Source organism: Equus quagga, chromosome 15 (assembly GCF_021613505.1).
Source record: "Equus quagga isolate Etosha38 chromosome 15, UCLA_HA_Equagga_1.0, whole genome shotgun sequence".
Lineage (NCBI taxonomy): Eukaryota > Metazoa > Chordata > Mammalia > Perissodactyla > Equidae > Equus > Equus quagga.
The window spans coordinates 46,371,503-46,622,938 of NC_060281.1; the positions used below are offsets into that span (position 1 = coordinate 46,371,503).

The window sequence follows — 251,436 nt, forward strand, 5'->3', positions numbered from 1 at the left end:
TAAAGAAACCTGGCTAAACTCATTTAATCCAATGTTCCCAAGCTGTCTTGATCTTAAAGACCTTTTTTTAACAGAATGTCCTTTAAGATCTCGTGGAATGCTAACGTCCTGCAGAACGCAATTGGGAAATGATTTTTGAAAATATTGAGAGTGTCATAAAATTAAAAGCAACAGTTATTGTCTTCTCATACCCAACATTAGAATACACAGCTGTATTTTAAGTCATCTTGGTGACATAGACCTGAAATTAAAGTGTTCATCTGACCAATTTTGGTTTTTCTACTTTGAGCTGAGCACCCTGAATTAGCTGGCATCTGTAGAGGATGAAGCACCAAACCAACACAGAATAACCCTCAAGATATTTTTGAAGGCAGTGACCCATTTCCCCTTCTTCTTTCTCCAGTCTCCTCCTAATACTGGCACCTTGTACATAAAAGCCCTAACTAGCTATCCACTAACTAGGAACAAAGCAGTGAGTTGTGATGCTCCTTCTTGCACTAATGTAATTTATATGTGAGGGGAATAAGCTCTAACTACACTTCCTTTTACAGACATAGTAGGATAAGATTTCAGCGATTATATGTTTTTAATATAAATGAGAAAAGTTATGAATTGCAAAATAGGTAATTTGCAAGAAAGTTTTCAATGAGTCATTTCAAATTATAGAACTCAATAACTCCAAGCACAGATACCACACATTGTTCAAAAATAGGCGTTACCTTTATGCTAAGGAGCCTGATTGTATGTTCCCCCTCCACTTCCTGAGAAGGCAGCCTGTTGGAATAGACACTGACCCAGAAGTCAGAAGACCAAGTTTCAGTTCCACTTGGATGATCACAGACATCTGAACTTGGAGTTTCTTTCTGGAGTTTTCAAGTATGCAAAAAGGACATACTAATACAATCAACCTTCATTACTCAAGGATTTCATATTTGCAAAGTCACCTAGTCACTAATATTTATTTATAACTCTGAAATCAACACCCATGATGCTTTCACAGTCATACACTCACATGCACAGAGTGCAAAAACTTTGAGTTGCCCAATATGCATGTTGCCAGCTGAGGTTGAATAAGGTGACACTGCCTCCAGTTTCAGCTCTCATACTGTAAACACGTCCTTTTTGTGGACTATTTAGTGCAACATTTTCACACTTTCTGTGTTTTTGTTGGTGATTTCACTGTTTAAAATTCTCCCTAAGTGGAGCTGTCTAGTGTTCCTAAACACAAGAAGGCTGAGACGTGACTTCAATACGTGTGATGGATAAGCTTCATTCAGGCACGAGTTATAGCATTGTTGGCCGTGAGTTCAACGTAAATGAATCAATAATATATATTAAATATGGTGTCTTTAAAAAGAAACACACACAAAACAAGGTTATATATTGACCAACTGATTAAAATGTGAGCAGAGGCTCAAAGGGATTTAACCCTGTATTTGCTTAGAAGCAATGGTTCAGTATTTACTAATTCAGTGTTCGCAGTGACTTATAGAACATAACTACCATGAATAATGAGAAGTAACTATATATCCCCAGCCTCATAAAGTAGTTGTGATGCTTAAATGAGAAAATATATTTTTTAAGCAATATTTAACAACTATTTCTGAATGCCTGTTACACACCAGGCTCTGTGTAGACATGGTGGATAAATCTCTGAGATACCCCAGACAGGGTCCCTGTCCTACTGAGGGCAGAGATAGGGGAGCTTTTGGAAAATGTTAAAGCTTTAAACAATGCGTTATTATATGTAGTTAACTTTTATGTTAATGTCGAGTTTTCCTATTATTAAGGTTGTTTAAAAATCCTTTGCCTTCAAAATGTAGGCTTTGTTTTTGTAGAACCAGAAATAGACTTAGAAAAGCAATGTTTTTCCAACCCCTCCCCCCAGTTTAAGCTATAAAGGTGAAGAAAGAAAATAAACATAAAACATTTCAAGAAGACTTCGTTATTGGATGTGAGTTTATAAAACCTTTATATTATAATAGTTATTAAGCACAAAATCTACAGAGCATTTTATAAAGAGAAGAAAATCAAAATTCCTATCAGTCTTTAGAAAATTGAATTTGCACCAGGGAGAAAAAGGACGATAACAAAGGAACACTGGGTTATCAAAGGGTCACTTGGTCCTAGGTGCTCAGGAGGCTAATCAAATCCATAAAATAAGGACAATTCTGATCAGAGTAGAGAGTTATAAGTCAAGAAGGTAAAAAAGTAAAACTAGGATGTTCACCTGAAATTAATGCCCTTCTTCACACTATTCAAATTATAGGCACTGAAGTATGAGAGAAAGAGCTGCAGCCAAGACAAACTAACCCTAACCCTAAAATTTTATACCCACATGGCTATTTTATTCTGTACTCAGATAATGCAATGACTTTACAAACCTCATTTTACATACTTTGATGTTTCCACGGCAGTAAGAGTATGCCCAAATGCCAGTAAGAGTATCTTAACTGCTACTCCATTTTGGGGGGCCAGATTTACCAATGAGACCCTTAGCTCTATTTTAGAGAATGTGGCTAATATGCCCCAGGTGTTAGAGTGCCATACTGAATGGTTAGGCAGCTTCTCTTAATCTATCTTCCTCAACTCCACTATCAACTGATTGAAAGGACTTAAAGGTTTTGAAAACCTAATGTGCCTCACTCCCCTGGGTGGGTGTGTTGCTATGTAACAAAGAACATGCCAGTTCATCTTCCCCAGCACTAGGCACAGCTGGAAGGAAAGAAAAGGAAACCCATTTGAAAACATTTTGAAGCTACTCTCTATTCCAGACTATGAGACTGCTCTGTTTAGGATCTAAAATATGCTTACTTTAACCCATCTTTGTTGACACAGCCACAAACTTCAGCAAATACTGGAACCAGACTCAACTAGATTTCTTATAAACTTTCATATGTGAGCAAAATCCCCCTTTGATTTCGCCTAATGTTCATCTGCTATAATTTGTACCAAGTTCTAAAAAGGAAATCTTCTAGCATTCTCTATTCTGTATTTTACGGTAAAAAAAAAAAAAAAAAAGAAGCCAATTGGACAACACTTACCCATTTCAAGCTATAGTAAATTTTGTCTCTTCATTCTCTCAAAAGTTTTTTTCTGATAGTCATCATTTGTCTTTCTAAGAGGTCTTTCTAACCCGTGGAACCCTCCAACTCCCCAAAGTAATGAGAATAATTGGACTTGCACTTGCCAGGAAATAAATAGATAAATAAACAGATGCCAAAGCTTCAGGTTGGGGGGGCGGGGGTTGTTGAGTTGGGGTAGACTATCTTTTTTATCAAAGGACCCTAAATGTGTTCACAATCAGCTGAGTGTCCACTGGGAGAAAGTGCTGTCCTGTGTGCAAAGCGGAGGGCTCATATCCCCTGGCCTTTGTCCTCAGACCTTCTCTCTGACCTGTCGTCGTGCAGAAAGCCAGGAACCCTGCCCCAAGAGATCTGACCCTCTTCTTCCTCATGCAGCAACTGGCTGTATAACCCTGGGCCAATCTCTGGTAACTTCTCTGCATTTCAGGATTTTTGTCAGGAAAATCTGAGTAATATCTTCTCTGCCTGACAGCTTGAAAGTAGACACTTCTCGTTTTAGATCTAAGCTGCTTAACCATGTATTCAAGGTCCTAAACAGCCTGGTCCCAATGCGAACATCCCTGACACTCCTTTCCTCTCCTCCCTTTTCCTCCTCCCATCCCCCCAATGCACACAGCCCTGTCTCCAGCAGGCTAGAGGACACCTGGACCCCAAAATATGCCCCCCATACCAACTCATCCCCACGTCTGTTCCAGCTTCCCTCTCTTTCTAGATTAACCTCCTTCCACCTGTAATATTCAGACCCAGTTCCCAAGGCACCTACCCCATCAGGCCTTCCTTGATTTCCTCCAGTAAAAAATTCTTTCTTCTTCCTGTCCACTCCTTCCTTATGGAACTTCTCACATTCACTACGGTATTAGAGTTATGTATATACAGCCATATCTTCTCTATTAGATGTAGGCAGAAACCTCAGTTTACGCACATTTCTGTCTTCCTCTCCTCTTCAGCCCAAACTCAGAGTCTCAACTTTTAACAGATGTCACTAAATATTTATTAGATTAATAAATAAAGCTTATAAATTTATTTCACTGTGCCAGTCTCTCTTTATATATAAATGGGCATAGAAAGGGGAGATCATATTTGCTAACTAGCTTGAGACTAAGAAAAAGGAAAGCAAATATTCATTATAAATCTAACAGTGTTATATGATAAGGATAAGCCGCAAATACAGGGACATCAAAATATTGTGGTGTCTTCCAGCCCCTTGATTCTAGTTATAAAAACTTTTGGGAAAAGCAATGTGTGTGTCTTGCAGTTGGCCTTCCATGTTCATCCTCTAGTGAGCTGGTTCTTTGCCATGTCGCCTGGGCCAAGCTCAATCTGCGTGGCACAAGGTGCTCTTTACCTAGAACGGCTGAGACAACCTCAGCCTCTTTCGTACCGGGAACTCCAAATTCCCTCTGGCATTATAATAAAGCACATTCACTACTGCAAGTATTGGAAGAAAGGAAAGGGACCTTAAATCTGTGGTGAAATATCAACCTTGAAGTCCATATGGGGGAATTCATAAATTTTAATGAGCCTCTTTTGTAAGATGACACATTCCTACCCAACAAGGAACAAAGTTGACAAGGATATGTTTCCCTTTCTTAGAAACCAAACAACTTTTATCTTAAAAGGTCTTATATGACTCCTCAACTTTTACACCTCCATTTCCTTGCACATATGTAATGAAATATCCAAGAAACAAGGGCTTCAGCAAGGAATGGGACAAGAGGACCTGTGTCTGAAGCCTCGAGCATGCTGCACATGCCTATTCTAGTTCTCTGTGCAAAAGGCACAGCCCATGAGGTCCTCTCTGATCTGGCCCCAGTTACCCCCACATTCTCAGACACCTGACATGTTGAGCAGCTCCCCATTGTCTGTACGTATCAGGCGTCTTCTCAGCTTTAGGTCTTTGCTGATGCCGTCCTTCCTCTTCTCTGTGAGATGAAGCCCTTTGAGGTTCTGCTTTCGGAGTCCATCCCTGAGTGAAGTATTTGTCCCTGCATCTGTGCTCATATATGACTTTATTTAGTACTTGGATGTCATGCTTGGTTAGTTGGATACCTACATGGTTCTTGCCACCCTAAAGGACAATGATTTACCAATCTTTTATCTCCAGAAATTAGCATGGTGCCTGATACATAATCATATCTACTCATACCTGCCCTCCCACTTCCATGGTATAAAATTGTCACCTCCAACTGTCTATGCAGCCCAAGACTAAGAATTTCACAAGCCCCTTTTCATCTGGGTGGGGCCATCTAGGCAGCTCTCCTCACGGTCTATGAACAAAAGTGACATTTATCTCTTTCAGGCCAAGCTACTTAAGAAGTAACTGTGCCTTTTTCACCCTCTGTTTTCCTTTCCACCAGCCGGAAGCAGTGGATTCCAAGGACTGGCAGGGTCACAAGATGGAAGGAACCTGAGTCCTTGAGTGGCTGTGTGGAGGAAAGACTTCCACCAACTAGGAATACCCTCATGAGATAGTTACGTAAGCAATAAATAAACTTCTACTGTGTTAAGCCACTGAAATTTGGGACTTTGTTTATTACAGTAGCTTTACCCTAATTAATACAGATTCATTCTCAAAAATTTCTATTTTATTTAATCAAATAATTCTGTGTAACAAACAATGTTTAGTCCCTCTAAGGTCTAAATCTTAAAGGAGAGGGAAGGGAAGGGGGGAGGGAGGCAAAGGAGGAAAGGGAGAGGAAGAGAAGAGAAAGGAAGAAAGGAGGGAGGGAGGAAGAAAAAAGATGTATACAATGAAGCATTGTCATCAAAATTCCATCTCAAATGTAAGCCTCCTATATCCTCAACATCAACTGAGTACATTACAACTAGATCACTTGTTAATTTTGCTGCTGTATCCATAGTGCCTAAACATTCTCTGAGACATAGCAGAGGTTCAATAACTGGTGAATGAATTAGTAAATAAAATATCATGTCTTTGCTTCCTTATAAAATGACCCCGAGAAATCACATCTCCCTAAGCCTACAGACTATGGTGTTTAATCAAGCATGAAATAATATCTCTCCTCCAAAACTTTAAAAAACAACACATAAGACTGTAATATGCATCTGAATGCCTACATTGTGCCTGCCATGTGCCCCATGGAACCCACGTTCCCTGGAAGCCTTCTTCTAAAATAACAGTGTATCACTTGTTATTAAAGAGCTGATACTTTGTCTCTGAACTGATAAAAGGCAGCTTTTTTCTCCCTTCCTTATCCTAATCTCCAAGAAAAGTTACCTATTATTATAAGAATTTTTCGAAAAGCCTTCAGAAGATATTTTTGGGGAGGGAGATCAGGGGAAAGAAAAAATTTCTAAACCAGAAAATAAAATCCAACCTTAATATCAAGCAAAAGGAGAAGAGACCACATGTGGTGTTGAGACCAATTTAATCTACATCCTATGGTCCAATGGTCCAATTATTGCAGTATATATATATAATGCTAAATTTTGCCCAGTCCTGCTAATCAGACAGCAGCTCACTGTGTCTGTTTATCTCTGAGCCATTACCCAGTTGTACAGTAAATCTGCATTTCCAGAGATGGTCTAAAATAGAAACCCATGCTGGCTAAATTTGTTTTGGGACATATCAGGCAACAGCTAGAAATTTTTAAATGACCAACTTGTATTCCACTGAGGCAATGAATGAATTGATTAGGGAAAAGCTAAAAACTGAATAGTATTTTCTGGAGTAGGCTAAGGTTAGTGCTGCCAGTGAAAATATGTAACTACCCAAGAGAACAGCTATCAATCAGAGCTGATTTTCAAATAGAAATGTGGAAAAAATGAAATTAAATGGGAAAGCGAAATGTCTTATTTCCCCCTCTATCCACGCCTTTCCAACTAGGTCAATAATATAATTAAGTCCTTAGGAATACACGAAAACTCCCACTAAAATTATGATAGGAGATAACAAGATTTCCCACTGGCCAGAGGTTATTTCTCAGTCGAGACAACCTTTGATGAGAAGATGGGCATATACATTCCGAAAAGGGCTGATGCTCAATGGACCAATATTGTGTGATTGATTGGTTTCTAATATGGAGTATGTGGTGCTGCCTTTGAGAAGAGGGCTCTCTTGAGAGACAAGCCCAGCTATTGTTTGGCTGCTCTCATGTTAGCGAGTGCCCTGCGGTAACCCTCATGCTCTGAAATACTCATATTGGTTATTTCAAAGTTGGGTGCAGAATTGTGCTTTCCCGTGTCTGTCACTAATGACTTGCAGCTGTTGCTAATCTGTGCCTCTGATTTCCTTTGATTACTATGTGTATTGATGCCTGTGGTAAATAGGCATCTGCCAGGTGCCAGCACAATCAGGGGAAAAATATAAAAAGTTCCCTGTTTCAAATTCAATGTGACATTGTGCAAGTTGAGAGGCAGCCATTTAACTATTCAGAGGAAACAGCTTCCTGGGGCACCTCCGGCCTCCTGGCCAGGGACATTCCTCCCATTCTCCCTCCTCCCCTGATGATGCTGACTTTCTTTAGGATTGTTTTCAGCGATGAGAAGAGGGTTTCCGTACCACATGACATCAGCAGAGGGAAATATCTAAGATGGGTAGTTATGACCCAAGTTTCTGGAGAGTGAGTGTCTCACTCCTTGGCCAATTAAGCTTTATAGGACCTCACCTGCCCCATCAAGTTCCCACAAGCTTCTCCTGTGTTTTTCCTTCTGAGGAGCACATCTTCCTCAGGAAGCGTCAGGCAGTAACACCTTCTGCTTCAGGAGAACCAGCTGATAATCTGGAAGAAAACAGAGCAAGATGCAGACTTTTCCAGGAAAGATGCAAAAGCAATCATGATCAAAAGCCAACACCTGCAGGTTCAATGGAACGTAGCTTCTCTCAAGCACATTTTTTTGTTTGTTTGATTTTGGGTTTTGGGTTGTTAGGGAAGCTATAGACAGAGGTAGAGTTTATCCATTTCTTACCCTTACACAGCAAACTTAGAGTGCAATATGGAAGAAAGAAAGGAGCTCTGACATCACTAGGTGGGGTTCTCCCCCATGACTTCCTTGACCCTCCTTTCTACAGCAGTAAGAGTGATGTCCTCCTGGACAGCAGCAGATGCTGGCTCTTCCCATTCAACGGTGGGAGTTATCCTACTTGTCGCTGGCATCCCCTCCTTCCACGTGTATATCATGGTGACAATGACACTTTAGCCCCACTTTGACAGGTTCACTGTTGTTTCCTATTTTAAAAAGAAGAATCCTTAGTTGTTGATGCCCGTCTATTATTTTGTCATTGCTAGGAAATAGAGCAAAAGGCAAATCTACTTTGGAGTTAGTTTGTTAAGTTGCAAAGTTAGGCAACCCAAGGAAGCGACGAAAGAATGAAGGATGATGAAATGAATTCTAGAATATTGGGAGAAAAGAACATTAGATCCCAAGATACGTTGACATTTAATAGGTCACTTGAAACTTATAAAAATCTGATATGAAAATGGGTATTTGATGGATTTTGTTAATCCCTGCTTGGACAATTTTAAAACCCAGGCTATGGCTGAGACATTGATTTAAAAGCAGATCTCAAGAATGTTTTGCCTTCTTCCATCAAACTGGAACAAAGTGTCCACCCTCAACATTTAACCCCTATGGCTTCAAAAATCATTCAGAAAGACAGTGTGCCCCAACAGTAGATAAAAGCAGTTAGAACGTAAATGAAACAGGACCTCGTGTCTAAGTCAGAAGAAATAATTATAAGTAAGTGTCCCTTAGCCCAGTGATTAAAGGAAGTAGATGTGTCATAGTAATCATCCGGACATTGATTCTTGGATTCAGAAAGAACCTCTGAATCAAGCAAAGTACAAGATTAATAATAAGAAGAGATAGGATAATAAATTCGCAAAATTGTGAGTCAACATTCTTGGAAAAAGGTATTATACCATTCCCTGGGTATTAAGATAACAAATGCTTCAAAAATATTTTACTACACTGAATTTTATTTATTTAAAGAAAATAGTATAAACAAAAATTTCCCTGATCCAAACTAGAGATGTCAAAATCTAAAAGAGTCTTGATAGATTGAAAAAGGAAAAGACTTTACTAAGATACAGAAAATGCTACTAAGAGGACTAATTGAGGTAAAGACATCAAAATACTTGACTCTGCTGCTGCCCTTTTAATCAAGGTCTCATGAAGTATGCAAAAGCATATCTCTCTCATAGACGGTCAGAGAACAGATGGAATGAGATGAGGTGTAGAGTTAATAATCATCTAGAAAACCAGTAGGAAAAGACTGGCTAGGGACATGTATTACTCTATTAACACAGCCACTGCCTCACCATCCCCATTTCCCAAAGGAATGCAATATCAGGACAACACACTCAGCCTCACGAACAAACTGCATGACAGAGAAATCCTTGGTTTCGCAGCTCCTTGATGTGACCTTTTATAATTACCAGTAATCTTTGTAGTTGGCTTTAAATTGCTATCAACACATCTGAATATAGTATATTCCAGAGAGACCTGTATAAGGAGATGTCTTGTTGAAGCTCTGTCAAGGGTCTGGATCTTACTCAGGCAATGAGGTTGAGCAGAATCCTGCACTGGCAGCAAGAGCTAATTGCAGCCAAATGAAGTAACCAGCTGGACAATTTGTCCAGCAACCTCCCTACTCCATCCTCAACAAAACTCTTGCCCAGTGACTTGAAGGAATCAGAGAAATCCTGTCACCCTGCCACTTTTATTATTGGGTGAAGGTATATACACATGTAACGATTAATGTTACCCCTTTCACATTTACTTCAGGTCACTGGAATGACAATTTCCTCTTTTCCAAATATTTTACACAGGAGTTTTATGACTGGGTTCCAAAATAGAGATGCAAGGGGTGTTACATTGTGAGTTGCTCTGCAAATTAAAATAGAATAAAATAAAATAATTAAAATATAAAAAGAATTTTGAAAAAATTCTGAATATTGTATGCTCCCTTTCAAAGATTTCTAAAATTCATTAGCACATTATGGACTCTGAGGGGTCCTGAAGCTCAATAAAATTTAACACAGTTTAATCTAGAATTTTCTAAATGTATTTGATGGAAAATTCCTTTATACAGGCAACACCTATAATTATATCAGAAAAAGTGTTTCATGGCCATGCAATTTTGCCTCATTTCTCTGTATCAAAACAGAACATTTTATTATTTACAAATTGGCAAATGTACGGAGTACTTCTACTATAGATTGTCATCTATATAATTTGGTCCATAAACTGGGAATAATAATTAATAAACTTTGGCAATAAGATGAGACAAAAATTACTTCTCAGTTGAAATCCTGTGGCATGACGAGTCAATTTGAGTCTTTATTTCTTAAGTATTTGTTAAATGTTTTGTGATATATTTTATTTGTATTAATGAAAGTGAGCAATGTTATGATTTTTGCCACAAAAAATATGCTATCTCAGGGAAATTCTACAAGTGTTTCATAATAACATTCATCTTCTATGCTCCCACCCCCAAAATCTCTGTATAAGTAGCTAGTCAAATGAATTTTAAAGACTTTCCTTGTGAAAAGCATGCAATAGGGACTGAGGGTCCTTGCTCCTTCTTTTAGGCTTTTACATTCAGTAGATGAGGGAAGATAACTATTCTAATAATTAAAGGCATAATGCTGTAAATACTATAAGAGAATAAAAGAGGGCTGGCTCTCACTTACAACTGGGAATTTCAGGCAAATCCTCATGAAGTGCATGTCCTTTGATTAGAGCCCTGGAGAACGATTTGACCATTAATGAGTAGAGAAGAAAGAAGGAAAAGAAGAGTATCGCAAGGCTAAGAAGAAATATTGGGAAATGAAGAAGACAAGTTGCATTTAGACTATTTTTCCAGGTCTTGAATACTAGGTAGGACATTGAAATGTGAAACTAAATTCAGTAAACTATGAAGGGCAAGTGAAGGATTTTGAGAAAAGAAGCAGCCCCTAAAAGAGCTACACCCCGGGAGTAGGATGTAGAATGGATGAGGGGAGTAGCCTAGAGCAATGGTTCTCAAAATGTGGTCCCCAGGGTAGCAGCAGCAGCATCACCTGGGGCCATACCCAAAATGCGCACTCTCAGGCCCCAGCCCAGACCTACTGAACCTGAAACTCTGAAAGTGGGCCCAGGAATCTGTGTTTTAAGTCCTTTATGGGATTCTGATGCAAGCTCAAGTTTGAAAAACACTGATATAAAGACAAGAAAATCAATTAGAGGGTAATTTTAATCATCCAGATAACTAGTAATGAAGAGTTAATCCAAATAAAGTAGTTGTAGTAAGAAGGTAAAGGATAGAACAGACGGGGAAAAAGCAGCTGATTTCACCAAAACTTCAGTGATCTGACGGATGCAGGTCATCACATCTCTTCAAATGCTGTCCCAAATTTCCCAGACAGATGACCACAGTTCTCTTTTTCTCCCCTGGTGTGTAAGTGATATTGTAAAAGCACAACTGGACAATTTCTGAAGACTAGCTAGATATGAGCAATGAGGGATAGAGTGGATTTAAAATAGCTCCACATTTTAACCCTCAGAGATAGGGAGTTCAAAGATGCCTTTAACAAAGAAATAAATAAGGAAAACAGGAGGAGATGTGGATAGAAAAATGTGTAGATCCACATATTTAGTATTTACTTATTTATACCCCTATCTAGTTAAAAAAGGATTTACAGATGTTTACAAAAATGATTACTATACAGTACAGTAATACAACATAAGATAAAATAAAAATAAGAGAGAAAAAATGAGGACAGAGAAAAATAAGGGTAGGATAGAAAGATGAAGCCATGAGTGAGCCAGAAGAGGGCCAAGAATTTGGCTTTAATCTTCCTTGCAATCACGACCTGAAAAGCTTCTCAGGATCCATGAGAGCAAAGCAAATCAGTTACTTGGGGAAAGCCCATTTCTTCTTTGTACTGAAACCAGGAAGAAATTTCCACCTTAAACCATCAAAGAGGAGATTTATAATGTAGCAAACAACATTCTCAATACTGGCCTTGGATATAAATAATTTGGCTTGACAACGTCACATGGAACTGTATGTGCCCTTAGAACAATGAAGTGAATATCTCCCACAGAAAGTTGAGAATGTGAATCTGAAGCTCAGGAAGAAAATCAGCAATAAAACTATAAATGAATTTGGAATTTTCCCACATGAAAGATGCCTGGTGGGTAGATGACAACACAGTAAGAGAAATAGAATGGGAATGATCCTTTGGCACTTAGGGCTTATGTCTATGTCTATGGTATAGAAAACACTGCCTAAATAAAGATATAAAATTGTCACTAAGATTATGTATCAATAGGTTTCAAACATGAATTAATATTTAATTGAAAACATAAAAATGTTTCTCTCTTGGAAAAAAACCTAAATTCATCAAATTTTAAGTTTATAAAACAGGTGAATGATTAGCATGCTGTAAGATTCAACATCAGATGTCAACACTGATTTTTATTGATTAGCAATTGCCTTTAGTGAAGTCAATTTATAAAATTTCATATATCACTAGTTTTTGAACACATCTATTGCATTAGATGTGACAAACATATTTTAAAACTAGAATCCCAAAAATCTGTTGGAAAATAGTTTCTACAATAAATATATTAGATCAACAAACTCTGTTGGTTAGACTAGCATTCTGTTATGTCATGGAACAGTAGAACTTCCTGGTAAGGCTATTTCCAAAAAGTATATATTCCAAAGATCAATGAATAACTAGGGACTTCTTTGGTTGCAATTATCAGAAACTGATTCTGACTTTAAAAATAACATATATATGCATATATATACACACACACACACATATATATTATTGGAATGATATGCCAAGTGGCTCACAGATCAAAGCAGATGTTGAAGAGTGAGGCCATGAGATCAAGACAGCAGGACCTAATGAGAAGACAAGTCAGGGGGCACTACTGTCATCAGGATGAATCTGCCTGCATGTTTTCCATCCTATACTGCTTGAATCAAGATTCCCAGTCTTAAGTATTTACCCAAAGAATATGAAAACACTAATTCAAAAAATTAATGCACCCATATGTTCATTGCAGCATTATTCACAATAACCAAGCCTTGGAATCTTGGAAGCAGCCTAAGCGTCCATCAACGGATGAACGAATAAAGAAGACATGGTATATATGTCTTCCTCCATCTGAGAAAGACAAATACTGAGCATATGACTTCACTCATATGTGGAAGGTAAACAAACAAACAAACACATAGATATGGAGAACAGATTGGTGGTTACCAGTGGGGAAGAGGGTGGGGGAGGGCGAAAGGGTTAAAGGGGTACATATGTATGACGACAGTTGGAAACTAGACTTTCGGTGGTGAACACAAAGCAGTCTATATGGAAGTTGAAATATAATGATCTATACCTGAAATTTATATAATGTTATAAACCAATGTGACCTCAAGAAAATAAATTTAAATTTTTCTTTTAAGATTCCCAATCTTAAGACAGAGGGCACTGTTTCACATGCCCGTCTCTTGGCGAGAGCAGGATCCCTTGATCATCAGCCCCTCTCAGGTGGTGCTATGGCAAAAGATAATGGGCAGGAAAAAAGCAACAGATGTCTACCAAACACAGCAAGTGTGCATTTCTGATAGAAAAGCAAAAACAAATATGGACGTTGACGTATAACATGAATCCAGTCGTCATCCCAGAAACTGGAGTACTTTTCTATTCACATCCCTTGGATATCTTAAGAAACCAAGAATTTATTAAAGGTTGTTATCAACTCAGCAGGACTCCCCATCAGATCAGGAGGACTTTTTTCTTTCAATAAGAATGTGACAGGATCATTTTGTCTTGTTCTTACATTTCAAAACAATTACAATTGAAAGGAATTAGGAGTATTGTCGACCTTATGCTTGAAATAAGCCAACATTATACTAAAATATTAATGTGACCTTACACAATGTTAATGGAAAATCAAGTCCAAATGACAGAAAGTACAGTCTCAGTGCCTTCTGTACTGTTTAGACAGCATTGTTTTGAATTCTGAGTTTTATAATTTAGAAATTATAACTGCATCATATTAAGAGTATGCTCAGACAACATGACAGGATAGCAAGGAAGCTATCAGAATAGCCATGAAGGAAAATGGGAACATTTCACATATAGAGAAAGGGCTTGGAAGTAAACGACAGCAGTCTCGAGTACATATACTGTAGTGCAAAGAAAAACCAAACGCATTCCACAAAGATCTAGAATCTAGCTCCCATTTTTTTCCTATTTTGCTGTGTGATCTAGAGCAAGTTGCTTGCTGTCTCTGGGTCTTGGTCTTCACATCTAAAAAAGGAGGTGTTGTGTTATGGCTAATGGCAGGGATTTGAATCAGAGAGGCCCAGATCCAAATCCCACCTTCATTGCTTATTGGTTTTTGTCTGAGACTCTATAAAATAAAGAAAAGTAAAGATGAAATCTCCCTCAGAGTTTATTGTGCAGATTAAATAAAGTCATGGAAATAAAACTCCTGGTATAGTGTCTGATACATAGTAGATCATAAATTCAGAGTACTCCATTACCGATTACCTACAAATGGTAATTGTAACTATTGCATAATACAATCCTATGAAATATTAGGAGTGCCTTATGAGAAAAAAGTGACAAAGTTTTATGCAGTGTTGTAGGACCAGTGGGTGAAAGTTATAGGTAAGTACGTTTTTCTTTAAAGAAATAACTTTCTAATAACTAGAACTAACAAGAGAAAAAGCTGTGAAGTAGCAAGCTTCCCAACACTGGAAATACGCAAAAGGACTAAGATGACCATCAACTGGGGATACTACAGAACAGCTTACTATATTTTGTATGAGTATATAAGTCTATAAGATCCCTTACTAACCCAAATGTCTATAAATTTCAGCTGAATGTAGTACCAAGCGCATCCACAGTTTATAATATTAATGTACTACTGCCCTCTAGTGTATAACCTAAGAAGATAAAATCATGGATACAGGGAAAGAAATTGCGTGAGCACCATGCAGAATTCTTTTTATTGGCAAGAAGTTCTCTCACCATTCATCGAGTAGAACCTTCTCATTTTCAGATGTCTTAACTGAGAAATAAGCAAAAAATTAGCCCAAAGTCAGCTACAGAGCTGAGACTAGAATGCTGGCCTGCTCACTCTCAGGTCCTGGTACTGCAGCATAGAGCCAGACCTTCCCCGGATAACATCACTTATTTGACCCAAAAGTCCTTGGTTCGGGACTAGCCACATAACCAGTCAAGTTTCCCTTAGCACCATGAGCCCAGTGCGTCCTGAATCACAAGTTCAAACCCTTATAACTATTTTGCAAAAACACAATGGTTAATGAGGCCTTGTTGACAGGAACAGTCCGTTATCAGCAGCTAATGACCACTCAGGCCACAGTAGGGATGCCAGCCTACAATTAGGTCTGCAGTGATGTACACACAAAAAGGGACTCTAGTTATAATTAAACCTGATCCTTTAGTCCAACTGCTCATTAGAAAAGAAAAGAAAACAAAACACAAACCCCACAACAGAAAGGCCCAAAACTAATACATTGGTCAAGGGACGAAATTCCAGGCCATTGATTTATTAATCCATGTCCAAGTATGTGCCTCTGAGTGGGCACTTTAGCTTATATTTCTATTCAAAATGCTTTGCAATGCAAGGAGATTGTTTTTTCATCTTTGTGATTTTAAAAGTCATGGTACCTAGATGGTGGATAATCTTTTATCTTCTTCATTTTGTTTACAAGTATTTTCCTATTGTTTTTACTATGAACATGTATAACTTGTGTAATTAAACAGTAAATCTTGGCAAAATCTCTTTAAGTGATGAAAAATGCCTAGGCATTAAATACAAAAATGCATAAAAACACAAACCATCATAATTAGGAGGGAATAAGCTCTATTGAATGACAACATGACGTTGTAAAAAGTCAGCATGGGTTCTGAGTTCTGCAGCCAGACAGACCAGAGTCTGCATGACATCATTGCTAGTTAATGTCTTTGAGACATTGGATAAGTATCTAAAATCTTTGAGGAGAGTGATTATGCTTAAATGAAAGATCTTATGTAAAGATCCTAGCAGATGCCAAAAAAAGTGGTCCATAATTATAGGCTTCTTCCTCTTCCTCATATTTCCCTGTGTTACCATTTCTTTCTCCTCATAATTCCCAGAAGACATCTAAATCTAGAAGCAGCGATACCTTGCTAAGAAAGACCTACCTATTTAAAGCCTTGGATTTAAAGCTGAGGAAAGTAGTAAGAAGAAGTGGAAAAGAGGAGGTAGGTGTTGACGAGAAAGAGCAGGGAAAGGGTTTCGATTGAATTTTAACTCTCTAGCGTGTTGAGCAGATGGTGAAGAAAAAGGAGGAGAGGCTTAAGCTAATGAAATTAGATGAAACTGATTTTCTCTATTTCTTCCCATTCAGTCCTTTTTTTTCCTTGTTCCCTCTTTTAGATTTTCCCAGGGAAATAAATGATGAGGGGCTTTCTTATTTCTGCCCATTCACTCTGCATCTGCAAACTTCTCCTTGCTCCTCACTGAGCCTGCCCTCTGCTCCTGTGCTTCTGAATCACTCACCAGCACCCTCTGGAACCGTGTGTCGTAAATTTTCTTTTCATTACATTAGACTTTCTCACACATTCCTTCAATCTGTTCGTCTTTACTCGTCTCTTAACCATCTGTCTAAAAGCGTTTCTTAGGTTTTCTCTATACTTAATATTCAATCCTGCAAACCCTTAAATTGCCATGTCCTACTTTCTGGGTAATAGAAAGGGGAAGCATTGTGAAGAATATGTAATTTAAAAAAAAAGTGTCCCTATGCTCAAGGGGCTTATAATGTAGTTGAGGAAACAAGAATACTAATTTACTAGCAACAATGGTGATCAATAAAAGGTAGTATATAATTAAGTCCTAAATTACATTGTCAGCCTCTGAGTTTCTATAGCTTGAGTGTGCACAAGGGGGAGTTCCCCAAGGTGATATGGTCAGAGATGACTTGAAGGAAGTACCTGACCAGAATATTGCACATAGCAATTACTCAATAAATGTGTGTGATTTGATTTGAGGTGAAATATTATCTAAATCTTGAAAATCATCACAGGATCATCAATTCTCTCATTCATTTGACAATTACCCTCATTCATTGATTTTTTTTTTTTTTTTTTTTTTGCTTGAGGAAGATTCAGCCTGAGCTAACGTCTGTGTCAGTCTTCCTCTATTTTCTAGGTGGGTCGCCGCCACAACATGGCAGCCAGGGAGTGGTGCAGGTCTGCACCAGGGCACCAAACCTGAGCCACAGAGGAGGAGTGCACCAAACTTAACCACTGGACCACAGGACTGGCCCTTCATTCATTGATTTTAAGATGCATATTATTTCACATTATAACAACTCTGAAACAAGGATGCGTCTTTTAACCGATATCTTAGCATGTGGCATAGATTAATTGGCAGTGCTTTTTCTGTCTTAGTGGTAGATAAAATAATTATATAGCTTATAACTAATGTCCTCTTAGATTCCATAAAATACAAAATTTATTGAGCACATCTAGTATGCTCTATGCTACTATTCTGGACCATGGGGATATGTGAGCAACAAATGTAAATTTTGTCTCTTACGGAACTTGCATGGTGGTGAGGGAGATGGATAATAAACAAATGAGCAAATATAGGACACATTGCAGCTAGGTACTGTGATGGAGACTGAGAGAGGAGCTGGATTTAAGCCTACATCCCAATCTACTGTGTCAAAAAGAAAAAAATATTCAGAAGCAAATTTTTAAAATTCAGATTTCGCATAAGGAGAAGTTACAATTTGGGAGGAATTGGATATAATGTGAACTGGATAGAATTATCAAAGTAGTTGATTAATGGAAAGGCATCAAACTTGGCAATGGTCATCAAAGCCATGGGACAGCCCTACACATCCTTGTCTTATTCAGCAATTTTGTCAATGATTTGGGCAGATAAGAATTACATTCACATCCAACTTGAAGATGATAAATCTTGGAAGGACAGCAAGTACATTAGATGATGGAATTAAGATACAAAAAGATTACAACAGGAAAAAAATGGACTATACTTAATAAAAATAACCATAAAGTCCTGCCTTCATATTAAAATTTTCATTTGCAAAAGAATAGAATAGGAGATGTATGGTGAAACAGTAGTATATGTAAAAAGATTTGGGGATTTTAGTTGCTGACATGAGATAAAAGTTCTGAAGCTAAATGTTTTTTAAGTATGCTATGTTGAATACATCTTATTCTACTTGCACTGTTATCCAACTGGAGCAAATACTGTATTCAGTTTTGGCTGACATAACTTATTTTTTATTTTTTTTGCTAAGGGAGATTAGCCCTGAGCTAACATCTGCTGCCAATCCTCCTCTTTTTTTTTGCTGAGGAAGGCTGGCCCTGAGCTAACATCCGTGCCCATCTTCCTCTACTTTACATGTGGGACGCCTACCACAGCATGGCTTGGCAAGCAGTGCCATGTCCGCACCCGGGATCCAAACTGGTGAACCCTGGGCCACCGAGAAGCGGAACGTGTGCACTTAACTACTGCACCACTGGGCCGGCCCTGGCTGACATAATTTAGACAGAGGTTCTTCAGCAAGAGTCAATTGACATAGATTTTCTTCAAAGACTCTATGAGTCTCATAAAATTGTATGTAACATTTTATTTTGGAGTGTGTGTGTTTTCTAAGGAAGAATCCATAACCTCTAACTATCCGTAACCTCTATTGGGTCTAGTTTATATGACTCTGGAGAGTAGAACAAGAATGAAAAAGTGAAAGAGACTAAGAAGTACTTTCCCACATTGTAGAGTCAGAACTATCTTAAAATGCTATTGGCTGCCCTGTGAGATAGTGAGTTTCTTCCTGGAGGTGTTCACAGAGATGCAATGATATTGTGAAAATTTGGCCCTTGACCTCAAGGGTCAGCAAACTTTTTCTAGAAAGGGCCAGATAATCAACAATTTCAGCTTCCTGCACTGTACGGTCTCTGGCACACCTACTCAACTCCGCTGCCGTAGCGCAAAAACAGCATGGACGATACAGACACGAAGGAGTGTGGCTGTGTTCCAGTAAAACTTCATTTACGAAAGCAGGTCTCAGGCTGCTTGGCCCTGCATTGCTGCTTGCCAATCCTCAGACTAGATAGCTGCTCCTAAAGGCTCTAGAACTCTAGAATACTTTGGCTCTGAGATCTCAACCTGGAAACATGTTTACCCACAACCATATACAATATCCACATGAACCCCAGATTTTTAGGAAAGCTGCAAAAGCAAACTAACAAGAAAAGGGAGCAGGAACGTTTATGGTGTGTAATGAACAGAGATGAACTCGTTTACAAATTTCTGTTCGAAGACCTAGAATTTAAACTCATCCCAACACAATATGGCCTTCCTGATAGATTCAGAGAATCCTGTGTTAAAAAGAACAGGTATTTTTACAGCCACAGGTAGGAGGTGAGCAGGTGATTAGTGAGGTCTGTATCCCAGCCCTGGCTTGTTACACTGTGGTCAGTTACACAGCTGGTTACAAGTGTGTGTTTGCACCTGTTCAAGCCTTCAGATGTGCTGATCTCATTAATTAAACAGCTCCTCAGAAGCAGGTTAAAAACAAATTAAACCTTGCCATCCTGTGCCTGTCCCAGGCTTCCCTCCATGGCCCTTCGTCTATAAAGGATCATCTGCACAAGGTAAGGAGCAGCGTTTCTTTGTAATTAGGGAGGGGCTTGTTATCCTCCATTAATTAATGCTGCTACCACTTAGTGAAATTAGCCGTTGGTACATGGTACAGATTAGTGACTAATTAATAAGGGTTGATTAGCTAAGCCCCTCACAAGGTAGGGCAGCAGCCACCTTCCACGTGGACCATTCATTGATTGATTGGAACAGAGACATCAAGAGTCTGAAATGAAAGACAGGCATGTTGACAACCCCCATCTTTCTAAATGGATTAGGAGACGGCAGTCCATAGCTAACCAGTACAACTTCCAAATGTAACATTTTCAAATGACTTGAGTTGTCCAGGGTCTGGCTAAGAATCAGTGAAAACAATGGAGGAAACTAGAACCATGAGCGATGAATGTGGGAGCTTGGCTCAGAAAGATAGCAAAACTGACCCTGTACACGTAGGATACACAATATACTATAGAACATAGGACATGAATGCTTATCTATTTCGATGTTCCTATTGATATTTTTAAGTGTCATTTTTACTAGGAGCACGAAATAGTGGGTATAAACAGGGGCCTGGGATTTAGGATTTGTTCCAGATCAAGGAAAACGTTCATGTTTCTATTATAGCAGCTATTGTGGCCTGTCATCACTATCTGTTTACACGCACAAGCACAGCTTTAGAGCTGAGAGTCAATAGATTGATAACTTGCACACAAGACACTTTCCTGTAGTGATAACTACATAAATTACTGTGATTAATCTTTAATTTTGAAACTCTGTGATCCTGGAAAGCAGGTGGTTTGTAGCAGGTCTGTTATTCTCTCCCTTTACCAATGGCACCCCCAGAAAATAAAAAATATATATATATTCATTGATCACTTACTATGTGCAGCATTGTACTAAGCACAGCAGCTTACTTTCTCTTGGGCAGAGCTTACATAGTACAGTTAGTGTGAAAATATTCCAGACTTACATGTGTATAGTTTCAAAGAGCAGCTGAACTTCATCTACTGTAAACGCTGAGATTTAAAATTCTCTATTCCTCCAGACTTTCAGTCACCCAGGCTTCAACGTGGATTTTTTTCTCCATTAGATGTCATTATTACCTTTTAATTCTTTCTTGTTTCCTTTCTTTCTTCATCTTTAATACTTTAGTAACATGCATATTATTTTATTTTTCTCTACCTATCAATTTTATAATTTTTTTAAATGTATAATATTCAGCGTTGACAATGGTGTGAGGTTATGGGTACACTAATACATTGCTGGAGGAGATGTATATTGGAGAACAACTAGAAAATATGTTGAACCAGCGTTTCTACTCCTAGGAACTTAGCCTTCAAAAGCACTCCCATACTATGCAAAGGTTATGAGTGATGACGTGTAACTAGCACAGATTTCCTTCAGTACAAGATGGCGAAATAAACCGTGGTTCATTTATACAATGAAAAACAATGCAACTCATGAACACAATGATGTACAATTAGATGTGCTCATATAAAAAGATGTCCAAGACACGTAGCCAACTGAAAAAGCAAACTGCAAGAGAATATTATTCCATCGTAACACAAATAAGGATAGTCATTATAGCAATAACAACGTAAAACATTAATATATGTTCAAGGGAAAGAAAACAAGCTATAGAAAAATATCTAAAGTGATTGAGCATGATCGTCTTTGGGGAATGGCAGTAGGAAGGACTTCTACTTTCTATGTTATTTAGTAAATAAGTCAATATTTGCAAATTCTTAAAATAGGAATTAAACATAGTAAGTGCTCCACAACGTTTATTGAGTAAAACAAAAATATAAAAATATATGATATTGTATTATGCTTGTACTAAAAACAAAAATGAAAGTTTTGTTAGGTCTCATATTTCTTCATGTGCCTCTTTTGAATGACTATTTTGAATCTTGCTAGAAATCCTAAATTATTATTTTTAGCCTCTCTTTCCAGTAGAAACACCACCAAAGGATTAAGAAGGTTTTGCACACCTTTACCTTACCCAAGAAATGATAGAACTCCAAGGAATGTTGTGAAAGGCAATGTTTAACCTATTGTCCTAGATGTTTGCCATTCCTCTGCTTAGGAGTCATTTTGGAAATAGGGCAAAAACACTTAGCTTGTCCTCACTCAAACATTGTTTCACGAACTTCTCCAGGCCAGAGACGAGAGTGACTTGGCTAGGTGGATGACATGAGGAAAGTGGATGGATTGTAGAACTATTTAGGAGGTTAAAAATAGTAGGACTTATATAACTTTGCAGTTCAGAAGTAATCCTAGAGCCCTTGGGAAGCACAGTCTGCCAAAATAGCAACAACTGGACTTTGGCTGCAGTTTTTGAAAAAGTAATGAAAAGGAGAGGGGAGGTGAAGGATGAAGAGGAGACTCTGAAAGCCAGAGACATCTTCAGGCAAAAACAGTAGTGCTAGACACGCTCTCTCCCTGCATAGAGAGACCAAACAAATGCTTTGAGATTTCAAAGTATCATTTAAAAAAAAAAAAAAACAAAGGAAAATTCATGGTATCCACCAACTCAATATATCTACTTTTCAACACTTGGAGATACTGACTGGAATACCTGGGTAATCCAGGACTATTACAGCAAGATTCCTTGGGTCTGTCACTGAGGGCAAGGCAAGTTTAGGACTTCTGTTGTCACTCCTGCAGCCAAGAAATTGTTTCTCTTTTTTTTCCAGAAAAAGAGATAAAGAGAAGTCAAGGGCAGAGAGCAGAAGAAAAGCTAGATGGCAGTTTGTAGGACTTTTCCCAGAAGGTTTTCCTACCATTTTCAAATTTAAATGGCTGTTGTTAACAGAGTGAAAAAATAGCATAAAATTCCTCTAAGGAAAATATTCAATGGAGCCCTAGGGAAGCTGGCATGAAGAAGTGGTTATCATCTCTAAGCTTCCAGGTTCTGTAAAGGCAACTGATTTGATTGAGAAGTTTCAATACATGTGGTATAATCATGAAAGTGCTTGACACGCAATGGGAGTTTTACGAGATTTTTTAATGGTCAAAGTAAACGTTTTGTGACATCTCTCTAAAGCTTTGCAGGCTAAAATTGTAGCAGTATGGCCTTTGGCAGTGGTTCACAAATTTTTAAAGTGTGACAACCTCTCGAATATCAAAATACAGTTTTACATATCCCTCATAAGAAATAGTACTGCCCTGAGTGTTCATTTACTCGAAAATGTTTGACACACTTTAAGAGAATGTGTGCCAAATGCATAGATGGTACTCAATAAATATTACTGAATGAATGAAAAAAATAGCTTACATAGACGATATTTAGCCTACAGACCATTCTTATAAGGATTGGCTCCCAATCTACAGATTGGGCCATTCTCCTTGGAGTGGAAATTGTGAGCCCATTTGTCCTTGTGTTAGAGAAAAACTGAAGCTGTTAATCAAAAACAATCTAAGCCTTGCCTGGACTCCACCCAAATCTAAATGGACATCAGGGAACTTTCCATGTGGCATGTGTCCTATTAGGCTCCTCAACTTTCACAAAATGTCAAACCCACTCTGTGCTCAGCTGTTAAGCATGTGGGGCTGGGCTTAGCAAGCAACATGGATTACCTGTTCTTCAGCTATTACTGAAAGGGTAACCCTGAATTCGCCAATGCTTCGTTTTATCAAAACCTAGTTGAGAGATTTGGTATTCATAAAGGACTCTGGGGAGTCTCTCTTTTCCTCTAAGATTTGTGCTCAGATCACTGATCTCTCATATATGCAGAATATACAATAGTCAAACGCATAGAAGAAGAGAGTAGAACGGTGGTTACCTGGAGCTGGGGGAGAGAAAAGGGGGAGGTCTTGATCAAAGGGTATAAAGTTTTAGTTACACAAGACGAATAAGTTGTGGAGATCTAACATACAGCATGGTGACAAGAGTTATGAATACTGGATTGTATATTTGAAATTTTCTAACAGAGTAGATTTTAAGTACTCTCACCACACACATACACACATGTACACACACACACACACAAAGGTGAAAAAGAAGAAAATGGTAATATGTGAGGTGATGGATATGTTAATTAGCTTGGTTGTGGTGGTGATTTCACACTGCATACGTATGTCAAAACATCAAATTGTACACCTTAAATATATACAATTCCTATTCATCAATTATACCTCAATAAAGCTGTTTAAAAAAAAAAAAGGTGTATGCTCAACTCAATGCTCACCTCAATCTAGTTTGTCAAATTGCTACTTACCTAGTCTGGACGAAATTGTTTGGTTCCCTTCCCCCATAGAACTGCTCTCACCAAATTGTTTTTTACGTTGTTAAAAACAAGACAACAGGCCCAAAACAGAGTTGCTTATGCTAAGCCCCACATCACCAAACTGAGACTTAATTACAGTTTCGGCTCTCCCAGAAATGGACGCTTAAACCAGTCAATCAGGAATTGCCTGATCAGCACTAGTCAAGTCTGCCTGTAAAAGTCTTTCATATTGTACAGCTCCTCAGAGCTCCTTTCTATATGCTAGATTGGATGCTGCCTGGTTCATGAATCGTTGAATAAAGCCAATACAATCTTGAAAATTGACTCAGTTTAATTTTTTTTGCCTCCCCAGAGCCCCAGTGCATGGTGGTACATCCTAGTTGTAAGTCGTTCTAGCTCTTCTATGTGAGCCACTGCCACAGCATGGCAACTGACAGGCTGGTGGTATGGTTCTACGACCAGGAAGCAAACCTAGGCAGCTGAAGCAATGAGCGCCTAACTTTAACCACTAGGCCATCAGGGCTGGCTCTGAACTTTACTGTTTTTTTTAATGATGTTTACACTGTGGGCTCACATTATGGAATGTAAAAAGTGATACATTGAGGATATCGTTGAGGACTTTGTTCGCTGCCATACACAGGGTTCTCCCCACAAGGGCCAAGGGAGCAGTTTATCTGAGTACTAGGAAAAGTTTTACTTCTTCTTAACAATTGCTTTTTTTTCTTTAAAGATAAAATAAGATTTCTGTGAGTGATGGTATTTGCCTAATGTATTAAGAAAACTCAGACCCAATTTTGTGAATCTGTACTACCTCCGGTAATTTCAAAGAACTGATGGCACACATTTCATGTACTCACTTCTCCTTAGTTTCTACTGTATTTTTTTCCAATCTTCTTTTTTTGGTTCCAATTTCCTGATGTCAGTGACAGAACTGGTGACTAGTCCCGCAGCTGAGAACAAGTGTCTAAGGGGAGCACATTCTAAGTTCAGAGGCTCTCTAGGTGTTGCAGCCAATTGCTCCCTGAAGGGACCTATTCAACCGAAGCACATTAACACCTCCGTCTTGACATTCAAGGTTCCTCCCGCTCCTGGTCCATATAATAGGAAGGCTGCAAGGGAGCTGGAGATCACCTTTTGAGAGAGTTCAATATTTGGTTTAAAAAAAAAAGCTATTTTTTATGGCTGAGTAGTCTTCCATGGTATACTTATACACCTCATCCATCAGTGGGCACTTAGGTTGTTTCCAAGCCTTGGTATTGTGAATAATGCTGCTGAACATAGGGGTGCATATATCTTTTCATATTAGTGTCTCTGTGTTCTTTGGGTAAACTGTATAAATTCCAGGTGTACGTTATTTTATTTCTCCTTCTGTGTAGACTACATTGTGTTCCCCGCCAAAAATGTAGTTGTCAGATGGCAACCGGTGAGTGCCAAGAAAGTGAATGCCAGAAAGTAGGAGAAGAAGATGTGTGAGAACGGACACATCCCTGTCTTCTGAGAAAAACCAAGAATCTGAGGGAAAGTTGGGGGGTGGAGTGTTGCCAGTGCACAGCAAAGGAGAACTTAAAGAGAATGTGAGCTTAAAAATGAGCAGAGTGAGTTACCTAAATGTGATTGTTTTGATAGCCCAACAGCTAAAATTTTACAGAACTGGACTGACATGCTGTGTGTGGGACCTGCTTGCCAGCAGGAAAAGAGAGTTTTATGTAGCAGGTTTGAGAGAATTAAAACATTTCATGTTTAATTGCAACAAGTCGAGACTCGTCTCTAACTTAGCTATATTTATTTCATTAGTTCTATGGGATCCATTATATTTTTTAGGATATCTTTTAAAAACAAGGAATGTAAATGGAAAGTATCTCTCTTAATTAAACTTCTTAATATTACTGTGTACTTTGCGAGTAGAGGGGGAAACACATAGTAAATATACGAGAATCATGATCTGGGAACTTCATAGCAACTTCTATACCAATTTCTTGAGGGCGTTTTCAATTTTTCAGTCACCAACTCTAAACTTAGTCTGAGAATGTGGCATGCTTCAAGAGCCGTGATTTTCCCAAATCAGATTCCAGAAAATGTAATGCTCTAAACTTATTGACACCCTTTCACTCAGCATTTTTCTTTCTAGAAATTTATTGTGAGGAATAATCAAATATATACCCAAAGATTTTCAAAACCAAGTCCACTTCAGAAACCTACTCTGGAATTCCTTCATTTCTTTGATCTTCCTATTCCTTCTCACTCAGGATAACCCAGGTTTGTTTCTAGCTGTCCAGCCCTCCACACAGGCTCCCTGCTCTACCCAGTGAGGCTGAAGGATCCTCAAAGTTCTCCAGGTTTCCAGAGGAAGCTTTCAGTCTATCAAAATTTCCACAGAATATCATTGAAAAGCAATTTTTTAACTTTCTCCTGCTAATATTGATATAAACTGCTAACTGTTTTAAACTTTCGATTTGTCAAGTACAGATCTAAGTATTTTATATTTAATACCTGTGACCACATAATCCACATTTTATGGGTAGGACCATCCTGTTAGGAAGGCAAAGCCAAGATTCAGTATAACTGTAGGATTCCATCTCTTAATCATGACTTCTATAACAACCATCACCTTGCTACTCTTGACAAGTTTTTGGGGATAGGTTTGATGCTTTTAGGCTATCAATACTGTCACTGTTCTCTAGTGTACCAAAAGACCCTCCCCACCACGTTTGGGGAAAGAAGGAAAAGAAAGATGCAAAGGAGAAAAAATTCCATGCTGCCATCCATGAAGGTTAATCATGGCACCATTTCAAATAGAGAAAAATGCAAATAATCTTAAGGGTAGATTAAATCTATTATGATACATCCAATATGTCATATGAAATCCTTAAAATAATGTTTTAAAAGACTAATAATATTTAATGACATAGAAAATGCTCCAGTGAGACACTGTTTGGAATAAAAGGTGCAATATCTGCAGGGCAATATAAAATACATGTATCATACGCATACCTAAAAGGCTGAAAGTACGTGATTCAAAATATTTTAAATGGCTATTTCTAGTGATGAAATTGGGGTGATTTTTATTTTCTCCTTTATGCTTTTCTGGATTAAATAAATTTTTCCAAAAAACTGGTAATACATTATAGTCAGAAGAAAACAAGTTCATTTTGAAAAAAGTAAAATACGTAGCATTCATATCTTTAGATCACGTCACAAAAACCATACAATCCCATGAGTCAGCCTGAACTCCGATAGCTACTGAAACAAGTTTCGTGATCCTCACAGTAATTAAGTGAACTTGCACTACCCATAATAAAAAAATATTATGACTCTATAATAATGTAATGTGGTACACACATAAAAATTGATAGTGGAACCAAATCAACCTAGAAATGGAATCTAACACATAGCTACTCAAAAAGAATTAACATGTGATAAAGGTGGCATTCCTAGTCATGGAGTAGGAGGAAGGATTATTTAATAAGTGGTGCTAAAATAATGGTTAACTATTTGATGGAGAAGATAAATCTCTATCTTATAATATACAACAATATATATCTTGGATGGATTAAGTTGCTAAATGTAAAAAGTGTACTCAGGAGACCTAAAAGTAATACATGTGAATTCATGATGGAGGGTTTAGAATACTTTTGTAAGTAAAATGCTAAAGGAAGAAAATAAACCAAAGAGAGATAGAGAGACCAATTTTCCTACATTTCCATGTATCATTTCCTCACATCAAAAACCACCATAAATAAAATTTAAAGGTAAAAGACAAACTAGGGAAATACCTGCAACAAATCCAACAAAGAGTAAAAATTCTTAATATAGAGAGATCTTATATTTCAATAAAAGAAGAAAACTATTTTGATTTTTTTACTTAGCGAAAGAGCATGACTAAGCATTAAGTTCCATTAGAGCAGGATTGTCTCTTGTTTGCTCCCGAATGTTGCCCATTCAGCAGAGTGCTTCACACATAGCAAGCAACCAATATATACTGATGGTATAAAATAATGAGAACTTAAAGATGCATAAGTAGAAATGGCCAATAAAACCTCCATATTAAAAGTCCAAATCACTGGTAATCAAAGAAATGCGAGATGAAACAGAAATAACATTTTATTCCATTAACTCGGCAAATAGGTTTTTAAAATTAATATTCCCTGCTATCAAATATGTGATGGAATGAGTATTCTCATCTAATGCTACGATGAGTCTAAATTGGTTCAAACTCTCCAGGAAGCAATTTGTCAATACATATAAAACTCCCAAAATTGTTTTAACCCTTCACCAATATTCTAATTTCTGGAAATTTATTCTGAGAAAATAATTCAAGTACACACAAAAATATCAATCTCTTTAATCATTGTAATGTTGTAAATTGGAAACATCTAACTGTTAAACATGGGAATTAGCTTAATAATTATGTATATACGATACAATGTTATGAAAATATTTATAATTGTGATCTTGAATATTTAAGTGTATGGAAAATTGTGTATTACAAAACAAGTTTAAAAGGATAAATACATATCTATATATTGATTTCCACTTTCTTTAAAATATATGGAGATATATATATGTTTACTTGAATAATAGCATATGTTTTTAAATTTTTTCCCATAAGAACTCCTATTTCCTGTGTAAGATGACCAAGAAATGATTTTTTTTAATCCTCTCTTCTTTAAGGTCTGCAAGCTCTTCTTCACAGTTTGCAAGCTTGAATATGTTCAATTGTCACAAAAGAACTGCAGGTAATACGTGCTCTAAATTGAAACTCTTTCTCCACCTCTGCGATTAAGCATCCCCAACAATTCCAACATACGATGGACTCATTGATGAGATCCACATAGCCAGGTCTCTCTTGGGCTCACTCTACCCTAAGTTGGCAACACCTACCCCTGGTAACTCAATCACTGGCACCTAAGAAATGCTTCTTGCTTAACTTAGAATATTTAACCATTTAGATAAATATTTTTTCACCAAATTTTTACCCAGTTTTTTTCCTCAGAAGTGTCAAGTGCAGTCATAGAGGAAAAGATGTTGAAAAAAATTTCTTTTACAATGTTTTCAGAGATAAAAACTTTGAGAAAGTTTACCTGAAGAAAAGGACAAAAATAGATTTATTCTCCAGTTCTATTTCCCTAAGTTTTGAAATCTTTTATTAACTTCAAAGTATGGAATATTTCCACATGTAAAATTTTAGTATGGCTCTGTGCGTATTTACTACCAGATGGCAATACATGCTCCCAAGTTATTTTTTCAGAACTGTGCCTGGTTAAAACTTTTGAGGCCTGTGAATTAAGAAGGAAATTCAGATATCTGTATTCCAATAAGATATTTGAAGATACTAATCATCTTTCAAAAACTGTGTTTAGGTCCTATCTCAAACCTTGTTTTTCATAGCCTTTCTATCTATCATTGAATTTGTCATCACTATTCTCTATATCTGTATATACGCAAATAACATTGCCCTGATAATTATTATGAATCATATCCCTTCCATCTAGCTACTGTAATTCTCTTAGACACCAGTATCTTCATAATGTTGGAAGCCTGCCTAAGAGGAAAATGTCAGAGGTTGAAAGATGGGCAATCCTGAGAAAGACAATCTCACTCTATAGCTGTGATATTGTGATTCATAATAAGAAATATGTATTTGGTCTTTGTCCCCATTTCTGGCACAGAGCTCCCACAATCCTCGGAATTTCCTAAGTGTTGAGAGTGATAAAGGTGTCTTCTGTTATATAAATGAGGTGACTTTTGGAAAGTACCAATGGATGAGGTTTGGTTGCCAATGGAGCTAGCCATGTGGTTAGAGGATTGGAACTTTCAGTTCCACCTGCTGACCTCCCAGGAGGGGAGAGGGGCTGGAGGCTGAGATCAGTTGCTAGTGGCCAATGATTTAATTAGTCAAACCTATGTAATGAAGCTTTCATAAAGACCGAAGGTGGTTCAGAGAGCTTCCGGATTGGTGAACGCATGGAGGTAGGGGGAGAGTGGTGCGCTCAGAGAAGACGTGGAAGTTCCACGCTTGCTCTATGCATCTCTTCATCTGGCTGTCCCAGAATTATATCCCTTTATAATAAACTGGAGATCTAATAAGTAAGATGTTTCTCTGAGTTCTGTGAGCTGTTCTAGCAAATTAATTGAACCCAAGGAGGGAGTCATGGTAACCTTTAATTTATAGCCAGTCAGTCAGAAACATAAGTAACAATTGGGACTTGCCATTGGCATCCTGAGTTGGAGCAGGTCATTGGAACCTCCAATCTGTAGCCAGTAGGTCAGAAACACAGCTAACGGACTGCACTTGTGACTGACTGATGTCTGAAGTCTGAAGTGTGTGGGCGGGAGGAGGGCAGTCTTGTAGGACTAAACCCTTAACCTGTGGAATCTGGTACTATCTCTGGGTAGACGGTGTCAGAACTGAGTTGAGTTCTTGGACACCCTGATAGTGCTTGAGAATTGCTTGTTAGTATAAGGAACCATCCCCCACCAAACATTGGAATTGGTACCAGAGTCTATTTACTCTATAACTTAGGTCTAAAATATCACAAACCAAGAGATATGTAATAAATCTTCCCTCCAATTGATCATTTTAACCTCTATGACAGAGAATATATGTATCCAGTGTTGGATCAAAGAACTATAAAATTTGCCAGAATTTCTGACTTACTAAATGTTTGACTTATTAAACACTAAAATGTGTGTACAATATGAGAGACACACCTAAAAATGAATAAGAGCTAAAATCATACTAAGTGGTGAATGACTGAAAGCTTTCCACCTACGATGAGGAAGAATGCAAGGATATCTGCTTTCACCACTTCTATTCAATATCGTACTGGAGATTCTATTCAAAGTAACAGGAAAAAATAAAAACGAAAGGTGTCCAGTTTGAAAGGAAGAAATAAAACTGTCTTCATTTGTGGGGCTGGCCCCGTGGCCGAGTGGTTAAGTTCGCGCGCTCCGCTGCAGGCAGCCCAGTGTTTCGTTAGTTCGAATCCTGGGCGCGGACATGGCACTGCTCATCAGACCACGCTGAGGCAACGTCCCACATGCCACAGCTAGAAGAACCCACAACGAAGAATACACAACTATGTACCGGGGGGCTTTGGGGAGAAAAAGGAAAAAATAAAATCTTTAAAAAAAAAATAAATTAATTAAAAAAAAAAAAAACTGTCTTCATTTGTAGATTACATGACGAGCTATGTAAAAAATTCTATGGAGTCCACCAAGAAAAAGCTAATAGAATTAATAAGCTGAGGTTAGCAAGGTTGCAAGGTCAATATACAAAAGTTTTCTATACACTAGCAACAAACAATCAGAAATGGAAATTTTTTTAAATGTCATTTATAATACCATCTAAAAAATATTAAATACTTAAAAATAAACCTGAGAAAAGATGTGCAAGTCCTTTTCGCTGAAAACTACAAAACATTGCTGAGAAAAATTAAAGACCTAAATAAATGGAGAGATATACTATGTTCATAGATGAGAGACATCAATATAGTAATGATGTCAATTCTCCCCAAACTGATTTACAGATTCAATGTGATCCCAAACACAATCCCAGGAGGCCTTTTTTTTTACAAATTGACAAGCTAATCCTGAAATGTATACGAAAATTCAAAACAACTTGGAGAAAGAAGGAGAGAGACAGCTTATATTGCCAGACTTCAAAACATTTTATAAAGCTACATTAGTAAAGACAGTGTAGAACTGGCATAAAAATAGACAAATCAATAAACGGATTAGAATAGAGCACAGACCCAAACACCTATGATTTTTGACAAAGGTGCCAAAGCAATTCAAAAAAGAAAGATAATCTTTTCAATAAATGGTACCAGAACAACTGGATGTCCATAGGTATAAAAATGAACCTCAATTCTTACTTTATATTATGTACAAAAATTAATTCAACATGGGTCATAAACCTAAATATAAGAGCTAAAACTATAAAACTTCTAGAAGAAAACAGGAAAAAAATCTTCATGACCTTAGTTTGGCAAAGATTTCTTAAACAGGGCACAAAAAGAAAAAGAATCAATAAACTGGATTTCATCCAAAGACACTTTTGAAAAGGAAAAGTTAACCAGCAGATTGGAAGAACGTCTTTGCAAAGCATATATCTGCCAGAAAACTGGTATCTGAACTATATAAAGAACTCCTACAACAACATAATTTTTTTAAAAAACAGGCAAAATATTTGAACAGCTGCTTCACCAAAGAAGATATACAAATGCCAAATGATCACATGAAAAGATGTTCAACAATATTAGTCACTAGGGTAATTAGTCCCAAGCAAAACCACAATGAGAGACAACTACACATCCACTAGGATGGCTAGAATTTAAAAGACTGAACTTACTGAGTGTTTTCAAGAATCTGGAGCAACTGGAATTCTCATACACTACTAGTGAAAATATAAACTGGTTCCACTTCTTTATAAAACAGTTTATAAGATAGTAAATATATGCCTACTGTATGACCCAGCCATTCCACTCCTAAGTATCTATCCAAGAGAAATGAAAGTCACGTATATGTCACAAAGACATATATGAATGTTCTTAGCAGCTTTACTTGTCACAGCCAAAAACTGGAAACAAGGTAAATGTCTATCAATAGGTAAATGGCTAAAAATTGTACCAGATTCTTACAATGGAATACTACTCAGTAATAAAAAGGAATGAACTATGGATACACACAACATGGGGAAATCTCAAAATAATTATTCTGAGTGAAAGAAGTCAGAAAAAATAAGATTCCAATTGCATAAAATTCTCAAAAATACAAGCTAATCTATGGTGACAGAAAACAATGGTTGCCTGGGGGTGGGAGAGCGGCATGAAGAAATTTTTGGAAGTGATAATTATATTCATTAACTTGATTTTGGTAATGATTTCACAGGCACATATATATTATACATATATATTATATTATATTATATTATATTATATTATATTATATATATGTATATATATGTATAATATGTATATATATATTACAATATATACATGTGAAACATAGATACAATACTATATGTATATACACATATCTGTGAAACTATGGCCAAAATCAAGTACAGGTGTGCATGTATATATACTTGTAGACATATATACATATATATACATAACTCATCAAATTGTATACTTTAAATAGGTGTAGTTTATCATTTGCCAATTATACCCCAAAGAAGCTGTAAAAATAATAATAATGATTATATAAAATCTACACAGAAAAGATGAGTACGAGACCTGTCCCTGCCCTTAAGTGAGACTATAGGTAATAATTTTTCAATGTGGTACACCTACAATTAAAAGTCCTTTTGCCCAGAGAGGGCAGCCACCTGATTGATGAACAGAGAGCTGAACTGAGCCACAGTAATTCCATGTCTATCACTAAGTTGGTGTGTTATTAGGGTCCTAATTTTCACTCCTTCTCACAGTTATCTATGGATATGGGGACTCTGGATGCTTTTATTTTCTTTTTTATATTTTTTTATGTTCCGAGTTTTATATAATAATCACATAATTCTTTCATAGTAAAAATATTATTTTAAAAATAAATGTTTAATGAAAAATCTAATTTAAAAGATTTCATAAATACTATAAACATAAGTATCAAATGCTTAACAAGCATTGAATAGCGAGAGGAAACGTGCCTGAATATTGACATGGCTATATAGAAAGACTTCAGAAGAAACCATGCTAATCCAGAGAAAAGGGAATGAAGGAGAGCTTAACAAATAATTAATTTTCTTTAATAATGCTCTCAATTGAGCTCTGATATTACCTCCCACAAATCCTTATCTTCTCCTAATATGGCATCATTAGCGGGGAGTGGATGTTGTTCTGGTGCACCAGAGAAAGTCAATGCAACCTCTTGCAATTTACCCAAAAAACATCCAGGATGCAGCAAGGGTTTGTCAAGCAACTGTAAACTTGCTATTTGTGCACTATTTTGATGGGCACTGAGGGATGGCAAGAACAATCTGACCTTGACAGCAGTGACAGGCAGGCTTTAAAAGCAAGCAGCAGTGAACTGCTGCTCCACAGCTCTGGAATGCATGAAAAATCTTCATTAACTTCTTGGAATAATATCACCCTTTGGAGACACTGCTGCTTTTTTTCTATACTTTCACTACCCATGTGCTGCCTGCAGACACAGCACAAACGTAATGACTCTGAATCAATTCACCTTTGAACAAAGTTCTCGTTTCATGAGATGCCACAGACCCATCAAGGGAAAGAGAGACGCCTTCAGAGAGCTGTGAGCTTTCCACTTCACTGTGCACCCAACACACGAAGTTGCAGATCCTGAATCATTAAAGGTGGTTGGGATCCAATCCCAGCCCCTGGATCTGGGGATTCCTCACATCTATATCTGTATATTCCTAGCTACCATCTATCCAGATATATGTGGGAGAAGTAGGAGCCACACCACTGGCCTCAAGATAACTAAAAGGCCAATTGGAATTTTGAAGACATGGAATTATTCTCTCTTTCAAAGGAACATTAAAAGTTAGCCTCACCTCTCAACAAATCATTTCATCAACCTGTTTGTCTCACTACTTCTAAAATGAAAAAAACAAATTGTACACTTCAAAGTGTTAGAGATTAGGGAGTCAATATCCTCTCCTACTTCACTCCCACTTCTCACGATTCTCACCTGGAAAACAAAGTTCACCAGCCCAAATGGCAATCAGAAGATCAGCTTCATTAATGGCTGATATTTCATCTTCTTTAAAAGCATAAAATGAAAGCAGAGCTCCAAGGCCAAGACTGTACTTTCTTCTTGCATCTTCTCCTTGAAATGCAGACATGTAGACATCCAGATCTGCAATCAAGGTCACCCTTATGTGTACTGGTGAAGAAGCTGGGCCTGATGGCGAATCTGCTGATGCAGGTCCTGCTCAGTCCACTTACCTCATGGAGAAAAGCAGTGCTAATCCCCCTCACCACTCTTACAGATTTATAAGACAAGCATAACAAGAGTATAGTCGTGTGTCCCATACTGACGTTTCAGTCAACAATGGATCACATATATGGAGGTGGTTCCATAAGATTATAATGGAGCCAAAAAATTCCTATTGCCTAGTGACATCATAGCTGTCATAATGTTGTAGCACAATGCATTAGTCATGTGTTTGTGGTGATGCTGGGGTAAACAAACCTACTGCACTGCCAGTCATGTAAAACTTAGTACATACAATTATGTTAAGTACATAATACTTGATAATGATACTAAATGACTATGTTACTGGTTTATGTATTTGCAATACTTTTTATCATTATTTTAGAGTGTACTCTTTCTACTTATTAAAAAAAGTTTACTGTAAAACAGTATGCCATGTTATGCCAGCAACAGCCTTATATATCTCATGTTTACCGCATCCCTTGATTGCATCATTTTCTCTTGTGCTTGATTTAATCTTGTGTTATTTTGTTCATCATGGCCCCGAAGTGCACAAAATCCACTGCTAATGTTACCAGTAACAGGCCACATTGAGTGATTGACCTGGAAATGAAATTAGAAGCGATTACGGACTACAAAGGTGGAAAATCAGTGATGGTTATTGGTCACCACTCAGGCATATTTCATTCCACCGTAGCCATGATCTTGGAGAACAAGAACAAAATGATGGAAGCTGTCAAAGGTTCTGCTTTATTAAAGGCAACAAGTCTAACAAAAATTCGAGAAGCACCTATATCAGACATGGAGAAAATTCTAATGACCTGGACTGAGGACCAGACACAGAAGGGTATCCCTCTCAGCACCATGACAATCATGGCCAAAGCAAAAAGTTTGTTTGCGATGTTGAAAGAAAAGGCTTGACCCAACTACAATGTTGAATTTACTGCTAGCTCTGGGTGGTTTAAACGATTCAAGGATTGTTATTCATTACATAATGTAAAAGTGAGTGGTGAGTCTGTGAGTGCTGATGTGAAGGCAGCTGAAGAATTTTTGGAAACTCCAGATACACTGATTGTGGAAGAAAATTACTTGCCAGAGCAAATATTCAATATGGATGAGAACTCCCTATTCTGGAAACGATCCCTGAAAGGAATGTCATCCATAAAGAGGCCAAGTCAATGCCAGGTTTCAAGGCTCTTAAGAACAAGATAACAGTCTTGCTTCAGGGCCACATTGCAGGCTGCAAATTAAAGCCCTTTGTGATCTGGCACAGAGAGAACTTCAGGGCCTCCAAGCATATCAATAAGCACACATTGCCAGGGTACCTCAGCAGCAATAAGAAGCCATGGATGACCCAGCTCCTCTTCCAAGATGCCTTCCTGAATTGCTATGCCAGTGAAATGGAGTACTGTTTGGAGAGTAACATACCTTTCAATATTTTGCTTACTGTTGATAATGTTCCCAGACATCCTCCTTTTTTTTTTTTTAATTTTTCTTATTGCAGTAACATTCCTTTATGACATTATATAAATTTCAAGTGTACATCACTATATTTCAATGTCTGTGTAGATTACATTATATTCACCACCCGAAGACTAATTACAATCTGTCACCACACACATGTACCTAATTATCCTTTCACCCTCCTCCCTCCCCGCTTCCCCTCTAGTAACCGCCAATCCAATCTCTGTCTCTCTCTGATTGTTTGTTGTTGTTTTTATCTTCTACTTGTGAGTGAGAGAATATGGTATTTGAATTTCTCCCTCTGAGTTATTTCACTTAGTATTATACCCTCAAGATCCATCCATGTTGTCACTAATGACCACATTTCATCAACCTTATGGGTGAGTAGTATTCCATTGTGCATATATATCACATCTTCTTTACCCATTTGTCCCTTGATGGACACCTAGGTTGCTTCCAAGTCTTGGCTATTTCGAATAATACTGCAATGAACATGGGGTGCATGTATCTTTACACATTCGTGTCCTCATAATCTTTGGATAAATACTCAGCAGTGTAATACCTGGATCGTATTGTAGTCCTATTCTTAACCTTTTACGGAATCCCTATACTGTTTTCCATAATGGCTGAGCCAGTTTGCACTCCCACCAGCAAGGTTTGAGAGTTCCCTTCTCTCCACATCCTCTCCAACACTTGTTTCCTGTCTTGTTAATTATAGCCATTCTGATGGGAGTGAGGTGCCAGACACCCTCCTTTTGTGGGTGATCTTCATCCCAATATCAAAGTGATGTTTCTCCCTCCAATGCCACCTCTTTGATCCAACCAATAAATCAAGGAGTTATAGCAGCTTCTAAGGTCTACTACCTAAGGAGAACATTTGCCCAGGTTATTGCTGCAACTAAGAAAGACACTGAGAACAAACTGGTGCAATTCTGGAAGGATTACAACATCTATGACTGCATCAAGAATGTTACTTGGGCTTTCGGTGATGTCATCAAGGGGTGTATGAATAGCATCTGGAAGAAAACACTCTAGAGGTTCATCTGTGACTTAAAAGGATTTGCCAAGGATGAAGAGGTTGCAAAAATCAACAAGGCTGTAGTTGAGATGGCAAACAACTTGAACCTGGGGCGAGGATGACCCTGAGGAACTCCTAAAGGTGGTTCCTGAGGAACTGACTAAGGAGGAGTTGTTGGAACTGGAACAGGAACACATAGCTGAAGAAGAGGCAAGAGAAAAGGAAACTACGGAAGAAAAAGAAGAATCCTCAAAAAAACTCACAGTGAAGTGTTTAGCAGAAGCTTTTGCAGACGTGAACAAGCTCCTCAAAAAGTTTGAAAACATGGACTTCAACACCAAAAGTTTTCATCAAGAGAGAGGAACATTCATGGTGCAATATCTGCTTACAAGCAAATCTGCGATGAAAAAAATAAACAAACTGAGCAAACCACCATGGACACGTTTCTGAAAAGAGTGACAGCTCCTCAAGAAGAGCCTCAAGAAATGCCTCAGGAGGCATTCTAGAAGAAGTCATTGTTATCATAGGAGACGACAGCTCCAGGTGTTATTGCCCCTGAGGAACTTCCAGTGGGACAAGATGTGAGGTGGAGGAGTGATATTGATGATCCTAACCCTGTGTAGGCCTAGGCTAATGTGTGTGATTGTGTCCTAGTTTTTAACAAAAAAGTTTAAAAAGTAAAAAGAATTTAAAGCTTAAAAAATAAAAAAGCTTATAGAAAAAGGATATAAAGAAGGGAAATACTTGTGTATAGCTGTGCAATATGTTTGTGTTTTAAGCTAAGGGTTAGTTAAAAAAGAGTCAAAAGTTAAAAAAATTGTTTATAAAGTAAAAAAGTTACAGTAAGCTAAGGTTAATTTATTATTGAAGAAAGAAAAGTACTTTTTTAATAAATTTAGCATAGCCTGAGCATACAGTGTTATAAAGTCTAGAGTCACATACAGTAATGTCCTTGGCCTTCACGGACACTCACCACTCACTCACCGACTTACCCACTGCAACTTCCAGTCCTGCCACCTCCATTCATGGTAAGTGCCCTATACAGGTGTACCATTTTTTATCTTTTATACCATATTTTTCCTGTACCTTTTCTATATTTAGATACACAAATATTTATCATTGAGTTACAATTGCCTACAGTATTCAGTACAGTAACATACTATCCAGGTTTGTAGCGTAGGCAGTAACATACTATCCAGGTTTGTAGCGTAGGAGCAAAACTATATAGTCTAGGTGTGTAGTAGGCTACACCATCTACATTTGTGTAGGTACACTCTGTGATGTTCACACAAGGATTAAATCACCTAACTACACATTTCTCAGGATACATGCCTGTCATTAGTGATGCATGACATAGAGTTGGACTCTTGCTTTGGAGGCGTAATAAAGAATACAGTATCAGCAAGTGTCAATAGAGAACATCAAGTTGGGGAGATCCTAGGGGAGGGAGAATTCTCAACTCTCCTCAGTTTCTGATAGGAGAGGGCCTCAGGCTGGTGACAATGGTATTCTACCTGTCCAAGGAGAGACCCTGCCAGATCTCAGGAAGGCCTTCCACCGTGAAGTTCTGAATAATTACTTCACGTGACTGTAAAACTAACATTAGTTAGCCACATCAGCTGGCTCTACCATTCAGTTCTAAGTGCATTCATTTACAACCCCATTGGCGCCATCTTGCTTTATTGTCCAGAGACATTACAGTAATAGATGGGCAGTCACATTTCAGTTGTGACCTGACCAGTCCATGTGCTTACCCAAACAGGTATCTATGAGGTCTAAGAAAAATTTAGCATAGTAGACCTAACCCCTTTTCTATTATCCCCATTTTAGAGATGAAGAAATCAAGGCAGAGGATGGTTACATAACCCCCAACATCGCAGCTAGTGCACTGTAGAGCCGAAAATTGAACCCAAGTGATAGAGCTCCAGAGTTCATATCAAAGACTGCCCTGTGCTGTATTGCAAAACTGTGTATAAATGTTTCTAAGGAAAACTACCCTACTCAGACCAAAACAAAGAGTGAGCTTCGCTCTGATTAGAAAAAGAAAATTTACCGCTACTCAGATTGTCACCTAAAGCTACAGACTTAGAGGCTGAGCCATCATCTTGTCCAATCTCCAGTCCCGAGCAAAATTCCTTTCTATAAACTTCCCAACAGTTCATACATCTCATAGTACTGCCACAAATACCACAACCAATAAGAGATAGTATTTATTGAGCATATACTCGGTGCATGACTCTCCTAAGAGCTCCATATAAGGTATCACACTTAGTCCCTATCAGGTAAGAAGCACAGAAACCCCATCTTTGGGTAAAAAATTTAAGGCTGAAAGGGTAAGCCATTTGCCTGGGATTACACACCTTGTAACTAGCAGAGTTAAGACTGCCTATTGGAAAGGGCTCTAGGGGTGAAGGACAGGCTGCCAGCCCTTGCCAGGAAGGAGCAGGGTGTGCTGTGCAGGACACAGCCATCGTCTGAGCCCCATGGTTTGGCACATGTGCTCAGCAGGGTTGCTGCTGATGTTGTCTGTGCCATCAGTTTATTCTTTCTGCAAGCTGCCTTTCTGCCCCCTCTCTTCATTTAATCTGCTTTCTTTATCTTTCATTTATTCAACAGATATTTACTCAGCACCTAGTACGAGCCAGAGACTGATGAAGGCACTGAAGATAAAGCAGTGAGCAAAATAGAAATTCTTCCTCTCATGGAGCTTATATTCTGTGGGTGCAAGAGGAGAAATATATGAGAAAGAGAGAGAGTGGGGTTGGAGAGAGAAATAGAGAGAGAGAGAAACTTCTATACCTAAATATCTCTATCTATCCATCTATTATCCACATAGATGAGAGAGAGACGGATGGATGAATAGATAGATAATAGATAAAGGAATAGATAGATAGGAAGATAGATAGATAGATAGAAAGAACACAGACATAGACAGACACAGAGAGAGAGAGGGGGAGAGGGAAAGCTTTGTTTATAAGTGTTATGACAGGAAAATAAAGCAGAGAAAGAGATATTAAGAGTGATAAAGTATAGAGAAGGAGCTGGAATTTTATCAGATGGTGAGGAAAGACTTTGCTAACAGAGCAATCTGTTATCAGAGACTTTAAGTAGATATTTCATGTACTTTTGGGTCCTTACATCAGGGAGGGGATGGGTCAGTATGTTTCATCTTAATGTCCCCAGAAAAATGCCTACATAGCTCCATTCTTTCATCCTGGAATATCTTAGACAGTGATCTTGTTATGCTAGACTCTGTGGAAGACACAAAGATAAAGAACGACTATCAGCTGTCTTGAGTCAGGTTCTCTGGGAAACAGACTCTGAGACTGAGGTTTGCGTGCCGGAAGGAGTTTTATTGGGGAGCACTTTGGGGAAAAAACATTGTAAGAGAGTGGGGGAAGCAGCACTGGGCAGAGGGACATGTTGACTGGTCTTATAAGGAGCTCTGGAGCCAGGATGGCTCTACAGAGGCCAGAAGGACAGGCCTTTGGACTCCTGCATCATCCACTCACTAAATGCAAGCTGTCGCCAAGGTCAGAATGAACCCTGGCTAGTCTGCTCCCTTTGGCAGAAGGCAATTGAGAGCAAGGGACTCCAATAGCAGTAACAGCCAACACTCTCAGCAACTGCGGAAATGAGTGAATCGAGTGCCTTGGCCCCAGAGGGAGTTCTGAGCCGCGCACCACAGCATGCACCACACTAACTTTGCCCAGTGCTTTCTCAGTAGGTAACATAAGATAGTTAAGAGCATCTCAGGTCAAAGCCTCTGGGTGAATCTTGTCTCCACCATTTATCAGTTGTATGACTGTGGGCAAGTTAACCTATCTCTCTGTGCCTGGGTTCCCTTTGTAAAATTAAGGTAATCCTGGTGTCTATTTTTTAGGGCGGTTCTGTAGATTATGAGTTGGTGCATGTAAAATGCTTAGAAAAGCATCAAACAAATGTTAGGTGGGATATAAATTGTCTCTTTTACACTCAGAACATTGCCTGTACGTTCTACTATTTCCACTTTAACAAATAAGTTTAGATAACTCAGTAAAGGGACCATATGTGTACTTACCTTTCTTTCCCCTCTCTGCTTTGCAAAACGTGTGGTCTGCATGGGGTTGACCCCACCCTTCAAGCTCCGGAAATGGGCATGTAACCCTCGCCAATCAGAGCAGCACCTCCCCAGCCACAGATCCTGGAATAAGCATCCACCCTAAACTGAGACAAGGAAACTCTCTCCTGGGGCTTCTGCTGGACTTTCATAAAAACAAGCTCTTTTTCCCTGAAAATTCTAGCTCTCAGGATCATATAAAGATTCTGAAGTTCCTAGGAATCATCTTTTTTTAAATTTTGGAGAGAACTGGGCTAAAAGTGAAGCCTACCCAAAAGAAACAAAGTCAATATATGAGAAATAGATTCCTAATGACTGTGATTGAGTTGCTGGATCCTGCCATGCCTGAAACCAGTCCTGGGTTTTGTAAGAACATGAATCAAGAAATTCTTTCTTCCAGTTGGGTTTGAGTTTGGTTTTTTCACTGGCAATACTTGCCTAGGTCAGATCAGCTGACAGCACAACCCCAAGAGAAAAATCAGTAGTACTCTGTCCATCCCTGTCCACTCTCCCTCAGGCTGTGTCTGGTTTATTTCCTAACCCTAAGGAAGATCATCCTTAATGTTCTTTTCAAACTTCTTTTACCCATACAGTAATGTAGGTGTTTTGGAGGGAGTTGGCCTAAACTGGTTTTTCTCCCCAGCCTACTTCCTTAATTCTCTCAACCTCATCCACAAATTACTCAGTAGTTCTTAAACTTGAACATACATCACAATCACCTGAAGGGCTTATTAAAAAACAGATTACTGAGTCCTACACCCAGAGTTTCCAAGTCAGTTGGTCTGGGGTTGGGCACAATAACTGAATTTCTAACAAGTTCCCAAGTGCATCACTTGGATGCTGCTGGACCACACATTAAGGACCCAGTGCATTACTCGATGGAGCTTCCTCATTCCGCACTGAAGTGAAGAAATCAATAAACACTCCAATCCATTTTTCATCTTTATAAAAATTAGCTCCCAAATAACCCCAATGTGTATTTGATGACTCACAGCTGCCTGCCTATTTGACACATATAAAGACAGAAGGCCAGCTGGATACTTGTTGTGAAAAGCTTGGTTGCCATGCGATTTAATGGGATCTCACCCTGAGAAGCCCAGGCTAGGCTCTTCACCGGTATTGGAATCAAAACAGCAGTTCTAAAGAGGGCTGAAGAGGGGGTTAGATTTTGATTTTAAAGAAAATTCCTGAATTGAAATTCCTTTCCCAAACACTGTATCATGTTGCTATGTGAAAAGAACAACTTGGTCTATGATTTTCAAAAGTCATTAAACATACAAAATACTATTCTCCTTTCAACATATATAACCGTCAGCCAACATGGAAACCGGTGGACACAGACTCCCTTTCTTCAGAAAGTGGGGAAGTTGTGCAAACTCTCTTGAGCCGGTTTTCTTAATTTCTCTACAAACAAGCCAGTTGCTAACTTCACAATATCTCTTTTTCATACCCCTACATATTTTTTCCCAACTCTCTTTCTCTGTCTTCATCTTCTAGATTTTACCCAGTAAGTCCAGAAAAATCATTCCTCTTCTTACTCCTTCTGTTTCAATTCTGAGAGAAGAAATGGCCAAATTTTATAAGCAAAAGCTGGCATAGATCTACTCAAACAGAAGAAAGCTACACATTTTTAGATTGACTTAGATACAAGAATCAACGCCACCAACATCCAAACTCTTGGAGTCCTTCAAGCGTTACAAAAGCCTTCTTTACGTTTCTCTAACACTACATTTACTCGAATATCTGAATAACTAAAATTATATTTCTGTCGAATTCTTTATCTCCTTTATAATTTTGAATGTTCTAGCAGTGTTCCTTTTACTTGCTTCAATTATAAATTTTATTATTTAACTTACATCTTGAGTTTAATAGATTTTGGAGAGTTGATCTGGAAACCTATCCTTAATTCATAATTTTGTAAATAAAGGAGTGTAAATTTTTGGCTCCATAAAGATGTACAAGGCAATCCTTTTCTTGCTCCAGGACTAAAAGAATTTCTGTACTCCCTCAAGCATGCACCATGTGTTTAACAACAGAGGCCATTAATGAACACATCTTGGCCAACTCATAGATTATCAGGTCAAACTGTGTGATCATTCACTTTGCAAAAAGATTCTTTACTTTTCAAAAGAATTAACCAGTGTCCTTTAAACTGTCACAGGTAAAAGCATATTTTGACTGACACACATTTTGATGCACACAGCTGTTGCTAAAAGCAAGTGTAAAAATGAAATAGAAATGAAAAGTTAAGTCCATCACTCTTATCTTAGGCCTATAGACTCTACTTCATCAGATTGAATCCCGTTTTGTAGCAGAAAGGCTCAGAGCATATGCCTTTCTATTTAGATGTTAGACTGAATGTTAGCAGACACTGCTACATGCACCCACCACAGCTCAATAAGTGGCCAAGTGAAATCTAGAGCTAGGGACGTTTGGTGACACCTTACACATAGCGTTACCAAGAGCAAGAATTAAAATATCTAAAGAGAAAACTATTCATTTCCAAATATCTCTTCTGTAGCTCTTCCTTAGAGGCAAGAGTTATATCTCAGGAAGTTCTGCCTCCTTGGAAACTATTCTAAATTAGGTCCCATGCCTGCCCCATCCCTCAACTGGGGTCCCTGATTCTAATCCTAATTCTGCATATTAAGGATGGAGCCTATAAATGGATTTTTAACATTCTCTCTTTTTTATGCCTTAAATGCTTTTATCTTTTCATATGCCTTAACTATCCTTTAAAATAAAAATCCAGCCCTGTTTCTAGAAAAGGATGGTATTTGTCACTTAAAGGAGTGTGTCTCCCTCCCCCATGCTCGGGCGACCTGCCGCTGTGGAAATAAACGAAGAATCCCATAATTCACTCACTATCTGAGAAGACTGCTGGCCAGTGGGGCATGTATCTCCTTCATCCAGACACCACTGTGCCTGAAGTCATGCCACCACTGATAGATTGACTGTATTTATTGGTGCCTACTATGTGACAGATGTTTGCCAGGCTCGTAATACAAACATAACCAGCTAGGTCCCTACCCTCAGGGGAGTCAGAGTCTATTAGAGGATCCCTTCTTTGAGGTTAATTATTGCTCTTTCTCTGTAGCCATTTCAGTATGCAACTCCTCGTGAGTATAGTTAATAACATGGCACTATCAATTTGTCCGTCAGTTCTTCCTCCCAATCCTAAAGTATCTGTGAGAGAAGACAACTTTCAAAGAAAACAATTCTCACAAACCTCGGGAAGTAAATACAACGACCTATAGACCCCAGCTTGAGAAAAACTCAACTCTGTCACCCTAAAGACCCACTGCACTGCAACATTGTCCTTCTATGACCAAGAGCCTTTCATCCGCCATTACTTCAACGAAGCACTAGATGGCACAAGAAAACTGCCGCATTAGAGTAACTGCTCCAGCATCCTTGGCTTACAATGTCTCCCTTCTCATCAAGGGTTCTTAACATTTCACATATAGCACCTCAGATTCGCCCTCAAATGTATCATTTTCCTCAGAGAAGAGCTAAAGAAACAAAAATAAACCGACTTCCTGACAAAAGAAGCACATACTATCATCACTGTCAACAGTCTGATCTAATGCAAAGGGCCAGCAATGTGGTTTTGAGGCAACTTCACGATTTTCCAAGCAACTCTGAGTTCTCATTTCCTCATATACTAATCAGAGTCAGAATTTCATCTAGCTCCCTGAGAGGAATGTGTGAGAACCAAATGCTGTAGTGGATTTGAAAGGCTTTTGTAAACTGTGACGGGTTATTTATTAATTGCCATTAGCACACATTTCCCTCCCCGAGATCAGAGCTTGTCCTGGGTCAGCAAGGACTGAGGAGGGAAAAGCAGTTTCTCTGCAGAAGGCGTGAGGTGCTCTGCCCAGGAATGAAATGTTTCCATCAAGCTTGGCCAACAGATTCAATAGCACACAGTGAGGGAACAGAGGTGTTATTCAGTTTCTTTCTGGACATCAGGGATTTGCTCTCCCTGCTTTCTGTTTAAAACATCACCCCTGACTCAGTTCCAGTCTCAGGCAGAAGCCCCAGCACACACATTGCCTGTCGTCTCCACAGACTCCACATCAAACTGAAAACTAAGTCAAATAGTGAAGTAATTGAAAAGAGTCTCTAAAGTCCTGTTTTTCTTCCATACCCTGATTTTAACTTTTCCTTCCCAGATAATCCCATACCATCACTTTTACCCAGGTTGTTGCTGTCAGGTAGGGAAATGAACAGAAAAAGGAATAGATGGCTTAACATGTGACCTCTTCCAGAAACATCTATATTTTAAATGAGAATAGTAACAAAAGGACGGTGTTCCATCCAAAAGAATAAATCTCTAATGATCGAATGGGAGGCACTATGCAGAGACAGGCTTTAAGTTACTATCTCTTCCTACCAGAAAAGTTGCCTCACATAGCTTTTAAGGGAAGGCCCAGCCAGTTTTTCCTCCTTGGCCCCTCAAGGTTTTCACTCTGGTCTGTGCCACTGACCACACTCTGAGATGTACCTACTGTGCTCTTTCCTTCCCTCTATCCCCCTCAGCAACCACACTATTAAATTTAGGGGATCTTTCTTTCTGACCCTAAACTCGGTATTGAGACTTTCCTCCCTCCCTGAACACACACACCTAACAGAAATCAAGCTAGCCACCGTGTAAGCAGCAGAACTTGGCAATAATACTTTAACTCTTTGTACCACTTTATAATTGACAAAGTGTTTCCATCCAGCAGGTAAAATGAAGAAAATGACATGCAGTAAATTGCCTGAGGTCACAGCAGGATTCAGACCTAAATGCAGACCCCTGACTCTTGGCAGCCCAAGGACTGTTCTGGAAGCTAAGGAAGTGAAACCTGAAGAACAGAATGATACTGCCATGGAAACGCCCTAACACCCCACATCTCCACCTCCAGAGCTGCCGACTTCCCATAGGGACCAGAGACAGATCATATCCATAGGCAGCACTGGTGACCTTGCTATTACTGGGGCTAGGGGAGGAGAAGGAATGGAGAAGTGCTGTCTCAGCCCCTTGCCACTGTTTTGTCTCTCGGATACCCTTAAGACAAATTCCACCCTGAGCTGAACAGGACCCAGAGTACCATTTCCTTTTCCAGATTCCACCTCAGACCTTGGATACCTTGAAAAACCATGAGATAGGTGAGGAAAGATGCTCTCTAAAAGGCAAAGAAATCAGGGCAGTAAAACCACGATCTTGATTCCAGATTTCTTAATCCTCTCTGAGGACGGCCCGCGTGGAAAGTGCATTCCAGGCTGTTGTGAAAGAAGGGAACCACTAAATACTTTTTGTGTTTTTACTGAAATTCCCTTTTCTAACTTAACTGTATACCCACCAACACCCTTTCTTCCCCCTAGACCATTCCCATTAGGGCTTCCTCTTTGGCCCACAACACTTGCCATGCCCCCCCCCCCCCCCCGGCCCCCCCCCCCCCCCCCCGCTCCCCCCAGGTCCCCCCCTCCCCCGCACCCCTCACCAGCACAGCCCCCTCCTGACACACATGCAGTAAAGCCTTTGTAAGAGCTGGTACTCCTGCCCCACCAGGGAAAGCCCAAGGCCTGGGAAGAGATTCCCTGGCCCCAAACAGGAATGAAGTGCCCAGACACCTTTCAGTCCTGAGTGTTTCAACAAGGTGAAGGAGATAAAGGGGGATTAAGAAGAACTGAAGAGAGCTATTGAGAAGGGCCCCCCATCTGCTGAAGGTGCTGTCCTGTCAGTGGCCCCTCTAAAAACCCTTCGACATCCATATGAACTACTTTCATCTGAGAGCTAGGAAAGTGGCTGTGGCTCTCCAGGGCACCCCAGTCCCCACACTGCCCACCATGTTATATCCCATACCTAGAGATGATTTCCACAGAAGGCATGCAAGGGCAAGAACAGAAACAAGGCCTGAGGCTTATTCAGTCATCCTAAGAACATTCAGGAAGACTTGTCAGCACAAAGCTGAGGCTGTGGTCACTGCTGCCCTGGGACTTATCAACAATTGTGGTTAGTGGTTTCTCTCTGCACGGCGTAGCACTGCCCTAGCACATCCTTGCTTCCAAAGGCCCATTGGATGCTGGATATACATATATATACCCGCATATATGTGCCGACATATATTTATATATATTTTTGTGTGTATATGCAGATACATACATACACAATCCTTCATGAATGGGACGAAACGGGACTACAAAGGAAAAAAATAACAATACCCTACACTTCTATAAAACTTTCTACCTTCATCAAAAACTTTTGCATCTATTACTATATTGTTTCATTCCTAACTCATGACGTCAATTGGGCAGATATTATTATTATTATTAGCCCTATTTGACAGATGAGGAAATTAAACCTCCAATACATTGTACTAGTTTGAATCAAAACCAGACTCCAGGTTTAATGACTTATCCATGTCACCCTGCACCTAACAGATATTGCTTAACAATTGTACAATAATTACATATTGTGCAGTTTGGAATATAAACTTTCAATGTTTTACAAATCCATCTTAAGAATTATTTTGCTGATAATGCCCCCCCCCGCAGATCACTTTTTATGTCTGTAGTATTTAAATTCAAAGGAGAAATGAGCAAAAATCATATGAACACTACTTATCTTAAAATAGCTATTTCGTCTATTATTCTCAACCCTGCCTGCATACTAGGAATCAGCTGAGGATCTTTTTAAAAACATCAATGCCTGGGTTTCAACCCTGACCAACTGAAGCAGGCTGTCTTGGGATGGACAGGCAAAGTAAGTTTTTAAAGCTCCATGTAGGATTTTAATGTGAAACCATGGACTTAGATGGTATGGGAGTACATGATGTCATCCAGTGTACCACCTGATGCCAGAGCATTTTGCGCATTGTGTGTGTATACACACCCCATTTCTGTAATCCAAATGTCCCCAAGTTCACCAGCTACTCAGGGGTCACTTATTCCACTAATATTCAAATAGAATGACTTGAGCCACCATCTAACTTATGGTAAGAAATCCAGTCATTTCCCCAATATTTTTAAAGAGTCCAGGAAGCAGATGCTCCTGGTTCTCACTCCAAATTCGTGCTGATGCTGGTTTCTCAGTCCTACTCACCATCTTGCTGCCTGCAGATGCTGCCCTATTTCCTCAGCCCATCCCCTCACCTTTGGCTGCCACCTTCCCACCTCCTTTCAACACCCAAAGTAATACTATCACCATTACTTCGTGGAAAAACTTTCACTAAAAGCTTAGGTTTAATGGAAGGAGATTACAGCTCCTAAAATAAAACTTAGCATTGGGTATTAGGCATCATCGTTCTTAAAGTTTCTCAGTCCTCCTGCAAGGGATTCCCACTGACTGGTTTTTTTCCCTTAGTCATCAACAATTTTCCATGTTCCTATCCAACTAGACTTTTCTACCATCTTTCCTCCTCTCGTAGTCCCAGGGGTCCTCACCATCTTTCTCCTAAGCTACAACCCAAGAAACCTCACATTCCCTCAATTTTATTACACAAAATGATTTAGCACTTTTGTCTCGTCTTCTCCTTTAGATCATTCCAAGAGGTATAACCTTTTTTTTTTCCCCCAAAAATGATCCCCAGTATTTTCCTAAACAAAAGATTCATCACCTTTAGCATCTGGTGGAAGCTTTGAAGTTACTGTTTTTCTTTGACTTGTCACAGACTGAGTTCATAGATGGTGATCCCTTTCCCTCACCACTTTATTATATATATATATTTATGTATTTATATGTGTATATATGTTGAAGCAGGAAATCATTGGCTGTCATGTGGAAGTGTGGTCAGAACCTGAGGGAATAGGAAACATGACAGGCAAGTTTTAGAGAGTCCAGAGAGAAGAAACAGCTCTAAAGCATAAGGAGGCAGCCTGAAGGAACTAGGCAATTCCAAGGAAGAGCTAGAAAAGGCTAATTGGTGGGCCAAAGGTGAAGTGGTTGAGCGCTGATCCATCAGAGGATATCCCAAGGCCAGTTTTATTTCAGCCACCTAAGGTCTTGCCTCCAACAAGCAAAAATATTTACCAAGAATCCTTCATGAGCTCCACATGGTGAGAGGCTCTGTGAGAGAGCGCGAGTCTACATTTCTAGGGCAGCTGTGCAGCGCCAGATACTGAGCTGGGTGTTTTTATCACAACAAGCCTTTAAGACAAGGAATGGAAAGAGTTCCTTGGGCAAGATGCCTTCTGGACATCCCATCTAACCCCAAATTCCAAAATCTTCCTAATGAGTTTTTGCTAGGAGAAGGAAGGAAGCTTCCTACTCATGACCTTCAGGGTGTTAACCAGCAAACCTGGCAATTCTGAATTTTATATATTAGTGTCTGTTGCACTGATTGACAGAGTACCCAACCGAATCGGAATGATTTCAAGAACAGGGTATCTTGCCATGAGGGATTATCTAGAATTTGGGAGCCACAAGAGAACTCAAGAAGTCATTTAATTTACTTCTTTGTGACACCGATAAAGAAATCGGGATCCAAGGGGTAGATATTACTTGTTGGATGCTCTTCAGCCATTTTAGTGGCACATCTGAGGCTATTTGGTCTCCTGACTTCCTATTGAGGGACCTTTTGTGAACACACAACCTATCCCAAGATATACCTTTAATTAATCTTTATTTTTCTTACTAGTAGAAGAAGACTTAAGATGTGAAATGGACCATATTTCAATAACAAAATCATGATGGAGAAGAAATACATTTCCTGACACAAGTGCCATTTCTTTTCTGGCTGTACTGCCCGCTTCTTTCCTTCTCCCTGGTACCACACCCACCCATTCACTCTCACCCCTGGCCAACATACATGGCAATGCCCCAGGACAGAGTATGTCTTCATACAACTGCCCATGAAAACTGCCTAGAAAGACAGTGTTTCATTCTGACCCCAGAATGAATTAATAACAAATTTCAGAGCCCTGAACAAAACATGGCCTTAGTTTTGTTGACTTAAGAGATTTTGTCCCAGCACATTTTCTAAACCTTATTTATCAACTCTAGATCTGCTACTTGCCCTGCTAAAGATGTAAAATCAATGCCAAACCTTGCCTATTAAACTATGAGCATATAAAATTCCCAGCACGATGTTAAAATTACCGGCAATCCTTAACGGAAGTCTTTCTCAACCACAAAAAATGCATTCAATTTCCAGGCTGGTACATAGTGAACAGGACAGCAAACTGAGCAGAAGTCAGAAGGCCTAGATATAGTCTCAGCCCTTTTGCTGACTGACACAAGACACCATCCCAGTGACCTTGCTTTCCCTTACTTGAAATCAAGAACTTTTGACTAACAATCCCTTCAATTCCTCCACCCACAAGTTTCTGTGATTCCACATAATCATATGGATATCCTCTGTGACGTGATGAGGAGCGATGTGACTACATTGGCTCATCCAGAAGGATAGACATGCCTCCATGGACCACTTTGGCAAAGCATTTTAGGAGAGTGAATGTTGATAAGAAAAATTTCTGTTAAAAAGAATAGTGTCCTCCTACTTGGAATTTGCCCAGGGGCCTGCTTTTCTTGGAAGAAAAGCCTCAGAAGCCAGCAGCCAGGGGCCATTATTGAGGTTGTGGAATTCTTTCCCCACAGCCCAAGCTTTGTGTTGCCCTGTACAACACAGCCTCTTCTGATACTGGCTCAGAGGGCACTCACCCCATCCAAGCTCCCACACTCTGTTTTGCTTGGAACTTTCTTTATAAACACTTAGCTACAGTCCAGCCCAGCTTATCTTAAATGAAGTTACCAGGCATGGCTCCTCCTGGTACAGAGCCAGGGAAGTAAGGAGATAAACAACTCAGGGCTACTTTATTTATGTCTCTCTGAGCAAAGAAGAAGAGGCAGAGGAGAAGGCTCAGACAGGAAGATGTCATTGAATGGAAGAACCAAAGGAGAAAAAAAGTGCCAATAACTCGTGGCGATCATTAAGTCAGGAGCAGGTAGTCAGCTGGGAAGGATCCAAGCAGTTCCTTCTCTTCTACTCACATGTTAGATTAATTGTGGAAGCTGATGGGTAAGTTGTATGATTTGCCCAACAGAGTATACATTTCTCAAGTACCTGCATTCACGGCCTTAGTATTCAACACATAATTTGATGCACGGCACAACAGCAGCCTTCCAATTTAACATTCAGAGCCTTGATTCAAATATGACAAAAATGTTGAAATCAGTGTAGCCTTGAAAGCAGTGAACACATGAAATGATAGCAGAATATTTAGGATGCACTCTCTCTATAGCAAGCTCAAAGGTGGCAGAGGAGACGGAGGCTCTGCTACGCTTTTCCCTTTCTCCCTTTTATCACAGAACTTGAGCATACTAAGTGTTATGGACTGGATGTTTGCACAAAACAAAATTTGTATGTTTAAGCCCTAAACCTCACGCCCCATGTGATATTGTTTGGAGGTGGGGCATTTGGGAGATAATTAGGCTTAGATGAAGGCATAAGCGTGGGGCTCCTATGATGGGATTAATGTCCTTACAAGAAGAGGAAGAGAGATTGGAGCTCTCTCAAAGAAGAGGTCCTGTGAGATGACAGTAGCCAACAAGACCACAGAAGAGGCCTCGGAATGAAACCTACCTTGCCAGCATCTTGATCTTGGGGTTCCCAGCCTCCAGAACTGTGAGAAATAAATTTCTACTGTTCAAGCCACCCAGTCAGTGTATGGTGTTTTGTTATGGCAGCCTGAGCTGACTAAGACACTAAGACTCAGAAGTACAGTCCTTCAATTAAGATCTTTACCAAGGCCTAGGTGCATGATCCAGTGCCTGGGATGTCTTGAAGCCTGAGTTTAATCAACACCACAAAGCAGGTCAAATAAATCCCAAGGGTCGTTGTTTACTGAGTAGAGTTTTCTGGATAAACAGACTTCTGCTGTCTCCTCATTCTTCTCTAATTTCCGACATGGAGTTTTCTTCACAGACCACGAGGCTCCTGTCTGAACTCCTTTGACTAATCTGATCATGTGTTTTTCCCACATGATCTGCAGCTGGCCATTTGGCACTGTGTTACACGTCATTGTAGACTTTTCGCATTCTTGTTTCGTTTTATTTTGTTTTTTTAATTTCTCTTCTCCTTGAAGATCAATTATAAGCACCTAAAGTGCAGAAACCACATCTCACTTGTTTTCAGTCTCCACAAAGCCTGGTGTAGTACTTAGCACATAATAGGGAATCAATATGTATTTGATTTATTGGTCAAACAAAGAGCAACGACTTTTGTGGTTGGGTAAAGAGCAACGATTTGTTACAGGCCCCGCTTGTGTCAAGGAGAGGCCTGCCATCTTTTATGGAGAGTTTTGCTCTTTCTCAGCGTCACACCTACTAGCAATAATTGTTCTTATTTGTCTAGCACTTCATAGCCCCCTAACTGCCTTCAAAAAGATTATTCCTACAAGTGTCTTCCAACAAACTGGCGAGCACGATCCTCAGATGGGAGGCTCTCAGGGTGGATGGAGTCGTAAAGCCCGGCTCATCAAACACCGCCTAGCTCTCTCCTACATGTTCGAGACCACCGAATCTAGCAAAACTTCAATGGTTGAAGTAAAAAAGAGTGCTGGTTTCAAAGTTCTGTTTACTCACAGGTAGGAGTCATAGGGGAGAATCTCTGTACATGAACTAGACAAGAAAAAAAAATCTTTAAAAGCAGACATGATCCAGCTTCCTTGCATTCAAAACTGCCCCTGGATTGAGGGCTGGCTGGAGCCCTTCGTTCCTAGGAAGGTGCAAGATGCAGAATCCATCCCCAGATGTGACCCTATACACAGTTAGAGTGAAAGGCTCTTAGAGATTGACAAATAGTTTTACCTATTTCTTTCATGAACAACAGAACCAGACAACCTTTACGGAAAAAATAAGTTATAAAAGGGTAACATAGGATCCTTAGCCAACGAGGCGTATGCAAAAGAGGAAAGACGTCGTCAAAATTCCTTTGTCCACAGCTACAAACAAATTTCCAATTTGTTACACCCAATAAGTGCTTTCACTATGCAAGCCACCCCCAAACTGGACAGTCAGGAATGGTTGAGCTTTTTTTTTGGGGTGAGGAAGATTGGCCCTGAGCTAACACTTGTGCCAATCTTCCTCAATTTTGTATGCGGGATGCCACCACAGCATAGCTTGATGAATGGTGTGTAGGGCCGCACCTGGGGTCTGAACCCATGACCCCCAGGTAACCAAAATGGAGCACAAGAACTTAACCACTATGCCACCAGGCCCGCCCCTGCATTTTTTAAAAATTGAATCAATAGAACAGAGTACTTCAGCTGAAGAACAGAGTACTTCACACTTAGTAAACATAAGAATTGCTTCATGAAACTTTTGAAATATTATATATAAAACTGTACTGGGGGGCAGCCCCATGGCCGAGTGGTTAAGTTCGTGTGCTCCACTTCCCATGGCCCACGGTTTCACTGGTTCAGATCCTGGGTGCGGACGTGGCCCCACTCATCAGGCCACATTGAGTTGGCGTCCCATGTGCCACAACTAGAAGGACCTACAACTAAAAATACACAACTATGTGCTGCGGGCATTTGGGAGAAAAAAGCAGGGAGAAAAAAAAAGAAGATGATTGGCAACAGTTGTTAGCTCAGGTGCCAAGCTTTAAAAAAAAACAAACAAAACTGTACTGGGTCTTTATTTCTAACTACAGTGGCGGCCAAAAAAGTTTGACTGCTTTGCCCCAGCAGTAGGAAGGTTGTTGGTGGAACAGTACTGTTTGCGCTTTCTCCTTTCCTGGTATTAGGACAAGGAAAGAACAGCATTGTTTGTTTTCTGATAGAGCAGCACTCACCCTATGAGCTACCAGGCAGGGTGGTGTAAGCTCCGGATCTGTCCTATGAATCACGGCTGCATCACTGCTGAGTAGACAGGCCTAAGGCAAGTTATTTCACCTCTCAGAGTCTCACTTTCTTCATTGTTCTATAGGAATGCTACTATTTCATTCAGGAGTCTTGAGGACTAACTAAGATAGTGCCTACAGAGTACCTAGCACAGCGCCCAGCGAATAAAGATATTCAATAACTGTGGCTTCCTGCCCTGTCCACACTCCCTGCCCAACACCATCCCTTCTGTAGGGCTTGTGGGGTCACCTCTTCATTTTCACACTTTTCTTAGGAGAGCCTTTGGTTCCCCTAAAAATGGTACCTAACCATCCAACCAAGTCATCTCCAGAAGAAGTCACTGAATCAAAATGGGGTGAGCATATAATCTACTCAAGTTTTTGGAAACACGTATCTCAAAGAATACGTGAAATGAGACCTCAAGAACTGTTACTTGTCTTGGCTTGCTCAGAGTGGTGGCCTAAGAGAAATGTTTTGTAGGGTGAATGGTTTCAGCACCTTCAGGGGCTCTGAAAAACATCACTTGCATACTTTACCCAGTGAAAACGACTTCTGTATCTCCTTCACGTGACTCCACATTCCTTGTGATCAGGCAGTTTCCACAGCACCCAGCAGGGACTCTCAATAAATATTAACTAGGAAAAAACGAGGAAAAACGACTCTTCTCCTTTTCTGGCATAGCCATCTAATTCTGAAAGGTCAGGGGCCTTGGTGTTTCATCTCTGCCTGTGGAAACCCACTCGTTTCAGACTTTTCAGTCAGGGTTAAACTTTTCTAACTATGAAAGAGCAACTGTCCCAAATTTCAGTACCCTGAGGGAAGCAAGTTAATCACAGGTGGCTCCCCGTCCCCCCACCCCTGCCCAGCTGTGTTGCCCAACCTGGCAGAGTCTGTGGAGCGACATTTCCTTTCGGAACATTCTAGTTCCTCATCAACAATACTGTCTATTCTCACTGTCGCTCTCTCTCTCTCCATGTCAGTTCTTTCCTGAAACCTTTCCCACGTCTCTTGTCTGAATACTTGTCTTTACATTACCTGCTATTTTGTTTATACCTTTTCCAGATCATTTACCATGTCCTGAAATGTGTAACAATTACTTGAAAAGAAGCCCATCCTCCCCCACAAATGGGGAGCCCCTTGAGAGCGTGGACTATGTCTTGTTTGTTATCACCCTGCCCCTGACCTTCATCCATAATGCAATGTCTGGACCACTGTGTACATTCAACATAGGCTGTTGAGTTGGCTTAACTGGAGATTCCTTACCACTTCAATTGTTCATTTATGCCAAGTCCCGGGGACTTCTTTCTTGGCCATATAGTTGTGTTTTTTTTTTTTTTTTTGAGGAAGATTAGCTCTGAGCTAACTACTGCCAATCCTCCTCTTTTTGCTGAGGAAGAGTGGCCCTGAGCTAACATCCATGCCCATCCTCCTCTACCCCTACATGGGACGCCCACCACAACATGGCTTTTGCCAAGCGGTGCCACGTCCGCACCCGGGATCTGAACCGGCGAACCCGGGGCCTCGGAGAAGCGGAACATGGCGGGCTCCAGGAGAGAGCATTTTAATAGACAGGGAAGAAACGGAAGGTCCAGAGAAGAAAGGAAGCTAAAGAGAAGACAGAAAAGCTTTCTTCACTCCAGGCAGAGCTGTAGCTCATTTCTCTCTGCATGCCGCATCCGTGGCCTGTTTACCTACAGCCGCCCCGCCCGTTCACCTATGAGTGGGGACTGGTTTTACCTGAAAAGCAGCTCACTCGCGCTGGAGCTTTCAAAGGCTTCATGAATCTCTAATGAGAATGACACTGCATTTCAATGTGGAATCCTTTTTACCATAATCTCTAAGGCATTTCCTAACTAAAGAACCAACCTTGATTAAACCATATCTTCACGTTGCCACCCACCCACAATTCCCTGCATTCAGGTACTTTGCAGGTAGGCTGAGCTGAGGCCCTGAAGAAGGGGAGGGTGTCTGCAAAGTCATGATTGCCCACACTGCTATCTCCATGCATCTCCTCTTTTGATCACTCACAGGCAGGCAGGGCAGATGCTACTGTTACGGTTTTAACGCCTGATATCTGGGAGGCAATGCTGGAAGCTTTTTGCAGTGGCTGGAACAATGTTTTCGACATATGTTCCCAAGGCCAGAAGAGTGGCAAAGCTCCTTTCAATCTCTTTCTTCCTCCATGGGTTTGGAGAATGCTCTTTGTGAGGCCTGGCTGAGTCACAGATGGACACAGGGCTCTGGACGGCCCCCCTTGCATAGCTCACCACCTAGATGCCTAAGGCATTTGCATACGTTGAATCCTCCTTCTAGGCTTTTTACAAAAGCAAAAGAAAGCCATTTTCTCCCTTCAGGGCTCTTGGTAGCTTTGACCATTAGAATATGTTCTGTTAGCAAGAGCAGCCAGAGGAGATTAGACAGAAGACCAGTTTCCCTCCACAGTGATTCCACCCAGCGGTTTTCTGAAGAGGCTGAGTAGCCCAGAGGCTCTGTGGCTGCACCTAATTCAATCTGGCCAGTGCTCTGAACTTCTCAGAGACAGTAGGCACCAAGGCTATAAACTGGTTGCAGATCCTTGCAGAGACCCCACCCTGACTTGAGCAACTACGATACATCTAGGGATTGTCGCCTCTAATAGGGTTCTCTTCGTCCATATATCTGGAAAAATACACAATACATCCCAGACTCCCACATACACGTCCTCAAAAACAAGGGCACAAGGATGTTTATTTACTCATAAAGGTTTATGGTCCCACCATGTGCCCAGCTGCTGAAAAAGAAGCCCAGAAACCATTCTGGTTGTTTCACTTTTCCCCATGTTCAGTGGGCTAATTCTATCTAAAGGGCTCTCTCACTCTTCCTCTTCTCCATCCTGCCATCACTGCATTTCATCCTGCTGATTGTTTGTTCATTGCTTTTCTCCCTGCTTCTCCCTGAACCTCCTTCCACAAAGCTGTCAGAGTAATTTTCCTCTGACATTTAAAGTCCAATTTCATCACTCTTGCTCAAAATTCTTCAGTAATGTCCTATTCATCTTGGAGATAAAAACTAACTCCTTCAGGTGGCTTCAGGATTTGGTCCTTCCCTACCTGTCCATCCACCTTATATCTTACCTTCCCTCTAGACTCCAGTGACTTCAAACGGCTTTGGGCTAAGCATACCTGCTAGGCTCTTGCATACCTCCAAAGGTGTTCCTTTCCAGAGAGTACATCTACTCTCTGGTTTGTTCCCCGTTTTCAAGACCACCAAATATTCAATTGATTTGTCTAATTTCATTCTGCTCCCCATGCCCAAACCAGGACACATTAGTCTATTCTTATCTATGTTCTGTTCCTTTAGTTGGCCAAGGTCAGCAGAAGTCTGAGGAGGAGTTCATTTTCCCCATTCCACCATCCCCGAGCAGGAAAATCTTAAGGGGTGTCCCAGAGGGTGGCATCTGATAGTGAAGATAACCAAGTGGCAGGCAGAACAAAGAGGCAAAAGGAAATAGGTCCTCATAACTTTGAGTGACTGAGTCGAGCCTGTCTGGAGCCTGCTCTATAGCTAGACTTTTCAATTCCATCAGCCAACAAAGTCCTTGTATTGTTTAATCCCACTAGAAATGGGCTTCCCATCTCTTGCAACACAGAGAACTTTATCTGATGCAGCAGAAAGTAATAGTATTCTCTTTGAAAGAAGCATCTTTCCTTAGAAGAAATGATAAGATAATATAAAACCAAGATTGTTCAGTAAATGCATTGAATAGAGTGAAGAAGCTTGAATTCTAAATGAAAATTTGCCTGCAACTTCTTGAGGCCCTAGTTTATCATGCTTTATTCTTCTGTCTATCAATTGAGTTTATTCCTACCAACTCCTTTCTTAATTTATAACACAATTGATAGTAATAAAGTCTGGAAAGATGTCTCAGTCTGTTTGGGCTGCTATAACAAAATATCACAGACTGGGGGCTGGGTCATAAACAACAGAAATTTAATTCTCACAGTTCTGGAGGCTGGAAGTCCAAGATCAGGGTGCCATCATGGTCGAGTTCTAGTGAAAGCTCTTCCAGGTTGCAGACTGCCAACTTCTTGTTGTGTCCTCCCATGGTGGAAGGGCCAAGCTAGCTCTCTGGGATCACTTTTATAAGGGCACTAATTCCATTCATGAGGTCTCTGCCCTTACAACCTAATTGTGTCCAAAAGGCCCCACTTCCTAATACCATTACCTTGGGCATTAGGTTTCCAACATGTGAATTTCAACATATGAATTCAGACCATAGCGAACAAGTTCTGCTGTTCCTTCACATATGCATTCAGTCATTAAAAAAAAAAACATTTATTCATCACTTACTATACACTTGGCAGTGGGTGTCATATATATGGAAAAACTTGAGACTCTTCTAGGCTAGGGTTTGGCAAACTATAGTTCACGGGCCAAATCTGGCCCCCATCTTGTTTTTGTAAATAAAGTTTTATGGGAACACAGTTGCACCCACTTGCTTACACACTCTTTATGGCTGCTTTCACACTACAACACCAGGGTTGAGCAGTTACCACAGAGACCATATGGCCTGCAAAGCCTAAAGGATTTACTATCTGGCACTTTACAGAAAGTTTGCCAACTTCTGCTCTTGGCCATTCACCATAGCTTAAAGTTCTGGTTACAATAAGCCTCCCTTCCCTGAAGAGCTGTATGAAGTATACTTCACCAACTTTTGTGTAATACAGTCCCAAATACCAAATTGCACTCCTTGAAAATAAGCATGGGGGAGAAAGAAAAAGATGTTTTTAAACATACACTCAATTGAATGCATTTTGAATTTCCAGAATTACTGGTACCACAAATGAGATGCAAGCCCTGTGAACCATCATTAGGATCCTCCTTGAGAGATGGGCAAAAACCACCCCAGCTGGTGTCAATGAAAACCAAATGAAGACAATGTGACTCATTAACAAAGAAGAGAAGTTTGTTGTTTTTTCCTCCTCCATCCTTTCCCCTGGTGCAGTTTACTTCTCAGAACAATGATCTGATTTTAAGAAACTACAGCCTAGGACGAGAAGAAAAAAGTTAACACCAGCCCATTTCTAAGTATTAACTCAAAAGCTGAAATCTAGAAATTAGGCCCCTGGTCTTATTTTTTCTAGGTTGGTCTATAGTGACCCATAGGTAAGCTTCTAGCCTAAATATCTCCATTTCCATTGTGCATTAGAGGCCTTCTCAAAGCCCTTTTCGGGTACTAGAGGGATTAACCCATAATGACTCACATTATTGTACAGTGGAGTGGAAATGGCACAGGCTGTTGAATCCAACAGATGCCTGTGCGAATTTGTTTTGCCACTTATCATGAACACAGTGTAGAAAAATGTATTTTTCTTCTCTGTACCCTGGCTTCCTCGACAGTATGTAGAACACTAATTCCTATTTTCTCATGTTGTTAGAGACGCGAACGAGGTCACACGTGAAAGCATCTAACAGTTGCAGGTACAGAGCTGTTTTTCAATAATGTGGCTTTCTTCCCACCTCCCTTCATCCTTTTATAGAAAACGAAAAGCGTACCTCGTCTGAACAAGAGAATCACGACCTCCTACTATTTTGAGTCTTTCCTGCGTTAAAGGAAAAACAAACATTAAAAGTTGAGAGGTATAAAGAGATTTAATTGTGTTCTGGGACTTTCTTTTCCCCATTACCTCAACTCCCAACCCCAAGATTAAAGATGAGAATAGATTTCTATTTCTAATTGAACAGAATGCTGCAGGCATCAATCAGTAGTAACCACTAATGGAAACTTGGCCACTAGTACACTCTCTGAGGCTGTCCGACACATTTGGATCTAATTGACTGTCTGCTTTAGAGCAGCCAAAAAATATAGTGTCATACACATCACAGATCAAAGCAGAGGCAAGCTTGCTAGAGGCCACAGGGCTTTGATTGCCAAAATTAGGCAGGCAGGTCTGTGGGTTTTGTTTAGGGACAGGTAAATGCCCACTAGCCTATTTAGAGAAAACCTCTAGAAGACCCTGATTTAGCTAGTTTGGACCCAGAACATGAAGGAACAAGAAAAAGCATTCAGGGTAGCTGGCAGCTTGGGTGGTCAGAAGGAGAGACCAACTTATTTTCATCCTGCCACCAAGTATGGTGGAAATTAATTAATATTCTCTTCGGGGCTTCAATATAATGAGTGACTTAGGCTTTCCAGTAAGAAATATACGTCAGCCCTAAGCTCAGAAATGTCAATAATACCTAAAAACACTCTTAAATCCATTATTTGTAGGAGAAAAAAAAATTTCTCCTTTTAATAAAAACCAACAAAAAGAATGCTTCTTTATAATTCCAACATTACACAGAAATATCTACCCACTAGAATTTAAATGATAAATGTTCCCATTGAACACTGTTATTCTTTTCAGTGTCACAGCCCCCTGAAAATCATGGACACCTCTTTCCAGAAAAATACTTACACAACACAATTTTGCATTCAGTTTCAGTATTAAGAGAATTCCTGAGGATCTCACCAGGACCCCTGTGGTCTCTATACTTTCTAGGTTAAAGATTTCTGTATTAAATCTATTAAATGGAAAGACAAAACTGTTTACTAAGTGATGGTTTACCTCTATGAGTCTGTCATCGCTTCTATCTAATTTATTGCCAGTCAAAGCCAATTGTGCCTTCCTACAAGGACCTCCAGCTCACCAGTCAGAGTTTACTACCCTCATCTAATATCCTCCCACTCTCAGAAACCCTTGGAATATCTGCTATACAGAATTAGGAGGACTATGGCCCAAACTCCTAAATAATCTTAATACAAACTGATAAAAAGGAGATAATAGAAGACACTTGGATATGAGAACCATCCACTCACACAACAAATATTTATTGCTCATCTATTATGTGAGAGACACTCTTTCAAGGCACCGAGGTGCCAAGTGAACAAAATAGCTATGATATCTGCCTTCACAGAACTTATACCCAGGTTCAAAACCTGGCCCTTCATTTACCATATCAACTATTCTGAACTTTCTAAGACTCAGTTTTCTCATTAAAAATGATTATAACTTACACCTTGTAAATAGTGGTAAATATTGTTTTAAATGGTAATGCCAAATCACCTGGCATATAGCGGGTGTTCAAATATTATCCATTTTTGTCATTATCATCACTACTTTGGGAAAAACAAGATTATGTGGCAAGCATTAATTCTTCAGATTATGTATCACTGCTAAAAGGTCTTACAATATCCCTACTCTGACTGGATTCACACATATTACCAAAGAATTCCATAAACATTGGAAAGAACGCCAGAGAGGAGGCTTGGACTCAATTCTACAGTTCTGGGCCATTTTCTGCCAACATCGGTTGGGCTACTATTCCTAGAATTGCTTTCACCACTAGTCATTGATCATTGCTGCATTACTGCTTGGTTACAATGGTTCTTTCAGCAGGAATGCCACTCTGTTTCCTTTTAAAAGACTGCCATCTTCCCTCTTCTAAGACATCAATGGCTTAGACCCTATATTTGTTAAAGAAAATCCCTTTTAATCAAGTTGCCAGTTGCAGATTCTCTGCTTCCATCTCTCCGTCACTGAACTATCCTGTCACAAGGTACATTTTAACACATAGGTGACTCCCCACTACACCCACTACCTGCTAAACTTGCTCGAAACCAAGAAACAGAAAGTCTATGGAGCCAAAAGACATGAAATTCAACTGCCAGGAAATATACAATACCTTGATTACAGGAAGTCAGTTTGTTTGATAGCTATATTCAATGCCAGACACCACATTTGGAATGTGTTTCATTCTATGAAATACTTCTAGAGTATTAAAATCAAGCCTGAAGAACTATAAAACTAATTCAAATTCCCACCCATAATAAGTCCTGGGCTCCTTGAACTGTTGAGAAGACTAAGGTTACAACATATAATGAAAAGCAAGGGACCAGAGAAAGATAATGCTGACCAGAGTTACCATGGAGGGATTCAGTGAGAGATTAGACTAGCTAACAAAGGAACCACAAATCTAGGATTCTAGAAATAGAAAACTATAAAATCTCATTGTTCTATAAGAGGAGAGAAACAGCACCTTGAAATCAGACCTGTCTCTGAATTCTAGTTCCTAAGGGAACTGTTAACATGGAAATGTCAAAAATTTTCTAAACAAATATTGGAAGAAAGTAAACCAGTAGACCATCAATAAAACATAAGGGATGAACATTGAAAGATGATCTGAATTTTCAAAGAGATGATCCATTTTAGGGAAGCTGTTGCAAAAATCTATCCTGTTGTGTCAGTTATCAATTTATTTGCCTCTAAGCTCCAAATCCATCCTTCATTGCCTGTTCTGTAAAAATGGATATGGGCCCTTTAAATATTTCTTCTTGCCAGCTGGCACAATGTTAAGCCTTGTCAGTGGAAGGAGACGGAGGGACACTGGAGGGGAAAAGGAATTTTTCTCTTCTGGTTCTGGTATGCTCCTCTTGCCAGCCTCCTACAGCTCCTGATTTCTCCAACACTGGGTCCCTGCAATACACGGCTTATGCATTATCCAACTCTTACAATGAACACTTCCTTCAATGGACGGCTTCTCCAGCACCTGGCTTCTGCAGCATAAGATAGCCAAAAGCGCTCAATGATCAGTAGCTTCCAAAGCACTCCCTCACTTGGTTTTGCAGTGGATTGCAAGGCATGGCACTTCCCTATGGATGGCTTCCCCAGCAATTCAGAGGGTATATCTCCAGCAAGTTCCACAAGTGCAGCATGTCAGTAACTTCTCACTATCCAGTGAGCCACAGCTGTGCCCACTACGATGAAGTCTGTATCTCAGCCCTGAAGGAGAAGGAATGTTCTTCCTTAGGTGCTCAATCTCAGTCCTAGATGTAATGACTGCTCCTTAAACTTGTGATTCCTGAATTCTTCAGAGTTCTCTTCACTTCTTACTAGCCAGTCCCCCATTACTCTACCTCCCTGTTATGGGTAGAAATTCTTTATGTTAAACTTTCCTTATTCTAATTACTGTATGGCTCTGTTTTCTGCTTGGATCTTGACTTCTACACCTGGGTACCATCTGTGAATTCACTCAGGTACACAAAGGCCATTGTTTTAAGGAAAGAAGGTGCTATTTCTCTGGGTATAGTACCACAGAATGAGCATGTCAGAAATTACAAGAATCTTTGCAAACAAGACAGAAAATCAGAGCCACAATTATGTTAAGCCATTTCTGTGCCAACTCAAGGAAAACTGATCACCCCCTCGTTTGTCCCATCACTCCACCTAGAATACACTCTATTATTGTGCTTAGGCCACTGCATTAAATTATTTGATTACTTGTCTATCTCCTCATTTAGAGCAGGTTCAGGGCATAGCTCATATTTTGTCTTTGTATCCAATACACCCAGCAAAGTGCTTAGTACACAGTAGGAGCTTCATAAATAATTTGTTTAAGATAAAACAACTAGTTAATTTCAGAACCAGTGTATTTTGTTTTTCTTTCCAAGGCCACATTAACATTTATCATGTAAATTTTCAAGCAAGTGGATACTCTATAATTATTAAAATAGCTCTGGGATGGATGACATATTAAGTCTTCTCTATTATTAATACTGGACTCTCCCTCCAGATTGGTTTGGGTGTATCCTTTCCTGTGAGTATTATTACTGAAGTTTCCCTGGTTATCTGCTAGAAACCATATTCCTTCTTGATCAGATGTTGTATTCATCTTAGTGTGAAAACTATAAAGATTTAATAATAGAGGAAACTATCTATAAGGGAAAAAGCAGATAGGAGAACTCTCTGTAATATCTGCTCAATACAATAAATAAAAGAAATTCTAAAGACTTAAAAATTATAGCAGTTAAAAAAATATAAGCTGCAATATTAATATCAAAGTTAAATTCAAGACAAAAGTATTAAAAGGGACAAAGAAAGGAATTTTATTTTTGTATAAGGTAGAAGGTAAATATAGGTGTAATAATCTTGAGTGTTTTTGCACAAAATGACATAGTATATGTGTGTTTAATTACATAAAACAGAACTCCATTTCAGAATGGTAGGTCTGAAGAAGTATCTCTTCTCTCTCTCTGAGATCCCATTATAATTACTGCAGTAATTTTTTAAAGCATAAGCCTTCTAAAATAAAGAGTAATGAGAGGGGGCAATCAGTAAAGAAGAGAGTTTAATAAATTGCTAGACAACAGAATACAGATGGAAAAGCACTGATCAATGGATAAAGCAGGGCCAAAAGAAAGTAGCCATTTACTGTATAAACAAAGGGAGAAGGTGCTACTGAAATCAAGGGAATTAACTATTTGACAGAACCCAAAAGAGGATCTGGACTCAGAAGCACCACGTAGAATATAGATGGGGACCAAGAATTAGATCTGAAAATAGGAGAATTGATTGAAGGTCTATATAAGGAACAGCCAACTACAGCTTCCATCTGCCTCTCCCCACTCTGCCAGCATTTACCTCTAGGCCAAAATGATGATTGACAGAGATAAAAAGATGATAGGTAGATAGGCAGATAATAGATAGGTGATAAATAGATAGATCGATGATAGATAGATAGATAGATAGATAGATAGATAGATAGATAGATAGACTCTTCTCTAAAGAAAGCCAATAAAATGTCTATCTAGGGAGAACTGGGGCAATTAATGTGGATATTGACACCTTAGAAATCCCTCTTAATTGAAATACTCAGAGGCTACAGTATAAAGGTCAATTCCATGACCACTCAACTCAGACAGAAGCCTCTTAGTCAATGGAATATGCACAGAGCTCATTCAATTGAGTCATTCTAAATATGAACAGACAAACAAGAAACATCAAACATTTAAGAGAAGCCATAGCACGGAAGAAATAAACTATGGAGAATTTTTTTCAAAAGTAAAATACTAATTAGTATCCTTAGAGAGATTAGAATAGATATTGCATTCAGAACAGGATGCTATGGAAGAGGAGAATATGAAAATAAAACAGAACTTGGGATTAAAAATGTGATTGCTAAGATACACAATAAAATAGGACAGTTGAAAGGAAGTCTCCCATAAAGGAGAACAAAAAGACAAAGAGATGGAAAACATGAGAGGAAAGGTGAAACATGTAGGATCAAAACAGAGGATTTAATACATAATGGGAGTTTTAGAAAGAGAAAATGGAGGCAGAGAAATAACAGAAGGAAATTTCCCAGAGCTTAAGGAGAAAACATGTCTTCACATCAAAAAGATTTGCCAAATAATAAGAAGGATGAAGGAAAAGGGCTCATACTATAAACATTACTATGAAAGTTAAGAAGAGGAGAATCCAAATCCCCTACAAACTAGCTAGATATTGAAAGATATGGAATTAATGTCTCAAATTCTGAGGCAAAATCATCTACAATCTAAAATTCAATACTCAACCATACTCTCTGTTAAGTGCAAGGGAAGACTAAAAAATATTTCAGACAAACAAGGACTCAAAAGGTTTGCCTCCCACACATTTGAGGATTTACTCCAGCAAAACAAGGGTTTAAACTAAGAAAAAGAAGACATGGGATCCAGGAAACAGTAGATCAGAATCAGAAGCAAGAAGACATATCTCAGCATGACAGCTGTGGAGCTGGCCTAGAGGCACACGTGGAGGCAGGAAGAAGAGGAGATCTGAGAGGGCAGTCGCTGGGGGAAGAAGGAGCACCACTGAATAGACAGAATTTGAGAAAGGAAGTACCTGAATATATGATAAAATTCACAAGTACAGTTAAAAAGATATAAAATACACCCAGGGAAAAGCAAAATGTTGTACAACAAAGTCATGTACCCATATAAAGGAAATGAACCAACTAGAACAGCACCTCAATGGGTTCTGAAACAAAGAACAAATTTCAAGCAAAATATAGAATGATTAAAACTCATTAAAATGATAATGATCTAATGAAAGATAAATGTTTCTTTTATCAACTAGGGAAAGAAAAGGCAATTAGAAACTCCACGATAAACAAACACTATTCAACAAAGACATGGAAAAAATGTAGCATTTTATACAATTTAAAAATTAGTAGCATTTTTAACAATTAGTAAGAAAAAAATCCACTTGGACACTATCATTTAAGTGGTTCTCTTATTAAGAAAATATAATCATGCCACACAGCTTGACTCTATAATGAAAATAAATATTCATAAAATAAAAACATTTACTAGGTTTCAAAATTTTGAATCAATCTATTAAAAATGTAAACATAAAGAAGGACATTGAAAATAATTATCTATCTTGAAATGCATTGATAATAATAAAAATAAGAACAAACATTTAGGGGCCAGCCCCATGACCGAGTCGTTAAGTTCATGAGCTCTGCTTTGGTGGCCCAGGCTTCCATCAGTTTAGATCCTGGGCAGGGATGTGGCACCACTCATCAGGCCATGCTGAGGCGGCATCCCACATAGCACAACCAGAGGCACTCACAACTAGAATATACAGCTATGTACTGGGGTGCTTTGGGGAGGAAAAAGAAATTGGCAACAGTTGTTAGTTCAGGTGCCAATCTTTAAAAAAAAAAGAACAAATATTTAATGAGCATTTACTATGTATCAGATACTAAACTTAGAAACAGCTTCTTTTTCTATTTTATAGAAAGAAAAATAAGGCACAGTGAGGTTACATAACTTGCCCGAAGTCACAGAGATAGTAACGGATGGGTTAAACCTAAAGATGGTCTAGCTTTAGAGGCCGAGTTCTTAGCCTCTTTTATTTTTACTAAAAACACTAAAAGAACAACTGATAGATTTTACAAATTAAAATGGGGTCAGTGTTGGGGAAAGGTAGAGGGAAGGATAAGGATGCGAATAACTTTATTTTATAAAGTAAGGGGTCAAGAGATACTGCTTATAGTTGATGAAAAGGGAAACGGAGGTTTTAATACTTAAGGTTGGAAAGGTAACCAAGAAAGGAATTAAAAGTAATAATGTAATAATATTAGGAATATGTGGGGAGGGTAGGAGGGCATTTGTATAAGTGAGTTAAATGCTCATGACTAGTGGCAAGGAATCAGCTGATATTGTGGTTATTTCAAAATGAACTTCCCAAACAAGAATCTGGTGTATACATACTATACAGACACACAGAGGCACCACTAGAGGAATGCAAAACCAAACCAGTTAAAAGAGCTGGTCTGCAGAGTGGATTAAGATGGAGAGAAGAGGTCAGAGGCTCTGTTTTATTGTACACTATTATAATTTTTAATTTTATATTAACAATATGTTAAAATATGAATGTTATTTTGATTGAAATAAAATAATTTTTAAAACACGTAAGCAAAACCCACTAGAAATACAAGGGAGTTAATAAAACTGAGAGCATAGAGGGAAATTAATACCTTCCTTTCATGTAGATAAAGTAGACTAACAGTAAACAAAGATAAAATGGATAAGTCACTTATAACTCTAGTATGAAGGTCAAAAGACAAAAAAATTAAAAATACAACTGCAATCATTTGTTAATGGAAACACAATGTAAAAAGATGTAAATCTGATATCAGAAGCATAAAATGTATGTGTGGGGAGAAATGTAGACCTCTACCATGTGTTTGAAGTTAAGTTATTATCAGTGTAAAATACACTGTTATAAATATAAGATGTTTTATGTAAGCCTCCTTGTAACCACAAAACAAAAATCTATAATAGATACACAAAGATGAAGAGAAAGGAATTTAATCATCACTATAGAAAAATCATCAAATCACAAAGAAGCAAAGCAAGAAAAGAAGAAAGGAAAAAAGGAATTACAAAATAGCCAGAAAACAATTAACAAAATGGCAATAGTAAGTCCATATATATCAATAGTTACTTTAAATATAAATGAACTAAATTCTCCAATCAAAACACATAGAGTGGCTGAGTGGTTAAAAAAAGGAACAAGAGCCACCTATATGCTGCCTAGAAAAGACTCACTTCAGATTTAAGGACACACAAAGACTGAAAGTGAAGGAATGGAAAAAGATATTCCATGCAAATGGAAACCAAAAGAAAATAGAAGTAGCTATAGTCACATCAGATAAGAGAAAGAAGAGAAAGAAGACCACTATATTTTGATAAAGAGGTCAATCCAAAAAAAAGGATATAACATTTGTAAATATTTATGTACACAACATAGGAGCACCTAAATACACAAAGCAAAAATTAACAAACATGAAGTTAGAAATAGACAGCAATGCAGTAATAGTAGGAGATTTCAATACCCCATTTTCAACAAAGGATATATCATCCAGACAGAAAATCAATAAGAAAACATTGGTACTTCTACGTATTAGACCAGATGGATTTCGTAGACATATACAGACTATTCCACCCAATAGCAGCAGAATACATATTCTTCTCAAGTGCACATGGAACATTCTTCAGGATAGATCACATGCTAGGCCACAAAACAAGTCTTAATAAATTTAAGAATATTGAAATCATATTAAGCATCTTTTCTGACAACAGTGGTGTGAAACTGGATATCAATTACCAAAGAAAACCAGAAAATTCACAAATATGTGGAGATTAAACAACAAGCTACTGAACAACCCATGGGTCAAAGAAAAAACAAAACAGCAATCAAAAAAATCTTGAGACAAATGAAAATGAAAATACAACATACCAAAACTTATGGGCTACAACAAAAGCAGTTCTTAGAGGGAAGCTGATAGTGAAAAACACCTATATTAAGAAAAAAAGAAACATCTCAAATAAACAACCTAACTTTACACCTCAAAAAACTAGCAAAAGAAGAAAAAACTATGCCCTAAGTTAGTAGAAGGAAAGACATAACAAAGGTCAAAGCATAAATAAATGAACTAGAGACTAAAAAGACAATAGAAAAGATCAATAAAATTAAAAGCTGGGTTTTTAAAAAGGTGAACAAAATAGATGATCCTTTAGCTACACTTAGCAAGAATCAAAGAGAGAACACTAATAAGTAAAATTAGAAATGAAAGAAGAGAAGTTATAATTGATACCACACAAATACAAAGGATCATAAGAGACAACTATGAACAATTATACACCAACAAATGGGACAACCTAGAAGTGGATAAATTTCAAGAAAAATACAACTGCTAAAATTGAATCATGAAGAATAGAAAATCTGAATAGATTAATAATGAGTAAGGAGATTAAATCAGTAGTCAAAAACCTCCCAACAAAAAAATTTCCTGGACCAGATGGCTTCACTGGTGAATTCTATCAAATTTAAAGAAGCATTAGCACCAATCCTCCTCAAACTCTTTCAGAAAACTAAAGAGGAGAGAATACTTCCAAACTCATCTTACGAGTCCAGAATTACCTTGATACCAAAACTAAACAAGGACACTACAAGAAAACAAAATTACAGGCCAATATCCCTGATGAACATAGATGCAAAAATTCTCATTGAAATATTAGCAAACCGAATTCAACAATACATTAAAACGATCATACATCATAATCAAGTGGGATTTATTTTAAGGATGCAAGAACAGTTCAACATCCACAAATCAATCAATGTGATATACCACATTAACAAAATGAAAGATAAAAATCATATGATCACCTCAATAGATGTAGAAAAAGCATTTGGCAGAATTCAACATACATTCGTGATAAAATCTCTCAACCAAGTGGGTAAGGAGGGAATGTACCTCAACATAATAAAGGTCATATATGACACATTCACAGCTAACATTATGTTCAATGGTGAAAAGCTGAAAGCTTTTCCTCTAAGATCAGGAATAAGGTAACATAGTACTGGAAGTCCTAGCCAGAGCAATTAGGCAAGAAAAAGAATAAAAGGCATTCAAATTGGAAAGGAAGCAAGAAAAGTGTCTCTATTTGCAAATCACATGATATTATTTATAAAAAAATCCTAAAGACTCCACCAAAAAACCCATTAGAACTAGTCAACGTATTTGGTAAAGTTGCAGGATACAAAATCAACATACGACATAGAAATCAGTTGCATTTCTACACACTAACAATGAAATATCTGAAATAAAGAAAACAATCCCATTCACAACAGCATCAAAAGGAATAAAATATTTAGGTATTAATTTAATCAAGGGCATGAAAGATCTGTACATTGAAAACTATAAGACGTTGATAAAAGAAATTGAAAAAGACACAAATAAATGGAAAGATATTCCATGTTCATGGATTGTAAGGATCAATATTGTTAAAATGTCCATAATACCTAAAGTAATCTACAGATTTAATGCAATCTCTATTAAAATTCCAATGGCATTTTTCACAAAAGTAAAAAAAAAATTCCTAAAATTTGTATGGAATCACAACAGACCCCAAATAGGCAAAGCAATCTTAAGAAAGAAGAACAAAGCTGGAGGCATCACATTTCCTGATTTCAAACTATATTATAGAGCTACAGTAATCAAAACAGCATGGTGTTGACATAAAAATAGACATATAGATCAATGGAACAGAATAGAGAGCCCAGAAATAAACCCATGCATATATGGTCAATTAAATTATGACAATGGAGCCAAGAATATACAATGCGGAAATGGTAATCTCTTCAGTAAATGGTGCTGGGAGAACTGGAGAGCCACATGGTAAAGAATGAAACTGGACCATTATCTCACACCATAGTCAACTCAAAATGGATTAAAAAGTTGGATGTAAGATTGAAACCATAAAACCCCTGGAAGAAAACATAGGCAATAGGCTCCTTGACATTGGTCTTGGCTATGATCTTTTGAATTTGACACCAAAAGCAAAGGAGACAAAAGCAAAAATAAACAAGTGGGACTACATCAGACTAAAAAGCTTCTGCATGATAAAGGAAACTATCAACAAGATGAATAGACAAACTGCAGAATAGGAGACAACATTTGCGAATCATGTATCTGATAAGGGGTTAATACCAAAAATATACACAGAATTCATACAAATAAGAAAAAAACAAACAATCTGATTTAAAAATGGTCAGAGCAACTAAATAGACATTTTTCCAAAGAAGATACACAGATGGCCAACAGGTACACGAAAAGGTGTGCAACATTGCTAATCATCAGGGAAATATAAACCAAAACTACTATCATCAGGGAAATATAAACCAAAACTACTATGAGATATCATCTCACACCAGTTAGAATGACTATTAATAAAAAGACAAGAAATAACAAGTGTTGGCAAGGATGTGGAGAAAAGGAACTCTTGTGCACTGTTGGTAGGAATGTAAATTAGTATCGTCACTATGGAAAACAGTATGGAGGTGATTCAAAAAATTAAAAATAGAACCATCACATGATCCAGCAATCCCATTTCTGGGTATATCCAAAGGAAATGAAAACAGAATCTTGAAGAGATATCTGCATTCTCTTGTTCATTGCAGCATTTGTTTACCATATTTACTATTATTTAGCCAAGATGTGCAAACAACTTAAGTGTCCCTCAACAGATGAATGGATAAAGATATGGCACAGATATACGATGGAATATTATTCAGCCATGAGAAAGAAGGAAATCCAACCATTTGCAACAATGTGGATGGACCTTAAAGGCACTGTGCTAAGTAGAATAAGTCAGATAGAAAAAAACAAATACTGCATGGTATCACTTATACGTGAAATCTAAAAAAATAAGTCAAACTCATAGAAACAGGGAGTAGAAAAGTGATTGCCAGAGGGCTGGGGGTGGAAGAAATAGAGAGATGTTGGTAAAAGGGTACAAACTCTGCTATATGATGAATAAAGTCTGAGGATCTAATGTAAAATATGGTGACTATGGTTGATAACACTGTGTGTTATCATTGAAATTTGCTAAGAAAGTAGGACTTAAATTTTCTTGCCAAACAGAAAAGATAAATATGGGGTGGCCCCGTGGCTGAGTGCTTAAAGTTCTGCACTCTCTTCTTCGGCGGCCCAGGTTCGTGGGTTTTGATCCCAGGCGTGGACCTACTCCACTCATCAGCCATGCTGTGGAGGCATCCCACATACAAAAATAGAGGACGACTGGCACAGATGTTAGCTCAGGGCTAATCTTCCTCAAGTAAAAAAAGAGGAAGATTGCCAATGGATGTTAGCTCAGGGCTAATCTTCCTCACCAAAAAAAAAAAAAAAGATAAATATGTGAGGTGATAGACATGTTAATACAGACTTGTTAATTAACTAGATGGGGAGAATCCTTTCACAACGTATACATATATCAAATCACTACAAAATGCACTTAAAGATCTTACAATTTTATTTATCAACTATACCTTGATAAAGCTGAAATAAAAATAAATAAAGAAATAAACTTTGTACCCTTTAGAGAAAATACTTGTTTACGGAATATTTTCTAAATTTTTTCCACAAAGAAATTCTCAGTAAACTCCCCAAAGTAGAAATCGTACAGGCTACATGATCCCAATGCAAAACAAAACAAACAGAAATTTGTCATGTTTTTAAAGGAAAAGAAAACATACTTTGAAACCAAAGCCCATCAAACCTAAAGCACTACTGGGGGAAAGTAGCAATCAATATGGTGATTATTTTGTAGAAAAGACCAATAATGACAACACTGCTTATTAAAATTTTGGGGATGCTATCAAAGTTATATTGAAAGGAAAAGTGATAGTTTTAAATGCTTTTATAGCTAAACAAGAAAGAATGAAAATAAGGAAGCATTCAATCCAAGAAGTAAAGAAGACAATTAAAAAAACTGAAAAAGGCATAGAAAAAATAAATATGAAAACAAATCAATGAATTAGAAAGGAAAATAAAATAAATCCAAGAGCTCGTTGTTTGAAGAGACTAAGAAAACAGACAAATGCCTGGCTATTACGAAACAACCGAGAATAAATCAGATAAAAACATCATCCTGAGAATCAGAGATTGTTTTTAATCATAAAAGTCTTCTCTCTATGACTCAATTCTTCACTCTCTCAATACAAGAATTAACAGAGTTGGTAGAGGAACATTGGCATATACCGATCTCAGTGGAAGAACTTAGGAATACGGTCCAAGCATTTCTCCAAGTTTCACTTTTCCTCCCTGAGCATCAATTAGTCAGCACACCAGATCTACAGGTGGCTGAGCTCTCCTTCCACTATTTGTTTTAGGGAAGGCCATATTGATCTCTGATTATTATATGCAGCTATTCCTTTTTTTCCTCCTAAAATAATGGGTATTGATTCACCGAAGGCCAAATTGGCCAGAATTCAGTGTTCCCCCTCTCTCATCCCCAGTGTCTGTGTCCAGCAGCATTAAGCTGGGCTCCAACAGCTACTGTATCAGATGTACGGAGAGCAAGTGGTTTCTGTGGGCAGAGGGCAAAAGAACATTCTAATGAGAATGGGCTAGTTATCAATTACCAAATAGAATCGCTGGGTTAAGTGGTATCACTACAAGCTTTAGTTTTTCATATACGAGACGGAAGTATGTAACATAAGATTACATCAGTTTATCTTATTAGCAGACAGAGTGGCAGCTGAGTAAGGGGACAGACACACCTTCGGGCACTTTCAAAAGGAATTCCTTTCCAAGTAAATGAAAACAACATGGTCAATTAACTTCCTCAAAGCATTTCCAGAATTCAGCTCCATTTCCGGTCTTTGTTAAATTAGTTAAGTACTTCAGTGCTCCTGGCTTTCCCCTAAAAAGAAGGTAGTTGGGTTGAAAGCACTTCTTAAACGTCAATGAGTTCATTAATATTAGAAACTCTCCTCTGCCCCCTATTTTTATAAGAATTAGCTAAACTCATAAAACCAAGTAGAAATACATCTCTCACAGTTTTTCTGCATTCAATCTGGCTGCTCTTTCATTATGCCCTATGAGTAATTTTATTTATTCTCTGCTTTGTTCCAAAAAGGATTTAAGGGTAAGTCCTATGAGTAAGCCTTTCCAAGCTGGCTCCCGGTAAAGATTGATAGCAATTGTACGGAGGATTTAAGATTCAATATACTAATATGTCAAGTAAGAAATCAACAATATAATAGAAAACTTTCAAAAAGCACTTACTCTGTAGAAGATGTAATCACCAAAGTGATATTGAATTTTTTTGATATATAACATCTTTCTCATTTGCTTTTTTTTTTCTTTCTGTGCAGACACTTTTCTAGAACAGGCCTTCATTAAATAATACCTAGGCCATTGCAGTAGTCCCCAACTAGTCCTGCTACTTCCAGCTTTCCCCTTACAATTCAACCAATATACTGCTGTCAGACTAACCCGCTAAAGTGTACTTTTGCATGTCACCCCTCAAGCTCAGAACCCTTAAATGGCTCCCACTGTAACAAGACCCCACCAACTCCTGGGCCTGGCAGTCAAGGCTCTCTCTTTCCTTGTCATTTGCTGGCTCTCCTCTGCCCTCCAAGTGGTTTGCTTAATTAGGCTATTTATTGCTCCCCAAACCACCGTGCTCGCACCATGCTCCCTCTCTGTAATGCCCTTGTCCCCTCTTTGCAATCCTAACAATCTTTCAAAAGATCCAGTACCAACTCTGTAAAGCCCCAACCAAAAAGTGTCAGCAATGTCTATCCTCTTCCAGAAGCTCATAACACATATTTCTACCACTCACTTGGCATTTATCAGGCATGACCTGATACAGTTATTCATCTTTCTTTAGCCCAAGGCGTTCTTTCTCCAAAACCAGACTAAGCCATGTTAGGCAACTAACTGCCACACATTTGTTTGCACAAAGAAGGCACTGAATGCATGCTTCATAATTAGAATGGTAACCTAATAGACTTGACTTCTTCAGTGTGCTCAGCTATAGGCCCACGCTTCTCTACTAGATTTACATGCACCCAGGGGTACACTGTGGGTACTGGAGGAAACAGGATAAAGATGAAGTGTCTTAAAGTTAATTTTACTTAGAGAATTTAAAATATTATCTTGAAAATTAAATCAAAATAATATGGAGTAGATTATAATTTTTAAATGAATTTTTTTCTTCTCTTTTTTTTTTTTTTTTTGGAGGAAGATTAGCCCTCAGCTAACTACTGCCAGTCCTCCTCTTTTTGCTGAGGAAGCCTGGCCCTGAGCTAACATCGTGCCCATCTTCCTCTACTTTATATGTGGGACGCCTACCACAGCATGGTGTGCCAAGTGGTGCCATGTCCGCACCCAGGATCCGAACCGGTGGACTCTGGGCCGCCGAGAAGCGGAACGTGCGAACTTAACCACTGCGCCACCGGTCCGGCTCCAATTTCTAAATGACTTTTAAAGACAAAATTTAAAAATAAAACTAGAGATGTCAAGTTTTCAATCCTCAGCAGTTCACTTTGGGCAATGCTTCCAGGTCATTTTCTCTTCCTTCCAGGGGTGAATTAGTGCTCTTACACCAGTTGAGGATATTTATGTGGAAACATTTGAGAAATGCCCCATAGATTATAAATGGAAAATAAGGAAAGAATACACTCATTTCCTTTTTGTTCATCATTTCCGTTTTAAGATGCAATCAACATGCATTTTTGTTTTTATTAAAATAGGTAATAGAAATTAAGTCTGAAGATTTCTTTTAAGTCTTTGTTTGACTTTCTTAGGATATATTTGTGACATCAGACATAAATACTAGAAGTGAGTTTTAGTATGACCACTCTAAAAAGTACTCAAATGTTTAAAGGCCGAAGTGGGAACATTTTGTCACAAATGGGAGCAATCAGCTGCAAGAATAGCTTATTGAGGGTTTCAAGTAATACATGGAAAAAAACACACTTTAGTTTGAAAATAAAAAAATATATATATTTTTTATTGAGGAAGGTTAGCCCTGAGCTAACATTTGCTGCCAATCCTCCTCTTTTTGCTGAGGAAGCCTGGCCCTGAGCTAACATCCGTGCCCATCTTCCTCTACTTTATATGTGGGACACCTGCCACCGCATGGCTTGACAAGCAGTGCCATGTCCGCACCCCGGACCCAAACCAGTGAACCCCCGGCCACCGAAGCAGAATGTGCAAACTTAACCACTGCATCACCGGGCTGGCCCCAAAATCAAAATATTTTGGAAATATTCTTTGAATATTTAACTTTTTCTTGTTAGTTTACTGTTTTTGAAATCCAGAAGTAGCTTTGCATTCTGCTTTTGAAAATAAAATGTATTAATTAAGCCTAAATAAAAATTTCTTTGTACTTAAGGAGATGTGCCTATTACCTATCCACCTATCTATCCACTACTCATTCACATAGACACACACTATCTATAAAAACTATCCTATATATCATCCATTAACAACATATACATATGTACCTTCAATTTAATTCAATTCACAGCACATACAAAGTGTACTGGAAACACAGAGAAAAATTTATTAATAACAAGCAACTGAATGTTAAAAAGAACCCTCAGACTGACACACTTAGAATAAATAGTCTATTGTGTGCTTCAAATAAGGATACTGACGTTCTGATGTTTTTAATAGAAGTATTTGAGGAAACACGTCCCTGGAAATTCCCCAAGCAACTGTGTTGTAAGTCTCTTCAGCCATCAAGAGCTGTAAACAAACCGTGACGTTCAGCCATTGTTCTTTGAATTTGCTCATTTTAAATAAGCTGGTAATATATTTCACATGTTTCTGGAATGATCCATAATTTAGCACCGGGAAGCTTTTTCTGGCAATGATGAGTTCCTTGTTTAATAAGGAGAATTTCCCTCGTGCTAACTATTCTCATGTATATGGGGCTCACAGTGGGTGCTGGAGATCTTTCCCATCTTACATAAAAGGTTAGATTTGAACTGGACCTAGAAAACAATCACTTCCAATTTTCTTGATGAGGAAACTGAGGCCAAGATAAATTGTAACTGGTCCAAAGCCACAAGCGACTAGCAGAGCTCTCACCTCTCCCCCTAGTCTTCCATTTCCCGTCAGAAGAACAGCCATTCTAGTCTGAAGCATCTAAAACCTGTGGTCAGGGTCTGTATTCCTGCACTGGGGCGGGAAAGATGGAGAAGTGATGACCTTGACCTTTGGTGCAGGCTCCTCAGGAACAGTCAGCAACTGGTTAACTCGAACTCATTGCTTTAATTGGTCTGACTTGAGTGGAAACACCATCCTATTCTTTAAACCAGCTCTTGAAAGGAATAGTCCTTCCTGAATCCAACACAAGATTCAATCCAATCCTGAATCTTCTGAAGGTTTGTTTAGAAAGATGAGGTCAGGTTTCTTCTAAGTCCATCTGGGAAAATCTGTCTCATGTAAAGACCACGTGGACCTCCCAAGGACGCTGGCCAGAGCAGGGTTGCTGCTAACACTTTGGCTATGGCAGGCTCAGCTGAAACTTGAGATCCACAGTTCCCCTGTAGAAAGCTAGATATTGCTTTTAACTCTTCCCCGAGTTTGTGATTTCCTCTAGCTGATACTATTGTGTCTGCAAACTGTTAGGCTTCACAAGGCAGGGAAACAGAACAGCAAAAAGCTAAATTTCCTATTGAAAATGACAAACATAAACATGCTCCCATAACCACTTTAAAATTTAAAATAACAGCAGTCAGGTGCAGCAGAAGAGGAAGTCAAAGAGATCTGATGTATGAGAAGGACTCGATGTGGCTTGAAGATGGAAGGGATCACATGGAAAGCATGAGAAGGAACTGAATTCTGGTAACAACCAGTGAGCTTAGAAGAGCACCCTGAGCCTCGAAGGAGAACACACCTGGCCAACACCTCGATCGTTAGCCCAGTGAGACCCTGAGCAGAGAACCCAGCTATATCATGCCAACCTCCTGACGTACAGAAACTGAGATTAATAAACGTGTTGTTTTAAGCCACTTAAAAAAAAAATGAAAATAATGCTAAGAGGTCCTGGGCTGGCTCATACAAGATGTCGGTTCAAATTCTAGTTTTACCACTCACTCATTGTATGACTTGTGTCAGGTCACCCAGCCCCTGAGTCTCATCTCCCATCTGTAAATTGGGGGAGGAGCATATTAATATCTGCTTTCTAGACTAGTGTGAAGAACAAAAGAAAATGTGTTTGAAATTCCTTTGCGCACATTAACGCATCTTGTAAATACAAGTTTTTACAATAAACCTCCTCCCCAAAATCATTGTGTTGATAAGAATTCTGCATTTCTCTCTCCATATATCCTCCATTTTAATTGAGCATGAAATTAGCTAAATATTTATTTTGTGAAATATTTGTGAAAAAGCAACATAAAGGAATTTTTTAAATCTAAAAAGACAATATATTTACTGAGAAGGTCACTCCTTTCTCAACACACATTCACAAGCTTGAAAGGTACTGTGGGACCCAATCTCTTAGTGCCCTCTTCTCCTTTGGGAACAGAGTCTGGCTGAACTGGTCACCCCTACTTACAGCTGCAGCACAGTACAATGGCTCCCTCTGCTCTCACCTCCTAACCAATAAAACTTAGAAGCTCTTCAACATTCTCCATCTCATCCGATCCTCCCAGGCCTGAGCTAAGACAGACAAAATGACACTGCATGATAAATGGCTGGCCCCGGACCACACCACCAGTCAAGAGCAAAGCCAGGCCTGGAACTGAAGCCATCTTACTGCAGAGCTGGGTGTGTGTCCCCCGACCCCACAGCACCTGGAGAGGACACTGCAAGCTTTTTCTGTGCCCAGGGTGACACCAGATTTGCCAGCTATCTCCCAACACTCCAATCACATACCCTTATGGTGCCAAAGTCCCAAGGCCAGGCTGGAATTTGGGACACACCATGCAGGCAGGGTGTGGATTTCTGGACTTGTTTGCTTCTAGTTAAACAAACTGGCTTGGCACCAAAAAATAAGTCCAGACTGATCAATAATCAGAAGTCTCACAACTCACCTCAAGAAAACCTTCTTGTTCATTTTATTTGAATGTATTCAATAGCATTAATGTTAACCACTTATCCACTCCTCCAAAAAGAAGATATACCCCCGGAATCATGCCAGATCATTAAGGAAGCACAAGATAAAATGGCTAATGATAGACTTAATTACCTTCTCCTCAAAAGCCTGAATTCTAGTTTTAACACACAAAAAAAGGAAAGCTGATAAAATTGCACTGATAAAATTGGAAAACACAAAGGCAGATAATGGAATTCAAAGCACAACTTCTTTATACACGTCACAAATTCATTCAGTAAGTTCATTATTTAGAGCCTCATTTCTTGCTTTTAAAACTGCCAGTCAACTGATTTATTTAATGAAAGGCCACAAATACAAATTACAAGTTAGTAATGTTAATCGGAAAGGATTTGGAGCCAAGTTAACTGCTTTGAGTCTTGATTGTAAACATTAAAAGGAAGCTGTGAGAATGGACTTTGTATTTGTGGGGAAGAGGCGAACACTGGTTTCTGGAGTAAGTATACAGATCCAGCTATAATTCTAGTTCCCAAATTAGCAAGGTGGATACACACCACCTAGTTATTTCTCTAATGAAGCATCTTCCGTCTCCTGCCCTCTTCCTCTAGCTGAAGCCCAGGGAGTGACTGGGGTTCATCTCAGGGGTGGCCATCTGCCCTACGCATGTTGTCAGACACACTAACACACCAACTCTCAATGATTTTTTGAAATAATAAATTATTCTCTTACATACACCTCCACTGATACAGAGAATTGAGAGAAGAATACATTTTCTTGGGACTCACAAAAACTGAGAGTGAAGGAAAGCTCAGAATTACTGACTAATGAAAGAGCATGAAAGTACTTTCAAGGAGTCTGGCATTCTTTTTCTGGCTGCCACTCATCAGTAGTATGACCCCTGGCAAGGCATGAACACAAAACCATTGCTTTCTCTATGAAATGGATCTAATATCTGCTCCATTTATCTCATAGGATTGTTCTCAAAAACTCCTTAAAAAGCATATGTAAAAATATATAAATAAAACATAATTTTCATTAACTATTTGAAGAAATTTCTTTCTTTCTCATAACGTAGAGTTGGATACTTTCTTTGGAGTCTAAAGAAAAACTAGATTATCTAACAAGTGAAAATAATTGAATTACAGAAAAACCTAATTATAATTCTCCTCCAAATTCACTAGGTTCATAATTTACATTGCAATGAGTTTGCTGCTTAGGGCATTGATTAAAATCACTGCTGTATAAAATGGTTCATTCAATAATTCTTTGGGAATGCAAATTCAAGTTCAGCCAACAATAAGTACATTTCCAAAGTGAAATAATGTTGACATTCTAGGAGATGATTAAGCAAATTAAGAAACCACATAACCCCAGAATGTTTTTAAACGATCTTATTGATTTCTTCAAAACTGAATTAGAAAATGAAATTTGAATTATGAGTCAATTATTAACCTTCATACTCAGGTATCACATTAAAAGCATGTAACATTCAATAAAAAGACATCAACATCAGCACAGGAATGTGAGCTTTCAGTTTTGCAGAAACAGATGTTCCAGTTGTTAGCCAACTCCTGGCACTCTACTTTAGGAGAGTCCTGCCTTGAGTATATTGGTATTCAAATTCAAATGGAAATGACCTTAAGTTAACACTCTAATGTAAATCCTTTCTTCAAATATCATAACAAGGAAACACATTCCTCTAATAGACTTGTGGAAGGTCAGAACTGACCTCAGAGAGCACAGAGTCCAACTCTTACTTTACAGAACTAGTGGCTTTGATGCCTGCCAGAATTTTTTACTAGAAGGGTCAAAGACCTAAATTGTTATTTTTAATTTTTTAGGAGGAAGATTAGCCCTGAGCTAACATCCACCACAGATCCTCCTCTTTTTACCGAGGAAGATTGGCCCTGAGCTAACCTCTATGCCCATCTTCCTCTACTTTATCTGTGGGACACATGCCACAGCATGGCTTGAGAAGCAGTGCGTAGGTCTGTGCCTGGGATCCGAACCAGTGAATACCGGGCGACTGAAGTGGAGTGCATGAACTTAACTGCCACGCCACTGGGCTGGCCTTGATTATTTCTCTGGATAATGATCAATGCCTGTGCAATGGCAGTGTGGAATATCACACGCACAACAAGAAAGTCTGCAACAAGTGAAGACATTACACTTGCTTCCATTTATTTTTAAGAAACAAGGTAGCAAGAGTTATTTCCATAAATGATATTGCAGACTTGGGTATTTTTTGTCAATTCTGAACCTCGGATTTAATAGCGACTTGGCTCCTGAATGGTAAAATTGAACATGACTAGAAACATGCAACACAACAAAAGTTAACACACTTGATCTCCTGCTCCACATTTATTGGGGCTAGAGAGACTAAAACTGCTATTTTCCTCTCACATAACTGCAAAAATATAATACAACAGCAATTTCTTAAATACATAACAAAACTTTCTGGATCATGATTTCAACATGAGATGTTAATAGCCTATAGATATCAATTGTGACAGCTTGATAAAATGTCATTCATCTAAGGCATTCTGAAATTGTCTTTAAAGTTACACATATGTACATGATTCTATATACACAAAGGCATCCATTCATGAACAGAAAGTCTTTTAGAAGCACTGTGTAGGGAAGGCTAGAGTAACACACATTTAGATTCTGAATAATGTTTAGGAGACAATTTGGGGTTCCAAGCAACAGTCATTTACGTTCAAATGAACATGTAGATTTTCAAACCTGGATAGATAAGATTTTTTGATGCAGGCTACAAGAAAATTCACACTGTGAATTACTCATTTTCCAAAGGCCTCTCTCAAAATGGAGATTTCAAGTCTGGAGCAAATATCCATGGCATGAACAAACAGGATGCCTAAGATTCTAAAATTTGCTTCCATATGGCTTTCCTTCTCACCTCCCTACCTAACAACGGGAGAAAAACTCCTGCAGCGGCTAGAGGCTGTGCCATTACATCCAATGACGTTTCTGGATGGGGGGTTATTACATCTAGATTCCAGTTTGGTGAAGGATTTTTGATTTATATTTCAAGCACACTAAACCACTCTAAACATAAAAAGATTTCTGCCACCCATCCAAACATTATTATGTAGACCCATATTTCTTCCTAGTAAGGAAAGAGAATCACTAGGAAAGGTTAAAGCTGACAAACAGAGGAAGGAGACAGATTAAACTCTTTTGCTCGCCAATTATCCAAAATGCAAACATCAGTTTCTGTTATCAAAGTGGTCAGCTCTCTCCTTTATAAACAAAATCTCTAGATGCGCTTGAATCTCGCCCTTTGATGTACCAGAGAGAGATCTGGGTTTAATCTGCCAACCTGTTGATTCTGACCACCTCACACAGGCCAATTCATTTAGCTATTTAAGGAAAAAGTCAACATTTTTCAGGCACTTTGCAACATTTAAAAACTTAAATTATTTAAGTTATTTAAAGTCTACTTGACAAACAACCCTCACTCCCCTATCCCCCATGAAAAAGTAGCTAATTCTGTTACAATATCTCTGTGAGAAGATAAGTTCCTTCCGTTTCGCCAAGGAAATAGCAGAGATGTTTCCTTCCACCTTTACTCCACATTCAGGAGCTCTGCCTCTGAAAACACAGCATTTTAGGTTTCTTGAAATCAGTCCCTGTTTAAAGATTCTTTGTGAAACCAAGCTCAGAAAGTTTACTAGTGGAGGCGTACACTGCCACTACTGACATTCTTGAGACAAAAATTCAATTTCGGTTGAGTTCCTGTGATCCCCTGAGCAGTTATAAATGCCCTTTACTATAAGGAGGCAGTGTAAGACAAAGCAAATTCTTCAAATACATGTACATTTGTATTCATCCTAATATGAAATACACTGATAGAAGAGGGTACTGATTTTTTTTTTTTCTGAAGTGTTTAGAGCTTTGAAGGAAAATAAAGACATTTAACATTGAGAAATTTCTAATAAATGATTAAAAATGTTTTTGGTTGGTTGCCATTCAAAAGTTTTCCCAGAGTTCTCATCTATGTTCTGTACAAACTGGAAATAAAAATGTACACAACCAACAGCTGTACTATACATGTATCAGATATCAATATGTACGTGTGAATTAAAGTTCCTTAAATATACACATCCCCATTTAGGATACATTCCATTACATAGGAAAAGCATCATTCTTTAATAATAGGTCCGGAATAGCAGCAATTTAATAATCTAGTTACCCAGTTACCTCAGAAAGTATAGGTCCTGATAGTTCCTGACGGGATGTCCCTGACTTCAAGGAGAGCTCTCTATCAACATTTTTATGTTCTCATGAAGCACCAGGATACACTGTTAATAGCAATTATGGAATCCTGTCACTGGAGAAAAAGTTACTGTCTTTTCAAAACTCATTTATTCAAAATCTAACTAAAGGTGTGATGGGAAAAGTAAGTCACAATGAGGTGATACAAATCCAAACTGTTTATGATACATAAAGCATTTACATTTTACTTCTTACATATTTTTTGTTGTTGTTTTATCAGTGCCTCGTTCATACGGAAAGTATTCAGATTGCCCTAACAGATGCTGAAAGAGCAATACAAAACTTCGCTGAGAGCTGCTCTGAATTGTTTGAAAATACGTAAACTTGATTATCAATTAGTGTTTTTACAAACTGAGACAGCATGATATCGTTCTAAGTATTGTTTTAAAAGAGTTATGTTTATGAATCTATACTTTTGGGTAAGTTATGAACTTGCAACCAAAATTTGCATATATAATACGCAAAAAATCTTTAGGGTGATTTATATTAAACCATATTAGTGATAGAGGGAAAGACAGAATGGCTTTTACGTAAACCTTTATTTTGTGTGTACTACTGGGTATATCCATGCCTGTCCAATGGATAGAAATTCTAGATAGGCAGCAAGTACACAGATTTTAGATGTACATATGGACTTTCGTGTTCACTTTTGGTGTGTACTTTTAGGTCCAATTCTAGATCTGTTGGGTGTATGAACACAGAGCTCAAGAAAGGTCTCTGTTATCTATGACGAAGTTTTGAACCTTGCCACTCTACCCAGACTTCTTATAAAACAATCTTGTAGACCGCAGCTACTGGCTTTAAGAGAAGAGTTTATCACCTTAAAAATGTTACATTTGCCAAGGGAGAGAGACTAAATCAGACCATATTGTTTTACATGCTGCAACCCTTTTACTGGGAAGGGACAACTCCCTCCGCACAGCAGTTTTCTCCTGCTTGAAGCTGAGATCACACGAGGAGAAAACCATTGTGTTTCTGCCAAGTCACTGTGGGAATGCTGGGAAAGCACACCCGGTAGCTGGCAGAGGCAGAGCCACCATATTGACTCCTAAGATAAGCAGCCTGCTTTATAGCTCTCATGAGAATTCTCCCTTAGACAGTCTTATCCCTTCCTCTCCTACGTGGGAGCTTTCCCCCATGTTTCTCATGGTGGTCAACACAGGATATACTGGCTTCTCAGTTGTAATGTATGTTGCCAACCATGGCAACACATTTATTATACTGAATATTCACTCAGGCTCCTTGAATTTGGCTCGGAGTTGAACAGTCCAGTGCGATCCTTCAGATGATAAAATGTTGACGTGTTAGTTCCTCCTCAGCACCTCCAAAGCTTCAACATGCTCCAGAGACACAGCCTGGACTGTAGAACCCGGTTCTCTTTACACAGGAACATACACACTAGTGCTTGGCCTTTTCTGATACTGAAGGCAGGCAGACAAGTTCAAGGTCTGGACACAGAGGCACTTCCAAAGTTTGGCAAGGAGAAGGAGGTGAGTTCATTAAGTGGGGTTTTATCACTGTGCTGTCTCGTATAACCCAGACATCTGTGGCACATGACATGAACAGAAATCTTTAGGTTGTGGATGGGTCATGCTTTTTCTTCTTGCCCCGACAGGACTTACAGACACAGCAGATTATACACGGGGAAGCCAGGAGCAGCAAGGGTGAAGTCACCAAGGCAATGATGCCCAATCCCACAAGAATCCCGACCACCTGGAAATGTAGAAGAAAAACCTATTTTAGCAGTTAAATCTTCCTCTATGTAGACTATACCATCAGCTATAGACTGGATGTTTCTGTCTCCCCAAAATTCATATGTTGAAACTCTAATACCCTATATAATGATGTTTAGAAATGGGGGCCTTTGGGAGGTAATTAGGACACAAGGGTGGAGACCAAATGATGGGATTACTGTCCTTATAAGAAGACACACCAGAAAGCTTGCTTCTTCTCTCTCTGCTTTCTGCCATGTGAGGATACAGTGAGAAGAGCTTCATCTGTAAATGAAGAGAGTCCTCACCAGAACCCAACCATACTGGCACCCTGATTTCAGATATCCAATCTCCAGAACTGTGAGAAATAAATTCCTGTTGTTTAAGCCACCCAGACTATGGTAATTTCTTATAGCAGAACTGACCAAGAGGCCATCTCACACACAAAAAACAGTTATAATTATGGGCCCCTTTAGTCAGTGCCCAGCAATGCTCTAAACTGGATATAAACCAGGGAGATACCAAGCACTAAATCAAAGATGAGAAGAACAACCCAAATGCTAAATCAGGTTCTGGTGCAAGCTCAGAATAATCGTGAATTGTTGGTGTTGGCTCTCTCTCTACCTGAGTTTCCTCAACAGTCTCATAGGTATGTTAATAATGATTACTAGGCTATTAACACTGACTCCCTCAAAAGGAACATGGCCTTTAATAAATATGAAACACTATTAAAAATAAACCAGACTCCCTTTGAACCTTCCACATAAACACACAATGGTATGTACAGACAGATCTAAGCCCCAGCAGGGGCTCAAAGGATTTTAGAGCCTTGCCTTTCACAGCAAATATGCCTTAAAGGGCTTTAGGAAAGTCATTCTAGCATTTTTTCAGGAGGAAAGAACATCTGCCTTCATTCTGCAGGTCACTGTTAATTACTTGGCTCCTCTGGTGCCCTGCCCCCCTACTTATCCCCAAGGGGATTGCGCTCATGAATTAACTTCTGGCAGTTGCTCCATTACTTTCCCTAGCCCTGCCCCAGAACTCCCCAGAACCTCCCAGGCTGGGATGGGTAGGTAGGGAATAGAGAGGGGAGGATGAGTGGTGGGCTTTTTAAGCCCATCATAAGTCTGGTTTATTTCATGCTCCTTTTGGGGTCAGGGTACCTGTGTTCGATTCCACATCACTGAGGCTCTTGAGTGGCCGAGCTTATTCCTACATGGCCCTTTGTCATAATGTCTGAGGAAAATGTCATTCTGAAAAACAAAGAGAGAGGTTTCAGTAAACATGCAATTTTGAACTGAAAGATGGACACTAATCACATCAGATCACCTTAGTGGAAGCAAAGGCTCTTTCTGGTGATATTAATGACGGCCTATGGAATTCCAAGCCTGTAATCTTAATCAGTAGTTTTATAAATCATCAAGTGAAAACAGATCATAATCAACAAGGCTCTTGATTGAGTCTAAAAAAGATTAATGACCTGACCAACTATTTTCAAAAGGTAGCTCTAACAAACAGTGCAATACGGAATGAGAGGCCCATGAGCCAGGCAGCTAAAAGGCTATTGCAGTAAAGCAAGTGAGACAAAATGCCAGTGGCTGAGATGGAGAAGAGGAAAACACAGTCATGAGATATTAAGAAGGTAACTTACTAGATGGGAAGGAGGGAGAAGAAATCACAGAGGAGGGGAAAGCCACTGGGTAGGAGGCAGTGGCTTTGTTGAGAGAAGTGACAACATAGAGATGGAGTTGGTTGGGAAGATGATGACCACAGTTTAGATATGTTGAACTTGAGAGAGATTTGAGACATTCAAGCAGTACTGTTCAAAAAACTTCTGGATTTTGGAAAAAAGACTCGGGAATAAGTGTACATGAGGTGGAAGAAATCACAGAAGTAGATGAGATTACCCAGGGAGAGAGTATAGACTGAGAAGCAAAGAGGCTGTTGAAAACAAACGTTTAAAAATGGGTCAAGGGAGAGCCTGGAAAGGAAACTGAGAAGTGGCCAGAAACATAGAATAGAAACCAGAAGAGATGGTATCACTGAAACAGAGGTGGTCAAGATTCAAAGGCAGCAGAGAATTTAGGTAAGATGAGGATTGAAGGATCCATTGGATTTTATCCAAAAGAAATCACTCAAAGCCTTGGAAGGGTGTGACTAGGTGGCAATCTGAGTATATTACAATGATTGGAGGTAAGTAAGTGTCAACAACTAGATGTGATTATGCTTTTTTGAGACGCGTGGCGCCAAAATGAAGGAGAGAAATAGAATGGTAGAAGGCGAAAGACCGAGGCTTGAGAAAAGTGTTACTCATTTTTAAATGGAACACTTGAATGTGTGGATATGCTAGAGTGGAGAGTAAAGAGCGGAAGTTGAAGTCACAGGAGAGAGAAGAGATAACTGAGGGACAAGTCTCTGAGGTTCCCAAAGCAGAAGACTGAAAATACCTCATCCTCTAAACAGCAGGGATGAGGACCAAGGCAGGAACAAACTCAGTGCCACAGCCAAACTCAAAATCACTGTGGTGTCTGTCTCAGGCTGGGCTTTTGGACAGTCGCTCTTCTCCTAGGCCCATGCTCTAAAACTTTCCTATAAACAAAGATCAACACCTCCATCTGACATCGAACACTCGTCTACAGAAAAACATCATTACCAACAGGCCAATACCCCCGGGTAAAAACCGAGAAAATGAGATCTCAAAAAACAATGACCAGAAAAAGATGTAGACATTTAACATCTGCTCCATTTCATCTCGAGACCAGAGCAGCACAAGTGACAGAACAATGTGTTCCTTGCAACACCATACCCCAAACATATTTCAGCCAAGGGATGGAGCGATCTGGTGCACATATTTACTCCCTTCACTCTTGCCTCCTAAAGAGAACCTCATGGGCTCGGCCTCATGGTGGATACGAACCCAATTAATATTCTGATTAAACCTGAAGGAAAACAAAAAAGATTTCTTTCATTTGTAAAGCATGAGGGGTGTACAATCAGTCATATCCTCATCCAGAATACCACTCATTTGGAACGATGAGAGGTCTCAAATATCAAACATAATTGTAATTCAAGGGGTTATGATAAACAAATTGTTTTTAAAGAATGAAAACATTTCTTTCAACCTGTGTTGCTGAGCTTCTGGGGCCTAAAATGTCAATTTTCTTCTCCTCAGTTTATGCCTCTTCTTGAAACACTGACATCAAGCTGATTAAGCTTCTTGCTCCTGGATATCATCTTAAACAGCTTAACTCATTTTCAGGTAAAAGTCAGGCATGTGGTGGCCAGGATGCATCCCATATTAACCACACGCTCACTCGCTGAGGGTGTATGATACCAAAGCACGACACAAATTATTTACCGAATTGAGGCAAACTAAGCAACTAAAATGAAAAGCTGAGAAGAGAGTGGTCATTCAACCATGACTGAGGATTTACACTGATATGGACATATTTTAAAGGTCCAAATTGCCAAAATAGGGAATATCTACAAATAACTTATGCTACCCCAAACTTTAAAACATTAGAATTGAAAACCATAGATTTCTCACCAATCCTTCACACTACCTTTTAACTCTGAGGTTACCACTAGCCTTAGCACAGGACTGAATGAAACTGCACCTGAACTTGAGAAGACATGCTTCCTGAAGGGTGAGGAAAAAGAATAATCAGACTACACCCCTTTATCTGGGAAGGGGAGCTTGACAATACAGTAGCAATACCGCTGTCAGGCCAAACAACGAGATGGTTATTTAAGAGTCACCATTGCCTTGAACGGCTTTTTTCTTAAATTCAAAAAAAGGAAAACAACTTAATTGTGGTAGGCAGAATAATTGGTCCTGTAAAGATGCCCATGGCCTATCCTCCAAAACTTGTGAATATGTTACCTTACATGGCAAAAAGGATTTTGCAAATGTGATTAAATCAAAACCCTGAGATGGGGAAGAGTATCTTGTATTATCCGTTGGGCCTGATCAAATCACATGGGTCCTTAAAGGCAGAGAAGCTTCCTGGCTGTCATGTCAGAGGGAATGACTCTGGAAGCTATGACTATGGAAGAAGAGTGAGAGAGATGCAATGTTGCTGCCTTTGAAGATGGAGAAAGGGGCCACAAGCCAAGGAATGTAGGAAGCCTCTAGGAGCTGGAAAAGGCAAAGAAATGGATTCTCCCCCAGAGGCTCCAGAAAGAATGCAGCCCTGAGGACACCTTGATATTAATCCAGTGAGACCCATGTCATGTCAGACTTCTTATGTACAGAACCAAAGGTAATAAATTTGTGCTGTTTTAAGCCACAAGTTTGTGGTAAATTGTTATAATAGCAATGTAAAACTAACACACTAATAGCCCTTTACATACTAGAATGAGGGAATGACCAAAAAGCAGGAAATGTCCTAAAACAAAAGTTTGTCTTTACAACTAAGGTGACACATCTAAGGTAATCAGGGAGAGGTTTTATAGATATCTAAAACAGCAGGCTCAGAAAGTCTCATTAAGAGAAACAAATTTCTTTTGCAGGACAAAAATAGCCTCAATGTTTTAAAAGGAAAGCCTGTAGGATACTGGCTTCTGCACAGATCCGATATGGAAAAAGACCATCAGAGAAGACTCTTCCAAGGGGAACTTACGTCCAGGTTCTGGAGACAGTACCAGCAGAATGTGTGCTTGCAGTTCTTGCACATCATCTGAGCGCAGCCTTCGTTGCGTTCAATATAAACTCGGCAAACCGGGCATTGCTTAATGGGGGCTTCTGCATCTGTCCCGAAGAGGGCCCTAGAAACAAAACGGATGAAAATTATAGGGTGGGGATTGAGAACGCTGCCTGACTTTTTAAAAAGCTAGGACCACAAGGGTGTACACTAACCAGAGCTGTGGGAAGAGCGGGCTGACTCTAATTAATTAAATAGTTAAAGAATGCCCTTCTGGACTCAACTTTATGGTCAACTGAATTCCCAGCTCCCCTGATGGGTGGGTAGTGAACTCTTCGTTATTGCTGCTTAATTCACTTCTGAGGAAAAGGGTGGAGGTAAAAATAGAAGAGATACAGATTATTAGTGGTTCAGATAACTCAAAATAAAAAAGAACCCTAATTTATTTATCATTGGCTTTGCGTGAATAATATAATTGTATTTTCCACAGCTGATTTAACTCATTGTTTTGCCAAATTATTATTTTATTCCCTGAGCACACACTGCCTGAATAAAAAGTACAAGAAGTCTGTTGTACAGCATAAAAACTAGCTCAGGACCTAAGGGGCATAGATGATCTAATGACCTGTCCAAATACAGTCATGCACCATATAATGACATTTCGGTCAATGACGGACTGCGTGTGTGACAGTGGTCCCATAAGATTAGTACCATATAGCCTAGGTGTATAGTATGCTACACCACTAGGTTTGTGTAAGTACACTCTATGATGTTCACACAATGACTAAATTGCCTAACGACATATTTCTCAGAATGTATCCCCTTCAAGCAACGAGTGACAGTCAACAAATAGAGGAGGCTGGGGGAGTCAATAATCAATTCTATAATACAAATGCCCAATTTCATTGAAAAGACCTGTTGCAAACAGATGAATAGGCCAGCACAGTCTCACAGCCTAAAGGAGAACAGAAAATAGGCGAACAAATTGGGGTGAAAAGGAGGGCCTGGTGAGCCATAGCACTGGGTCGCACTTTAGTTCATCAAAACCACCACTCAGCACACACAGACATCAGGTTCGCAAAGTATTGTCAAATCTACAATGGTATTTGGTACTCACAATAACCTTATATAGCAGTGGGACAGTTACTATTCTAATCCTCCCTTTTTTTCAAATAGAGAAACAGACTCATAGAGGCTGAGTGACTTGCAGGACATCACACAGATACCAAGTATTAATGTTAGAACTCAATCCTCTCTCCTGTGGGATCTTTACGTTGTCCTGTGATACCTGAAGACCTTACTGCCACGGCAGGGGGAACGTACAAAGCACTAGCTAAGAGGGCACGCGCCTGCCACGTGTATTAGAGCTTTTTTTCCTCTTGATTTGTTTGGTCTGAGATTCAAGCACAGTCTCACAGCCAGGTAGCATTACTGCTCCTGAAGAATGGTTCTACACACTCTGAGGGCGCTGGGTGATTAAGCCAACTGGACTATAACACTGGTATTTCTGCTCTTGCCGCTGCAGAACAGCCATAGCCTCAAGCAAAGCAAGGGATCAAACACAAAGGTCTCTCACTCTGGGCCCTGCTGTTGCCATAAAACCCTCCATACTGGAAGGTAACAGATTTAATTGCCTCTCATCGTAACAAATCTCAACCTTGGCACCATCTTTTCAGAGCATAAACGTATTGAGAGATAAGCTCTTTTTCTCAAGCACCTATAAATTTAGCACTGTGCTACACTGAAGGGCTATTGCTTCTATTGCTGTGTTCTCTCTGATATGATTGGCACACCTCAGAAGCCGACACTTTAGTCACGTAAGAAAATAATCTCTGCACCACTCTGCAAGCAGGAAGAACGAGGTATGTCCATAGGAGATGGTTATGGCACCTGAGCAAGTTGCTCTGGACAAGCCATGACTTCCTACTGAGAATCAGCAGACCATGTGCCTCTCTACCTAAAGAGAAATCAAAACTCATAGAAACCCTAACTTCGGCAGTATCTGGAAGATTCTCTGGTGGTAAATAACTAAAATCCTTTAGAAATGCTTTTTGGTTATTCTTTGTTAACAGCTTACCAATTCGGAGACACTTCACAGGAAAGTTCTGTAGGAAATAACTAATCTCTAAATTCCATCTCAAGATAACTTCTCCATGCAACATCTTTGGGGTTTCTAAGAAAACTAGTGAGTAATCCCAAAGACAAAGTCTCTTTTCTTACCCATGCTCTGTTGGCAGGACGATAGGTTGACTCTCTCTACAGGAGACCTCTGCATGCCAGACATCCTTGCAACATGAGCAGAACTTCAGGTGGCAAGAAGGGCACTCCACCAGCACAGGCTGTCCTGGGTCACTTGATGCAACGGGGCACACTGTCTGACAGTCTGCGACGGGACACCATGTTCGGTAGGGGTCCAGGTGAACTTCTAAAGCATAAAGAAACAAAATGTGATGGTCTATCTATCTTCCATTCAAGCCTGAGGCTTTCTCCCCTTCAATTATACTTGTATAGGCTAACACCTATGGAAGCTTAGTACAACCAATGGTGGTGATTTCTACTATTGGTCTTCGTATGGATGCAAACTTATAAGGTCACCCAGCCCTGCCACATTTCTCAAGTAGGTACTAATGGAATAGGCCACCATGACTTCATGAATAGATAAGGAACATTCTCACCAACCAAAATTTGCAATTCTTTTGGAATATTTCTCACCTTCCAGCACTCATAACAGGCAAAAGTCTCTAGTCAATTCTACTATTATTTTAGGTACTAGCTTGGAGGAAAATTGGGCTGGAAGGCCCTACCAAAGCAAAAGAAAAACAAAATTCACAAAACATTTTGTGCTTTCAGGCACTGAAAAATAGGTAGTGAGGTTTCTTCTGTCGTTCAGAGGGAAACTAAAGATCAAGGAAGAATCAAGCAGTTTAGGGACCAAACAATGTCTGGTGTCGCTTAGCCAAGAAGTCAGATTAGCTGTCAATAAATATTCTAGTTAGGGACAATTTGTAAAAGACCTACATGATCTAAAAACAAACGGTAAGAACTTTCACAATCCATAAAATGACTGTCAGTCGTATACTGCATTGGCTCAATTCATGCGGCATGCAGGAAAGAAGACACGGTTGGGGGGTGGACAACTGTCTTTCTATTCAAGTGTGTATAAATCTTGTTCAGTTTTCCATTTTCTATTCAACAACAGACTCTGTGTTCTTGTCATCCAATATGACCTTTAAGGGAACATATCATGTGAAAAATGATGTTATTTGAGGGGTAGAGTAGCCCTTTTTTCTCTGAACTAATGTATTTTGCAAAGTTTGAACTGATGAGATTCTAGCCTTAAATATCCTAAGGCTTGCGATTCTTAGAAATTTCGGGGGAGCAAGCAAACAAACCCAAAGGGTAGTACAAAGAACAAATGAAGGTATTAAATATGAGCTTAGTTTTAAAGGTAATAATTTTACAAATTCAGTATCAGGGAAAAAATGTCTGAATTGTTCTAGTAAACACCATCTCCATTAACGTCTCACCTAGAAAACGCAACAATTGGATCTAAGCTTATTATGGGTTTTCATTCAAAAAGAGCATCCTTAAACATACTGTCTTATCTAATCACTCTGGGGAGCAGGGGTTAGGTAACGATGGGCTAAATATAACCAGAGAAAGGGAAGCCTATGATTCACAGATCCTCAGACCCTAAGAGAGACAGACCCTCTAAGATCCCTAAAACTCTGAGACAGGCTAGTTAGAAAGTCAAGGGGAGAGTGACACACATATGCCCCAAGGTCTTAACCTTTTATTTCCTACACCATTTATATTTTCTTCCAAACTCTTCTAACTGCTTCACAAATACTAAGCCCAAAGATCTGAAGCCTAGTATGTAACTTAGAGCTAAGGGCCCCCACATCAAATATCTACCTACCATCCATTCTGCACCACAGACCTTTTAAAAGTGTGATGATAAAGAAGGGAAAGGAAAGGAAAGGACAGTTAAGACACATATTATAGTTAAAATTTATGGCATCACTACTGATCACCTTAAAAAGATACAAGGATGCAACTTGTCCTCATAACTCCAATCAATTAAAATTATTTGGTAGATGTTCTGACTTGCTTGTTCCTACCAACTTATTTCAGGTATCTGGAATGGCACAATAGATACAGAAACAGTAAATATGGGAGCAACTATAGATTTCGATGAATTCCTATAAAGAAAGGACCTTAGTATGCAGTGTGGCTATGACACAAGAGTCCAAAGGAAAAGCAAAGAGTCTGAGCCACAGAAAACAGTGATCTTTTGAACTTTTCCCTACTATGACAGTACATAAATGACCATGTACACGAGAGTAGAGGAAGGGGCAGAAGAGAGACATTATAGCTTCCTACTTATTTCTTTCACTAGAAGTCTTGTTCTTTAGGGATAGCTTATAGAGTTTAACTAACACCAAAAGTGGAGTTACTGTGAGATAGATTTTGACTCTATCCAGAAATGAAATTGGCTACTCTAGCGAACTCTACTCTACTCAATATCTATCCCAACTCCTTTCAACTCTCCTCACTGAGAAGACTTGTCTATCTCTATAGAGGTGGAACATTCCAGAAATTTGCTTTCTCGGCCTTCCTTGCAGCTGAGGCTTGGGCATGTGACATAATTCTGGCCAATGGGAGGAAGGGGAAAGTCCACCAGGGGGCTTCTGGAATAGGACGTACTCCTTGATACACAGGGAAGAAACACCCTTTGGTCTTTCTGCCTCTGAACACAGCTGTGTGAAGTTATGATGCTTGGGCCATGACAACAATCCTGGAACTCTGAGTGAAAGCCAAGTGAGTTAGAGAAGTTGAGCTGCTAAATCAACCAAACCTGGGACAGCTTACCTCTGGACTTCCTGTGTGAGAGGTAATTCAATGCCCTCGCTGTTTTCTGTTCCTTGAAGCTAAAAGCATCTTCGTTGAAGAGGTTACCTCTAGTAATAGTGAGCAAATCCCCAGTTCAAACAAGGACTGCTCCTCTCATGTGGCAGATATTTTATAAAGAGGATTAAAGCACCATGTCCAAGAGGACCTTTAAAGTCTTTTCCAACCCACTGATTTTATCATTCTATATTCTAAATCCATGAGGCACATGGAAATGTCTGTATATAAATAGAAATAAAATATATACCACATACATTAGCCTGTAGAAAACCTTATCAACCATAACAAAAATTTATTTTTATTATTCATTAACTTTTTTAAAAAGTTAACACACTATTCCAGATCAATAAGGTTTTTATGTATGTTTAGTAGACAAATAATGTACATCCATATAGTTAAACACAATGGAGCTTTAAAAAATAAGGTAAATCAATGTGACAATATGGAGAGATCTCTAAGATATGTCAACAAAAGTAGATTGAAGAAGAGCAGAAATGAACTATGTTTATAAAAACATGTATATATAGAAATTTGTTTTAACATTTCCAGGAGAATATCTAAGAAACATAACAACAGTTACCCTTGAGTAAAGGGCAGGAGGGTTGGCGGAGGAGGCAAAGATTTGCTTTATTACTAAACTTGAATTTTAAAAAACCTGAACCAATACAACTTTTATAATTTTTAAAAGCTAGTTTAAAAAGGCTACTTTCAACGTGGCATACGAACAAGACAACTTATAAAATAATTCTGCAACTAAGCTGTCCTCTGGAAAATCATTCACTTTTTATAGCATTGAAACATATTCAAATTTCCCCTTTGTGTGACCTTCTTCTCCAGATACATAAACAACTCTTGTTCTATGCTTTTCCTTCCCTCTAAAAAATCCCCTCTCTGCTTTACCAAGTCATGGCCTATCTATCCATTCTTAAAGGACCTACTTCCTTGTGCTTGCCTTCATTTTGGCGTCACAGAATCCACATCTTGTTCATTGCTGTTCTCTGTGCATTTCATGGAGATGGGCTTTCTCTTTTTAGATTGCAGGCAAGGGCTATTTCTGTCCTATTTGTGTGCTCCATGTACCTGACACAGTGATGGGATGCTACCTATTAATTTAAAGCAGTAATTCCTGGGTTTTTCAAAAGCAGAGATATACTCCTCTGCAAACAATGGACTTATAATACCATCTTGAATTGCCTTGCACTGGAATTTATTTTCCATTCTCTTCTGGTGCTCTCATCAACAGACGTGCATAGCACACTAAAATCATCCAACATCAGTCCTGGTGTTCAAAGTATGCTATGATCTATATTAGACCATACATCTCCACCCACCTCAGTTAGGGCTCTCTGCATTTGGAAAGATGTCAACTTGGCAAAACACGAAACTTTACATATAGTACTTTCAAAATTGAACCTCCTTTATGAAGTGTCACTTATAAATAAGGGCAACAATAAAAAATTTTTCTAACATTAAAATAAGTAATAATTACCCCTTCTAGAACCCTACTGTCCTATACCTAACATCCACTTTACTTCATATCTAATTTCAATCCTTGGACGAGTGATCCACATTCACTGATTCTCATTCGTATCCTTTCATAGCCTCCTTAAGTCTTTAAAATAAAGTTTTAACTTTCAACACATTAATAAATTGCTCTCTGAAAGTTACAACTAACATCCCTCTAGTCACATCCAGTAAATGTTTCTCAATCCATTCTCTGTCTGATACTTTTCTTGTAACTCTATCCCCGTGGGTAAGGCACTGCCCTCTCTATTTTCTTCCCACAGTCCTCTCTCCTTTATCATCAAAACTGCCTCCTTTGCTCCCGTCTATTGATGGTACCTAAGACTTAGTCCTAGATTTCTCCCACATTTTACTTATTTATAGAACTCATGCCATGACTAAGCTTCACTTCTCACTTTAATTAGAACTGTTCCAAACTTCTTTTTCAAGCCTGACCTATTGTGATGATAAGACTGAAAATTAGGCAAATGTCTATGATTCATTGTTCATTCAACAAATGACTGATTTCAGGTACTTGTTAGAGGCTCTGGGCCTATGAAGATGAAAAATAGAGGCTTTGCTCCTCAGAAATCTCACAGTATGAAAAGGGAAAGAGACATTTAAAACAATGTGATGTAAAAAAACAAGCAATGTAATAACTGACAGAGCATCCCACAAGATAAGAAAACGAAATTGTTGACAGGTATCCGTGAGCAGATCTTAGGGGTGGAGGTAAGGAATATTTAATACACAGAAAGTTTTTTAAATACAGAAATATTTTAATGTACAGAAAGTTTTTTACCCACAGTGAAGCTTCCCCTTTTAATCAGCTCTAAAATCAAGAGGTAAAACTGGTCTGTCCTGATCACGGTGCAAAGCAGATGACACACGCTGAGATGAAACACAAAGAGATTAAGTTAGAAAGAGCTAAAGCATCACATAAACAGAGATTTAAAAAAATTAGAATTCCCTGGAATAGCAACTCTGTAGGCAGCCAGAGTCTGGAAGGTGTAAAAGTGAAAGAACGGTCTCCCTCCGGATATCAGAAAAAAGGTTCTGTATTTAAAGGAAACCCTGAGCAAGGACACCAACAGCCATGTCCTGAGAGGCTCTTGCCAGCTCACAAGAACCAGCTGCATCTCTTCCCAACTCTTCATTCAGAGACATCACACTGGTTACTTGAAATCAGCCATGAGGAAAGTATTTACACCACAGAAATTAGCAAACACTATACATCAGACCCCTTTCTTCCTGCAAAAAAATCTGAGAGTGAACAACACATAAATATATAACCTACTCCAGCACAGACAAGTGTAAAGCACAGAGTGGGCAGGTAAACAACAGAACTTAGCACAAAAAGAAGAGAAATCAAAACCGGAATAGTGACAGTCTTTCAGCCGTGTTTTCTGACCCATCTTTCCACTTCCTGAACATCCGATATACAGACAGGTATTTATACCTCAAGTAACACTCACATATACACATCTTCTTCTTCTAAGAGTATTTGGTTATATGTTCTAGTTTACTGTTCATTAATTGCTTCTTGTATATTGTCTGGGATCTTGAACTCCAGTGAGAGTTACCCTAGAGGACAGGCTGTTTCTTCCACCTTCAACCACAGCATGTCACAAGTAGATATTTCTGGATCTCCTTGCCAGGCTTCCAAGCATCCCTCACCACACCAATCAGGCAGGATGCACCCAGTACATTCCTGTCCACCCCAGCAGATCAAAATGTTTCCCTTTATAAAACAGAGGGTCAGGGGAGAAAACAAGATTAGATATCTACTAATTTATACCAATTACTTCTCTCAAACAGAGCCCCCCTCTCCCATCAGCTCCCTTCTTAAGTAATATAAATAAAAAGAAAGCACTGCTAGTTAAAATCGGACATGATTAAAGCCTGGAGAAATGTCCATCACTATTGGAGGCACCCACAGGAGCAATACAGTATCATTTGTTTATGTAATGTTGGCTTTTGGGCACAGATGTTTTTTACACAGGTTTTGAGCTTGACCTACGGCTTTTCAACACTGCTCCGGCTATGTAAGATACTTGCCAAAGGAGTTGTGCCATTGTCTTCTTGATAAACCACTAAAAGCAGACTAAATAGCTATTCTAAGGGAAAGAGACAAATCTAGCCAAATTCCAGAGAGTCCTCTCAACTTTCTATTTCTATGTTAAAGAAAGGAGCAGAGTAAGTTAACAAGGCGTTAAGGGTGGAACATTCAAAGGAGTAGTAACCCAATTTCTCTTACTGGAGAGATAGACAGGACTGAAGAGATTTACTCCTTGTGGTCAAACAGCCACACACAGGTCTTCTATAGAAATTCATGAAGGACATTTCTGAATGAGAAGAAAAGGTATATTGGTGCCTCTGAGCCTGAAGGCCCAAAGAATACTTACATAACTTGTTTTTCTATCAGCCTTCTCTATTTTTCATTCATGACAGAGACCCTTCAGCTCGAATGCATACTTTCCACTCTTTCAACTAACTATTAATTTGCTTAGAACCGCTAGAGGTAAGCCTTTAGGATTGTTACATTTGTGAGAATCAGATGACACTAGCAAACATTAGTTCCGCTTTTGATGGTTATTCACAGCTGTACATTTTTAGAAATCACATTTAAGTCTATAGGTTGAACTCCTTATAAGCAGCTAATCTACACATGATTTTGATCTGGAAGATTTCCAACTTTTATCCAAATAATGGAAAAGAAGAGATTTACACATGTAATAAAGCTGCCCAATTTTACGAGGAACTAAGTGAGCAGAGGGAAGAGTCATAGAAGGTAACTGGGGAACAGCAGTCAAGGGCCTGGTCACAGATTAGGAGGATAAGGCCTGAGCATGATGAGAAGCCACTGGAAGGGGGTGCCACTTTGATCAGGGGGCTGCCATGAGATGATTCCCATTTTTAGAAGATCACCCTGTCTATCCTCTAGCCAGAAAAATGGATGGTAGCAGAACAAAGTGGCAGCAGAGAGATGGGTTAGGAGGCTATTGTGGTGATCCAATCCAAGATGATGCCTTGGATTACAGGTTAGAAGTGGAAGCACTGAAAATCTGGAGCACGCTTTGAAGGTGAAAACTATCAAGATTTCCTAGTAGAGATGCACTTGGATGCAATCATCCCAGTTGACAACCACTGACCTAGAAAGATGCCTGGAACAGGGTATTCATTGAATAAATGAATGAAGCGACATAACAGAAGAATAAGAAACAGTATCTGCGATCAGCTCCCTATGGTAATAAAAGATAATGACAGCATATATGGCAAGGTTCTGTATTGTTCGGTCCTGCATTCAGATATTTCTGAAGAACAGAAACAAATGCCCAGAGAGATTTTTGCAAGGGCATACTGGAGCCTCCTGGAGAAGGGCTTCCTCCATTGGTACAGGGATCCAGACATAGAAGTCCAGCCAGATTATACTAAAAAGGTATCTGAGCACAGCATGGCATCTGTCTTTCAGATTGCCCTTCAGCCCAGCTCCTAGAAGAGCAGCTACAAATAAAAGTTAATAGAAGCTAAAAGACTTGTTTTATTTTTTAAAAATTATTATAATTCCAATATGCCATAAAGAGCACAATTTTGCTTTATATACCTCAGGTACAGAGTGTACCACAAGTGGAGCCAAGAGGCCAGATTGGTAGAAAAGGAAAAAATGCTGAAGGGGCATCAGATACTGGCAGCCGTGGCAGCTAATAGGACTTCCCAGAACCCAAGCCAAAAAGGAACAGACTGGTGGACACCAGGTGGTAGCCACATCGCTATCACATGAGAAAGCTGTCTTCTCTTTCTCTCTTCCATACCATCGATCTGAGAGGAGTTTGAGAGGAAGCAGGGCCCCACAGGGTTAGTGGGAGACTTTAAAACATTTATTATTATTATCGTGCATTCAATTCTACCTCCTGGCTTTTGGCCTAGGAAACACAGTAATTACGGAGATAAACAAAAAGCCCAATTACCCAAAATGTTTAAGGTTTGGTTTCTTCCCCTTTCAAATTTCTATTCCAAAGTTGGAAAAAAATAAAGTAATGCATAGTCAACTATTTCTTCTGCATTGGCGCTGATGAAAGCTTCATGTGGCTTTGAGATGGGGAAAAGTTCAAAAATCCAGAAAAAGAGAAACCAGGGATCTGTGTAAATCAGCCCACAACTAATAGTGCGCCCAACACTTTAACATGAATATGACTGAGGAGTGATTAATTGTACCACACTATCATCAGAGATAGACAAATTCACAGACTTGAAGTGGAATTTACTTGTGAAAATCAGAATTGATTGCTGAAGTAAAGCCCCATGACTATTTGATCTTAAGACTTTGCTTCTTCATGTAAATTTTGTGAGGAAGGAAATGCTATTTAAAACTATTTTCCACTTCTGCATTCCAAAAATTATTGGGAAATAGAAATATTGTAAGAAAATAAAACTGCCATGAGACCTAAAGACCACGTCTGACCCCAGTGATTGTTTTCAGTTTTCAAAAACTGGACTAAAGCCTCTCGGTTTTCCACCTGGAACTATCAGCATTAGATATGTAGGGTTTTCTTTTCTATTCTCTTGCATATTCTCTCAACTGACAAGAGTGTTTTTCTGCCATTCTCTACCATTGCAAGACTTTGCCAAAAAAGACATCACATGAATTTTTATTATTAAAGGAAACACCATGCACCCAAGCTAATTTAATTATCAGCTGAAATAAATCAAATTGTTTTAACTTTTATGACCCATTGCATTTTGAACTATGCCAAAGTGAACTTGCTTTCTGATATCGCAAAGAACGAAGGTCTTATGCAGACAGTTAAAATGCAATTAAACTAATCTGATCAGAATAAATCTGCTACAGTAAATATACTCAAACAGAGGTGGCCATCCGTAGAGGGGTTACTCTCAAGGCAGTTGAAGAGAACCATAGAATTTCAAATTTGGAAACAACTTTTGAGGTTATCTGGTCTAATACTATTATATTAAAACCCACAGAAGTTAGGAGTTTGCATAATTCATGGTTAATAAGTATATGATGGGATCAGGGCTTTTTGACTCCTAGAATACCATTCTTTATGTAAAAACATAATCATGTCACTAAATAAATTTTAATTCCCTCTATCACCATGGGAACCTTTTCTTTTTAAAGCAGCAACTTGGAGGTGGTCAGAGAAGGTGGATTCACGCTTACATTAAGAGTATACTGTATGAAGGAAACTGATATGAGAGGTAGTGTACGGAATTGGCATTGATTATCAAGTTTCTATACAACTCTCTAGAATCTAGGACAATTACGGATGGAAACATGCTGGAAAAAATTTGGATTGAGATAAAAAAAAAAACATAAGTGATATTATTGTAATATATATTCAATCCAAAGTATGATCTGGATCCTAGAAGATGCTTTTTAGTTTAGTTTAGAAAACAGGGGAAAAGATTTGCTGGTGGTAGTGATGAATAATAACAAGAACAATAAGAGCATTAATGATTTATTGAATGCACACTGTGACAGACACACTGTTAATTCATTTATTCTCTACTCCAGCCCTAGGATAATCATTCCATTATTACACCCATTTTATAGATGAAGAAAGTGCACATGGGGAGAGGCAAACACTTAACACTGTACCTCTTATTAGGTCCCCTACAGAAATCTCACCCTACCTGCTAACAAATGTCTTTTCTTGCAGATACTTTAGTTTTTCAGAGGAAAGCTGAAACTTCTAGAGGGTGCTGTTTTAGATTTAAAACTGATCAACAAGAAAGAACTGGATGGTAAAGTTGAGGAAGCGTGAAGGGGAGGAGAAAGTGTTATCATCTGAAAGCACAGAATAGCTTAGGAAGGAATGCCCAGACTTAGTCATACATTTACCACAAAACACCAGAAAAGCAGGCTCAAAAAGAAAACACACACACACACACACACAGATGATAAGAATGGCCTTGTGATCAGAAACTATGAAAAGGAAGATGACTAATGAGAGATGGGAGGTGTTAAAAAATAAAACTGAACTGACAGTAAGGTCTTTAAGTATCACCCAGTCTTGAAAAGACACTGAAAGAAACCAAATAACTACACAAGGAGCTCTAGTAGTGAGATAAAACCTGAATGATCAGATATAAAAGAGACAGTGGGAGCATTTCACCAAGGACAAATAAAAGACTGAGATGAAACTTGAAGAGCCATCTCATAAATGTTAAGATTCAAAATGAAAAAAAGGCTTGTGAGAAATGCTGAGAACAAAAGGGCTTTCAAATAAATATGGAATCATAGCTTAAAGCAGCATCTAGACCTGCACCTGGCACATAACAGATACTCAGTACACAAATAAGTACATATTGAATACACGAATGAATGTGGCAAGATTAATAGACAACAGGAAAACAATTCCTATTTTCCTTCACTTTTTTAGAAGGAGGACAATATGGCACTCAAACCATTTGTAAGAGTTTCTAATCACTATGTGATAATGCAAATATCCAAGAAAAGACATGTGAACCTACCAAGGAATTGAGGCAACCTGCAGTTACAGTAAGTAAAACAGGGTCACACAAAATAGGAAAAGTGCTTAAGGAGTAGAAATGGATAATCTTAACCCAATTTTTGAAAAAGATTCTGGAAACAAGAGACAAGGAAAATTCTAGCATTAATCATCAGGCATGTGCTTTGAGAACCAGTAGAAAGTAAAGCAATAATCACTAACACATGCCAAACTTAGCATTCCCCTTTCTTTGTTAATACTGGAAGACAGACATGGAAAGGGAGAGCCGCAAACACAGTCGTAGCCAATGGAAAAGTCACAGATGGATGGAAAGTGGATTCACAGAATAACCAATCAATGCCAAACGGCATTTCTCTGCTTTGCGTAAACATAGTGATGATTTGGGCCCATTTCTATTCAAAAGGTTTTTTCCATACAAAGACTTAGATGAAAACAAAGACATAAAAGGCAAGCTGATCATATATGTAACATAAAGCAGAGGGCAATTAAAACGCTGGGTGACAAACTAAAAACTGAGAAAAGCACTTGGGAGGCAATAGGAATTGAACAAAACTAATGATAATTTTTATAACTAAGATATAGCACTGCCACTAATCTGATTCTACATTTTTTCAGAGCAACGAAAATCTCTACAATTCTATCTCAGAGCCCAAGTCAATGAGTTTTACCTTCCACCAGTTAGTCATTTAACCTATTCACAATATTAGCATTAATGCACCCCAAGATTCCCTTCTAAACAGTTCCACATAAAATATTTTCATGGCATAGACTTCAAAGTCACCTAGCTGGTAAACCTGGAGTTTGAGGTAAACACGAAGTCTATTACATAAACATGAGGTATACGGTTTCGATAAACATTATGACAATCAGTAAGTTCCATCAGGTAGCACTGTAGGAGCTTAAACTTACTCTTACTTGGAATGTCTATTTCCTAAAAATAATTATTTGTAATGGATCATAATGAAGAATTGCCTAAGTACAAATTGCCTTCCAAAATCACCTAAGATCAAAATGTCTCTGGGCCTCAGTTTCCTTTTTCACAAAATGAGGGAGCTGAACCAAACAGCCACCAGATTTAACATACTTCCAAATTTAACATCCTTCCATAATTCACAATAGTAAAAGTGTCGAATTAAATGTCTTCTTAACTTACACAGTTTTACAGTTTGGCAGTTCCTCAAAAACTAAACACAGAATTACCACATGACCCAGCAATTCAACTTTTAGCTAAATATCCAAAAGAACTGAGAGCAGGGACTCGAGCAGATACCTGTACCCCAACGTTCACTGCAGCATTATTCACCATAGCCAAAAGTTAGAAACAATCCAAGTGTCCATCAACAGATGAATGGATAAATTAAATGTGATATATACACATAACAGACTATTATTCAGCCAGAAAAAGAAAGTTCTGATACACGCTACAACACGGATGAACCTTCAAAATATACTAACTGAATATACTAACAAAATATAACTAACTGGCTGAAAGAAGCCAGACAAAAAAGGAAAATATTGTATGATTCCGCTTATATGAAATATCTACACTAGGCAAAGATTTAGAACAGAAAGTAGATTAGAGATAATCAGGAACTATGGGAAAAGGAGAATGGGAAGTTACTGGTTAACGGTTACAGAGTTTCTGCTTGGGGTGATAAAAGTTTTGACAATAGATGGTAGTGATGGCTGCACAATATTGTGAATGTTCTTAATGCCACTGGATTATACACCTAAAATGGGTGAAATGGTAAATTTTATGTTTATTTATATATTTCATCCCAATAAAAAAATTACAGAATTGAAAAATTTTTATAGATGAGGAAGCTGCGACATAGTCTATGTGATCCTACACAAATCTCAACCTCTCCAATTTTCAGTTTCTTTATCTATAAGATAGGAATAATAAAATCAATTGTCAATTCATGGGACCTATACTGGGGCATTTTCCCAGAACTTGTAAGGAAAAACAAATTCCATGTACAAATAAAACTATTTGATCAATTTATATGCATCGAAGCAGAGACGTGCAAGACCACCTATAAACAAGACTGGCTCCAAGGCTTGCTCAACTTGATTGTAACCAGACTGAATATATCATCACACCTAATGAAGAAATAAGTCAATCAGAAGTAGGATTGAACAGCGCAAGAACCTCAACAAGTCCCAGTCACAAAGCAAAGTGAGTGACATCTATCCAAGCACTATCTGGGGAAGAGTGAGAGTCAATGATTTTCCATGTGTACCTTGCCTATGGCAAGGCTATTCCTACTGTAAAGATGGATGTGGCACTTAAATGCATATTGCTAAGTGAAAGAAGCCAATCTAAGAAGGCTTCATACCGTATGATTCTAACTATACATATGACCTTCTGGAAAAGGCAACACTATGGAGACAGTAAAAAGATCAGTGGTTGCCAGGGGTTGGGGGGAGGAAGGGATGAATGGGTGGAGCATAGAGGATTTTTATGAATGAAAACTGCTCCTTGTGATATTATAATGGTAGATACATGTCATTATAAATTTGTCCAAACTCATAGAATGTACAACACTAAGGGAAAAAAAAGATGGATGTAGCCAACTAATTTCAACTGTTCTAATCCCTTTGATTGATAACAAGGCATTCATAATATCTGTGTCAATATGAGGATATTTCCTAGAGAATGCTATGATTATCTAATCTTGGTAAAAAGAGAATAGGAGAAGAAACTTGAATATACTTTAATGTAAAAGGTGCTACTCTTAAGTTATTAGTATTTTTATTACCAACTGTTAATATTTTGAAACTGAGACATAGGAAGTACTCATGGAAGTGCTTTACATGTATTAATTCATTTAATCCTCATCCCAACCCCATGGTCCAGGGTCTATTATTATCCTCACTTTACAGATGAGGAAATTGAGGTACAGAAATTAAGTAACTTGCCCAAGGGCACACAGCTAGTAAGTGGTGGAGCTTGCATTCCCACCCAGGCTCTTAGCCACTGTTTTTAAAATACACTAAAAGTGTATACTCATCACTGAGAACCAACTCACAGAAAGTTTTAATTCCTGGTACTATTAGAATTTGTCTAATTAATTACAAAAAGACATTTTAGCTCATAAGTATGTCCGTAAAATGTAAACAATGAGGAATAAGGGGCAGAAGTGCAGCAGGGGGGGTAGGGAGGAGGTCAGTGGTCGTGGGAGAGGAGAGGTGGGGAATACTGTAAATGGGCTGGGTCCGGGTGACTGAGTAGGACTGGTGAGATTGACAGGTCTCACCATTTAAGAAGAAGCCTGAAACTCCAACCTAACTCCTTTGACTTTCTCTTGGTAAAAGCTCTCAAATCATGGCAGTAGCTACCAGCCACGTCCATCCATGGAGTGAATACTTGGAATGTGTATGTTCCAATAGTCATTTATTTTTATAATGGAGGATAGTGGGATAAAGAGGATATTGGGTGAAGGGTGGGGTCGATGTTTGATACCATTATTATCTTTGGCTCCCACGTCCAATAAATCAGCACCTCGTGTTATAATGCTCAATCTAATCAGCCCACATGCATGGACTAGGGGGGCCAATATAAACTACTCTATCATGAATTTCTCTAGTTAGCTCAGAATCCACACAGGACAGATGCATCGGGCTATGCCTTCATCCATTAAACCTAAAGTTCATGACTCTGCTTGTTCTGATTCCATGTTCACCAACATTCTATTTCCTACCCTCCTATCTGCATCTTCCTTTAGGGCAAAAGTGTAATTCAAGTAATCCAGTCCAGGAATTGTTCAGTAAATTCCACCTTAATATATCAGTCTTATAAATTTAGTTAAATGAGCTACCATGAGAGATTAATCTGCTTTTGGCTTGCCAAAAAAAATAAGCCCAAGACTGGACCAAACCTTAACCCTAGAGAGTGAACGCTGCACTGTGACGCTCCTGCAAGTATTCCTACTCTTACTCCCTTCATGCCCTGCATGGTTTTCTTTCTTTCTTCATGTAAGAATTATCTGTCAGGGTAATTGCAAAAATTAAATGAGCTAAACGTGATTGTGTTTACCAAAGTTACTGGCATATGAGAGATAAATGTTCATCTTTCCCCCTACGCTCACCTCTAGACTTTATTAATCCAGATTAAAAAGTCAGCTATTAGAAAACTGTATGTTCATGCTAGATTAGAGTTTATTTTATATAATCAATGAGACCACACCAGTCTGATGATATCCAGGAGAAAGAATTTTCTCCTACTTCTTAGACATGGAAAAACAGACCATTTAGTTCAAGAACAAATAGGGTGTGACAGGAGGGAAGGGCTCTGAAGAAAGATCTATGAGAAATCAAAAGGAGTAAAAAAATAATTGCTACAGATAAAAAAGCAATATTGATAGAAAAGCTATATAAATTACCCCAAGGCCAAAGTCAGAAAGAAAATTAGTCCAACACATAGTAAATCACAATAGAATGATACACTGAGCCATCACTATGATTACAAATGTAGTATCAAAAGAACAAATGGTGAATATTATAAGGAGTAGAAAAATGTTTGGGCTGATTAATGATTTGAAGTGATCTTCAAGCGTGGGAAAATTGGTGGTAAAACCCATTTTGAGGGTCACTTTCTTTTTTCATACTGTTATTGTGAAACTATGCAATCTTTGCAGAACTTCTCTCACTTGAGCCAAATTGAAAATACAAAACAACCAACATAAAGAAAGTTCTATTTCCTGCTAGTCTGCATCTTTTCTGGCTGTGGCTGTGAAAGCTGAAATTTTATGTTGCAATGACAGATTTCCCCTTTCAGAGTACCCTCATGGCTTAGCTGACAGCCCACAGCTGCCTTAACCTTCCCTGTACGTAAGTATACAGACGACACATGTAAAACCACATTCACCATCAGGGTAAGAAGAACAACGCATACATACCTCGTTCAAATTTTAACCGCTGATAAAGCTGAAACTGATCCACAGGTACCAAACAGGCAATCTGAAACCAGAGACATTAGAAAGATGAGATTTCAGTCATCCTGGAGCCCCAAATTACCAGCCTTTTATGCTCTCTCCTTCTTGTTTGGCTTACTGTATCCTCCTTTCTACACCAGTTGTTCGCAAACTTCTTTTTCTCTACACTGTTCATGCAGTCACACAAGCAGCAATTCCCAAACCATCACCAATCCTCTGCCACGGCTGGGAGACGCCTCTCAAGGTGGCAGTTACAGAACTAAATGATCACCTTCCATTCTTTTATTGTCAGCTACTAAGACCAGACAACCCAATTTTTGGACTTTCCAAATTATTTTTGTATATGTATGTAAGATGCTCCTTTTCTCTCTACAGTCCTTTAAGAAATTTTAAGATGCTTATAGTTCTAACTTTTGAACACTTAAAAACTAAGGGCAGGCAGACAGTGCCTCAGGAGCTACGAAAACTTCATTAATCACCTAGGGAATAGTACCTGCTAAGCAATACAAAAATCAGTTCTTCTGACAAAGATCACTTCTTGGGGCCCTTGGTTATCACTCACCGCCATTCATGTCCTGGTAGAAAAGAAACGCCTAAGATATTTCTTGTGGCTAGACTCCCATTTCCATTTCAAATGGCAATATGAACCAAAGGTTTACTAGTAAACAACAATGATTCATACTTAACCAAATGACATTTCAGATTAATCATTTTTAAATTACATTTCAAATGCAGATGCAGGAGGAGCTAATGGCTCTTAAACTGGATTCTAAAAATAAAAATTCCATTGACGTCAACATATAAGTATATTGATGTTGCTTAAAAGATTTATAACTGAGAAAATGAAAGGATTTGATATTAGGCTTCCAGACATTCAGCAAGTTGATACAGGACACAGTCTTAGCCCTGGCAATTCCAACTCTAAAGCATTACATATTCTTCGGTATAAAATATATCTAGATGGAAGTTTTCACAACCAACAGAAGGAAGTCTGCTTTGAGAAAACCAGAGTAAAAAAATTAGGCAGCTAAAATTGTACTTACAAATATAATATACTTTAAAAGGGATTCAAAGTCTAATCCTCCCCCTCACAAAAAAACTCAACTTGCTGATTTTGCAAATGAATTAAACTAAGTTAGCTAAAATGTATGAAGAACCACCAAACAGGCAAGTTCAGTCCTCTCCATTCCAAGAAAAGTATGGTAAAACATAAATTTAATTTAATTATAACATTTTACTCCAGCTGGGGGGAAAATATTGCATTTTCATTTGGCACCTTACATAAAAGCTCTTTAGCAATCATTGTGAAAAATTATGGTTAATTTTGTATGATATGTATTTTACCATAATTTTTTTAAAGTATGGTTAGACCTTTATTATACTGTAAGGTAGTTTTGTTTCATCTGTTATAATGATGCCTGGACATCTTTCCTGAAAGACAAAGGTATCTCAAATAAAATTCAGAGTTGGAGACAAAAGGTGCAGGCAAGTGAAGGGATGGGGGACATTAAGGAATCAGAGTTCAGGTTCTGACTTAGTCATTGACTCATTGTAGGGGGACGACAAATAATCTAATACTACTCAACTTTTGTGCCACGGTGACTTGGGGGCTGATATCATCTGGGCCTGGGAGATCTCAGCGATATTCTATAAATCTATTTTTAAAACCTCCCCCAAAAACGCTATTTGAGGTGTTTGATCCTATGGGACAGTCCTGTACCCTACTTGCCCCCATCTAAAATCATTTCTAGACTGATAAAGACCTTCTTCAAACCCCTCAAGGTCAACTCCTAAAAATTCTGATTTCTTTCAATGACAAGTAATTTATATAAGAGCTAAGTCAAATACAGTTTACGAGAGACAAATCAAACAGGAGATATTTTAGACACAGATGAAATGCTAATGAGAAAAATGACAAGAATTAATGTGATAAAAAGTCAACGACAGTAGAGATGGATGTTTAATTTTAAATTAGAAAGATAAATTTCATCAGAGGACACATCACTGCCAACAGGGAAGTCAGAGATCTCTAATTTTTTTTCTCTTACTCCACTTTGAATTTCCTATTTATTATTTTATAGGTCAGAGGTTTATAGGGAATTAGCCTTAATAAGGTAAATCAATTTTTCTATTGAAATTTGTGATCACAAAGAATTAGTTCCATCACTTCTCACTCTGGTTGATCCTTCTGGAGTAAAGATAACCCCCAGAGCACACCATTCTCTTCCCCGGCCCCCAGCACATAGACTTGCATCTTCTGAGTATACTTGTTGACATCTACTATGAGTAAAGCACTGGCTGGAAGCCTGGGGATACAGGTGAGTTAAGGAGATACAGGAGCTGCTCCCAAGGAACTTAAGTGACTCACAAGGTAAGAAATACACATAAGTTTTTTAAAAAGAATCTACTCCTTGATCTTATCATTTATTGGATTTCATAGAATAGACTAATTTCCTGAAATGTTTCTATTAAATCTGGCTTTTAGATGAGAAAAAGCTGGATCTGGTAAAAAAAGATGATCCAAAGTATTAAATTCCTGGTTCCATTGTCATTTGGAGCTAAGTCACTATTGCACAATTACAAAAGTGAAATAAACATGTCAGGATGCTTACTCAAGGCTCAATGAGGCCACAGGTTAAAGGGCTATTCCTTTCTAAAAAAAAAAAAGGAAAATCACAAGAACTTTAAAATTGATTGCAAAACTGAAAATCCTAGAGAATAATAAAAGATTATAAAGAGGCATCTTGTGGTATACAATTATCCTCTTCCTGCCAACAAAGAAATTCAAAATCATATCAGAACACTCCTTGTCGAGACTGCATTTTTGGCAAGAATATCCCAGAAGTGTTGTTGGGCCATGAGGAAGTACATGAAGACAACCTGTCTCGTTACTGGTGACATTAACTTTTTAACTTGGTTAAGGTGCTATCTGCCAGATTTCTTCATCCTTTGTAATCGACAAGTATCGTATAGGGAGATATTTTGAGATTCTGCAAATATCCTGTTTCTCATTGTACCTTTGTTCACTAATTTTCATATCTATTGATAATTTTTGCCTACAGTAATTATTACTGTGGTGATTTCTTAGTGATGATTTTCCATTTCCATCATTCATTCTGTATTTGTTAATTAGAACTCTACTGTAAGGAAGAGCTGTCCCTTCTGCCCCATTTATTTGTTTATTATTTATTTATTTACCTAGGTTTGGTCCTTTAAATCATACCTCTGCTACAGCACTTTTAAAAATTAAAGAAACAGGCTAAACGGAGAATACAACAGATCAGTATATTTGGAGAGGGAATTGACCACTGGTAGATCATTACAGCATGTTAATATTTTAGCAAGTTTTGAGATACTATGACTTGCAAAAATCCTAGCAAAAGGGGCCAGCCTGGTGGCGTAGCGGTTGGGTTCACGCTCCCTGAGTCGGCAGCCCAGGGTTTGCTGGTTCAGATCCTGGGCACAGACCTACACACCGCTTGTTGGGCCATGCTGTGGCAGGTGTCCCACATAGAACGTGGAGGAAGATGGGCATGGATGTTGGCTCAGGGCCAATCTTCCTCAGCAAAAAGAGGAGGATTGGCAGTGGATGTTAGGGCTAATCTTCTTCAAAAAAATCTTCATTTAAAAATTTAAAAATCCCAGCAAAAGAAATAGTACTAGACTTACAGATTTAAGTGTCTCATCACACTAATACATAAACTAAGAATGTTTCAGCCCAGAAAATAAGAACCACACTTCCTATCAGAAAAAGAAAAAAGGCACACTCACTCATTCACCTGAGTGCAACAAGCCAAACTCAAGTTTCCTTACACCAAAAGCTGGCTGAAAAAGCAAGAGGCCATCACTGTCTGAGAGCCTGAAGGCACAGCCCACTGGGGAAGTGAAAGGTGGCGGAGACCTGGAATTCCAGGCCAGGAATCCTTTCCACAGTTCCCTGCAGAGGGCTGCTCTTGCTATTCTTTTTTCACCTGTTCTACACATCTCCCCATATCATCCCGCCTTCCTCCCTCCGCTCATCTAAAAGGGATATGCCCAAGAGCACATCCATGTGACACCTTCAATCCGTTACTGCTTAGTCTTCTTATATTTGCCTTTAGTTAATGAAGCAGCCAAGAAACATTATTCTCCACTTACATGCATTTTTAAAACAAAGTTTTAAACACATTCTAAAACAATATTCAGTTGGGAACCTCAAAAATATCTATTAACTCTGGCATAGCAGATTCCTTTGTCCTTTGCCACCCCGAAGTTTTACTCTGCTCCAGGCAACACATACTGCAGCCAAAGATTATGACAGACACACTCAGCGCCTTCCCATTTAGATCATTAAACCACAGTAACAGAAATATGGCCACTAGCCTGGGCATCCTCATTTTCCCTCCGCCCCAGCTTCACACAGTGATAATGGAAAGAGTGCTAAAAGAAGAGATGGTGAGTGGAGGCAGGGCTAAAGGGTGATTTGGGGGGAATATTTGGATCTCCAGCAGCCTTTACCAAAGCCACCCTTTGCAATATAAGTAAAAACTGTGTTTATTTTGCAAATGTAGCTTCAAATTTCTTAGCACCCCGCCCCGCCCATCACTCTATCCTAGTCTTCCACAATGCGCCCCCCCAAAGCCCTTCGTATAGAAATTCTGGAGCCCCCTTCTTGGCAAGAGCAGGTGCACCCATCCTCCCTCTGATGCATGCTGTGGCACTGGCAGTAAAAGGAGGCTGGTCATTTCAGTGCTCCACTACTTGGAAGGAAGATTAGTGAGTGAAAAGTGGTTCCCTGCCCTCTACTGCCAGCTGGCACTGGGAAGAAGTTCAATTTTTCAGGCCATGTAATGGTCGGTATGTGCTGGCCACACAAACTTTACATGGCTCAGACAAATGGTTCAGGCTCTCCCAGCAAGTGTCAGTATGCTACTTCCCTAACACTGTAAGAGAACTGCTTAAATTCATCATCACCTTTTTAACAGTGCTACTCACTTCACGTAAAGGCCTTGGCTGAAGTAATGCTATCAGAACAAACAATCTGTGTACTGTCTTTCATAATTCCATGTTGGACAAGATTCCTGGATCAAGTACATTAGAGAAGCCCTGCAGAGCAACAGCTGAAAGGACCAGATGACGCAAGAAAGGAAAGTTTTCCTTTTCCTGGTTCCCAGTGGGTGCACTTCCAGCCACAGGTCTCCAGAGTCACTGCCTCCATCAGCTTCCATGATGCTGACGGGAAGCTGCCTTTTCTCCTGTTTCCTACATGAAGCAAACGGTACTTGAATTGGACGTTAAATGCTTTGCCAATGAAGCTATCCCTAATAAATAAAAGTCAAGAGGCAGAGCCGCAGCGGAGCCAACCTGGGAGCATTAAGAAGGCAGGCAGGACCTAAAGCCTGCAGGAGACCGACACATGGAGCACAGCCAACTGGGTGAGCAAGAGCTACGCAGAAAAGCATTCGGAGGAAAGAGCTTAATTCCTGGTGTCCTTTGAAGATGAATAAATGTTATACTATACGCATTTTATAAGACAATGAATGATGAAGAATCATATATTGCAATAAAAATAGTAGCAGCACAAAAGGAACTTGAGCCTTAACCGGAATTATTTTTAACGAACAAAGTATATTTATGTGTTACCCATATAATCAAACATTTTTTAAAAGTGGGAAGAAGTAGTCATAGAGAAGAATCTAGTCAAGCACAACACGGAAAAACCCCATTGTGATATACTCGATAATAACCAGATTAAGAGCTATATATTATGACAACAGCTATACAGGAGGAAAGCTTGCTGTCAAACAAGTCAGAAAAGAAGATGGCCCAGCCCTAGTTCATGAGTATGTGGCATTTGCTTTGAAAGGAGTAGTCCTATATAAACTGATGATGTTACCACTATCTCCAATATGACCTTCTACACATTTCTCAATTCAAAATGAGAGACAATCACCACCACCACCACCACCACATTTTTTTACTCTGAAAAAAAAAATAGTGGCAAGTTGGTTGGGAACATTTGATTACTGTACATGCATGCCCATCTTCAGTCAGGCTCTTCACAAGACCAATGAGCACAGAAACGGCCCTTTAATGCCCTGGAGTGTCTTCTTACTCACCTAATGGGAAACAGACTTTGGAGAATTTAAGAAATACCATAGTGCAGTTTGGAATATGTTTTTGATCTGTTTTTTCAAATATCCTGTTGTAATTTTTAAGAGCCATGATGGGTTTGCTTGGTTTTAATACAGCTTAAAAGTAAAATTGTTTTTAGAGTCAAGCTGGGTAAATGGAATTAGAACTAAGAAAGTGTGAATGAGAATGTATATAAGGGGAAGCAGGCAAGGATTAAAGAGGAGAGCAGAACTTCAGGAGGATATGAGAAGAAAATGTCCACACTAAGAAAACGAGAAAAGTTAAACTCTGTTCTAGAGAGCTGCAAGACAAACCATGGCCTGTCTATACTCGCTTGTCTGAACACACCAGCCCTAACGTTTGATGTCAAAGTGTCCATGGCCAATAGCTACCATTCATTTAAAAGTCTAGAGCAACACTCTGCAATTGAACTCTCTGCAACGAGGGAAATGTTCTGTTCTGTGCTGTCCAGTCTGGTAGCCACTAGCCACACGTGGCTTCTGAGCACTTAAAATGTGATTAGTGCAACCAAAGGAGTGAATTTTTAATTTTATTTAATTTTAATTAATTTAAATGGAAATAGCCATATGTAGCTAGTGGCTTCCAGATTGGACAGCACGGGTCTGGAATATAGGACTGTGAATAATTTCAAAACCTTGTTTTGAAACTTCATCAAACTATTCATTTCATTTATATTTAATAGATTTTGGATATATGAATTAAATAAGATTTCATACCAGACACAGCTCTTCCTGTCTGCTCCATCTCATGCTTTTCACTTTTATAATTATCTGACTGATTGTTTTAATGTGTTTCTGGTAGATCAGAAGCTCCGTGACGATAGCACTGGGCCTGCCTTGTTCACCTCTGGATCCTGGCCTAGAATGTGGCCTGGCACATTGTGTACTTTTTTTTTTCCTGAGATATAATTGACATACAACACTGTCTTAGTTTTAGGTGTACAACATAATGATTTGAGATATATATATATATATATGATGGTGCACTCTTAATAAATACTTTGTGACTGATCAGACATGAGAGAAGCGAGTCAAAAAGGAAGCATCTTTCCTGGAAGGATTATGCATCGAAAGATGCTCCTGAATATCTGAATCTCATTTTAAAAACCATTTCCAAGCTGTACAGATCAAGAGTGTTGTTGGTAACTAATCTACACTTTCCCCACTTTAATTTCCTTTTACTCACTACTCACACAAAAGTAAACAATATTTCTCACCACATGATTTACATATTCAATATTACTTTTATCAAAAAAATTTCATTTTATGATTTTCCTAAAATGAATTACTTCTAAACCATTATGTCTTCCTTTTATTCATCCCTAAAAAATACTTCAAGCTTGCTTGTACCACTAGCTGATATTCCATAAGCTGAATACAGGGCACCCAGATGCAGATTGGTTAGAAATGGTCTATAAAATTTTTCTGACTGCTTTGCTTTTAAAGCAAAGAATATATATGTAAAAGCATACATATTTGTCAACAAAGCATGTGTGTGTGTATATACACATACACACTATTGAGCTTCTAATTACCAATGCTTTATCATACATTCTATCTACCTACCTAGCTATACTCTTTTTTTTTAAAGATTGACACCTGGGCTAACAACTGTGGCCAATCTTTTTTTTTTTTTCTGCTGTATCTCCCCAAATCTCCCCCGTACACAGTTGTATATCTTAGTTGCAGGTCCTTCTAGTTGTGGCATGTGGGACACCACCTCAACGTGGCCTGATGAGTGGTGCCATGTCCGTGCCCAGGATCCAAACCAGCGAAACCCTGGGCCGCCGAAGCGGAGCACATGAACTTAACCACTCGGCCACAGGGCCGGCCCTACCCAGCTCTACTCTTAAAGTCATGTAATTATGGTGGTCAGAAAGAACTGGATTAGAATTCTAGCTCTTCTGCTTTTTAGATATGCACTCTTGGGCAAATTACTTAAACCCCTGGGCCTCAATTTCATAAGTCTGTCAAAAGCATTAGATGCGATACTGGCTATAAAAGCAACTAGAAAAGAGCCTGGGACATGCCTGCTGAATAAATAACTTATTTTATCTGCTTCTTGGGATCTCTTTCAGAGGCTTACAAACTCCCTAAGAATGGACAAGAGTCTGTTATCTTCTGATTTAAAGTAAGCAGGATGTGAAGATTAAGAGCAGATTTAAGGGCAAGTTACTGATTGGGGACTGAAGAAACAAGGAGGAGAGATCTATTAGAGTCTTAAGAAAATGGGAGAAGAGCTCATTTGAAAAGGACATTTCTGATGCCTAATAAAGATCAAATGAAAGGCCTTTCTCCGCTCTTTGGAAATGGTTCATCTCAGGCTAGAATCACAAGAGTTTCTATTGTCGATACGCGTGGCTAATCTGTCAGGTTTATCTTTAAAGTATTGAAGATCACAAGACCACTCACTATTCAACCTCCAAATCTCACGTTTGGTACATTTGATTTCTAGCAGCTTTGCCTATTCTAGAGCTCCTTCAGCACTCAGATCGCATTCGTAAATAGAACTAAGGTAAAGAACAGCTTCAACAGTTTGTATAAGGAATCCACAGGTATGCAGCAATAGAGCACTCCTTCAAAAAGTGCACCTCTGCATTCTGTTCCTAGACTTCCTGGGAGAGAAGTACCTAAAGAGTCAAGATCCTAGGAAATAATGTCAACAGGAAAGAGAGGAAGATCACAGCACTCATCCATACCTCAGCTTCCTGCAGGGTCCCGTGGTTTAGGCACACCATGTCAGGACAAGTGATGGGAGACCCGCATCCTTCTCGGATTGCCAGCTGCATGTACTGTTTCAGGCACTAGAAGTTAAGAAGAAAAAAGACAATTATCCACTGTATGACAGTAGCACAAAAGCTACATGATCACCACTGCCTCTTCTTCCTTAATTGGCAGTCTTGGGACTCTCAGGAAATATAAGTGATCACAAGTGTGAATACTAACAGCCATCACTTTGGAAAGAATGTAGAGACAGGAGATTAATTATGTATGACTTCAACCTAAGAATATTGAGTTTATTCAAGGCAACAAGTCAAATTCCTGTATGCTCACACATTTTATCCACCATAGACTGGGAAAAGAAGAAACACTCGTTTGTATGAATGCTTTACTTTTTTTTTTTTTTTTAAACTTATCTGACTTCCCAGTTCCATTTTTACTTAGTGGTCCTCTCCCTCAAAGTTCACCCAAAAGTAGAACTCTCTGACCCTCATGCTGAGCTAGCCAAATGAAAACCAAATAAGAACAAGGCACGGACTTATCTAAGAACACTCTTAATAGCAAATATACCTGGAAAAGTTAATGTCAGAGACAATTTGAGAGAATGAGACTTTGCCAAAATGATGGGCCTTAGTGGATGCTATGATTAGGAGGTTTGAGTAGAATGTGGGGAAGGAAGAAACTGGATAGGGAGAAAGAAATCCAGAGAGGAGACGGAGATAGCCAAGGACAAACTTGGTCTACCCATTGCCTGTTGCACCTGGGATCTTGGACAGTGGGTGGAGATGGGAGTCAGACTGAGAAGGTAGGAGAGAGACTGATAGCATTATGGAGACCACTAACTCCTCCCTTCTCCCTCCCAATCCATCCCCACAGACCCACAGGAAATTGAAGGCCATAGCTCCAGAAGATAAAACTCAAGAAATCCAAAAGTTGGCTCTTCAGTTTCTACCAATTTCCTCATAATTGGTGATCTCTTTTCTATATTCATGATGAAAAAGAGTCAAGCACAAATGTTTGAGGAGGATACCCCCAAAATACATAAACTAGTCAATGAATTAAAGACTCTTATGAAGTGATGATTATGTATAATTGGATTTGAATTTTTCAAATGTCTACATTTGTATATCAACATGCTATATTAAAAATACTACCTTTGCACCAACCTTTTATAAAAGCTTAACTACTAAATAAATCCTACGGTCAGAATACTGATGGCCTAATTGTGAAATCTATTCCTTTCATTAATCATCTCTATTCATTTTCCCCATCACAAAAATAAAATATCACAATTGTATTATTTCAGAAAAACAATCGTGTATTTATCTGATTGAAATTACTGTTATAATGGACTAATGAATCAATAACCAGGGCAAACCATTTAAACCAGATTTGTATTTCTTCAAGTACCTAATAATTCCCTTCTCCAAGGAGGCAATTTTTTCCTACGATGTTCATCACAGAAAAAAAAAAAAAAATCCAGAAAATTACCTAAATATCCAAAATAGAGGAACATGTAAATAAATTATGCTAAATTCATGCAATGGAATGCTGAAGAATCATGAAAAATATTTTCAAGTGATGTTTAAAGACATGGGAAATGCTCACGATTTAGTACGAATTAGGGAATAAAAGATGATTTAGTATGAATTGGAGAAGAAAACATATCTGGGAGTAGGTCCTCTTAAGTCATCTTCTACTTCAGTTAACTGCAATATAAATATATTTTAACTTTCACTTTCTTGTTCAAGAGAGGGTATACAGGCACTTGCTCTAGGAGTTACTGTGCCAAATGGTCTCCAGCACTACGAAGAATGGTAGGTAGAAGAGAGCAGCAGCAAGGAAAATATGGGGAAGAATTTCAATGTGCAGGTGAAACTCAAGAGGAACAGCTAACAAAAAGGAGCGTCACACCAAGGGACAAATGAATGAACCATGTGAAGACCTGTCTACCCTGCTCTGCCCCTGAGGACCTGTCGGCCTTCCATCTGCCACACAGATCCCAGTGTCACTGCCTTGATCTCCCAGCTGCCACTTGAAATGTAAGTAGAAAGACTCTGAAACGTACAGTCTCCAGGCTCAAGGAGAAGGTGTCTGAGGAAAGCAAAGGAAACCATGTAATGAACGTCAAATCCTAGCATCTGGGCTCTGGCCCCAGAGCCACTCTATCAGGCGACAAGGGGAAAACTAAACTATGACCCAGACTTGCTTCCCTTAAGTTTTAAAATGGGGATAATAACACCCGTTATGGTTACCCCACAGAGTTTAAAACACTCACACACACAAACACAAACCTGAAATTTTGTACAAGGAAGCCCTTTGAAAATTTGCAAATTGCAGAATATTTGGTTATATTTCTACTCCATGTCACCTGGTCTTTGATTTTTCTAACAAAAACTTTGTGTGGAAATGTTAATCTTTTGACCTTCTGGGACTACCCTTTCTCCACTCCCTTCAGGGAACCAGTTAAACCACTTGTGGTAGAGAAGCTCCATAAACAGAGCAGACATTTGTAACAGAACGTCACACACACCTCAGTTCAAGCCTCTCCTTAGAACTATTTGCATCTATAGAAAAAGCTTAGAGTTCAGTAGGAACTAAAGAGATTTTGTGAGTCTTTATGGGCAAAAAAAAAAAAATTCATTTCAACTTATATTGCAAATGTGTAAAGTTGAAATCGCTAAGCTTTCCCAAGAGTTTATAATGAATGTTCTATTTCTAATCTAACGTTCTTAGATACACTGTTACCACCATATATATAAACCCAATGAATTTTGAAGCTTCCCACAAGGACTCTCCTGGCCACAATATTATGTGACCACGATTTTAGGAGAGAAGTTAGAGCTGTATATAGTGACTACAGGGTATAAGTCTATATGCCCCCTCCTTTTTTTTTTTTAAATTCTAAGAAACACTAGTTCAAAATGGCGATTTATAAGTGCAAGTTGCTAAGGAATGGTACAGCACAGGCAATTGACACTCCATCACTACGAGCATCCATTCCTACTCAAAGACAAAGAGGAACAACAATCAGCTCTAGTTGTTGCTTCTTGAATTTTCAAGTGCCTTAGATTCATTATATGTCCTCCATCAACTTTCACCAAAAATCTAATCTCAAACCCTCCCTCTCCTCTTCAATATCTCTAGCTAAAGCACAAAAGAAGTGAAAACACTCACATGCACCCCAGTGCACATTATGCAAATAAAACATAAATAAACGGTTAACAATTCTGGAAGGAACTGGCATTTAGCTTGTAAATAAAGACAGGGAAACACTGAGAGAAAGGAAAACAACCATCACTTAGTCACATTAAAAAAAAATTACATTCCATTAAACAATAGCATTAAACAGATGTCTAAATATGCAATTTTCATAGCAGCTAACACATACTGAAGGAGATGTTTCAAACAGAACATTTCAAAAATCCTCATGACCCAAGGAAAAAAACCCCAACTCTTCCTTTTGAATAGTCAACAATTCACTTAATTAGTTTGGTAGAACAAAGAAACATTTTTAAGCCATGAAGGGTTATATATAATAAAAAAGACTGTTCCTCAAAATCACTCGACTGCCCTCAAGTATTCAGATGGGATCTAACTAAGGATTTAACCATCAAACACCTGGGGAACCAGATGACTTGTATTGTCTCTTCCAACCCTGAGAGCCTATGAATTATGTACAATGGAATCTTCCCAGAAAGAGATTTCTCCTAGACCCTTTTCAGGGGTGTTATTTTCCGATGTCCCAAAGGGCATTCTTCATAAGGTGTTCTCCTCTATTAGGTGGACAAGCCAAAAGGGCTACAACATTCAGACAAAGCTGCTATGTATGCACCCAAGAACAATATATATATATACACACACATATATATATATTTACTATACTGCTGCTCATTTTCCATCACTAGATTCTACCTTTCTTATGGGTTTTCTCTAAGGAAAAAAAAAAGCATTATAATGAATCATCAACAGAACTTAGATTCTAATGATCAAGATTAAAGTACGAGCTGTAAAGTCCCCTCTGCATCTTGGTTAAGTCGTTAACCTCTCTTGCTACAGCACTCTCAATGATAAAATGGGGCAATACCACCTGCCTAGGCTACTCTCACGGAAATGGAGAGTCTTCCACAAGGGTAAATAGGTGAAAATACTCTGAAAAGTGAAAAGGGGTATGCAAATGTAAAGTGTAACTGGAGAATGAAATAGATGTTTCTGAACTATTGACAAGCATGCAGACATGAAAGTCCGCAAAGAGATGTAACTCCTGGAGATCGGTCTCATGAGGGTGGGGAAGGAAGGTAAGAAGAGAACAGGTATTTTGGGGAGGAAGGAGGTAATAGCTGCCATTAGTTGAAAGTTTAAAGTGATCCCCAGAATCTTGGGTGCTTCTGGATGCAGGTGCTGTAGCCCTGAGGTCAAAGAAGGACTGGCAACTCCCCCTTGACTTGAGGCTGAGCTAGTGAACTCTTGACCTAGGGTTTCTCATCCCTAGCTCAGCCACGGGTGGGAAGAAAGGTGAGGAGGCAGAAAGTACTTAAAGGTCAAAATACAGACAGGCCCTGAATGTCTGTTTTGCTTTTTATCATTCCTGGTACAATGCTGTAGGGTATTTAATAAATGGATTTTTAATAAAATGTAGGCTAACACTTCTCAGCCTCAGTACACAAGTACATCCCAACGTCTCAAGTGTGTTCTAAACAACATCTCATATGGAGGCCAATATTCTGGCTACTCCAGTTTGGACTATGATCTCTACACATGATCCAAGAATAAAGCCTTCTTTGTTGGATGCTGTGGAGTTAAATTATTAGTACAACTCAAGATGGAATCTCTCCCAATTCAAAATCCTTTTAACACACCAAAAGCATCCTGGTTTGGAAATGTATAATGGTTTGAAAAAATTCAAAGAAAGCAATCACCTATAGGTAGGCAATAAGTTGTTTCCTGATGCAGTATGATCCTGAAATTTTCCTTACAAAACCCCTTTCAGAAACCTTGGCTTTTCACAAATACGATACCACTAGTGATGAGATCACCTTCAAATCCCGTTGCCAACCATATAGGACATCAGAGGACTGCTAGGGAAACCTGGTACCAGATGATTAAAAAGAAGCCCCAAGTCAAACAACAAGCCACAAGTATGGGTAAAAAGAGACCTTAGTTTTACAATTCTCATCCTTAAGCTTCTGTTATTCAAGAAAGTCTTCCTTTTCTTGCCCCCAAGTCTGGTATGACACCCAGCCCATCTGCTCTCACAGCGTCCTGACACCTGGCTAGCACAGTAGTTTTCAAACCAGGTGCAAAGGTGTATTCTTGGGAGCCTATGAATTCTTCATAGCAAGGTTTTTTCCACTTTATGTTTATTTAATATTAAAAAAAGCAAGCTTTGGACCACCTCAGGGAACACCCCATTTCCACTCAATTTCAACGCTCACACTTGAGTTTGTGGTGCAGTCCTCCTTTGCCAGGTAGGAATGCTTCCACTGTCACAAGCAGATTAAAAAATAATGGAAGTATCCGGGCCCAGTGAAAGCTGTACAAGGCAAGATTTTTAGTGACTGCGACGCAGACAAGCGGCAAGATTGAATTACCACTTCTTCACTGGAACACGCCAAACTTAGAGCCTAACTATAAAACGTGATTTAGTAGAAACTAAACATCATCTATCATATTAACGTTAACTTAAATTTCTGTTGCTGTTAGTGCTGTGGAGTCAATTCCAGTCCCTAGAGACCCTGTGTACAGCAGACAGAACCCTGCCCAGTCTTTTTGTGCCATCCTCTCACCTTCCGGTGCTGTATCAAGCAACGCTCCCCTGCTATTCACAGGGTTTTCACAGCCAATTTTTTCAGAAGTGGGTGGCTAGGTCCTTCTTCCTAGTCTGTTTTAGTCTGCAAGCCCTGATGAAACCTCTCCACCATGGGTGACCCTGCTGGTATTTGAAATACCAGTGGCATAGCTTTCAGCATCACAGCAACACGCAGCCACCACAGTATGACAACCAGTCCATGGTGGGGAGAGTGCCGAATCTTAACCACTAGACCACAACTTAAATTTTACTGGTCTATAATTTTAGTTAATATTCAGCTCATACATTTATTCTGATGCTCTTGTTGTTGAAGTGATATAAGTCTAAATGTGCTTGTACCTTGTATTACGTTTGTATAAGTTTAAGTGAGACCATAATAAAAGTGATTTGAAAATAGCTCAGTATTGGGGTTCCAATTATGTTCCCCTTCTAAAGGAATCCCTATAAATCCATAAAGAGGAGGAGAACACTGTGATTCTCAGTGGCAGTGGGGCTGGTGATATGGCATTTTCCCTTGGGAACATATCAGAATATCAGATTATCCAAAGAGAATTTTATAAACTACACAATGGCCCCGTCTCCCTCATTTCTCCAGAAGACATGGGTTCTCCTCCCTATTTACCAACATTCCTCTCACCACCTTAGGTAACACTAGATGTTAACAATTGAAGTATGTTGTTCATGTTGACAACACAGTGGTTAGCACCCTACACTCTAGGTGACTGTGAACTCACTTGTCTCCGCGATAGCCCAGGAGTTCCATCAAGGTCTGGATCATATCTTATTCCTCTTCATATCCCCTAGAAACATCTCTCACAGGATCTAGCACATGGCAGACGCTCAGATTTCTGTGTGAGCTGGAAGCCTGAATCTATCACTTACCAGCTTTGTGGCAAAAACTCCTTGAGCTCCAATCACTGAAACCTATAAACCCCACCTGCATTCTTCCTCTCTTCTTCCCTCCTTCAACACATAGGAGCCAACTTCACCTTCCAGGGCCAACTCCACTAATTTCTGGTTCCCATTCCCTCCTGTCTTTCAAGAAATTTACGCAATTATCTATTTTCTTTCTTATGTCCTGAATTTTTCCCTATCTATTGGGTCCTTCTTCTGAAGTTAAACATGTCCAAAAATATCCTACTTAAAGAAAAATAATAATAAAACCACAAAGAAAAACAGCCCTCCCTTACTCCTCTTCCTGGCTGTATACTGCCTTTTTCACTCCTCTCCTCTTGAGAGTCAAATGTTTGAAAGAGTTATCTGCCCTCACTTCTCTCATTTCTTCACCAACTCCCTCACAGTACCTCCCCTACAACTTAACAGAAGTGGGTGTCTAAAGTCACCAGTGACTCCCAGATCATGGAATCCAATACACATTTTCTTCCTTCCTGACCTCTCAGTGGTATAAGACTGCTAACCACTCCTACTTTCTTGAAACTTTCTTTCCCTTGCCCTCAGAATTCCTCACTTCTCTGATTATCATTCTTCCTCTTTGGCCACCCTTTCTCAACCTCTTTTGTCTTCCTCCACTCAATATTTAAATGCTGGAATTTCAGGATGGGATCTAAACTCTCTTCTCTGGTAGAGAAAGTGTAAAACTTTCCTTACGGTCACCTCATTAACTAGATACAACCAACTGTGTTTGTCCACTGTCTATCTGCTCTCAGATCCATTCCCCACTTTCCCGCTCTGCTCTTAATGCAGAGAATATATTTCCCAGGTTCCAGGGAGACTTGGCAATGGTAAGCATTACTGAAAAAATTGAGTGTGGGAGGGTGGGAAGGAGCAATTCTCCTCCCCTACTCTTTGCTTCCTATAATGATCTGACAATGGCTGTACTTCCTGCTCCTACTGGATAGAACTCTTCCCCATGGTCCCAGCTCCCACCATGGCTCTAGCCCTCATCAGACAGCCCAACTTCTGGGTCCTAGTAATACCTTTTCTTCCTCTTTTTCCCCACAGCCCTTAGGGTAGTAGTGGCTTCCTGTTGTTGCTAATATCCAGGTACTTCACTGACCTATTTGGCTTCTCAGTCCTCCATCACCTTTATAACCAATCGCCTCTATCAAACTGCCTTTTTTGAAAGACCTGGAGTGATTTCCGTTTTCTTAGCTGAATCTCAGTCAGTAAACCAAATAATCACAATGTGATTTTTCCAGGCCAGGCCTCTCCTTATGTACTCCAAACCTGTACATCAAACTGGGTACTTACCATACTCACCCTCGAATGGCTGTTGAGTGTTGAGGGACCTCACACTAAACAAATACAAAACTGAATTCATGATCCTTTCCCCTAAATCCAGTCCTTGTCCTGTGTTTTTTCTGTGAATGGCATTTCCATCCATCCGGTTGTACAACCCAGAAGTCATCTATGACACTTCTCTCTTACCCTTATATCCAACAAACGCCTACCAGACATCTTCACCAGGCTGTCTAAAAACAGAGCTGCTGAAGCCACCTTCCCCAACATACCAACAAATCTGCTTCCCCACATGCCGGGTCTTCCTCATCTCAGTAAATGGAACCAATTACCCAGTTGCTTAGCCAAAGAAAACCCCCAAAACACTGTGATCCTTGATTCCCCTTTTCCTCAAATTCCACAACCAAAACAGGTCCCAAATCTACCCACTTCTCACCACTGCCACTGCAATTCAAGTCACCATCTCCTCTTTCAAGGACCCCTGCAATAGGCTCCTCACTGGTCTCTTGGCTTCTACTTCACACTCAGCCAGGGTGCTCCTTAATACATCTTCTTTTAAATGTAACTTATAGTTTATTCTCCTGCCCCAAATTCTCCAATGAACACGCATCTCATTTAGATTGCCTCTTAAACTCTTTCCCATGGCTCCGAAGGACCTAGCTACCGCTCTGAGCTCATTTCCACCAGACTCCCTCCTTACTCTGGGAATACGAGCCTTCTCACTACTTCTTTGACATGTCAAACTTGCTCCTCTCCTTTCTTGGTTTGTGCCATTTCCTCTTCCTAGAATGCTCTTCTCCCAGATGGCTCACTCTCACTTCATTCAGGGCTCTGCTCTATGCTACCTCCTCAGATAGTCCTTCCCTGGCTAAAAAGGCCAACCTTCTCTCCCCTTTCAGGCCTCCTTACACTGCTTTATTTTTCTTCACAGCACTTACCACTACATAATATTACTCACTTGTGTATTGTCTTCTTGCCCCACTGGAAGTTTGGCTAGAAGCCGAACTTTGTCTTGCTCTATGATGGATCCCAGAAAAACATGTAGAAGGTACTACAACATATTATTCCATGACTTAATAAATTCCCAAGTCCTATCAACCGCATTTCCTAAATACTGATTAGGACTGCTCACCTCTCAATCTCCTCTGCTGTGACTCCAGACCACTTGCCATCACCTGGTACCTGGGCCTCTGCCTTAGCTTATTCCCTAGTCTTCCTGTATCTGTTTCTGCCTCTTTATAATTAATTCTCCACACTGCAGGCAAAAGGAACTTTTAAAAAATCTAAGTCTGATCCCCTCTGTCACCTGCGTAAAACCCATCCATAATTGTAAGGATTCTTTATTTCTCCTTTGTAGTACTTATTATAATTAGGATTTGAAAATTAGGTGTATATAATTATGTATCCCCCACCCCAAGTCTCACTCTCTCCACTCATTCCACCTATCAATGTTACCAGAAATTTCAACCTTTAGATTTCTTTGATTAAAACCCTATCTCTAGAGATAGAATTGGTGGTTACCAGAGGGGAAGCGGGGAGGGAGCAGGGTGAAAGGGATGATTAGGCACCTGTGTGCAGTGATGGACTGTAAATAGTCTTGGGGTGGTGAACATGATGTAATCTACATAGGAATCGAAATATAATGAGGTACACCTGAAATTTATATATTGCTATAAACCAATGTTGCCGCAATAAAAATAAATTCCAATTAATTAAAAAAAAAACACCTTATCTCTAGAATGCTCCTGTCACCATTCACAAATAATTACGGCAGGAAGATATTAATACTGGTTAGTCGCATAGGCCAGTTGTTCCCTAGCAGAGGGCAGAGAGCCCTGAAGAAATGGATATAAGACAGCTATGTTTTTAGGGACAAGAAACACTGGAAACTATGGGACACTACTAGGAAAGGCAGCTGTGATATTGTGATTCATAATAAGAGATACATATTTGGTCTTTGTCCCTGTTTCTAAGCACTTAGGGGCTAAAACCCTTGGAATTCCCTTAGTGGTGAGAGAGATAAAGGTGTCTTTTGTTACGTTAATGAGGTAACTTTTGGAATGCCCCTAGGTCATCTAAGCACGGGGGCTAGTTGCCAGGGGAACCACCTCTGTGATGGGAGGGTTGGAATTTTCAGTCCCACTCCTGACCTCCAGGGAGGGGAGAGAGGCTAGAGGTTGAATGATCACCAATGGCCAATGATTTCATCAACATGCCTATGTAATTAAGGCTCCATAAAACCCCAAAGGACAAGGTTCAGAGAGCTTCCTGATTGGGGAACACATGGAATTTGGGGAGAGTGGTGTGCTCTGGGAGGACACCATACCTTGCCCTATGCATCTCTTCCACCTGGTTGTTCCTGAGTTGTATCCTTTTATAATAAACCAGTAATCTCGTAAGTAAAATGCTTCTCTGAGTTCTGTGAACCACTCTAGCAAATTAACCGAATCCAAGGAGGAGGCTGTGGGAACCTCTAATTTATAGCCAGTAGGTCAGAAGTACAGTTAACAACCTGGGCTTGTGACTGGTGTCCGAAGGTTGTGGGGAGGCTTGTAGGACTAACTCTTAACCTATAGAATTTGGCACTATCCCTGGGCAGACAGTGTCAGAATTGAGTTGAATTCTCAGACACCCTGCTGGTGTCCAAGAATTGCTAGGTGGTGTGGGGGAAGACCCTCCTCTGTATACACCCATGTTGGAATAGGGTACAGGAACCCAAAAGAGCAGCCTTCAGAGGAAGCCCCAGGTAGAAGGAAGAGGAGTGTTTCAACAGGAGGTTAGTGAACTGCAAGATAACATACACCTGCCTTACTATTCAACTCCTTACTGACAATGCTTCTGAAACTTTAATGTCCATTAGAATCACACAAGAATCCTGTTAGAAATGCAGATTCTGATTCAGTAGATCTGAGGTGGGCCCTCCTTATGAGCTCCCAGGTCTTGTTGATGTTGCTGACACTTTTGAGTAGCAAGGTCTGGGACAAAGACTCTCTACGCTGAGTGTTTAATAGAATCATCTGAGGAGCTTTCCAAAAGTCCAATGTGCAGACCATACCACAGACCAATTAATTCAGAACATCTAAGGGAAGGACCAGGCATCAGCATTTTATACACAAGTATATGTACTAGTCTGTGTATTTTGTATATATATAGCTTTATTGAGCTATAATTCATACGCGATATAATTCTCCCATTTAGAGAGTGCAATTCAACGGTTTTGAGTATATTCACAGAGTTGTACAACAATCACACACGAATTTTAGAAGATTTCATAATCCCAAAAGAAACCCCATGTCACTCCCCATTTCTCCCCCAAATCCCCTCCCCACCCCCCCAAATCTAGGCAACCACGAGTCTACTTTCTGTCTCTATGGATTTGCCTATTCTGGACTTTCATATAAATTGAATCATACAATATGTGGTCCTTTGTGACTGGCTTCTTTCAATAAGTATAAAGTTTTCAAGGTTAATCCATGTTGTTGCTTGTATCAGTATTTCTTTTTATGGCTTAGTTATATTCCATTGTATTTATATACCATATTTTATTTATCATTCATCAGTTGATGGACATTTGGGTTATTTCCAATTTTTGCTATTATGAATAATGCTGCTATGAACATCTATGTACAAGTTTTCATGTAGGTATATGTTTTCATTCCTCTTGGGTATATACTTAGGAATGGATGTGGTATATGGTAACTCTATGTTTGCCTTTTGAAGAACTGCTAGACTATTTCCCAAAGCAGTTGTATCATTTACATTCCCACCAGCAGTGTATGAGGCTTCCAATTCCTTCAAATCCTCACCAGAACTTGTTACTGTCTGACTTTTATTCTATCCATCCTAATGCGTGTGAAGTGAAATTTCATTGTGGTTATGACTTGCATTTCCCTGATGGCTAATAATTTTAAGTATCTTTTCATATGCTTACTGGTAATTTTTTTTTTTTTTCCCTGTTTCTCCCCCAAGCTCCCCAGTACATAGTTGTATATTCTTCGTTGTGGGTCTTTCTAGTTGTGGCATGTGGGATGCTGCCTCAGCGTGGTTTGATGAGCAGTGCCATGTCCGCGCCCAGGATTCGAACCAACGAAACACTGGGCCGCCTGCAGCAGAGCGCGCGAACTTAACCACTCGGCCACAGGGCCAGCCCCAGCTTACTGGTAATTTATACACTTTCTTTGGAGAAATGTCTATTCAGATCCTTTGCCCATTTTTAATTGGGTTATTTGTGTCTTTATTATTGAGTTATGAGTTCTTTATATATTATAGATATGTCCCTTATCAGATATGATTTGCAAATATTTTCTCCCATTCTGTGGGTTACCATTTCACTTTCTTGATGGTGTCCACTTTTTGAAGTTTATAAAGGTTTTCAATTTTGATGAAATCCAATTTATTTTGTTGTTATTGTTGTTCATGTTTTGCTTAACCCAAGGTCATGAAATTCTATTTTCTATTTTTTCTTCTGAGAGTTTTATAGTTTTAGCTCTGACAGTTAGGTCTATAATCCATTTTGAGTTAATGTTTGTCCATGTTGTGAAGAAGCAGTCCAACTTCATTCTTTTGCAAATGGTATCCAGTTGTCCCAGCACCACTTATTGAAAAATTATTCCTTTCCCTTTGAATCACCTTGGCACCCTTGATAAAAATCAATTGACAATAAACATAACAATTTATTTCTGGACTCTCTATTCTATTCCATTGATCCGTCTGTCTATTCTTATGATGGTATCACACAGTTTTGATTAACATAGTGCTGTAGTGTTTGAAACCAGAAAGTGAGTTCTCCAACTTTGTTTTTCTTTTTCAAGATTGTTTTGGACATTCTAGGTCCTTCAAATTTCCATATAAGTTTTAAGATCAGCTTGTGAATTTCTGCAAAGAAGATAGTTGGGGTGTTAAAAAGAATTATGCTGAATCTGTGGATCCATTTGGGGAATATTTCCATTTTAACAATATCAAGTCTTCTAATCCATGATCATGGGGTGTGTTTCTATTTAGTTTTCTTGAATTTCCTTCAACAATGTTTTATAGTTGTCAGAGTATAACCTTTGTACTTCTTTTGTTAAATTTAATCCTAAGTATTTTATTCCTCTTGATATTATTGTAAATGAAATTGTCGTCTTAATGCCATTAGCATACTATTCTTTGCTAGTGTATAGAAATACAACTGATTTTTGTATATTGATCTTACAGTCTGCATCCTTGTTAAACTGGCATCAGTATTTTTAAACTCTCAAAGTGATTCCAACGTGTAACCAAATCTAAAAACTTCTAGTTCGACACTATCCATGCCCTCAAGTCTTATCAAGGAAAACACATCCATCATCCATCGTCATTGCCTTTAAGTAATTTTGCAATCTTCAGAGGCATGATCTTCATAGGAAGGAAGGACTCCTTTCTAACCAACATCTCCATAGATACTGCATGAATTTGGCTAGTTCCAGAAGAAATAGTAAAGGAAGCTTAAGGGGGAAATTACATATAAATACAAAATTTAAAGCTCTGATTGAGATCCTTTAAACATTTTACCCCAAAATAGTGCTGTTACTTTTTCTAGAAAAGGGTGCTAAGATCCACCTTGTAAGTTTGAGAACAGTCATTCAAAATGGGAGATTAAATCCGGGCCCCAATCAAAAGTACCTCCAGTTCCCACCAAACAAGAGTGATCAAACACTCCTATCTTTATCTCAAGTGATCACGAAACATCTAAATTAAGAAACTCAGAGATAGAAATAGCTCTGAAGAGAAATCCATTGGAAATGCTTCAGTCTGGTCCAGTCCACACAACAAAGCCCATTAAATCTGCTAAACTGGAAGAAATTTCAATCAGAGTAGAGAGCAGACACTGGCATCAGAAAGATCTGCTTCCAACACAAGTAATTCAATAATTCTATGACTGACCTTTCAGAAGCTTTCCCTTTTATCCCACCTGTGCTGCATTTCTGAACAGAGCGAGGCCCCAATTCTTATACTAGTTCCCAAGAGAACCATCTGTGCAAGGTGCTATCTTACAACACAGTATGCCCAGAAAAGCAACCAATGGTTCCAGGAGAAAGGAAACAACAAGGCTTGCCAAGTTCACGTCCTTCCATTTCCTCCAAAGAAACATTAGACCTCAGAACTGCCAGCCCTCAGCTGGCCCCAAGGCCCTGGCCAAAGGGCCCAGGACAGGCAGTGAGAATAAGCACATTCTGGATTAAACATGGGTAGATTCCACTGGATTCATTTATCAGTGTCTTCCTTCTCCTCCTGTGCACCTAAAGAATCCCTATTGGAACTCTCAAGCAGCCCTTCTGACTCTTTCAGAGTGCACATAAAGTCTCAGCAACATGGAAGGGAACGAACCCCAAGTTAATAAAGGGTCAAGAAACTCCTCGAACCCTGATGTAGGGCTATGCAAGTTATCTGCATAAAGTATAACCTTTCAATCAGTCTAAGAAAACACATTGGAGAATGTAGTACTTACAGTCTACTAGAGAAGTCACAGTGTGTATTAAAACTACACCCTACGAAGGACAGAAGGATAAATGGATAGATAGATGTGCGATAAAGCAAGTACAGTAAAAAGTTAATGTTAGAGGGGCTGGCCCCGTGGCCGAGTGGTTAAGTTCGCGCGCTCCGCTGCAGGCGGCCCAGTGTTTCGTCGGTTCGAATCCTGGGCGCGGACATGGCACTGCTCATCAGACCACGCTGAGGCAGCGTCCCACATGCCACAACTAGAAGGACCCACAACGAAGAATATACAACTATGTACCGGGGGGCTTGGGGAGAAAAAGGAAAAAATAAAATCTTTAAAAAAAAAAAAAAAAGTTAATGTTAGAATCTAAGAGGTCATGGGAATACAGATATACATTGTTAAAATACTTTCACCTTTGTTGTACGTCTGAAATACAACTGTACAATCATAACGAACTGTTGTACAATTTTTTTAACTAAAAAGCAAAAATAAAATTACACCATTCACCAAATCTCAGATTTTGTTGTTTCCCCAACGTCTGTATTAGTATTTAAATCAGAGTTTGAATAAATTATAGTGAAATAAAATCTTAATTAAAACTAATGGTAGCAATATTAGAGATTATCTAAATTTTTGAAATTTTAAAAGAATATTTACACTATATAAATGAGAGAATGATGCTAATTCATCAGCAATTACATTTTTTTCTACAAGATATAACCTTAAAAGCCAGCATGCAAAACAGCTCACATCAATGACCCAGAAGTTGGACAACAGCAATACTGTTATTCCCCAAGAGAATATTATTTCTCTCCATGCAGTGATGGTTAGGAACTAAGTACTATCAGTTTAGAACAGACCTAAACTTTAAGCAACTTCCTCCTTGGTTACATTTACAAAAGAGAATTTATTAGATTTAAGAAACGTGAACTCTGAAAAAGTTGGACAATGACTAAGATTGACTAGGAACAATCCTGTTTTATTCAAAATTAACTTGAAATGATTTTATTCAATTACTCCATAGCAAAATCAGAATATCTTTCTACTTATAATGTAGACGCAACTATTCCTCACCTCATAATTTTCCCCCAAGGCTTTATTTTGCAAAAATGTGAATGTTTTTGACATTTTCTAAAAAACACATTTCTAGAAATCAGGGGGTTTATACGTGGTGCTTACTTTTTTCATTTTAACTGCTGTAATCTGAACCAGTCTTCCTTTTCTTTCTCTTAGTAAACCTATAGGCTTACATATCCGAGACTGCTGTTAACTCTCTTGTTAAAAGCTAACCTAGTTACTATCCGTGAACTGCCACTTTCCAAATGTTTTGAGTTAGCACCATATTCTAGCAAACGAGACTATTAAGGCAAAGATCATAAGTCAAAGCCACGTGATCAGTTGTTTCAGAAATGTGTGTCAGTGGACACAAAAGACACAGAGGGACCGTATGTATTTCAAAGCATATGACAGTGAGCAATTCATATGTGCTTCACGAGTGGAGCGCTCCGCAAATACCCTAGACCAGTGCATCAGAGTCCCCTGGACGATGAACTGAAACACAGATGGCCTCATCCCCAGTTTCTGATTCAGTAGGTTTAGGATGGGGCTCAAGAATGTATAATTCTAACAAGTTCACAGCTGCTGCTGATGCTGCTGGTCCGAGGACCACACTTTGAGAACCACTGGCCTGGAACTAAAATATTCATTATATGAGAGGCAAGGGAAAGGAGACGATGGGAATGAGAATATTTGTCAAGCTCCTATGATAGCTATGGTATGCACCTTAAAATTATCTCATTTAATCTTCATAGTAACTCTGAGTCTAGTATGATCCCCATTTTACACAAAGCAGTTCAGTAACTTACCCTAAATTCCCATGACTAGTAAATATAGGAGTTGAGATTTAAACAAAGGTCTGAGACATGGCCCTTGCTTGCTTTCCCACTACCTCACAATGATTTCCATGTTATTAGAACTAACGCATGAGAAAATAGTGGAATCTTTACAACGTGAAAACACTACGTTTTTTCCTTCTGAAGGTTATCAACACCATAAATCATAAAGTTTTTCAAAGACTAGGCACCATTCCATATTAAAACAATCTGTATTTACCACTACCTAGGAAAAGCAGATATTACAGCTATAAATATTTTTTTTCAAGTTGCAGTAAAGGTCTCGTGCTTGAGAGTCACCCATTCATTAATTACCCTCAGCACCCAGAATCATTTGGAAACAAGCACCAGACGAAGTCCTCTTGGGAACACCAGTAACTTCTACAAACACGATGGGTGTCAGGGGGAGAACACCAGTCTTCGAACCAGGAGGTCTCGGCTTGAACCTTGACTTCAGTTTCAACATCTGAATATACACCAAGTACATTGGGAGCCTCCAGGTGTGCAAACCAGACCTCTTAATCTCTCAGTCCTTGGTTTCCTAAAATAACTTGCCCAAAGTCACACAGTTGAAAGTTCACGGCACATCACTCAACTCCTTCAATCTGGGGCTATGGCCACAGGTGTATTGAGACTACATGCTCTCTGGTTTCTGGAAAAGTCCTTGGGTTTTTTAAATCAATTGCTCCCTACATCTTCTTTGTACTGACTAAACTTTTATGTACATAAAAACCAGTTTTGCATTATATAGGCCATTGTCAACCTTTAGAAACCACAGGTAGGATCATAAAACCTAATATGGTGCTCATCCATTGTCCATGCTAACAAACCCAATTTAGGAAGCACATGCTATGTGCTAGGCAGTCTATTATGCATTTTCACAGAGCTTGTTCTCATTTCATCCAAACCACGTTATGATCCAGGAATTAAGAGTATGGATCTTGGTCAAGTTACTTAACTCTGCACTGGTTTCTTTATCTGTAAACTGGAGGGTAAGAATAAACAGGGATAAAACTACTTTTGCATAATACACACTCCATGGTAGGTACTCAAATGTCCCTGCTTGTCCTTGATTTCTTTTTCATAGAGGAATAAATGGAGAGTCAAAGAGATTGAATAAAAACCCTACATTCACATGGCTAATAACTCACAAACACTTTCCAGAAGAGTCCAGCCAAAAGGACCTCCTTCCTGGCAGTGGAAATGATTCAAAACCATTGAGGCTTTCAGTTAACACAGAGCTATTTATTTCCATGGAAATGAGGCATTGACTGTGTCCAGCCTGATTCCAGGAGGTGCCATGCATATCTGGAATCCACCACATAACCAGTCTGTGATGAACTTAAATGTTCAGAAAATGAGGTTTTAGGGTTAACTGAATTTTCTATTTAGCTCACAACCTTTTTTGGGTTCCACTTGTCTAAATCTTTAAAAGCTCCTTTCCTACTTGGTAACATCTTGTAACTTAACGTGGACTTTTTCGTGATGAGGCATCTCCCACCACCTTAGGACCACCATTATGAGAATTATTTTTCCCTTCATCCATGTCTCCTATATTTTTCTTGATATGGTCCATTTTTCTAACTTGATAGTATTGTGAATACCAAGGTGTAAAATCAGCTGAAACTGTACTAGCACTGGACAGAACATATATTTTTTGAAGTTAGATTCACGGGATGAGTTTGTTTTGCTACAATTTGCTTTCTCCTTAAAAGAAGCATGGATTAAATGAGACATTTTCTTTTCATATAGCAGATTAGAGAATGTGAAAAATTTGAAAATACTCAGAATGTCAAAGAACGGGGCTTTCCTACACATTGGGAAGGCAATTTGGCAACATGTATCGATTTTAAAAAGCACATAACTTTGGATTAGGCAATTCCACTTCTAGAAATTTATCCTCGAGAGATATATTTTCACACTTACATAAGTACAAAAATTTTCATTTATAATAGCAAAAACTAGCCCATTATTAGGAGGGACCTGGTTAGATAAATTTTGACACAGCTCTACCATAGAACACTACACAAGGTACAGGGGCAGCCCAGTGGCCGAGTGGTTAAGTTCACATGCTCCGCTTCGGCAGTCCAGGGTTTTGCCGGTTCAGATCCTGGGCACGGACATGGCACCGCTCATCAGGCCATGCCGAAGCGGCCTCCCACGTGCCACAACTAGAAGGACCCACAACTAGAATATACAACTATGTACTGGGCAGCTATGGGGAGAAGAAGAAGGTAAAAAAAAAAAAAAAGATTGGCAACAGATGTTAGCTCAGGTGCCAATTTTAAAAAAAAAAAAAAAAGGAAGGTAGGTCTGGATACTCTAACATAAAAATACGTCCACAATACACTACATTAAATTTGTAAAACTCATGTAAAAGAAGAGTACCTATAAATAAAGATTTCATTTCTGTATTAATTGATGTGCATATGTACCCATCTATATATTTATATGTTACACAGAGAAAGAGTCTGGATTGGGGTACACATGAACTGTTCATATAACCAATATTTTAGAGGTTTCTGGTTTCTTCTGTTTTAAAATCACTTTGTATTACATAATTTAAAGAGAGCAAGGCAAAATTGGATAGAAGGGAGGGAAACAAGTAAGTGACATTTCACTATACTTCTAATCAAATTCTCTATCCCCATCAGTGTACGTGAAATGAAATTCATCACCAAAAACTGTGCATCCAGCTGGTCTCAGCCTAGGACTGAAAGCCATTCGGAGTTGGCAGCCAAGGGAAGAGAAAATTCAGCCATTAGCCTTTTCTTCTTACTCTTCTGTTGGGTGCCTTCGTTTGCCTTTTGGCTTCCTATTTCTACAGAGAGAAACAGAGGAACTAAAATCCTGCACATCCCACCCTTAAATTACTGCAAACTTTGTAGGAGTAGTCGCAGTTAACTGGAGCAGCTATCTGGTTCTGCACAATAGCTCCTGCCTGTCCCTCGTACTTTTGGAAACTGGCAATCAGGCAAATGATTTGCTTAGGATGGCTGAGTGATTCTCAAAACATGAATGCACAAATCCAAAAAATTGTTATACTAGTAAACAAGGAACTACAGTATATCTAATTCATGATGTTTAAAATAGGGATATTTTTTAATGATCGATTTGGGCCTCTATATGGATAAAATGAGAGAAAGCACTTAGAGGGGGCTGGTCCCGTGGCCAAGTGGTTAAGTTTACGTGCTCCACCTCGCCAGTCCAGGGTTTCACCAGTTCAAATCCTGGGTGTGGACATGGCACTGCTTGTCAGGCCATGCTAAGGTGGAGTCCCACATGCCACAACTAGAAGGACCTACGACTAGAATATACAACTATGTACTGGGGGGCTTTGGGGCAAAGAAGGAGGAAAACAAAAAAAGCACTTAGAACAATGCTTCACATCGAATAAGTTCAATAAATGCTAGCTGTTATTATTATGACAACAACAATGACAATTCATGATGCCTAATTCCTTCCTGGGTTTCTGCCCTCAGCGAACTTCAAGTCTAGGGGGAAGATATAACGGATCTATGTCAAACAGCTAGAAAATAAGGCAATACAGACATTTGTATGAAATCTTCTATTTGATTTGATTTTAAATGCTAAATGCTTTCAGAGAAGAGATGATCATTTCACACTAGAGTAGCCAACACCACCAGGGTAAGAACCGCGTGTGAGTTTTTCACCCATAAATCCCCCCTAATCTAATACGCTGCTTGTCAAAATAAATATTTGTTGAACAATGAAAGGAGGTTCACCTTGACCAGGCAATGAGACATCACTAGGAATTGAGCTAGTGGAGTTAAAACAAAAGAAAAGGGGAGGATTCTAGGAAGAAGGAAAGACATGGAAGTATGAGATATTTCATTTAAGAGGCAGCAGAAGGGCATCTGGATCACCACTGTCAAAAGTTCATAGAGGAGGGGCTGGCCCCGTGGCCGAGTGGTTAAGTTCACATGCTCCGCTGCAGGCGGCCCAGGGTTTCGTTGGTTCAAATCCTGGGCGCGGACATGGCACTGCTCATCAAACCACGCTGAGGCAGCATCCCACATGCCACAACTAGAAGGACCCATAACAAAGAATATACAACTATGTACCGAGGGGCTTTGGGGAGAAAAAGGAAAAAAATAAAATCTTTAGGGAAAAGAAAAAGTTCACAGAGGAACTTCAAAGTCAGCACTAAGGAATATGATTCAAATAGGAGCACATGACTCCTTACTAATGGTAGTGGCATTTTGACAGCAATATTTTAAGAGATCTGATATTAGTGTCCAAATGGATAGGAATGAGGAGAAATTGGGGACACGAAAATAATTTAGATACTCCAGACCTCAAAACTGCAGTCTACCATAATAAATATAGAATACGGTGATGAGGATGTTCTCCGAGCTCTCAGCCTTCCCCTTCCTTCATCCTACTCCAGTTTTGCCCACTTTCAGACCATTCTCCACCCTATGCCAAAGCCCTCCTCCTCCCGACTCCATTCCCAAAGCTCTTTTAACTTTCCATAATGCTCTTTAACATGGTGTACAAGCCCCTTCATCTAGCCTTTGCTCGCCTCTCCAGCCTCAAGTCCAAGCATACTCACACTTCCAACAGTAAGTTCCAGGGATGTCTTTCAGTTCAGTTCCTCAGCTGGCCACTCTTCCTCTGTTCTGTGCCTCCACATGTGGCTGCCCCTCCTCCCTGTAGCACTCTTCCTATTCAGAGTCCCACCAATACTACCATCAAGCAATAGCCTATTCATCTTTTGGTCTCAGCCCCTTGCAAAACCTTCTCTGACTTCCTCAAGTCGAGTTTAGGTGGGATCCCATTTGTTCCCAGAGCACACTGTACTTCCTCTCTCAGAGGGTCTGCTTCCCACATGAGAAGCACCTGTCTACAGGTGATGTCTTATGCATACAATTAGCACACTGACAGGTACACAGTAGTACCAAATGGAAGACCAGAATCAGGACTAAGATCATAATAAACCTAGAGGAAACTGGAATAAAGGTTCGACTTCAAAAGAATAAACTGTGGTGACTCAGCAGATGTAAGGAAAGTTCTCTCACTTTTTGACCACTTTTGCCTTCTCTCTGGTCATGGTATGCATGTTTGACAAGGCTATCACATTCTGATATGTGATTCAAAGAATTAAACTTTGGCAAAGCATGCTTTAAAAAAGGATGTGTGGGGCTGGGCGGGGGGTGGGGGGCGGTCTCCACAACATACAAGCATAGATTACCAACTTCCCATCTTTTGATAACTTTCTTTGGGGAAAAAAAATTAAATCTTGTTCCATATTATAGTACCACCCCCTACTCCAATACCATATGCTTTTCTCAGAGAATATAGAAAAGCCTGAAGTACTTGTTCAACCTTTGATCAAAGTCAAGAATGTTGTGCAAATAGAGCTCATTCCAAAAGAACTGTGTCAGCCGAAGGGGAAGGGGGAGATAAAGTACTATTTATTAATATCTCCACAATGGAGGGAACACTGTGGGAGAATTTTTAATAAGTAATCTTGTCCTTGCCCTCTAACAGAAAGATAACCTTCATTCAAATAATACAGAGCTAGTGAGTAGAATAAAAATTACATTTCAACCAATTTTGTTCTAGAGAGCAGAACTAGTACTAATAGGTAGAGTTTATATAGAAACAGGTTTCAAATGAATGTAGAGGAAAAGATAGTTTAGAACCACAATTTTCAATAGTTGAATAGCCAGTGTTATGGTATGCTCCAATCCTGGAGGTTTTCAAGAAAAATCTGGATGATCACATTAAAACCAGTAGAGCTATACATGCCAGCTGTATTCCAGGCACAGCACAAAGTGCTGTATCTAGATTATCTACTGCAGCCCTCTCTATAACCTTCTGAGATGATTTATTATTATCCCTATATTATATAAAAGAAAATGAAAACTTAGACCACCAGAAGACATTAATGGCTACCACCTATTGGTCCAAACCACTATCATCTCTGACCTGGATTACTGTATTTACCTTCTAAGTAGTGTCCTTGCTTTCACCCTTGCCCCCGTGGTTCATTCTCTATGTAGCCGCCAGGGTGATTGTGACGGTTAATTTTACACGTCAACTTGACTAGGCCACAGGGTGCCCAGATATTCAGTAAAACATTAATTTTAGGTATGCCTGTGAGGGTGTTTCCAGATGAGATTAGCATTTGAATCAGTAGACTGAGTAAAGCAGATTGCCCCCCCCCCCAGTGTGGGTGAGCCTCATCTGATCAGTTGAGGGCCTCAATAAAACAAAACAGCAGAGGAAAGGAGAATTCATGCTCTCTGCCTGACCGCATGAGCTGGAACATTGGTATTCTCCTGCCCTCAGGCTGGAAGTGGAACTTACATTCTCAGGCCTTTGGACTCAGCGGAACTACATCATTGGTTCTCCTGAGTCTCCAACTTGCAGACAGCAGATCATGAGATTTTCCCTCCACAACTGCATGAGCCAATTTCTTATAATAAATCTCTTTATACACTTAGGCATATAAACATATATATGTATTTTTCTATATATACATCCTATTGGTTCTTTTTCTCTGGAGAACACTTACTAATACTAATCCATTTAAAACATTGTTAGATAATGTCAACCTGTGGGTCAAAACCCTCCAAAGGCTTCTGTTCTCACATCAGCCTAAGGCCAAAATCTTTACTATGAATAGTCCGAAGGTCCTACATACTAACACCACTATCTCTCTGACCTCATCTCCTATTGCTCCCCCTACACACACACACACACACACACACACACACACACACACACACACACACGCCTCCTTGCTGTATCTGAATGTACCAAGCACACTCCCAGCTTAAGACCTCCACACTGCTTCCCTTTGCCTAAAATTCTCTTCTCCCAGATGTCTACACAGCTTGTTCCCCATGTTCTTCAGGTCTCTGTTTCAATAACATCTTATCAGTGAGACTTCCCTGACCATCTAACATAAAGTAGAAACCCCCTCTCCTATATCCCTCCCTCTCCCCTCACTCTGCTTTGTTTATCCTCACCTGGCTTCTGTATTCACTTGTGAGTGTCTGTGCCTTGCACTAAAATTTCAGCAGTCTGAAAACCAGGCGTTGATCTGATGGCTCACCACTACACCCTGACCATCAGAACTATACACAGCACAATAAATATTTGTTGAATAAATGAAAGCCAGGCAACCAGATTTGAGATTCATTCTCTTAAATGCCAAACCATACTGGCCTCCAAGGAAAGAACTTCTTTCGTCAGGAGGGTAGAGAGACTAGAAGACCTAAGTTCCCTTCCAATTCTCGGACTATGATGCCAGGACACAGTCATTAGGGCCTTAAGAGTAGGGTTTTCTTTTGGGGTTCTTTCCTCTCACCAAATTTTACCACTTTCCTTGAATAAGTAAGTGGTGAGCATTAGGCACGGATGAGATCATAGGTCCAGGAAGCCAACTCCTTCTTGAGTCATCTCGAATCCATTTCTCATGCTGTTACAGTTTGCTCCTATTTCTCAGATGCTATCTGACCTGCAGCAGCTCAGTTGTCAGTGGAAAAATATAGCAGTGAAATTTGTGTTTTAAACCAGTGACTTGACTGATAAATACAAAAGTCACCATATTACCATCATTGAAACTCTTAAGTATAAGCACCAAGTATATTGAAGTCATTTACATGTAAACAAAGATAAAGATAAATTCACTGACTCATGTTGATCACCCAAGATAAAGTTAAGGGAAAGCATAAAACCCACCTTGCAATCCAGTATATTTTAGTATCAGAAACCAAAAGAATAAGAAAGGGATTTGAACTGGCAGAATTTCCTTCTGTCCATTTACTTCTGTACTAGAAGACATGGGAATCCAGAGAACTGGAGAATCTGAAAGTTTTAGGGAAGGTTAGCAGGTCACACAACCAGGAAAGGAGACAGAAAATTGTTCTGAGACACTACTGGAGTAAGATGCCTCATTATTTCTTGCAGTTCCAGAGAGTTTCCAATAAAAGATACTTAAAATGATACTAGACTAAAAATATCAAGCCAACAAGTAATTATATTATACTCTTATTGAGGGTAAGCAGCTCTTAAATAAATGGTAGATTGAGACACTCTTCCGTTGAATCTTTTACATCCACCAGAAATATGCTCATCTATTCACTTTCAAAGTTGTATTGATTTTTGTCTTTTCCTCTAAGTCTTACTTCTAGATCCTCGGTTGAAATATCCAACCATAAGCCACACTTTGGGCAAACCCAACAGAGAAATTTCTCTGTCTATCCTAATTGCTAGTGTGTAGGTGTCTCGGAACAGTAGTGAGGTGGAAATCACCTATACAACCACCTTTGATAAAAGGCTAATGAGGAAGCTGGTCAAGTCTTTACAGAATTTCCTTTCTCTGAAACATTTCTGAAAAACAGAACAGCTCAGCATACTGGTAGAACTGAGGAAAGAAAGGAATAATACAATGCCAGCTTACTAGAGGCTTGGCACTGCACCAGTTCCTTTACTAGACTTCTCATTAGACACCTCTGCAACACTCTGAGATGGGTATTATCATCCCCTACCTCCCTCCATCCTATAGGTGAGGAAACTAAGGTTCAGAGAAGCCAAAGACCTTGCCTAAAGTCACACACCATTAAGTGGCAAAGCCTGAACTTGAGCCTGGTCTTCCTATCTCTATATCTGTACTCTTCACTACCATGTGATAGTGGAAGGAAAGAATGGAGGTAGGTAGGAGTGAAAAAAACAGCATTCCTTTCTCCTAATGCAGATATCAGTTAGAATCCAGAAAAGAACCATTGTGTGTTCTTTGCTTCATCTGGAAGTTACCAACCCATGCGGGTGCATACGTACATCCAACATACACACTGCAATCTTCCCAAACTATAAATTTCCCCCAGGCCATATGTGGGCTTTTCTTAAAGGTCACCCAACAGGCTCCAAGGAAAAGAAGGGTTTGGTCTAAAAAGTTTTATATTTCCTCTCACTTTTTTAAACATTGGAAAATCCATTTGGCTCAGAGAAATGAATAGTAAAAGGAGTTCTAACTACTTAGAGCCAACAAAATGTAATGGAAAAAAGGCAAGAATATGGCTGGACTTTATTTTCTTTTTGCTTAGCACATCCTGTCTTTAATCTGAAAGGTAAATAGGCCATGCCCAACATACCAACTCTCTTCAGGTGAAATTATCTAGGTTATAAAAACAAGCAACAACTGTGTTTTCATTATTCCTTAATTCGTGGCTGACAGAAATAGCTTCCAAAATAAATGAAAGAGGCAAATATTGCTCACAAGGGAGTAAACCCACAAATTTTCCCTCCTTTGATAACTGACTTTTGTGAATTTTTTTCACTTAAATTATAATTGTATGGTATTATCTGAAAGAGTGTGTGGCAAAAGCCGGAAAAAGAAAATTTGAATTTTCACATTTGTGTTATTTAAATCCACAGGCAAAAAGGAGAGTTAGAGAGATACGTTTTGCATATAGTTAGTAGACTAACATCCCTGAGATATTCAACCTTCAACTACAAGAGCAAGTAATTTACAACACCTCTCCATAACCCCAAAATGTCAACTTCTTTGGCTCTATAACACACCTATGATCTATGACTTTAGTCATGCTATTGAGAGCTACGCCCATTTTTGTTCTGTATATTCAGCTTCCCTTGCTTCATACTGTACTTTCTTCTGCACAAAGTTGAGCAAATAGTGTAACAGAAGCCAACTTCACAAATAGAACGTGTTAAGTTTCCTTTAACAAGAAATTAGATATATTGATGGATTATTTGAAGCAACACCCATCATATTCATTTCTCTGGATCTCATTTAAATCAGAAACTATCTACATGGAATAACTTACAGCAGCATTCTTCAGAGCACTGGTTGTAGGGAAGTTAATAGGTATTCCACTGGAAAAGGTAGCCTGGTCAAATGGAAATGCCTCTTCAGGAGAAGTTAAACAGGATCCCCTTGCTTTCCTTTTAACCACAAGATTTCACAGAGCCTCTTAAAGGCCAGGACTCCCTAAAAACAGGGAGTGAGCTGGCTTATATCCACTGGTCAAGTCAGACACTCCATATCTGTCCATTCTACACACCCAGGGCACACAAATCTTGGAAACAAAAGAATTTAAGCTCAGAGCAAAATGGTCAAAGATACTTCTTAGGGAAAAACAGGACAACGACAGACTGTATAAAAAGCTTTATTAAACTGATAGAAATATACCAGTATACCACCATATCTAGCAGGAGGACCTTTACACATGAATTTTCACCTGTTGAGGTGGGGTGAAGGGAACTGTCCTAGCAAAATCATTTTAAATATATGGTATGCACAAGAAGTCTTTCCCAGCCAATAATTGGGACATGTCATCCAACCATATTTAAAATTGGAAATTAGTAGTATATGGCATACTAAAAAAGGTCACAAATTTCTTTTCAGCCTTGAAAACACAAAATATATTTGATATCTTTAATTTGAATGCAAATTAAAATGAGTCGATTAGACACATTTTTAAATAGTTTTTAAAAAAGAAGAACTAAAAGCTCTAAAAAAAAAGTTAGACTAGTATTTCAGGTGAGTCTGATATCAACTGCAAATTTACAGACACTAATGTAATCAAAACATACAGCTTACTATTTTGGCAGATCATAGGGAATGGGGTATCAGGAAGTCTGGGAACGGTAACATTTACAGATATGAAAAGTTGCAAAGTTGGAGGGATTCCGAAAATAACAAGCCATTTGACTGTCTGCTTTTGAGGGCTCTCCAATAATGAGGAAGTATGAATCTAGATGACAGAATAATCAAATTGTACTAACTCCCACCCCCAAATTGCTGAAGCAGAAATGAGAACCAGTTGCACTGCTTTTGAATGGAACTAAGATCTATTGAAACAATAATATGTCACCGTCAGCTCCTTGTGAAATGAAATATAATGAAACACGAAATACAATTTTTGCTTGTGTACTCTTTACCCAACACTGAGGCACATATTTGAATTCCACACCATTAAATCTCATTGCAAAAACAGAATTCTATATCCAGCTTTTAAACATCAGTAACCCTCAGACAAAAATTTCCATCCTGGCTTGAACTAAATGTTGCTTCTGACTCATTTGTCTCAAGGATTAACAAAGGTCCAAAACGCATGTGAGAAAGTCAGAGAAATAATTGTTTTGAAGCACAGCGTCAAGAAACAAAGCAAGACCAAAGGAAACTGAAGCCACCCCTGGATGACAAGGCCATTTCCTCACTTCCTATAAAGCAACACACGCCGACAAGACGAGGAAGATGCAGCACAAATATTAGTTAGTGAGGCCTCCTCCTGACCGCCCTACTATAATGCAACACCCCCTCCCCCACACTCCTAACCTCCTGCTCTCCTTTTCTCTAAGCCCTTATTGCCCACTACTATTTAACTTACCTATTTATTATATTTATTTTGTAACTTCCTTCAACAGAACATAAGCTCCTAAGAACAAGGATCTCTGCTGGGTTTTGTTTCTTTAACTGAATAATCCTGGTGCCTAGAACAATTTCTGGGACACAGTTGCTGCTTCACTAGATATTTGTAGAGTGAATGGATAAATAATACTATTCTTTTCTATCTTCAGATCCTAGAGTTCAAAACACAGAAAAGGATTTTAGTCACTTTCCTTTTTACCTAAAAATCATTTTTAACCAAAAAATTTTTTTTTAAGAAAATTGATATAAACTAGCTTGAAAATGCATCATGTTGATTAACTAGCAAATGAGATGGAATAAAATTTATTTCACCTTATCTGTTTTTTAAAAAAAGTATGCTTAGTAAACATGCCTCTTTATAAACAATTCCACTTCCTAAATGATTCCTTTCTCCTTACTCTCCTTGATTTAAGCACTGATCACTGTAACTAAACTATTCAATTTCCTTTACAAGTCAGGAGATTAAACCCACATTTGTCTGGTGATTATTGTACTTACTGTAAAATAACTATTAACACTCCGCAAATAGAAGGCCTACCAAAGAAAAGATAAACGGTAAATATTGTAATTTAGGCACTGGGCTCTCCCCTCTACAACGCTGAGATGCCCAGCACTCTTCTGGCTGACTCTTAACCCATCCTTAGTTTAAAAGTGTAACTGATTAAATACATACAGGAGAGAGGCAGGTGCTACAAATAGAGGAAGGGTCATCTATTTCTGGGCCTATGAATGCAGGCCCAGACTAGCTATATCTTACCACTTTTTCATCTTTTCATGAAAAATTTATAAAATTTGTCATTTTAAATTTCCTGATTGGGGATCCAAACAAAAATGTGTTGAGGCCAGACTTAGCCCAGGGGCATCAGTTTGCAAACTCTTGTTCAAAGCCTCAGTTGGAGCTCACAGCTGCCAGGAAGCCCCTCCCACCTCCACCACCTGCATGGTGAGACACTCCTGTGGTATGCCACCTTGAGCCATGCCTGCTTCACCAAACTCTTGCACAGTTCCTTCACAGTGTTCATCTTCCCTGTGGGAAGTACCTGATGCATCTTTATATTCCCGACATCCAGCAGAGTGTCTGGCACATGACAGAAGCTCAAAAAACATTTGAAGAAATGAAAATTTGAATAAGAGCACCTGGGTTCACACTTCTAGTAGTCACTTTGAATTCATCATCAATCTGTTTCCTAGCTTTATACCTTAACCAACTGACCTTTAGGGAAACGTGCAATAAAGGTCATGGGCATTGATGCCAAGGGTCAGACTAACAGAGACAAGCCCACCCCTGGAGATCTGTAGCGTTCTCTTTATTATGAGGAATAAGCAGCACTCAGCATATTGTGAAAACAGGGAGAAAAAAAAGAAGACACGACAAAGTAAAACAGTTGTACGCCACGTGCTTTGCAGAGATGAGCAAGTATATAAAAGAAAATTATGTAAATTGCTACCTGATTTCTCCATCATTCAAAATACCTGATCAGCTTCTTACAGATAGTAGTTAACTAAGGCATGTTAAAAATGTCTCTTTCGTTCCTTAGCTAGAACTTTAAGAAAAGAAAGACTCTGCTTATTCAACCAACAATTAAATTTCACACACAGATTACACTTTGACTAAAAACTAGTAAATATTGGATTTACCATTCAAGATACTATTTGGAAACAGATCCAAATGTGGAATTGCTCTCCAAAGCAGGATCATATTGTAGCAAACCTTGGCTTCTCAGTAAGCTACAGAAATGTATCCTGTACTTTTATAATTCTTCCCTTTGTATGTTCTCATGATGAAAGCACCAAAGAAAACTTACAGCTGTGCAAAAGATGCACTGGCATTCCTGGAGTGTGGTCATCTTGTCCAGAGACTGTTCACACAGGCAGAGTTTGCAAGTGACGAGGGGGGCCAGAGCCAGGTCTCCTGGCGTCGAATTTTCAGCGGTCATGGTGAGATACTGGAGCCTACCGGCTGAGCCCATCAGCCTGTCTTCCGCCTTCTTCAGTCTCCTCAACCCCTATAGAAAGGTCCAAAGCCGAAAATATTACATCCATTGATACAGCCATTGTTTAACCAACACATTTGGGAGCCAGCAGAGCAAATCCTCACCTTCAAAGATCTCTAAGCACACAATGAATGCATTTCTGAGAAGCACTGGCTAGAAAGCTTGCCACCCTGGCCAGGTGTTCCTGGAGTCTGATATTTAAGGTGACCTCACTGTTCTGATTCCTAACATGTAAACTATGGGAATTAAAAGAACACTATGAACACACTATTTAGGAGGCACACTGTTATAATCAATTCAACAGATTCAAAAAATACTTAAAAGCAGGCTGTCACTCAAAAAGTTAAACAAAGAATTACCATATGATCCAGCAATTCCACTTCTACGTGAATACCCAGAAGAACTGAAAACAGCGACTCAAACAGATATCTGCACACCAATGTTCACAGTAGCATTATTCACAATAGCCAAAAGGTAGAAACCATTCAAACGTCCGTCAGTGGATGAATGGATAAGCAAAATGTGGCACAATGATTATTTTCTTCATTTTATAGATGAACTGAGGTCCTCAGAAGTTAAGCAGTCCACTGAAGTTCTCAGAGCTTGTATATGGCAGAGCAAAACTCAAAACCTCCAACTTCTGAGGCCAAGCCCAGTGCCTGTTCCATTACACTAAAGCTGTCTCACAACAGAGGTATTATATGGAGGGATGGAGCAGGGAGAGAGAGGAAAAAAGAGACAGATGAAGTTCATGACTCCAGCAATTCTTAAACTCACTGAAGCTGTACAGGAATAAAACTTATCTCCACACATAGCAAGACTATAGGAAAGGATATTTCTATACCAAAAAATAAAAACTATAACTGAGGGGCTGGCGCAGTGGCATAGTGGTTAAGTTCACATGCTCCACTTCGGCGGCCTGGGGTTCACAGGTTCAGATCCTGGGCATGGACCTACACACTACTCATCAAGCCATGCTGTGGCGGCATCCCACATACAAACTAGAGGAAGATTGGCATAGATGTTGACTCACTGACCGTCTTCCTTAAGCAAAAAGAAGACTAGCAACAGATCTTGGCTTGGGGCCAATCTTCCTCACCTCCCCCCAAAAAAGAAAAATTATAACTGAAACCCTTCCACTAGATTGTTTTTATTCAGAATATTTACCTTTAAAAGAGGTAAAAGTAATTGTGAAAATAATCTTCTTGTACATATTTTATATCACATTAAGAAGTTTCAAGTTCTGATTAAATAAAAGCAAAATCCTAAAGGTTTTAGAATCTTAAAAGAGTGTAGCCAAGTTCAATAAATTCTGCCATAGAAATAATTGTAAATACCCCCCCCACACACAAGATCCAGACTATTTTCCTCCCAATTTTTGGGCAAAAGAATTAGTTTACATGTTCAGCATTTGCTGCAGAGTACCAGAATGACATAAGTCTTAATATTTAGGTACAAAAGTACTAAAACAAGGCAGGGAAAAACAAATTGGATTAGATGGAATGAAAAAAAATCTGAGCTCTAACTACACTTTCTTAATGTCATGCCAGAAAGAGTCAAAAGTTACTAAGTGTACTAACCTGAAGACTAAGGTTTTTGACCTACTCCCTGAACACCAGAAGGCTTGATTACAAACAACAGGAAGCTCACCAAGGACTGGCTTCCAACATATCACTTCGTATTTTTTTTGTTTTTTTTTAAAGATTTTATTTTTCCTTTTTCTCCCCAAAGCCCCCCAGTACACAGTTGTATATTTTTAGTTGTGGGTCCTTCTAGTTGTGGCATGTGGGATGCCGCCTAGCATGGCTTGATGAGCGGTGCCATGTCCGTGCCCAGGATCCGAACCAACAAAACACTGGGCTGCCGAAGCAGAGCGTGCGAACTTAACCACTTGGCCACAGGGCCGGCCCCAACAACGTATATACTTCTTGAGAAAGGCCCAATAAACTTTAAGACCTGGTGTTCTTATTTGATTAACTACTGATGAGCTATTACCTAACAGCAAATTAAATTCAAATTAACCTGCACATCAAATTCAGAATTTTGAAGTTTAAAAAAAAAATCTCTCTTTAGGGTCGATTGTGGGTGAAAATGAACGATTTTACCTCTCCCGTCTTCCCAGTTTATGCTTAAAGCACTATTTATTTCTCCAAGACTGCCCAGTTCATAGCACACATAATCTTATCAACCTTCTCCAACTACTGTCCCCTCAGCTCTGTTTTCTCAACAGTGCTCATACAATATATTCTAAATTATCTTCTTCCTCAAAAAGAGAAATCCCAAGTCAAAGAACAAAAAGAAATGTAGCCAGTAAAAGCTTCCTGAATAAGAAAAATGGGAAAAGACACAGGCCAGAACCATCCCACACCACAGACGTCAATTACACTTAAGAGCCCATTTGCAGGAAGCTGCTGTGAATATCCTGTTGTTCCAGTCTAGCAAGAGGTCTAGGTATTCTTCAAGAAAGTCAATTAATTCTCACAGTCTCAACCTATATTATTTTTTAGAAGACGACATTAAACAGGCCAAATTTTGAATGTACTAGAAAAATGAAGACATAACTGAATACCTCTTAGAATGCATTTCTTAGAAATGGTCTTCTTTTGAAGGCAGAACTAGCAACTGTGTTAATCAAGGCCATTGGGAAGATAATCTTGTCTCTCGCCATATACATATGTTTTTACTCCTTAGTTTGTGAGTTACATGCCTATGGGCTATGAAATCAAAGTTATAAAAATATAAATACATCCATCACCTCTGAAAATTTCCTCCTGCCCTCTTTATTTATCATTATTTTGTGTGTGTGTCATAAGAAAACTTAACACAAGTTACCTCTTACCAAATTTTAAGTATACAATACAGCATTCTTAATTATAGGCATTATGTTGTTCCACAGGCATATATTTGTCTCCAAACTCAAGTTGTATATGTTAAATATGTACAGCATTTTGTCTGTAAATCACATCTTAATAAAGTGGTTTAAAATATATATACAAAAATTTAAAATATGTATTTTATATATAAAAATATTTTTATGACATAAATACTTTTTACAAAGCAGAGACCTATTTGGTTAAAAAAAAAAAAAATTCCAAGCATTCCAATCGAGGCAGCACTTGTGACTCAGTGAGATAGAGGAAAGAAGTCGCATATTTCATCTCTTGAGATACGAACAATCCAAAACGATCCTTCAAAAAGGAGTGATTTATTTTTCGGTGTACACTAACACCAATTCCCTAAAGTGATGGCTTTCAAATATTTTTAAAGCAATGGAATTTTATGAAAACAAAAATCTCAAGTAAACCGCCACGATATAAAAGAGAGAATGTAAACTAGTGCTGGTTGAACCAATAGTGAGAGACCCCAGCCAGGTCCGTTGACCTTTCCCTCAGCCGCTTCCCAGGCATCACCACAGAAGCCAAAGGCTTCACCATGTACAGTTTGAAAACCAGTCCTTTGGTTTTTCACTCGGGGCAAAATTAATAGTGAATGTTTTAAAAATGAATGACACATAGTGAGCACTTCATAAAAAAAGATTATCAAACCAAGAAATCTTTTAACCACTGATTCATTAGACATTGAGCTCTTCAAGGAATAATCAGGAGAATCCTGAAGTTCTCCAATGAATTCCCGCACACGTGAGAGGTATGTGAATGGCTCCAAGGTGTCCTAGTGTTTCTTCACTACGTCTTCTTAAGATTCAGTGGTCTCCACAACAGAAAACCACAAATAGTAGAAACTCACTCCCCAACCAAACCACCAGTAAATGGCATGAAGCTCAGCGGGGGTGCCCACGGGAAGACCGACCACACACTCACAGAAACTCCCGACCCTTTTACGGGACCACATTTTCATAGGTACACTGACAATTCACACCCACTCCCCTCCAAGTTTTGAGAAAAATCTTCCTTCCAGAGAACCGATAACCCATTCTTACTGGCTCGCTCAACTTGTTTTGCCTCATATCTCACATTTTACCTAAAATAAGAAAGTGACTTGAATGTTCCACCCTACTGCTTGATGGAAAACAGTAACCATTAATTACTTTTACAGTTATTACAAATGTGACTGAGCCTCTGATTGGGTGTCAAGAACCCACTGGGAGAACTGGGGCAGAGAATGCAAGGGGCATGTTGAAAAGAAGAGAAACCTGACGGCTGCCTTCAGGTTTAAACTTTCCAAAGCTGGTGGCAGGGCTGGGGGTGGGGTGGTGAGGGCAGACTTCACCCAAATTTTACAAGTATCTCTTGCTTAAATATAGCTAACCACATAACAGGACAGAGTGGCTGGGGCATGCAAGGAAGGAAAGCCACTCTAAAACATTTGATTTTGCACTAAATTACCAGGAAAGGGGAATCAGCAGTTCTACCTACCCTTTAGGTGTCTCTTGCACTATAAAGTGTTCATTATACAAGAAGCAAGTACTATCTGACAGGAAAGAACAGAAAAGTCACTTTTTCCCTCCTGTGTTTTCATTAGAATTGCCAAAGAAAGGAACACTTCAGAAGCTGTGCTGAAGCACAGGATGTATAAGGAATTTTCATATTCTGCTGTCGGCCTGAAAAAGCAATTTGCTCCAAAAATGCAGAGGGTGAGAGAGCCAACATTCAAAGTATTTTTAACCAATGCAGTTTACGCCTGTTTCATGATTCAGAATCACAGCACTTATTCCATTGCACAAAAAGATAATGCAATGGGAAAAGATAATGTTTTACTAGGATACTTATCTAGTTATTCAGGAATTTTTACACCATTCTGCAAAAACTTTAAAATTTAGATAAATTGATATAGTATGATTAAAGAGACCCAGAGAAACAGAAAGCTACCAAAATGAATCAACAGGATATTACTGACATAACAAAATACTAATGTTTGTAAAAATCCAGTTGATCTGTGCTGAGGTCTTAATTCCAGGCCATGCTGTGAAAGTCTTAGAGTTACTCAAGAACAAGAGACAAAACAGAAGAGGAGACACATGAACACTCTCAACATGTTTACATGCCCAAGCAAGACATTGAGTCATCCCTGGGAGGTAGCTGGAATAAAAGATATGAATGCATGACTATGAGAGGGAGCTAACAAAGGGAAGGGTTTTCCGGAAGGGTAGGTGGTGAGGAAGGTAGGGCTAAAGTGGTGTCATGAATCACGGAGAGATATTCTCAGGAACCCAATATGCTAATAGAGCAGAAAGAAACAGTAATCCAAAGGTCCCATGTCTGCCTTGTTAGGAAAGCTCTCCCAATACCAACTAAGGAGGACACGTCAGGCAACCAGCTTCCACTCCACACAATCTGAAAATTAGTATTGTTTTGACTTTGGCACTTTTGCCCAATACAGTGATTTATTTAGCTTCCGGTTCACATTCTTAATAGAAGCTATTAGTGACTCAAATGGTACTGACTGAGTCTAGTAAAGTGCTGACCATCATCAGCTATTAGCCATTTACTGAAGTTCTATGCTAAATACAGTCTGGAATGGAAGGTAGACCAGCTGGCTGGCAAAGTAACAAGGGCAATGGGTGCTGGGGTTCGTGAGGCAAGGACATATGGCAGACCTCCATACTGGCCAGCGTTGTGGTTCAACTCCCTGCTTACATCTGTGACCTACCCTCAGGTCATTCAGGGACTAGACGAACCCAATGCACATCTAGTGAGAGCAGAAAACTAGTTCCAGTACAGACCCTAAGAGGGCATGAACAAATGGGAACATAGGCAACCTTGCTAGTAATCAGCACAATGCAATTGCTCAAGCATATTTTATATCTATTTTTTAAATGAATAATGCTCAAGGCCAATAAATAGATACATCATATATAGGATACTCTGTCATTATTCGAAAAAAATTTAGCAGATTAGAAACTATTCTCTAGTGTAAACAAACCCAAGAAATACTTAATTCTTAGATGTGATGAAAGCAAATGTTCACCTACTCAGGCTTTGTGAGGTGGCAGCACTGCTGTAAAACTCTGTTTATCACTGTGCCTCATGTGAGAGGAAAGGGAACTTCTGTTCTCTTCCCCACTGTTTCACAGCTTCATTCAGAAGAAACCAAGAAAAGAGAAAATACTCAGTCTATAATTCCTAGTTTTAACATCTTCATCTCAACAGTTTCCAGGATGGTAATAAGATTATAATTTTGTACGTTGGAGACCACAATCTTCTAAAAATGGAACTGATATGCAAATATATCTCTATTAACTTTTTTTATGGGTGAAAATGAAGAGGAGTATTAGGAGAAGCATCCTAACTGATAAGAGGAGCATCTTAAATATTAGCAAGAACTTTTCTAGGCAGTCTCTTTGCTATTATTATTTTATTTTATTATTATTATTCTTTTTTTTTTGGAAGATTGGCCCTGAGCTAACATCTTGTTGCCAGTCTTCCTCTTTTTTGTTTGAGGAAGAATGTCCCTGAGCTAATATCTGTGCCAATCTTCCTCTATTTTATATGTGGGATGCTGCCACAGCATGGCTTGATGAGCAGTGTGTAGGTCTGCCCCCAGGATCCAAACCTGTGAACCCCAGGCTGCTGAAGTGGAGCGTGCAAACTTAACCATTACACCACTGGGCCCAGCCCCAGTCTCTTTGCTATTTGAGATTAGCTTATGAATAAAGTCTGTTACAACTATTATAATAAGATCTAATTATTTCCAGCATTTTTGAGATATAATTGATACATAACATTGTATAAGTTTAAGGTGTACAACATAATGATTTGATATCTATATTTTTTTCAAAATGATTACCATAATAAAGTGAGTTAACATCCAGCACCTCACAGAGTTACAATTTTTTTTATGGTGAGAATAAATCTGATTTTTATATTTTTTCCTACAAAATATATAGGAGGAACATAAGGAAAGAGAAATGAGATCATGACCAATAAACCACATGATATTGTGATAGGCTAACTCTAAACCCTACAGAGTACAGGGCATCTGGGAAGTCAAGTTCTAACATTTGCAAAATGCCAATCCTTTTTCTAAAATGCACATTTCTTTTTTCTCACCTTCTTTCCATGGTCTTGTTACCACTACAGGATAAGGGCCTAAGAGGAGGAAATCCATTCCCAGCTTTCCTAACAACAAAAAGTTATCAAAGACGGAAGGAGTGAATATGAGAATAACGGCTCAATGGTATTTTTGGCGATGCAATTTTACATTCATTGTAGTGGCTCCCTCCTCAACACCACCACTGTTCCCTGCCCACCCCTTTTGTAATCAGTGGTTCCCTTGCCTCCCACAGATATTCATACAGCCCTGCTGAATAATTTTCTTCCCCCTGCCTGGCATAACAACAAAGCTCAGAAGCAGGAAGGAACGCCACTTAAAGGCAGGTCAGACAATGATGTAATTAACAGATCAAGGAGAAGTGTTATTTCAGAAAGCCTCACAGAGCAAGAGACGGGCTGATTTCTTGGGTCATGACATTACCAGGAAGCTACAGATGCTAAAGCAGGAATATCTAAATCAAAGTTTTTTCTCCAAATGAATAAAAGCATGCATAAATATTATTCTCTTCTGTGAAAGTTAAACTTTCATACAGAAATTTTAATTAGAAACAAATTTAAAACCAGTTTGGAAGAGGAATTTCCTCCATCCTAAGCTAAGCAAGGTTCAGGGTGTGTACTTTTGTACATCTTTGCCAAATCAGTTTCTTAAGGAATCAATAATGCAGGAAACCAAGTCATCCCATAAGGACCCAAATTCCACACATTAGGTGCTAGGGATGTAAAGGAAACTAAACCCAGTCCACACTTATAAAGAGTAAACTAGTTGAGGAGGTTCTCAACAGATAGTTTCACATAATCATACACAGGATGATTTGTGGGTTTATAGTTTCAGCCACAAGTCCAGCAAAGAGAGAAATGAGACGTCTTGTTGGATCTTCCCAAGAAAGACAAAGAACCAGTTGACTAAAGGTCTGGGACTCCAACTCGTGACTGCAGAGGAACTAGAAACCAATGAGACACGGCTTTCAATGTCTGTTCTTTAATAGATACCACAAGCCATGTGATCACAAGTATCTCCAGCTTTGAATAAGAGAAGCATATGTCACTTGGGTTGTTGGCTTTTCAATTCAAGGAAGGGATCCCATCACAGATAAGTTTCTCCTTCCGTGTTGCAAAAGCATTGATCACTTTTACTCTCTGTGATGTACAGTTTTCCATTTTTTAATCACCACTACAGTATGATGCAGTGAGTTTAGAAGTACTCATCGACCAAGTAAACAGCAAATGCTAAAGTTAACAAAAATAAAACTTTAGCACAAGACCTACCACTATGCCTAAAAGTGAAAAAACAAACTAAAATTAAAATAATTAAATAAATTAACTTAGGTGCTGTTATGCCTCTTCAAGGTATGGAATGCTCAGATGACGTAGGAAAATAGATTACCAAAAAAAAAAATTGGGGGTGGGCCAGTGGTTAAGTTCACATGCTCCAGCTCAGCAGCCCAGGCTTTGCAGGTTCAGATCCCGGGGGGGACCTACACGCCTCTAGTCAATCCACGCTGTGACAGCATCCCACATACAAAATAGAGGAAGACTGACACAGATGTTAGCTCAGGGACAATCTTCAGGAAAAAAAATGATCAAAATGACAAACATCAAAGTATTTTTCATACTCAAGTAAAACAATATGAATTAAGAATTACTACTATAATCCAAAGTCACTTCCAGGGGCTGGCCCCGTGGCCGAGTGGTTAAGTTTGCGCGCTCCACTGCAGGCAGTCCAGTGTTTCGTTGGTTCGAATCCTGGGCGCAGATATGGCACTGCTCATCAAACCACACTGAGGCAGCATCCCACATGCCACAACTAGAAGGACCCACAACAAAGAATATACAACTATGTACTGGGGGGCTTTGGGGAGAAAAAGGAAAAAAATAAAATCTTTAAAAAAAAAAATAAAGTCATTTCTAAGCTTACATGAATTCCTTCAAGACAGAAGCCACATCTTACACATCTTTATAGCCTCAGTATCTAGTGTACACCTGGCAAACAGCAGTCACTCAATACTACAGTGGATAACTTCTTTGAATGTACATGGAGGAAGAAAATACTAAAGGCCTGGTTCTCATCTCTAGTCACTTCCAGCAGTTCAAAAGCTGAAAATATTGATAATTTGCTGTAGCTAAGGATCTTGCATAAATTAAGGCAGGCATCCCTGAAAACGAGTACTCAGGAGCAGAGGCTGCAGAAACCCACTCCCCAAAGCTCAAAAGGGAAAGCAGGACTTGTACGGCAGCTTGGCCCGTTTCCCATATCCAAAATAATCAGTTGCACAAAGTAGGTTTAGTCCCCAAACTGTCTGGACTTTGTCCCTGCACCAACACCTGGGTTCAGCATGATTCCTGACCTCTACCTCAAACGGGTGGTTTCAAACACCAAGAATCTAACTCAACAAGAGAGTAATGTCATAAGTCATGGCCAGGGGAAACACAGAAGCCAGAAGTAGCAGAAACACCACAGAGAAATGATTTGGATGCCCTTATAAATGTTTCTAAACATCTGAAATACTGAAACTACTTTGCAAAAAGGAAAATTTAAATAGACTGTCTCAGATTAATAGTATTCATAGTGTTGAAGGGAAAGATAGTTTCCAGGAAGCTAAACGGTCTTCCTATATAGATAAAATAAGCTTTTTTTCTGTCTGGATAGAGTATAACGTTTCACTCTGCTGTAGAGCTTGGCTCTGAAAACCTGGTTCATCATCTGGGAGACCCAAAAACCAATTACTATTAAAAAAAAAAAAAAAGACCCGTCTTAAACTGACCTAGTTTAAAAGCCTGGATTCCTTTAAATTGCCAATGAACTGAAACCATTCATGAGAATGGGGCTTTTGAATGCTGAGAATGTTCTTTGGGGCTCAGCACAAAGATATTTGGCAGAGACGACTGTAAATATTTGTAAAACTCTGGGTAAATGCACAGTGTTTGACCACACTCAAACCTCACTTCCAGTAGTGGAGGAGCAAGTTATCTGGGGTAATTGGTTTAGAGGGGGTTTTTGGTTGAGTCTTTTTCTGTTTGTTTTAAATAAAAAGCCAAGGAATCTGATTCTGCCACTCGACATCTTTTTTACATTCTCTGTATGTTTTTACCCTGCATTTGTTTACTCATCAAGACAGTTTCAATTAGTCAGAGTCCACCTTAGAAACAGAAGGGGTTTTTTCTTTCCCATTTTTCTTAGTTTATGCCCATCACAAAGAATAAAATACCAGTCACAGGTGTGCAACAGTAAGGCAGGAGTTGTGTGAAAACAGGCTTTGGATTCCAGAATACAATTCTCTCCATGTGGCTTTGTGGATTTGCTATAGGTATCTTTCTTTTTCTCTCCTCTCTCCTCCTCAAGATAGTTTTGGAAGTACTTAAGGGACTGCTACCCATGAAAAGGACCAGGGCTGGGAAGGGAGGACAGAGGAAGGAGATATGAAAGGGACTGGAGACCAAGAGGCTCAGCTCAGCGAAAGCTGGAGCAGCCAGATACTTTAATTAGCCAGCAACACAGTGAAGACTGGCTGGGTTCCTTTTGCCTATGACCCACACCCTAAAAACTGAGTCATCTCAAAGTTCATTTATTTTGCTTCTGGCCTAGACACCCCCAATGTGCTGCTTCAGAAATGTTAGATACATTGTGCTTTAATTCATACCCTGCAATGTTCCAAAAACATCTAGAAATGCCAAATCAGAAGAACAAGGATAGTCCTATTAGGAGCCCCAGCTGATGTTTTAATAAGATACATGGGGCAGAAAGAAAGAAGAAAGTGATAGACTGTAGCAGAAGCATGAGGACAGAGAATATTTTCCCAGAAAGGGGAACTCATTTCTGAGAAATCTGAATGGGAGAAGTATACGCAGCAGGAGAAGATTTATAGCAGAATCCTTGAAACTAATAAGAAAAGCAAAAGGTGTCCTGGGAAGGGTAAGCTAAAGATACCTTTTCTCTGCTGAACCAGGAATCAGCTTTATCTTAACTTCAACTTGAGAATAGCAGTGTAGGATCAGAGTTCTACTCTGTTTCATCAGCAATTACCTGACAAAATAATCAGTATTAGGTATAGCCAAGATCTCAGGGATAATATCTTATTCGTATCTATGTCAGCTTAGTGCTGTGCATTTCCAAATAACATAGGGTAAATATCTGAGGTTATGCCAACTTTTGGTCTCCTCTTAAGACAGAGAGGTTTGATCTAATCTTGAATTTTACGACACATTCTGTAGAGATTGTTTTATTAGAAATTAAGCTAGTTTCTTTTTACCTTTACAAAGATACCTATTTTAAAAAGTTAGGTGTTTAAGGCATTCAGAATGAATTCAATTCCGTATGGTTTAAGCACTGAAGGCAGAAAACAAAGCTAAAAAGCATGGTGTCAGAGTTAGTCGTATGTCCGTTTTTCTTTTCTTAGTCCAACACCATTCCTGTCTTGCAATGCCTGCAGCGTTTAAACAGCTCGCTAAACCTACCTGACAGGAGAGCTACGTTCCTCCGGCAGCCAGGCTTCTCAGCAGCCTCCCTCGCGCGCACCGCCAGCCGGGGCTGCTCGCACACGGGGGAGGAGGAGCTGTTTCATTCTTTCCCTCTTCCTCCGAGCTCTGCGGCTGACAGCTTTACGCTCTGCGGGATTACAACAGGATTTGGGCTCCCAGACCTATCGGGTCGCAGGAGGAGGAGTACCTATAACCGCCTCCTTGCCTCGGGAACAGCTGCGATGCCCGGGAACCTTGCAGAGCGTGGGGCGCAGCTCGCCAGCAGCAGCGCCGGGAGCCGCGCGTTTATTTATACAGGAAGCTCAGGCGCGGCACTTCCTACTTCCCATCTGGGTCGCACTTCAGCAGCAGGTGATGGGCTTAACCCTGTCCGAACCCAGCCGCCGGCGCGCCGAGCAATCCAGCCCTGTTGCACTCTCTCCGCTTGTCAGGACCTCTCTCGTGTCCTTCTGGGACAGCTGCAGCAGCAATCTCGAGCAGGGTGTCCGGCAGCAACCTCTAGTGTCCTTCATCCTGCCCAGACGGGGACATTTCACCTCTTAGCTTTCAGAGTTTGCTGCTCCTTTACACGTGTCCTCCCAGGGCACCTTTCCTCTCCCTCCTTCCCAGCTCTTTAAATCTCTTTTTTCTACTTCTTACAGCCCACACCTGCCTTCCCACTTTGCCAGAAAACTGTTTTTATAGAAACACTTCCCATGCACATACCAAAAACACCTTGTACCTGATTTATCCTTTTGCATCTAACCATAAAATTAGAACACAGGCAAATTAGAGTAGGGTAGTCTTAGTTTACCCCCAAATAATACAGGTACACCGTCATGAAACAATGATTTTGCTTGAAGTGCTTTGTCAACAAATTATGTGGGAAACGCAAAGTAACCTAACAGGTTGTACTCAAAGAAAATGTAACAAAGTAATCCAGAAGCTGTGGGGTACTATGATGTAAGCCTTCCTCACTCCAAAACTTTGGACGCTTAATTTGTGATGTTTATAACAGATTATATAACCTACTCACACTCCCCACACCCCCCCATAGGTTACAATCACAGTCCCCAATCTGTTGAACATTGCGATTTGGAAATGCCGCTACTCTGATACAGGAATCTTTCCGTGCTCACTCCGCAACGTCACTCCAGCTTTGCAAACACAGGAATGTGCTTCCTAAAAGGAAGGGAGTCACAAGCCCTTTGTGGAAGGGATCTGAGCGTGCCAGTGAAGTAGCAGCAGTAGGCACTGTTCCAGGTGACACAAGTGAACTGCTTCTCAGCTCTCCCTGTTGAAGAAAAGCTTTAGGTCAAAGCCAAGTGCTGAAGAACACAGTGTGTCTACGTGTATGACAGTAAGACAAGCAGGATGATCAGTCCACTAGTGGGAGAGGAAGGGAAGGTGGACAAGGGAGATGAGACACTAAGAGAACACATATACTTGGGACCCCAAGTAATAGAATCAGAAGATATTTGAGCTTAAACAGCCCAAACTTAAATGCCTTAAAATGCCTGATTTTAAAGATGAGGAAATTTATGAGGCTTGAACCAGATAGGGGCAGAGCAGGAATGAGACCTAAATCTGTGTTAGATGAACATGTTAGAAAGTATGGTAAGAAAACTACCCCATGAATGTCTCATTTCAAATTTAGCAATAGCTTAGGTTCTGAGATAATCAATCTCAAGGTATTTTCTTGGTATAGTGACCAGTGTTGATGGACCAGGAATCAGGAAACAAACAAAGCACCTTCTGATAGGTTAGTGTATTCGTTAGGGCTGATGCAAAACTTTGGCACCTTAAACCAAAGTTCAACGTGGAATCTACTTTTAAATTACCATGCAATTAACTCACAATCTCTTGTCAACAGGATAAGGGAAGATGCTGCTACCAACGTGAATGAAAACATGAGTTAAGCAATAATCATGCTGCCTGTTGTTGCAAATGGCAGGGGGCAAGAAAAAAATATATTGTATAATTAAATAACAGCAGCATTGATTATTTTCTACCATGCAAGTTTATAAAAATTGCATTCAAATTTTAGTAAGACTGAATAAACATGTAGAACACTATAGTATTATGTGAACAACTCTTTCATATCTGGAATAAAGTACCTAGGAATAAATTTAACCAAGGCAATGAAAGCTCTGTAGACTGAAACTACAAGACATTGATGAAAGAAACTGAGGAAGACACAATTAATGGAGAGAGTCTATGCTCATGGATTGAAAGAATTAACACTGTTAAAATGTCCATATTACCTAATTCAATCTACAGGTTCAATGCAATCCCTATCAAAATTTCAATAGCATTATTCACAGAAATAGAACAAACAATTCTAAAATTTGTATGGAACCACAAAGACCCCAAGTATCCAAAGCAATCTTGAGAAAGAACAAAGCTGGAGGCATCACAGTTCCTGATTTTAAACCATGTTACAAAACTATCATAATCAAAACTCTTTCAGATTTGCCTAACGAGTCCACAGTGTATATTCATTCATTCTCTCGAGCATTTATTGATCTTATCCCAGAAAAGATGCTAGGATGACAAAGAGATAAGTTGGACACAGTCCCTGTCCTCAAAGAGCTCTCAGTCCAGGGAAGGAATCAGGCAAGCAAATCAATTATCAGGGTACTCTGATGAGTGATATGATAGACTTAAACACCGTGTGCTGGGGGAGCACAGAGAAAAATAATTTAACTAAAGGAGTTGATCAAAAGCAGCAAGGAAGCCTTCCCTGAGAAAATGACTTAAAGCTGAGTCTTCGAGTAGTCGACGGGGGAAAGTGGAGAAAGGTAAACCAGTCAGAAGCAACAGCCAGCGCCAAGGCCTAGGGATATGAGACTTTACGTGATGCTTTTCATAATTGAGACAGAGCAGATGCACTCAGGAGAAAAGAATGAGGACCTGAACTAACAGGAGTGACAATTGGTATGGAAGAGAAGGGAACAAATGGAGAGAGATTTCAGAAACAGAATTGATAGGATCTGATATCTGATTAGATGTGGGGGATGAGAAGAGAGAAGAGCCCAGGCTGCTGATGTCACTAACTGAGAGTGGAAATAAAGGAGAAGCAGTTGTGGGGGCCGGCCCGGTGGCGCAGCGGTTAAGTTCCCACGTTCCGCTTCTCGGCGGCCCGCGGTTCGCCGGTTTGGATCCGGGGTGTGGACATGGCACCGCTTGGCACGCCATGTTGTGGTAGGCGTCCCACCATATAAAGTAGAGGAAGATGGGCACAATGTTAGCTCAGGGCCAGGCTTCCTCGCAGAAAGAGGAGGACTGGCAGTAGTTAGCTCAGGGCTAATCTTCCTGAAAAAAAAAAAAAAAAAAAGGAGGAGCAGTTGTAAGGAAAATCATGGTGATTCCACCAATATCCTGCAGAATCTGAGGTGTCTCTGGGTCACACTGGAAGACTTATCTAGTAGGCCATCAACCCAGAGGGATCTGGGGAGGAGAGCCTTTTAGGAATTACCATCATTTAGATGGTGGCCATAGATGAGATTACCAAGAGCTTAGATCAACACAAAAGGTAGCATGCTGTAGAAGGAAGCAGAGGTTTTGGACCCATACAAACTCTATCACCCACTCATTATTATGTAAGCTTAAACAAGTTTTAACGTACCCAAAATGTAGTTTTCTCATCTATAAAATAGGAATGATGATATTCATCTCATAGGTTGTTGTGAGAGTAAATGAGAAGTTTGTAAATTAGCTAGTACAGTGTCTGATGGCACTATATAAGCCTTGGGGGTGGGGCAGTAAATGTCACCTCCTGGAATTGTGCAGTCACAACCTGCTCAGCTGTACAGCATGGCCCTGTCCTGATCCACAGTAGGAACTCGGTCAGTGTTATTCATCTAAGAAGGAAGTGAAAGGGAAGCGAAAGGAAAGGGATCAGAAAAGAGAACCCAAAGGAACACTAGTATTTAAAGGGTAGGTAAAAGAGGAGACCTCAATAAGCCTAAGAAAGAATAGCTTCTTTTGACTGAAAAATAAATGTAACATTTGATATCTCAGACTGAGAAGTAAAACACAGCCACGATGATATACAAAAATATTTATTATCTTCCTAAGCAATACCAGACTTAATATTCCAAATTGTTCACCAGAGATTGCAGTCATGTTGACTTCCATCATAATAGAGAATCATTTCCTAATCTGAATTATGGCCCTTCCTAAAGAAAAGGCAAACAAAATCTTGACATTACTGGTAAGTAATCCAAACTGTAGGAATTGCATTAACTTGTAACATACCTAAAGTTATATGAAAGCAAAACCACAATAAATCCAGAGCATAAAGTTTTCGCTACATATGAGGCCAAAAAAATAAAGATACAAATATAATTAATCGATTACTATATACTCATGTGTAAGATACTTGTATAATAATATATACCATAGTATATAATATGTAATAGATAATAGATATGTACTATAAAATGCATTGTAGTCCTATAGAAGAAGAGAATCAACAAGTGGAATTTCTTCTTTGGAAAATTATTCCTTTAATTAATACAAAGGGAAACCAAGATTTGTTTTTGTGCTATTGAAATTACTCTTCTAATCTACCTTAGTCTGTAAGTTAGTAACACATATCTTAGACTTGACATCTTAATTACATCCTGTGTTAAAACATAAAATTTTTTTTAATGATTTGTTCAGTTTCAAGAAATCAGATGAAAGAACACAAGTATTGGGAAACCAGCTTCTGCAATAGGTGCAATTCCGTCTCCACAGGAAAAGATTTAAAGCAAAGGTCATGGTGTTCTGCTACTGACAATTTGGTCATTTCTCATTTCCAAACAGCTACAATTTCTTTGCGTTTTTTCTGTTACATCTAATGGTGCTTATCTTATACCTTCAATCCAACATATATTGAGAGTAATCAGTATAGAACTAAGAGTAAGACACAATACAAAGTAAGACTAAGAACATTACAAAATAATATGATAAAACTATGCCAGAGATACACTTAGGGTGGTATGGCAGTCAAACTATGTGGAAAGTCAAAATATGAGAAGAAGCAATCAAAACCACAGCAAGATACTACCTCTCACCTGTTAGAATGGCTGTTATCAAAAAAACAAGAAATAACATGTGTTGGCGAGGATGTAGAGAAAAGGGAACCCTCGTACGTTGCTGGTGGGAATGTAAATTGGTACAGCCATTATGGAAAACACTACAAAGATGTCTCAAAAAATTAAGAATAGAACTACATATGATCCAGCTATTCCTCTTCTGGGTATTTATGTGAAGAATACAAAAACACTAATTTGAAAAGATATATGCACCCCTATGTTCATTGCAGCGTTATTTACAATAGCCAAGACTTGGAAATAACCTAAATGCCCATCATTGGATGAATGAATAAAGAAGATGTGGTACATATATACAATGAAATACTACTCAGCCATAAAAAAGTGAAATCTTGCCATTTGTGACAACATGGATGGACCTTGAAGGTATTATGCTAATTGAAGTCAGACAGAGAAAGACAAATACTGTATGATTTCACTCATATGTGGAATATAAAAAGAAAAACCAAAACCAAAACAAACTCATAGAAGCAGATAACAGATTGACAGTTACTAGAGGGAAAAGGGGCTGAGGGGAGGGCAAAATGGGTAAAGGGGGTCAATTATATGGTGACAGATGGAAACTACACTTTTGGTGATGAGCATGCTATAGTATACACAGATGTCAAAATGTAATGTTGTATACCTGAAACCTATACAATGTTATAAACCAATGTTACCTCAATTTATATATATATACATATATACATATGACCCAGAAATGATCATCCAGTTACCTCAAACTTGATAATAAAAGTTTTCAAAAAGCTGAAGACACGTCATTTTGTTCTATTTCATACATACAAGAGCATCTCAATATCTCACAGAGCAAGTCAAAACCAGCTGGGCCCCAACAAGCAAAACCTGACAAGAATAATTTCAAACTGCCATTGCCATTATGCCATACGAGAACCCATCATGACCCAAGGTGGAGAACTGAATGAGAGAGCAATGCTCCAAAGGACTCAGTGGTTCAAGGCTCTTAACATCCCACTTATAATACCAATGAGAAAATGGAACTCAGCACTCTTGTTCACCTAATTTTAGAAAAAATGACTGCATTAGCCTTGAACTAAGATTCTCCACTAACAAGTCAGATGCCATAGTCTTGAGAATCCTTATGTTTGCAAAGTTTGCATTAATGCTTCTGCTAATACTATCATCTCCAAATTCCTGCAGATCAGACAAGTAATGAAAAAAATCCCCAAATAATGTTCTCTAAATCGTCATCCCAGCCAAAGTACAAATTGGCTCACAGGAAATGAAAGACTGTGCATCCATGTCCTACATAGATACAAAGGACTCAGCTGAAATAAAAGCCAAACTATTTCTTGGCTTAAATCATTAGGAATTAAGCTTCTTGGAATTAAGATTCCACTCTACAGGGGCCAAATTACTCACAGATGGGCATATTATAGATGTTAATTTTCCAGTAGGACTTTATTTTGAAAGGCACCTTAAAAACTTAAGTTTTCTCTATAACATAGATGGCTGATTCTTGTCTTTTCCCGCCTTCTCCCTCTTCCAGCAAAATAGTGAATCATAAAGTCCCCAGTGAAACCAGGAGCCAGACAGAATGAAAGCTATCACGTGCAATAGATCAAAGAAACCACAATTAGGGACATGGAACCCAGAGCTAGATGAATGCTGGAGAAATGCAGGCACCTTGGGAGGGAGGGATCCTATTCTGTACCCTACAAAAGGAAAAAATCCCCTACAGTGAGAAAATCTATTTTCCTTCCACGTCTACCACTTTTCACCTGAAGTCCTCCATCTCCTCCTCCTCAGATCTTAAGAGGGCTGGCTGTTGTTTCGATCTAACGCCCCACAGCACATGCCACAGCATGACCCTCAGGAAGAGCACCTCAGGGACTTTGCTAGGTAGTAACAGTTGTAGCAAAACCCATAGACTGTGCAATAATGCTTGCGGCGCCAACAAAAGGGAATCTCAGAGAGATCCTTCTTATAAATCAGTGTTCCTTAAGCGGATCCTTCTCATTCCCCTTGGCCCTGGAGAAGAATTATACTCAGGTTAAATATATGAAGATCAGTTTAAATAAGCAATAATTGCAGTCATGTGACATGTTTTGCAGAGTAACTTTGTCCAAGGGCCTCACAATAATCTTTAAACTCGTATTATGACTTACCCACATAACTATACTTATCTCATGGAAGTCACTGTGTCACTAACTCCAAGTAATTAACGATCTCTTCTTTCTTGGGAAGAAGGTAATTTACTGTCCAGAGTCCTCTCTATTCAGATACACAGGCCTTTCCTTCCTCCTCTAATTCAGCTCTCCTTATTCCTCAACTATGGCACCTAGGGAGCACTTTATTTATATGGCTATCTCCCTCAGTAGTCTGTGAGAAGAGTGTTATATTTCTTTCACTTTCCACTGACATCAGCCCCTCACTCACCTATGTACCAAAGTTAACAGCCTGTGGTATTTTCTAAGCATTTTTCTCTGGGCTCACTGAATCATACTGATGTATGCTAACACAAGCACATCATTTATCTTAGCTCGGCAACTTGTCTGTTCATATTCTTTGTCCATTTTCCTTTAGAATAGTTTATAGTTTTCCTGTTTATAAGAGCTCTTTGTAAATTACAGATATTCACACTTTGCCTGTAATGTATTTTACAAATACTTTTTCCAGACACAGCTGATGTCTATTGATTTTATGTTACTATTTCCATAAAATGGTTATTGACTGTACATATTCTGATACGCCTTCCTCTTCTTATATAGCTTCTGTGGTTTCCAGTCTTGAAGGTTCCCCAAGCTTCAGCTTGTACATGTGTGCTTTCCTAGGTAGTCTTGTGAGATGTTTATTGTCTTGTTTTTTAAATTTGTCTTTAATCCATCAAGAAATTATCTTTAAACGACATATGATGAGCCCTGTTATATTTCAACCAGATAGAGAACTACCTATACCAGAACAATTTATTAAGTAATCCAAGATTTTCCACTGACTTGCATGCAACATGTATTAAATATTAAGTTTTCTGTATTTAGAATTTTCTGTTCTGAATGATCCATTCCTGAGTCTACTCTGTCCCAATGATCCATTTGTCGATTGCTAAACCAATACTATCTTGATTATAGTGACTTCACAGAATTCTTATTTTTCATACTTTTCTTGGCTAGAATATGGTATTTCTTTATCAGTATAAAACTTTATGGCCATTCTATGCAGTTTTTAAAAACCCATGTTGCTATTCTATTTTTGAACTGCAGGAAATTTATATATTACGTATATTTTTATAGTTTTATTATTTAAGGGAATAATTCCTTCATTTCTTAGTACTCCTTACTTAAGTAGAGAAAAGCTTTCAATTTATTCACTTATCTTGCATCCAGCCATCTCCCCAAATATTTTATTAATTCTACTAGAGTGGCTGATTGTTTTTTAATTTAGTCTCATGTTTGGGGATGTACACATAGTCATATCAGCAACAAAAAAAGATGTTTTTTATCTCTTTGATTCCAGTAAATATAATAGCAATATAATTTGTTGTCTTATTGTATTTTCTAGAACATTAAAGATAATGATACATAAAAATGCTGGTCATAGGCATTTAATCTAGATCCTTCTTTAATTGGTTTTAGTATTTCACTAAATGAAGTATATTCTTAGTTCTCCTATTTTTATATTTTTATACTGAAATATAAAAATATTTAAGCCAAAGTCTTTTAAAAGACACTGCATTTTGGCCGATACCACCTTTCTTTGGGAAATATTTATACAAAAACTCATCAAGTAAATTGTATCTACTTATGCTTCTTTTTACTGATTCACCCAACTTAGATACCTTGAGATCACAGACCTTTTAAAATTCAATATACTTTGAATTCTGGTAGAAAATACAAATTTATCCTATTAAAAATAGTATTTTCATCAAAAGATTCTTCTGATAAGTCCAGATATTCCAAGCACAATTATAAAATTTCAAAATTAAATCTTGTATGCTGTGTTTGAATTCTTATCACTTAATTTGCTCAGTTCCTATCCTGTATTTGCAAGGATAAATTCTAGTGCTTTCCTGTTTCCAAGCTTTGTTTTCCATAACCGCAATCTGTAAAACTTCAAAAGCTAAATATCTTCCTTGCTCCATTAAATGAATACTTTGATTAAAAATTTCCAACTGATTTCAGACAAATACAATTCAAATTTACAGGACTCTGTTACCAAAAAAAGGCCAATATTATCAATAGGCACTGATTTACAAAATAGTTCTTCAAAGACTCAAAACATTTCCAACCTCTGATTGATAATGGACTGCAAAGAGAAAATACATAACTGCATGCTGAAGGATTTTTTATATCCAACATCAGCTTCATCACAAAAACATTGTAGTTCAACTACTTAGTGTACATAGAAAAATATTTGGAAAATTTGGCAGTTATGCTCTATTTCCATTGCAGTTTGTTTGAAAGAAATAAATCATTTTCAGTGGTTGTCTGGGGCTGGATGTGAAAGCAGGATTGATTGTAAAGGGGTGCGAGACAACTTTTGGCGGTGACAAAAGTGTTCTAAAACTGGATGGTGGTGATGATTGCACAACTATAAATTTACTAAAAGCCTTCCAACTGTACACTTAAAATGGGTGAAATTTCTGGTATATACATTTTACCTCAGTAAAGCTATTAAAAAATAAATAACCTGAATTGATAAGCCCAGAAATAAAACCACACATCTATGGACAGCTAATCTTCAACAAAGGAGCTGAGCACATACAATGGAGGAAAGAAAGTCTCTTCAACAAATGGTGCTGGGAAAACTGGACAGCCACATGTAAAAGAATGAAAATAGACCATTCTTTTATGCCATTCACAAAAATAAACTCAAAATGGATCAAAGACTTAAAGGTAAGAGCTGAAACCATAAGACTGCTGGAAGAAAATATAGGCAGTACACTTCTTTTTTTTTTTTTTTTTTGAAGATTGGCACCTGAGCTAACAACTATTGCCGATCTTCTTTTTTTTCTTTTCTCTTTTTCTGCCTTTTTTTTCTCCCCAAGTACCTCCAGTACATAGTTATATATTTTAGTTGTGGGTCCTTCTGGTTGTGGCATGTGGGATGCTGCCTCAGCATGGCCTGATGAGCAGTGCCATGTCTGCACCCAGGATCCAAACCAACAAAACCCTTGGCTGCCCAAGCAAAGCGTGCCAACTTAACCACTCGGCCATGGGGCTGGCCCAGGCAATACACTCTTTGACATCAGTCTTAAAAGGATCTTTTTGGACACCATGTCTTCTTAGACAAGGGAAACAATAGAAAGAATAAACAAATGGGACTTCATCAGGCTAAAGAGCATCTACAAGGCAAAGGAAAACAGGACTGAAACAAAAACATAACCCACCAACTGGGAAAAAATATTTGCAAATCATATATCCAACAAAGGGTTAATCTCCATAATATATAAAGAACACACATAACTCAACAACAAAAAATCAAACAACCCGATCAAAAAATGGGCAAGGGATATGAACAGATATTTCTCCAAAGAAGATATATGGATGGCCAATAAGCACATGAGAAGATGCTCATCATCACTGATCATCAGGGAAATGCAAATCAAAACTACACTAAGATATCACCTTACATCCATTAGAATGACAAAAATAACCAAAACAAAAAATAACAAATGTTGGAGAGGTTGTGGAGAAAAAGGAACCCTCATACACTGCTGGTGGGAATGCAAACTGGTGCAGCCACTATGGAAAAAGAGTATGGATAATTCTTAAAAAATTAAAAACAGAAATACAATATGACCCAGTCACCTCACTACTGGGTATCTATCCAAAGAACTTGAAATCAGCAATTCAGAGAGACCCATGCACCCCTATGTTCATTGCAGCATTATTCACAATAGCCAAGACGTGGAAGCAACCTAAGTGCCCATCGACAGATGATTGGATAAAGAAGATATGGTATATATATAGAATGGAATACTACTCAGCCATGAAAAAGGATAAAAATCATCCCATTCACAACAACACGGATGTACCTTGAGGGTATTATGTTAAGTAAAATAAGACAGATAGAGAAAGACAATCTCTGTATGACTCCACTCATATGTGGAGGATAAACAAACACATAGACAAAGAGAACAGATTAGTGGTTACCAGGGGAAAAGGGGGGTGAGGGGTGCGCACAAAAGTTGAAGTGGTGCACCTACAATATGACTGACAAATAATAATGTACAACTGAAATTTCACAAGGTTGTAGACTATCATAACCTCAATAAAAAAATAGAAAAAAATCTTATTTTTGATGATAAACTTTTTAAACAAATTTACAATAGAATGCACAATAATATTAAATATCCTAATTTCAATAGAATGTTCTAAAAGCTTGACTTTGATTCCATAAATTACATGAAAATAATTAAAACATTCAGGTAAAAAATTTCACTGAATTTCTATTTGAAGAATCTGGTAATATTTATATAAAACTAGCATAATCTGTGTACAATTTTCTCTTCTAATAGGGCCAACAGATTAACAGCCACTACTTCACTTTTCATATATGCAGAAGAAAACTTAAAATTGACAATGGGTGAAATAGATTTAGAAGAGTTATTCGATCTAAATGAAAAGTCATGCTTCACAGAATGAAATGTAATGACACCTTCTGTGGCTGCCTGTGTTAAATCAAGTATTCTAAAGTAATGACAAACCTTTGAAGTAGATATTGATGTTGCTTCAGTAGTTGTGTGAAATACACATTCATCACCATCTTTCTTGAGAAGCAGAAATTCAATACTAATTTTTCATTAAACTTTACACTTCTTTAGAACATTTTCTGCCAAAGGAGATTATTCCAAAATAAATTTTAAAGTTATTAAACAGTAAAATAATAGCTAACTTGTATGGTGTAAATCTTTACACCAAACAAAAATGACAAAACCACTATACCAAGCGCGTTGACTTCCCACACTTCCAACTGACCTCACCAACAGTCAGCCTGGCAGTTTCACGCTTTTGGCAGGTCACAGTGGGGGCCATGGCACAACTGACTGGGAGACCAAGTAGCTGACAAGAGTAGTAGCATCAAGTTCTTCTCCCACCCCCAACACTGGAAAGAGTTAGTTATCCTTGGCCAGCGATGTAGGAAGATGTTTCATTTTATCAGCATGCGATTTGCATGCTGTTCTTTAAAGAAAGATGTAAGTTAACTTGCATTTGCAGAGAACTGGGAAAAGACACAGGGTTATACTTATCATCTTTCACATTTAAGCACGTGTTAAAGTAAAATGCTCTTCGCAACACACGCATCTCACACACTATTAGAGGAGACCATAGTAAACTCTGATATTATAAGGTGGAGGACTACTATCTCATCTTATTTTAGTGCATTTGAAAATAATAACACCTCCTTGAAAATAAAGAAGTCCAGAATTAATGTCAAATGGGACATGACAACAGACACAAACTGGGACATCTAGTAATTGGTCTGTTTGAATTTTCTACATGAGTAAATATTGGTCATCTATATTTTACTTATAAAATTATCCATTTCTTCCATATTTCACAATTTGTTTCTATAGAGTCTCCATGCATAATTCTTATAATTCTTTCCAAGTCTCCTGCTTCTGTGGTCGTGTCAGTTTCCTCATTCCTAATCTTGTATATTTTTACTCATTTCTCAGTTTTTTGTCTTATTTATTAGCTTTTCTACTTTTTTCCTATCCCATTACTTCCAACTTTTAACTTTATCAGTTGCCCTTTTTCTTTTTGAAGGTAGCAGGTGTTTTGCTAGTCCTTTCTTCACGAATAAGAAAAATATTCACTGTTTTATATTTCCTTCTGAATAAAGTTTTGGGTATATACTATACCCTAAAGATTTGGGTATAAAGTGCACTTTCTTTTGCTTTTTAAAGAACCTATCATTTCTCTCTGATTTGCTCTTTGATCAAAGTTTTACCTGTGAGAATGTTACTTAATTTCCAAGCTAGCTTCTTGGGTCATATTTTTAATATTGATTTCTAACTTAATTGGATTATGATCAGAATGTGATTAAAAGATCTCTACTTTTATATACATATATTTTTTAAGATTTTATTTTTTTCCTTTTTCTCCCCAAAGCCCCCCGGTATACAGTTGTATATTCTTCATTGTGGGTCCCTCTAGTTGTGGCATGTGGGATGCTGCCTCAGCGTGGTTTGATGAGCAGTGCCATGTCCACGCCCAGGATTCGAACCAACGAAACACTGGGCCGCCTGCAGCGGAGCGCGTGAACTTAACCGCTCGGCCACGGGGCCAGCCCCTTCTACTTTTTATATTTTTTATAGCTTTGCCTTGTTTTTGGCCAAATAGGTTAATAATTCTATTATCCCTAGTAATTGAGGTTTCAAAAATTGCACATCTCCAAAGAAATGCTCCCTGGAAGGTGTCTTGGTGATGTGACCAGGTACCCTCCCCTGCTCAGCTGAAGGCTAACTCCAGTAACAATTGCTCATCTTTCACCGTCCCATTACAAAATGCTTTCTAACTTGCAAATCTGGAACCATTACACCTCTAGGTAGAAAACAAGGCAATTAATTACTTTTTATAGACAGATGATTATATCACCTTGGAATTTAATCAAACAAAGGCATGCAATACTTCTGAATGGTGCCCAGCAAACACCCAGTTTAAGTTTTTGTTTTCCAACCTGGCATCTCAATTCCTCCTCAGCATCAGTAGGCATCAGGCAAACCTGCTGCCCACTTACAAATCCAAGAGAAAAGCACTTGTCTTGCACGTCAAGAGTGCCTCAGCATGATGCACTGAAACCTTGAGTTGAAAGAGCCTAGAACTACTTTAAATGCAAGTAACTGCTAAAATATTTAGTCCTGCCAAGGCTTTGAAGATTCTGTACTCAAATCAGATCAGCCTTGTGATCTAAGACTCATACAATGAGCACACTTAAGAGAGGAAATCTTGTTTAAAATCACCAAGGAAATTCCAAGTTCTTACAGACGAATTAGCAAAGATACACTTGGAGGCAGGGTGTTGTTTTCTTAAAGTTTCTCCTGAAAGTTCATAAAGTAAATGGAAGCTTCCTCAGGTCTGGTGAGTTTCAGGAAGAAAAGAGTATATTCTGGAGCACCTATTGTGTGCCAGGCACAGTCCTTGGTACTAATCTTCACAAAAGTAGTCGTTATAGAAAATAGTCTAAGTTTATCTAATTACAAACTCTTTGTAAGTATCATATTTTTAAATCGCTAGTAATTGATACACCAAGAAAGGCTCATTAAAGCACAGATTCAGCTGTAAAGTTGTCTCATTATATAGACCATTTAGGGTTAAAGTAAGACTCCAATATTTTTAGTCCTAAGTCAGGAAGAATCCCCTAAAACTTCTAAGATTTCAGTTTGTGATTTCAGCAAATTTTTCTTTTAAACACAGACCAATAGATCCATTCACTTTGAAGTAATTGTTACATAAAAATCAATTAAATAATAACTCATCTAATCAAATGACCTCATGAGATCTAACCCTACCTGGTGTTATACAATTGATCAGTACATCACAGAGGTAATTCTGGCCAATAATCTAAATGATTTTTTTAATTGGCCCAAAATTCAAAGTGACATATAACCTGCCTACCTTTTTAGATTCACCTTCTGCCCTTTTCACTTTACATGTAAGTTCCAGCCATACTAAACTATTTTCAGGCACCCAAATTTCTCATTCACAAATTCCTCTGGTTCTCCATTTGCCCAGGCCATTCTTCCCTACCTTTTCCACCTGACAAATAGCTTCTCATTCCACAAAATGTCGCTCAAGCTATCTTGTTTCTGGGACACAACTCCCCTACTTCTTACCCTATCATAGCTCTCATTCCTTCATTCAGCAAACATTTATTAAGCTCCTATTATCTACCACGTGCTTTATTAGGTGCTGGTAATACAAAGATAAATAAACCATAAGACTTCAAATGGTGTCGCAAAAGACAGACGTGTGTAAACCAGCCAGAGCAGTGCTGCGCCACCCGGATCCAGGAAGACAGCTTGCGAGCCCTGCCCTGCAGGATGGGAGAGTTTAAGGGCAGAAGTGTGGGCAGCCAAGAGGGAGGAGGTTGGGCAAAAGGAATTTCATGAGCAAAGGTAGAGAGATGAATAACAAGTAAGCTTTATTGAAGGCAGAAAACAAAATTTCTCCAACCAAAGCATTCTACTTAAGAAAAGTTTAAAACTACTCATTTATAAACATTTTCAAACTATAATAAAAGCAAAAGGTAATCATAGAACGTCAACCTTAATTTTATTCCTAATTGTTATTAATATCCAGTGCTTTCTTAAACCAAACAAGGCTCATTAGTGATGTTAAACTTTTCAAATTTTATCTTAGAAAGGGTATTTTGTGACTGCTCTGATAAGCAATAGTGAATAAAGACAAATAGTTCAGTCATGTGAAACATTAACATAGCAAACTGAGAAAAGGGGTGAAGAGGAGAGACTCATTCACCTCCTGATCTAAGGGTGAGAACAAATCAAGACAAATGATCAAAACTTTGGTACCAGGCTCCTAGACCATTCTACGGCAATTAGGAGGCCCTTGTGAAGCATCTATCTTCCTTTCCTATGACCTAATGTGCATAGACAGGCTGAGGCTCTCCTCCCTCAGTGGTTACGTGGAAGATCGCCAATCCAAAACTGCATCCTCTTTGACCAACAGAGACAAAACTTTTCAGAGTAACCAATGTTATTACCTACTCTTACTTAAATTCTGAAGAAAAAGCATTTCCAATCTTCCCAACCTGCAACTTTTAATCATACTCCCACAGGACATTGGACAACATAGACATTGCACTACCGGCCTACGGCTACCAAAACTGGAGACGAGGAAGCAGAAATCAGATACCATCATCCTCAAAAAAACGGTGTAAACTTGGGTGACCGCCTGCCCAGTTCATGCTGAATGTTTCAGTTCAACAGTTCAGATTGTTCATCTGATATCACATCAGCTTGTGCCTCTTACCAGAAAGCACGATAACAATAAACACCGCAAATGAACGGGATGGAGGTATTGTGATCCACATCATGCCCTGAATTCCACTATGCTTTATTTTATGCTACAGTCAAAAAATCAAATGGAGGATGAAATGACAAAAGAATGAATACTATTACCCCTTTTCTTCAAGGATTGAATAACAGGTTTTGAGCACAATACTCTAGGTTTAAAATAAATAAATAAATCTTTAAGTGAATTACTCCTTGCTCATTATACACTATTTGTTATAGAGGAAGGATGGCTGTAACCTCTGAAAACTAATTTTGATTAGTTGCTGTGTTAGTACAGCAATGTTACGTCATCTGAGTGCTTTCACAAACATCAACTCATTGAATACCCACAAAAACCTTTCAGATGAAGTTTTATCATTCTACCTTTACAGATGAGGAAAGTGAGCACTGAATAATGAACTGATTTTCCTTGGGTCAGACAGCCAGTTACCAGAATAACATGGACTAGAACCTAATAACCAAATCAAGTGACTTTCTATTAGAGCACCCTTGCTTCCTAAAATAAACTTATAGGTGAACTCAAGCTCCCCTTGTTCTCATATCAGAACCTTTTATGGAAAGAGGACAAAAATAGAAAGTTGATGTAAAACTTTTAATTTTATTTTTAAACATCTACTTAAGGCAAAAGGCCAGGGGTTTGGCCAAAACAAATCAGACAATATTCGTATCTTAGCAAAAGCCCAATCTCCAGCAAGAAAAAAAATATAACACATACATTGGGAAGAGAGTTCAACAACTCTGAGTACATTACTTCTCAGCACTAGCCTCTGCCAGAAGGAAGGGGCAAGTTTCCTGGAAGAGTGAACAGTCAAAAGAGTATGACTCAAAGACTATTTTAGTTCAAGATCCTGTTTCAACCTTGTTGTCCAACTGTTTGCTGAGAATGTAAAGTTGTCTGGGTGCACATCAGGAAAGAAGATGAAGTCATCTGCTCAAGCCACGTAGCAGGAACCCTGGGAAGGCATGCTGTGGTTACATAGCACAGCCGTGCGATTAGAGGCCAGTACATACCTTCCCGTTACCTGTCTGGACCTCTGTGCAGTCATGATGCCTCATCCCAGGAAAGTGAGTTGAGGGATTCAGCTAAACAAATGGGAGAATGCTATAAAACTCATTATTAACTTACTGCAAGCTAATCAAGGGGAAAGAACAACTCAAAGAACTGTATATAAGAAAAAACAGTTAATAAATAGTTTACACACAGGCATTGACTAACTAATGACAATATCTGTTTATCAAATGACACAGCCAGTCATTCATTCCTCCCTACTCCTCCTCCCCAGACTGCCCTATCTTTCCTATTGGAGTCACTAAGGACATCAAGCTTACTACTCTCTACTCTACTCTATCCTTCCTTTTGTGCCATCTAGTACTACTCCTGGATCTTTCAATACCTGGAGCCCACAGCCATCACCCACCTGTACACCTCCATAGTTTCTCCCGACCTCCCTTAGAGTGAGAGAAAACAAAGGTTCAGGAAGTATCAAACTTTAGAGGAGTTCCAGACGACTAGTATTCAGGAAGGTACCAGATTCAGGGCTTTCGACAGAGAAGAGCTCAGACTCCAATTTTAAGGGCAAGAAAAATTTCAAGATCATAACTACCACTTCAGTGATGTTGTACAGCAAATGATCACTTACAGTTTGGTTGGAAACCTAAAATAGCAAGCATAACATTGTCTTCATAGTAAAATGAGTTCCAAGTTCTAAACAACTGACCTTCAGACACACTTTTGGAAAACTAAATATTCATAAGTTTGGCCCACCTACAAAAAAAGGTAACAATAATTTTTTCCCCTGAGTTTCTTCCTCTTTACAGCTACAGAAGAAAATAGAAAGTCAACCTACTGGATGCTGAGATTTAACCTCCTTCCTTAGAAGCTGCTTCAATTGAGAGGAGTTGGTGACCACCATTTGTTCCTAAGAGTCCCACGTGAATGTACTCTTCCCACTATGCCCAATGAGAGTAACTGGGCCCACTTCTGGATAAGCAATGAGTACCGGGGAAAGGACTCTCAACATTATCATAAAGAGATAGTAAGGACAACAGGTTGGGGGAGGGTTTTATTCACCTTCTACTGGCAAAGAGAGTCAGTGAACCTTTACTACTGCAGCCCAAGGCAAAAGTCAAACTCCAAGGAGGCAGGTGATTTCTTCTAACCAGATACTGTAAGTGTACTCCCATATAAGAGAGAGAGAGAGTGTGTGTGTGTGTGTGTGTGAGAGTGTGCGTGCGCGCACATGAAGACAACTGAGCTATAAGGAATGAGATTGGGGGGACAATGATGATGTACTTCAAAAGGGGAAAATCATTGACATAACCATATATTGGCCGAGCCTGTTCTAGTCTTGTTTCTCTTCAAAGAACTGTAATCATGGGTTAAATCTGGAAGGGAACTCTTAGACTTCTCCATGTAACAATCAGGGCACCCAGAATAGGCTGTAGTCAAAGGAGATAAGTGAGAAAAGACAAGAGTCAGACGTTCCAACCAGTAAAGGATGGTGCCTCCAAATCCCATGGCAGTCATGTTTGGATGATGTAATTCTGCCTCCTTGGCTAAAGCTGATTGGACCCAGAATGGATGCCTGTCTGAAGCAGAGCCAATCATATTTTCTCTACCAGGAATTTGGAATTTGGATTTAGGGACAGCTAATCTTTGTGCCTGGTTGAAGCTGTGTAGCAGCCATATTCCATCATCAATATGAGGTGCAGAAAAATGCAGAGAGAGAACAATAAAGCAGATGTGCAAGAGAGGAAGATATGAGTGAGAGAAAGAGAATGATGGTTTTCCAGTTCTCAGTTACAATTCCTTCTATAAGCCACCTGCATTTCTATCTTTGAGTTCAAGACATTCCCTGTCCTTATAACAAATTTTCCTTTTTTGTTAAAACTAGTTCAAATTTATTTCAGTTACTTAAAATCAGAAACATCTTGATTAAACCATATTACCATAAAGTAAATCAGCATCACGCTGTGAAAAGAACATAGACTTTTGAAGCTGCCAATGCTGGGTTCAAAACTTGGCTCCACTGAATATAAGCTGTCTTGTCTAGAGAAAGTTTCCTAGCCTCTCTGAGCCTTGGGCTCCTCACCTATAAAATGCAAATAATAACTGTCATGTCTAGTGAAAATCAGAAAAAAATACATGGAGCCTCTGGTACGTAGTAAGCACAAATTAAATGATAACTTCTATTAGAATTCATTGGAGCAGTAGTCATGGTGGTGGTAGTGGTATTGCAATGGATGTTTCAACAGTTTTTGTTACATACAAAAACCAGAACTTACAAATACAGAAAGATGTTTTTCTTAAATTCTTTACTTTACAAGATAATTCAATCCAAGTTTCTTTACTGAGATACTCTGGTATATACAAAGCATGGTTTGCTTTTAAAATACTTTTTAATATATTATCTACCACAGATTACTTCTGGATTTATGGGGAAAGTCCTAGGGAAATCTCAGAAGCAACTCTAATCACACGTCAACTTCTTTATCCATTCATCTTTCTCCCCCATCAGCTTACACACTAGAGCAATGGTTCTAATCCTTGTAGAAATCATAGACTCTTTTAAGAATTATTTAACAATTATTTAACAATTATTAAATAAACCCTTATTATGTGCCGGGCACAGTGCTAGATTCTAGCGATACAAAGGTAAACAAGAAAGACAGGGTGTCTGATCTTACAAAGAAAGAGTTGTCTTTCCTTTCTAGACGTGAAGACAATTTTTTTAAAGTGATGACAATAAAGTGTGATGAGTGCTGTGCAAAGAGACGCACAGGTGCTCTGCAAGCACTTAGCTGGAGCCCAAACTTCGCCTAATCAAAAGCTACGGCTTCCAAGTGTGGTCCCCACACCAGCAGCATCAGCGTTGCCTGGTGGGTTTAACAAGACTTCCAGGGGATTGTGATTCACACCCCATCTCATAGCAGTTAAATTGCATCACTGATCTTTTAAAACATCCCCAGCTGATTCTAAAGTGGAGCCACGGGTTGAGAACTGCTGGTCCACAGGCTGAGGAAAGACCTCTCTATGGAAACTGAGACCTGGATGAATGAGAGTCAGTAAATAAACAGGAAAAAGGGGTTTCAAGGCAGAGAAAACGGCAAGTTTAAAGAACAGAGGGCAGAAAAAAGTGTGGTGTGTTTAAGGAATTTAAAGACTTCCATAGGGCTGGATTATAGAGAGGGTGGGGAAAAGCGCTCTGAGATTAGGGTGAAGAGGTAGGCCAGATGATAGAGAAGGAATTTGTAAGCTTAAGAGTTGAACTCAAAGACCATGGGAAGCCTTTTTAAGCAACTTGACATTACCAGATCTTTATTTTTTAAATATCACCCCAGCTGCAGTGTAGAAATAAATTGAACTGAAGCACAATTTAATGCAGGTGCTTCTAGGTAAGAATCTATTTCAGTAGTCCAGGTAAGAAATACCAATGGTAGCAACGGGGTTGGAGAAAAGTAAATAGCTTCACACATCACTTAAGAGCACTGATAGGAGTAAGGTATTAGTAGGATGTTGGAGATGTGGGAGGTTAAGAACTCAGTGTTGACTTCCATGTTTCTGACAAGAGCAATTCGGTGGATAAACACAAGTTCAGATTTAAGCACACTGAATTCAAGTTGGGATATAAAAGTGAAAATGTTTAAGAGGCCCTTTGACAAGAGGTCTGTGAAAATGCTGATTTAAGAGTAGTCTGCTTATTTACGGTTATTGAAGCCATGAATGTGAATGATACAACTGACAGAGTAATTCAAGTTTGAGGTGAAGAAAGCTTAGACCCTAACCCTTTAGGAACACTAGGAAAGACGATAAACAGATAACAGAGAAAGACATAGGAAAGGATAAAAAAAGAAATGGCCAGAAAGGCAAGAGAAAGCTCTAAGAAACAAAGGGAAGACTACAGAATCAAATGCTGGTACAAGTTCGAGCAAGGTAAAGACCAAATAGGTCCACTGGACCAATGATATTAGAAGTCAATGTCTACTTCAACAAGAAGACTCTCAGAAAGTGGAAGAGACAAATGTTAGCTTGGAATAGGCTGAAAAATAAGCTGGAGGTAAAGAAATGGAGATAGCAAGTAGACAGCATGGTCGAGAAATTTGATTATAAAGAAGAGTTAGATTGCTCCCTAGAGAGGGATGTGGAATTAATTGAATACTTTTTTAATGCATGTTTAAGAGCAAAAGTAAAATACAGAAAGGGAGAAGATACTGGAGAGCGATGGGATAAATTATAGTACAAGGCCAGTGAAAAGATGGCAAGGGCTGGACCAGGAGTCCAAGAATAGAATTTGCCTTAGATAAGGAGGGACAGCTCTTCCTTAGGTGAAGACTCACCGCCAGGACAGGCAATGAGGCACATACATCTGTATACGCTTTCATTCTGTGTTTTTATTAGGAGAGTGATTACAAACCCTGGAATATTTGCAAATACTATTGTTACACTTATTAAGGGAGCAGCTGAGAATGAGTCTTACTTGGAGCATTTCAGTGTATCAATGAGCTCTAACGTACATTCTCAGACAAGGTCCTGAGAACATAAGAACCCTGGTCAGACAAACTATATGGTGATCAACTTGTTCAAATTTCCCCAGGACTTTCTCTGTTTAGTGTTTTAGCACTAAAATTCCTGTGTCTGTCCCAGGAAAGGTTCTCAGTGCCAGCAAACTGGAACAATTGATCACACTGGATCTGGCTCAAATGCAGCCTCTTTGAATGTTAGCAACATGCTACTTTTCCAAAATGAGTCAAATAAGCCTCTCACAAAATAAAGTATCAAACTTAGCATTTATATCTTTAACCCAAACTAAATCTTCAAGTTTGCTGCTTACAGGGTAAAATAGTACTCCTTTTTATTCCTTTTATGGACCCTGTAAGAGACGATGCCAATGAAATAACTGGTTTGTTCTATTTCCAATCTCATTCTATAAAAACCTGGAATGTGGGCCAGCCCCGTGGCTGAGTGGTTAAGTTTGTGTGCTCCACTTCGGCAGCCCAGGGTTTTGCCAGTTCAGATCCTGGGCACGGACATGGCACCGCTCATTAGGCCATGTTGAGGCAGCGTCCCACATGCCACAACTAGAAGGACCCACAACTAAAATATACGACTATGTACTTGGGAATTTGGGGAGAAAAAGCAGGGGGTAAAAACACGAAGATTGGCAACAGTTGTTAGCTCAGGTGGTTAGATTGGTGGTTAGATTCCCACCAATCTTTAAAAAAAAACATGGAATGCCATGTATAGATCTGCTAAAACTTGATGCCTTTTTAAGAAACCTAAATGATTATTCAATGCAAAGTATAAAAAAAATTGAATCCACAACAGAAAGAAAATATTTTATTCAGCCTTTAACAATTCAAAATTTTGCTTGTTTTGCTAATTAGACTCTGGAGGAATAAATTACATTAGATGCACAAATACTCAAATATGAGAATGATTCAGCATTTTCATTAGAGTACATAACATAATGTAAAAGGAACCGAAGGTTGAGCTACCAATAAACCTAATGATTGTTGGAGGTAGGGTGGATAGGGAGGAACCGGAGCATTTTAAATAAAAGAGAATAAAATTACTAGTGTTCAATTTAAAAGCAATTAGCTAAAATAAGATTCTTTTACAAATATGAAATGCTAAATGGTATTCAAAGCAAATTTCACCACGAAATATCAATCTCAAAAGGACAAAATATTATGAACAAATTTAGTGCCCTTCAGAAGTACCAATGTACTGATATTTCTAAAGTAGTATATTTCCCTTTTTTCCAGCTTTACTGAGACATAATTTACATACAATATTGTGTAAGTTTAAGGTGTATAATGTGTTGATTTGATACACTTATATATCACAAAATGATTACCACACAGCTTTACCTAACACCTCTATCACCTTGCATAATTACCATTTCTTTTTTGTGGTGAGAACATTAAAGATCTACTTTCTTAACAACTTTCAAGTATATAATACAGTATTGGTAACTATAATCACCATACTTTACATTAGATCCCCCAAATGTATTCATCTTGTAATTGAAAGTTTGCATGCTTTGACCAACATCTCGCCATTTTCCCCCACCCACCAGGCCCTGGTAACCACCTCTGTTTCTATGCGTTCAGCTATTTTAGATCCCACATATAAGTGATATCATACAGTATTTGTCTTTCTCTGACTTATTTCACTTAGCATAAACACTCGGGTCCATCCATATTGTGACATAGCAGGATTTCCTTCTTTCTCACGGCTGAATAATATTTCATGGTATGTGTCTACCACATCTTCTCCATTCAGTCATCCATTGACGGACACTTAGGGTGTTTCCATATGTTGGCTTTTGTGAAGATGTAATGAACATGAGAGTACAAATATCTCTTTGATATCTTGTTTTCAGTTCCTTTGGATATATACCCAGGAGTGGGATTGCTGGATCATGTGGTAGTTTTATTTTTAATTTTTTGAAGAACCTTCATACTGTCTTCCATAGTGGCTGAACCAATTTACATTCCCACCAACAATCACAAGGGTTCTCTTTTCTCCACATTCTTGCCAACACTTGTTATCTCTTGTGTTTTTGATGATAGCCATTCTAACAGGTGTGGGGTGATATCTCACTGTGGGTTTTATTCGCATTTCCCTCATGATTAATGATGTTGAACATCTTTTCATGTACCTGTTGGCCATTTGGATGTCTTCTCTGAAAAAATGTCTATTCAGTTCCTCTGCCCATTTTTTAATCAGATTGTTTGTTTTTTGCTCAGTTGTATGAGTTGTTTATATATTTTGGATATTCACCTCTTATCAGATATATGGTTTACAAATATTTTCTCCCATTCCATTGGTTTCCTTTTCCTTTTTATTGTTTCTTTTGGTATGCAGAAGCTTTCTAACTTGATGTAGTGACATTAAGTTTTGCTTTTGTGCTTGTATTTTTGGTGTCATTTCCAAAAAATCATTGCCAAGACAAATATCGAGGGGCTTTTCCCCTATGTTTTCCCTAGGAGTTTTGTGGTCTTAGGTCTTGTGTTTAAGTCTTTAACATATTTTGAGTTAATTTTTGTGAGTGGTGTAAGATAGGGGTCCAATTTCATTCCTCTGCATATGGTTATCCAGTTTTCACAACTCCATTTATTGAAGAGACTACCCTTTTCCCATTGAGTATTCTTGGCTCCCTTGTCAAATATTAGTTGACCATATACATGAGGTTTTATTTCTGGGCTCTCTATTCTGTTCCATTGGTCTATGTCAATTTTTATGTCAGTACCATACTGTTTTGATTACTACAGCTTTGTAGTAGAGTTAGAAATCAGGAAGTGTGATACCTCAAGCTTTGTGCTTCTTTCTCAAGATTGCTTTGGCTATTCAAGGTATTTTGCAGTTCCATACAAATTTTAGGCTTGTTTTTTCTATTTCTGTCAAAAAGGTGATTAGCATTTTGATATGGATTTGCATTGTAGGATTTTCTATATATAAGATCATATCATCTGCAAACAAAGACAACTTTACTTCTTCCTATCCAATTTGTATGCCTATTTATCTTTTTCTATCTATTTATTTATTTTTGCCTGATTAGTCTGACCAAGACTTCCAGCACTATGCTGAATAGGAGTGGTGACAGTGGGCATCCTTGTCTTGCTCTTGAACTTAGAGGAAAAGCTTTCAGCTTTTCATTGTTGAGAATGATGTTAGCTGTGGAGTTGTCCTATATGAGATTTATTATGTTTAGGTACATTCTTCTGTACCTAATTTGTTTAGAGTTTTTGTCATGGAAGGATGTTGTATTCTCTCAAATGCTTTTTCTGTATCTATTGAGATGATCATGATTTTTTTTCTTTCATTTGATTAATGTGGGGTATCACATTGATTGATTTGCATATGTTGAACCATCCTTTCATCCCAGGGATAAATCCCACTTCATCATGGTGTATGATCCTTTTAATGTGCTGTTGAACACAGTTTGCTTATACTTTGTTGAGGATTTTTTCATCATTTCATGTTGAGGATTTTGGCCTGTAGTTTTCCTTTCTTATAGTGTCCTTGTCTGGCTTTGGCATCAGGATAACACTGGCCTCATAAAATGAGCTTGGGAGTGTTCCTTCCTCTTCAATTTTTGGAAGAGTTTGAGAAGAACTGGTGTTAATTCTTCTTTAAATGTTTGGTAGAATTCACCAGTGAAACTATCTCGTCTTGGGCTTTTCTTTGTGGGGAGGTTTTTGATTACTGATTCAATCTCCTTACGTTATTGGTCTGTTCATATTTTCTATTTCTTCATTATTCAGTCTTGGTACATCGTATGTTTCTAGGGATTTATCCATTTCTTTTAGGTTATCCAATTTGTATATAATCATTCATCACAATCTCTCATGATTCTTTGTATTTCTGTGTTATCAGTTGTAATGTATCCTCTTTGTTCCTAAGTTTTTTTGTCTTCTTTTTTTCTTAGTCTAGCTAAAGGTTTGTCAATTTTATTTATCTTTTCAAAAAACCAGCTCTTAGTTTTGTTGATCTTTATTGTTTTTCTGGTCTCTATTTATTTCCACTATAATCTTTGTTATTTCCTTTCTTCCACTAACTTTCTGCTTAGTTTCTTCTTTTCTTCTAGTTCCTTGAGGTATGAAGTTAGGTTGTTTGAGATCTTTCTTTTTTCTTAATATAGACATTGTTCACTATAAAATTCCCTCTTAGCACTGCTTTTGCTGTATCTCATAAGTTTTGGTATGTTGTGTTTCCATTTTCATTTGTTTCAAGAGTTTTTTTATTTCCATTTTGATTTTTCTTTGACCCATTGGTATTCAGGAGTGTGTCACTTGATTTCCACGTATTTGTGAATTTTCCAGCTTTCTTTCTGTTATTGATTTCTAGTTTCATACCAAAAAGATACATGGAATGATTTTAATCTCCTTAAATTTGCTGAGACTTATTTTATGACCTATCATATGATCCTGGAGAATGTTCCATGTGCACTCGAGAAGAATGTATATTCCACCTATTGGATGGAATGTTCTATATATGTTTGTTAGGTGCATTCAGTCTAAAGTATGGTTCAAGTCCAACATTTCCTTGTTGATTTTCTGTCTCACTGTTCTATCCACTGTTGAAAGTGGGAACTTGAAGTCCTCTACTATTACTGTATTGTTGTCTACTTCTCCCTTCAGATCTGTTGGTATTTGCTAAATATATTTAGGTGCTCTTATATTGGGTGCATATATGTTTATTATTGTTATATCTTCTTGATGAATGACTTCGTTATCATTATATAATGTGTTCAACTTCTATGTTTTTGCTCCAATAACATGCTGGAACTCCTTCTCTAGAAATCTGAACTTACACAAAGGCTCTCTCATTTAGGGGTGATAGTCTAAGACAGTGCTTTCCAAGAGCTCCTGGACCACGGCTAAGAGGAGCTAGAGCCAGCTCATGCGTCACTGCAGTATCCACAGCCAGGACCAAGGTCTGTATGCCTGTTACCCAATGCACAGGGTGGCAAGACTTCTTCCAGGTCCCTTGGTATATGGTACTGAATCCCACAGGTCCCACAAAGGCACTTTTGTCTGTTAGTACATTTCTAACATACTGATTATTTCTAATGTAATAATACATCTGTATAGTTAATTCTCATTATTTCTAAAATACTAAGATGCTTTGATGGAAACTGCTATCAAAAGAATGAAACACAACATGCTAACTTTCTTCATCATTCACAATCAAATTGATTTCACAGTCCTTGGTTATTTACTTTTCTTCACTCTTGAATTCCTATTACAATTTTCATAAATAACCCAAAAGACACTGGAGAAAGGGATGTTTTGACATCATGTTCGTATCTGAAATTTCTCTTACCACATGACAAAAACTGATCTTGCTACTGACAAACACAAAGACAGGAATAGTAGACATGATCTATAAATCACAATCGTTATAGTATGCATTCTAAAATAAAATTAGGGGTTATCAGTCTAAGACTTTGAATAAAGGAGTGGAACTAAAAGAACACCCAGAGGGGGAAATCACTGTCAAATAGGTATAATTGATAGCCTGAGAAATTAGGTTGGAATTTCCTTCCCCAGTAATTTTCCTCAGATACCCAAGTATTAACTGTACTAATGGAAAATAAAGATCTAAAGCTGCCCTTGTTCTCCCTCAACCCAGCTCAGCTACAGCTCAGCTTTAAAGGCATGTATTTACTTCCAAGCACTGTGTTGCTAAGCTCTTTATAATCCCCAAGAGAAGTATGTTGAATTTGGTGGAGGGAAAAGAAGTGTGGAAGGCTAGAGTTTCACTATTTCCTCAGAAATAAAGCCATATTGTGCAGCCTTCATGGATACTGTCATTATTCTGATGCTTTCTTCATTCTCAGAATATGTTGATATCCACAACATTATCATTCTAACCGCCCCCCACAAAATTAGTTTCAATAGCTAAAATATAAATTGTTTTAAATTAATTCTCTTTTGGATTATCCCTAGGTCTGTTCCCTTCCCTAACAAAGCTACAGAAATAGAACAAGTGCCCCACTGATATCAGGAGGCATAGTTCTTAAAATAGAGCAGCTACTTGGAGGAGATAGAACGTAAGTTAAGACAGTGGTTCTTAACCCAGGTCACACATTAGAATCACCTAAGGGTGCTTTTTAAGAACAACACTTGCCTGTTTTGGCTTTTTTGCCAAACCAATGAAATCGGAATCTCCAGGAGAGAGGTCCAGGCAGTAGTATTTTTAAACAGATTCCTCAGACGATTTTAATGTGCACTCAAGGTTCATTAAGTAAGAACTAGTTTTGGCTATGTATAACAGAAAAAAAAATAGTAATGTCTTAAGACAGAAGGTTTTTTTCCTCTTTCAAATGAAAAATTACTTTTTTGGAAGTCTGCACATAATAGTGCATGTATTGTAGCTCCTTGAGTCATCCAGGACCTGAGTTTATTCTGTCTTCATGTTCTACAATCCCGTGTTGGGCTTCTGTTTTCAAGATCTCTTCCTGGTCCAGGATGGCTGCTGGAACTCCAGCTACCATATTCAAGACTAGAAGAAGGAGGAAAGAAAAAAAGAGCAAAAGCATGTGTGCCCTCCTTTTCAACAACCTTTCTAGAATTTCCCAAACACTTATATCAAGTCTTACTGGCTGTAACTTAAACATGTGGCCACACCTGGCTGCTGTGGAGGCTGGACAGTGTAGTTTTTAACTGGGCTAAGGTTCTGTTGCTAAAGGAGAAGTTGAAAATGGAATTCAGGAAGGCAACTAGTAGTCTCTGCCACAGATGAATAAATCAGCAACACAACTTCAGGCTTTCTCCACTCCATCTGCTCTCTTTGGCTTGAATCACTTCATTGTTGTATGGTGTCCCAAATTGTTACTGGCCTTAGGAAACAAGTAGGACAGGAAACATGAAGTCCTAAAACTTGACACCATTATCTTCTGCCACGGTTGAATAAACTGAAAACACCAAACCACATGCACTAGCAGGATCTGTTGTTCAAAAGGTCACAATGGACTCAGTTAACTTCAAAGAATGGGATTAGGATCAAAGGCTATGCAGTTAGTGTACAATACCCATACCCCTTCTGGGCAAGGTACGCATCAGGCCAGGTCTTTCTTAACATAACCCTAGGCTAAGAATAGATACCGAGATTCTTCTACATCCTGCTGAGAACAGGTATACAAAAAGGTATTCATTCTTCCAATATAAATCACCCAATTTTCTTATATATATTTGACCCTGAAGCCATTCTTATAGACTTTGCGTGAGATCAAGCAGCTAAAGCAAGATGCTTTTCACTAATGGGCGGCACCATCTTGCACAGAAAGTAGGTTACCACAAACTTCTGTTTTTGTGTCCCACTACCTATTTTATGCAGCTTGCCTCTCACTCCTCCCACACCCATTTAGGCACCCAGTGACCTCATGATGCCGACAGATTAGAGTCCTAATCATAGCATGTCCATTACAAAGCAGATGATTCCAAATTCCCCAGAAGTTGCCTATGTCTCAGACCATCCTAGAGAAGGTACACTATTGCCTCACAGCAATGACGGTAGTGTTAGTAAGATAAAGACCATAACCAATGATTGTCCCTTCTAGTTAATGCCTGGTGAAAATGTGTATCTATATAAGACTCCCTTTAGGAGTGTTATGGGCTGAATCATGTCCCCCTAAAATTTACATGTTGAAGTCCTAACCCTCGGTATCTCAGAATGCAACTGTATTTGAAGCTAGGGTCTCTAAATAGGTAATTAAGTTAAAATGAGGCCATTAGGGTGAGTGCTAATCCAATAATACTGGTGTCCTTATAAGAAGAGGAGATCAGGACACAGAGATGTGCCAAGGGAAGACCATGTGAAGACACAGGAAGACACAGCCATCTACAAGCCAAGAGAGAAGCCCCAAAAGAAATCAACCCTGCTGACACCTTGAATTTAGACTTCTAGTTTTCAGAATTGAAAAAACAAATTTTTGTTGTTTAAGTCATCTGGTCTGTGGTACTTTGTCATGACAGCTCCGGCAAATAAATATAAGGAGTAACTAAGTATTTCAAACAGCACCAGTTTTAGGACTGGTGTGAAGCCCCACTGAAATCACACCAGTTCAACAGTTATCTCCTTTGCTTGCAGGTAGTCCTAGACCCAATCAATGGCAAAATTCTTATGGATATCAAAAAAATAATAAATCTATAATTTGAACAGCAAAAGAAAGTAGTATTGGATTATCACACAAGGCATAAAATAGGCATTCATGAGTCCATACTGACATAAATAAATGACAGAGAACTGACCAATCTCCCATACAGAAGAATTTCAAATAAATTACGTAAATACTCCACCCTCAAGGAAGTGGAACATAATTTCCCGATTCTTAAGTATGGACGACACATAGTGACTTCCTTCTAAAGAGTCCTGTAGGGAAGGGAGAGAACAGAGTCATTTTACAGTGGAGAAACTTGACAAACACTATCTCAGCCAGGTGATCAAGGCCAACATCAACAGTGACAAGACATGCTGATGTGAACAACACTTTACTTCTGTGCTCATCCTCCTGAAAACCCATAATCCCAGTCCAATCATGAGAAAAACATCAGACAAAATCTCCAAATCCCATTTGAGGGATAGTCTAAAAATATCTGACCAGTATTCTTCAAAACTGTCAAGGTCATCGAAAACAAGGTAAGTCTGAGAAACTTAGCCAAGAGGATCCTAAGGAGAGATGATGACTAAATTTAATATGGTATCCTGGATGGGATCCTGGAACAGAGAAAGGACATTAGGTAAAAACCAAGGAAGTCTAAATAAGTATGGACTTCCGTTAATTTAAAAAATGATGATAATAATCTATAGACAAATATGCCCTACAGAATTTCAACAAGTCTCCTTTCTTCACCATTGCAAGGACTGTCAGAAACTGTTGAAGTCCCAGCTGGCTGCAAAGCAGCTGGAGGAAGTATTCTCACGCAGCTGAAAAGGAGGAAGTTCATTTAGTGCACATGCCAGAACGGAAATAAGCCCCATACAGTTATCTGAGGCAACTTGTAGTGGGTGTCAGCGCTGAAACTAAAAGGCAGCATACAACAACAAGGAAGGTCACCTGAACAAGGCCACCCAACTCAGTAACATTCTCTTGGTGAATTCACCTCTACCCAGGGCTGCTCTCAGCCCTACAGGTTCAGCAACTACTTCATTGGTATCTTGAACTTAATCAAACTCATGAATGCTGACTCATACTAAGTAAACATCAGTGAGTGTGATATAGAAAACCAGAATGCCACATTGTCAGGCAAACACTGGGCTTGGTGGGGTGGGGCCTGAAAGTCTGCATTTCTAACAAGCTCCCAGATGATGCTAATCCTGCTGATCCGCGGACCACACTTTGAATAGCAAGAGTCTAGACAAGCTACATGGGAAACCAAAGTATCAAGTTTATTGGCAAGCTGAATATGAATTAGATCACAGGAGAGGCTGACTATTTAACTATTTAATGCCATCAAGCTTTGGTTGCCTGATGCCTCTATCTCCATAACAGAGATAAACCTACTAGCACTCGGGTTGCATTATCCTTGGCAGTTCACCCTTTCACATGAGTACTGTCAATATGCAGCATCAGAGACTCATCTTATCTATACTTCTACATAATCTCCTTCCACCCCCAGTGGGAGTAACAAATTCTTTATATATGCAAATAAAATGCCTTCAATTGGTTCACGAGCTGGTTTGCAGACTGAGGAGTCATTCCCTCCAAGGGGACCTGATAATTTCTGCACTGACCTAGCATGTATACATTTCCTAGGATAGGTCTCTAAAGAAATTAGTTCCCTTAGTCTTAATGGAAAAGGGGAAACATTACCCTGACACTATTGCCACAGTAGAAAAGATTCTCATTACTGAACTATTTGCGGAGCCCTGATTGAGTGCCAAGCACTTGTTAGGCACTGGGGATGCAGTGGTGAACAAAAGCAGATGAGACTCCACCTCTCGTGCAAGGTGGCACACTTTCTGTCTTTAGAACAGCTACCTAAAACACTTAACCTTATAAACTTCTACTTTGTCCTTCCAGCCAGCCTCAACTTTTTCAGCGGCTTGGTTGAATAGCCTTGAGAACACAGGCACCCAATGCTCAACTACAACCTGCTCAACCAGTCAACCGTGTTCTAGAGCGCTTTTCCTTGGTTTCATCATCTGAACTTTTATCTTCACGTGGCTGTGCAAAAACCCAAAAGTAATTCCCGTAAATTTCTGCCAGGTCAAATCAAAGCATACTAAAAATTAGCATATGTAGAAACCCTATAACAATCAAAGGAGAGCAAGTAATGAATTTACATACAGTTATGAATAAGCTTGTTTCTAATAGATTGGTTTAGCAAGAAAGGAAATAATGATTGCATTTCGCTCATTCAGCCACTTTCACACATCTGCTAAGGGAAAACACTGTTCAGTGGGTAGTTCTCAAAGTCCAGCATGCAGAAGAATCATCTGGAAAGTCTGTTTAGAATGCAAATTCCAGGGTCTCACTCCCCCTACCCCTACCCTCACCCCACCTTCTACTACCAGAGAGTAGGATTCAGCAGACTAGGGCTGGAGCTTATAAACCTGCCTTTATAAAGCACCCCAATCGATTCTGAGAAATACCGACTCAAGTCTGATTCTCTCTCTCTCTGTTAGTGGTTTCCAACCCTAATTCACATTAGACTTCTGTGAGGAGCCTTGAAAAGAAAAGTTCTCACGTCTGTACACCAAGACCTCAAAACAATCAAGTCAGAACACCCAGTGCCTGAGACCCAGGCATGAGTGCTTTTTCAAGCTTCCCGGGTCATTGAACGCTTAGTGTTTCCGGGTGGTACTCTTTGTCTAGGTTGTCAGACATCAGATTCCAAGGCCTTCCCTGAAGATTCTGATTCAATAGGACTCTCTGAGGCAAGACTCCAGAGTCTATGTGTCCAAGAAGTGCCCTGGGTGATTCTTACCATGGGGTTTCAGCAATGTGTCTATCTTACTTAGCTGACTCAAAACTCCCATCCCCAGCAAGGCTGCGCCAGTGGACCTTTTGACCTCAGTTTTGGAGCCCCCATTCCACGTATTCAGCTCCAATCTGTCCTGGGTTTTCCCAAAGAGAGAGAGAGAAAGGGAACTCACCTTACTAAATGCTGCATGTCAATGAAAGCCCACTGCTTTATATCTGCAGTTGTAAAGATATATCTGCTTTATATACTGCAGCGACCTGGGTAGCCTCACTTCTATTATTAATATACCAGGATATTTCTCCCCCTTACTTAGCACTATGCACCAGGCACATGGTCTTATCAGCACCTAATATATTAACTAATTTAATCTTCACAACAATATTATGGATAGGAGCTCTTCTTCGTCCTAACTCTGTAGATAAGGAAACTAAGGCACAGATGTTAAGCAAATTGCCTAAGTTATCCAAAGTCACCTAGAGGATGAATTTGAACCCAAACATGGGGAACCAAGGCCTACCATTCTCCTACCCACAACACCACAATGATGCTCACCAAACAAAAGTTGAAGACCCTGACTACACGTTGCTTGCTGCCAGAATAAGAACACAGAAAGGATCAAGGAAGCTGATGATATTGACTCCCTACCATGTGTTCCAAGTGCTGGGCTAGAAGGTTTATATATATTATTTCACCAAATCCAAGAGTCAGATATAATCCCTATTGTTGAGGACACACTCTATTGCCTCACTCAGTAATGGGAAGAGTTAACAGTTGCAGAGCATTCTGCAAAAAACAAATAAAGAGCCAAAGAAAGCTTCCAAGTGGATTTGGTGGCTGGATACTGAAGAGCAAGCCAGTTGTGGGGCTGCATGTTGGGGTGAGAGGAGGCTGAGTGGAGAGTGACTGGAGCTGGCTGTGGAAGGATTCTGGAAGGAGGTGGAGCTGGGGAGACCTTTGACTCAGAGAAAGGACAGGGCTTCCTGAGGTCTTGGGAAGGGACAGGAGTTTCATTCAGACATACTGCTCCTCAGGGCAAATCTCAACAAGTCAGGACAAATGGTGGAGGTCCACCCACTTCGAGGAATGACGTGACATGATGCTACCTTAAAAGAAAAGCTGATGTCTCCAACTCCTGTGGGGAAACACAGCAGCAATTCCTCTTATCCTGCTTTAGGTTTCTCCCTGAGGAGTAGTAAGGAGGGACAAAGGGGTTGCAAACCCGATGCCTTTAACTCCAAGGCCTTTAGCCATTTGGCAAGCGGCCAAGAGAGACTGCCTATGTCTTTTGGGAAAACAACAGTGAGTGGCTGCTAAGCACCACCTTTTTCCTATTTCTGTTTAGTGATACCACACATTGCCAATCCCAAGCAACCCATCTGTCTAAGAAGGGCCACCAGGAAACTTGCCTGGTCTCCAGGGTTCTGGAGGTCTGATACTATTTGCCAGGTCACAGGGCACACAATGAGGTCCTAGCTGAGCTGGAACTCTACACTGAACAGCTGACCAGAAAGGGTCCAAAATAAACCAGGGGCTAGATGCACAGAGAGGTTCCAGGGAGGTTGTAAAGGGGAGGCCTAGCGGGGCTGGCAAAGAACCTGCCCCCAGCAGCAAAGCACTCACGACTTATACCTCTAATCCTAGAATATGAGTTATTTGGTCTTTTCATGTGGGCTATGGACAGCTCTGCACTCAAGGCATTAACTGGAACTGAAAGGTGGGCAAAATCCTGCAGGTGAATCCCACCCTTAACTGAAGCGGGGATGGAAAAGCTAGGATTTCTAGGAAAGATGTGTTCGCACATACGACTATAACAGGCAAGTTAGGGAATGAAAGCGACAGAATCACAGGAGTGAGGGGAGTAAATAAAGAGAGAAACTGTAATCAAGGCAAAAAGAATGTCCAATAAACAAAAGGAAACACATGCAATGGTTTTCACCGAACGGAATAAATAATAAGTAAATATTGAAATCACTCTAAACATCATTCCTTTTTTATTGCGCTCCTACCATGACTTATCAGCAAATTTGCAAAACAAGCATTACCCCAAAAAAAGAAAAAAAGCCTGATTGAAGCTGATTGAAGGGTTCATTATTTTTCAAATCTTCCACTATGTATTTTATTTCCCCTGGGCACATGGGGCTGAGTAGACCATATACATCAGGCAAACCAGAATTAATGGTCCAAGGTTTTTACTTCCTCTATTCAAGAAATAATAGCTGGCAGCATTTATAATTCAACATTGTTTTGAGGCAGACTGCACTCATACTGCCCACCTTTAATAGGTTCCACTTAAAATCCCTATCTATTGTTTTCCCTTCGTACATTATAAAGTCATAATCTCCCTTATGTGCTTCACTGATAATGACTTCTCTGTCGGCAAACGGTGCAATACCTGCTTGCCACTCACTGAACCTTCAAAGCAAGTACCACCACCAAATGCTTAGTACATTCTCAGGCATATCAAATGAAAAACAAGCCTATTGTTTCTGAGAATTATTTGATGTACGTCCATGAACAATAAATCTGACGAATTCTCAACAAAAGAAATGTTTCTGAAAATACCTATTGGCTGTTTGCAGCCCAAAGGGCAGGGACTTTGTCTACTTTTCTCCCCACTGTGCCGAAGAGGCTGCATAGAACATAACACTTGGTAAACATTCATTAGAAGAATAGAAGTTGCCTAATGTAAAAACAAACTTATATGCATTTGTTCTGGCTTAAAACCATAAAAAAATGAAAGATATGAATTTGATTAGGCTCTCAAGTAAACACCTACATGTTTTTCTACATTTACATGTTTCTGGCATTTATGTACCTTATTTAGTTGAAAGGAAGTCACGTAAGAGCCATCTTACTTAATGACACTCATCTAGGAAGCCTGGAGCGTGGTATTCGAGTTCCAACTGAGCAGCACTGTGCCATCATGTTCTAGCCATGATGTCTTAGGGAATTTATTGACCTTTTATATCAGATATTTTATAAAGATATTTTATATCTTTATATACCATATCCACATATAATCTCATTTAATCCTCACAACCACCCTATGATTATTCTCTACACTCTACAGATGAGGACATTTAGCTACTTGGCCCAGGTCACATACGTAGTGAGCACCAACACCAGGACTGACTTGCAGGTAGTGTGGCTCCAAAGCTGGCTCCCCCAGCCTCTATGCTATATTTGCATCTATGGGCCCAGACTGTCTCTAGGCCCAGGAAAATGGTAATCTTCTTGCCTCCCAGGAGAGGAGCTGGGAGTCTATGGTACTGAAGGAATACTTTTAACTCATACACCCTTATGTGTCCCTGGAACTTTAGACTTTATGAATGTATTCCCTATTCAGAAAAATAATACACTAAAAAAAGTCTTTTGAAAACTGAAATTGCTATGAGAATTGACAAAAATCAGCAATAATACTACCTTTTACATAAAGAGATGAGGGGAGTCTCGTTTCCATTATAGCACCGAAAGCATTATGAAATCTTATAATCAAACAAACGCCCATCCAGGGGCCTGCTTAATCCATGCTGAAGTTTCTAATATAATCATTGCATTTGTCCTTATTGCTTCTTCTCCTCCACTTAGAGGTTTCGGTGACCATGCCAGGAGTGTGTCCACTTCAGGGTGTTTGTACTTCTGCTTCCCCTGCCAGGAGCCTCCGTCTCCCATTATCCAGAGAGGCTCCTCCCTCACCTGCCTCCTTCCAGTCAACACTTAAATGTCATCTTCTCAATCACACTCTTTAAAAAACTGCAATCCCTTTATTTTTCTCTCCAGCACATATCCCTGTCTGATGAGACACCATGTTTTTACTCATTTGTTTTATTTTCTGTCTCCCCACCCAGGCCCTTAGAACATCAGCTCCATGAGGATCAGAATTTTTGTCTCTTCGGTTCAGTGCTGTCTTCCTAGTCCCTGGAAGAGCAGACCCTCATTTAACTGTTGAATGAATGACTTGACTGTGGCCTATGGCATCCTCCTCAGTTGAACATTTTGAAATTCTTAATTTAAAAATGTACCATATTAATTTCACAGGGCCAGCTTTGGGAAAGAGTGAGGAGTGATCTATGTAGTACTTTAAGAAAGAGAGAAAATCAACTTGTTCAAAATGTCACAACAAGTAAAAATCTACCTTTAAAAATTCATTCTTGGGGACAGCCCAGTGGTGTAGTGGTTAAGTTTGTGCATTCCACTTTGGTGGCCCGGGGTTCACGGGGTTCGGATCCCAGGCGTGGACCCAGTACTGCTCGTCCAGCCGTGCTATGGCAGCATCCCACATAAAACAGAGGAAGATTGGCACACATGTTAGAGTGGCACACATGTTAGCTCAGGGCCAATCTTCCTCACAAAATAAATTCATTCTTGGAGGACCCTCTTCCAAAAACCTTTAAACTGCAAAAAGGGGTATGTTACAGCAGACTTAACTGAGCTGAACTGAGCTGGTAAAGTGGAAAGCCTGTGGAAGCCGAATTCAGGCTATGGGTGTCTGTGCCAATATGCCCAGTATGTTATTTAACCTTCTTATACGTAAATTTCCTAATATACAAAAAGTTGATAATTCTAACAGTGCTTAACTTTATAAATATCTTATGAGACTTACATTGGTTTCATGAGGATTAAATGAGGTTTAGTACAAGTGAAGCACTTGGTAAACTGTTAAAATGCAATATATGTACTAACTAAATATAAACTCCTGGAAGGAGTAACACAATAGATGTTTCTTTCAATTTTACCACCAAAATATCTAGTAAAAATTAAGTGAAATTTAAAGAATAGAAGAGAAAGTCAAATTTTATAGGAAGTATAAACTTAAAATGTCACAAAAAATGAATGCCAGTTTACCGAGCTTTGCACTTTCAAGCTTCCTGAAGCAAATTTGTAATAAAACCTACAGAAATAGCGTGGTGTGCCTACCAGTGGGCACAGTTTAAGAATTTCCGGAGAGGGGGAAGAAAGTTTTTAACATACCACATTCTATACGAGCAAAGCACAATAACGCTGAGAAGCCACCTAGAAAAACTCAATGGCCACAAGCATTTAACGTCAATGAAGAAGAATGACTTGCTTGTTGACAAGAAAAAAAATGAATGAAAAACCAAAATTCTCTTGCTGCCTTTTTAATCATTTGTAAAAGCTTAAACAACTCCTTTCCTTGGGATATTAGAAGTGTACAATCTTCCAGAGGCCAATCAACTTTATTTAAAGGGTATGGTGTGACTGACAGATGTTCAACAGTCATTCAATCCTTATGATCTGCATAACAAATCAGAGCATGTGAAGGCAGAAGAGGTCTGAGGGCCTGGTCCAACTCCCTCATTTTATAGAGAATGAAACTGGCACATAGGCAGATTAAATGTCTTTCTGAACTCTCATATTCATTCATTAAAAATAGACACCAGAGGGACCAGCCTGGTGGCAGAGTGGTTAAGTTCACATGCTCCATTTCTGTGGCCCAGGGTTCCCAGGTTCAGATCCTGGGCACGGACCCAGCACCACTCTTCAAGCCACACTGTGGTAGCATCCCACATAAAATAGAGGAAGATTGGAACAGATGTTAGCTCAGCAACAATCTTCCTCTCACACACACACACACACACAAAAAGACACCAGAGTCTAAGTGTTTCATTTAATGTGGAAATTACTTTTTTAAGGAAAAAAATAATTTTCCTCCTTAGCCAAAAGAAATTAAATACACTGGATTAAGGATTAAATAGCCCAGATCTCCTTCTCAGGGTCTTTTATCAGAGGCTTCTAAAGCTCCTTAATATTTCAATTGGGGTTTTCATACAAGGGAAACTAACAGCCCTTGTTTCTCTCTCAAGTTGAAAATCCTGGGGCTTGTTATTTTAACATATATTCAAGTTATAATTGTGTGCCTCTCTTGGGGTAGCTTCTAGACCCTGTAAATGTAACACATTCATCCAAAATAATATTTTCCTACCTTTATTGTGACTATATGTAAAAACACCCACATCTTTAAGAGGAAAACTTGGACGCTTTGTTGGAGAGAAGCTCCTGCCTCCAACTGAACGCATCATCCCTTTGATCGTCAAGTGATTCAGTGATTAGCATCACGTCTACTGGAAGAGACGCCAATAAATTCAAAGGGAGATGATTTAAGAATAATAAAACCACCTACACGAAGCAAATAATAAAACTAATATCCAGACTAATAATTCCCAAGTGTTTGGGTATCATTTTCAATTAAAAGTGTGTTCCTATTAATCTGAGGAAAACCAGTGCTTTGTATCAGCTATCTAGGCAGAAACTCACACATGGGTTGAGCCTTCAGAGAAGTCTAAAATGGCCCTAAATATCACAATTATACCTGCCAATACAGCCTACTATGTGCTAAGCATTCTACCCTCTGTTTTCCCACCTACCCCAAACCACCACCCTGCCAACTGGAATTATCATCCCCATTTTTGAGACAAGGAAACCAAGCCTTGAAGAGGTCAGTCATTTCCCCAAGATCACCTAGCTAATAGCTTAAGGAGCCAGGATTTGTACCCTAATCTTTCTAATGCCAAAGCCAGAATTCCTTCTCTAGAAATACCATGTGACTTCTCCCCTACTGGCCTGAAATTTACACCATTGTTTGCTCCCCTTAAATGTTTTCAGGAAATGTCTCTATTTTATCTGAGACAGTGACACACTTTGGCTAATGCATTCACTCAGATGAGTATGTCTGATTAACAATGACTGTTGTTCAACAGAAAGTAGGCTCTGTGGGGAGAGGCCAAAGGACAGGGAGGTTTCGCCTGTGCCAAGCAAAGCGGGGAAAATTAAGGACTGCGGGGCTGGCTGGCCTCTGACAGTATGAGAGCAATATTCAGATGGCAAGGCACCCCATCATAGGTATCTTTTTCATATTTTGAACTAATAGAATGAATTACAGATAATTTCAACCCAAACCATCCTATGAAAGAACTCTTCTGAAAATACATCTGGGAAAACTCACAAGTGAATACATCCAAGCCTATGGATATGACGGACTCAAAGAATCTGATGCTGCTACTCCTTAAAAAGTTAAGGGACATTCAGAAATTTCTGGTTGATTTTTAACATTAAGTCTGAGGAGCTCGTTCATTTAACCAATATATTCAAGCACATGTTACATGCCTGTTCCCAGATAGATTTCCTTCAGCTAAGTCCCCAGGTTTCATCAGGGAAACCAGAAATGTCTTCATCTTTAGCCTGAATGGTTCATGGACTGTGTTTGGCAGGGAACTTTTTGCTATTTTCATCCTAGTTGGGTAAGAAGTTGGCCTGTGACTTCAGAGTTAGGGGAAGCAGAGTCGTTAATACCAGGGAGGACCCACGAGGCTGTAACAAAGTTGTATCAGGGCTGAAAGGAGCTATGCCTCTCTTAATCAGAGTAAGGAGTAGGGTGGGTGGGAGAAGCATCTAATGTTCTTTGCTCAAAACACAGAATATCCCTTTATGGGTGCTTCCTGCTTCTCTTTTAAGAGTAAAAAGGGAAAAAAGTGGGGCTGGCCGAGTGGTGTAGTGGTTGAGTCACACGCTCTGCTCGGCAGCCCAGGGTTCGTGGCTTCGGATCCTGTGCATGGACCTACATACCACTCATCAAGCCATGCGACAGCGGCATCCCACATACAAAAATAGAGGGAGATTGGCACAGACGTTAGCTCAATCTTCCTGACCAAAAAAAGAAAAGGGAAAAAAAGGTAAAATGTGGTATGAGCATGCTGAAAAGAAAATGAATAATTTGTATGTTCAAAAAAATATATTATAAATATCTCTGTTTTCCAAAGATTCTGATTACATGGAGATTTTTGAGGAACAGGTCATTATATAAAAGAAGGCTATGCTTATTTGAGTCAGTATGGAGTACAAGGAAAGTTATTAGGGAACATAAACTTTACATGGAAAATTATCCCAGAAGCAATGACATACCCAGCCAATTCGACCTGGAGTAAATCAAACATCACCCTTCTCTACATGACAAAACTATTTTTAGCTACAACTGTAAAAGGAAATAAATAATAACAATGGCCAGAAAAGAAGTGTAGGCAGGGATCCTTATATTTATCTTAACTCAATATATGTAATCATGCCCAAAAAACCACAAAGATCACCATTCAAAAAAAGGGAGAAAAGTAATGAACCAATACCCTTTAATTAATATATTTTCAGAATAAAGAGGGGAAAACATAGCTATATATTGGCCTAACTTTATATGTGAATAATGAATATTAATTTATCTATATAGAATGAATATTACAGTAACTAAGCTAATTTCAATTTAAAAGGTCTGAAAAAGTTACAATTTAGGTTAACTACTAAATCACACTGATGTAATATTGTATTTTCTTGTTCCTTCTTTAATTTTAAAACAAACAAGAATTTTAAAAGAAAAACAAATTTTAATTTTAAAGACGTTATTCAAATTGAATAAAATGTCACATGTAAACTAAAATTTACACTTACAAACAAAAATTGTACCCCTTGCAATTTGCACTGTTTCACTGTTTCAAATTTTAAAAATAAATAAAAAGTCCAAATGGCCACAAAGAGCGACAGAATTGAAGTAAGCAGATTTCTTCATCTGTAAAATCACTGTGCTATCATTGTTCATTTCGAATCTATGGTTTAACACAGACACGTGTGGCTCCACAAGGGTCAGAGATTCGAACACCTGAAGGGAGTTCAGATACTGCTGAACTTTTAGGAACTTACGTAATGAAGGTGCGTGGATCACTCACATCAGGGGAAGCCAGTTGCCATGATGAACAGCCCTGTGGACAGGCCTAGGAACTGAGGCCTCCAGCCAACAGCCAGTGGGGAACTGAAGACCGAGCTGGGAAGTGGATCTTACCCCAGGCAAGCCTTCAGATGACTGCAGCCACAGTCCAACATCTTCACTGCAACCTCCTGAGAGAAGCTGAACCAGCACCATGAGCCTAAGCTGCTCCTAGATACTGACCCTGAGAAACTGTGAGAAAAGAAATGTTCATTACTAAAAAAAGAAAAAAGAAGTGAATGCAAGTAGCTCAGTGTTTAAGTAGGAGTTCTCCAAAATTAATCTCCACATGGAACGAATGTTTATTAAAGAATAAGTAATACAAGTGTGCTAATGGATAGCTTACATATATATTATGAAAATTGAGTGATATCCACAGCAATTGCCTAGAACTTAGGCCAACAAAAGAGTTTTTTCAGGGAAGAGTATTTTATCAGTGACATTTGTTTAGAATTGTCATCATGTATTAAAAAGCAGACCGACTTTTAGTCAGTTTTATTACTGTTTTACATTTATACATAGACAATGCAACTGTCATTGCAATTCACCCATGGCAGGCCACTCCTACTGTCCCACCCTTAGTGGGCCAAGGCCAAGGGAAAAGGAGTTTTAAGTCAATTCTTGAATAAGATAGGAAATACAGGGGCCAGCCCGGTGGTGCAGCACGTTCTGCTTCTCGGCGGCCCGGGGTTCGCTGGTTCAGATGCCGGATGCGGACATGGCACCGCTTGGCAAAAGCCATGCTTTGGCAGCATCTCACATATAAAGTAGAAGAAGATGGGCATGGATGTTGGCTCAGGGCCGGTCTTCCTCAGCAAAAAGAGGAGGATTGGCAGTAGTTAGCTCAGGCCTAATCTTCCTCAAAAAAAAAAAAAGGACATAGAGAGTAAAGAACTACAAGAGGTAGAAGAACATATACATAGTTGCTACGTCTGTAGTTTAAGCGTTAAGATTGCAGTTTAAGTGTAGATTCTTTTGCAGTATTTTGGTATTCTTGAGAGGGAGGTATAATTTAAATATAGTCATGCATTTAAGTACAGTCGCTTAAATACATTCTGAGAAATGCATTGTTAGGTGATTTCGCCCTTGTGTGAACATCACAGAGTGTACTTACACAAACCTACATGGTATAGCTTACCACACACCTAGGCTATATAGCACTAATCTTATGGGACCACCATTCTATACGTAGTCTGTCATTTTCCAAAACATCACTGTGCAATACATGGCTGTAGTTATATCTTCAATTATGACAAATATCCGTTTGAGCCATTTTTATGTACAAAATTTTTATGTATGTATCAGTGTTATTTTTTACTGCCACCAGAAGAGGAATAACTTACTCTCATTTTCTTGAAGAGGATACTGAAGGACACAAAAGCAAACTTGTGCCTCAATAGAGGCTACAAATAAAGAGATGTCCCTATTGAGATACCCCTGTTTTAATACAGGTTAAAAACAAGTACTAGATCCATTTGAGTAGTCTCCCCAGGAAAACCATGACATATGAGCACAATTCCTGAGCTGGTATCTGAGCCCTTATTCTCTAGGGTCACACTGGCAATCTTTTCTTAATTCTAATAGATGGAACCACATGGCTGTTCATATCCCAAAGAACAGCCAATCCACTTGTAAAACCTCAAGAAACCTAACATCTGCTGGCATATGAATCACACCACATTGTCTGCAATGACAACTGCAGTCCTGAGTGGCATCAAATGTGATGTGCAATCTGGTGCTAAGCCAAGACTGGGGTCCTGAAATCAAAACCAAGGCTGGAAAAGGAGACACCTCACAGACTCAACTAGCAGTCTTGTGAGCCCCGAATATTTTGCATGGCCCTGTTTTCTATATAGCTATTTGATTTAATAAAATTCAATCCATTTCAATGTGAGTAATAGATACCTCTGTGCCAGGTCCCATGCTAGACACTGGGGGGTAGGGGGCTGGGAGTCGGGGATGGAGGTGAGGATGAATAAAAGAATCCCTGTTTCAAAAGGTTCAGAGTCCAAAAGGGGAGACTACAGGAACCCTGAGATAAAGATAACAACAGAACATGGCCCAGGTACAAAGGAAACACAGAAGAAAGAATGATTGCCATCTAGAGGCTCAGGGAAGGTGATAAAGAGTTGGGTTTAAAGGACAAACAGGAGTTCACTAGGCAGGAGGCCAAAAAATTGCCTCTGGTATTTCAGTACTAGTGAACATCATGTCAAATTCCCTCACCTACAAGTACCTTTAATACTGGAGACAATATCCATGACTCTTACTTCAGCTAGACAGCCACAAAGAAATTTGTAATGTCTATTTCTCTTTGTATACACAAAACGAAATATTTACGGATAAACACATGTATGAATAAATGATCCATTTACCTTGTGCTAGAAATCCCAATAATATGCTAGTCCTACAATATCCCCTAAATATTATTTATTATTATGTTTACAGATGAAAATCCATTAGTTAGATCAAGGTCACCTGGCTAGTCAATGGCTGAGCCAGATTTTGAACCAGGTTTATCTGATGCCAATGGTTCTGGTCTTAATCAATACTCCAAACATCCTCTTCATAAACCATCTACATATTTAAACCAATCCCTTGTTTCTCTAGTAAAAATCTCCAAGTTGACATAGTTAGGTTCTCTTTTTGCTATGCTATGGAACTAGAGCTAACAGTTTCCTTCTCATAATTGCTTAAGCCAGAGGCCCAGTGTTCAGCATTTCCCAAATCATAACGCAAATGGAGTTACAGGGGGAAGTGGAAAGACGTTTGGTCTGCAGGACTTTGAGCTACGGTGGAGCTGTTGTGGCTTGGGGATTCCCTGCTTCCAAAGCCCCCGACTTTCTGAGTAGCAAAAGGAAGAGAAACTCTGCAGCTGAAACGACTCAAGAAGGAACTTGAGATCATTTAAAACTTCTGTGTGCTTCATTTGACCAAAGGTTTTTCTGATGAAAACAGCACAACTAAATGGACCCAATGGACTGAACCCAAAGAAAAGGGCTTTTCAAAGCTCAGACGGCATCCAAATATTCCCCCCAAAAAAGGTCATATGGAGAAGAAAATGGGGGAAAAAGTGGGGGAGGGGAAAGAGTCCACGTAAAACAAAAGAGCCACTGAAACGCTGAGGTCAACGATGGAGATTCCCACCCTTGCCAACTCTTCTTCTGAGTTGATTAACAGTAACTCCTGACTCCCCAGCGCCAGTTCTCTTCACTCCTTGCAAAAGAAAATAGTACATGGTGGTCCACTTAATTTCTCCCCATCATCAGAAACAGCACCTAAACAGCTAAATCTAAGATCTTTGAATGTGGCACAATTTTCTTGCTTTTTAAGGAAATTATATCGAATTGTGGTTGGAGAAAAAAATTGGTTCAGCATTCTTTTCAAAGTTCAGAACAGTCTAAATTATCGGTTTGGACACACAAGAAGAAGAAAGTTTTGTTTTGTCTTAATGTGATTTTAAACTGAATTAGTTGAGGCTGCTGCAAAGATGAACTATGTAATTAGAGCAATCTATTCAACGAATACAGCTACACTAAAGAAATACAGGCAGAGTTAAGGACAGAGACTTAAAAGCTTTTTTCTGCTTTCTCCATTAAAGTCATTTTTCTCTTTAGTAACAGGAAAAGGAAGTACAAATACCAGATTGCATATTTAATGTGCAAAAAATACATGGTATTAAATAATTTAAAAATTATATTTCTTAAAAACATAAATTTTATCACTTCTCGTAAAATAAATTTATCCTTTTTATGGAGGAGGGGGAATTCTTCCTGAAAGGGTTACTAAATGTATTTATTTACATTTAACATAGGTTTCACACACATAAATAAATCAATTGCATTCACAACACATGTAACAGGCAGGGATCAATAACGCCATGAGAATCATTCCTTTTAGAATGTCCTAATTTTTTTAAATAATTTTGAGGCAATGATGTCTTATTAAACATTTTTAATAGCCACACAATTGAATTAATATTCCCACTTAATTTTTAGGACTGAAAAGAATCTCAGTTTTCTGAAAAGCAGGAAGGAAACACAAAAATCAAATTTACACAAGAGAAAAGAGTCTTTTTATTAGGTCATAATAAAAATTGGGCATCATTGAGCAAGTTTTAGAAACAAGAAGGTCATGATGCCTATGAATTTGAACTTAGAATGTCTCTCCAATGCCCGACCTAACAGCAAGATAACAGGAGGGTCACAGTTTCAAAATACAAAGAAAACATACATTTTTTAAAGAGAGTTGTTTTAAGGTTTTTATTGAAATTGAAACACAAAAAGCAATGCCAGTAATCGCAGGACACAGTGAATATAACTTCAGGGAACAAATTACTAACTTGTTTAACAAGGAACCAGTTTTCAGAGTTCATGAAAGAAAGCCAGGTCTAGTGACGCATATTTAATCACTCACGGAAGACGATGAAAGTAAAAAGATTCCACTGGGACATTAAATATTAAAATGCAACATGAAGAACACAGATCCTTTAAAGTCTTGGCAATACATATTAACTTATTCCTCATACAAATTATGTGTAAGACAAAGGTGTTTATAATACCAGCAGCGATGCTGCTGTTCAAATAATAAGCAGGCAATATTGTTCCTACTGGATTAAAAGAATGAGAAAGCTTAAGAAGGGAATTTTCAAGTGCATGTAAAATGTGGTAAGCTACTGGAAGTTGGGACATGGAAAATTTGAAAGCAGTGAAGGTAATTCACTTACCAGGAAATGATATAAAAATAATCAACTCATTCAATGAAAACACAATGCAGAATTAGGTCAGCAACACTGAAGACATAATACAGAATCAGGTCAACAACACAGACCTAGAAACCTCTTTCCTGTCTCCCCACTCCATGCGTACTTCAGTCAATGCCGGCTACATTTTCACCAACCAATCCAGGGTTTAAAAGCTAGAAAAGAACAACAGTTAGGTGAAAGGAGGCCCCCAGCCCCCATGAGAGCATCAAAGTATGTAAACCTACGCCTCTTCAGAGCCAAGGGCCATAGGAACTTAGAGCTGGAAGTGGACGTGCGAGTACGGCTGAATAGGACATTAACTGTCTCCACAAAGAACAGTTTTGCGTTGCTTGACCAGGAGTCAGCCTTGGAAACTTCCATATCTCTATCACCAGAGAATCTGCAAAGGAGGGAGGGAGGGAAAGGGGGGAGCTGCAAAACCCATCTCTCCCCATTCCAAGACTCTAGGTGGGCTGGGTGAGTGAGGGACGTGTCCCATCTGGTCCTGGTTAAGACTGGCAAGAGCAAGGTTAGCTCCTCTGCCTTCTCCTCTCAATTTCACCTTTTCTCTCCCTCCTTCTCCCCAGATGTCCGGGACTTAGATGGTGTGTGAATAAAGCTGCCATACGTATACTCCAAAACTTTTGCCTTACTCTACTCTCCACTCCAATTTCTTCTTGCTCAGCTGAGCTGGGGATGCTAGAGGATGATCTGAAGATACTAATTCACATTAAAGTGTGAATAATTAACAGGCCTTCTCCCCACCTCAACTCCCCACTCTCTCTCGCTGCTAAATCTAGTCAATCTCCTAGTCCCTGTATTTTAGGCAGTTTGGAGGACTTTGGGGATAGGTTGGGGGTGGGGAGTTGTTTGTTTTTCTGTTGCCCCATCAATCACACCACTTGCTGGCCTTGGGAAGTGGCAAGGAAACAGCCAGGTGAAACTTGGAACTTTTTGAAGGGGCCCCCTGCTCTCCTTTCTCCCACTGCCAGTCAAGGAAGACAAGCCCAGACCACCTCATCCCACCTCCCCTCCAGTCTTCTAATTTTAACAACGGAATGAGGTTCTGACACATGCTGCAACGTGGATGAACCTTGAGCATATTACGCTAGGGGAAAGAAGCCAGACACAGGAGGGCAAATATTGTATGATTCCACTTATATGAGGTACCTAGACTAAGCAAATTCATACTGAAAGTACAAGAGAGGTTACCAGGAGCTGGGGGGGAGGAGGCAATGGAGAGTTCCTATTTGGGATGATGAAAAAGTTCTGGAAATAGATAATAGTGATGATTGTAAAACATTGTGAATGTACTTAATACCACTGAATTGTACATGTAAAAATGGTCAATTTTATGTTATGTATATTTAACCACAATTTTAAAATTACAATAAAAAACAAACGAACAAAAATTAGCAAAGGGAGACTAATCTCACACCTAGCTCCCCTAACCCTCAACTCACCCATCCCTCATTGAAACCAGTTTCAGTCCTGGAACTTCAGAGTCTGTCTGTCCTCTCTGTTTCCACTAAAGTTGGACACATCTGTCAACCTGAGCAAGTCTGGCCCCCAGAGCAGACCATGGAGGGACATAGAGAGGCTCAAGTGGTTCCTGATAGGATGTTCCAGAACAGAGCTGCAGAGGGAGTTCAAGCAATGTCTCCTTCTTGCATTTTTCTTGTTCTCTCCAGCAGCAGACCCCACTCTTGTTCCCCAAGCTCCTCTGTTCCATCCTTGAACCAAACTCCCCAGGGCCAAATTAGTAGGTGGCTTTGCTCCTGCATTCACTATGTTCAGGTGAGCCTTGCTATGACCCAGGCAAATCCATTCCCGACACTGAGTGGACTCCACTGGACCCTTGGCAGCTGGGGTGGGATGCCTCAAATAATTGGACTAGTTACTGGTAAAAAAAAATAAATAAATAAAGTGGAGTTTTGCCTCCTCCTTTCTTTACCATGTGCTTAGTATCTTTGTAATGCAACATTTATTCATTCATTCATTAGATATTAGCCACTAATTATTATGCCATGCAACTGTGTTGTATAGTATAATGTTTAAGAGCACATATCTGAAGACAAACTTCCATGCACTAATGTGTGACCCTGGACAGTCTCCTCAACTCCCAGTGCCTCAGTTTCCTCATCCATAAAGTAGAGATAATAGTCGTGTCTATCTCATAGGATTGTAAAAAATTAAATGTGTTACACATAAAAAATGGTTAGGAAATCACCTAGCACATATTGAGCACTCAAAGTAAGTTGTTCTTGTTATCTGAACTGCTTTATCACCCTCCATTTTCATTGCTCATTGCTGATGTGACATTTTTAATTCCAATGTCTGACACTTTCACCCCACAAAAGTAGAGGCATGTGATACAAGGTGACTTCACTTTTTATTTAATAATTTTCTCTACAGTTTTTTCATCTCTTGTACTATACGAGTCAAAATACCAGCCAGCCATTTGGCACATACTAATCCAACCAAAGTTCTCCACCTCACTAGAATTCTCAAGAAAGATAACCTTTTTTTTTTTTTAAACCTGTAGGATCCAAAAGATGTAAGCAGAGGTGAATAGAGTGGAGGGGTGTAGACAGACAAAGAGTTCTGTGGTAATGTTTGAAACTCTGGCCAGTTATTCCTGTCTCTACCCCCTCAGACTTCCCAATTATATGAACCCACAAATTCCCTTTTTTGCATAAACTGGTTTGAGTGTGGAGTTTCAGTCACTTTCAACTAAGAGAGTTATGACTGATAACCTCAACAACGATCTCATTAAAAACAACAGTGAAAATATTGATACCCTTTTGAGCTCTTCCCCAGTGTTATTTTTGAAGTAATTTTAACGAAGAGTAATAAAACTAATTTTGGGGTAAAGGCCCGAGGAAACGGTTGCACACCTTCAATAAGTGAAGATGCTCTTAGGAACAGCAAAAACGGGTTTAGAAGGCACCATCTTGAACCCAAGGCAGTATGTTCATCAAAGACTTTACAAAGTGTTAAAAGAACTAAGAGCCCCATCCTTCAGGCACTTCTGCCCTTCCTCAATGCCTATTCCACCCTCAACCTGCACAAAAGATAGGGGTTCATGCTGCCTCCATTCACACCTAGAAAAGATTGCTGTCCACTGGGGGTACCCTTGCTGTCCCTTGAAAGACATTAGGCATTGCCTCCTCAGTGAGGTCTTCCCCTGCCCAGAGCCTGAACTCCTGGGCTCCCATGGCACTCCTCTTAGCATTTATGATTCTATCATCTTTTATTTCTACGTCTGTTTTACCTACTAGTCCTTAACATGCTTGAGGGAAGAGACTTCCACACTCATTTCACCAATCACAGCATCTGGCACAAACTTGGCACTCAATACAGGGTGATGAACGAATGGGTTGAATCTTCCTGACACTGACCTCCTTAGGCTTCCGCTTTTGGTGTGTTTGCACACTGGACCAGCTGTTCACCACCTGCCCACATTCTCTGAGTGAGACCCATCAGGACCCCTGCCTCCCCCTGCTGCTCTTTGGCCCAGCCTCTGTGTCCTTTCCTCCCCTAATCTGCCTGCTGCTCCCAAGGCTCAGTTCAGACATTACGAGTCACGAAGAAATTATCAAGAGATGAAAATCCCCTTTGGGATCTGCTGAATTTTGATTTCACCATCACAGATGGGGAACTACGAAATGTACAGAATCTTTCAAGATCTAAAATGAGTTATCAGGAGCTACGAACTGTAGATGACCGTATACTGGAAGGTTTGAGCATCCAGAGACACACCTGCAGACAAAAGACATGCAAGCACGTGCACACAGTTGCACACACACTCTCACAAACACATGCAAAAGATTACTGAACATTTTACAAATTTAGAAACGTGCTAAGAATCACTTTATGTTGGTGTAAGACAGGAGTTGCACAATCCTCCAACCAAATTATTTTCCTCCCAACAGAGACAAATGTTGCTAACATTTCATTTTCCCATGTAAAGAGTACACTATTCAACAATATGTTTATTTTAGTAGAAAATCAGAGCATTCTTCAGGAATTAAAAAACTGTGTGGCAACAATATTCAATAAAACCCCAGATGACTAAACAGTCTGGCCTCAAATATATGAGGGCAAACGAAGCTTACATCTACTTGGCAAATGTTTATCTCAGGTGTTTTCATAGCATCAGAAATAAACTAATTAGACTTAATTTAACAACTCAAGTGATTTTGGGTCTCTTGCTTTTTATCTAGTCTGAATCCTAACAGGAAAGTCAATGAAATATAAATATTTAACCATCATTTTTGCTTCAAGGGAGGTTTGAGGTTGGGCAACAGTGCTTGTATGAGCATCTTCTAGCGGTTGACAAAGCTATCTGTTTCTAAAGTAACATGAGCCGTTGTAAAGAACTTATCAGGACCCCCACACAGGAAACTACCTACCTCCCCCCTTACTTTCACAGCATCACAGACTTCACAATTTGAGTTAAAAGTAATTTCTAGACATGACAGCTATATGCAAATGCAAATTTAAGACCAAATCAAAGTCAAGTGTAAAAGTCGGGATTAGAAAATTCAGACTTGAAAAAGATTTAGGAGTCATTCTAGTTCAACTGCATCACTTTCCTAAGGAACACACTGAGAAAGACTTATAAGATTTACCCAAAGTCACAGAAGTGGGGACGGAACTGCAGGCTCCAGACCAGATTCAGTCAAACGTTTTCTCTCACAGTTCATACTGCTTCCCTGAAGACTGAAGTGCTTGCCCTAACAATCCACCCTCACCTATCAACACTTAAGATAAGAACAATGGGTGTCTCGTGTATCTAAAACAATATCAGTAGGTTCATCTCTAAACAAGGACAACGCTATAATTGTTTTAATTGGCTGTATAGGGCTCCCTCCCTATCACTACTAAGAGAAAACGAAACCCCAATTAGTGAGGGCAGATTGCAACCCAATCTTTATCTAACCTTAAAGCATTCCTAAATTCCTAAAGATTAAAAAAAAGTCTGAAATAAAACAAAACTAGGATTATCATAATCTCCGGCCTGGGGTGTGGGAACAAACACACCAAAACATTTGTATTGAATTTGTTCATGTTCTTGGAATATCAAAACCATCTGATATGGATTTACCTAAGTTTTTACAAACCATTCACTATTGAAATTTACATCAAGCTGGTTCATTCTGTGTTTCCTTGTGTAAACTAAAGCAGGATTCTTAATTATAGTCTAAAGCGCCCTCTAGTGTTCATATGTAAAAACTTCAAGACAAGGGGCCATCCTTCCTAGCAATGGCTAGGGTCCCTTTTGGCCTTGGACAGTCCTGCCATCCTGTTTGGTTTAACATTTGCCTGGATATTTTCAGTCTAATGAAAATATTAATAGTTGCACTAACAGACGCTTGGATTGGCATAGTATCCCTCTGCTTTGTATTTCCAAGTTTCCTCCATGATCTTATCCAGTAGTGTGAGGCACATGAGTGTGCTATGGACTGAAAGGTTGTGTGTCCCCAAAAGTCACATATTGAAGCCCTAATTCCCAATGTGATGGTATTTGGAGGAGGGGCTTTGGGGAGGTGATTAGGTTTAGATGAGGTCATGAGGGTAGGTCGATCTCAATCTCTCTGTCTCTCTCCTCCTTACGCATATAAGGCAAAGGCCATGTGAGGACATAGCAAGATTCTGGCCATCTGCAAATCAGGAAGAGGGTTCTCACAGACACCAAATCTGCCAGCACCTTGATCTTGGACTTCTCAGCCTCCAGAACTGTGAGAAATAAATTTCTGTTGTTTAAGTCACCTAGTCTGTGGTATTTTGTTACAGCAGCCTGAGCTAAAACAGGCAGTGGACAGAGAGGTCACCCTAACATGTGGTTAAATCCGAAAGAAAGCTAACAATGACCCATCTCTATTTTCTCCAATCCTTTCCAAACACAATGGCACTAACATTTCCTTTTCAGGACAGCAGGGCACTTGCTTACAAAGGAAAATGCACTCAAACAGGAGCTGCCAGGCCAGCTAACCCCTCCAGCCTCTCTGAGAGCTGCTGCCCTTTGGATTTACCAGCTGGGTGTGCCACGCTCCCACCTTAGAAGATGCATGGCACTGCCACAGCACAGCTGGTGGGGTCAGTAGGAAAGGTGGGAAATTATGGGTTAGGGATATGTGAAATATTTGCAGGGAAAAGAGGCCAAGAATGCTGCCTTAGAGCATATAGAAACCAATCTGGACACTCTTGCCGTAACAATTTAGTCATCTCTTGTATGACATATCTATAACTATCACGTTATTGTTTGGTGACATTTTATTTTGCAATAAGCCCTTTCAACCGCAATAAGCTCAAAAGTGGAAGTCTATATTTAGTAAACTATTAAGTGCTGAATTTCCAATTCTTAAGTTAATGATGAATGTGAAATTGCACAAAATGTCATCATTTGCCACCCCCACAGCCATGAGGGACAAAATGATATCACTAACTGAGAGAAAATGGAAAAACACATCTGCTGAAGAGGCATTAAAATGGACATCAAAAATCAGTCGCTATTTTGAGCATCCTGTACTTGTAGTTTATGATTTATCCCACGCAGCTGCAGAAGGTGCTTACGTAACAGATCCAGCGATTGCTCTTCGAAATCGCCTCTGCCAATTTCTTATTTCAACTGTTTGTGTATGAAAGGGAAGCAAAAGCCATAATGTGTTCCCAGTGAAAGCAGAAGAATTTTCTAAATAGTACAATGTTGCTAATTTTATATCCATGCTACCAAGGCTTCACCTAGAAAGATCAATTAATTCCAATAATGTTTTGATTTCTTTCATCTAATTCATAGAATCACAGAAAAGCTATTGGAAATTTAGTCTAAGATGATACATCTGACATTATTGTGAATCTTTCTGTAAATTTAGTTTAAAAGTTCAACATTAAAAATAAGAGTGTTTCTGAAGTGATAATATAATTTTGGTGGAGCCTGGCGTGCACGGTAAAAACTATATTTTACTAAGATATCTAACTTTAAAATTAAGATATGGAGCAGAAATATAACTGGAATTGGTTATAGTGTAAATGTAAGTCATAATTTCATCCAAAGAAGTTGCATGACTGTACCAACTTAAATAGAAGCTGAATTTGTCAAAATTCACAAATTTTGAATACGCCGCACAAACTACAAAATTTTTGTGATGTAGCTGATGTCGAATTAAAAAATAAAAACACTTCAGTACAGTAGTTCTGACTTCTCTCGCTGATGCCCATCATCAGCTGGAACTACTTAAGAAATCAATCTGTGTCCTAACAATAGAATGGAATTTTTTTGTAATTGAGTCCTCTAGATTTTGGGTGCATTTTGTTCAATATCACCTAGAAATTTTAATCAAAGAATTCAAGGAGCACCAAAAATCTTCAGCTTTTTAAGCTTTTGGAGAATTACAATTATTGAAAAGCAAATCTTGCGAAAAGGAAGACACTGAAACAACTACAGTAAAGAAAGAAGTGAACAAATTAAATAATGAGCACTCAAGTCATGTCTAAGATTTAATTTTGAAATTGCTCTTTGGAATGAAGTTTTTCAGGAACTGAGAGTCGACTCCTTGTCCAGTTCAGGCCAGTTGAGACCACTAGGTCATCAGCTGTGCCTTTGAGGATGACCTCTCCTGACATCAGGGAGCTAAAGACTCCACCCTCAGATCATGGTAATGCCGCCATTTTGTGAACATGCGTCCTATGAAGCGCCATGAAGCTTGACTACACTGCACAGATCATCACTTATCTCCCTTGTCCTTACCTCCAATCACCTATTCCCACACTTCAGGCCACCCAGTCCTTTATCCCATAAATCTTCCTAAGTCCCCGTTGTCAGGGAGGCGGATTTGAGATTGGTTCTCCCACCTTCTCACTTGGCTGCCTTGTGATTAAACCCTTTCTCTTTGCAAACTTGTCCTCTTGGTGACTGGCATAATCATGCAGCAGGCAAAATGAACCTGGGTGGGTAACAAAACTTTTACAGTGCCCACTGGAATGGAACAAAATTAAGAGGCCCTACGATTTTGTAGCATCTCAGTTTGAGGAAACACCAAAAGAATCATATCTGGAGATAAATTTGATGAACTTCGTCTTCTAGAAATATCTGTCAAGGAAAGGTGCTCTGAACAGAGGCCAAAAAACCCAAACAGTATTAAGGTTATATTTTAGCTGATTACTTATACATTTTAATACAAAAATGTTACAATTGAGAATACTATCCATTAGCAGAATTCAGTTTTCACCCAATAACTCAGTTCTGTAGAGAGATTATGTTTCTCAAGGAAAAATATGGTTTACAGATAAGAGTCAATTTCAACTTGTTAACATAGTGTACAACTTCAGAAAATATTAGACGTTATGAAAAATTAAAAATAATGTGTCCATATCAGGAAAAAAAGTGCATTCTTTAGAAAAATGCCAGCAATGTGGTATTATTGCCAGATATGACCAAAAAACTGAGTATGTAAAGATGTAACATAAATCCTTCTACTTATTTTTAATATTCAAATAAGATAACATAAATGTTTTATTTTTTATTTTGCTTCAATGCACATGGATATTTATTTTTTGGAAAGAATTTCAATTTCAAAAGTTTTTAAATAGAACTATTCAGTAGGCCTATCAATATAATAAAACTAATTTTCAGTCAATATATAAATAATTTTTAAATTATATATAATATTGATAAATTATATAATATGTATCATTTTAACACCCTTTTTCAATTTTGAAAAGTTTGGATAATAAATTACCCTAATAACAGCTACCATTTACCAAGAGCTTACTACTTATCAAACACTGTATTTGAATAGTTTTGTCAATTTAATCTTTACAAACACCTCAAAGCATAGGAATTATTATCTTCATTTTATCTGGTGACAGTAAGTGGCAGAGTGAGGATTCTGTACCCAGGCTGTCCCAACGTTGGCCTGTGCTCCTCAGTCACCATGCTCTGCTGCCTCCTCCCTACATTACAAGACACACAACATGCCCACCACAGACAGAGTGTACTGCTAGGTAATTATCATGAACTTGCTTCCATCCTGACCTCCAACTCCATCACCCACGTGGCCAAGGCTGTGCATTTTCAGGATAGCTGGCACAATCAGGAGGCCAGGCTACTGCTGCAAATCCTAGCAATTAAGCGGCTCCATAGAACTTAGGAGAGTCACACCTACCCCACATCTCTCAAGGTGTGAGTGACTTTCGCATGTGTAACCTCCAGTTCTGCAAAATCTTATTTTCAGTAGCATCCAAGACACTTAAGGGGAAGACTATAACGTAGAGTTCTTACACTAATGTGAATTAAATGGTGTTCAATCTCAGACCTTACGTTCACTAAAAGTACAAATTCTTTATAAGTCCCTAGCTATCCTATCATATAGAAGATGCTTAAAAAGCAACAATAATAAATTTAATCACTAAACTTAGCACTTGGTACATATTCTACTGTCTTTAAGTGTCACCATTGAGACTGAGAACTCTTAAAATATGATCATGTTTAACCTAGGTACTTGTTTTTCTGATGTTTTCATTGTATTTTAATTGTCTCAATCATGTTTTAGATATACAAAAGCTTTTCTTTTAAAAAGAACAATAACAAAAAGGCATTATTTAGTAGATAATTAACAATTATCGCTACTAGGTAATGAAAATATATAAAGGACCTGTTAATTGGATTTAAGCCAAAATAACTTTTTGAATCTACTGAGGATAATAAACTGTTGCCTGAAGAGGTTTGTTTTGGATTAGGATCCCCCAAAGTGGGGATTTGGTTTGATTTGAGACAGATTTGATTGCAAATAGTTGATTAGGGAGGTACAGGGATTAATGGGAGAGGAGCAGCCAGAAAGGGAAGATGGTTAAGAAAGGCTGGGTCATTAAGCCATGACTAGAACTTGACTCCACCAGGAAGCTCTGAGACAAACTGGCCTTACAACAACCATCCTACCCAAGGAGTGTGGGAACTGGAGTAATTACACCCTAATTCCCATCAGCCATTGATCGAGGCTTCCTGAGGTTGGTATTAATTCCCCAGCATTTCCAGACACTTGCTGTTGCAAGTCTGACGCCAATGAAGTGATAAGGTCTTAAAGGAAATGGGCAGGGCACCGACAGTATCTGCAACACCCTTCCCAGGGTATAATAAATTCTTACATGGAGTAATTATGCAAATACTAGCAGCTAACTGCCTGCCCCCTCTCCACACCAAAACAAATAGTCAAAATCTAGCAGTGGCAGGGCTAATCTTCCTCAAAAAAAAAAAAAGAAAAAATTCCAGCAGTGGCAGTTTTCTAAACAATTAGAGCCAAGGAAAATAATTGTAATTTTAAACATCCTTTCCCAAACAAAAAATTCCTAGAACATCAAATAATTTAATATTGTTATATGAAATGCACAGAAATAAAGATTTAATTTAAACTTCTATTAGGCTTTGCGTTGCAAAATATTGAGAAAACCTATGAAATCGGCCCCGCTAAAATATAATAAGAATTTCCCAGCCTAATCAGATCCCAAAACAGTGTCAATGAATCATTTATAGATTGAGCTGGAGGTGAATATCAACTAGAAACACAAGAAGCTGTGTATTCCAACACTCCAAAAAAGGGAAGGCCTTGTCCCTGGCCCCCTAATGGATCCAAATGTTTATCTTTTTTAAAGAGAAATATCAAGGTTTCTCATTTCGTTTATTGGTTGGTTGGTTGGTAATTGACAGACTAGGCAACGGTGATGTTCTCCAGGAGAGAGTGGGGTTTGTTTGTTTCTTTGTTTTGGAAGCATACTGATGTTACTTGAGTCTCCAAAGCTCTCACCCTCTGTGGCTGCCCCAAGTTCAGGCAATGAGCCTTCTAAGAGATGCTCAAAGGAATGCAGTTTTCTCTACATATCACATGGCAAGCCTAGAATCTGTTGAAGAATTTCTCACCTAGTTTTCACCTCTGCATGTCACTCACCCATTTTACATCTAAACCCCGCCCCCCTCAAAAAAATGACAAGCATTCCCATGGCCACATCCTGGGTGGATCTTAAAGAGTATTGGAAATAACACATGCAGCTGTTAGCTTCTCCAAATACACAATCCGAGGCATTTAAATGCACAGTCTGCAATGCTGGCAGTGAAAGACCAGAATAACAGTTACTTTTTTTTTTTTTTCCCAAAGATAAATGCTGGATTATGCCTGAAAAAGGAAAGTCAGTCTAACTCCTCGGCAAAGAAGAATGGTACCAATGTCAACGGGAGGAAAAGCTTTCTGGGAAGAATGCACAGCCTTGACTACTCAAAGGCCTTGTAAGGAGAAAACAACTTGGTTTTGTCAAATTTTGGAAAGAAAAACATTGATCTCAACTGCTTTCTAAAATTAAGAACCAGATTTTAAGTATATACAATAAAAGTTAGTTCTGGTTTTTCTCTGGGTGAAGGAATTCCAGTGATTTTCATTTTCTTCCTTAGGTACTTAAGTATTACTTAATTTTTGGACATGGAACATACTATTTTTTATAATCAAAAGTATATGTAAACTCTATTGACTTTGAAAAAGTGAGGGAAAGGCCAAATAAGTAGAAAAAAGGTTTAAGAAGAGAAGAAAGCAGCCAGCCCGGTGGCACAGTGGTTAAGTGCATACATTCCACTTTTGCAGCCCGGGGTTCGCCTGTTCAGATCCCAGGTGTGGACATGGCACCGCCCATCAAGCCATGCTGTGGTAGGCATCCCACATATAAAGTAGAAGATGGGCACAGATGTTAGCTCAGGGCTAATCTTCCTCAAAAAAAAAAAAGAAAAAGAAGAAGAAGAGAAGAAAGAAAAGGGAAAAGAGAATGTGAACTCCTCATTCATTTATTCAGTCATTTGACAAAGAATTCTTCAGTCAGACACCATTGTAGGGCACAATAATTATAGATTGTGGCTGTTGTTAAGGAAACAAATAAAGAGCTTAGACAAGGAGCAGAGAGTACCACAGGTGGAGTGGTCAGAGAAAGTCTATCTGAAGAAATACTTAAGCTAACCTTCCAAAGAATCAAAGCTAACCCTGTGAAGAATGGTGGAGAAGCAGTATGTGCAAAGGCCCTGAGGCAGGAAAACCTTAGGGACTTCAAGATGACTTTGTGACTAGAATTCATAAAGGAAGAGGCAGAGTGGAATGGCAGAAGGGGTAGGGGAGGATTAAAGAGATAAGCAAGAACCAATTCCTTCAGGCAACTGAAAGCCCAGATAAGGAATTCATATTTTAATCTCAATACAATGAAAGCTATTAAAGGGCTTTCAGCAAGGGAGAGAAGTCATCTGATTTACATTTTAAGTTGGTCCTTCTCACTGCTTAGTGGATTGGAGGGGGAGACAAGTTAAGGAGCTGGTTGTTGTGTTAGTAGTACTCCTGTCACTTTCACGCCTGCATTTGTTGACCTCTAAAATCCCTGCAGCCTTAGATCCTACTCACCTGGCAACACTGCCTCCCAAAAGTCTAATAATCCTATTCACTTGGCTCCCAGACATCCCTGCAATTTCTACTCCAAACTGTGAGCCCATCCAAACTAATGCTCCCACTTTCTAGGGGTCCTGCCACATACACTTCATGGACCGCTTGCTCTCCAGCTCCCATCTGCACTCCTCTGAGAGGATTAAGCCTGATTCCCTCATAATCATCATCTCCTTTATGCCTCTACTTGCCTCCTAGTTCAAACTCATGCCACTTTCTGTATTCCTGACGCTAAGAGTCATAATGTTTTCTCTGCAAATAATTTTATTTCATGTAATTGTAAAATGCCTGGGGTTGAAAAGGACTTTAAAGATATCCTGGTTAACCTGAAGGTTTTTATGACAAGGGAACAGGCCTGGTTAGAAGACTTTCCATGGTCCCAAAGGTTAGGATGTCTGACTTCCTATTTAGAGTTCTTTGCATGATTTTAAAGCAATTTTGTGAAAAAGAACACTTGCAAAATGCTTCCTGTTTTGCAAAACACTTCAATACATACCATGGTGTAGAATCATTGCAGCCCCCAAGTAATGGACATAAATGGAAGCTGAGAAAGATGGAGTGCTGAGAGGGACCAGGCCAGGCTTCGACTCAAGTCTTCTGGCTCCAAATGCTGCATAAACTATGAAAACATCCTACTGTTAGATGAAGTTAGTCCAGGGGCATCAAAGTTAGAGGTCTCCTATTTCTGCTCGTTATTATTGATCAATGATACCTTTGTGTGTATTTGTTTTACATTCCTTCTGAAGATCAGATTTTTTACCGCGGTTAAGGAGGGACTTTGTCCAATACTGGGAATTTACTGGAAAGAGGGAGAGGGCTTCTGAGCAGGAGACAAATTTTAAAGAATAAAGAAAATGAAGAAAAGAGATGCATACTCTGCCAAGTTGATGATTTGGCCTAGGATTGGATATAAATGCCCAAGGCCATTAGGGCAACTACCATTGTCAGAAGATTCTCTATAAAACTGGTTTTCTACCTGCCCCATGGCCCAGTGGTTAAAGTTCTATGCGCTCCGCTTCGGCAACCCAGGTTCATGAGTTCAGATCCCGGGTATGGACCTAGTCCGCTCATCAGTCACACTGTGGAGGCATCCTGAATACAAAATAGAGGAAGATTGGCACAGATCTTAGCTCAGGGTTAATCTTCATCAAGCCAAAAAAAAAGAAGAAGAAGAAGAAGAAGAATGGCAACAGATTTTAGCTCAGGGTGAATTTTCCTCACCAAAAACAAACAAACAAAAAAACAAACTGGCTTTCTTATTTTAAGTAAAAGTTAACACAGCACAACTCCAACATAGTAGAGACTGTGGATGGTTTCACGGAGTTCATTATTAAAAGATTTGAACTACATACAAACTGGATTATTTGTACTGTTTTTTCCAGCACATTTGAGGTGTAGAGTTTCAAATCCAATGTCAAAAAAATCCTAAGTGACAAAAAATATGTCCTTCTTGATTGCTTTGCCGGATGTGGAAGAGATTACTGCTTCAGAGTAAACATATTTCAGAATGCATTGCATCCTGATGATACAATTAGTTCTATTCTTGTTCTGAAAGTGGAAAGGGGTCAGGGGCCCCACATAACTGACACTTAAAGCAGCAGCTGATGCAAGCTGGGCACCAACACGCACCCAGAAGCAACGGCTCACTCTTGCCCTCACAGCCCAACAAAGACAGGTTAACAGAACACTATGCAAAAATTATTGCTTCCTTGCTCTTTAATTTGCTTTTACTTTGATGCACTCAAACTTCTTTTTTTTTTTTCCAAACAGCAAACCTATCATTGTTAACATCTCCTTAGGGCATGTAGGTAGAGTTTATGTGTGTCGTAAAATGTCTCAATTGTGAATGAAAAGCTCTGCACTTACCTCAAATGCTAAGCACCCTAAGAACATAGCTCATTCCCTTTGTGAATAGTTGCTCAACTAAGAGAAACCATATGGTTGTATTACATTGAAAGACCAGGGTAATGTAATTATTAGAATTTCTTCCAGTTTTATTGAGAAATAATTGGCATACATCACTGTACAAGTTTAAGGTACACACCATATGGGTTGATTTACATATATTGTGAAATGATTGCCAAAATAGGTTTGGTTAACATCCATCATTTCTTAATATTATCCCTTGGACTTGGAGAAAGGGCCATGATAAACCAAGCAAACAACACTACTTGTTTTTAGAAGGCTAAGAAAGAGTGTCAAAAATAGCAAGTGTTCCACTGGAAATAATCATGCAAAATACACATATCTCAAACATCATCAAATCTGAATGTATTTCAGGACATCCTCTGCTACCACATTCCATCCAGTTTACACTTCTCACCAATTAAGCCACCCAAGTTGTGACATGCGGATCCTGGCTTAGCTCAGTTGAGGGCTGTGAGCCTGGTGGTATAGAGGAGTCAGTAAAATACCTCGCCCTGCATACCTCTCATGCCTATGGAAAGACCCCAAGATTGTGGTTCACAAAGATACAGAAAGCTTACAGTGCATTACCTCGGCCTTGGGGGTTGATGCATTCCTCAGAGTTAACCGAAATCTGGAGGCACTGAATCACCTTTTCTAACACTGCACTCCATTGTAAGTAGTCAATGTTTAAGATCAGGTAAGACGACTAGTTGAAGATAAGATTGTACTGCTAAGATCACCCTTTCCAGCTTTTTAAAGCACTGAATGGTGCATTGTACAGGGGACTTTCAGCTCAATAAGAATTCTCGTGACCGAGTAATGTTTGTATTCGTGTTACCTTTATTTCTTTGGGTAAATTCACTGAAAATGTCTTTATATTTAAGATTCAGATGAAAACAAAATAAAAATGTTTTAGGAACACAAAATAAGTAACACTAGTCAAAATGTCACATTTCTGCTTTATTAACAATTGAGTTTTACATAAAGAGCACTTTATTTGCCATTGAATTAAAAAAGGATGCCGGGAGTTCGGTGCAATTCAATAGGCTTCTATATTCACGCAGTGTCTGGTTCTTAGAAGTGTATTTTACAACCAACAAGAATGACAATGACTATGAGTAACCTTCTCCATCATGAATACCTCCAGAAGATAAAAGAATATCATGCTACAAAACTAACTATATACAAAAAAATAAGTAAAAATGAACAATCCAGAACATTGTCCACATAAAAGCAAACAACTGAACTGGCTTTCATAGATCACTTAGTCCCTTTACCAATCCATTAGGATAGTGATGAAATTAATATAACTTAGGTGGGTATCTCCTGGCCAGGGACTGTGGCATTATGGCTCTGTGGCCGGCTTACTTTTGGCTCCAAGAAGACAAAAGCCAGAGCAAGAAACCAGTGACACCACTTCCACCATTAAATCACACAGCAATTGACCCTTAAGGCTCTGTCATTTGAGCCTTCCAAAGCGACTACAAATGAGCACATTCTCAAGATCTGACAGCTAAACCTTTCAGTGCAGCCATTGTACTTCCAACCAAAGGAGAGGCTAACTCTGAGCCTGGTAGTACTTTCCCAAGGTCTTAGAAGTCAGAAAGCGTAAGGTAAATTTAGATAAAGTTGACAAATCTCGTGAAAAAGTGTTAGAGATCTCGGTTTCCACAACTCTATAAGAAATTGGAGAAATTTACAAAGCAAGTTAAACAGAAGAGACACACAGTTCCACTACATCCTTGGGAGACTTTTCCTGAATGCCAAAGCAGAAAAAAGTTCTCAAATACAAGAAAAACATATTTAAATATCAGAAAAACCTGGAAAATGCATTGCAAAAAAATCATGGGTAGCACCTACAAAAGAAATAGGACCCTGAAAGTACAATGTATCACATTCTGGGGCAGTTTAAGTTTCGGTTAAGTATCATTTATTCCTTGACTTGCTATACCAAGATATACTTACACCTGGTTCTTATATTTTAAAATTGCGTTTCAGATCCTAACCCAAAATAGCTAGCAGCATGTTACTCTGATTTCCTGGAATTACAGATCCACAGAGCTAGAAAGATATTCAAGATGATTTGTTTCAACACCTATTTATAGATACATGTCCTGAGACCCAGATGGGATGAAGGTCATGCAGTGGCCAAATGAAAACTAGGACCCAGATTCCTTGATTCCTAGTTTAATTTACTGAATCTTACTTGTGATTTAAAATGACAATAGTTCAAAAAACTTTGAGACTGGTTGCCGCAGTCATTCCATGTATACTTTGCTACCATAGGTGATAAAAAATAACCAAAGTGGGGGCTGGCTCCGTGGCCGAGTGGTTAAGTTTGCACGCTCCGCTGCAGGCGGCCCAGTGTTTCGTTGGTTCGAATCCTGGGAGTGGACATGGCACGGCTCATCAAACCACGCTGAGGCAGCGTCCCACATGCCACAAATAGAAGGACCCACAACAAAGAATACACAACTATGTACCTGGGGGCTTTGGGGAGAAAAAGGAAAAAAATTTTTAAAAAAAATAACCAAAGTGAAGAATCAAGATAATGACACAGAAACAGCCCACTCACCAAAGATAACTTCAATGAGCAAAAATATTCCTATCACTCTTTTTGCCTTAAATTGTCAAACGTATCACCTAATTTCTTCATTTCCCTTTAACGCTATCGCCTAAGTTAGAAGCACTTTCTTCTTTAAAAACCCTTTAGCAGGTTTGTAACCTGAGGTTACAAATAAGCCCCAAATTTCAGTGGCCTAAAACAAAAAGGGTTTTGTCACTCATGCTAAATATCCAGTCTGGTTCAACAGTGGGCACTGGACGTTATCATCATTCAGAGACACAGGCCCCTGGAGAGCTACCCTAGACAGATCCCCAGAGGGTGTCAGACTATGGATTAAACACTCTGCTTCAGAAGTGACACACAGTTCTGCTCCCGAGTCATTGGTCTAAACTGGTCACATGATCCCACCCAACCACATGGGGTCAAGAAAAGCAATATTCAAGGCAAAAAGTCAGAAATACGAAAAACTGGGCATTGACCTTCTTTGATTGAATACACAAGTTTATTAAGCGTCTAATTTTTTTTTATCATAAGCAGAAAGAAGCTAAAAAGAATGTCACTAAGAATCAAGAACCTTTAGCAGTAGACTTTGTTCAACCACCAGATAACCAACGACCCTGGCAAGACACATCGGTTTGTTCATTTGTAAAATAACAGGCAAGAAAGGGTGACTTCTAAGGTCCCATCTAGCCTTTACAAGACCTGCAATCCTAACTTACTGAGTTTATGAGTGTGTACAGGAGGACTTCTCACTGGTTGCATTAGTAATGCTAAAATCAAGATATATTCTCTTGAAAATGCAGTATTCAAATACAGAAGTATTAATTTTAAAAAACCAATTTAAAAAAATGGTGATTACTTGTTTTTCTTTTTTTTCTTTACTTTGTTATCCTCCTGTCCCCCCCCACCCCCCGCCACCCAAAATAGTCACAGAAGTTGAAAATCTCACCTTGTTCAAGAAATTATGTCATGTAGCTTGCAGAGAGCTTGCTCCAAAGAATCCTACAGCAACATCTAGGAATAGTTTCCTTAACCAAAGCAAGAGTTTTCTGTTCACTCTGGACCTGACCACGCTCTACCATGCTTAAATGCACAATCTTTTTGTTATTTATTTATCTCTGCTTATATTTGTCCCTTTTCTTAGCAGGTTGAAAGGCAATAATGTAGCATTATACTTCTTCCTTACAGGGATCAGCCCGTGACATTTTACCTGAAGTAAGGTCATTCTGTCCAACCAGTTGAGGAGACATGGATACTCATATTTACTCCCAATCATTAAGAACAATCTTAACAGAAAAAAAAATGTTTTACAAAATATGGAAAGAGAACTGTATAAGCTTCTCTTTGAGAAAGGAAAATGTGAAATTAGAAATATGACTCCCTTTAAAAAGTGAATCCATTTTAATAAAAGGTAGATTATAGGGCAAGTCATTTGAACCCAAAAAACTCTATGTGAATCCTAGGTTATTAAATATCTTGATCTGTGCTATTAAGGAACCTGAATTTGGGGCGTAACGAATGAAAAGAGAGCCCTTGTTAGCTACTGATTAACTAAGGTGGATGGTCTCAACTAAGGTTAAAATTAACTATCCTCTTTTCTCTTCCACAAATGATAGATTCCTCCATGGAGTTTTTCCCAACTATCTAACGTAAGGAAAAGACACTCTTGCTCTCCTTGTCTCCATAAGTCATTAAACACGAACAGGGCGGGAGATGATGCCAAGTCATAAACTGTACATGCTGTTAATCACTTCAGATATATAGGAATGTAAACTAAACTTAGTGGGTTTTAAAAAATTCTTTTCCTGCCTAGAGCCAAGTCTTGGTCCCATCAACACTGCACAAACATCAGTGTGGCCTCCAGCATCGGACCCAACTCTGTCTGCTCCCTCCCTACTGCAGCTGTTTGCAACTAACTTGAATTATTATCATTAAAGAGCTTCTCACAATTTCTGAACCCAAAACACAGTGCAGAGCATTGTTCATTCATCTACATTATAGAAAAATAGAGATTTGTTTTGAAAATAAAGGTCTACCTAAAGCCCCAAGTCATTAAATCAGAAACTAAATTGCAGGTTGATGGTGGTGAAATAAGAGCTCAGAAAGAACTGGAGAAATAGAATCATTAAGCCTTAGATTTTCTAACTACCTATGTTAACCAAGGCAATCTTAAATGAGACGCATTTTTCTTCCTTCCAAGAAAACTTTTTCATCTACACAATTAAGGGATTAGATTAGAGAAATGATTCTTAACCAGGCAAGTACATCAGATTACCTAGGAAATTTTTCCAAACGCACAGATCCATCCACATCTCAGACCTACCAAATAAAAAAGCAGCACATATATTTTGAAAATGTCCCACGAAAGGATTCTGATATACACTTTTAGTTTGTAAATTCTTTTTCCTTTTTAAAAGATTGGCACCTGAGCTAACTCTGTTGCCAATCTTCTTTTTCTTCTTCTTCTTCCCAAAGCCTCCCAGTACATAGTTATATATTCTAGTTGTAGGTCCTTCTAGTTGTGCTATGTGGGACACCGCCTCAGCATGGCCTGATGAGCGGTGCTAAGTCCACACCCAGGATCTGAACCGACGAAACCCTGGGCCACCGAAGCGGAGCGCGCAAACTCAACCACTCGGCCATGGGGCTGGCTCAGTTTGTAAATTCTAAATCTCTGAAGTCCCTTCCAGCTCTAAGCTCTACATTGAGAAATGACGCCAATCAGAAAAGAGCTCTACAGGGTTGAATCAATAAGGTTCTGCAAGCAACAATGATTTACTGATTACACAGTGGCACTGTAGTGAAAGGAGAACCACACCTGGTCTCCATCTTGTCGTACAGCTGTTGAGAAGCCTTTCATATTAGATTTGCATTTCACAGATGGTCTTGTACACAGAAGAGGGAACAGGCTTTGGCCCAAGTTCAAATTATTGCTTCTTCATTAGTAGCTGGGTAACTAATCTTTCACTAGCTACTAAACTTAAACCTTTTGAGCCTGTTTTGTCATGTGTAAAACGGGAATAAGGATCACTCTCTCACCTGCGGACAGTGCCTCACGCAGGGCTGGATGTATAACAGGTGCTGCGTAAAGGTCACTTCCCAACCCATCACACTTTCTCCTGCTTCTGTCTCCTCATTTCTCTAAAGATAAGCCTTTTCCTGTGTTTTATAACCAATTATAAAACCAATAAAACATTTTGATTTAAAGAGAAAACTCTAGTGTCTTTTTTTTTTCTGCTTTTTTTCTCCCCAAGTACATAGTTGTATCTTTTAGTTGTGGGTCCTTCTAGTTATGGCATGTAGATAGGTGAAATATTATACCCAATAGTCCACAAACCTGAGTTTACTTATTATTATTTCCTAAACCCCACACCTCACTTAAGTCATTTCTATTTCCAAGTCAAAACCTCCCCTTTTCTAAATAGAAGGCCTTGGAGGGGCTGCAGCAGTGAAGTGCACACGTTCCGCTTCAGCGGCCCAGGATCCTGGGTGAGGACATGGCACTGCTTGTCAAGCCACGCTGTGGTAGGCGTCTCACATATAAAGTAGAGGAAGATGGGCATGGATGTTAGCTCAGGGCCAGACTCCCTCAGCAAAAAAGAGGATTGGTGGCAGATGTTAGCTCAGGGCTAATTTTCCTAAAAAAATACATACATAAATAAATTAATTAATTAAACAAATAGAAGGCCTTGGGCAAGTCACTTCATCTTGTGGGCCTTAGTTGTGTAAAGTAGGAATGACAATATCTTCATACCTTGTGGTGAGATCCAAGTGAGATTATATATATGCAAGTTATTTACCACATATTTAATATTATGCAAATATAAAGGGAGGTCATCATATAGCAACTCTTAACAGTCTTTCATCAGGCTTCTCAGAGGTGACAAATTTGACTCGCTTTCACCCTAGTTTTCTTTCTTCATTCCCATATTATAAGAAGAAAGAATAAAGACAAAAACAAAACCAACTACCTAAATGTGAAGAAAGTATACTATTTACCTAACAAATAAGTTGATTTGTAACCATAAAATCATATACGAGTTTCAACCTCAATAATGGATATCCTACTTGTCTTTCACATATGTATTTCACTTTAGTAAATCACATACTGAGATTTTTTAATTTCCCACAACCTCCCTAACGTAACCTAAGAAGAGTTCTGTGGAATAATAATTACATATGCATATTTAAGACTTTATATTTTAAATATTTTTTAATAATTTTGAAGACAATAACAAAATAAATAGCAAAGCTGTAATTTCCTCAAATGAGAAAGTTTTAATATAGGATGCTATCTAAGCATATCAGAATAACTGAAGATAATGTAGATAATATTGTCCAGAAATCCCTGATATATTTGAAGATTTGCCCAGTTAGGCTTGGCCGATTTGGGGCTGCCTCTTTCGATTCTTATATCATCTGACATGTGGTGCCATACATCTGTTTTTTGGTGAGGAGATTGGCCCTGAGCTAACACCTGTTGCCAACCTTCTTCTTTTTTTTCTCCCCAGTACATAGTTGTATATCCTAGCTGTAGGTCATTCCATTTCTCTATGTGGGATGCCACCACACCATGACTTGATGAGCAGTACACAGTTCCGCACCCAGGATCTGAACTGGTGATTCCTAGGCTGCCAAAGCAGAGCATGTGAACTTGATCCCTAGGCCACAAGGCTGCCCCCCATACATCTATTTTTTTTTAATTAAAAGAAATAGTAAGTTTTCACAATAATTTTGCAAAATCCTTTAAAACTGAGGGTACATGAGACCAGGGTATGCAGTTTCTATGCTGCCAATAGAGGGCGTGGTCCCAGAGTTTCTGCTGATGCCTCTACAAGGCCTCTTCAGGAACTGAATATTTCTGTTCTGACTGGGTTGACTTTCACCATATCCTAGCCACGAAGATCACTCAGCTCACTTAATGTCTGTTGTCTAAAGCTGAGTTCCTGGGTGTAGCAACAGACCTAGGTTCCACAATTTCCTTCTTTCAACCAATGATTTTACAAATCCTGATTTGCATCAATCCTGGTATGCATCAAGCAGCAAAATCATACGTTTTAATTTCGTTCACTGCTCTGTCAGTAGTTTCTATTTTTACTTATGTTTCAAAAAGTTTTATTTTCGTGCATTTCGGGTAATTTTATTAATGCACAACTTTAAATTTCTGAACAATAACACATTAAGACTAAACCCATAAATGAAAATGAAACAAGTGAATTATTCCAGTAAGTTTGTCACTTCATATTCACTCAGTAACTGAGTTAAATAATAGTAATTAAACAGTTCAACCAAATTAAAACTTCAATGACTAGATAACTTGTTCATGATTATTCAACAAACCAACAATAATACTTAAGAATAAAATATAAAACCTAGAACTAAATTTAATGATAAATATACAGTATCTATTTTTTAATTGCACAATTTCAGCAGGACATTAAAGAGAAGTCTCAAATAAATGGTGAGATACACACCAGATTCATAAATGGAAGGACTCAATACCGTAAATAAATAAACTCTGTATAAACTAATTGATTCAATGTGATTCCAATAAAAAGTAAACTGGTATTTTTTGGGGAAAAGGTCACAAAATGAATTTAAGGACTTCTTGTCAATAAGGCCAATAGAGCATGCTGGGCTCACTTAGGAAGCCTACTTCATCCCCACTCATTGCCACCCCATCCCACATTCTTCTCTGCTAACATATATAAAATATAACAAAGTATTTAAAAATATATAGCTGGGCATAAAGCAAGAAAGGGAAATCTCCCAGAAACAAAAAAGAAACTCAAAACCCACAATTGTGCTTAGGACTTGCAGACCTAGTAGGAATATGAGAATAGGATATTTGCCTTGGAGTGTAGAGTTTATCTATCATGTGGAGCTGGAATTAAGCACCTTATATAAAGTCAGGAGGGGGAAGGACTAGAAAAGCTCCATCCTCTCAGAAGGGAAGCAGTACAAAAGCCTGGCCCTGAGCTAGAGATGGAAAAAGAGTGACCCATGAGAAACTTAAGCCTGTTCAGGGCACAAGAAACGAGTTCAAATGAAGCCCAACTACACAGGATTGGAAACCAGATCCCAAACTGAGGAAACATGCAGACCTCAACAAATGAAATGTAAAACTGCCTCGTAGGAACACCACCACAACCCAGGACACACGTAACTCACATGCCAAACTTACAAAGATGATAAGGCATGTGAACAAGCAAACCACCATGAGAAAGAGAAAATTAACAGATGAATCAAAAAGGAGAATTTACTCCACCAAAAGTACAGATAATAGAGCACTCTAAGAATTTTAATGTTTTTAAAATGTTTGACAAGATAAAGGATGGAACAGAACATACACATCAAGGGCAAGACATTACGAAACAAAAGAACAAGGAGATTTCAAAAAGAATCACACAGAGATCTCAAATTAAAAATATCGTTAATTTATAAAAAGAAAAAAGTAGACCATTTAAAAAATTGTATTGTTTAAAACTTTTCTTCTCATCTTCCCCTGCGGGAAGTCTAGCTCTCCATCTCATTGACGTTGGACTTGGCCAATGACTTGCTTTGCTCAATGGCCTAAGTGATACTACACCAGTTTTAAGCAGAGGCTTGAGTAAGCATTGCAAGCTTTGGTCTGCCCTCTTGCATACCTTGAGAACCTCACATCCCAGAGAGAGGGTGCTGTCTTCCTTTAGCCTGGGTCTCAGAATAAGAAGGCATATAGGGTTGACTGAACTTGACCCACCTTCTGGAGCAGACACCTGCAGCCTCTGATGTGCAATGTGAGCAACAAAGAGATACTTGTTGTAAGCCACTGAGTTTGTAAAGGTGTTTGTTACAATGTATTATCAAAGCAAAAGCTGGGGGCCAGCCCTGTGGTGCAGCAGTTAAGTTTGCACATTCCGCTTCTCAGCGGCCCAGGGTTTGCCGGTTCAGATCCCAGGTGCGGACATGGCACCGCTTGGCAAAAGCCATGCTGTGGTAGGTGTCCCACATATAAAGCAGAGGAAGATGGGCATGGATGTTAGCTCAGGGCCAGTCTTCCTCAGCAAAAAGAGGAGGATTGGCAGTAGTTAGCTCAGGGCTAATCTTCCTCAAAAAAAAAAAAAAAAGCAAAAGCTGATCAATGCAGTCAGCTGAAGAGAAGATTGGTGAAATTAAAGATAAATCCAAAGAAAGCCCAGGACATAATACAGAGAAACAACTTTAATGGAAAATATATAAAGTTAAGAGACATGAGGACAGAATAAGAATTTTCAGCATATGCTTGTAATAACTCTGACAGTATAGACTAGAGAAAATGGGGAATGTATTACTTTTCTGTTGCCATGAAACAATTTACCATCAACTTAGTGGCTGCTCCAGGGTCCTAGTCATGTGGCCCTCTCACAACATGGCAGCTTGCTTATTCAAAGCCAGTAGATGAATCCCACTCCAGTCTTAAATAATGTAACATAATCAAGAGAGTAACTATCCCATCATCTTCACAGGCTCCAGCCAACACTCAATGGAAAGAGATTTACAGGGGTGTACACCAGGGGGTGGAATCTTGGGAGACATCTCAGAATTTTGCCTACCACAGGGAAAAAGCAATATTAGAAGCTATGCTCCTGATCAAACCACTTCTATTAGTTCTGCTCTTAACCACTAAAGGATCTGCACATAGCATTTAGCAGAGCATTGGCACAACACGACATTGCCCTCAGCATCCTCAGGGCACAGCAGGGCTTCCTCTAGAGCCGTAGAAGACTAACTCATGTCCCCATGCCAGGTCATCACCTTTCTTCCACCTTTTCAGGTCAATCTAATATCCTACCTCCAGACGCAAAACTCCGCTTCTATGGAATAAACTGCACTTGTTCTCTGCCAATGTAAACACTTTATGTGTGACTCACATGTATTTTTCAAGATGTCTTTTCATCTTTTAAGAACACATTAATAGGAACTTTATTTAGATTTTCCCCTTGTCACTCTTTTACATTAAAAGACTTTGACTGAATAACATTACAAATTCTAGGAAGATAATATGAAAGCTAATAGTTTAAAGCCCTTTTAAAATTCCCAAAAGCTGAAAAGAGCAATCTATTAGCATTCTTGTTTATGTTAGAGTTTATTGGCTGATGGGCATCATCTTTATTGTTTTACAGGAACACATATTTTTTTAAATTGATCAATGGTAGAATACAAATGGTGAACAATTAATCTTAACTGTTTATTGCTTCTGTGAGTCTCTGGAAACAGAAGGGTAAAAATGTCTTATGTGCTTATTACACAAAAGCAATATTTCAGATCACTTCCCCAGCTGTGGAACAGATTGCAAACCTCATTTTAAAATTACCTAATGTATGTTTTAATTGATTAATTAAAATTCTCCGAGCATCAATTTAGGAAATGAAAATAGTTATTGTGACATTCCTGTGAATAAGTTTAATTCCTATAATAACCATCTCTGCCTTTCCTTTCTATCGTCTTGTCAATTAAGTATTATTGAAAAACTATAGATGGTTTTGTATGTGTGAGTCTCATACTGAACAAGCAGGACTCATGGGGTATAATCAGAAAATGATTTTATCTATTTTCTCCACTGCCTCTTTAAGTTTAGTTTGTGGGAATGGTTCTTCCTTCATCCTTGGATGACATTCAGGACACCTGTCATGACTTTTCTAGTCACTCTTAAACAATGAAGACACTTCAAATCACTCTAAGTCCAAAAAATCAATCACAGTTTTGTAATTAATATGTCCAATCTAATATAGCACTCAAACTCTTCCAACTTTATGTAAGGTTAAATTTCTCCCTCCTTCCATTATGGCTTAATGAGCACTTTTACTGAACACTTTCCCACTTGTACTGGGAAAGGTAGACAGGGAAAGATTCTTCTCTCTTTAGCTGATTCTTAATGTAGGTTGCCCCACTTTCTGATACCAAAGTAGGGATGAGGTAGGGGGAAGAAGAGGCGGCAAGAGAGTTCCTCCTTGACTAGTACAGATGTAATGATCTAATGCTGGCGATCTGTAAGCTTGGCAGGTATTTAAAGCTTACTTTTCCTCTTGAGCCAGGGATGGAATGGTGCTGAGGGGAATCGGGCACAGAGAGGTGGAAAGCCTCCATTCTACCCCCATCACTGAGGACCTATCACCTACAGATCCATTGTTGCAGATGGTTATTTATGGCTGTCTCTTCAGTTTACTCTGCTGAGGTCCAGGTGGCCCTCTTACATATGACCTGAGATGACCCCCAGCTAGCTCACTCCCCAGCATGGTCTACCTTTGGTCCTTGGGGAGCAATCCTGCACTCTGTGCTCTACCAAACTATGGAACAATGCAGTTATTGCTCTTTTGATCCACCATCAGAGAAGCTAGGCAGCCAGTCTCTTGCCCTTTAGATTTCTCAGGCATGAATCTCTGATCCAATATGCATCCCAATCAGGAGGGGATACACATTAAACACTCCAAATGGTCTACATAAAACCCCTTTCTCTAGACTTGAGTTGAATGGGCAAATACCTCACAGCCCTCTGTCAGGGTGGCCAGGAGGGGGAAATCAAACCTGCCACCAATTGTCTAAAAATCTTCTTCTAATCATTATTTTCTTGGCCTCGCCAACCTGTTTTATCAGCTGTAGGTGATCGATGAGTTCACCGCGAACAACTGTTGTCCTGTGCTTCCTTTTCCAAGTCTGCATTGTAGTCTTATACCTGACTTTGGAATATGGCCTCTATTGTCTTAAGCCACAGCTAAAATTGAAAACTAAAAAGGTTCCATTTTAACATCCTGTTACGTGTGTACTCATATTTCTATCAATTGGTTCATTTTTATTTTTTCCCAGTAGAAAATATATGTATTTGGGTGGCTCACAAACTCCGACAAGCAGGGTTTGAACACCCAAGAGTTAAATAATTCCAGAAACTGAGGGTTAAGCACCAACCATGAAGGATGAAATGACAATGGCTGAGGTGGGTGTCAGGGTGAGGTGGGGTCCTGGTTAGAAGCATACAGGACAAAGAGTCAAAGACACAGAGTTCTCAACCCCTATAGCCTACTGCACCCTGGATTGAGTTCGTGACCTTTTATTCCCCCAGCTCCACTCCTCCTCTATGATAGCACCATGTAGCATAGTCACCCTGGGAGTTATCTTAGATTCCTCCCTCTCTTCCACCTGCCATATCCAATCAGTCACCAAGTCCTATTAATGCTATTTATAAAACATCCCTCCTATCTAACCTCTCTTCTCATCCCCTCTGCCATGGTTTCCATTTAGGTCCTCATTAACTCTTATCTATTTTCTTTTTTAAATAGGACAGTGGAGCACATCTATATGGTAATGGAAAAGAGTTAACAGAGAAGAAGAGATGAAAATATTTGAGAGAGAAGACAATTGGTGAAACCAGATCCCTAAAGGAAAAGGAGAGATGGAAACTTGAACCCAAGGAAAAAGATAAATCTTGGACAATAGAGAAAAAACTTCACTATCTAAGATACTGACTCTCATAAAGCTAAATTTATTTAGCTTTTTAATGTGAATATTTTCTTTCTTTTCTGAAATAATTTAATATTAGATGGTGGTATTCTCATTTTGTTTTGTTTTGCTTGAGGAAGATTGTTGCTGAGCTAACATCTGTGCCAACCTTCCTTTATTCTGTATGTGGATCACCTCCACAGCACGGCTGCCAACAAGTAGTGTAGGTCTGTGCCTGGGAACCAAATTTGAGCTGCCAAAGTGGAGCACACTGAACTTAACCACTAGGCAATAGGGTCGGTCCCAAGATGGTAGTATTTTTAATACTTCATTGAAAAGAGTTTAAACTTAACAAGCTTTCAGTCTTTAAAATTTTTTTGAAATTTTGCTATTCTCTCAAATCCAAATCCAATTCCCCAATGTTGAGTATCAGTCTAGCTACTGACCTGTCTCTTTTCCTATCTTGTTCCTTTCTCCTAAGGAAGAAACACTTTTTTATTAGGTGTTTATATTTTCCTACTTTCCTTACACTCACTAATCATTCCACTGCAGTCTTCCTTCAGTCTGCATTTCTCTAAGAAACTGTCTGTGGCTGATGTCACACTAACCTACTTGCCAAGCCCCATGGTAACTTCTTTGACCTCATGATGCCAATGAAAGTTAACCTTAAGTTTCTAAATTCCCTTTGATTCCCTGATCTTACTCTCTCCTGATCTTTATTTTATTGGCTTTTCCTCTATGTCCTCAGGGTTTCCATTGATGAAGGCCTCTTCTTGCTCCACACTCTCCGGAGGCCGTGTCATCCACACCTTCTACCACCATCTGCATTTTGACAATTCCTATATCATTATCTCATGTAATCTGTACTCCTCCATGAGGTAAATATTATTTTTTCCAGGTGAAGAAAATGAGGCTAAGAAAATTAAAATTTACAAAGGTCATATTATTAATGTTAAGGAATGTATTCAACCCACAATGTTCTGAATCCAAAGGCCATAGCCCTTTGACATAAAGCAATTGTTTTAAGGATAAAATAATATATAAAAGTGTTTGGAAACTGAGACAAAGGTTTCTATTTTAATGAAATTCGGGCATTGTACAGTAATGAAAATTTTGTAAAGAGCCAAAGTTCCCTTTTTTAATTCTATCTGTCTCCTGCTCTCTCCCTCCTCTGCAAGGCGGTAAAGTAAATCAGAGCACATTTCAACTTTTTCCTTCTCCTTTTACTGACCATGGAGTCAGCTAGGGGTCCATATATAGAGAGAGGACCCATCTTAACTCTTGATTTTGGACTGACTTAGGGATTACTTCTCCAAGGTAGAACAAACAGACAAAAAATACTAGGTGTATGAAAAGACTGTATTTTAAAAGGAGGCTCTTCTATGGAACCACTATAAATAGTGTCTACTAAAATACAGTAGCTGCACAGTAGAAACTTTTATATATATATAACTTTTATAGATTTTCTATTTAGTGGACTCAGTAAGAAGGAAAAGGACACCATAGCTATGAAGCCAGAGTAGGTAATCACAAAGCAGAAAGGATCTGAGATGAGCAACGACAACCTCAATACCAAATATCACTGCCAAATAAAAAGTTGCAATGAAGGCAGTGACTGACAGATTGGAAATGACTGAAAACCTAAACAAAGTAGATGATATGCTTGAGAAATTCTGCCAATATTCAGAGAAAAGGCAAAAATTAAATTTATTAAAGATGAGATACAGAAGATGAATAGAGAAGGTATGCATAATTCCAAAAAGAAAAATACCCACAAAGAATAATCAGAAAAATAATCAAATACAGAGACAAAAAAAAAAAGATTTCAAGTCTTCAAATCAAAACTGCTCAAAGAGTATCAGGAAAAATTTAATAAAACAGAATATTACCATGATATCATGTGGTAAAAATTTTCTTTAGTGTTAGAGAAAAGAAAACACTGCTATAAGGATCCAGACAGAAAAACAGATTACCCACAAAAGAATAGCAATCAAACAGAACTCAGACTTCTCCTCTGCAACCCTATTGATAAAATTCAAACAAGCATTACCTAGAGAGCACTGAGGTAAAGAGTGTGACTCAAGCGTTTTATCTAAAGCAAGGAAAACAGAAGAGGATTCTCACCCATACAAGGCTTCCCCAAACAATTTCTTAAACATATTCTCAATTACAGATGGCTCCCTGAAAATTTTACTTGAATATACACTTAAATTTGTTGTGACATGAATTTAAGGATGGAGGAATTGTACTGTTATCAAACTGGTGTAAGCAGCAGAATCACTCAGAGTTAAGTCTTGGTCAATATGAGCATAAATCTTAAAGAAAAATGTCAAAAGCAATTCTTTAAATAAAAAAATGATTTCAGCATTTATTAATAATAATAAATTTGATTTTAATAATATTAGATTATATAAACAAAAAACTAGGAAATAAAGGAGCTGGAGAAAGAGAGGTAGTAAATGTATCAAATTTCTCAACTTACAGAAAGCAAGTTAATAAATACCATTTCTTTCTGACATTGATTAGGGAAAAGAAGCTCATACATATATTAAAAAACAAACAAGGGGCCAGCCCAGTGGCGTAGTGAATAAGTTCACACATTCTGCTTTGGCAGCCTGGGGTTCATGGGTTTGGCTCCCAGTCATGGACATACACACTGCTCATCAAGCCATGCTGTGGTGGTGACCCACATACAAAATAGAGGAAGACTGGCACAGATGTTAGCCAAGGACAATTTTCCTCAAGCAAAAAGAGGAAGATTGGCCACAGACGTTAGCTCAAGGCCAATCTTCCTCACCAAAAAAAAAAAAACCCACACCTTGAAGGCAGTAACAGTTAGATTTTTAAGATATGATTTATATCTTTCAATCTATCAGAGGAAAAGTGAGCAAATATAATCTAGTCCAGATAACTAAAAGAAAACATGAAATAGCATGAGCAATTCTTATAACATATTGTTAAATGTTTTTAAAGTAGGTCAAAAGAATGCATAGGAAAAAATCTTAATTCTGTAACAACGACATTCATATACATATACGCTCATATGCATAGTTAAAAAACTGGAAATGCTATGCCCAAATGTTACATGTGGTTATCTCTGGGCAGTGGGATTAGAGGTGATTCTGCTATTCACCTTTACCCTTCACTGTATTTTCCAAACCAAAATGCAAAATTAGTCAATTGTCTTAAATGCTTAACTTTCTTCATAAACTTAAATATATTTATAAACAAATTTAAACTCAATACTCCAAACACTCTTACCTCTTTCTGCTCACACGGTTTCCCAGAAAACATTTAAATAGTGATAAAGTACTGAAACATGCTAAAGGAGAGTGTGATTTCAAAAAGAAAAAAAGTCAGAGTCAAGACTAATTAAGTATTATGGAAAAGAAGTATTAAGTAACAAGAACTTCCTTGAAAATTTAAAGCAAGAGTGACATCAGCATCATGGAGGAGTGAGCTCTTTCTTTAGACTCTCCCCTCTAAGATACAATGAAAAGGACATTCATATACCAACAGAGGACATTCACACAACACAAAAGACATCTGAGAGACCCACACAGCTACACATCTGAAGGTAGAGGACCCCCTCCCAGAGGAAGTGGAAGGAGGTGAGGGGATCTCCTCTCCTTTCCCCAATGTCAGGGACCCAGAGCACAGGACCACACAGTTCTGAGAGGAGAGGGGGGAGGGGTGGCCCTCCATGGGAACAACCTCACTCTCCAAGTTCCTTCAAGCCCATGGGAAAGCCCCACACAGAGGTGGCTAAGCTATTGCAGGGGTGTCTTGATCAAGCCAGTACCCCAGGAGAGCAGATAGCAAGGGCAGAGCAAGAAGTTCCCTGGATTGCACGGATGAAAGAAAGTGCCCCTCCCCCTGCCTGGCACTTCAGCTCAGCCCGTTGGCCAGAGCACCTGCGCATACATTAGAAAAGCAGCACCTGTGAGCTAGCGAGCCAGGGTAGTGGTGGGCTTAGAATACACAGTTCGTGACCACCCCCAGTGGTGGTAGGTGGAAGCTGTGACCAAATCCTATCACTATGTGGAGGCACAAATCCATACCATCAAACAATATGAAAAACATATTAATTCTCCAGACCAGAAGGAAAATGACAAGCACCCAGAAATCAATCCTGAAGCCACAGAAATTTATAATCTAAATGACAGAGAATTCAAAATACCTATCATAAAAAAACTCAAAAAGTTACAAGAAAATACAGATAGTTCAATGAAATCAGGAACTTCTTCACAAAAGAGATTGAAATTATAAAGAAAAACCAATCAGAAATGTTGGAGATGAAAAACACAATGGATGTGATAAAGAAAAATCTGGACTCCCTGAATAGCAGAGCTGATATTATGGAGGAGAGAATCCACAGTCTAAAGGACAGAAATATAGAAATGTTTCAGATGGAGGAGAGAGAAATAAGACTAAAAAGAAATGAAGAAATTCTACAAGAAATATCCAACTCAATTAGGAAATGCAACATAAAGATTATAGGTATTCCAGAGGCAGAAGAGAAGGAAAATGGAGCAGAAAGCTTGTTCAAAGAAATAATAGCTGATGGGGCTGGCCCCGTGGCCGAGTGGTTAAGTTCGCGCACTCCGCTGCAGGCGGCCCAGTGTTTCATCAGTTCGAATCCTGGGTGCGGACATGGCACTGCTCATCAGACCACGCTGAGGCAGCGTCCCACATGCCACAACTAGAAGAACCCACAACGAAGAATACACAACTATGTACCGGGGGGGCTTTGGGGAGAAAAAGGAAAAAATAAAATCTTTAAAAAAAAAAAAAAAGAAAAAAGAAATAATAGCTGAGAACTTCCCACACCAGGGGAAGAAACTGGAAATACAAGTGAAAGAAGCTAATACATCTCCTAATTATATTAATGTAAAAGACCTTCTCCAAGGCATATAGCAGTGAAGCTGGCAAAAGTCAATGACAAAAAAAATATTAAGGGCAGCAAGGCAGAAGAAAAGAATTTACAAAGGAACCCCTATCAGGCTTTCAGCGGACTTTACAGCAGAAACTTTACAGGCTAGGAGAGAGTGGAATAATATATTCAAAATTCTGAAGGACAAAAACTTTCAGCCAAGAATACTCTATCCAATGAAAATATCCTTCAGAGTCGATGGAGAAATAAAAACTTTCCCAGATAAACAAAAGCTAAGGGATTTTATTGCCCCCTACAAGAAATGCTCAAGAAGGCCCTCATACCTGAAAAGAAAAAAAAAAAAAAAACGGGCTTATGAAGGCTTGAGCAAAGAGATAAATAGGTAGACAAAAATCAGAAAATTGCAGCTCTCTATCAGAACAGGTTAGCAAACAATTATAACATTAAAGATAAAGAGAAGGAAAACATCAAAAATAAATATCTCATCATTTTAACCACAAACTCACAAGATGGAATAAATTGTGACAATAATATCTTAGAAGGGGAAGACGAGAGGGATTAAACCAGCTTAGTCTAAGGAAATAAGAGGCTATCAGAAAATGGACTATCTATGAGTTTGGTTTTTTTTGAGGAAGATTAGCCCTGAGCTAACTACTGCCAGTCCTCCTCTTTTTATGCTGCGGAAGCCTAGCCCTGAGCTAACATCTGTGCCCATCTTCCTCTACTTTATATGCAGGATGCCAAGTGGTGCCATGTCCACACCCAGGATCCGAACTGGCAAACCCTGGGCCGCTGAGAAGCAGAACGTGCAAACTTAACCACTGCGCCACTGGGCCGGCCCCTCTATGAGATTTTTTTATACAAACCTTATGGTAACTGCTAAACTAATAATCAGAACAGAGACACAAATGATAAATAAAGAGAAAACTATGAAATCCATCATACAGCACTACCAAATTGAATTGGTAGTCCAAAATACACAGGACAAGAAGTGAGGGAATTGCACAAGAACTAGAAAATAAGCAATAAAATGGAAGCATTGAGCCTTCACATCAATAGCCACTCTAAACATAAACAGATTGAATTCTCCAATCAAAAGAAACAGAGTGGTGGGACGGATGAAAAAATAAGACCCAACTACATGCTGCCTCCAGGAAACACATCTCGGCTTCTAAAGACAAACACAGGCTCAGAGTGAAGGGATGGAAGATGATACTCCAAGCTAATAGTAAACAAAGGAAAGCAGGTGTTGCCATACTGAAAACTTAAAGCAGTAGTTCCCGAGGCACTTAGATACTCTCCAGGAGGGGGTGGGGGTAGGGGTGTGTAGACGGAGGCACTCTGCCTGGATTGCTACCTGTTAGGACTCTAAAGATATTTTCTTTCTGTATGTAAAGTATCTCAATAAATGGTAGTGCGTTGTAGCATTAGCAAGAATTCAGTAGTCCCCTCCCTCCCCCCCCCCCCCCCCCCCCCGCCCCGGCCCCTTTATCCACAGGGAATATGTTCTAAGACCTCCAGCAGCTGCCTGAAACCACGCATCGTACCAAACCCTGTATACACTATGTTTCTTCCTCTACATACATACCTATGATGAAGTTTAATTTATAAATTAGGTACAGTAAGAGATTAACAGCAATAACTAATAATAAAATGGAATTATAACAATATTCTGTAACAAAAGTTACCATAGATCCTAGCAACCTCTGCATACAATTGTTTTTCTTTTCTTATTAAGTTGAGAACTTTTACTTTTTCACTTAAAGGAAGCACTTTCCTGCTTCTCTTTGGCATATCCAGATTGCCAGCATCACTATGCTTGTGTTTTGGGGCCATTATTAAGTAAAATAAGGGTTACTTGAACACAAGCACTGCAAAACTATGACAGTTGATCTTATAACCCAGACAGCTACTAAGTGACTAGCAGGCGGGGAACGTAAACAGTGTGGATAAAATGGACAAAGGGATGATTCACGTCCTGGGCAGGACGAAGCGGGACTGTGTGAGATTTCATCACACTACTCAGAAAGGCAGGCAATTTAAAACTTATGAATTGTTTATTTCTGGAATTTTCCATTTAATATTTTTGGACCATGGTTGACCATGGGTAACTGGAACCTCAGAAAGTGAAACCATGGATAAGGGGGACTACTGTACTTCCATAGATTCTATGGTTTGTTAAGATTGGATCCAATCCTTGTAGTGCCTACATATCAAGACAAATTCTTTACAATCAGTGTCAAAAGAAAAATGTCTCAACACTAGGATCTTGGGAAGATAGATCTTTAAGATAGAAGATCTTAAAAGATAGAAACATCAAGAAGTGGGACTTACAGAGGGGGAGGCAAAAGGGGCAAAGGGGCACATTTGTACTGTGACAGATGCTAACTACACTCTTGGTGGGGAACACGATGCAGTCTATACAGAAGGCAAAATATAATGATGTACACCTGAAATTTATACAATGTTATAAATCAATGTTACCTCAATAAAACGTAAAAAAATAAGTGGTTCTTCCAAAAGGCAAGCCTCAATTAAGTAGGGTTTTGAGGGCCAGAACCTCCAACAATTGTTTCCATTATTTCAGATTAAAATCTCTGAGCAGAGGCCTGGAGGCTAATCATTCCTGAATGATCTGCTGATTTAGAAAATCATGCTCTTCATACTCCCCACTACCTTACTCCTTTCTCTTTAGACACATCTTTCTTAGTGCATCCTTTTCTTCTGTCAGCAGTTGAAGTAGTGCCCACCCAAGGTAATGAAAAACATGGGATGCCAGTTTAGAATAATTCACAGCCCCTGTAAATGACCTACATTGCCTTTAACGTCACACTTTGAGTTTCACTGGAAATCTAGCCAAGATTTGCACCTTTGCTGCCAATCCAACATTATCGAATTCGTATATAAAATCATTTCAAATGAGCAAAATCTTCATTATTACAAGAACTGGAAAGAATATAAAATTTAATGTCTACTCTCAAAGTTTGAGATTATGGCTATGAGTGCTTCAATATTCATCTGTAGAAAGAAATAATGAGAGTCTCGATGACTTCTAACATGCCTTTCAATTTTAATACTCTATCACTCTATTATTTCTACACAGTTGAATCATTGGGAAATTAACATAGCACAAGGAAATAAGGCAATTTGTGATCCAGGCTTTACTAAAGCTACTCTTCGTGGCTAAAGGAATTTCTTAGAATACTGAGCTAAAAATGTAACTGCATTCTGCAACCGATACAAACATGTTCTAATTGATGAGAGGGAAAAAAAAATTCAATCCAGAGTGCCAGCAATTCCTCTGTGAGCTAGCATGGCAGGGAGAGTGTAGGGTCAGTGAAGCATCAAGTTACAAACCAAATTAAAGGTCTGGAGAAGAGTGGCAGGGTCTAATCATCCACTGACTGAGGCTGCCAGAATTGGATATACCACCCTTACTGGCTCACAAAGGACTGCTCGATGAAGGCTAAGTACACAGACGAAGGGCTTCAAACATCTTTTATTAAAAAGGCCCTCATTCCAAACAGGTCTTTATAGATATATTTCCTTGAAGTTTTTAGTTCTGTCATACTAAAATTTCCATGAAAAAATAATCAAAACCTAATGCTTACAGTGTTCCGCCACAAAGAAAAATATTGTGGGTTTTTGTTCCTATTAAAAACATGTGTTACATCTATATACATAATTATGTAAGTCCCAGACCCAGTGTACACATATAGACACAAAAACCTTAGGAAAATAATAATAGTTTTGCCTGAGCCAATGACATTCATAACATAATATTGTACTGTCCTTAACGCCCCTCATTAAGGCAATGCTTTGAAAAGGTCAGCTAGCAATGAATATTTCTGCATATTTTGTGGCATAGGCTGCAAACACTGCATCTATAAGGGATGCATTAAGGTCACTTTTAAAATTCAAACACAGTATTTTCTGGACTTGGTTGGCTGAATTGTGTGCATCTGCGCTATTTTCCGAGGGGAAAGTTAATTTTAGAAACGAGAAAAAGTTTGCCACGAAAACAATCACATTGGTTCAACACCTAGACAGTGACTCTTTTCTTAAAAGTTCAAAATGTTTTACAGTCTCCTACTTCTCCCTAATATCCTTGAAAGCAGGTACCAAATATCCTCCCTGTTTCATAAGGAACATCTATCTCATTTCACAAACAGTTTTATGATTTAATACCATACCTACCTTATAGCACTTTTAAAAATTAGTCCTTGACCTCAATTTCCCAAAAGACAGAGAAATAAAAATCTTTATTTCCCCTGGTAGTTACATGCTAAGTTAGGTACTTAGAACGGTTCAGGTACATAGATAGATACATACTAAAAGCAGAAGATGTACATCTATGGCAAAGTGCAAAATGGAGAAACAGTATTTGTGTAAATTCAAATATACTATAATTTACAGACACTCTTGACCAAGTCAGGGTGGAAGAGCTTGGTTCAAATAGTTAGGAATGTAAACAGTATCTAAGTTAATTTATATGATAATTTCTCCTTCTGGTTCCAAAGACCACTGGGGTCTTCAGCCTTAAAATAATCAACATGTAAAAATGCCAGTGGTCATTAACAGAAAGTCAGTCAATGCAAACATAGTGAAGAAAAATTTTCTGATTCCCACGAGAAAAGGCCTCAGTCTTTTCTAATCGCCAGAGCACTTGTGAAGTAAAAATTGACGTTTAAAAGCTACCTCTTTAACAAGGACTCAGAAGTACGATGTTTCTCTCCACCGTATGTCTGAGTTTTCAATGAACCTTAAGTCTCCCTTCCTAAAACTGCCCTCTTAGAACCAATGATACCACAAGAAATTCATCGACTTGAAGGGAACTAGCTTTCACTCCGTTTTTATTCTCTAGTCACACTATTTCCAGGTGATGCTTACCAACAGTTAGGTACCCCCTCTCTCTCCTACGCAGACCTTACAGATACTTTCACGGGATTATGACAAGAGAGTGCATCGCAATCACCTGGAGTGCTTTTTAAATACACTGAAGCCTACACATACACACAAACTCCGGATTTCTGAATCAGGATCTCAGTGCCCGAGTAGGAGCTATTGCTTTAGGCTGTGATAAAGTTCTAGCCCCGTAGCCACCCAGAAAACCTTGTAAACTTACCACAGTAGTTAATTTTCACAAAAGATAAACCCCAAGAACCTCAACCTATTGTTTAGTGCAGCTACAAAAGACAAGACGGCACACCTACCTTGACGAAGCGTTAGTATCTACCCCGCCCCTCCCCCCTGCAAAGTTAGGACAGTAATATGTTTAGAAAGGAGATTTGCGATCTTTCCGCCCGGAGATTATGAGACTCGGGGAAAACGGTGCGTCGGTGTTTGCGCCACCTGGAGAGGGGGGAAGACATCCTGCCTCCTCCCCCGCGCTCCCTCCCAACCCACCCCAGCGCCCAGGGCTCGAGGAAAAAGTGATGGGTGAGGGTGGAGAGGACACGGGGGTCCCGCGGGCCGCAGAGTAGAAGCGAGGATGGCGGAGATCGGAGTCCCTGAAGAAGGAGGTGACAGCCCGGGGAGGCCGAACCGGCAGCTGGGACGGCGGGCCCGGGCGGTGCTCAGGCGGGGGCGGCACGGCGCGCCCCTCTTACCTTGCGCGCGAGGTCGGAGTAAGGAGCAGGGAGACCCGGGAGGGGCAGGGCGAGGGCGTGCGCCCGCTGCGGGTCCGCTGTCAGCTTCGCCAGGCAGCCGCTCCAGGTATCAGAGGCATTCGGGTCTCCTAGCTACCAGCCCCTCCGCGCGTCTCGGGCCCCCTCCTCTGGCCCTCGCCCCTGTTGCCTGCCTGCTCATCCCCCTCCGGCGGCCCTGCGTCGCGCTCCCCTTCTCCCCCTGCTGTTTATTCCAGAGAGCGGTGGCCCCTCTCCAGAGCCTTCCCTCCACGAGCGCGTGCACGCACACACCTCCCCCAGGAACGCACTCTCTTTAGGAAGGAGGCAGCGATTGTGGTCCTTGAAATTCTGGGGCAGGGCGATTTCAGAAAAACCCTTTTAAAATCTTTCATCTGCCCTGTGAGGTTCAAGGTAGGCACGACTTCCATTCATCCCGTCTCCGTCCTCGTTTGTCTTAACCACAACATCACTTAACACTTGATATTCATCTACATAGTGTTCTGAGAATCGCCTGCCAGTCATTTTAATTTTTCCAAAACAATAACTTCCATTTTATTGTTTTAAAAACCCAGGCGTCCCCACTATTTAAACTTAGGTTGCCAGGATGTTAGATTGGCTTCAGGAAGCATATGTTCAGCTGTACAAGACAAGGCAAGTTTCTTGCCAGCATTGTCGATACCTGCCACCTGTCAGGGCCCGGAGTCAGAGCAAGGGAAGTTAATTACACCTGGCTTTGGTTACTGAACATGCCCAGAGCCTGGAACCTCCGTTCTCACTTAGGAGAGTCGCAGTTCTGAAGCCAAAGTTCTGGGAAGGAGCAGGTGGATGTATTCAGAGACTTCTAATGGCGAAGGAACTAGCAATGGGCAGACCATACTGAATAATATAAAAGACAAGAACGATGCAAAGGGATCCTTGAAAACATCACTGTATCACTAGCATGCACGAGCTACCTGTCACCTAATCCCTACTGGGAATGTGGAAGGTGACTTGTTAAACGGCACTCCATTTATTCATTCATTACCTATCAATATAAAATAGATTTATGGAGTAGGTTAGAAGCACTGCAGTATTATTCATAATCAGTCATGCTGTAATTTAAAGGATGCTAGGAATTAACTTGAGAAGCAACTAGTTTATTACAGAGCCCTGATAAATGCATACCTATTAAAGAGACTCCATATTGGGGCCGGCCCTGTGGCCGAGTGGTTAAGTTCGCTGCGCTCCACTGCAGGCGGCCCAGCATTTCTTCGGTTCGAATCCTGGGCTCCACATAGCACCACTCATCGAGCCAGGCTGAGGTGGCGTCCCACATGCCACAACTAGAAGGACCCACAACTAAGAATATATGACTATGTACGGGGGGGGGGCTTTGGGGAGAAAAAGGAAAAAAAAAAGAGACTCCATATTAATCCATTATCTTTTCTAAATTTATCAGATAACTTTCTAATCTGAGGGCTGGAAAAAAATGGATGCTTACTAGAATTATCAGGTTTTTCCATTGGGTAGGAGGTGGGTATCTGAAGATAAACACATCATATAAATTACTGCAACTGAAAGGACCAGCTTAGGTGATATAGGAAGGGGGTAGGAGGTGGTCACCACAAAGGCTCTTTGCCTTCTTATTCGTTCTACCAATATTTTATTGAATGCCTGCTAGTCTGAGACACTGCTAGTGGTATGGATGGGAGAGTTAACAAGAAAGGCAACATCTCTACCCTCACCCAGCTGAACAGGGGCATAGACAAGTAAACAGGCTGTTAAAAGTAGACGCTCTGATGGAGGATGGCACACGTGGAGGGCAGTACACATGAAGCACAGAGGAACTGACGTTGACGCTAAGACCTGGAGGCGAGTGTAACTTGGTCAGGGACGGGAGAGTAGGAGGAGAAAGAGTTTTCCAGTAGGGGGGATAACATGGAGAAGGCCAAAGGTAAGAAAGAACATGGCAACTCAAAGAATTTAAAGAAGCTTATTATGGCTTATTGTGGAGGATTTTTTCTTGGGGGTGGGAGTGGGAATGGCTGGCAGGAAGAATGGAGAGACAAGGCTAGAGAGGTAAGCAGAGGCCAGATCATGTAGAGTCTTGTAGGCTATGTTTTCAAAATTGCACTTTATTCCCCAAGGGGAAGGCACTGAAATGTTACAGGCAAGGTAAGGATGAGATCAGATTTTTACCCGAGAAAGACTACTGCACAGGCAGAGGACAAATGACGAGGAGAGAGAGTCAGGGAGAAGAGCTCTAGAAGCAGCATGTGATCAATGATACCAGTGTATAGATCCTCATGCCTTTGCGGAATCTAAGTTGAATCCCATGACAAGTCCCTGGAGAGACAAACTTTTCCTGAAGTGCGGTGGGGAGGGAGGAGAGTCGGTGGTGGTAAACAACTGAGAAACAATTGAGGTAAAAAGAAATTAGAGATAAAGAGAAAAATGGTTTGTTTGGGTTTTGTTTTGTTTTGTTTTGTTTTGTTTTTTACAAAATACACAGTAACTCTCTCTCATACAGTTCAAAGATAAAAAGAATGTTGATTTGTAACTGAGTGGTGAAATAAAGGAAAATTTGACACACAGAAGTCACTTTGATATATATTCCAAATTTCCCACTATGTAAGAGCAAACTAGCATGCTCTTAACCCAGCTCCCCTCTCCTTTTGAGAGTTATTATATTCCTATTATCTTTCACTCTGACCATCTAATTGTTTTATGACCTCCCTCAGTTTGAACCCATCTGTCTGAAATCAAAGTTCATGCTGCTTCCTCTAGGCCATGCTCTCTAGATTGGATACAATCATAAATCTCTGTTCTTCCCTTATCCTAATTCACATCTCATCTTCATTCTCTCACTTCCAAATTCCCAGGGACTAACTGGCCTTACTTGGGTCAGATGCCCAGTCAAGGAGGACAGGATGTCAGGGTCATGACATAAAAACATGCCTACATAAGTTCTCCATGTAACTATACAGATGGTGGCTAGCTAGGATCGAGGATAAGGATGGAAGGGTCCTTGAGGAGCTTGGGAGGAGGACACTTCTTCAGAAAAAGGCAGACAACTTAAGAGATGTTTACTACAAAGGTAGATATGTAAATAAGTAATGATAATATAATTTCATAAATACTATAATAAAGATATGAACAACGTACTAAGGGAACACAGTGTAGGAGGGAAAGGAAGGAGTCTCAACTCGAGAGACATAAGGAATGCTTTATGGAGAAGGCAATGTTTTGAGTCTTAAAAGGTTAATATATGTTAACCAGACAAACACACCAGCTAGTCTGTAGGATTTGTAAGCTTATTCCTTGTTTGGTGGACTAATTTTTCAGTAAGGAAGGGAAAGGACACGGCTTCAGGGAGAGACCAGTAAGGAAACTGCTACAACAGTTAAGGAGAGAGGTGATTTGGCCTGAAAGAAAAGGAGATGTGTATGAGAGACATTCAGAGGTTCTGAATCCAGAGGACTTGATATGGGGAGTTGTGAAGAGGGAGAAGCCAAAGATCACTTCAAATACTCAAGTTTGAGCAACAAGGTGGACAACAAAGCAATTAACCGACTCAGTAAAAAGAGGAGAGATTTGCCAAAGAGGAGAATGGATTTAGCTTTTAATGTGTTAAATTTCAGGTATTGATGGGATATTGAGTAAGAAATCTGATACGCAATTGCTAAGCATATGATGCTCAAAGACAAAGTAAATTGCTAAATATATTGACTTGGATTTTATTAATCTAGAGGTCATCGATACCATGGGTGTGGATGAGATCACCTGGGAAATCATGTGTAAGGAAAGAACCAAGGGCCTAGGTGGATCCCTGAAGAACACCAACATTTGGGAGGCCAACAGATGCAGGACAGCCAATAAACGAGGAGAACCAGGAGAAAGCAATGCCATGCAAGTCAAGAGAAAAAGTTTTTGAAAGACGTGGATGCTAAACAGTATCCAATGCTGCATAGAAACTAAGTAATATTATAGGAGTTTTCAAAAGAAGCCTTTCAATTGCCTTTTTGGAGATCATTGTTGATCTTTATGAGAGCGGTTTTAGTGGAGTGCTAAGAAAGGAGAATACGTTGCTTTAGATTAGAGTTTCTCAATCGTTGCACTAGTGATGTGTTGAACCAGATAATTCTTTGTTGTCGGGGCTGTCCTGTGCATTACAGGACATTTAAGCAGCATCCTGGGCCTCTACCCACTAGATGCCAGTAGTACCTCTCCCCAGTTGTGAAAACCAAAAGTGCCTCCAGACATTGTCAAATGTCCCCTGAGAACATAATACTCTCTCCCCTACTTAAGAACCACTGCATTATATTGAGATGTAGATGGCAGACAAACAGAACAAATGTATTTTTCCAAAACATATTACTAGGAGGTGGCATCACATTTTAAAAATCTTTTCTTATCCTAATTTGCAAACATCTATTAACTCTAAATTTAATTCTTTAAACCCAGGCTGCCTATGGGACAGATACCCACCCAACACTTTTCTACTTCCCTTAAATGAAGAATAAGTGATAAAAAGAAATATTTTATTTATAAAAGTCTAGATTCAAATTAAGATTTATGGGGATATTTTAGAGTTAGACATATCTATTTTCTACGATAACACTCCATTTTGACAATCTTGTGACATTGTTGAGGATTCTAGCCAACCTATATTGGAAAACACTTTATTGCCTCTGATGTTATGATTCCACCAATAACGATGGTATTAAATATAATCTAAGCACTGAATGTTAGACTATAAGCTGAAAAGTCCCCTTCAACAGAGAGGATCTCTTTATTTTACAGTGAACATGAAAAATAATGCCAAAGCTCTACACTTCTCTATTTCTTTGGTCTCATTCCATGGAACAGTTGATAAGGATATATTAATGAAATGTGTTACAAATAACACTTGCTAAAATTAAAGCAAAATTAGATTCTCGAGCCAAAATTTTGTAACCATTTATCCTTTGTTCTCCTACTTACATAAGTCTCACACCATCTCCCTCACCGTCTTCTACCACTTACCTTGAATAGTCTTCCCTGGCCATTGTCAGAGTTAGAATATCCAGTTTATCAACCAACTGGATACGGCTGTATTCATATATTTTCAAACCTAATCTCAAATTACTAAACCATACTTCGGCTAATTCTTTCTACCAAAATAGAGTATGATATCTTGTTTTTAGAAGAACCAAATGTGTCACTCTATTTATATTTATGACCAAGAATCTGGTCATCAGCTTATTCAAGCCATGTTAATTTACTGAGTTGATATTGCTGGAATGTCTTTAAATAGCACCAAGACAACAGACTCATGTCACTCTCTAAGAACTAAAAGGGGGTGCATTTCAATTAAACAAATATTTTAAAAGTATTTACTATGTGTCAGGCACTGTGCCAAGTACTGGGAGAGAATAATAAACAGCATGAACATGGTCTCCACCCATATGAAGCTTATAGTCTGGGAAAGATATGTATATATAAGAGCTAGATATGTGTATAAGATAAATAGATACATGTGTCCAGTGTATGTAAAAACTTAAGGCAAAATGAAAATTTGTTTTTAAGATTCAGCATTTTAGTATTTCCAAAATAAAACCAATAGTTATTTTCAGACACATCTGTTCATCCTAAGTGTACCTTATCTGGTTGCAATTATCAGCCCATTGTGTGCAGAGACAGCAATCCTCACCAACTATTCCATATGTGCCCCACATTGCCTAGATTCTTTGCAGTTAGGTGGGGTCATATGACTGATGTGGCCACTGGCCAATGAGCAGAATCATAGAAGAGTGGGTATGCGTTCTCATCCTGCTCTCTTCCCCTACCACAGTGAACACCAAGGACTTGTGTTGAGATGGTAGATCTACAAGACCAAAGTAACCAAGAATAATGAGTAAATTACATGAATGGAGGGCCTGGGGAGTTGCCTGAACTGATGGAGAGCGTTATAGAGCAAGCAATAAACTTTTGCTGTTGAACTGCTATTAAAAAGCTTTTGTTGAAATAACCTGTCATATCTTAACACACTGTATCATCACATTAAACAAAAAGTTTTGAATCTTCATGATAGAGTCTACTTTGGTTTGCATTCATTCATCAAATATTTATTGACTAACTACTATGTGTCAGGCACTGCTTTAGGTGCTGAGAATACCGTAATGAACAAGACAAAGTCCTTCCAGCTACAAGGAGCTTATGTTTTAGTGGGGAAGACAGACAATAAACCAATTTTTCAGGTAGTGATAAATACAACAAAGAGAAAGAAAGACCTTGCTTCTTGATCCTGCCCCATTTTCACCCTCTCACCCCTCTCATTTCCTTTCTTTCCTCCTTACTTAACTCAGATTCTGTGCTCCACCATTATATTCATTGTCCTGCCCATATCCTCAATTCACCCTTCTCTTTCCTTCATACTTGCCTGGCGAAATCCTAACCTGGTTAAATGCCAGTCTTTGCCATCTTCACACCTACTCCCAGGGAGCTGAATATGGCTGGAGAAAAACAATAATGCTGACTGGTCTCACTTTGACTTCATGGCCACTTCCTAAACGCCCACTACATTTGCCAACCCCCATCCAGCATCTGTACCCATTTCCTCTGTCTTTCCTCATGTTACTGTGTAGAAACTGTTCATTGTCCTAACGAAGGACAACTCCTCCCCTTGTACACTAGATTCCATCTCCTTTCATGTCCTGTAGTAGACATGGAGATGTGCCACCCAGAAGCCCAGCTGCAGAGCCCACAGTGAGCACACAGCCTCCATCTGTCATCTCCCTCAGGATCTGCCACAGCTCTGGAGTCACTTCACCTTAGGTTACGCCCTTCCTGGGGCAGCCTGCATGCAGTGACTGAGCAAGGGGTATAAAAGCCCAGGCAGGCAGGATACTCTGAAGAGCAGTACTCACTCCAGAGCTCCCCTCAGAGTTGGCTGAGGCTTTGTCAGATCTGCTTCAAAGTTTGACCTCTTCCTTTGACCAATCTTGGTTCCTCCTCCTTCCTTTCATAGGTATTGATCCCTAATAAACATATGGTACCCCAAATTCTGCTTTAGCATGTGCTTACAGAGAACCCAGCTTGACATACCTACTTTAGGTCAGCTCCAACCATTGTCCCTTCTCTCTCTTTTATCATCAATTTTCCCCACTCTACTGATTCATTCCATCATCATATAAACATACAGTAATACCTCCCTTCTTAAAAACCAAACTCCCTTTGCACTACTACTCCATTTCTCTGCTCCCCTGAATAGCGAAATTCCTGGAAAGAGTGTCCGAATCCGTTCTTTGCCTGCCTGTCTCTCTAGATCCCCACTCCTGGTACCTTCACACTCACCACCCCACAGACGCAGATCATCAGTGTCGCTGATAACTCATCATTGTTATATCCAGTGGTCAATTCTCAGTTCTCATCTCACCTGATCTTTTAGCAACTTCTAAGCCAGCTGATCACGGTCTCCCTCTTAGACACTTCTTGATCTTTTGGTTTCTGAGACACAACTTTCGCTTGATTGTCCTCCCACTTCACTGGCTACAGCTGCTCTTTCTCATCTTCTTTGCGGGTTCCACTTCCTCTCCTGAACCTCTAAACACTGAAGAGCTGCAGGGTATAATCTTGACCCTCTCCTCATCTCTACCAATATTCACTGTTAGTCATCTCATCCAGTCTCAGGGCTTTAAATACATGTTGACAACTGCTAAATTTATATCTTGAGCTAAAGCTTCTTCCTCTGAATGCCAGGCTCTCATATCCAACTGCTTATTCTGAATCTCCATTTAGATACCAACAGGAAGCTCAGACCTAACCTGTCCAGAACAAAACAACTGATCCCCTTCCCAATACCCCTTCCTTGCCCCCACCCAAAAAAGCCCTGCCCCCCACTAACCCCAGATGTCTTTCTCATCTCAGTAAATAACTGCTCCGTCCTGATTATTGAACCAAAAAACCCAGTCATCATTGACTTCTGTCTCTTATACCCCACATCCAATACCTTAGACAATTCTTTAGAATATATCCAGTCTGTCTCCACTGCTCTCATTTAGTTCAGATCTCTTGTCAAATGTCATCTTATTAACAAGATCTTCCTTAATGATCACAAATATGTAAAATAAAATCCCATCCACCCTACGGATACTTCCTATCTCCTTTAACCTGCTTTACTTTTATCACTATTTGTCATACAAAATATTCACTTGTTTATTTATTAATTGCCTCAACTAGAACGTAAGCCTGAAGATGGCAGAGACTTAGTCCTGCTCTCTAGCTCCTAGTGCCAGGCAGGGTAGGTGCTCAATAAGTACTTTTGAATGAATGAATGAAAAAGAAGGGAAAGGGAATAGTGATGGTAGTGGGGGAGAAACACTTGAGCAGAGAAGCAATGATGCGAAGGTGCAAATCATTTGATGATTCTGTGAGAAGAGCAGAAAAAAATAAGTGGAAAGCCCAAAGGTAGGAATGAGCTTGGCTTTCTGGAGGAACATCAAAGGCCTGTGTCACTGAAACAACCAACGCTGTCAGAGATGAGATCAGAAATGGTCAGCAACTGGATTACATAGGACCTTGCAAACCATAAGTATTTTGAATTTTATTCCAAGTATGATGGGGAGCCACCAAAGCGTTTTAAGCAAGAGAGGAACCAATCTGATAATTTTTTTAAAAAAGATCACCTTGGCTCGTGTGTGACTAGTAGGGGATGGGGTGGCAATGTGGACGCCAGCGGACTAGTGAGAGGCTATGTTGAAATCCAAGCAAAAAAGAGTGAACTGGAGTTGAGTGACATCAGTAGAGTGGGAAATGGTATAAAACTTGAGGGTAGAGATGACAAGATTTGCTTACGTTTTGGATAAAGGCATAAAAGGAAAAGAGAGGATTCAAAGAAAATGTCCAATTTTCACCCTGCAACCTGGAGTCCATTCAGGCATACTTAACTGATCACATTTCCATTGACTCCCTTGAGTAAAAGCATCCTTTGGGCAGGTAGTGGTTGAGGACTTGGGAGAAAATTAAGGAAATCACATACAGAAAGAGGCAGCATATGAGGGGGGATAATACTGCGTTGAGTTTCTAAAATGTTGAGCTTCAAAGGTATCCGCGGAGCTGGCCTAGAACTCGGCTAGAAGGGTCTGGACTGAGCAATACCGTATTTCCCCTATTATAACACACACAAACACACATTTCCCCCCTACATGTACACATCAGGAAATCTATTTATGTCTCTGGTGACGTGAACCTTCAACGCGGTAGGGTCTTTTTCCTTACGGTGCACCTTACAAGCGATGAGGTCCTCAGATGCAGCAGATTCAGGAGTCATGCCCCGCACGGTCTCCGGGACCTAAATGAGTCTGTTCATTTAGTAATTCCCCCCGAGCTGGGTGAAATACTGTAGATAGCGACTTCGTGCTTTGTAAACTTCTTTCCACCTCTCGCCGCCCCCTCCCGGGCCACTGACTGCTCCTCCTCTTTTCCGGGAACGAAGCGGGGAGACAATACACACGCAGGCCCGCTAGCGTTCTTCCGCTCCTCGCCGGCAGGCCGGCCTCCGCCCGCTCCTGCCCGCCGCCCGGGACGCGGCCAGCCGGCTCTTGCCCGCCGAGCGCCGACGGGACGCCAGACGCGGCCCCGAGCGGGCCGGGAGCGCGCGGACCCTCCGCCCGCGGCCCGGGCGGCCCCGCCCCGCCTCCCCCACCCCGCGCGCGCCAACTCCCAGCCCGCGGCCCTGATTGGCTGCCGCATTCCCGCTTTCCTTCCCGAACCGCCATTTTGAAAATCTTGTTGATTCTGGGGAGCAGAGAGCGCAGCGCGAGCGGCAGGCCAGAGAGCGGCCCGCGCGCCTTCCCGCCGCCGCCTCCCGGAGCCTGCTTGTGCCGTCGCGCGCCAGGCCCGCGGCGGCCGGGACCCGCGGTGAGCGCCGCGCCGGGGGA

General features: G+C 39.2%; 2 protein-coding genes across 5 annotated transcripts in view; one reads left to right on the forward strand and one right to left on the reverse strand.

The window, feature by feature from the left end:
* Positions 1-81,140: 81,140 nt before the first annotated feature.
* RNF144B (ring finger protein 144B) lies at positions 81,141-241,719 on the reverse strand. Of its 4 annotated transcripts, none has more exons than XM_046640012.1 (9): positions 241,520-241,719; positions 198,813-199,068; positions 145,921-146,121; positions 116,306-116,410; positions 107,437-107,497; positions 91,851-92,055; positions 89,610-89,754; positions 86,151-86,240; positions 81,141-84,988 (listed from the first exon to the last, which is right to left on the reverse strand). In XM_046640012.1, exons 3-9 carry the CDS (start codon positions 146,083-146,085, stop codon positions 84,848-84,850), a joined length of 912 nt encoding a protein of 303 aa, XP_046495968.1. In that variant the 5' UTR covers positions 146,086-146,121; positions 198,813-199,068; positions 241,520-241,719; the 3' UTR covers positions 81,141-84,847. The 4 variants fall into 4 exon arrangements, with proteins under 4 accessions (XP_046495968.1, XP_046495966.1, XP_046495967.1 ...); XM_046640010.1 differs by lacking the exons at positions 198,813-199,068; positions 241,520-241,719 and adding exons at positions 157,045-157,140; positions 157,572-157,842; XM_046640011.1 differs by lacking the exon at positions 198,813-199,068.
* A 5,958-nt stretch (positions 241,720-247,677) lies between these two features.
* Positions 247,678-251,436, forward strand: part of DEK (DEK proto-oncogene) — a 36,711-nt gene continuing 32,952 nt past the window's right edge. Inside the window, exons 1-2 of the mRNA XM_046641000.1 lie at positions 247,678-247,755; positions 251,305-251,416. Coding sequence (XP_046496956.1) covers positions 247,678-247,755; positions 251,305-251,416 — 190 coding nt within the window. The remainder of the gene's footprint in view (positions 247,756-251,304; positions 251,417-251,436) is intronic.

Excerpts from the sequence above, each read along its gene's own strand:
- RNF144B (XM_046640011.1), bottom strand. The coding sequence starts at position 146,085 with ATGGGCTCAGCCGGTAGGCTCCAGTATCTCACCATGACCGCTGAAAAT. Across the intron at positions 116,411-145,920 it reads AGTGCATCTTTTGCACAGCT|TGCCTGAAACAGTACATGCA; the intron begins GTAAGTTTTCTT and ends CTTAACTTCTAG. Across the intron at positions 86,241-89,609 it reads ACTGTCTCCAGAACCTGGAC|AATGACATTTTCCTCAGACA; the intron begins GTAAGTTCCCCT and ends TTTGTTTTTCAG.